The 254,670-nt window shown below is 40.5% G+C and overlaps 1 protein-coding gene across 11 annotated transcripts; it reads right to left on the reverse strand.

Moving 5' to 3' along the window:
- Positions 1-34,816: 34,816 nt before the first annotated feature.
- Positions 34,817-191,204, reverse strand: THRB (thyroid hormone receptor beta). Of its 11 annotated transcripts, none has more exons than XM_063154551.1 (10): positions 162,025-162,183; positions 160,909-160,938; positions 103,961-104,042; positions 84,285-84,349; positions 54,449-54,549; positions 50,488-50,635; positions 48,885-49,090; positions 45,988-46,134; positions 41,691-41,949; positions 34,817-40,248 (listed from the first exon to the last, which is right to left on the reverse strand). In XM_063154551.1, the coding sequence occupies exons 4-10, from the start codon at positions 84,289-84,291 to the stop codon at positions 40,007-40,009; spliced, it is 1,110 nt and encodes a 369-aa protein (XP_063010621.1). In that variant the 5' UTR covers positions 84,292-84,349; positions 103,961-104,042; positions 160,909-160,938; positions 162,025-162,183; the 3' UTR covers positions 34,817-40,006. The 11 variants fall into 11 exon arrangements, with proteins under 11 accessions (XP_063010621.1, XP_063010595.1, XP_063010604.1 ...); XM_063154525.1 differs by lacking the exon at positions 103,961-104,042 and adding an exon at positions 119,299-119,369; XM_063154534.1 differs by lacking the exons at positions 103,961-104,042; positions 162,025-162,183 and adding an exon at positions 191,188-191,204.
- Between the last annotated feature and the right edge of the window lie 63,466 nt (positions 191,205-254,670).

Genomic DNA, 254,670 nt, shown 5'->3' on the forward strand with positions numbered 1-254,670 from the left:
GTTGTGTTTTGTTTTAATTTTTTTTCTTCTTAAAACTGTATTATTAAGCCTTTAGGAATGTATAACCAGGACTGAGTAATTACTGCTTATTAAATTTTTTTAGTTAGATTGACCATGTATGCCTATAGATAGATATTCTAACTTGTGCAATTTCATTTGAAATAATCTTCCTGTACATAATGGAAAAACTCACATAACAGAAAAAAAAAAAGCCCCAAACAGATTGACTGAACAAAAAGCTGATTAAAGTATGGTTCAAAAATGACCCATGTATTACAAACCCTAGCTGGACTCTTAGAAGAAAATCTAAACTCATTGTGTTAGCTGTGTATTGTGAGCTCTTCTTTTACTGTGTCACTGGTTATACACTTGTTAAATGCTGAGATAATAGACTTCATGCCAGGCATTTGAGTACTGTAGATTGGGTCATTGCTGAAAGATTAATGTACTGTATGACTTAAATGAAATTTTTATTCTTGATTTTATTCTTGTTTTAAAAGATTAAATATGGGCATTATGTCAGCAAGCTAAACTTGTGTGTCTGTGTTCTTTGTATTCCTCTGTATGAAATCTGGGGGGGAGGAGAGCACGCTGGGATGAACAAAGCAGAAGAGATTCTCTTCTGGATGAGAACATCAGCTGCTGTAAGGTCACGGGGCTGTGCTGGGGCACAGCAGCAGGGAGAGAGAGCCAGCACCTCCCTCTGTGCTACTGCTCTGCCTTCCCAGGTGTTTGGATGGGGTTTCCTGGTGCACTCCACTTGCTACAGTTACAGAGATTTTTGGGGTGCATCATTAAAATTGTTGTTTTAAACACTTCATTAATTGGAGAATATAACGTTGTAACTGAGGAAAGGATAAGACAGCTAAAGAATAAAGCTGAAAAAAATACTATTTGGTTAAGACAAGTCTTGGGTTTATAAAGTGTACAAAAAAATAAGAATAGGAGGGGCAAAGATCTGTTATTGTTCCAGCTTCATTTCCTACTTTAGAGTGTGTGCTCTTCTAGGAGATAAGAGAAGCTTCTCTAGAAAATATTGTATCTACTGTTTTTTTTTTTTTTTAAAGGTCCACACAAAAAAATGTTCAACAAAATTATTACTGCCAGCATTGGGAAAAAAATAACAGCACAAAAAAGACTTTTTTTTTTTTTTTTGGTGATATGTTTTCTCTGGTGCCATGTTTGCACACGGTTTTTCTTGTTGCCACGAAGTCTGAGCCCCTGTGAATAGCGTTACAAGGCACAGAGGTTCCAGAGCCTGGGAGGCCCTTGGGAAGAGCTCTTCTCAACTCTTCCTGAATGTCTATGCATGGGCCCCAAGTAATGCTTCCCTGTCTGGCTGCAAGCGCCTTTCCACAGCAGATGGTGGGGGCAGGAAGGACATTTCCCAGCAAAAACGTGATCCAGTTCCCCTCGCTCTCCCAACCTCCCAGTGTGGCAGGATGCTCTGGGCTGGGAGCAGGAAGCGCCTGTGCTTGTTGCTGGGGAGTTCGCTGGGCTCTGAGTGTGACACTGTGCCCGCAGCAGCAGCCTGGCCTGCCCTCACTCACCAGGAAATCCTGAGTGTCCCAAGGAAAACAGAGGAGTGAGTGTCTTGTGTGAAAGTGTGCAGGGATGAGGGCGTGGGCAGCCGGCTGCCTCCTGTTGTGGCTCATGAGCCAGGGGCTGTGCCGGGCGGGAATCGGCGTTGGCAGCTCCGCCGCAGAGCGCTTTGATTACAGAAACAGTTCCTGCAAGGAAGTAATTGCCACTTCCTCCCCTTTGATGAGTGCAGCCAGCAGCTGCAAGAGCCTTCATCAGCGAATGCCGCCTTTCCCCCCCTTTTAATTTACTTTTTTCATTTAAAGTTGAAGTTTGGAGTGGGGAGGGAGGAACGTCCAGGTATGAGCAGAGCCTGGAGGCAGCCGCCCCTGGCTGAGCTGCAGTGGGCAGCTTGTTGAAAGCACTGCAGAGGCTGTGCTTGCTGGGCAGGAAAGTTGGTCAAGGACACAGACGCATCACCAGCAAGAGAGGAGCTGAGCAGGTGTGTGTGGAAGCTGGCAGGCTGCACACTCTTGGTTATTGGGGAAAAAAATGCCCATTCACAATAAAAAAATCTTCCTCTGTGCAGACACTGTTCTGCCACACCAGGTTCCTTCACAGAGCAGTTCATACCTGCTGTAAATGCACACCTGAATTGTTGGTGAATGCACAGCTTGCACTGATACAGGGCTGAGCTGTTCTGTCTCCTGCCTGGCCTGAATTCCCACAGCAGGGTTTGCTCCCCTGCATTGTGCCCCATGACTGCCTTTGCCTCTGGCTGGAGAGAGGGGATTACTTGTAAAATTACTTGCTTAAAACTTGATGGGGGAGATATCTTCCCAAAGGGCCCTTCTATCTGCCCCCCCACCCACTCAGCTTAAGACTGTAACTCAAATTATTCCATGCAGCAGCATCGAGCACTGCTTGTGAGATGGTACAAGGCAGAGGAAAGCAGCCAAAAGCCCATCTGGGTCAGAAACTGCAGCTCAAGATGAAGCACGGCTAGAGAGGCCTGCTGCTGGATTGCTGCTGTACAACAGCTCTTCTCCATCGTGGGTGATGCTCCATGGGCCTCATGCAGGCAGCCCTGGATTAGCTGCAGTGGTAATGCTGTATAAAATCAGGCTGACACCAATGCCCTCCTGGATTGCCACCTTGGCAGGTTCAGTTGCCAGCACACAGCTGAAGACTCTCTGACCTAGGCTGACTGGTTCTTGCACAGTTCCAGAATATGGGAGGTTCTCAAGGAGAAGAGATTGACTGATTTGGTTCTTGCACAGTTCCAGAATATGGGAGGATCTCAGGGAGAACCTCAAGTATCCTTTGGTCCCCTTCCCTCTGCTCATGCAGAAGCCCAAGGAAGCAATCCAGACCTGTGCACATCCTGATAGCTGACTTCTCTTCTGCACAGCACTTTGGGGTAGAGAAAACACATGGGTAAATGGTCAGCCTGACATGCACCTGGCTTCCCAGAGGCAGATGGCAAAAATTATTTGCCAATTTAACATTGTTGCATTTCCAGTGTCTAAACTAGCACCCCGCAGGCTGGCTTGTGGTGCAGAGCTGCATGAAGGATTTTTCTTTTCACCTTCTTATCCTTGCCCACTAGGAGCCTCTGCTTAGCATGTGTGTGGCTTGGCAGCCTGCTTGCCACTGTGCAGTGTGCCTTTGCCCTGTGTGTGCCCATGCACAGGCTCCCCCTTGTTGGGAGTCGGACACGGGGCCAGACTGACCCCCTGCACACACACCTGCAGGAGCACATCTGTCCTGTGAGTGCCTTTATGAGAGCATGAGCAAAACTGCCAGGTTAATGCATCAATGAATGCTGGTTCTTACACTTCACAAAGAGAATTCAGTCATGTTTTCCATAATTTGTGGAATTCATGGAAAGCTGCCAGGTGGAAAATGTTCTGGGAGGGGGACAGGGGGTGGTTGACAGCCATCTGAACATGAGCCAGCGTGTGCCCAGGTGGCCAACAACACCAGTGGCATCTTGGCCTGTAAAAGAAATAGTGCGGCCAGCAGGACCAGGGAGTGATTGTTCCCCTGTGCTCAGCATTGGTGAGAGCTCACCTCAAATCCTGAGCTCACTTTTGGGGCCCTCACTGCAAAAAAAGACACTGAGGGGCTGGAGTGGGTCCAGAGAAGGGCAATGAGCTGGTGAAGGATCTGGAGCACAAATCTGATGAGGAGCAGCTGAGGGAGCTGGGAGTGTTCAGCCCAGAGAAAAGGAGGCTCCAAAGGGGGGACCTTTTGCTCCCTGTAGCTGCTGGGCAGGAGGGTGTAGCCAGATGGGGGTTGGTCTCTTCTCCCAAGCAGCAAACAGGAAACGAGGAAATGTTGTGCCTCAAAATATGCCAGGGCAGGTTTAGATTGGATATCAGGAAAAATGTCTTCACTGAATGGGTGTTCAGGCTGCTCAGGGAAGTGGTGGAATCACCATTCCTGGAAGTGTTCAAAAACCACATAGATGTGGCACCCGGGGACATGGTTTAGTGGTGGGCTTGGCAGTGTTGGACTTGGTGATCTTAGAAATCTTTTCCAACACAAATGATTCTTTGATTCTATGAGTCTATCATTATTTACAGTCATCTGCCCTGTGCCTCACAGGAGCTCAGTGCTGCAATACCAATGTATCAGGAAGCCCAGTGCTATCACTCAATGGCTGCTTGCTTTTAATACATCTGCACACAGCAAATGCTGTGATAATCATGGGCACAAAAGCACCATTTTTCATATAGGTGCTTCACCAATGGAGAGGTCTTTCCCTTGTTTCATGGGACAAGGTGGGATGTCAACTTCACACATCACTTTTTAACTTCACCATAAAAACCTTTCTTGGTATCTAAACTCATGTAAGCTCTGGACAGGGTTGTTCTTGCACAGGATCCTCTCTTGAGCATAGGTGGGCTGAATTAAAGCACTACTGTGAATAGCTAGGGGGATCTCCTGCCAGCAATACCAGGAATTAACTTACACCTGCAGCCAAAATTCCTTGGCATGAACGAGCAGGCTGTGGGCTCAGCCTTTGCTGCTTTGTGGGTGTCAGCCTCCCCTGGCTGCCCCAGGCTCCACAGCTTCTGATCCACGCTCAGACTGAAAATGGGGCTCTGAAAAACCTCCTAATGCACTGCTGCCAAGACAAGAGTGTGTCACATCTGGGGGGTTGGAGGAGATGAAGAGATGACAAACATGGGATGGGCCAGGATAATAGGTCTTGGTGACTACATTCACAGCTAATAATTATTTTCAGATCATGGAGAAGGTCCCTGTGTTTGCTCCTTCCCACCCGCCTGGTGTCTGCAGGTCTGTAACCAGGTCAGGATCTTTAAAAACAGTTCTGGGCCTGAAGGGTGAAGTGCTTGCAGGCTCTGATGTCCACACTGTGCTTGTCTGTGGTGAGGATTTCGAGTTGTGGCTTGGCCTGCAAACACACTCAGCACAAACCCTGGATGGCTGCTTCGCCTCTTCACCCATCTGAGCCCCTAAAATGGCCAGAAACAGACAGAGCTAAGTTTGACTTAGTGATACAAGTTTCCTTGTTTAGCCCTATCATTTCATTAGAACTAAGAGAAATAAAACTGTAAGGCCCTCAAAACCAGGGCACAGCTTTGTGTGCCTATTCACAAATGTCTGCAGATGTGTACCCTCGCTGTTGCACAGTTACTGATCACAGAACCATGGAATGGTTTGGGCTGGAAGGCACCCTAAAGGTCAGCTCAATGCATGGGCAGAGACACCTTCCATTAGAACAGGCTGCTCAAAGCCCCATCCAACCTGCCCTTGAACACTTCTAGAGATGGAGCATTCACCACTTCCAGGGCTGGAGCATCCTGTTCCAGTGCCTCACCACCCTCACACTAAGAGGGTGGTGAGGCACTGGAACAGGATGCTGCATTCCTAACATCCAATCCAAACCAGCCTTCTTTCAGTTCAAAGCCATTAACCCTTGTCCTATCACAACATACCCTTGTGAAAAATCCCTCTCCAGCTCTCTTGCAGGCCCCCTCCAGGCAGTGGAAGGCTGCTATAAAGTCTCCCCAGTCTTCTCTTCCCATCCCCAACCATCTCAGCCTGTATTTATAGGAGAGGTGCTCCAGCTGCTGTAGCATATTTATGGCCTTCCCTTGGACTCACTTCAAGAGGCCCCTGTTGTTCTGATGTTGGAGCACCCAAACCTGGATGCAGTGCTCCAGATGGGGTCTCGGGAGTGCAGAGTAGAGGGAGAGAACCTCCCCTTGAGCTGTTGGCCATGCTGATTTCAATGCAGCCCTGAAGCAGTGGCTGCCTCTTGGCTTGCAACTGGCCCAGTTTAGGCTCAGTGCCTGGTTCAGCCCAGTGACCCAGCCACAGCACTTTGCTCTGTACAAATCCCCTGATGTCCAGCAGCTGCTGAGGTTTCCACAGAGGAGAGATCAGCTTCAGCCTCATCCTGCTGGGCTGCAGCCACATTTCTGGGTTGCTGCTCTCCCAGCACAGCACCTGGGCATTCCTGTGTGCTCAGCTGGGCACTCCTGAGGCTGGATCAGGGTGGGAAGGGGCCCTCAGCCAGGAGTGTGCATCCCCCAGCCAGCAGTGTGCATCTCTCAGCAGTGTGCATCCCTCACAGTGTGCATCCCTCACAGTGTGCATCCCTCAGCCAGCAGTGTGCATCCCCAGCAGTGTGCATCCCTCAGGAATGTGCATCCCTCAGCAGTGTGCATCCCCAGCAGTGTGCATCCCCAGCAGTGTGCATCCCTCAGCAGTGTGCATCCCTTAGGAATGTGCACCCCTCAGGAGTGTGCACCCCTCAGCAGTGTGCATCCCCAGCAGTGTGCATCCCCAGCAGTGTGCATCCCTCAGGAGTGTGCATCCCCCAGCAGTGTGCATCCCCAGCAGTATGCATCCCTTAGGAATGTGCACCCCTCAGGAGTGTGCACCCCTCAGCAGTGTGCATCCCCAGCAGTGTGCATCCCCAGCAGTGTGCATCCCTCAGGAGTGTGCATCCCCCAGCAGTGTGCATCCCCAGCAGTATGCATCCCTTAGGAATGTGCACCCCTCAGGAGTGTGCATCCCTCAGCAGTGTGCATCCCCAGCAGTGTGCATCCCTTAGGAATGTGCATCCCCCAGCAGTGTGCATCTCTCAGCCAGCAGTGTGCATCCCCAGCAGTGTGCATCCCCCAGGAGTGTGCATCCCTCACAGTGTGCATCCCCCAGGAGTGTGCATCCCTCACAGTGTGCATCCCTCACAGTGTGCATCCCCCAGGAGTGTGCATCCCTCACAGTGTGCATCCCTCAGGAATGTGCATCCCTCACAGTGTGCATCCCTCAGGAATGTGCATCCCTCACAGTGTGCATCCCTCAGCCAGCAGTGTGCATCCCCCAGCAGTGTGCATCCCTTAGGAATGTGCATCCCCCAGCAGTGTGCATCCCTCAGCAGTGTGCATCCCTTAGGAATGTGCATCCCTCAGCAGTGTGCATCCCTCAGCAGTGTGCATCCCTTAGGAATGTGCATCCCTCAGCAGTGTGCATCCCTCAGCAGTGTGCATCCCTTAGGAATGTGCATCCCCCAGCAGGGTGCATCCCTAGCAGTGTGCATCCCCAGCAGTGTGCATCCCTCACAGTGTGCATGCCTTAGGAATGTGCATCCCCCAGCAGTGTGCATCCCCAGCAGTGTGCATCCCCTAGGAGTGTGCATCCCCAGCAGTGTGCATCCCCAGCAGTGTGCATCCCCAGCAGTGTGCATCCCCTAGGAGTGTGCATCCCCAGCAGTGTGCATCCCCAGCAGTGTGCATCCCTCAGCAGTGTGCATCCCCAGCTGGGAGAGCAGTGTCAGAGCGTCAGAGCCTGAGGTGCTGCTCTGTCTGTCCAGCCTGGCAGTGGGAGAACCTGAACGAGTGTGAGTGCATGGCTGTGGGTCACATTCCTGCTGCTGCAGTCATGGCTTGGAAGGATAAATGGTGTAGTGAACGCAAGGCCTAGAGAGGACCAGCTGGGCTCAGTCCCTGCTCTGTCCTTACTCACTCTGTGCTCTCAGACACGTCGTGTTCCCTCGCTCTGCCCAAACTTCCCTGACTGCACAGCACAGATCTCACCATGTGCACAGCCTTCCCTTCCATGATTGATGTTAGCTGGCTGCTGGGACAGCCCTGACAGGAGCCTGTGTCTCCCAAAGTGCTGAGGAGCTGCCATGTAGGGACCTTCCTGCCCTGGAATGCAAACACACTGCTGCCAGGGTAGGTTTTGCCTTTGGAGTGTCTTACAAGAAAGAGCAAGACTCCAGGGGCTTGTTAATACAAGAGGACCTTATTGAAGTCTAAAAGGAGTGCCTTGAAGCACTTATATTCTTACATTAATAAAGTTTATTAGCAATAAGAAGAGTATTTGAAGGAGATTGCATAATGTCGTTACAGTTACCTTAAACCTGGTGTTAGAGTTTCAAACAAACCATATATGTTCATACCTCCCTGGAAAGAGGTGTGGACACTGTTTCCTTCACATTTCCTCTTGATGCAGGTCTGACTGCAGCCTCCTCTGTGCTGAGAATAGTTTTTACATGAAGGTCTGTCTCAGTCTCTGTGTTCTCGCTTCAAGTGGACAAATGTTTTCAACACAAGCACTTCAGAGAGCCCTGTACACACAGAGCTGCTGGGCTGAACTCACAGTTCAAACACAGCTCAAGGTCTTGGTCATCTTGTTGCTACAGAAAACAAACCATTTGGGAGGCCCTCTCTTTAGAGAGTGGTGACAAGGTAAGCACTATTCAGCCCCAAAAAGGCAGGTTAATGCAGTATCATATTCCTCTGTTCCCCTCACCTCTCCACCTGCAGTATCCACCCCAGCTGTATTCTGTGTTCTCCCACAGAAACACCGGGATGCAGCAACAGGGTGTGCCACCCCACAGAGGCCAACAGCTCCCTCAAAACCCATCTTCATCAGTCTCTTCAAACTGAGCTGCCAGATTTTGCTCCATGGCAGCCAAAGACCAGAGACAAGGCTCCTGAACCCTTCCATTCCTGCCACCCTGCTGAGCAAAAAATGTAAGAATCACAGAATCACAGAGGCATCAAAAGGTTATCAGGTTCAACCACTGACCTAACTCTGCCAGGTGCACCATCAAACCATGTCCCCACGTGCCATATCTACACTTTTGTGAACACACGTGGGATGCTGATTCCACCACTTCCCTGGGCTTCCTGTTCCAATGCCAGATCACACTTTCAGTAAAGGAACTTTTCCTAATATCCAATCTAAACCTCCTCTGGTGCAACTTGAGGCTACCCCCTCTTGTTCCTGGGAGAAAAGACCAATTCCCACCTGTCTACAACTTCCTTTCAGGTAATAAGGTCTCCCCTGAGCCATTTTTTCTCCAGCGATGCTGCAAGAGGAGTTTTTCCCTCCCTAAGTGACTGGACTGGCCAGCTGAGAGCAGTCTTTAACCACAGAGTGAAATTTGTCAGAGTCTGCCAAAGCTCAAAGCCTTGGCCAAACAGAAGCTTGGGCTGGATCAGCTGCTGCAAAGGGAAGAGGTGCTGTCCTGCAGGAGGGCCACCACCGTTGTACACCCTTCCTCTGAGCTCTTAGCTGGAAGGATCAAAATGCAGGTTTGAAAGCGACAAAAGAAGCACCTGAAGGAGAGAGGGAAGTGAGAAATGCAGTAGACAAAGGCCATTCCCTCAGTCTAGGAATGTACTCAAAAAAACTTCACTTCCTTACACATCATTTGCAGCATCATCCTTTTAGTTAGTCTCATCTAATATCTCACCTGGATATTAACCTGTGGCTAGACCCTGAGCTGCAGGGTCCTGCCTGGCTGCGCTTCCTGCCCTGAAGGGAACTGTGTTATTCCTTAGAATTTCTGGAAGGGGGCACTCTGGCTCCAGGATTGCAGCCCAGCACCCTGCTCTCTGCTGCTGGCTGCTGCTCAGCCCAAAAGGGGGACTCGGGAAAAAATAAAGAGTTCATATCCAGCTTTGAGACAGAGACATTAGAAAGAGAGGGATAAACTGCTGCTCTAGGGACAAAGATAATGTAGAAGTAAATTTATTGAAATGTCAGGGCAAATGGGAATGACATAACCAAATAATCAAAAGGGAGAAAGAAAAGAAAGTATCTGAGATGATAAAAAATTAAAATGGCAAACACAGCACGACAAGGAGCAATTACCCTGGGCTGGAAGCAAAGAAAATGCACAGCACAGAGCTGTGCAGAGAGCGGTGGTGGAGCACAGCGCGAAATGAAAACAATAAAGCAAAAATATAATTAAGGACAATTCAAGCCACCCAGATGCATTTGTAGTTCAGCTTGGATGCCAAATTCAGTTAATAACTGCTTCCAGCTGCTCAGCAATGCACAGCCATTCCTCACTGCAGCCCCTGCACCGGGGCTGGGCAGAGCATCAGCCCACAAACAGGCACAGGCCCTGGAACACAGCAAGGCAGCAGGAGGGAATTGGGATCAGGGCAGGGGAAGAACCCCAAAACAATGCTGAGCATAACTGGGATGCAACGTGGTCTGCTGAGCTTCTCAGTGGGCACTGGGTGAGGGAAGGGGGAAGGTGTTGCAGCATTAGAGCTGGAGCATCAAAGGGATGTCTCTGTGGGGTCTCTGCCTCAGCCCATGGCTCCTGCCACTCCTCTCCCCTCTCAGCTGCTGTTTCTGCTGCTGGTGAAGGAAAGATGAGGGAATGAGCCTTGAGAGCAAGCAGCTCTTTACAGAATAGGGCTCAACACCAGCCTCTGTGCTTCCTCTGGGGGCTGGAAATAATAATACCAGATACCTTTAACTTTCCTCCTTTTTACTTATTGCTTGTTTGGGTTTTTTTGTTGGTGTTTTTTGCTTGTTTGTTTTGTTGTTTGTTTGTTGTTGTTTTTGTTTTGTATCTGTGTATTAGGATTCACCTTTTCTTGATTTTTTTTTTCCTTCCCAAAGCCAGGAGGGCTCACAAGTTAACTTTCTCCTGTTTAAACACAGAGATTCCACCTGGCCAGACAATGAGTGCTCATGCCCACACACACACAGACACACAGACACAGAAATACAAACACCCATGAGTGCACATGCACACGCAAACACGGCTCCAGCACCTGGGGCTTGATGGGGACCATCAGCTGCAGCCAAGGACCTGCAGCAGAAGCATCTCCCAAGTTTCCCAGGGGATGATGTTCTGTCCTGTAAGACAAAACAGTCCTCATATAATCAAATATCCTTTGAATCACTTCTGGGAGGCAGGACATGGAGACTGCCAGCAAAACTGAGAACAAAACAAAGACAGAGAAGAGGCACAAGGGGGAGCTGGAAAACATTTTCTTCCCCTCTCCATCCCCTTTTTAAATTACCATCAAGCCTAGTCTGTGATGCTTGAAATGGCCTGTGTTTGTTAATCACAGCTCATTTGGTTGTGTAGGAAGGTATAAATAGGGTTTCATGTGTGACTGATGGGAGCTGTGAGCCAGCCCCCTGGGTTGTTTGCGCTGCTCCTATGAATAGCAGTGCAATTAATGTGTTTCTATGCTAGGTCCCAACTCCAGAGGATCCTGCTGGAGTCTGCTGTGGCTGCACTTCACTTGAGAGGAAGGAATCCAGCTCTGCTGTGCCTCTCCTCAAGCCCCATCTCCAGCAGTACCTCCTGTGCTTGCCAGACGAGGTAACATCCAGGTTTACATCTTGTCTTGCACAGCTCCCTTTGCTCCCGCTCTGCCCACTTGCTGGTCAAAGAGCAGAGAGCCCTGCTCTGACCCTCTGGCACCTCCAGCCATGCAGATCCTCTCCTTTCCTGGGACCCCTCCTCACCCCTGGCACTGTGCAGCCAGCCTCAGACACTCTCCCACATCCTGCTGTGTCCTGCCTGCTTTTTCTGGCTGCCTTCATCAGCTCAGGTTGCCTGACTCAGGGCTGTTGGATCTTCCTTGCTCCCACTGAAATCCCCTGCTTGTGGTTGATCCTCTCCCCCTTCCCTGCCTTGATGAAAGTGTTCCCTTGCAGCCTCTCCCATCCCGCAACCCCACAACGCGGTCAAGAATTGGCCACAAAGACAACTTGAATTTTCCCTGAGAGCCTGATCCATGCCTGGCAAACCCAGTAGCAATCAATAGCATTCTATTAGAGACAGAGTGACCTAGGGTGGGTTAAGAACCAAGGGGTGATCTGCCATAAGAGCAGAAGAATGGCTCCCAAGCACAGAGCAGCACACAACTGGCACCTCAGTAATGCCACAGATGCAGCTGTGTCAGCCACAGCTTTCAAGCTCTTTAGGCTGTCAACAATTTGAGGTATTTTGGTTGAGCCTATTGACTCAACACCAGGCTACTGTACCAGAGATCTCAGAGATTATCTGTTCAGGTGGGAGGGCAGGAACCCAGCTCTGCTCCACTTAACTCCTGCCGAGGCAGCAGCTCTGAACGATGGCAGGCTCTTAGAGAAAGGTTGTAAGCGCATTTTCAGGACCAGTCTTGCACTTAAAATCTTCAGACTACATTGATCTTTAGCTGTGGGGAACCCCAGCTCATTTTCTTTCTTGTTTACATATAACCCTGATTCAGCTTTGAGATCAGCAGTAAGTGCAGGGAAAGTCTGTCCTTCAGACACTCTGTGTGTCCCTCCTAAGCCACTTGCATCACTTTGATGCTGGTGGTGAGTGAGCCATGATGAGCCATTTTCATCATCTCTTATCCAAAGATGGGGAAGGAAGTGAATAAACTCTGTTTGTAAATTTCTATTTCTCTTTCACTGTCTTATCTGAGCCCACAGGAAAAACATTTGGCTGCTGTGGGAGAGCTGGGGAGCAGCCACTGAATGATGGATAGGTTGTGAATTTAATGGCACACAAGGCAGCCTTTGCTGAGCACTTTACTAGCTGCACCCTTCCCTTCTGGCATGGGATCTATAGGCTGCACTGCTGTGTCTGGTGACTGAAGAAGCCTTTGTGGTCTCTTGGAACATTTCTGCTGCTGTGTGGCCTGGGGACAGCATCCCACAGTGAGCAGTGAGAGCTGCTACCCAAGGTAAAAATGGGGGTTACTAAATTCAGCCTCAGTGAATGACTGTGGATGAGTACAACAAAGCTCCCAAGGGTTTGGAGCTTGCAGGTTCACTGTGCTGATTCACAACATCCTACCCCAGCCCTGTGCCTGACAGAGATCTTACATCAACAGGAAGGATTTTTCCTCCATCATGCCAAAACTATTGTGGGCTACCTCAGACATTTAAACGCCCTCAGTGATGAATGTCCAAGTCAAGGAGATGCTCAGATATTTAGCAATATGTGCATGTGGCAATAAAGTTGTACAAGGCAAAGAATTCCTGCCATGTGCTTTTCATCAGTGTAATAGAAAGAATTATGTACTCAATCAAGCCTAATAGTGATTATGCATCTAATTTTTGTTCAGCCAAAACAACATCAAGGACAAGTTTTTCAAGAGCTCTTGACTATGGCAAAGAAGTGCTAGCTTTTTTTTTTTTTGGCTGCTACTCTCATTAATTAACATGATTTGTTCTTCCATTGTGATGAGAAGCACTTCAGAAAGATGCCAAATATAAATATAAAAATTAACAGCAAAGTGATATCAAACTAGAAGACATAGCTAAGTTTTCCCACACCATCACTTTCTTGTATTTTTTATTTAGTTGCCCCTTCTCTAAGAAATCATAAATCCCTCAGAGAAGACTAAGCCTTGCTGCTGAGGCTGCTATTGTGCATGAAGATTGCTGAATTATCCCTCAGCCTCCTTCCTTATCTGCAGAATATGTGGAACAATTTGAGGGCTGGGGTAAATTATGGAAAAAATAGAATACACCTGACAGTTTGGTTTTAAGCCTCTTCAAAGTTAATCTGTTTCTCTGAACTTTCTGAAACAACAAAATTGTGCAGGAATAATATTAAGACATGGTTCAAAAGCATCCAAATCCCTCTTCAGACTCCAAAGGGCTCTTCGGACTGCCTCTTGCATGCCACAATCCCTGCAAACCACTACATAGCTGCACAGGATCACGTGCCCTTGGCACACCCTGCAGCTCAGAGTTTGAACCTTTGGAGCTGTAGTTCATCCACAAAGCCTTTTTTTTTCCTAAGCCTTCCTGGCAGCCCTTCTGTGTGGCACCCCTGAGTAATGTAAACAACCCTCATTATCCTTACCAAGAAAGAACAAATATAAAAACATTTAATATGTGGCATAAAGTATTTAAATAGCTTGTTAATCTCCCTCTCCTATTCTCATTCTCTTCCCCCTCAGAAGCTCATATCTTCATCTTTTCAGTCCAGGAGCCTTAGAATAGGCGTGCACATTTTTTCAGACTTGATTCATTGCTGCTGAAGAGCAGATGTCATGTTTGATAATAAGAATATAACGCGGGGTGCAAAAAGTGTTGAGCACGTTGATAATAATCAGCTGTGACTCTGCATAATCTTGAAATTATGCACTTCACAACGTGGGCCTCATCCATTTTTCCCCTTTTTTCTCTCTGTCCCACATGGAACCCTTTCTGTTGAATAAGCACTGAGCTTGTCTTTTGCCATAGGAAGGGGAACAGAGCCTCCCCTTTAACCTGAGGAATCTTAGCCAGCACTCCTGAGGTTTTGGTTCCTCCAGAAAACACCAGGAGTCAAAACTTACTGATGAGAGGGAAGGGTAAAATCAATGGGGGCACATAAAATCAGAGAGAGAGAATGAAAGCATAATTACAGGGATCTTAAGAAACTGACATCTAAAAAAATAGTTCCTATGTGTTTCCTTGTTCTTCATTTGTTCATGATGCCTCCTTCATATTCCTGGTGTTTTCAGAGAATTAATTTTGCTGTCCTTTTCTGGACACTTAGTAGAAATCAAAGAGTGGCTCTGGGCTGACACACACTCAGTTTCCATCAACACTCAACCTGTCATATTTTTGCCTTCCCCCAGCTCCATGTGTCATGTCTCACATCAGGCATGAACATGCCAGTCTCTTAAGGAGGCTAATCCTTTCCTGAGGTAAAACCTGTGGCCACAATTTATCCAAGCTCCTGAATGGTTGAATAATAAACTCATTCTTGGACTGAACTGTGGAGTTTAGCCAGCCAGCACTCTCAGACATCGATTACTGCAATGAGAAGTACATCCTGAACCTACAGCTCATAAGCATTTCTTCCTCAGTGTTAATTCATATCCATTAATGCAACAGCCAAAGAAATCACAGAGAAAATACCAGTGCAATTTATGTTACTTGACCTGTGGAAGAAAACACCAAGTGTAGCAGAGCAGCAGCAAGCTTTCTGTTCCACATGGCTCAGTTCCATGTCCTACATGCCAGGAGGATACTGAGAAGGCAGAATTGGAGGGGTTCAAGACACTTCTGTCGGCTGCAGACATAGAGAAATGAATGGAGAATGAGGATTGGGCTGTTCTTTGTGTGGAAACCAGCAGGTTTTTTACTCCATTGTTTCTGTTCCTCTGTCAGAGCAGCACACCCACTTGCAAAATACCTGCGCTTGCCAGAAGGAAAGGTCTTGCCCTCCCTGGGATTCTTTTCACTCTGTTCAATTAATTTTATTAACACCCTGTGGACTCAGTCCTCAAGACTCCAGGTGAAAATGTTTCATCATTACAAGTGTTTCACAATAAGAGCCACACAAAACCTACCAATGCTGTGTCTGTGTTATTATTAATTACCCTGTCAGAAAGCCTAGGAAGGCTTGATAAAATAAACTGCATTAAATCCACCATCCAGAGGAATTCATTCAAACAAGCAAAGCTGACTCAGGCAATTGCCAACAGTGTTGTATACAAAGGGTGGCACTCCATGTGACACATATGGAAGAGATCAGGCTGTCCTACACTGCTCTAAAAGGTGCAAGTATGCCCCTTATTATTGTGCTATTTCTATATCATCAGTGCTCTGGGAAGGCAGAGTTATGTTATTTCCTTTTTGTGGACAGTTCAGCTTAAGACCCATGCCTGAGATCACACAGAGGATCTGGGGCTAAGGTGGGAATGTGCTTTGGACCTCCTGGGTTTCAGTTCCATCTTCATCAACCCCTTTCTTGTCTCATTCTCAATGAGATCACACAGAGGATCTGGGGCTAAGGTGGGAATGTGCTTTGGACCTCCTGGGTTTCAGTTCCATCTTCATCAACCCCTTTCTTGTCTCATTCTCAATGGTCTACAGGTTCTGTACCCAAATGGCAGCCACAGTGCACTGCATAACCCAAGCCAGAAGTCAAAGCCAGAAGAGGGACAATGGGTAAGAGGTGACGCAGCCTTTAGCCTTGAGTGTGCCTCCAGAACTGCAGGCGGAGAAGCTGGAGCTCTGGGAACAGAATTCACTTGGGATCTTGAGTCCTGGGAACTGAATGAGAAGCACATGAAGAAACCCCTATCCCAGGAACCTCCCACTGAACTACACTCCTGGATTCCCATTTACAAACCATATCTCTGAGACAGACCCAATATCCCCATCCTCCCCCTTCAGTGCTCATTCTGTGATGAGCAGGTAAGCAGGGCAATGGTCAAGATCAGCTCTGGAAATGCAGTGCTGTGAGGAGAATACCTGGTACAGGATGCAGGAATGAACATGCACCAAGCACACAATGTGTTGTAAGACCCAAGTGCTCACCTGGTGTTCAAAATCTTTGTGGTGTAGGACTCTGAATTTTCATAACTCTCTACTACTAAAAAGTACTAGAGAGACACAAAAAATGGCATGGGAAAAAATTTCTCTACTTAATGAAGCAAATCTTGTGAAATCAGAGGCATAAATATGAAGAAGTAATTTCTGAAACCTGTTCACCATATAGTCTGGCAAGCTCCTTAGCCTGAGTTTTGGAGTAATTCAGATTAGCTTGAGCCCTGAAGATCCAAAGAAAACAACATAAGAACTGTGTGAGCTTCTCAGAGCATTTCTGGAGTCCCCAAAGGGACAACTGCAGGTTTCATCCTACAGCCCCTGCCTGGAGACTGTAACTTTTCTCCCTATTACATCTTGGCTGAGGAACAAGAAATTTTCCAAGATGAGTCATTAAAATACACAGAGCATTTTGAAGCAGGGCAATCAATCTGTTAAGAAGAACATAACCAACATTTGTGTCACAAATGCTGATGTTAGGCTGACGGGGAGATGCTGATAGCATCAGTCTTGGAACAGATACCAACATGGTGATGATGGGATGCTCAGTTTGTCCATCCTGGGTGTTCTCCTGCTGGCAACTGAATGCACACTGGGCCCCTGGTTCTGGGAACAAGTTAGACATGCATGGTGTGATCCCAACAACAGGCTGGGCTAATTGTCCTGCTTCAGGCTGTAGGGATAGAGGGCAGGAACCCACGGACAGCTGTGCTTACGTCATTGTCATCCATTAGGCCTTTTCCCATGTTTCAACCCTCCTTTCTCCACCCTAGTCTCCTCCCAAATAAACAAGAAAATCCTAATTAGTTTTTTCCTTTTCATTCATAATCTGGCTGGATCCATATAAAAATTAGGTACTTCTGATAATGGTATGTTAACCTTGCATGTCTCACCTTGAGTTGTGTGTGCAGTTTTGGACACTACGATATAAAAAGGATATTAAGCTTTTAGAGAACGTACCAAGTAGGGACACAAATGTGGTGAAGGGCCTGGGGAAGAGGTCTTAGGAGTGGCTGAGCCACTTGGTTTGTTCAGTCTGGAGAAGAGGAGTCTGAGGGGAGACCTCTTTGTGGTTTTCAGCATCCTCATGAGGGGAAGTGGAGGGGCAGGTACAGATCCCTTCACTCCCTGGTAGCCTGTCATGTCTGGCCATTGCTCATGACATGCCCAGTGGTTTCTGATGACCTGCTCAGTCCTTCAAAGGCAGGTAAGGGCACTGTCATCTGTTTGCAGATTTAAAAAATACTACATGGTTTTCAGTCAGGCCATGATGTCCACACCAGCTGTGCACTGCAAGAAACATAGACCAGAGTATGAAAAAATCTGGACAGAATTGGACTGATATCAGCCTGGACCTACAGAATTTCTGTCAGGAGACCAGATGTGTTAGGGCTCGTAGCCAGGCTGTATTTCAAAGCAGGGAGACTTTGGCTGATAAATGGTTCCCTGCATCAAAGTATTGATATGTCTGTCACAACCTGATTGTTTGTGCTGCATAGGTGCACAACAACACTCACAGCACAAAGAACTGACCATTTCATGGAGAAGAACATTCTGAATGATGGAGGTGCAAACATTCAGCTGCCATGCTCTGATCAAGCACCCAGCCTTCCAGTCACAAATCACAGCTTTGTGTCAAGGGCAAAGCCAGGCTTCCCGAACATCCACACTCCCACTTCCTTTGCCTTCTTTGTAAAAGCAACAGACAAACTTTACTTGGAAAAGAACACATTTTTGCAAGTGCAGTGCTTTTGTAGTGAGGATGGATCCAGGAAAGTCATAAACCTGTTGGAGCAAGTCCAGAGGAGAGCCACCAAGATGATTGTGGGGGTGTAGCTCCTCTGCTGTGAGCATCATTCTCTTTTGAAGCTCACAAAAAGAAAACAATAAGTATTTTTTACTTTATCAGTAAAATCAGGGGAATTGCAGAACTAGCCCTGTAATAGCCCTTTAGAAGTGCAGCACTGCAGTTGCTGGCTCATGAAACCTTTCTGAAACCTGTATTATTAGTCCAGCCTCTACTCTACACATACCTTGTCTTGACATTTCCTGTTTAAAGCCCTTATTACTGAAAGTCCTAAAGTCCTTACTCTTTCCCACAACAAAGAAAACATGGGGAATATTGTTGGTATGTTCTAAAGCTGAAAACACTGTCATCATGACCAGTTCAAGAAGAGGCACACTCATGGGAGTAATGGAGTGTAGGTGCGTGCAACTGTCTGAAGCCAAGGCTAGAGGCAAATCTGATCAGATCAGATCTAGATTTCACAGTTAGAAATGTGACAAGCTATCATTAATATTAGCTGATTGCCCAGTTTCACCACTGATTTCTTTAACAGAACTTGAAATAAAAATGAAATTAAGAAGAATCCCACACCTCACAGCCCAGGTGAGCTCTATGTGTCCTTTCTGGCCTGGGTTCAGACCAGCAGCCAAGCCCAGGTGCCAGAGCTGGAGTGCAGCTCCAGCAGCTCCAGGCTCCCAGGGCAGTGTGCCTGTCAGCTGCCGCAGGCACGTGGTGATTGCTCCATGGATACTCCCAGCCCAGAGTGTTCCCTTGCTTTCAGCACAGGGCAGCCTGGGACTTGAAACCATCCCTGGCTCCCAAAATGATCTGCCCCAGAGGATCTTTGATTTAAAGAGCAACGAGGGAAGCCTGGGGGATGCTAACTATTGCTGGTCAAACCACCAGTGGGTCATTAGCTGCCCACTGTGTCCCTCTTCTCTCTGCCCTTCAAAATGTCCCAAGCCTCACAACACTTGCTGATGTCCCAGCTTGCCCTCAAGGTCGGCAGAGTAAAGTCTGGGATGGGACTAATTCTGCAGTAAAACCTGACATACACAACCCAAGTGCAGCCTGTGGTTGTTTCCCCACACCGTTGCCATCCCTTTCGAGTGCCTTTTTGCTGCACATTGGCCTGGCAGACTTGCTCTGACACATTCTGGAAGCCCCTGCAGACATCTTATGCTATTTTTTAAAAAACACAGACTTCACTCCTACAAATAAAGGAGGTGAAAATGTCCCCGCAGAGCTCTGGCATTTGTGGGAGCAGAACTATTTCTTCACATCAAGTAAACAAGTTTTTACACACCAGATTAATTCCTCACTCCAGAGCTGGTCCTGGGGGGCCAAGGCAACACACGTTGCCGCTCGCTGGGTGCAAACCCAGCAGAGGCTTTGGCAAGGCTTCCCCATGTGGTGCCTGAACTCCAGTGCTTGGAGGGATCCATTGAAGGCACAGCAGGGATTTCATGCTTGCCCTCTGGCTCCTCACACACAGCTCCTGCCTTTGAAGGCAGCCCCTCTTCCCACAGGCCACAACGGGAACAAACCCTCCAGCTGCTGGCACAGCACTGCCCAGGGACAGCAGCCAGGTGTCAGGAACGGGCTCCCAGGGGAGCTCAGGGAGCTCAGCATCCCTTGGAAGGCTCCTGGCACCTCCTGTGGAAGGGGACCAGGAGCAGGAGCTGGCAGGCAGCCAGGGAATGCCTGTGGAAATCACCATGAAACAAGAGCCCAGAACAGGTTTGCCATCTGGGACAGGCCAAGGCATTGCTCTGGATCCAGGCAATAGGCCTGGCTTCTTCCTGATGGGCATGAAAGGACTGGAGAATAATTCAAAATTGCAAAGGAGTATGGGAACAGAGATAACATCTGAATGAGGAAACCTTTTCCAATAGGTAGTATACCATGAAACGCATTTGGCAGTGCAGGAAGTCTTTTTCTACTTGAACTCTTTTGTATTGCCCTTACCCAATCCTTCTGTAAAGGTTCTAATTAAGAATATATTTTTCATATATAAATACCTCCTCTTCCAAGACTGCATTTAAAGATCGCCTGATGCACCTAATTTTCAGCTTAATTTCACTAAGTATCTTTCCCTCAATACTTGCCTCTTGAGAGATGGCAATGCACAATTCACATGCCTTTTGGAGCTGCTGGGACAATTTCTGGGGCAATTATGTGCATTCACCGTGCTGCAATGATGAAGTACTTTTGATAGCACCAGAAAGTGGCTCAGAAGTTTCTGCTTTTTAAAAATGTAAGGTATGGATCATTATGCACTTAGGATGATTCAGGCCAACAAGGATGTTAAAAGACTACATTTGTGAAGGTGCCAGACAGGAACTCCCAGCTGCATGTCACAGAGGCAACTTTCAATTAAGATTAAATCAACATTTACACTGACACTCTTGAAATCAATCAATCTGTCCTTCCAGTTGCTTCATCCTAGATATATCTTGGGAAAATACTGGAATTATATTTCCTGCAGTGCACTCCTCTAGCCTTTCAAGTCCAATTGCCCCCCATTTACACAACTCTCCCATTGAATCTGGTGTCTCTTAAAGGTCCAAGCCACACACACCAAGTGCATCCTGAGTTCAGTGATCCTTTGAGCAGTGATGCCCAGTGGACATGGTTTTTGGTAATATACTGAAAAATAGCCTCTCTTCACTAAAAAAAAAAAAATCTCCCAGCTCTGACACTATTCTGCCCAGACAAGAACTGGCTGCACACCTTTATAAATGAAAACAAGCCAGAAAAAAAAAGGAGTTGTGATCATATTTGGAACCTGTAAACAACTAGAGTGTTAGGAGCTTTCTAGAAAGACTTGCATGACCCAGCATATAGTTACCAATTAATCTCTGTTCAAGCCATCCTCCAGAAAGGAACTCATAAATGTATTACTGATTGAGAATTCCTCTAAACTACGGCAGTTTGGGAATTTTAGCTGCAGGCCACATCTGTTTTTCTAAATAGGTTTTCTAAATCTTTTACTTTGTAACAGCTGTTGATTACATAAATACTAATTGCACCACTGAACAATAGTTGTCTCTATTGAACTGCTCAGCAGATAATGAAAATAGACTGCAGACATAAGAAAGCCCATCTTCAAATTCTTCTGTTCTGCTAGGCATCTCCATCCAAAAGGTCTATCCTTTACTGACATTAATGTACCCTTTTTATGATAATAAGTTAAAATTGCTTCACAATTACTTCAAAAGCAGTAATTATGTTGTAGAAACAATGCCTAATTTCTACTTAGATTTGTTTACTTCTGTCTGGAGCCATTTTTGTTATGGAAACAGCGTTGTCAGACTGCTGGCAGTCTGAAACAAGATGAGAAGGCTCATTTCTGTAACTATCAACCTTGGATTTCACATCCAAGTGTTTCACCATCTTCAGCAGCACACTGTGGAAATTCTCCAAGGAAAAAAAGGTAGAATTTAATGAAAAACAACATTTTTAGGGCAGCAAACAAGTTCTATTGTGATCAGAAGGATAAGTATATTGTGTAGAATTTTCAAATATAAATACAGGTTAATGAAAGGTATTTACACAGAACATAGGAACAAAGAATTATAGAATGGTTTGGGTTTCAAGGGACCTTTAAAGATCACATAGTCCCAGTCTATGCCATGAGCAGGGACATATTTCAAACTAGAGAAACCTCTTATGCATTGAGAATGGAAACAGAAATCATTTTTATGTACCCAGTCCTTGGAAGGTTCTCTATTTTTTTTTTCTTCAGCCCAAAATCACTGGCTTTGTCTGCATAGCTTTTACAATGATTTAAAGTAATTTATTTTGTTTAACTCATTCTTAATTTACACCAAAAGTTGGAATTCACTTTCCTTCTGTCAAGTAAGTTTCTGTGGGAACACATTTCATTAATCCAGAGTAAAGATCCCGCTTTGAAATACATGATGGTACCACAAAGAGTGACAATCTCTTAGTCTTCAATATGAAAAATGATGAGCAAATTAGTTAATTAAAGCCTCCACTTTAGCTCCTAATGTCACAGAAAGCCAAATCAGCATTTCAGTTCCTCTTCTTCTTTCCCTCACTCTCCTTTCTGTCCCACTGTTCATTCTTCCTAACTCTGCCAAACATCCACCAGCCTCCTCCTAAACACAGAAAGCCCCCCAAGCTGGGGGAAAAGAGAGATTACACTGGATGGTATGGAACAAGTGCCCAACACAGCAATGGTTGTATGATACTGTACATTACCTTCATCCCAACAGTTCATCCCAAACCCTCCACTGTTTTTTACCCCAGGATTTGGGAATATCCTCCCAAACACACAATACTTCTAGCTCAAGCGACTCTCTACTGTAAGCTGATGTTTTTCTCTATGAAGACCATGCTATACTGTATCTATCAATAATATTAGTTTAACATTGCAGGTAAGCTGATGTTTTTCTCTATGAAGACCATACTGTATCGCATCTATCAATAATATTACTTTAATATAGCAGGTAAGTGTATTCATATGGCAAAACAGTTGTTACAGTGTGTGGAGGATTCAAAGAGAAAACCTCAAGTCAGGTTTGATCTCACTCCACTAAGTCATGTGGATAGAGCTACACCATACAGTTACATTGAACCAAAGGAATCAGAGCTGTGCTTCTGGCAGCATTCCAGACACTTCTCACTGGAGTTTGGAACTCGAGCTACACGCTGTTGTGTGACACGTGGTGTAGAGGCCAACACAGAGCACCTCTGTGACTGTATGTGGTGCTTTTAAGTCAGAAATCTTCTTTTCCCAGCTGAGCAACAGGCTGGATCTGAACTGTCCTGTCCAATGAAAATTAGTTGGTTTTGTTGATCCCATGATCAAATTCTTCAGATTATAACTGGAATTATAACATTTCTGTTGGGTCTCTGTAACAGAAATTGGTAGTAGAGTCCTTTGTAGAAAAAGACTTTTACTACTTTCAGTCACTCACCAGTTCACCAGTGTAAATAGGTAAGTAAAAGAAGAATAAACCTTCTCATCTATTTATGGAGGAAAATCAAAATTAGAAGAAATATGCAGGGGTTATTACATAGATCAAAAACTGTTGTTTTTTCTACTACAGGCAAAATTTATTATTAATACTTTAGCAGACACTGGTGTAAGTTCAGAAAAAAGCTAGAATGCCACAAATATATCCTCATCACATGGGACTGTTAATATATAATATATAATATATAATATATAATATATAATATATAATATATAATATATAATATATAATATATAATATATAATATATAATATATAATATATAATATATAATATATAATATATAATATATAACAATGTATAATATATAATATATCATATATATAATCATATATTATATATTATATTTTATATTTTATATATTATATTTTATATATTATATACACAAACACCAAATAACAACATTGATACAATTAGTAATACAGTAGTAACATGCATAATGTTATTATATATATATATATATATATATATATATATATATATATATATATTTATTTATTTATTTATTTATTTATTTATTTATTTATTTATATGTGTGTGTGTGTGTGCGCGTGTGTGTGTGTGTGTAGGGAAGAGACAAACACAGACAATGAAATGTATATTTACACTTCACATTTTCTGAACTCCTCCATGGAATGCATATCTTTAAATTATACATTATGGATGCACACAGAAACCTGGGTGCTGATGGCACAGTGCAGTGCAACAAGGCCCAAAAATATCAGTGACAATGCTCTGCGGTCCACATTGGAATCATATGAGTTAAAGGAAACCCTACAGTCCAAAACTGCTGGAGTTGAAAGCTCTCCAATGGCAATCTGAGGCACGGGCGGGTTGGGACCTAGTGGCAGATTTGTGTTATTTTAGCTGCAGGTGCAGAGCGGCAATCACAGCAATTGTCACTTGGTGGAGCCAGATTCCTCTGCAAACGGAAAACGCCTTACGAGTGGAAAAGCTCTCCAAGTCACGAGTTTTAAACAACGGATTGGAGAAGGAAAGATGGGAAGCAGAGGACTTAAATGCTTTGAGAAATCAAAATTGTTACAATTTTGCTCTTAGTTACTCTGTCATAGCCTTGCCAGCCAAGGAAACAGTTACTACCATGCATTGAAATAGGACAGAAATGAAGCTGAGATACATTTGTGAATTTATCTGCAAACATGTAAGATGCAACCCAAAGCTGCCACTTCTTGGTTTTGCACAGTTCAAACAAGTTCAGAATGTTGATGATAAACTGTTGCTAAACTGATGAGATCCTGCTACTGATGATAGATTATTAAAATATATCTGCCATTTTTCCCATTTCTCTCTTAATTTCTCTTAATACAAGTATGAAATGACAGAAGGTATTTATAGTATAACAGAACATCCCCAGAGGAAAAATGAGAGGATGCTAAACAATAAACACCTTCTCTACACTGCGCTCACACTAGCATGCTTCTTTTCCTGACCACGTACATGGGATATTTTAATTAAAGAAGGGTGATGAAGTAAAAGCTTCTCTGGCTTCTGCTTTTGTGTCGCATTTATTATAATTTCTGTAACAGCTCAGGGAACTTGCATTACTCTCTGCCATCTTGCTTTTCAATGATCAGGAGTTATTGCCAAGATCACAAAATCACAGAATGGCCTGGGTTGAATTGGTCCTCAAAATCCAACCCCCTTGCTGCAGGCAGGGACACATTTCACCAGACCAGGTTGCTCAGAGCCCCCTCCAACCTGGCCTTGGACACTTCCAAGGGTGGGGCAGCCACAATTTCTTTGGGCAAACTGTTCCAGAGTATAGGTCCTCTCTAGCATGTTCTTATCTTCTCGTTACATAATTTTTCTCTGCACTGAATTGCTCTGAACCAGTGAGATAAGGATAGATGACAGGTCTACTTTTGTGGACTTGTCCCGACTAGCATATAAACAGTCTTACCTGTTTTTCCATGCCTTTTTCAGACCTGTCAGATCCCACACATTGGGAGACTATCAGCTGGCTCCAGCTTGCTGTTTTTCTTCAGTATACATGGAAAGAATAAGAGAGCTCTTGGTAAGGCAGAAAAAGCAGGTAAGGCTCAGTCTGCTCCCTGCCCGTGGGTGCATCCCACAAGCAGCACAGAGGAGAGAAATGGGAGCTCCCCATCAGAGCACTGGGCACTGAGGTTCAGTGCTGGCTTGGAAGGCCATCTGCTTCCACGACACACCGGAGAAGATGATGGCCATGATTTTCAGATTCTTGGTACGTTGGCAAGCCTGGCACATGGTCTGGTTGTCACAGGTGCTATTCTATCCTACAAAAAGGTGAGAAAGAGCAAGAACTGTTTGTGTTACACATTATAGGGTTCAAGTGCACATTGGAGCGTATTGGACATTATTAAGTCCTACCTTTGCTTTCCTAAGTAGTTAATTTACTCATTTATTTCTGCATAAGTTTCACTCTTTCAAGGTGAACGAGCACATGATCATAAAAGTGAATTATATGCTATGAACAATTTAATTTATTATTATGTGCAGCAACAAGAATTTTGTGAAGAATTAAAAATTACTGTGTTATCTCTGTCCAGGAAAGCAAATAGAACAAGTCAAAGTTAAACAATGACATTTTTTAGAAAAGCAGAATTAATTAAGAGGTGAAAACCAGCAAAAATCAAACAGAAAAAATGGGATTTTGTGAAATAAAGGAGAGACTTTTCCAGGTACAGAAGGACAGCATTGTCTCTCTTAATGCTGGAAGTTGGAGTAGAGGGAAGATGAAAATGGATCATTGGTTCTGCATACCTGGAATGGCTGGAAAGGTGCCTGTGATGGCACAAGCTAGGAAGGAATTAGTATTTTCAGCCAACAAGGTGATGGTTTTACTCTCCCATCATGTGTGCCTGGAGCTGACAACAGGGTTGGGATCTGTGCCTGGATAGGAGGAACAGCCCCACAGGGAGTCCCCAGCGAGGCTCACAGAGCTGCTGTCCAGGCTGGTGAGGTCCCCTATTTGTGCTAGGCCTCTTTGGACTCCCCCACAATTTGGGGAATGCATTTGTGCCTTGGTGGCAGTTTCAGAATTAAGTTTGTTGAAGGGGGAATCGATGGGCAATATTCCTGTGCGGTCCCATGGAGCTGAAGACAGCAGGATCTGGTGCAGGAACTCCAGACTGTGTCTCTTAGGTGCAGGGATGGTCAGGGCATGCAGCATATTGAGTTTGGGCTTCAGGTGGGTTCATCTGTTGGGCTTGGAAGCCTTTTCCAACCTCAGGATTGTGTGATTCTATGTCACTCTCTTCTCCCAGCTAACAAGCAACAGGAAAACAGGAGATGGCTTTGAGCTGCACCAGGGAAGGTTTGGATAGGACATTAGGTAAAATTTCCTCACTGAAGGGGTGGTCAAGCACTGGGACAAGCTGCCCAAGAAAGCAGTAGAATCCTTATTCTTGTGACCAAAAGACACATAGAAATGGCATTTTGGGATGTGGTTTAGTGGTGGTCCTGGCGATGCAGGGTTAACATCTGGACTTGATGGTCTCAGAGGTCTTTTGCAGCCTTAATGATTCTAAGATCAAAGAGCTGAAGACCTAGAAAGGGTTGTGTGTCTTCAGCCTGACTTTGGAAGGTTTTTAAAACCCAGGAAATAATGAAGTGTGGCATTTGCCCCTTTCCCACATCTCCTGCTGCTCCTGCTGCTCCTGCCCATTTGGGTTGTCTTGGCCAAGCTGGCCAAGTGCCAATGCTCCTGGCCACAGGAAGAGGATGAAGGTGTTGCTCCTATTCAGAGCAATGCCAGATCCCTGCCTCCAGGCTGTGAAAGAACTTGGTAGGAGCCTTTGTTCCTGGAAACAGAGCCCAATCCAGAGCCCACATCCAGAGCCCACATCCAGCCTCCTGCTGGGCCGCCAGCTGGGCACTGCATGGGGCTGAGGGAAGAGCCGAGGGCTGCCCAGCACAAACTCCAGCCCTCAGCTTGGCCTGGGGGCTGACCAGGGAGGAGGAACCACAGACAGAGGCTGTGACAGGTACCTGAGGTCTGCTCCCATGTCTGGAAGGTCTGTTTAATATTCCGAAGAAAGTAAATGGACATTTTCTGGCCTTTTGGGAACTAGTTTAGCGTTCCTTTTCAAGCTTTAGAGGCCATATTAAACTCAGTATTCAGTGGAGATCCTTAGCTTGTGAAGGCTCAAACACTTTTCCCAGGGTTTTTGCACAGTTATGTAATTCTAGATTTCCCCTCCCAAAGGGCAAAATAAGAATTTTAGCTGGACTACTTCCCCTATTTTTCTTTCTTTCTTTAAGTGGATTTCACATCCTCCTTTCTGAACATTCATCATTCTTATTGCCCTCAAGTCAATATTTAGCATTTTCCAATCAGCGACTCCTCTTTAAACCGAACATTCAGGATTCCTGTGGTGTAGAAGCTTCCTGTTTTTCACTTCAGGCTCTCCGGTACTTTTTACTACTGGTTTGGGCAAAGCTCATCTATTTAATCTACAATCTCCCTAGGAAACTTGTGAAATCAAATGACTGAGGGGAGGAGGCAGAAGGGTAAATGTAAGTCAGAAATTTCTGTAACCTGTTCATCAGCCTGGCAAGCTCCTTGACCAGAGGTTTACTGCAGTTTAGATTAGCTGGATTTTTCTTCTTTCTCTGACTTTTGCAGTTTTGGCAAAGTACTTTGGGAAAGAAAATAGTTGAAAGAAATGCTTTTATTTGCTCTCCTGAAGTTAATCAGGGATGGCAGAGAGGCTTTCTAACAGCACATGGTGGGGCTTCTATGTGTCCCCATTCTGCTGCAGGGAAGGGGTATTGAGAGTTTGGAGCTCATTACACAGTTTCTGGCACTGTGCACAGGGGCCAGGTGATAAGGAATGAGAGAGGCAGCCTGGCTAGGGAGATAAGCTTCAGAAGATCCTGTGGTTTTATTTCCAACACCAGTTTCACTTTGTTCCAGCTGAAGGTGTAAGTTTTTGGGCATTCATGCCCATGCTGCAGACCCAGGATAAACTGCAGTGCTATATCTGAAAAAGAATATCTGAACTGTGGAATCAAGGAAGTTGATGGAAAGAAGAATACTTTTACCAAACATCTAATTCATTTGGAAAACCATCTTTCTCTCTAAACCAGTTTCAAATGCAGTCTTCCAAACAGCCCAGTGTGCATTCCCTAGTGATGATCCAAAGGAAACAACTACCTGTGCTTTCAATGCACTTCTGTGCCCAGACTGCTCAAAGGGACAAGCTCAGCCTGTCTGCATGGCCCAGCTACAGAGAGTGTAACTGATGCTTGTGCTGTGAACAGGGCGTGATTTGCAGGCAGCAAAAATTCCTCTCTCCCTGTGGCATGTCCTCACCAGCTGTGTGCTGTAAGAACCACGGAGCACTTCAAAGAAGCCTGTACAGAATCAGACCAAAACCATCCTGGTGCTTACAAAGGCTCTGACAGCAACCCTGGTCACTCCAGACTGACAGCCAGGGGATATTTCTCAGCACAGACATTTTAGGTGATAAACAGTTCCCTAAATCTATTCATCAGTGTGTCTGTCACACAAGCTACCACTTATTGTCTAGCTGCAAAATCAACACTGACAGCACAATGCACCACCTTTCCATGTGGGAAGAGTCCTGACATTTTAAACAACAGAGGAGCCAACACTCTGCCCTGCTTTACAGCTGACCAGGCACTCAGTGTGCTAGGCTGCTGTCACAAAGTCAGGGCTCAGTAAAAACCACTTTATTTTGTAGCTTCATTTGTGTATGTGCATTGAACCTACGGCTGGAACACAGTGTTTCCAGATGGGCTAGCTAGAAAGCTGGCTCCCTAACCAAATGAGATGTTTTGCAAAGCCCAGCTCCTCTGGGGCTTTTCCCCCTTACACAGGCTCTGTGCAGAGTAAAACTGGTGAAAAAGGCCAAAGTTCTCTCACTTTTTGTTAGACAAGTGTACCACTTCTCTATGCTGTTATTCCCACTTTAGGAAAAAAAAAAGTTTTATTCAGAAAGATTCCTACTAAAATACATTTTGGGGATCACTGACTTACATGCAAGTAGGATTTTTTTTCTAAATCCGCTTGATTTCTGAACATCTTTAACAGCTTTTAGGCTTGAACACAAACATATCATCATCAGTTAAATCAGCTCTTAATATAAAACAAGCATTAAGCTATCCCTTCTCTCTGCTTACTTGTTGTAGATTATAGCTGTCGTCTGTTTTTTACCCCATTTGCACTTAAAAATCATTAAAATACTGATGTTCCAATGCAGAAGAAGTAGGAAATATTTCTGTATTAGATAAGGCATTTTACACTGAGATTTGTACAGCAAAGAGAAATGGAGAGTTTTTTCAATGTCTGTTTTAAAGAAGTGGAATTTCAAAAGCAGCTTCAAGTCTTGGGTCCTATTCTTAGTCATCAGTTAGTTTGCACTGTGCAAAAATTATTCCATCCTGTGGGCCTGAAATGACACAGTTAAAAAATAAAGGGAAAATTCAGTACAGACTAATCAGCACCTGTTTCAGCAGCATGATGGATGCTTAGAGGCAAGGCAGCAGATTTCCTAATACAATGATATTAGGTCAACTTCTAAAATAAGCGCCAAGTGAATTACAGCTCAGATTATGCTCTTATTCTCAGTGCTAGACCACTCCAAATCTGGTCCAAGAATAATGCAGCCCTGAGCTATCTCACAACTTTGCAGAAGGAAAGAACAGCAAGGTCTTCATAACTGATCCTTAACTCATGCAACAGGAAAAGCCTGCACCCTCTCACAAAAAATATAAGCTTTTGCTTATATCTTCTTTTAGAGTGATGCTGTTTCCAGTTTGTGGAAGCACTGGCAAGCACCCAGAACAATTCTCCCTCTTACAAGCCCTTGGCACCTGACCTCTGATCCAGGGGCAGCAGCTACTTGGGCATGCTGGAAAGGAAATTGCCCAGGATCAGCATGTGCATATGGGTGACATGTAGGAACAAAGGTCAAATGGCCAGGGCTACACCTATTCCCTCTTCCTGATCAACCTCTCTGCTTAAAACGCACCTTGAATAGGAAGAGAACTTCATCTGCAGCAGAGACAAATGTCAACAGCTGAGAGGGGCTCACTTGGATTTGAAGAAGTCAAACATCTTTGCTCTGAGAAAGGCAAACATCTCCTGAGTTTCTTATGAAGCACAGAAGGGAAAATGTTTTACTTCCCTGATGAAAATAAAAATATGACTGGGGTCAATCTTCTGGAGCTGTGGATGGACAAAAGTGGAGCACTACAATTTATAAAAATGATTTTGAAAGCTGGCTTATTAGCTGAGTCTCTTCTCTTGACCTAGACACCAATCTTGTCTCGACATCTCCTGGTTAAAGTACCTATAAGTACCTTTTTTTCCACCATAAAAAAGGAATGGATATTGAGAGGTTTATTTTGAAATTGAAATACTGTCATCATGCCCAGTTCAGGAAAAAACATGTGTGGTAATAATGGAGTGTAGGTGCATGCAACTGTCTGAAGCCAAGGCTAGAGGCAAATCTGATCAGATCAGCACAGCTAGAAATGTGACAAGCTGTCATTAATATTAGCTGATTGCCCAGTTTCACCACTGATTTCTTTAACAGAACTTGAAATAAAAATGAAATTAAGAAGAATCCCACACCTCACAGCCCAGGGGGACTCTATGTGTCCTTTCTGGCCTGGGTTCAGACCAGCAGCCAAGCCCAGGTGCCAGAGCTGGAGTGCAGCTCCAGCAGCTCCAGGCTCCCAGGGCTGTGTGCCTGTCAGCTGCCCCAGGCACGTGGTGATTGCTCCATGGATATTCCCAGCCCAGAGTGTTCCCTTGCTTTCAGCACAGGGCAGCCTGGGACTTGAAGCCATCCCTGGCTCCCAAAATGATCTGCCCCAGAGGATCTTTAATTTAAAGGGCAATCAGCACCTCCTTTTCAACACAGGGCTTTAGTGATATAGCCTGGAAATGGCTTGGCCCAGTTTGGTTTTTAGCCCTGTGCTGAGTGCAAAGCCCTCATATGCACAGTCTGCAGGGAGCTCAATTCCCTCTCTTTCTGGATGGAGCAGCTTCCTTCCCCCTTAATCTCTCAGTTCTCCCTTGGGCCTTGGCAGCAATACCAACTTACAAACTCCAGTGACAGGATACTTCTGAGGAGAACAAACAAGTGAATGTTGGGATTTTAGAACCAAAGATGCCCATTTTATCACTACAGAGTTCTGACAAAGAATACTCTGCCCTCAAGCTTTGCAACAGGCTTTGGAGGCCACAAACCTGTCCCTGTTGTCACCACCCATTTCCTCCAGGCAGACCTTTGTGACCATCACTCCATCTCTGTAATTCCTGACCTGGTGAGAAATTTGTTCTGGTGTCTTTTATCCCATCTCTGGTGCCAGCAGGACTTCCAGGGAGGTTCATGCCTCTGGGGTACATTCCTTCTCCACACGAGCTGCTCTGGAATGCTAGATGGATGTCAGGACCTGCCTTCACAGGCCATTAGTGGGAGGTCTGGAAGAGCTCTCTGTTCTCCCTGGAACAGTGTCTAGGACTGAGGTGACCAACACATGATAGACAAAGCAGGCTCTGACTGAATGGAGAAGTGCCTTGTTCACTGCCCAGACAGTCACACAGATGGGCTTCACCTCCAAGGGACCCAGCTGAGCCAGCACAGAGCATGCTCAGCTGCTCCTTTCCAGGGCTGGAGCCAGGACTGTGGGCACAGAGAGCAAGGAGCTCAATTTGGAAGGAGGGAGAGGTCAGCAGCTTTGGTGTGTGCTCTGGCATTCAGGAGAAAAACCTACCCTGCTTGCCCCTCCATTTTTTTGGAAGTCTCTGAAAAATTTCCCACCATAGTCGCAGAGCAGCCAGACAAAGCCACCACACTTGTATCCTAGGTGGGGGGAGCATAGCAGTGGGAGGGCAAGAGGACATCCAGGTTGTCCTACCTGGCCTTGGAGGCTTAAAGGCACTGGCAGTTAATGTCTGTCAGATCTCTCTGAGTCTTTGAAGAGCCCTTCTTATGGATTTCCTGCCCAGAAGTAAAGGAACTGCTGGCAACACAATCACATTGAGTTAGATGTTTCCCACCCTCCCTGGCTCAGTCCTCTGGGATGCTCCTGGTTTTGGATCTTGCAGGCTCTCTGCTCCTCACTGTCATGGATTCTGACCCACTGCACCAAGATGTGCTGGCTTTAAAATGTGGTTTACATTTCTGTGTCTCATTTGCCAAATACTTTCTTGTGCCTTTTGTGAAAGCAACTGACAATACCTGTGATCTCTCCTACACTTCATTGAAGCAAAGAACATCACCAATCCACATCCTGGATCTCGCCTTTTGTCATTATCTACAGCTCCAGCTTCAGGGGGCACAGTCCTTCCTTCCTTCCTTCCTTCCTTCCTTCCTTCCTTCCTTCCTTCCTTCCTTCCTTCCTTCCTTCCTTCCTTCCTTCCTTCCTTCCTTCCTTCCTTCCTTCCTTCCTTCCTTCCTTCCTTCCTTCCTTCCTTCCTTCCTTCCTTCCTTCCTTCCTTCCTTCCTTCCTTCCTTCCTTCCTTCCTTCCTTCCTTCCTTCCTTCCTTCCTTCCTTCCTTCCGAGAACATGCCTTTGAGATTGCACTTGGGATGTGTTTTCAGCCCTAGCCAACTCCTCCTCCAACTTTATATAAGCACAAAGACATGCCCCACCTTTCATTTCCATTTTAAACATTACAAGGGGCAGTGAAACTTTCTGCTTCTATGGTTAGCCCAGAAAGGACAACTTGTTCTCCTTTTTGTTCCTATCTCTGAGCAAGGAGATACCAAAGACCTTGCAGCCACATATAACACTGTTTCTCCTCTTTAAACAGAGCTTTTCTTGAATTTTGAAAAACTCCTTTTTATTTCTTGCAACTAGAACATTTCTGTTCAGAGAAACACTGCTTGAAACTATCCCCGTACCCACTCAGACAGTCTCCAGCAAATTCAGATTCCAATGAAATTCAGAAAATGACTCATTCTGGGTTATGCTTTTGATTTGCTCATGTCCTTCTCTACTTTTTTACACTGTGTTTTCCAAATACAATCCACTAAGGATTGTCTTGTCTTCCCTGCAGGTTCCACTCCAGTTCTGCACAGCAAGGTACAGAGTATGAAGCACTTTTCCAAGTTTGTAATTTTTCACGCCACCACAAGGTCAGGATGACCTGTGAGACATTTTATTTCTCCCTTTGGGGCCTCTGACTTAAAGATCCCACAGGCCTTTCAATATTCCTTGACCTTAGAAGCCTCAAAGCTCTCCCAAATGATACAAAGGAGATTCCTCAGGTTTCTTTTCTAATTTTTCATTGTGTGTACAAAGGCAACTTGTGGCAGTACCTGCAGGTCAATGCTTCCAGCAGGCATAGGCACGAGAGGAGAACGAGATGCTCTGTGATTCAGTCTGGAAAGGAGGGTTGCAATATGATAAACAGAGCTAAGGGACTTTTGTACACACCCTTTACTTATTTCAAAGGTGATGTGCCTGCAGTCACTTTTCATATGCAGGTTTTCATTTTGGAACTACTGCTGCTATGGGGAATACCACATAGAACACATGGCCATGTGTGTGACACATGTTTGTTGTTAGACTTCCAAGTTCACAGAGAAAGTCCTTCAGATGTGGCTGAGGTTTCAAGGACAGAAAACCCTCACTCACCTCACCAAGTGGGCAAACAAACAGCACCTGTGTTCATCAACAGGCTCAAGGTGCAAGAAGCAGCCCACAGCAGGTCAAGAACACACTCCTGCTTTAGTGCCAGAGCTCCAGAGGAAAAGCTACCATTTCTAATGTCCTTCTCTGTAGTGATAAATAGACACTGAAGCAAATTCGTGTGACTCAGAATCCACAGATACCACACCACTTTTTGAAAAACAGATTTCACCACTACAAATGAAAACATTGTACCCAGATCACTGGCATCTGTGGAAGCAGAACTATTTCTTCACATCAAGTAAACAAGTTTTTACACACCAGATTAATTCCTCACTCCAGAGCTGGTCCTGGGGGGCCAAAGCAACCCACGTTGCCGCTCGCTGGGTGCAAACCCAGCAGAGGCTTTGGCAAGGCTTCCCCATGTGGTGCCTGAACGCCAGTGCTTGGAGGGATCCATTGAAGGCACAGCAGGGATTTCATGCTTGCCCTCTGGCTCCTCACACACAGCTCCTGCCTTTGAAGGCAGCCCCTCTTCCCACAGGCCACAACGGGAACAAACCCTCCGGCTGCTGGCACAGCACTGCCCAGGGACAGCAGCCAGGTGTCAGGAACGGGCTCCCAGGGGAGCTCAGGGAGCTCAGCATCCCTTGGAAGGCTCCTGGCACCTCCTGTGGAAGGGGACCAGGAGCAGGAGCTGGCAGGCAGCCAGGGAATGCCTGTGGAAATCACCATGAAACAAGAGCCCAGAACAGGTTTGCCATCTGGGACAGGCCAAGGCATTGCTCTGGATCCAGGCAATAGGCCTGGCTTCTTCCTGATGGGCATGAAAGGACTGGAGGAGAAATAAGAACTGCAAAGGAAAATAAGGCTAGAGAAAATATCTGAATGAGAAGATCTTGTCCAATAGGTGGGGGACCAAGGTATGGAAAGCATGAAAGGATGGGAAGCTTATTGCTCTTGTCACACCATCCCTGCTTAGACTGGGAGTGGAGAAGGAAAGAAAGGGTGTTCCCTTAAAAAATGTAATCAAGTGAGACATAAATCAAGAGTCAGTTCACTGGAGTAAATTAAGGTTGGCTGCTGTGAAGAGTGAGGAAGTGAAAACCTTTGGTTGGCTGCCCAAGGGAAGGGAGGAGAGGAGATAAGATATGAGGTAGGTGATGAAAGGGATGCAGAAGCACAGAAATGTGAACAGGTTATAGCTGATAAAACATTGTGCTCTAGGTTCTACTTTTCCCATTCCAGTGGTTTGGAAGCGTGAGACAGAGCTGACAAAAGAGCCTGCAACAAAGAGACAGAGACACCAGGACCACTTTTCAGTTATAAGCTTTTTCTTTTTTAGAATTCAAGCTTACACAGTTATCTATGCCCACTATATTCATAATTACATTTTAATATCTGCATACAAAAGCTATGTAAAAATTATTTTCTTCCCCAAATATACAAATTTTCTCTTTAGATAGTTTAAAACATTTGTGATCACAGATTTTTTTTAATATATTTTAGGCTGAAAAAATATTACCAATCTAGCATAACTCTTAACACTGTTTGCAAAAAAATACATCATCCAAGGTACTTTGTTTTTTACTGTATGGTGTAATGTTTGCCTTACCCTCAGGGCATGAAACTGATATAAAAAAATAAACCAAATAAGTAAAACCCACAAACCTCATAGACAAAGTAGTAAGTCCTCCCAACTGACTTCATCAAAACAAATAAACAACCCAAACCACCCTCCTCTTCAAAAAAAATAATGAATGACTAATTTGATGTATTTATGAGCAAACTGAAACTGTAGAGAGCTAAGGAAGTAGGAAAAGAGAAAAAGAAATTACAGTATGTCAGCTAGTTCATGCCCTGATACTATCTTTACCAACATTAAATGTGTAATTAAATAAAGTGTCTTTTAATGTTTTACATTGTGCTCAGTAATTTACATAAATTTAATCCACACCTGGGTGCTGATGTAGATTTACATTTGATTGTCTTGTGCATAAACAAGGTTAGCTTTTAAAGAAGGTAAACTGTGCAATGGACAGTCACAAACAACTTATTACCTGCACAATATTGCTTTTTGAAGGCGACATCAGTCAATGTGGATACACACAAATAATGCATACTCTTTGCGTTTGCTAACATCTATACTAAAACTTTGTGATAAGGCCAAACCTTTTTTTTTATTTTGTTTTTAATTTTAAAGCAAAAATATACCATAGTAAAAAAAAAAAAAATAAAACAAACCAAAAACGTGCTCACACCGTTTTGAGTCTTTAAGTGGAAAATAAATCTCTATCACACTAGAATAAAATTCTCTCTATAAAATTTAAATACAGATCACTTCATTACTATATCAAAAGGAAATGTCTGGCAATCATTTCCAGATGATCACAATAACAAGACACATTAAGAGGTTCTGTTGCCTCTTCCTTTGTGAAAAGATAAATGTTGAACACTTTCAATTGCTCTCACAGTGAGAGGAAAACGTTCCTTGGTTGTGGATTTTGATTCTGTCAATGAAAAAGGTTTAGCCTTAGGAATGCTGGCTACATCTCAAAACTGTAAGACTGATTTTTAAAATTTATGATTCATGCAGCAAGAAGTCAATATGACACATACAGATTAGAGTTCCATAGCATAAAAATACATCACTAGCAATGACATGCTCTGCTTGTGATTAACAGCCCTCTCTTGGCAGATTTCTGATATAAATGGTCTTTCTGGACAGTTTTTTCCTCTTTCTCATACCTGCCTCTGAAGAAGCAAGCAGTCTGCTTAAAGATGATTTTGGACCTGGGAGGTCTAACTCTAAGGTCTATATTTTGGCAGAATGTAAACAAAAATCATTAGCACACACTATATATGTTACAATAAATATCACGACTTAACTGAGATTACACATGAAATGAGTATCTAAATGCACATGTCACTCAGGGCAATACCAGGAATGGTGACAATCAGGTTTGAGAGGAAAAACCTTCTGTGTGAGACCCACATGTAGACCACAAAGCAAACACGAGAGCCATGTGGCACCAGCAGAAACAAGACTCTGGACTGCGCTGGAACGCACAAGTTTGTTATTTCACTCAGAAGGCCAGGTACTGCAAAGGGGGCTAACGGTGGCATTGGTGTCTGCCACTGAGGTGGCCAGTCCAGGGCTCAATCCCACAATGGCTTGAGATCACTGATATTTAGAAGTATGTCTTTGCAGAGCTAAGGTCAGTTAGTTTTGCTCTCATGATCACATAAATCAGAAGTCATACTGAGGAAAGGAAAGGAAATGAGACAAAGTAAGACTGGTAGGAGATCAGAGGCCATTAAATGTCAGTTCATCAAATCTGTCCAACTATGAGCTTGGCCTTAGTTTTCAGTTAGGGAATACTACTAACTCAGTCTCTTAATTAGTGCCAGACTCCAACTTAACCTGAAAAGCTAGAAAAACATATTGATGTATGTCCTTTCTGTTTAGAGCACTGCCAGAACTGTCTAAGTTGGTTGCCTGATTTTAGGCACTTCAGTCCATCTTCAATCACCTAAGGAAGGAGGCCTGATTTTCTGAACCCTGACTAAGCACAGCTCCAAACTGCGTTGGTATTTAGGAAGAAGAAGAGGTGTGATGCTTCCTCTCCTGGGTCTCACCTGCAGCACAGTCAAAAGCTTGAATGCCTACTCAAGCTCACATTAAGTAAACAGGTGAAGTACTTGCACTGGCTTCAGGAGGAATTCCATGCTCAGATCCATGGCAGAACAGGGCTTCAAAAGACATGCACATTTCTCTTTCCTCTGCAAGCCACTGCGGGCATAGGCACAGACGCCTAAGCTTTTCATGTATTTGTCATATATTTGTAACTCTGTAGATTTCTGATACATGGCTGTAGCTCCAAGTAAAGTACTTTTCCTACCCCTTTTCCCCTACGTTTTAGATCAATAAAATAACCTCTAAGACATATTATGCTACATTCCTGAAATGTTATTTAGTGTTGCCTCTTTAGCCAAAGATGTGTTATTTCCTTTTACCATGTATCCTAGTCATAATAAATATGGGACTAGAAACTCAGGAGGGACTCCAAATGGGCAGAACCGAAACAGGGGATTACTTAACTAAATGCTCTTCTAACTGGACACTATTGTTTAATATGCTTATTTATTAAACTCATAAAATTGCAGAAGTCCTGTATCACATGTGCATTTTGCCATCTTTGCACCTGGAGGCCTCCAATTCTGCTTTTATATTCCTTGCTATATTAATATTTTCTCGAAAGTGTGTTGTTTTGTTTCTAGATTGTGAAGGCATCAGTGCAAGTAAGGGATTGGCTGCTTTTCTGAGTTCCCTACTACATGCTCTAAGTCCTCCATCAAGTCACTCCAAATCACCTATCCAAAAAGGCAGTTTCTGACTCTTTGCCCCCAAGACAGTGCTCTACAAGGAATTTGGATAGAGATGTTTAGAAACACGCTTTAAGATGGAGCCAACACAGCCAACAAAAGAGGTTTTACACCAAATATTTAAGAATTAATCTCCAGTGGTGTGTCTTCACTGCTACCTGCAGAAAAACTCCTACACAACCCAATGTGTTTCATGTTCTGACAGAAAAAACCCCTAAGTGATAACATTAGTGCTCACAGCTCATCACAAGTGCATATGGTATCAAACAACAGAGAGAACAAGATTCCACATCCCTAAAAATGTGCCCAATTGCACTCCAAATGCTTTATCAATGATGTAGGGAAAGAAGGGTAGAAAAAGTTTAACTCCTGACACACGTATATCGTGTTCCATCTATTAGTTTTCCTGAGTATCCTGTTTTTATGAGGGGATAAGTACATAACCTATGGGTTCAGATATGGGCCATGAGCTTTGAAAGTCAACACATCCACTCTAACAATGCCCACAACTTGCTGGGCAAATGGGACAATAAATAGCAGAGAAAGAAACCGGTACAAATCAATGCACAGCATGAAAGAATGTAGGGTATGAGGCAGTGCAAAAAACATGAACTAAGTCTCTAGTTCCCAGGAAGAAGAGAAAGATGTTTTAGAAGTGTCATACAAATTCAGAGGATGATTTAATATCAAGTTTATAAAACCCAGGGACAACATCCCTGAATGGAGATGGTGACAGAGAGGAACCTCTACCTACAATGTCCTCATCACTGGCCTCCAAACATTCCAGGACTGTGTGTACTGGCTTGCAGACTTCGGCAGCAGGACATTTTGTCATTGCTCAGTTTGGTTCCTGCTAGTGCAGTTAGTGGAAATAAATTAGAAGAATCAAGAGAGCATCTAGCCTAATGAAACACATACAGACATACCTGTAGGGAGGGAGAACTCAGCTGATCCACATGCACACACACAAAGGGCAGAGTCAGAGAGAGAGAGAAGATAAAAATATGGAAATATGTTTAAGACATCTGCTGAAGATTTGTAATTATATATATATAAAATTATATATATAGGTGCATATAAACTTTATATATATATATAAAACAGAGGATTACTGCTGAGCAACACTATTTGTATTCCTGGGATAAAGCTCTACAGTCTTGAGTGTTGTTAATAACACAGTTGGTTTCTGTCCTATCTGAAGGTCACCTCATATGTTCCATTCTCCTTGTCGTCATTCCGTGAGCTCTCATTTCCTGAATTAACTCTGAGACACTGCCTGCTATCCTGACAGAGAGCCTTCTCCCTCAGAGTGGTAGATATTCCACACACCTCAGAAAAAGCAGACCCTTCCACTATCAGGAGCACCTCAGAGAATCAAATTTCTGTCCTCGCTCCAACAAACCTTCCAGTGAAGTTACCTGGAGTCCAAATTTAGAAACTGAAGATCTTAATATCTTATACACATGGAAAAAAAAAAAAACAACAAGACTCAGTCCCTTCTAACACTGCATTATCTTAAGTACTTGATTTATGGGGCCCAGTTAAACTGCATCTGCAGGAAAAAACCTCAGAGAATGATGGGACTATAATGATGATGAAGATTCTAGATCATAGTGGTCATTGTTACAATAGAAACCATGACAAAGACCAGAAATTTCATACTATGAATTGTACCCTGCAAAAGGAGTAATACAAGACAGAATTGTCAGGGTCAAATTAACAAAAGCTGTTTCAACTTGAAGGCAAATTTATTTTTCTGCCACTTCAGTCTCTCTCCCCTATTTTCCAGGCAATGATGGGTGTGAGCTGGTGACCACGCAAATGCTGGTGAATGAGATTGGTCTGTTCGTATTTTCACTGTTAAGCTGTCAAAGCACTCACATCAAAGGACTGAAGAACAAATTGCAATAGTCACAAGTACCCGCATTAAAGGGATGTTTTCATCCATGTGTATACAACTGCCCCCAGCAACCCCAAAAGAAAACTCAAACAAAACCCCAGCCCCATCTCAAGAAACAGAAGACCACGAAAGAAGAAGAACAAACAGGTGAGAAGAGCTGGGCAACGGGATGAAATGACAGCCAGTAGTGCGACCGGGGTGTGGAGAACCACTTCAGTCTCTAATCCTCAAACACTTCCAGGAACAACGGAGGGAACAGTTCTGTGGGGCACTCCACCTTCATGTGCAGGAAGCGGCTGGCATGGCAGGCTCCGATCATTCGCAGGTCTGTCACTTTCATCAGCAGTTTTGGCCAAAAGTGTGCAACATGGTGTTTTCTGTAGTTAATGTAGTGTTCGAATGCCAGGAGGAAACCCTCTTGACACTTTTCTATTCTCTCAACACAAACAAGGCCTGGGCGATCTGCAGATACAAAGCAGCAGAATTATCATTCTTACATATTTGCTTTAACAAATGCCTGATCATGAATCAGGAAAAACAGGATGATTCTGATGCTAGGAAAGAAAGGAGAGAGACCAGGGACTTTCACTCCTTTCACTCCAGCCAACTCACTTGCTAGTACTATGCCTGTTAAAAGAAGAAGATAATCCTTCCTTTCTTCATCTAATGCCTGCTTTGCTCACTTACACACACTTACACAGAGTGTAGCCATTTGGGAAGTGTTTCCTTACAGTGACTAGAACATCAGATCCCTGATTGCAGCTAAGGATTCTATCTACATTTTTCTATAAAACAACTAATAAAGAAACAAAAAAAATCCTTGTCAGGTATCTAAATTACAGTTCCTTTCTATCTGGTTTTCTACAATCTGACTAATGGTTTGATCATGCTTTGATCCCAGGTGGGCTGTTATGGAGCATCAAGGAACAACAAAGGCTGAAATTCTGGCTGTCTCAACTTGCACCCAGATGGGGACTGGGAAAGCCCCTTTCACATCACTTCTCAGGAGACACCTCTGGGAAAGCAGGTAATTTTTGAATTAGCTTTTGAAAACCCTGCTCCCATATCATTGTGTAGGGACCTAAAAAAGAAATCAAAATGTTTTGATCGGAAGAATGAAGTGCTGTGTTGTGATTAATGTGGAAATCTTTTTATCTCAGATGCAGTTAATGCTTGTAAATCACTGATTGTGTATTGTTATCCAGTGCCCAATCTTCAAAGCATCTTAAAATAAAATCTTGCCAGATCTACCACTGCCCAAGAATGGAATTTCCTCTTTGGGCTGGCACAATCACTGGAAGCAGATATGAAAACATACTCCAATTGAGAAGGTTAGAAACTCTTTGGAAATCATAGGAAATTGTCTGTGCTGCTTTTGTATCATGACCAGTTGCAAATGGTCCCAGTGTAAGGAAGCAGCACAGCTTGTAAATGCCCATTAGGAAGCACTGGTGCTGTTAATTAGGAAAACAGGAGGGCAAGTCAAACTGAACATATAAGACTGGTGGAATGTGTATGAATGGCCAGTGCACGACATTGCTTGGGGGAAGAGGGAACTTATCATAAGGACCAGTGTTGCTAAATTATCCATTTTTCATTTAAGGCAAACTGGCTCAGAATCAGAACTGATTTCTTCTTGATGATCACCCCTGGCTCATTCCCAAGCACCAAAATGAGTAAGGTGTGTTACCAAAACCAGTTTTATGTGCACCTCTCTGAACACCCTGAATTTTTTTTATGATGCTTACCAAAATAAGTCACTGGGGTTTTGAGAGAAAATTTCTCTCACATTACTCTAGTCAGCACTACAAGATCTAACCTATCTTGTTTCTTTATAAAGAGGCTTGTGACAAAGACCAAAGAGTTTCAAAATTGTTTGGATCCCAATATATTTCTGTTCTCACCTGATGACATGAGCAGAACAGCCTGAAGAAGGGCAACCTCGGTGTCATCCAGGTTAAATGAAGAAAGAGACATGCCCAGGTCAAAAATGGCATCAGACACTACGCCAAGACCCCCATTTTTCAGCTGGCCCCTTGTCACTGCCATCTCCCCATTCAGTGTTAAAGTCTCACTCTCGGGGTCATAGCGAACTGCTGCTCGGAGGGACATGATCTCCATACAGCACCCTTTCAGAAGGATGATCTGGTCTTCACATGGCAGCTGCAGAAATTATAAATGGCAAAGAAAAAATACATGTTTGTCAGACTGAGTGGCTTTTACAGCTACAGTAGATCCATGAGCCCAAAGTTGCAGTTCACAGCCCAGGACGCTGCCCTGCATAGTGCAGCTCCCCTCCAAACATGCTGCTCTGCACAAACCCCCAGGACCTGCATTCCTGCTTTCAGGAACTGCCAGCAGGTTAACATTCCCTGGTTAGCATCTCCACACACCCTTGGGAAATCTAGCAATAACACAGCTGTTGGCTCCTTCAGCTTACAACTTATCATAGGAGAATAAACCATAAGTGGGGCTGGTGCAAACCTCAGCCATCCCAGTTAAATTCACTATCAGCCATACTTATTTCTTACCTGACCAGAGGAAAGGAAAGACATTTGGGAGGGTCTGTAAGAGTGGACTGTGTTTTAAACAAATATTTATATCTACAGGATATACCTCAATCAGTGGAGCAGAAATTCTCACTGCCCATTTTAACAACAGAGAATTTATTAATCTAGACTTAATCTAGTAAGGCTGTTCTCCCTGCACTATTGCTGGACAGACAGAAAATCTATGGTATAGCTACAGCTTTTATGCTGGAGCATAAACTGTGATCTTCAGGGCATGTGACTTTTCCATGCCATTAACAAAGGCAAGCTGCCCAAAGGTTCTGTATTTACAGACTATAATCAGGATGCTGACACGTGAGCAGAACATGTTCTATAAAGAATGTCCTTATGTTTTCATAGGTTATTTAACAATAACAAAACCCCACCAAGACTGTTTTGAGACTGTAAGCGAACAGCAATGGTCCCACATATGAAAGAGCAACACACTTCTGCTTGGCTTGAAAGGAGGCAAAAAGCCATTTATTTTTGATTTTTATAAAATTATTATATTTACCTGTTTTGCAATTCAAAAATGAACCCCCCCTGAACAATAGGTTTACATGGCAACGGTGTACTTGCAAAGCAAGTGCACTGATTTGGTGGGAAATGATGCAGAGCTACCTAATGCAAGTGGAAAGCAGTTCCCTGTTGGAGCAGAGTTTTAAGCACAGAGCTAGTCATGGTCAGGAAATGAGTTGAGTCATGCAGCTACTTTTCCAGCAATGCCAGCTCCAGGTGTGAAGTGTTTAATACACAAGAAAATTGACTCATCCTGTTCAGAGCAAATCAGTTTCCCTACAGATGACCCTCAGCTCAGCAGCAGTGTGAGGAAGACTGCACAGGCACAGCAGAAGTCTTGCTACCCAATGACAATTCCACTGTTTGGCAGCAGAGACTGAAGAAGGGAAAGAAATAAAGTTTTAAAAAAAATAAAATGAGAATAGATTTGTGAGAGGAACCATGAAGAGATACTGGAAAAAGCAATGGAAGCGAAAAAAAGAACATGAAAGAAAGGCAGAGAGAAGGGACAAGAAAAGAGAATTGAAAAAAAACCACCAAGCTTCTAAACAGTAGGAAGAATAGTAGAAAAGAAATAGGTAACAGTAGAGAAGATATTTTGTGATGCTTCAGCTGTTTAATTAGTGAGCCATGAAATGAATTCAATTCTTTCTACTTGATCCTTCTTAAAACTTCTTTATGGTAGAGGCAGTCTGACCACACCTGTCTTTCACCTGCTTTTCTAATTCTGAAGGATACATGGGACACCTGTTTCACAGACGCCAAGCCTCAGGTCTTATCTGCCAGTAGCAGGAGTTACTAGAGACAGGAGGCTTGAACATCAGTTCTACTCCCAGCTGTGCTGATTTTAATGCTACCTACATTCATCACTTGAGTGTTGCCACCAGAGCATCTTCCAGTAGCAGGATCAATAAATGTGACTGAAACTCTGCCATGTGTTGTCCTTTCCTCTCTCTCTGGAGGGAGAAAAGGCACAAGGCAGGAACCTGAAGGGCTCACCTCTGCAGGACATGTGCAATGCAGCACTGTGGAATTGAGCTGAGCTGAGTGACCTCAAAGAGTATTCATACAGCTTCACCCACTGTAGAACCACTGATGCCTTGACATTTAAAACCCACTTTAAATTTATTACATTCTCCTCAATCTTCATCTTCTAAGCAGAAAGAAAAGCAGGAAAGAAACAACAGGAGAAATGCTGAGAAGCAAATCAAGTTTTCCTTATACTTTGATTAGTCTGAGATTGGACACTTGGTTTGAGGCAGGGGACAATGGGTGCACACAAGCTAAGCTGGGCACTCAGTGCTTTGCTGGCTTCTACATGTGTCCAAAGATGTGAAAAAGAAGGAAAAGTAGCCTTATGAAAATATAAGTGGCCATGGTTGTTCCCTGTCATGTCCTACTTTCATAGAGATTTACTGCATTCTCAGCTTCTGGAATTATGCACTGAGTTAATGTTTAAATGCTCTGCAGATCCTATGGAAGAAAGAAGTGTTTTTTCCTGTAAAAAATCTACAGCCCACACAGTGTTGCTTCTAAGAAAAAGGTATGGATTAAAAATCATAATGGAAACAAAGTTAACAGGAGGGTGCCCCTTCAAAAAGAAGCAAACATTTGTCATTTTCTTCATGCCACAGGAAGTGCTATATGACAACTCGGAGGACAGCTGTCCTACTCCTTTGTGTTCATGAGGAGTTGTCCCTCACCCAGCCATCAGATCTTGCTGTGTCTGGGCAGGTGTCAGGGTTACACAGTGCTCAGCTGCAAACAAAGCCTGTCCAGCTGAGCCACATAAAAAGAGATGTCATGCTCAACAATGCCTTGACTTCTTCATCCATGCTTCCTGCCTAGCTCTGACACAAGGGGGTCCATGGTAGCCAGGAGGGGTAGGAGATGTCAGATGGGCACTGAGGTCTGTGTGTGACTGGCAGAGCTTTCTAAATTAAAAAGACTACCTTGGTATGTCACTGCAACTTCCCACCAACAAATGCCACATCAGAGGAGACTGATTCCCTCAGACACTAAATGCTCATGAGCTACGGACATATTCCTTGTATTTTAAAATCTTCATGCTTGGCTACATTTCATGCTTCCTTGACTGATGGCTGATAACCAATGCAGAGGCTGGCCAGGGTGAGATATTTACACTGAGACTACTATTGATATTTACCTCTTCTTGTTCTGTACTTGCCAGAGAACATATATAGCACTCCCTGAATGACTTTAAAAAAAAGATGCCAGCCACAGTAAAATTTGATGGCTGCATTACCCTTCCTTTCTGGTAGGGTGTTGACCTCAAAGGATGAAATGGAAGGTGTTCCTGCTGATGGCAGGGGGTTGGAACTGGATGATTTCTAAGGTCCCTTCCAGCACAAACCTTTCTATGATTCTTTGAAAATTATTTAGATTATTAAGACTGAAATATTATTTCAGGCTGCAGTTCTGATACCATTTATTAAATTGGAGGAAAAAAAATATAATCAGCCATTGCATCTGGTCCTTCAATAAAAATGATACCTTGGTACAAATGAGATCAGATTAAGGCCTCTGTATTCCTTATGTGCAACCAAGCCTTTGAGTCTATTTACTGTATATTTACCTATGAGTATCTACTTGGAATGACAATCCATTGCTTTCACAGACACTTTTATGCACAACCTCCCCATTTAGGAAAACCAAGCCTAGGAAACCCAACGAGGCAAGTGCCACTCCTGGACAGGGGTGCTTTACTGAATTTCATGAATTTTTTACTGTCTAGACCTAACTCCACAATACTGTACCTGCCAAGGAACCAGAAGATACATAGGGGACCATGTGCTGGAAGATTTTATTAAACATATCAGCAATGCTTCTAGACAGTATCTTTTTGTTAATTTGCTTTGTTCAAGGCCACCTCTAAAGACATATCGGAATCCCTAATGAACCACAATGACTTCTAGATTAACAAACTCAGGATTTAAGCAATCACAGGAAAAAGAAAATTAATGAAAATACAGATTATTCTAGTCCCATTAATTTTGAGTGTCTTTAATTTTTTAATTTTAGGCAAACTGAATTTTTAAGTTCCATGCCAGAGTATTTTGAGTAGTTTTTAACAACAGGCATATAAATGAGGAGTGCAAGAAAGTCTTCTTACCTCACAAAACATAGGCAACTTTTTGGCAAAATCCACCACTCTTGTAATCGCTGGTGTGATAATTTTTGTAAACTGGCTGAAGGCTTCTAAATCCACTTTCCCACCTTCTGGGGCATTAACTATTGGTGCCTGCCCAATATCTTCTGGCTAAGGATATAAACAAAGACATTTAAAGGAGCAGTCTGTCTTAGAGCAACTATTTTATACTCCAAAAAGTCCTGCTTGGTATGGCAGAGGCGCTAAAATAAAAAGCAACGCTATTTGCTTTATAAGTGAAGTCCGCTTACGTCACAAAATGTGAATTCATTTCTAAGGTATACAAATGTGTGAATTCATTTTCATTGTGAAAGAGGTGACTGCACAGAGAAATGGGTGACTGGTATGCTTCTACCCATTCTTTGTGGACAGCTGGCTGTTGTGCACACAGTTTCTTCCTTGTGTCTGTATCTATGTATTTTATGGGTGCAGCACATACATCTTTTGCTTAAAAACATAGGCACGCTTTTCCTTACAGGAAAACTCTCAGCTGAAAGCTCTCAAGTTTCCCTAAAAGCAAAGAGAGTTGAGGAGACATGTTACCCCTGAGAAGATGCTGCATGCTTCGCAGAATTAAGCTCTTTCACCCACTCAAAGCTCAGAAAGCCTCCCCAGAACAGATTGCCAGGTATCACACAGCATCCCCCAGGCAATTGCCAAGGCCAGTTTCCAAAAGGCTAAAACGACTTATGTGCAAAGCTAAAACAACTTAAGAGCAAGAAAGAACAGGCTAACCTAAAGGTACCCTGGATAATGTAAATGGAATTTGAACTTATCTGTGTAAAATTTTGTTTGAAAATTTCAATAGGGATGTACAATGAAATAGTTTCAAGCAGAATCTGTAATGAATGGTTTTTATTCCAACTGCACTTGAACTTGTTCACTTGTTTTTTGTGCAGCTGGTCAATGTTACCATGTCTTTTAAAAACAGGCATATCAAAGCTGGTTTTTTTTTTGAAGTGCGGCTTTGCAATTACAAACACCTACCAAACACCATGAAGAAATTTCATTCTGTTCACATTAAGGTCAAAAACTAGATAAAATCCAGAGACACAGACCTTTAAGACTGATGGGCCCCATGACATTTATATAAGACACTTAAACACTGGAGGTGCTGAAAGTGCTGTCTGTAATAAAAACTTGTGTTCAACGACTTTTTAAAAGAAACACATCATAAAAGATCCTTCTGTAACTAATCTAAATCCAAATCTAACTTCTTATAAGAAAAAAACTCAGCAATGTGTTAATAAAGCAAGCACCAATTGTAAAGGAACAATGAAGAAGACTGGGCTCAATTATCTGATGGTTCCTACTAAAAAACTCAAATAAACTCATTTCTAGGCTCTCTCCCTCCCTGAATCTTGGGTAACTAAACCACATTGTCTGTGTGCTCATGATAAACAAACTTCATCCCTTCCAAGCAAAAAAGACCAAATGCTTAAACTCACGCAAACCATTGTTATGGAGAAAAAGGAAGAGCACAGCATTTTGTTGGGAAAGGCAAAGGAAGTCAGGAGAGCCAGCTAAAGCTAACACGCTGGAGGGGAGCCCCTTCCACCTAACTCAACAGGAGAAGAGGTAAGGTGGACCCCAATGAAGTCCCTGTTGTCAAAGAACCAGCCTCAGCCACATAAGGACAGATCCATAACTCCTGGGGCAGACTGTCAGCTTCTCCTGCTCTTCAACAGCTCATTCCCAGCCCCAACCTCCAGCTCCCTAGGTTTTATCCCAAACTAGCTGATACCTGAAGAACAGCACTCCTGTCTAATCAACCAAAAGTACGACTGCACGTGCTTCTTGGTCTGCTCACACCTTGCTCTGCAACACCCCTGGAAAGTGCTCTCTTGGTTCTTGCCAGTGATGACTGGCTGTGGTTTCCTGACTGTGGAGCCTATGAACACAAGCCTTTCATATAGAAATATAGATGGTGTCACTGGCATTAAAAAAACCCCAACATTATGAAAGAGATCAGCTGTCCTGAATACGTAATTTCTCTGAGCAATTCAACAGTGAGTTGAAATTCCCATGGTGAATTACGCAGTAGGAACCTGGGCTTGCAAAAAGATGAGTGTGCTCTATCTGATTTAGTATACCCTGACTGTTAAAGACTCCTGTGTATTTCTGAAATGCAGTCTCTAATCCCTCTTTTGTGTGGTAGAAGCATTTTGCATTCTGCACTTATTTCTGTTAAAAATCGATTTAGAAAAATCAAATAAATCCTTTTTTAAGCTCGAGCATCATAAATCAACATTTATTTTCTGACCCTTAGTAATAGGATGAAAATCCAAGTTATTTTGTAGGCTGCAACCCCAATGGTATAGTGTATGTATCATCCTGTTCTCACTGAAATTAATTTTCCTTGCCTAATTTATTTTCAGTACTGTATTCACCATTAACCAAAAGAGGCAAAACCCCTGAGTTATTAACCAAAAGTATCAGCTTTCATCTAGAACTTTATATTGTTTTAACACTTTCAATATGTTTTATGATAGTCCCTAATAAAGACAACTATCTCTAGATAGAATATATTAAAAAATACAGTATGTATTATAGACTGCTTCTGCTCTCAGTAAGGAGAGAAACAATTTTTCTACTTTTCCTTATCACAGCACAATAAAAGTATCAAGCTGAGTAAGCCTTAACATAGCAACACACTGTTTATCTTTTGAAATACATGGTCTGATCAAACACTGAGGTTCAGGCACGAAAAATGAAGTAATAACTACGCAAAATCACCCTTTTTTCACAAGCATCAGTACACTGGCAATAAAATCTCTTTGGGGTTGCAATGCTGGGAAGGCACCACAGAAGAAATAACAGAACCTGGCTCTAAGAGCAGTGTATAAGGCTACAGCCCTTACCAGAAATTTCCTTTTCTGCTTCCAGTGGCTTCCTTGTGCATTGGTAGCCACATGTGCTTCAGTAACAATTTTGATGAGCTCCCATTCCTCATCTGTTGGCTCTGGTTTGTGCCCAATGGTTTTCTGCAGCTCTTCCCGACGTCTCTTCTCTCGATTTTCTTCTATCAGCTTCCTCTTTGCCAACCTCTTGCTGTCATCCAACACCACTAGCAGGGGAAAAAGCATACAAAAATGGCAGGAAGTTCATAAGACTGTCAGAACTTTGGTCTTTTGCATGCTTGAGGTACCAGTTGCTTACAAACACCTTAACTAATCAGTAAGGAAGTGCCTTGGCAAGACCCACAGTTGAGACTGTTCTCTTACTTCGCCCTTCAAACTTCATTTTCTCAGAAGCCTGGGTAGCAAAGAGTGACTTACCATACTGGTAATGCTTTGTATACTGCCATTGCCCTCAAGGGGTTGTTCCACCAATAAAAGTAATATGCAAAAGCTTTGTGAGGTATCCAAGTGCTCCTATAATGGACTTGGAGTAATCCATACTGGGAAAGATGCACTTCTGTTTTCTTTGTCCCTATCAGCATGCTCTCACACTCACTGCTCTGAAGTGCAGAAAATGTACTTGGATGCCAGCAGAAGGTAACATGGATCAAAGAAAGTGGGAGCACTTATTCACAGAAGGCTCATCTGCCTGAAGCATGACACAAACATGCCAACATGCCTTTGGCTCTTTCCCTGATCCCCACAAGTGGTGTTCCTGTAGAGCCCCATTACTTCCAGTGACTCCAGATACACAGGTCCCAGGGCTCTCTGCTCATCACTTCACTGGTATCCAGCCCCTTCCCCGAAGGTCCTACCTGGCCACAATGAAAACGTCCCCTTTATTCTATTTCCCTCTAGACAGAGGGAACAGTTATACATTACATTAACAATGAAAATACTAAGTTAGACTATTCTTCTGTTGTTTACTGGGCCTGTTTTCCTGTCAGTTCTTCTGCAAAGGATTGCACTGGCAACAACCATGAAGGCACAAGGGGATTTATATGAATTCTGGGGGGCTTTACATGATTTCTTCCCATTTGCAGTAATTGAAGTTATTGGTGTAAATCCCTGTGCAATGGCAGGAAAAGAAGACCCCTAAGGATTAATCTTACAGCCATATTTTCTAGTTCTTTAGAAAAGACTCAAAATCTTTGCAGCAGATAACTTCTTCAGGGCTAAAAATAAAACAAACAACTGCAGGATGACTCATACAATGACATTCAATTTCACATCCTCCAGAATTTTCTAAACAAGATGTTTTTATCTCAAGAGAAGTGTCCATCCAGATGCATTTCTCCCTCCTCTCCTCCAAATAGTGAGCATTCCTATTGTTACTCAGCTTGGTAAGGCCGGGAGAAGGTGCACCCTGATGAAGGATAAACAAAAAATTACAACCCTGTGAAAGTGGCTTAATGCAACGAGTGCGATTCCCTGGTATTATTAAATCCAGAAAAGGGCTGGCAGTTCTACTTTACTTTAACAAGCTTCATCAATCAACATACTTTAGGCAAACAGAGACACTGAAAAAAAATAAAATAAAGAAAATCCAGTAAAATATACTTACAATCTGTTGCCATGCCAACAAAGATACATTTTTTGAAGCGACATTCCTGGCACTGATTTCTTGTTACTTTGTCTATCACACATTTTCCTTCATATTTACAGGAATAGGTTGGATGGAGGTTCTTCTGAATGGTTCTTCTAAAAAAACCCTAGGTGCAAGAAATAAGTACATTGGAAAGCATTAGCACTGAGTAATTTTTAAAAATTGGGAACTGCTTGATTTGTTAGGCATGTACCTAACTATGCAAGATAACAAACTTCATTCCCAAAAATTCTCAAAGCTCTCAAACCAGTTTTATAGTGTATGGCATTTCTCTTGATTTTCCTTAACAATTAAAAACATAGAGATCTTAGATAAGTAAAAGTGCAAGTAGTGCTGTCTTGAGACACAAATACTATGTACATGTCTTCTTGTAGTCATATTTTTTTAACTGTTATTTTTTTTGCATATTAAGTATTTTTTGAGCCCCTTTTCAAATTCTGTAATCATTTTGAAGGATATTGAAAGGCATACACATAGTCTTAATTAAAAAGCAGCTTCTGCAAATAGTAAGAATGGTGGTGTGTTTGTGCTATTAAAGGATTGAGGACAAACAGTTCCACTTCTTTATTTCCAGAAAAGCCAAATAACCAACAAAATCTGGGCAAGAAAAAGATTTTTCAAATACAGTCTACACAATCTTTGAGTTTGGTTCTAAACTCAAAGGATCCCTAATTTATAAATTATTTGTATTTCTGAAAAGCAGATTTAATTTGTATTTACCACAGAATTTCAAAAGCCCCAAAAGCCCCATGATGACCAAAGATTCATGATGGTGGTCTATCTATCTATCTAGTCATAATACAGATATATCTTGCAAATTTAAACAGATCCTAAGACCATATGAACTGATGCAATCCCACTGAATTCACTCATTCAAACGCCCCATAAAACATTGCTGTAAGTAATGAAATCAGACAAAAGTTATCTCTAAACATTATGGACAAAATCCTGGTTTTAATTCCAAAATGACTTTTCTCACTGACTTTTGCAAGGGGCTGGATAAACTCCCCAAGACTGAAAGATATGAACAAGATAGGCTGTAAAGCAGAAAATTTAGACTTCAATTTCAAGTTTCATCATTATTTGAGACTGTCTAGATTCAGCAATGCAGCTCAGGATTACCTTGACACAGACAACACACTGACACTCAGGTCCTGTTCGACTGAGGCTGTTCAGAATGGCTTTGGTTTTAGTCAAAACAATGGCAAAATTCAAGTGAGATTTTACCTTGTGAATAGTCTCTTCAGCTGGGATTTTGTCTAATGAATAGTCTCTTCACTTCAGTAGGCGAAAGGTCTGTTTTTAAATCATGTTAAATAATACCCAGTAAAATCTTACAGCAGTGCGCAATTTCTTTTAACACAAAGTGTTGAATTAACATGTACAGATAAGGCTGCATTTCAGCTTGTACTCCTAACTCCTGTGAAAACAATGAAGAGCCTTGTCCTCATTAGAGTTTTATCTTACGAGGTTCAGCTTGAGCTAAGAGTACAACTCTTTCTTCCTTAATTATGGTAAGACCTGAAATGTTAATTAAACTGAGTGGCATAAAGCTTGTGTGGGAGCCTTTGCAAGACTGGGACCAGTTGTGTTAAGATAAAATCTGGGAAATCACAGGCAAGATATCCTTATGTGGGGGTTGGAATAAGTCTCAAACTCTCATCTACTGAACACCCAGTTTAGGTTCTGTTCTCAACCCTGTGATGAATTCCTAGAGACAGGATCTGCTCCACCCCTTCCTGAAGACCTAAGATGGCTCTGGACAACCAGGGTCACAGGGTTATCAATAGTTATGAAACAAGAGATAGAAAAATCTCTAATGAATCTCAGCAAGTGAACTTCTGCTTTCTGAACCTTGCACAGGACTTAATGCAGCTGTAGCTTTATGTTGGCAAGGGTCTCAATCACCTCTGCTGAGACAGCCCATTTCACCTTCTCATTTCTTTGCATTTTTCAGAAAAAAATTGCAAAAATCCTTCTTTGTTCATCTCCAGCTAGATGTTAAGGAAGCTGCTCTCTATATCTGTCCAAACACTTCACCACAGAAGCGTTATTCTCATCAATAAAAGAAAGCACATTGTATAGTAGGGAGCAACTCCTTCTAAACTCCTTTGCTACACACCTATATAGCAGTAGATGCAATGGGTAAAGTCAGGAAAAGCATTTCAGTGATGTCAGACCTCACAGCTCATTTATTTGTGTTTAAATTCCTCACAATTTACTCTTCAGAAATCATGTGTGAGAATGAAGTTCATGAAAGCACTTGCCAAAGCAAATCTTTGGTTGTCAGCCTTGATTATGCTTGTTACAAAACTAAAGCGACATTGAGTGGAAGCAACTAGTAAACATCAAATTAATTGAAAATTTATTATATATATTGTGTATTGATAAAACATATAACTTTGTTGATATATCATACAGCTTGAAACGTGTATGCAGCTCCTTCAAGAAAATAATTACTTTTTGCAAATTGTTATCTCAGGTCCTTGTGCGCATAAACATTGTTTTAAATTGTACATCAGACAGAAGAACTGTATGTGAAGATAAAAGCAAATTTGTATGATATGTCTCTAAAATAGCTGGCAGGCATAAAAAGAACTACTTGACTTGAAGTAATGAAAATCTTAGCAGGAAAACTCGCAACAGATACAGCTGTTCAGCTGGGAGCTAAGTCTACTTCATAATGCCCCAGCGCTCTTTGCTTCCCATTATATCTGAATTAGGTTGCATCCATACATGTTATGTATTGTTATCTGGTATTCAGGATGCAAATGTGTAAGAACCACTTGTGCAGCTCCATAGTTCTTTTTAAAGATATATATATATAAAGATATAAAGATATATATACATTATACATTACATTATACATATATACATTATACATTGTATGTAAGTATATGTATAAAGCCATTATGAGTATTACCATGAATCTGCTATACATAGGATATTTAGGTCTCTGTTCATTTCATAAATGTAACTTAGGGAAATGATGTACAACCAAAAGAACTACTTCAACACAAGAGTTACTGCAATGAGGAGCTCTAAAGCCAATCCAAACCCAAAATATCATATCCAAATGTTCCAGACTTTGTGGGTGAATAAAATGAGACTTTCATGGCTTAGTCTCATGACACCAGCCCAAGACATGTGTGGTCCCATTTGTTTAGAAAAACAATTTTTTTTTTTACTTTCTGCAGGAAAGAATAGCTTTCTTACAGAATCTCAAGCTATTCAGGCAAATTCATGGCAGTGAAATCATGTAAGATGTGTCTGATTGTGTTACTCCATTTTTTTATTTACTTGCCCAAAGCAATCTCTTTTTAAATTTAATTTTGCATGTAGTCTTGGAGATGCATTTTAGGGCTGCAAGCACATTTCAATGTGCTTAAGTTAAAGAAGTCAAAATCTTTTTGAAACTATTTTAATTGGGTGTCAATGCTTCCCAAATTGATGGATGTTACTGTAATATGAGCATGTGGAAAGGATTTTGATTTTTGCTTCTTCACAGGGATGGTGAGAGGCACTGGAACACTGTTAATCTCATGGCCATAAGCAGAACCTTAGCTATTGCATAAACAGCTTCAGTGGAGTAGCTGGGAACATGCTGCTGTACCCTGGCTGAGAACATGGCTAAAGAAACATTAAAAAATGCAAATTCAAAAGCTAACTGTTAAACAGCAGCAACACCAGTCTAAATTTCTTGTTTTCTTTTCAAAAGCAAACACGGCAAAAACCAACTATATTCCTTATGCATATGAAGAGCAGCAGCATGGTCAGATGCGGCTTATCATCAGTACTGGATGTTCTTATTAGCTTCTAATCTGTCTTTATTTGCTTTGACAGCACAGTTCAGGAAGTCTGTATAATGGAGGAGCTGGAGAGCTATTTCTGATTCCCACTTTCCCACCATGCCATTTACCTTGCAACCTTCGCAAGTGATGCAGCGATAATGGTATCCGGTGGCTTTGTCCCCGCATACTACACATAGCTCATCCTTGTCTAAGTAACTGGGTATGTACCCTGCAAAGAAAAAGAGGATGTGGCGTGTAAACTCCATACAAATTTATATAATACATGTGATATAAAAAGATTGCATTAAAATCCACCACAGATCTTGTCTGCCAGTGACATACTTCTGAACTCACCGAATTTCCTGAATAAAAGTTTGTACTGTTACAGACTTAAACACAGCCTACAAGATTTTCTATTCTTCAGACTGATTCAGTGTCTACTGGTCAAGAGGGAAAAGCTGGAACATGATTTCTCTCTCCTGAGTGAAATCCTACATCAGAAAATATTCATTACTTCAAAAGATTTGATGTGAAACAATAAAATGGCAGTGAATGCATACAGTATGTTTCTGTTCTATATATCAGAAAAAAACCTCAATATACTTGTATACTGTAGATGAGACCCCAGGTTTCAGTGTGACTGGGGGGCTTGGTAGTAAGAAATATTTACTGACAGATGGTTTATTTCAAAGCAGAAAGGTACAAGTGACATATAGACCAAGTTTTATTGATCATGCCTGACCTGGATGTGTTCCACAGGAACATTTAATGTAGCCTGAATTTAAAGCAAAATATGTGGACAGTCAAATATGTGTGTATGTGTGAGTGTGTACACGTATGTGTTAGAATGACATTTTCTCTTCAGAAGTGGTTTACCAGATCCAGCCAGTGAAAATATTCCTGCTGTGAAAAAAATTGGCAATGCTTGGTTCTTTTCCCACAATGACATTTGTTTTGAAAACACAAACATATTTTCAATTTGAGCAAAAAACCAAAACAATACTGATGGCAAGCAAAAAGTAATTGTAACCAGAGACAACTTTTTAACAGGGTAAAATACAAAGCTTTCAAAATCAATGTTTCCATGACTCATAACTAATGGAGTTATAGTTTGTAACTTTACCTTCTGAAAAATCTCACTGTGAAGACGTAACATAGACATCTCAGACTCCCTTTGAGGGGAGAGAGGAAAGTGGACCTATATGTATAACTATGTAAGATTAGTGGAGTAATAAATATTACTCCAAAAATATTGGAGTAATAAACATAAACAGGGTCCCACAATGGCTGAAGTTGGAAGCCACTTCTGGAGGTCAACTACTCCAACACCCCTGCTCAACACAGGGCCAGCTGTCCAGGCCCATGCCCAGACAGCTTTTGAGTATCTCCAGGGATGGAGACTCCACAACCTTTCTGGGCAATCTGTGCAAGTGTTCTGCTCTGTCACCTTCAGAGTGAAAAGAAAATATTGTTTTATTACTCTCAGAAGGAATTTCCTGTACTTCTATTTGAGCTCATTGTCTCTAGTTCTGTCACTGGGGACTGAGAGGAGTCTGGCCCTGTCTTCTACAGTGTGGGGGATCAGATATTCACACACACTGATATGCCCCTTTGAGCCTTCTCTGCTCCAAGCTGAAGAGTCCCAGTTTTCTCAGTCACTCCTCATAGAAGAGATGCTCCAGTTCATCATCTCTGCGGCCCTTTGCCAGGCTTATTCCAGGATGTCTGTGTCTTTCTTCTATTGGGGAGCCCAGAACTGGACCAAACACTGCAGATGTGTTTCACTAGAGCTCAACAGAAGGGAAGGATCACATCCCTCAAGCTGCTGGTGATGATTTTCCAAAAGCAGATGAGATGCCATTTACCTCCCTTGCTTCAAGAACACACTGCTGGCCCATATGCAACTTGCTGCCCACCAGGAACTCCCAAGCACTCCAGTGCAGAGCGGTTTCCTGCCAGTTGGGCCTGCACTGCTCTGTTTATTACTCCTCCCCTCATGCAGAATTTGGCCTTTGCCTTTGATGAACTTCAAGAGATTCCTCTCACCCCATTTTTCTAGCCTGCCTAGGTTGCTCTGAATGGGTAGCACATCCATCTGGTGTTCCAGCCAGTCCTCCCAGTTTGGCATCAACTGCCAGCTGTCTGAGTGGAATTTTTGAGTGCAATGAAGAAGAGCCCTTTGGATGCAGCTGCCTGTAACACGATCCCTTACCACTAGCTTGCTGAGTCCATCTGTAGCACCACACATAAGGCTAGACATGAAGGTTAATGTCTTTGTGCAGCCCTCACAGCAGTATGGGCTGGTACAGCGGGGGGACTTGGGACACCAGTCACTTGGAGGGCAACCAGCAAGACACAGGGCAGCAGAAGGCTGTTAGGGGATGCTGCAAGAGGGGTGGCCATCATCTTCCTGCAACTAACATGCCAGAGGGTCAGCTCAGTAGCACTTTAAATTCAAATGCCTTCCTAAGGCTATGCTTCCAGAGGGTCTCTAGAAAGGAAAGTCCAAATTAGACAAAACACTTTAAAGTTAACTGAGCTTAAAATGCTTAAACTTTATGGAGTCTGGTGAGTAAATCAGAAGAAAGTAAAGAAGGCAAAAAGTATTTGTATGGCCTAATTTGAGTATAATTAAGAGAACCTCAAATTATAGAGAAGTACGTATCCTCTTCTCTAAAACAAGGAAGCAGTAGTACTTGGAAGCCATTCCTGGATACAGGCATCTCAGGTCTGCCAATATTCTGAAAGGGGAGTGGGGGAATGAGCTAAGATGTCAATGTTGTACCAAACCAGTCTACAAGACAGCAAAAGAGCAGATTTATATTCAGGCTATATTTCTCCATGATGAACAAGTTATGCTTGGATAGACTGGTGGCCATGTGACATTGAGAGATGAGAGACAGCAGGGTTTCAACTCTAATTACATCACTGACTCCTAACAGACACTATGCCGGGGGGGATTAGCAGAGGCTATTATCTCCATCCTGCCCCCACTCTGCTCACACCTGCCTCTGCACATGCAACACATACACAACACAGAGCTGACAGAGTGGGCAGAAGATGCAGCAAAGGGATGCAGAATTTCCCCCTAAATGTATCATGAAGATCAATGGCTTCTGTTATTGCTGGTTACTGCTATTCACAAAACACAGTCTTTGCATAGCATCTACATCCTCAAAAATTCAGTATCCTTGGTTAGCTTCCTCAAGAATTGTTTTTGAATTAAATGAAATGGTATTTCAATAATTATAAAAGCTGGTTAGTGCTGCTTATGCAATGGCAACTTGTTCTACTGGAGGAGCAAGAGATCACTTGTCTAAACTGTTTCCTTAAATATATACACTAGGTCATGCATGTGATCACTGCTGTCCATCTTCTTCCTGGGGTTTCATGACTTTATCCAATATAAAGTTTCCAACCTGGCAGAAATCTCCTAGGGGCACTCCTAGTCAGAAATTAAAAATGGCATCCTTACATGCAACCACATTGCAAATTTCTTGCATCAGAAGCATTAAGTGCCACCTACTTAAAGCTACCTAAATATTATGTTCAGTACTGCCACAGACTGACTCCATGTCACAAGGGAAGTACACAACTGGAACTCTTCTAGTAATTGAACAGGAAACATGAGTAGAAAATTCTTATTCCAAGAAATTACTGGCAACAAAAGTGTGCAATACATATATCTTGTCTTTCTATTACAGTTTTCTGTATTTTTAACACTTCTTCTAACAGCTAATAGGGTTAGAAACAGTTAGACTGGGAAGATTGGACCTTCAGCAGTATTTTTAAAAGACACAATTCAGACAGACATCACTGCAAAACGAGTAAATGGATTTGCATTCAGTTCTTACAAACACTAATGTAAATTCTAAGTAATTTCTAGTAGTGGCAAATATCCTGTATGACCTCTGTATAAATTCAATACAATTTCATTTGAAAGACACGTAGATAAACAGACAGTACATTTTTTTCTGCTTCTCAGAGTTAGAGACAGCATTAGCAGGAAGAAATTCAACATTGTCTTTCTAAACATGGTACCAGCATGGAATAAATGAATAGTGCAGTGGAGATTCCTGAGGAAGTCATGGATGGCAGCAGAGTTGTCTGTTAGGTGTTCTGAGGAAGGAAAAGAGCAACAGAACTTGTCTCACTCTTTGCACCACTATTAGTAACTTGTCTCTCATATCAACAAGTACATTTGCTTCATGTCTGTGTAATAACACTGAAGCAAAAATAAAAATGCCCATGTGGAAAAGCAGATGCTGTCTGGACAGAGTAACCCTGTTGCTCTTACTAATACATTTCTTACTGATAAATTTCTTACTAATAAATTAACTTACTGATAAATTTCATGGAAACATCAGGTTTGTTCCTATTTCAGGTGGTCAGAATTTATTTTTTATTTCTTGGTCAAAACCTTTTACGTAAATATCTAAGAGGAACTGTTCAAGAGCAACACCAGCCTCACTGAATTGCACAAAAACAGCCTTGTTGTTTCAAGTCTGTTTGCTGCATTCAGCATCCTCATGGACTGTCACTTGTTGCATCCCATACGATCTTCCAAGTTAATTATCTGTCAAGTATGACCTGACATTGTTTATCCCAATGCCCACCTTGGATCTTTGAGTGAAGAATAACAGTGAATCACCTTGATCTGCCTTGTCTGGTGTTTCCCCTGTAGCCTAAAGTAACACCTTTGGTTCCCAGACTCCCACCTGCCAGTCTGCCTAATCTTACTGTCTTGGCAAGGCTAAGCACACAGCAGGACCACTTGCCCCTCTCTAGAAGAATATGTCATATAATCCATTATAGCCAATCTTGAGAGCCATCTAAATAACAACTGTAGCTTTGTAGAGGCATGGCAGGAAACAATTCCCTTCAACAGGAAAATGCACAATGAGTCTGCCCCAAGCAGTTGTAAGAACAGAAGGAGATCTGCTACCCCATGCAGTCATCTGAGGTACTCCTCCATTAATTACCATTTGCAGGAATGATGCCTTACAGCACCATATATGACCCTACACAGTGTAATGGGCTGGAGAGGCACAAGCGAGACACTCAGTGCCTATTCCTCCATCCAACAAAGCAAAGAAAAACTATTTCAATTATAAAAAAACTCTGAAAAATTATAGTGTTTCTTCTCCCTCTGTACCTGGTACACATTAATAACATCAACAATAAAAAGCATTTCTAAGAAAAGTAAAAAAAAAACCTTCAGTTTTGTTAAAATATCACTGCATATACTTTTTATCTCTAGATCTGTAAAAATAATGTGATATTCACCTAGGGAATTAATCCCCACCTTAAAAAAATTGTAGAACCAAATGGTATTTGACTACCAAACAAGAATATGAGTAACACTGATGCAAACAAATTATGCCTGTCTGCCAGATGTTCATTATTAGCTTGTTCCTAATCCACCATAGATTTATAGCTTGAAGGCAGAAAATGCCATTTTTTGCTATTGCAGAAGGACAGTTACACTTCAAGACCATTATTCAGTACTTTAATTTTCAGTGTACACTGGCAGAGTCATGTATTAAATATATTCCCTAAAATCTTTCTTTCTCCCATCTGGTATGGTTTGCATGACCAGAGATCACTCACTAAAATGAGGAGTTAGGACTTACCAGTAAGCTGATATTCACTTACTAGACACTACAGTATGAAAATGAAAAAGATGAAATTATTACTACCTTGAGAATCCTCAACTGTATTGAAACTGAAATGTAAATTTGTACTGCTGTTCTACTGCTTTCATAGTCACCTTGAACTCTTTACAAATTATAAAAAATTACAAGGAACAGCCATGCATCATCCTGGACATACTTGTGCAGAAAAAGCTTAAATGGAGTGTTGTTGAAAGCATAGAACCAACAGAGAAAAAGCATACTCCATTCTTATGTGTGCTACTATCAACATTGATCTGAAATGCTGGGCAGATCCTTGTTTCCCACTTTCTTTAAATTGCTCCCACTGAGAAAAATGGCTTATTTCTCCTTTGAGCTTGGAAGCACCGAGAATGTTGCTGAGCAGATTGACACTTTTCTTGTTAGCTAACTGGCCTGCATGTCCTCAATTTTGATCTTTGTTGACATTTCTTGATTTATGAAATTACTAAAATTTGACAAAAGATTCTGCAATGATTTAATCTGAAACATTTTATAGTCCTTTTTCTCTCTATGACTTTTCAGTGCATTAGCCCTGCTCCTTAGGCTGAGTCAGAAACCTTATCAACAGCAGTGCTTTTGCAGAGAATGTGCTGAAAACATTTTAGCCCAAACTGTGTTGTCACTTAAACTTCTGCAATCAGTACTGTACCTGCAGCCATTACCAGCCACAGGTACAAAATACATCACTTTAAGGGGTCATATCATGCAGTTTCCCCACCCTTCAAATAATTTAAATGTTTTTAGAGACAGTATCTTAGTACTGCAAGAAAGTTATTTGTTTGGAAATCTAAGCCTCACTGAACAAAGCAAAGCATAACTTACTTCACTTTTTCATCTTTCATTTGGTTGTGGAAAGGTTACAGTAAAGGAGATGAAAACACATTATTTCCACTGACTTGTTATGAAAGAAACATAACTCCAAATGCATAATGATTTATGCAATGGATTATGCAATTTTTCTCAGTGCTATTTCCTTAGATGGGTGGTCAAGAGCAAAATTAATATTTTTAAGCTTGAATAATCATTAACATACTGGGAACTGCTCTGCTGCAGAGGCCAGGATGACAAATTCTCAGTGTTTCTGTAAATTGATTATATCCACACACACTCCCCGCATTGATAAGATGACATTTTGGCATAAGCTTCATGTTACTTTTTCTTAGCTATTTAGAAAGTACCTTAATGTTCTCACACTGCTGAGAACTCAGTTTGGGCCAATTCTGTTGCATACTCTAGCATTCACACACTACATATTCTCAGCTGCACCTTAATTGCCTGAGAAAAAATATAGAGAAATAATTATGGCAAATACAATTATAAAATAACAACAATAACAACAGCTTTCAAAGCCCTGTTCTCCCACCATACCATGAGTCCTTCCAAACATGGCATTAGCCTCACCAGTATCTCACTGGTATCTGGGAAGCAAGGTGAGCTGCAAGGATGAGAAGCTGGCTCTGCTACAGCCTAATCTCAAGAATTCCCCCTAGCCTAATCTCAAGAATTCCCCCCAAAACCCTTGGTTTGGGGGGGCACCCCCTGCTTACTGCTCTCTGCCCCACAGAATGTGAAGTTAAAGCCTAACCTCACAGACACCTGTGGACATCTTTCGTTAACACTGTACGAGAAATCACCGTGCAAAGAAAGCGAAAAGCCAACTCTTATCCCAGTTTTAACTTTGCAGACACTTCTCCCATGTTGTCCAAATGTCCAAAACACTGTGCAGACGCCTAGTGTGGGGAGACTGATGTTTCTGGATTCCTGTACATATTTCTTTTGTACCTTCCTAACTGCATTATCTCCTCCTGTCACTGGGTACTCCTCCTCACAGCATAGGTGGTGTGAGGAGATCCAGGGACATTTTTGTCTGTCTGCACAGCCTCTGCACAGGGGCAGGGGGGCACAGGCTCCCCCTGAGCATCACCCATCCAGCAGGCAATGCTGCAAGCTCACCACGGCTGGCAACACTGTGTGAGGGGAAGAATATTCCAGTTTAAGCTCTCTGGGACAAAACTGAGAATAGCACCTTGTTCTCACAACGATGAGCCCTGTTCTGCTTATCAGATTTCAGTGTTACACAGAAAACAGAGTGTATGTGGCTGTCTGTTTCCTAGGGCAGGATCAGGTCCGAAAGGGCTTCCTTAATAAAACAGTAAGCTCTTGCACAAATGTTGTGCTGTCACCTTTTAACAGTGTACACCAGAGCACAAAAGGTAATGGAGCAACAAGTAGATGCAAAGCTGAACACACATCTCCAACTCCTGATTTTCTGGACTACAATTCTTTTCTTTAAAGGTTAATTCTTTCATCAGAATTTCTGACAGATAGCCAGGAAATAATAGTTTTTAATGTACTGTAATAACTGAAGAAGCTTTCTGATATTTAGAACGACTGGCTATGTTTTATAAATGTTCCCCCCCCCCCCCCCCCCCCCCCCCCCGCCCCCAGTGACACATTGCTGGGGTCTTTGGTTGTTGTTTTTCAAGTTATTTTCTGAATTCGTTCAAAGTGACATAAAAATAGAGAAGTAATTAAATACCCTTTCACAAATTACAAGCTTTTCGACATATACAATGTTGATTTTGTTTCTTCCCAGACGGAAAACAAGATTTTAACCATTTAGTAACTAGTAAAAGCTCTGATATGAAACAAGTAACAAGTCCATGTGCTACTGTAAAGTACAATCTGATTTGAACAGCATATTATTGAGATTATAACAAATTTCAGGGGACTAACAAAAATACCAACTGCAGCAATCAAAACTCTTCATGAACACCTGTTTAGGGAATTAATTTTGCTTTAATGGGCTATTACCATGGCTTCTCTAACAAACTCACTCGCTCCCCCAATCAATTCTGGATCAATACAGACACACATGCCCTGTGAAAAGCCTTCTGTTCTTAGGACAGGATTAAAAGATTTGTTAGTTTTACGATAGCTTGCTTAAAAGATGGAAATTAAAAAAAAAAAAAAAGAAGAAAATAGAAGATGCACATGTTCCACGCAGTTTAGATCTCTTCTGCTTAACAACCTCAACATTTGCAAAGGTTTGACAGAAGGGAGGCCACTTTTTATTGATTATCACAGTAATAAGGCTCTAAAGAATCCCAAAACACGTTGCTCAGTCTCTGTGAATGATCAATTAAAAGCCTGCTAGAGAGGCTTCCTCGGAAATTCTTAGTGAAACTGAGGTGGTAGAAAATGAAGGCATACAAGCCGTTTCTAAAAACAACTCTGTATTCTTTCAAACCAACAAGTTCAAAAACTTTACACAGGGCAGATGTTGGGTGCCTGAGCACTGAAATAACTTAAAGCTTTGATCTAGGTGTACTAAGTATTATTTATAACCTTTAACATTATGAAAAATGTATTCCTTCAGTGACTTTGCAACAGCAAGTCTTTATTTTTTCTAAATTAATCCTGAGATAAGCTTTTCCCTTAACCCAAAACAAGAAATAGAAGAATTCTACAAAGGATATGAAGTCATTAATTAAAACCCAACAACAGATGAAAAAGCCTTAAAAAGCATTTAAAATGTTGCACAACACAAAAACATATATTATCCACAACTACATTTAGCCTACAATTTGATCATGTTGTCACAGCTTCCAAGAAGGATTTAAAAAATAATTTTATTTATTATTAAATATGATGCTGTTCAATGTATTAAATTAAGACATCTTTCTATCAATCACAGAGATTTATTGCATCAAGGGTTAATGAGTATTTTCTGTCCAGAGGAAAATACTTCAGTTTTCCATGTAGTTAATAAAAATAAACAGTCTGCTCTTCATTACAAAGATACTTCAAAAGTAGTAAATGGTATTTTCTTTATCTCTCTAGTTACATCCGATTCATCTGGAATTTGGAAAACTGCATACAGAAAATCTCGTCTGATCAGAAAAGGATATTATTTTGGTATAACATACAAGTTTTTTTCCTTCTTTAATAATGTGATTTGAAAGAAACACAGAGAAGGTATACTTCAATGCGTAAGTTGGGTTACCGAGTTCAAAACAAACAGCACTGAAAACATTTCCAAGTATTTGTTAGTATTTTGGGCTCCTTTTAAATCTCACTTGCTTACTTGAAATCAAAAGAATAAATTCTAAAAACTGGCGATGATTTAACCCCTAGGGAGCAGACACTGCACTTGTCTCACAAATGTATTGATTAGATCAGCCTTTTGGATGCAAAGTCATCTTTCTTGCATAGATATATTCTTGAATTTTCAGTCTTTTTTGCTCTGCATAATCAGAAACTCGTGGTTTTCACTTAGAAAACAGTAATTCAAACACATTTTCCCATACATATTTACAGTCCTATTTTCAAAATCTTTTTCCTGAGTTGCTGAGCAAACAGAGTTCACATTTACTGAAAACACGGACTTATACAGTTTGTATGTAAACAGAAACACAGCTTTAAGATGCAGCATATATAATGATGACATTTCAGGAGAGAAACTTTCTTATCAAGCTCACTGGTGAATAGCAAAGGAACTTAATAGCCCAGGAAAGCAGAAAAAAGAAGCAATATACTTGCAAATGTCTCTTATATATTAAGAAAAAGTGCTTGGAAATCCTCATCGCTCTCCGAAAACCTTACAATCACCTAGCAACCTATGTTACTGCTGCTTTCAATTTTGAACAGGCAGCCTTCACATTCAAAGATGCATCTGAGCCAACTGATGCAAATGTAAGTTTAAAGCAAAACAAAAACAAAAACAGAGATTATTTTTTTTTTTTTGTTATTTAAATAAAATGCCCCTACCTTTCTTCTGAGAGTACGATGGCGACTGCACTTGAGAAAAAGTAGGTTTTTCTTCTGTGAAAAATTCAGGTTGGTTGTACTGATTCAGGGCCATGTCCATGTCAGAGTACTCGCTTTTAAAAACGTTTCCAGGGTAACTACAGGTATAAGGCTGATTCACCGCCCAGGCCTGTTCCATATATATGTTGTTACTGTGCAGGACCTGAGCATCACAACTGCTGTAACCCTGATTATCTTCGATATATGTGCAATAATCAGTGGACTGCATGTAGCAATTGCTACCAGCAGCTGGGTGCACTTCATATATTTCTTGCATACAGTAGTTCATTTTGTTAGCCTATCTCAGCTTCTACTTTACGTACACACACACATGCATACACACGCAGGCATGCATACACATGGGTCGGGGAAGGAGCAATGAATATACACCAACAAAGTCGACTGCAAAACAGCCCGTTTTACTTCGGAGCAGCACCTGATGTGCTAAAATCCTATTTATATTGGGACGGCTTGTGAACTCCCCTGCCAGTCAAACATATTGGGAAGCAGATTTATGACAGTCAAAGGTCTTAATCTGTGACTGTAAGTTAATTCCAAGGGAAGATGGCAGTCAGGTAGCAATGACCACCAGACAAAGAAGTGACATCCTGACAACCCTTCTGTTCCCCCATTTGTCTGGAATAATCATTTTATAAACCATTTCCAGCCTTTTCCAATATGATTATAAAACGATTACTAAGGCAAGGACACAGTTATGTCACTGTAGTTGTCAACTTAAGTGTGAAGAATTATAAAGACTGCTTAAGAACTCCCAGAGGGGATACGCTGAAAATCCTAAAATCAATAATCCTGTTTTTCAGCATTAAACCATAGAAAATCCAATAGTGCTGTGCTGATGACCCAAACAGTAGTCTAGTGTTACAAAATTTAGCAACTTAATCTGTCATCAGCTTTATTGATTTTGTTTTACAGAATTACATGCATGAATCTCCCCAGCCTTCCACACATACACAATCCTCCCCACTGCCTTATAATGAATTTACAGGAAAGCCGCTTTTCTAAACTTCAGTGATTTCAAGAAGCAATTTCTATTGAGTTCAACAGGTGGGAAACTTCAAAATAATATAATAATCAAAAAGAACTCTGCTTAAATATTATCAATAGGCTAATTGCTTTGCTATTCTGCTCTGTTATCTTTTTTGTTTCAGTAATGAAGTACTTTTATAAGAGCCTTTTTTCTGATAACAGAGCAAGGAAAGGAAGGAACGTATTTTGGCTCACCTATGAACTATGAACATGACAACGCCACTACAACATAAACTGTAGGATATTTTAATTGCCTAATGTACCTCAAGCTTCAGCATGGTTATTATACCTCCTTTAATCAGCCATTTTTTTAAATCTAAAAAAATTATTTTATTTTTAACTTACATTAACTGCTATTTTGTTTTTTATGAGGAAAAATGTGGTTTTTTCTTTACAGCACAGTTAAGATACAGTAAAACTTGTGAAGTCAGTAATAAACCGGTATACCTTTCTAGTATCGGTTCTTCTTATTAGGAAGTTTAGTTATTAGTGATTTGATAATGAGAGCTTTCGTATTTAATTAATTTTAAACTACAGGATTGCTAAAATTACTGTGTAACTTGGCCCTTTTCTTCTAGGATCTTAAGCATACATCTAACAATCTTGATGAACATACTCTTAAATAGTCCTTACAATTTCAATGCAATAGGTAAGAACTGGGCATGATATATCAAAATTTTCCCTATCCGATATTGCTAAATATTTCAGACTAATAAAAACAGCCAACAGAGAGACATTTTCCTTCCAACACACAACTGTAACTAACTTTTCTAAATAAGTAGCATTCTCAGTTAATGTCTAATTAACTACCAAATCCAGGACAAGTCCTTCCAATGATCAGAGAAGTTAAAATTCATACTTGGAGTTCTTCTTCCCTCTCTAACTATAAAAAAAGCATCTTTAACATGCCTTTCTTATTAACTTGCTTACAACATAATAATACATTTGGTAAGTCAAACTGAACTCTATTGGGATCAGTGCTACTGAAGTCAACAAAGTTGCCTCTAAAATGAACTTGTTCTCCTAAAATCTAATAATTGAAACATTTCATTTCATGAAGACCGCAAACAGTTACTGAAATACAACAAGCAAAACCCTCATGAACCCGCATTCATTTACCATTGTCTAACTCAACAAATAATACTGTAAAATACAGTGTGAAAAGCACACAATAAAAGTTAATTTTCACTTCAGTTCAGGCCCATCATCTAGATTTTAAAAACAGTGAGTTTGTCTGTGATAAAAAGCATGTCTCATACAAGATCTGATTTTTCAATAATGGATGTTCAGCACTTCATAAAAATGCCTGTTTCATTCAAGAAATTCTGTAGTTGTTTATACCAAAACCCCCAAACCATTCCACTGAGGGGATGGGTTGGTAATGCTGTAGTGTATGTAACATATACAGCTTGCCGAATTTACTTCTCCATGCCCTCAATAAAACATTCCCAAGTACTGTACTTAGGTTGTTAATTTACCACAAAAAGATCCCCTGTACCACCAACAGGAACTTATGTAGAGCTCCCACAGACATGAGGCTGTGTTTTACAGGTTAGCAAAACACAATACCTGGATACTTTTACACCACCCAGAGAACCTGGGCTTTAAATTCTTAGTGAGAATTTTTCCCATGTGGATTTGCTTTGCCAGCAAAGTCAAAATTCCCACGAATCTTTCATTTTCTTGTTTTTTCCCCCTCTGACTGGATTTAGGTTTGTTACTGAAAAACTTAACAGAATTGAAGCCTTCCGTAGACAGAGCTGTTTCAGCCAGGACGGCACCTGAGGAAATGGTACTTCAACATGGCACAACCTGTGACTTACTTTCTGTTTCAAAATAAATCCCTTAAATATTTCTTATACTCTAAGCTACATCAATAATGCTCAGAAATGTGTCACGTGTACTATTTTTGTCAAGTGTTCCTTTAATACCATAAGGAAATTAAATGACATTAAACTGTGAAGGATAAGGAAAAAATGAAAAATTACTTTTCCAACAAACAAAAAAAAATTATGAACACTACCAGGGAATATGGGTTTCTTACCTGTGATATGTTACTATTAAAGAGATTTATAGCTCTGCAGATTGTTGTTCCCTTGGAAACAAATCACTTTAAAGAACACTGCAAAGATTTTAAAAACTGAAATATTCCTAAAATATTTTCATTTAATCTTTTAGGGTCCAATCCTGTAGGTTCATTTCATGCACGCCTTTGAATTAAATTCTCTGATACAAGACAGTCAGACAGTGTCTTCTTTATCAAAAGTCTGAAAGTGGAGTAGAATAGTATTTTTTTCTTTGTTTTGTATTCCTATTTGAATATATATATCTTTACATCATGTCGTGTTGAGCTTTTGTTGCCTCCAGCAATGTAATATCACACTAGGAGTTTTATGAGTTCACATATGTCTGATTATGTGAACACATGGAAGTTAATCACCATCAGAATAAACCCTTCAATTCAAGCAAACAGGCCAGGAATAAAACAGAAATTTTGACACTGTAACGGCAGAGGATCCAAAGCTCAAACCTCTCACAGTCTAAGGTGCTAGTCCATTGTTCTAAAAAAGACAGGAATTATTTGAACTTTGGAATGCCCCAAAGGTTTTTACATACTCACCCTGGTGTAAATCAGAAGTAAGTCTAACGCAGTCAGTGATATTAACTGGGTGGGCAAAAATAAGGCTGTGAATGCCTGAAAGGGGGAATCTGCAGAAGAGATCACCTTACACTACACTATTCACCTCTTCATTAACTCCTGTTTTACAAATTATGACTAAGATTTTTAATTACAAACAATGAAATACTCCCATTAAGATGCACTTCTCTTGTGACTTAGCTTGGTTAGAAAACCCAGCAAAATGAACTCACAGAAATGTTAAGGAAAGACAAAAATCCTGTCATGTCCCTCTGAACACTACAGCCCAACCAACAGAGGTCCCTGACACAGAAAAAAGAAGTATCACGCGGTGCGATTTAATCTGCTGTGGAATATTACCTGCAAGAGTCCTATTCTCCTGACTTTTTCCAAACTGTGCACCCTTGGTCTAGAGTCCTGGGTATCGTAATGCTGCAGATAGGGCCCCTGCACGCCACCCTAAAAGATTCAGCAGTGTCAGTATGTGGGAGGTATTGCAGAGCATTCAAATCATAAATCAGTCAGGGCAGAGTGCCACTTCTGAAGGACCAAATGCAAGGATCTTATCTTGGTTGCTGTTCAGACTTCATGCATAAAGATGAATAAAAATCCAGGATTTACTAAAAAATTTTACACATTTAAACACCTAGTTGCAAAGATTAAACATACCGTTCTGAACTCTTCACAGTTTTGTATGCCTGTATTATCAGTTCCTAGTTTTGTAAAATAAATTTTTACCCATTACAAAATAACTGTTATATTTCCTATTTATGGATTTTATTGTTGCCTGAATTGTCTCAGCCACCTCTGATGGTTTTGGGGAAAAAAAATAAAATAGATCATGGCTTTTCTGAGCAAACACAAATCAGCACTTTCATAACATGGGCTACATTCCAGACAGATCTTCTCACATCATAAGGTACATATACTGAAAACTGCAATAGCTTTTGAGCAAAACTACTAATGTCATTTTTGCAACTCCCTTAAGTTATCAAATACAACTCTCTCTGGGCCCTCACAATGAGTTACCATCTCTCTTTAATATATGGATTTGCACCACCTTATTCATTCACTTTATGCATTGTTATCAAAGACTCAAAATGGTCCCTCAGAAGTATGACTACGCAAACTTAGAGATTAATTAAGAAAACCTCAAACATCAGAATCCAAAATAACAACAAGCATTTACAAGAACAGAAAATTAATTTTTCATGGTTTTTACTTTATTTTGAAAACTCTACTTGTGACTAAATCATAAGGTAGGTAGGATTATGGAATTCTGGTGCTGAAAAGTCACAACAGCATTTGACAGTTCCTGGAGTATGTCTCAGTGGAAGATAAGACATTAAAAAAAAAATCTTTTTGTCTATGACACATTTATAACAGTTGAAGGAGAAAAAGCTAAATCTTTCTGACATAAAATGATTTCCTTTGGTTTGCAACAGATGCAGGAAGATTCAAACTAGCTGCCCTGTGGTACAAACTAGATGAAAATCTTACTTAGACAACAGCACACCTCTTTTCTCCACATGTACCAACTTAGTTATTTCTCTAAAACTGCTCCTCTCACAAAACCCACTGTACCTTGGTTATGACATGACACTAAATTTGTCTGTGACTCATAAAATGCCAGTGTGATGTGCCTTTTATTGAAATACTTCAGACTCATTAGTCTGCTTGAATAACAAAGAATGTCATCGTTTATATTTAAACGTTCAGATACACTACAATTCCAGTTATCCCTCAAAATATTTTTGACACCTTGAATAAATTTGGTAAAAAGAGAATGGAGCTTGCTCTTTTCTGATGAGGACTCCTCCAGGGTTTGTGCTTGCTTTTTCTTGCACAATTCATGACATGGATAGGTAGCACACGGTCTTGCCAGAAAGCATTTACTCCTTGAGATGTCAGCCAACAAATGAGCAAACAAAATTTTTGAATAGTTGGGAAGACTTTAAGATGGTCCCAGAACAAATATTACTAAGAGTAATTATAGACCTGTGAGCCAGACAAGCCACTTTGTTAAGCCTCCCCATATATCATAATTGGAAGACCCTGTTAGCAGACATCAGTTAATTACAGAGCTTATCTCTTGAGAAAGTAATGGCCAACACTTAAAACATGTACCTTTTTTGAGTCATTCCCTGCCTCAACTTCACATGAAAACATCAAGGTAAGAAGTTTCATTTGTTCAAAAAAAAAAAAAAAAAAGCAGAAAACAGGCTAATTTAGCTTGACATAACATAATTAACAGGCTCCTGGATGGGACTGTCTGGGTTTGGTAGCCTCCTGACAGCCCTTAGTAAGACGTTAAAGCGATCAACACCTGACATCTGTTAGCAAAGAGGCATTCTGAGGTAAAGTACAACTAAATCTAAAGAAATCAGGTACTTAGACCAGTTTAACTTTTTCATGAGGTGATATCCTGCCTGACACTGTAATCTTTCTTCCTGGAGTGACGCAAGACTTAAGTAAAAGAAAACAACTTGTAATCCCCCCTCAAAATATACAGTAATTATTTTTTAGGCAAAGAGCAATGAAGAACTATTTAGCCAAGTTTAAAGAGGAATAAGAATAACTTAAGCACTACATTTGTGCTAATACCCTAGCAACTGTGATTCTTAAAGGGAGTTCCTTCAATGCTGTGCTGATGTGAAAACAACCTACCTCAGAGAAAATGGTTTATTCTCCTGACTAGTGAGGCAGAGAATATTCCTAACAAGAAGTCCCACTTGAGCTCTGTACATGTACCCACTGAGGCTTTGGGTATGGTTAATATTAAGAAAGAAGGCAAACAACACAGTCACTGCTGAGAGCTGAGCACCCTGAAAGCAGAAAAGAAGGCTTTCTTTTGTCTTTGCATTTTTAATGTATCAAAGATATGCTTTAAAAAAAAGGCCAAGTTCAGGAAAAGATTTTTGATCAGCTTATAAAGATTATAAGCAGAGAGACAAATACTTTTAAAAAGCTCTAAAAGAAGAGATATTATTCTGTATTAGGTATCACACAGAAAACCCCAGTAAGTACTAACCACATTGTCATAAGGGCTCTTCACAAAGCTATTAAATTAAATAGAAGAGAAAACTAAAAACCACAATTACCACTGATAAAAAACAAATAAATTTAAAAAAGGTTGGTAGCTAGAAAACATCCCCACATAATAATGCTTTTACCAATGGCCAAACCCCTGACAGTAAACAAAGACATAAGCTGATTTTGCTTTTTGTTTTTTCTAAATACAGCATTTGCTGTGCTCTGAATGATAATGTCAGTTACCTTTACACTTTTTTTCTTCTTTTTTGTATTCCTGGGCACTTGACATGATTTGAAAGTTTGCTTTTGTATAGCCTGGCTGTAAAATTGTACTAGTCCAAGTTGAAGCATGTCGGCATTGCGAAAGCTGCTGTCCATTCCTCTGGATATCATAATTTTTGAAGTGTCTTTTCCTACAGAAATGATTTTCTGTTATGCCCATTACATTCCATTTCTGATTTCTGTCAGGAAGGTGAATCAGTCTGTCCCACAATGGGAGGCCACGTCCTGGATGTTTGGCAAATACTGCAGGGCTACAAACCGTTGGCTTTGCCAAAATCTTGCTCAGGTGTGGAGTTTTGGAAAGCAAGTGGTTCCCCAGCTCTCCTGATGCTGTGGTATTCCCGTGCATCTCCACTGGACTGCACTGATACGATGCAGAGCCCTTCAGCCATGCCCATTCAGCCACCATAGTTCCCCTTCAGTAAAAGTGAATATAAAATTTTCCTGTCTGAGAATCCTGAAAAAGCAGGCAGATCTATGTGGACAGGCTAACACTAGATGCAACTTTCACAACATCACAACTACAACATGGGCCCCAGGGCAAGTTAACACCGATTTATTGCCTTGCTCATATGATCATTTGAGGTCTTGTAGGTCGAGGCTGGTCGTGAACAATTTTCAGATACTTAAAACACAAAACATCAAGGATTCAGCCTTGTTTGACTTTGCTCTTATCGTAGGCTGACCTGAGGGACACTCAGTTACCTAAGTGTGACATTCTTATGTGGGCATGCTTAGCAGTTCCGCTTTTGCTACCTACTGCCTTTCTCCGCCTGTGGTCACAGTGGAGTATCAGAGGTGCTAATTTTATCTCAGGAGCAAGGACATTTGGCTGCAGTGTGGATAATGAACAATACCAAAGCTGCATGATTTTATCTAACTGGTCATAGCTTATTCTTTGGTATAGAAGAAACTGAGATACCACTAGCTGAAAATTTTGTAAAACTAAATGTAGTCCAATTTCTATTTCTAGAGAGCAAAACTAAAATCAGTAGAAATGACCCAACAAAGATCATAATCAGTATTTAAGAAATGGTTTTATTTTATATTATATGTAACAAAATTCAAATACAAAAAAAACTGTTTAACTTGCATAAAGAAAATAGCAAATTCCAGACATCTGATGACTGATACCCACAGTGGTTTTAATCAAAGTAAGATTCTGCTGTTCTAATCAACCTAAGAGTCAATTTTACATGCATTTCACTCAGTAAAGCAACATATTAGTAAGGGAATGCCAAATCATTAATTTCCAGAAAAAAATGATTCAAAGTAAATTGGGATTTCCGTTACCAGTTCTATCATAATATTGCTGCTTCTGAATCCTTTGTCTTAGGACTTCTCTTAAGCGGAATATTGTTATTACAGGACAAATTCAGAAAACTTAATCATGGTTAGTTTTAAATACTGTTATCCTACTTTAATTCCTGTATGTACATACACCTTTCCTGAGTATGTTATTTAATTTTAGATGTAAACACCTTTTTGCTGCTAAGAATACAAGCTCACCTGACATTTGCAGCTACAAGTCTGTTTCTTCTACTGACTGTATCTCAGCTGGACATCAGTAATGTACCAGGCATCATGGACTTCAATGCAAAGGGCAGGTAAGTTACCTACATAATTTGCTCTTACCTACTTACTTCCAGCTTTATAGATCTGCTCTTAGTTCAGACTTCATTTTGTAAGTAAAATTAAAAACTAATTCTAAATGCAGGTAATATGGCAAGAGAATATCACTTGTAGGAGGATAATCAGTTTAAAATAGAATAGTGAAAGTAACCCAGAAATACTAGGCAATTTAAAAAATATAAAAAGAATAGAATATAAAACTTTTTTTCATAATTTGAACACTTTTATATTCTCTTGAATTCATAAGTTTAAGTACAGAGAAAGAGATAGGGTTTCTCTGATAAGTTCCTCTGGGAACTGAGAACTTCCCTCTAAGATCTGAACTTACACACTTCATTTTCTGTGGCACAAAGAGGAACTGTGCACTACAAGCCACCCTTCCTCTAGACTTTGCATAACCTCAAACAGTGTACTTGGTTCAGCAGAAGGCTGCTCTCCCTTAAGTTCCTTCACACCCTAACTATCTCCCTATGTGGATGACATTGCATCTTCTCAAATGTGAGAGTCAGGCATGTGCAATATACATATTAAAAATACTGGCATTTCTATAATGCACTCATAAATAGATCCATGTTTTGTCAGCTCCTTGAGCAGGCCAGTGATGCAACACAATTCTTGACCTTGTTTAGACAAGTCAGTTGTATCCTCAGGTACTCAGGTCTTGCTATTAGTCTTCAAGATCAGTGATTCATAATCCAGGCTGTTCAATCTAATTAGGCAAAAATTTCTATATATTTTCCTCAAATTTATCTTTGATATTAAAGGGCATCTTTGCTGTCTTTTAGCCTGTGAGGATTTGTGTTACTTTTGATTTTAACCAAAACCCATATATTCATGACTATGGTAAAAATTCTGTTCCTCAAGGATTCAGAGAAGGTGTCACACGAGGCTTATAGATTTTTACCTTTAACAAGGAACTCCAAAAGCCTTCATAACTTAAAAAATAAAATCAAAACAAATCTACAAATCTTCCAATTTCTTTGTTAGTAAAGCATCCATGGGACTTTGAAATATGATTATAGACACATTTAAACTATGAGGAGAAATTGATTCTATTACAGTTTCCATCATTTGCAATTTACCCAGGCACAGTTTACCAAAGCTAGCCAAACATCAAGAAGCTATATGCTCTCTTTTCCTTTTAGTTCCCTCTGAAATTTGTCTCACTATTTTGCCTGCCATGTTAGTTACAGTTCATTTAATTTTACAAGTTTCCACTTTATTTCACAAATTCTCCTCAGTCACCAGGGACATTACACATTCAAGTTTTGCTAGTCAAAGATTAAGTTGCAAGGAACTACCACTGAAGGCTCTTATATTTTGTCTTCTCTTCTGGTACTTCCTATACTGAGGTACAGTGGATGTTTATGTCTTAAATTACTATTCTTCTTATTATAACGTTAAATTATTTTCATGAGAAGACTACATTATTTATTCTACTCCATTAGCTCTAACATATACTGCCTGAATTTCTCAAAACCTTTTTTTTTTCCTTTTTAGCAAAAACAAACAAACAAACAAACAAACAAAACCACTTGAAATCTCCTGCATCTGCTCTTGGCCTTGTCAACCCAAGATCTTTGATAAAGGATGATAATGTAATTTTGTCTCCACTTCTTACCTGGAAGAGAAGCATCTCTCTCTCCCTCTAGCTACTGTTAAAACAGGTATAATCAAGGCAGGAAGCAGTACAGCCTTCTGGGATGAACCATGACTAAAAACCACAGGACCCATTTCTGAGTTAAGAGGAACTAACAAGCAGGGCCAGAGCTCTTCTCATCAAGGTATCACCAAACAATTTCAAAATGCACACTGTAGCAATAACTGGCATCTCAGCAGTCAACAGGTCAAAAGACTTCCTCAAATTCCCATCAGAAGGTTTTTTTAAAGGCAAGTTTGTTTTTACAGAAGAAGAAAACTTTTAGCAGATGAACTGCCCGTTAAGCTTACCTAAAAGAATAGGCAAGGGGAATCCCTAAGAATTCTTTTATTACAAGCCAAAGCAAATACTCCTTAATGGTAATTGTAAAGGTTGGCCTATTCTCAGGCATGCAGTGTTATCTGAATGTCAATATATAAAGGACTACAGAAAAAATATGGAACAATTTATTTGTTTTCATCTCAGTTATGTGGTCTTTTTTCCCAATTTTCTACCAGTATCTGCCAACAGAAGCAATATACAAAAAGCTCTACCATTTTTAATATAACCCAAGCGAAGAGAGACATTAAGTAGTATCTCCAGAAAGATGGAAGGTGGTAGCCAGCCAGCCAGCCAGCCAGGAAGACAGTGTTTCCTGCTGGAATGAGCTGGATACCAACCTGAACTTTAATCCTGACAAAAACTCAGAGTGCACAAAATAAGACCAAAAACCACACTGAAAGAGTGCCTGTTCCCCATGCTCACAACAACCCCAGAGGCACTGCATGAAATTCCCCCTGCTGTGCCCTGAGAGCTACACTAATTTTCCTTGCTTGGGATCTGCCCTGTTGCAATCAAGGCTGGATTTGCATTACCATTATTTCTGTTATTGCTTTATACCACAGTAGTTCCAGTAAACAGCTAGATCCACTGGTGACGAAAGCTGCTATGACCACAGAGGCAATCAGTGCCTGCTCCTCAGAGACTGACTACATTGCTCACACTTTTTGGGGGAGTGCAAACATTTATTTTTCACCCTCAGCAACAGGCTATCACTTAGACAAAAGGTAAATTAACAGTTCTGGAAAGTCAGAGGATTGCTGTTTTCCCAGTTACAAAGACACTTCCTCTAACAACAAAAAATTATTTTACGTTCCAAAACTGCTCACAGCAGAATTTCCACAGAAAATTCTCTCTATACAGTATTTCAATTTGCAGCTGACCAAAACAGGGGCAATTAGCAAACCAGCTTGGAGATCTCTGAATTGCCATTAACTTACTTGATTGCAAACGTACATAATAAAGTTTTGCCTTTTTGGATATTTGAGGTTTACTGAAAAAAGAGCAGCAAAGACAAAAACACTTTACAGGTTTTTTTGTTTTTTGTTTGTTTTTTTTTGTTTGCCTTTTTTTGGGGTTTTTTTTGTTTTTTGTTTTTTTTTTTTTGTTTTTGTGTTTTGCCCTTGAAGTGCAAGCATATAAGGACACTGAAGTAGGTTGGCTTCAGAGAGATCAACTAAGGCAAATGTAATCAGGATTAGGACTGAGGGGTGCACAGTAGGTTGATGAAGCAGCCTAGCTTTGTATGGACCCAGACCAATAAAACTAGAGGATTTTTACTTGATGACTTGAGAGAAAAAAAGAAAAAAGCAACCAAGCTACAATTAAAGGACATGTCCCCAGTAAAGTTAACACCTGATTCATACCTTGTTCCATCATTTTAAACCCCACAAACTATAAGTAAAAGCATGTAAAGTTTTCATGTGTGTTTGTGCTGGGAAAGACAAAATCATCTGTGTCAGCCAAGGCTAAGGTTCCATTTCTTCTCATTAATCTTGCTGTCAGTTCACAGGATTTTCTCTCATTTATTTTTCTTCTTCTCTCATCTTCCTCGTTTATCTCCTATCCTTCCATTTTCTCCCAAGAAAAGAGCAGAGCACTTTGTCCTTATGCTTCCTTATAAAACAGGGAAACACTTCAGAATTGAGTTTCACAACTTTTAAACTAGGCTCATATGATCACTGAATAAGCAGAAGGATGGAGCTCAGCTCACAAAGACAAGCCAGACTCTTCTTAAATATGCAAATTTTGCCTCTGCAAATGTGCTAAATAAAACCTTTGAGAACATGTGATTTCTTTCCTGAATTTTTAAAATATAAAAATTACAATGCCTATAAAAAAATTGTAGAGTAAAAGGAACTGTAGCAGGTAGAATGAACAATGTCCATTAGATGATTTTCAATATTTCAGAAACATGTGCATATGTGTATGCTTGTAGAAGTAAACAGCCAGGGTTATTTAATCCAGGCTCGTTGTCCTGCTACTTGCTTTAGCTGTGGCAATATTATAAAATATTTAAATATTACATTTTAGAATATGGATTTAAAGATTAAATTTCAGTATTTCCAATCTTTTGGACAAGTATTAAATCACTAGGAAAGAAGAGTGCACAGATAATTACAATAAACTTTGTAAACAGTTTCTAATGTGTAAGAAAGGCAATATTAGGAAACTTGTAATAAGGAGTGTAATAGCTTTATCCTTGTTCTTGATACATCTTAATGAGCTCCTCTGTGAATCAGTGCAATCACTTTTTAAAAACATGCTAAATTTCCATTAACTTTTAAAGCAATATTACACATACACTTATCTCATCAAGAGCTGGGGTTAACATTACGCTCAAATTTCAAAACATGAGAAAAAATTAATCAGAGAAAAAGAATATCCAAAAGAACCTGGCAGTTCATCTGTAAGTTAACCAGAGGCAGGTTCTGAGCACAGAGAAGCAAATTGTTCAGGGTTTTTGGTATGTAAAGAGCTCTCTGAAAACCTGTCCTTTGAGAAATGAACAGGAATTGTATGGACCAAAACAGAATCTTGTAGCAGCTCCAGATAAAACAAACTTACCAAAAGAAATGAATGACAAAAGCTATATGGGAAAAAGCAGTAAAATACCAGGACATACCCTGGAACTAGAATGGTGGTGCTAACCAATACAGCCACATCGATGCTATAAATTGCATTCTTTCCTCTCACAGTTCTGTCCAGCACATGGGAGGGAGTTTTTCTGAGAAGAAGCTATAGCTGAACCACAGGGCTCACCTGGCTGCTGCTCTCCAACAGGAGTCATACATGGATACCCAGGGAAGAGTAAGAACAAAGCCTGCACATATGAGAGCTCCCACCAAGAGCCTCTCAATCCCCAGCTATTCCTCAGCCCGAGGGACTGACTGAGCCCTTGTGGCCTTTCTAAAATGCAGCAATACCCACTGGATCTCTCTTTGAACTACACCCCAGTCTACTCTTGAGTACATTTTTTGTATTCACAGCCCCCTCTAGCAAGGAATCCCAGTGTCTGTCTTCATGTGAAGAACCACCTCCCTGTTTTAAAACAGCATTGATTTAGTCCCCCACAGACAGCAATCCACCTCTCCAGGGCTCATTTTACAGACTACTCTTTGTGTGAATATGGGAATGTTAATGGATGTTTACTCTCTTCATGTTGTGTTAGATAATATTTGTAATGCCTGGGAACCTACTAAAATAAAAGTGAGAAGACAAAACACCATTTTCAGAATATGGCTCAAAATACATAAAACACATCTTTAAAAACAAGGAAGTTACAGTGAAACCATTTAGTAAATCATTCAAATCACTTCTACAAATCACTTTAGATCACTGCCACATTTTTCTGAAATCCTGATTCTGAATATTACTTTCCTCATGAGCTTTCAAATTAATGCACATGGTCTTCCCCTAATCTCTCATTAGACCTTCCATTTCCTCCCACTGGGGAGTGTACATTTGGCTGCTGCTTGCTAACAAAATCCTGGGGACACAAGCACATAATTGAAGCTTTTTCTTTTTTCAAGGGGGTGAAACAGTTCAAGTTATTTTCGTTCTAAAACTGCTTAAAGAGATATCTTGAAATAACACCTCCCATTGAAGGACTGAGGTTTGAGTAATGGCCAGGTAAAACAAAAAAAGGTACTAAAACTAGCAGTCTTGACAAATATGCAATTTGTTATAGACAAAAAAGGTAAATAAACAAATGAGGTTTGCCCAAACAATGCAGCCAAAGCTTCTTCAGTAAGAAAGACAAACTTGGATGTGAGGAGAGAATTCTTTTAACTTCAAATAAACTCAAGCTTGGTACAGATCTAAACCATTTTCAGAAACACAATAAAGCAATAGTGAAAGGCCTTTGTGTATGACAACACTTACAAATTTCCTTAAACATTTGTCTTTTTTTAAGATAGCACTGCAGCAAATCTGATGCTTTTAAAGAACTTAATGAGAAGTGCATTTAGTGAATGTAGAAGGTATTTTCATATGGAAATAACCGGAAAATGCCCGAGTGGGGTAAATTGTGATCCCACAATTTACCAACAGCTTTACAATTGGCACAAAAAAAAATTAAAGTCCTCTCTATGTATAGGGATCAATACCAAGTACAAATGTTATAAGTTGATTGGTCTGACATACAGTTATCAGGAGAATTAACAGCAGCTGTGGTCGGGCTTTTCAAGATCATAGAATGGCAGGCTGTAACTCCTGTGGCAAGCACAGCAAACTGCTTTATTTTATAGGCTATTGGAGAAGACTTAGAAAAAAACAGAAGGACATTTTACTCCTTTTAAATGACTATTCTAAAAGCTTCTTGCCTGCAAAGTGAACAAGTACATTTTATACTGACAGCACTTTGCAGCTCTCCTTTACCTGATGTCAGTAGTGAAAGACAACTACACAGTCTAAGAATTACACTCAAAATTTAAAACACAACAGTCTGCTCCCAACAGAAATGAATTTCAGAAAAATGAGTTTTTAAAAGAAACAGCTCTGGCTTAAAAAAAACTACTATAGAAAGGGACTAAATATACTGATAGATCATTAAAAAGAAAACAGAACAAACATATCAGCATTAACATAATGAAATATACCTAAAATGACTAGCAAATGCTACAAAACTAAAAAAAATACTGCTACTACAAAAAAAGTTTGTTCTCTCTGTTCTTTGTGAAATCTAATCAGATCCCCCTCCCCTCTTTTTTTTTTTTGAAAATGTGTGATCTTTTGAGGAAAAAAGCAGCAGGTATTCGTAAGTTGGAAAGAAAATATAACATATGAAAGAATTGCATAAAATTTGAAACATTAAAAAATGTTTCCCAGACTACTCGGCTTTTGTATTTATACAGCACTTTTACAAAGCACTTTTAAAAATATTAAATTTTTGAACCAAAAAAATAACCCAGAGTGTCTGTAACCTAGAACTTAGCAAGTGTGATATTTTTAAACTGCATATTCAGAAATGCGCTTCTAAGTAATAAGAGCCATCATGGAGTGATTCATAGCTTCATGCAAAAACATCCCACAATATAAATCTTGTTAACCTTTTGAAAATCCCCAAAAGCTCATTACAAAGCTGCTGAATCCTGGCATAACAAAACCTTATATTAAAGTATTTACCATCCTCCTAAAAGTCCATTACTTAAAAGAAATAATACACTTGAGTTAGTCGGATTTTATCATGGTCTGGCAGGCAAAGAAGTGTCAGACAGTGATGTATGTCAAATTAAATTATCCTAGGAAAATCATTATAGAAATTTGGGAGAAATAATTTCTCAGCTGATGTTAAACAATAAACTGCTCTCTGCCTGAATTAATGCCAAGTTTACAGGGCATTACAGTGAAAAGACTCATGAAGAAAATGTGGTACCTTTCCTATTCTATTACTTTTCCCAGTTCTTGGAAACTATGTGCAACACCCTTTGAGACACTGGTTTTCAAATGGATTTGTTGCATGAAAGCTGATTAATTTCTTCTCCAAATGAGGGACCTGTTTCAAGAAACGTTGCATATTAAATTCTACTTTCTGAAAATATGCATTTATGACATTTAAATTATATTCCCCAATGTAAGCACTTAATTTTATTATAATTCCTATCTTGATCTAACTTTACAGTCATTACCAAATAGAACAGTGTGGATATATGAGTAGAAGACAATGACTGGGTTGATTTTGAAGATCCCAAGTAAAAGCAGAGTAAAACCCCAGCCTTACTGAAATCAGTGGAAGAACTGCTGCAGGTTTTACTGGAACCACTATTACACTCTTTACATTCTCTATTCATTTGCCATGAAAGTAAACATTATGAGATTTACTACATTCTACAAATACTATTTTCTAGGTTTTAGAACCCTTTCTTGAATTTCTTCTTCAGTTTGCACTGTAGTAAATAAAGTAAGATGAAAATATGTCTCAAGATTTGTCCTGCATTTTGGGAGAAAATGTACAGAAGGGAGCCTTCAGTGACAGTTATGGCCAGTGAATAGTGATGCTAAACCAGAAGCTTCATAACAATGCTAAAATAGAAAGAACTTTAAAAATTATTTTACATACTTGTTTATTTATTTTATTTTCTCAATGAGAAAATAATACTTTCCAACTTCTTTACTATTCAATCGTGCAAATGTATGCACATGAAAGAACCTGCTCTTATTGCTAAGATAGTACTAATTTTATTATGCTGATAATTTTTTTTTTCTCAGACATTACTCTGTGGGCAGTAACTGTTGATGTCAACTGTAAAACTGCTGATGAACACTGTTGTTGCAGCCCAGAAAACCAATCACACCATGGGCTACATCCAAAGCAGTGTGGCCACCAGAGCAAGGAAGGAGATTCTGCCCCTCTATTCCTCTCTCATGAGACCCCACCTGGAACACTGCATCCAGCTCTGGGTTCCTCAGAACGGGAAGGACATAGACTTGTGAGTCCAGAAGAGGGCCACCAAGATGATCACAAGAATCAAAACCTCTCCTATAATGAAAGCTTGAAAAAGTTGAAACTGTTTAGCCTTGAAGAGGGAAAGCTCTGGGAGACTTTACTGTGGCTTTTTAGTACCTGAAGGGGCTGTAAGAAAGATGAGGACAAATTTTTTATCTTGCAAATGCACTAAAGACTGGTTTTACTGTCAGTCAAATTCTACAAACTCCTGCCAGAAAAACTTCTCTAGATTGCACTAGAACCTGAAGGCTTTCAGGCAGTGCCTACAAGTGGAAAATACATACTGCAGTAGAAACATAACATATGGGGAGGAAAAATTATCTATCAAAACCACAGAATAATACAGCCTGTTATTTTAGCCAGCTGGTTTGGTTTCGTATTAGATTCTGCTCCCATATTCCAGTGACTCAGTAACAGAATCTAAACTTCCATTATCATTCATTAGAAAAGGACTCTTGTCTGGCTCTGGATCATGGTATTTATGAAGTTTTTATACAGTTTGAAAGTCTTTCATTTCATCCATATTTCTCTTCACATTTACACTCATGTAGAGAATGTCATTCCTATAATCAGAAACAGAAAATACGAACTGCTCATAATGAAAAGTGATGGACATCTACAGCTGTACAAACAGTCATCTCCATCTCAACATTTATTTTTTTGCTTGATGATAATGTTCTTTGCACATATTTGCTCTGCTGACTTCTGTCAAAAGAAATGCAGAAAATATAGGTCCTTCCAATCAGGCTTTGTGTTTCTCTCAGCTTAGCAGAGCTGCCCTGCCAGGGGCAAGTCCAGGGAGACAGGACTGATTAGAATGCTAGTGGAAAATCTCCACAAACCCACCCTCCACAGGAAGCCACAGATCCAGCAGAGAAGGTGAGGATAAAGTGGGTACACTGTGTTTCCTTCCTCATCTCTTGCCATCACTCAGCAGAAGCTATTAACTGCTCCCTCCAAAACCACAGCAACGTCAAGCCCTGTAGTAAAATGCCATAAAACACAGTTTAGCGTGACACAGGGGAGAGCACAACAGAGAGTTGAAAGAGACCAAGTTACATGCCAGTGCTTCAAATTCTTCCAAAACAGGTATTTGCCAAATGAAATCACCATGCCCAGAATGCCTGCAGGACAATGCAAAACCACTCTAGCAGGGCCTGCCAATGCAGCCTAAGGACACAAACTCATTCCCAATCCTCATGTGGCAGTGATGCCAAGTCAGAGCCTGACACACCGGCCACGGGTCAATATTCCACTTCATTCCACAAAATGCCTCATTGCTCTCTGCTTCCTTCTTATATTTGTCTCTGCTTCAATGGGCAGCAAAGTAACCACAAAAAGACACGCCTTTTCATACTATCAAATAATAGGGTTTACTATGAAAGCTTGTATTTACATAATACTCTGTTTCTTTCCCCCTCCACCTCATATCTAGAAACCTAAAATCAGAAGACCATCTTTGTTGGTGAATGCAGCTGTTACCCCTTGCTGGCCGATACAAATGGATGGGAGCCTTCTAGGCAAAAGGAAAAGAAAGTTGATCTGCATAGTCAAGTAAAAATAAACTCTCCTTTGAGCAGAACACTGGGAATACAGTCTTGTTAGTGATGACTTTTCCTATGTAGCACATGCTGTATTTTGCAGCTTTTTAAAAGGTCCCATTTATGCATTTGGCTCTCGAAATTCACATTGACAAACACTATCAGTAGAACATTTTCTTGGGGAAATTGATGAATACTAAAGCAAATTCTGGAAGTCTGAAATTCTCTGGCCTTCTATACAATCTCCACATAATAAGCATGTCTTTCTAGACACTGTTCAGGGATTAGATACATGGGGGTTCTGACACAGCTAATTTATGTGTAACCTTCAGATGCTCTGCAACTGGCAGGGATAAGATGGTTAAGCAGGCTTAAAATGGTTACTGGCCATGTCAACTCTGGATCTTCAGCCCACCTGCAAACCTAGTCAATAATTCTCAGAAGTGTACTTTGCAACAAATGTAAAATAAATTTGACTGTCTCAGGTTGAAGCTCAGGGGATATGTCCATGTTATGAAATAACTTAGGCCAGGATACTCAGCAGAAACTGTTCCTATGCAGGCAGCTTCTGCAGGATAGCTGAAGTTGTTCTGAATGTGCATTCAGAACAAAACCCAACTGGGTTCCAGAAGGCAAACCAAGGACAATGAAAGTTTCAAAACTATTGGGGAAGATTACTCTGTGTCCCACATCTCTGTGCTCTGGATGGAGGAAAGAGTTCAATTCCCAGCACTTATGGTGAATGAATGCAGAATTTCAACAAATTTCAATTTCAGTGAATTCAGAAATTGTTAAAGAAGCATTTTTCAATAAATATTTAGCAATAATCACTCCAGAAAGGCAAGAAACATTGCCCAGATATTCTTATTAAATATGATTACCTGACATACTGCTGGGAGTTATGGATATGTAATCATTCTTGTCCTTCTTCTGTCACCAATATCACCTGCCAAAAAAAAGGAAAAAATCCATGTAATATATTCATAAATGCTCATCTGCAGAATACCATTAACATTTAACCAAGGTGGAACCTTCTGGATCTTGAATAGCATGGCCAATGTCTGATGGCTTAACACTTTGAATTCAAAGCACTTTGCTTAGCTGCATGAGGCAACAAATGTAAATCAAGTCCAAAACATGGAGGAGCAGTGGTTAACAGGGATTTGGAAACAATGTCCAAAAGTCTATGCCTATTGATGCTAAAAAAAGTAAATAATGCTTTTGTGCATTTCATGGAATACTTTCCATTATTTTTTCTGCAGAAGTTCCTCTAAGTCTCATATGTGACCTCAGGAGCTAATTGGCTTCTACTTTACAGTTTCTAATGATATGCATATACCATTACTCTCAGGTTCAGTAAAACCAAGAGGATTCAAAGGGATTAGAAATTATCTGTCACGGTTACACCAATTCTTACTCAGTCATTTGAAACCCAAAAGTCTGCTGACTTTTACAAAGTTCTGAGATGTAAATTATAATTTTGTTCATATGGTAGAAAACTAATTTACATGTACTTAACACTTTTGAACAATGGCATCCTCTATTTTATTAACAAGACATCTGCATCTGTGAAGAACTGAATCTGGCATTTTAAAGTCTTGTTTTTGATATTTAGATTGTGTCACCCTTTCATACGTCTATACACATGCACACACACACACACTAACTATACTCTTTTTCTGCTTGGTAGCAAAGATCAAAGCCCTGCAAGTTAATTTAGTGCCAGGAGAGAAAGTCATGGATACCAGTTATGAGGACATCCTTTGGCTGTGTTGGTATTTATACTAGCCCTCACATTTTTCTCATGGAGGCATCACAGGCAGCATGCCCTTGTTCAGCCATCCCTGCCCAAAACACAGTGCCCAGCTAGATGATCCCAGCTCACTCCCTAGTCTAAGCTCCAACAGTCCAACCCAAGCAGAGACAATCCTAAAGGCATTACTCCAGAATAGAGACAAGATCTCATTAGAATTTTTAAATAAGAAATCCCAGGCCTACAAGTGACCCCAATACTGCTTGCAGAAAACTAGCCTGAGAATAGAGTTGCTCTCTGGAACACCCCCCTTATTCAGCAGCACTGGTGAGGCCACACCTCAAATACTGTGTTCAGGTTTGGGTGAGTTTTGCTTCACTTTAAATAGATCATTGAAGTGCTGCAGCATGTCCAGAGAAGGGCAACAAGGCTCACGAAGAAAACATGTCCTATGGGGAAGGGCAACAAGGCTTGTGAAGAAAACATGTTCTGTGGGGAAGAGCTGAGGGAGCTGGGGTTGTTTAGCCTGGAGGAGGTTCAGGGGGAACCTCATCCCTCTCTACAACTACCCAAAAGGAGAATGTAGGGAGGTGTGACTGCACTGAGAGGATCAGAGAGAAAGGCCTTCAGCTGAGACAGGGGAGACTCAGATGAGATATTACATAAAGTTTTTCACCTATTGGAAATATGTACACCTATTGGAATAGGTTGTCTACAGAGGTTGTGGAGTCACCATCCCCAGAGGTGTTTAAGAGGCATCTGGGTCTGGTGCTGGATGATGTGGCTTAGTGATTTAGTGGTTACAGTGGTAGTTCTGGGTTGATGTTTGGACTGGATAATCTAAAAGGCTTCTTCCAACCTTGCTGATTCTGTGATTCTCTGAACAGAAAGCACCTCTCTTTTAACATTAGTGTGGAAGTGACATTTTAGAGGAAGTAGAACCTCTCTTAAATTGTCCTGATCACCATTTCATGGTAAGAAACTGGTTTTTATTAACAAACCTATGGATTTTATTTTTCTCCATCCATTCAGTGCCACAGCTCCCTGTTTCCTCACACAGGGAGCCTTTCCATTGGAATAAATATCCTCCCCTAGCAGCGGCCTGAACATCGGGCACATCTGCTGTGTTAGGCAGGGGTCAGAACGAGAGAGCAGGTGAGCGGGGTGAATTAATGCAGCCGGGACGCGGCCACGCCGCTCCACCTCAGCCCCTCAGCGGCCTGCGGGCCGCTCCCACGCCCGGGGCTCCGCTCAGCTACACGCGGGGCGGCCGGGACGCCCCGAGCCCGGGCGCCGCTTCGCGCGCCGCTATCGAGATGGGCTGTGAGGCAGGGCCGTGCCCCGCGCCCACCGAGGGCCGGGAGGCACAGGGCAAGCAGCGCGGCAGGGAAAGGGCACCGGGAAGCGCGGCAAGGCAGGGAAGGGGCTCCGGTCAGAGCCGCGGCCTCCCCGCCCTCCCTCAGGCAGAGCGCGCCCGAGGCGCGGCGCGGCAGCGGCCCCTGGCGGCTGTACGGGAGCGGCCCGCGGCGCGGCCCGGAGCGCCATTCCCGGGCTTCTCCATCACCCCCCCTCCTCCTTGACTAAACCGGGCACGTCGGCGTATAGCTTTAAATTAAATTAGTTGCTACTCCAAACGTCGGAATTGTTCATGATTTAAAAAAAAACGAAAACACAAGCAAACAAAACCGAACAATAAAGAACCAAGAAAAACCCAGCAAACAACAACACACAAAATACCCCCACAAGATACAAACACACGTACACACCCTCTCCCTAATAAAAAAGTAGGAAAAAACCCAAACATAGAATATCCAGAGCTGGAAGGGATCCACAAGAATCGTCGAATTCCAGCTCCTGGCCCTGCCCCGGACTACTCCAGGAATGTGATCCTGATGGGTTCCTTCCAATTCAGCAGATTCTGTGATTCTGAGGATGGCTCCACGTGCCTGACAGCATTGCCTCGGGCTCTAGGAGCTCTGACAGGCTTGGAACCGTGACCACTTCCCAATTTATTTTGTCCTTTCTAATTTCCTAGTAATCTGAAATAATTTCTCCCTGTAATATATTATATTGAATGGAAATTACTGATTTCAGGATATAATGTTCATTCTCTTTGCAAAGCAAACACAATGCAAAACCTACTAAAGTTTTACAGAAGAAACTTCTTTACATGAGGGATGCAGAGCACTGGAACATGCTACCCTGGGAAGCCATGGAGTCTCCCTCTCCGGAGACATTTAAAACACACCTGGACACGTTCCTGTGTCACCTGTAACCTGCTCTAGATGACCCTACCTTGGCTGAGGGGTTGGACTGGATGATCTCCAGAAGTCCCTTCCAACCCTAACAAGTCTTGTGAACTGGTAAAATATCCTCCAGTATACGTGTAACAATGGGCTTTTACCTCATCTTTTCTCCCAAGCAAGCCACCCAAGACTTCATCTGGGCTTCTAGACAAGATGGAATCTCTTTAATCTTATAAGGGAAGAGCAAATACTCTGTTTGATATTTCCGTGTACAAACCACACAACCAGAGGTCATTCTTTTTGCTGCTGACATCTTGTGGAACTTCAAAATCCTTCAGAGTTTTTCAATCCAAATTTGAGAGGATATAAATTTAGATCAGGCCTCCAATTAAAATCAGACTCTGACCCTTCCCACCACGTCATGGGATGTTGTGAACCTCAACAATAAGCCATTTCCCAGAATTTAATTGTGGTTTAGTGACTCATTGACACACAAGCATATTTGAAGCAAACAATTGAGTGTTTTAAACAAAAATTCTGCTCCTTCTGTAAATAATTACTTACTAAACCTAAAATTATTGGTTTTGCACCAATCTATTAAAAAAGACGGTAAAAAAAGAATAAATACAATGTTCTTCAATGAATTCTGTACAAAGAGAAAAATTCTAGTTATCCTGGGAGTTTTGCCATTTTCCCTGATGAGACTAGGACTTGGCATAAAAGCAGCTGTCACTTGTGTAAAAAAACTAATTACAAAATAACTGTAAGAAAAGCTGGTCTTTTGTTTTGAAGCATTACACTAACATATCTGGCTTTGGCAGTCTTTTAGAGTGCCGTGGTTTAAAATGGAGAGTGTGCATCCTCTTTTTCTCCTCACACCTGCCTAGAGACAAAGTTTCTTGGAGCAGGTCTTGATGTTGCTGTAGATGTACAGCATCTCACCCATCTGACATCTCCACTAGGTCAATTTAGCAACCACCAAAAGATACACAGTAACTGAGCCCATTTGTAATACCTGCTTTGTGATGATGATTTTAATCATCATTATGATTATTTAAACCATTAATTTAAACCATAATAAATAATAATTAAAATCATAGTGATAATTAAAATCTTTTATGATTTTAATAATCTTCCCAAATGTCTTGGGATCTTTGCTAAAGGATGCTTTTACACTACATTTTATATGCCAGAAGCAATTTCCTACTTTCTTTCCAAGGAATGTGGCCCATAGATGGAAACATTGTGGATATACAGAATTATTTATCCATTCTGGCACATTCATAGCACAGCCTTTTGAAGGCACAACACAACTTCTACTTCACACGAGCAAGAGTATTAAGTGATGCCTACATTAATTGTAGCCAGTTCCTCTTGAAGGCATAGTTGTTTAAGATGTTTTTAAGAGTCTACAGCTAATAAGTATGTGAGCACGCACGAAGGGAAGGATGAGGATGAGTCACAGACGAGTCTCCACTACATCAGGCCAGGAATGTCTGGGGGTCTTTACGGACACTGCCGAGTAAGCCCCTTTCTTGCCAGAAGTGACACAATTTTTATGGCTAAGCTTTGCTAACGTCACAGGGAGCAGGGAGCAGGCTTTGTTAGATTATCTTTTGTGTGTTGAGCACTTATTTGCCCACAAAAGAGCTACCCAAGGTCTCATGGCTCTGAGTCACAGTCCCTGAGTGCTGCAGCATCAATTCAGAGGCTGCTATCTCACATCCCGCATGACCTCCCTGCTAGAGAGTCTCAGCAGCAGACTGAGCACTGTGCTCCTTCTCCATCACTGGCATTATACCCTGCTTTTTCTTCTTTTTTTTTTTTTTTTTTTTTTTTTTTTAAACAAGATAGTCCTCATGATTGCATTGGCTACCTCAAATGAAAGCAGCAAAATGCATACTGCATCTTGATATCGAGTATTATTTCAGATCTACAGCCTTGCTCCAGGAAAATAATATTCTTATACTGGTCCTAAATAAATTTTTAAAAAGAGACATCTTTGGAATCTTGAGATTCTCCGGTCTGAATAGGTGATATTTCAAATTAATTCTCAGGCTCTGCTCTCCAAAACAGAAGCACTGTCTAGCCATATTGCCAGTTACTGCACATCCTTATTTTTTCCATAATGAAAGGCAATTAATCAATTAGCATTAATCAGTGTAGTTGTGTGTTTTCCCACTTTCACCAAGTGCCTCCTCCTTCACAGGAATGCATCAGATTAACCAATGACTATCTAACAGGAGTGTGCTGCCCAGGGGATTGAGGGTGTTTTTGACCGTATTCTGATGCTTCAGCTTTAAATGGTGGCTGCCTCTAAGCCAGGGCCAGGGTAATTTTGTGGTTTGAATCCTGGTTCCTGTCCATACCATGAACCACACACCTTCTGGAAGGCCTCAGGCTTCCCTTCCTACTCATCAAGAAACTAAGAAGCTGCACGGGGTGGACAGGCACTGCTGCCTCCTGTCTCTTCTCAAGGCAGGAACAGGTGGGAAAGGGATTTTGCACCTTTCAGAAGCAGCGACAAGCTGCCCAGCTCCTTGCTGGACTGCTCTTTGACATCTCCTTCTAAAAGCCAGAGGAAGGACCATGGGGCAACCTGGCTCATTGGCACAAGTGCCTCCTGTAACCCTACCTGCAGCTCCCGATGGCTCTGCCTTATCCCAGCACTCTTACACAACGCTCTTACACAACCCTTGCCAGGCACTGGGCTGCCTCCAGGGAGGCTGAGGAGAGGGGCAGGCTGCTGGCAGACCTGGAACAGGGTAGGGGAAGCCTGCCCAGGTCCTGGGAGCAGATGAGGGCACTGAGGGGATAGCAGAACATGTAGGTTTTGGAACCAGGCACAGGGGGGAAGCTCCATCACAGCCAGAGCGAGAGCCACAGCCCCAACACCACACCAGCCCCTCTTGCCCTGCCATTCCACAAGTTATGTCACTTCCTTTATTTCCTTGGGCGTATCTTGGCTTGGGGGTGATGAATTATGGGATGTATCATCTGAATATTTTCTTCTGTAAACTCCCTCTGTGAAAGTTCCTCTCATTTTAAGTTTGTCTTTAGTGAAAAATCCAGAGTAGCAATTCTGCATCAGGAAAAATTACAGGGTAGCCCATAGGTTGCATTGATGCCTAACTGAATTTTGAAATTAGTTTCAATATTTAATATTGCAATATTTAACAACAAAGTAAATTAGTATTTTGGAGCAAGTTGTACAGAGGATTTTGCAAGCTCTACATACTCAGTATAAAATGTACTAGACCATGGCTTATGGTACATGATACATTTATCATGAGGCAGCAGTATTTCCTCCCTTGCAAAACATAATGAACAACTGTGAATTGCATGAGAAATAAAAATCTATCTAGTTTTCCAAATATGTTTAATGAAAAGCACCCATAAGAACTAGCTTGTAGGCACAAGCTCAGAAGAAGGCTTTGACTCATGCTTTTTATTGCTAGTATAGCTCAGCTCATGAGGACACAAAAACTTGCAATAAAGCATAAAATCAAAACCACAGTGCACTATCTGTATAAACATTTGCAGTCTATCCCAAAACATAAGAACAAAAAAGCAAAGAGCAACTGAGCTTTTTAATAGGAATGTCCAGTAATTCTGTGTAATGTCCCCTTCACACAGACTCAACTCGTGCTCAGCTCTGTGCAGGCATCAGCAGATTTTTTTATAGCACAAAAGCCAGAAAATTATTACATGCAGACAATAAGTCTCAAAAAAGATAAGGGTAAATTCACTGTTCAGCAGGTTTTTGAAAGCTCTTGTGTTTCAATAAGCAGATCTGCAGGACAAACACTACTGAATTAGACAGAAAAAATAATTCTTCCTATAGTCTCATTGTAGTAAGGCTTTGAATCTGGCATATGGTTTGCAGGACAGCCTGAATCATAAAGCTGTTGATTTGAATATAGCTACAAAGAAAAAAAAAAAAAAAAGAGAGACCCAGCACCACAAAAAAAAGTAATGCAAGACAGAAGCAAGATAAAAGTTGTTTTTATGATTTCATCAAAACTTAATGGCTTACTGCACTGGAGTAAATAGATCTTTTTATAAGTGGAAAATATAATAATGAATTATTATGCATGAAAAATATAATAATGCATTTCTTCTCAAGCAAAAAGAAACAGAATTTTAGCGTGTCTGTTGGTCTCCCAGCAGCCTGAACAGATTAGAAAGGCAGTTTCATAAGTATCATTGAAAAAACACAGATGGAGACTGTAATATTACCTTTAAACCACCTGGGCATCAAGCAGAAAATTCTCCTCTTGCCCTGTACTTACAGAAATGAGTAATGTTATCTCATTTCCAGAGTATCTCAAATCCCTTATTATTATGATCTGAAGCTGCTGACTGCCCCTAAGATGTAAAGGCTCTAAGAAATCTACTTACATTCAGCTTAACACTAGGTTAGCATAATGGGCTGCAGCCTTCTCTTCACTTTACTTCATCCCCGAGCAGAAATGTCAGCTCTCCAGCACTTTGCTTTGACCTACTACATGTGTACACAGGAGGGCATGAGAGGAGCACAGAACTGCCGACAGCCCTGTTCAGCCACTGCTCTGATAACCAGGCTTTTATTGCCCTGAGTGATTTTCTTACCTGGAAGTGTTTCTGTGTGAGCTAGCCAGCTTTGCCAAAGAGTTGCTGATCTGCAACTGTGAATTAAGGGATGTTTCTATCATTAAAGATTTAAGCCTTAATTCACAAAGACCTCTACCAACTGGAATAAATATCAAGTTGAGCAAGGATCCTGGAGGGCCAAGAATGATAGAAAAGCAAAGGGGGAGAGGGAGGAGGGTTTATAAAAAAGATCTCTAATTTGAGTGATAATTTTGTGGTTTTTTGAGATACTTCATGGCTTTTGTGTTCTTTCTGCAGCACACGGGTGTTCCATTCAGACAACAGCTTTGACATAAAACTTGCCTTGTTTGTCTGTTTTGTTCTGTTGACTCAGGAAACATTAGCTCTCCCTGAAATATCAACAGGGGACAGTTTATCTTCGAAGCTAATTTCTCTTATTACTCATTTAGAAGTGTATATTAGATGAAGGCTGTCTTGAATTACCTACCTACTCTGCAACTGACTGATGTCAGTTAATCCCAAGGAAAATAAAATTCAAAGACTTCCCTTGAAACTGGCGAATTTCCCCCCTTACAGTGGAATGGATAAAGAAAAAGAATATTTTCTAAATGTCAAGAGGGGAGGTACCTGGACGAATCTTGTTAACACGAATGCATTTTGTCAATGCATCTTATATATGATGTGCCTAAAAAATCAGTGAAGCAGAAATGAGTATGTTCTAATCTACAAATGTCACTCTGAATAGGGATAAGTATTACCCTAAAGATTGGTACTGGCATTTGTTTGAGCTATTTTCAGGGATTCAGATATGAACAGCAGAATTAATTCAGCTTTAGGCTTTCTGCTTTTCTTAACCAGAGCTTCAAAAAATCACCACTTAGTTGAAAAAAATAAATTCTAAAATGAAAAGAAAAATCTAAATGAAAAATTGTTATCTGTATTGCAGGCTTTGTATTACAGTGTGCAAATATACAGAAGTTTGAAGAAAACCTTGGAAAACAAAATGAGAGATGCTTTTACAGCTATGGATTTAGTGTCATGGGTTTTGTCTATTGTGTAACTTGATGAGTTTCCAAATTTGATTCTATTTTTCCTACAAACTGATATCTGAATTGCCAAACCACCGAATTCTGAAATGTTTGACACAGATTCCAGACATGAAATACATGGCTTAAACTCAATTATAATTGGGAAAGAATTTTGAAGGAGTTGATTTTCAACAAAATCAAAGTAACAGACCAGAACCAGAAGTTACTTGTTTTCTAAAATCTGTATCCCTAGCCAGCGAGAACCATGGTGGGTGAATAAAGTCTAGTTAGAATCTGTGCAAGATCCTTTCCACAAGTCAAACTGGCAGACCTGGAGCCTTTGCCTGCCACTCCAGAAGTGGCTCAAGGGAAAAGGGCACCAGAGGGTTGATGACAGTGTGACACACACCAAAAGAGGACAAGGCATCTCTGGGTGTGTAGGTTCAGGCTTTATATCAAGCAGTAAAGCAGAAAACATCCCTGAAGGCACACCAGAGACACAAAAAAGTATGACTAATAGAAAGGGAGGGAAAAACATGTAAAGTTAAATGATTATGAGGATGGAGTGACAGATATCTGTTGAGAGTTAACTATGGCTTGGTGACGTGACGAGGCAGTGAACACAGGGATAGCCACATTCAAAAGAGAGCAAGGAACGATGGAAGAATGTGACTGCTATGTGAAATTTGGTCAAATTATGCTAATGGTTACTGGTGGACATATAATTAGGTTAGCAGGCAGCTATATTTAAAAAGAAAAAATCATGCCTGGTTTTAATTGATATTTTGAAATGGAAAACTTTATATTGCTATTTCTGAGGTTCACCCAAAAGCTTATTTTTCAAAAGAAAAAATTCAATGACTTCAGTAAAAATTAGAATCACACTGGAGAAGGCTTTCTGCAAACATTCTCCCTGAAATTTCAAAATACAAACCACATGTTTCATAGATACATCAATACATTTATAATTATTATAAATAAATAAAAAGTTTCAAGTTACCTGGCAATAAGCTAGTGGTCATAAAATATGACTGTATTAAAACTATCTAAATGCCCATTTGCTTCTGGTTTTGGGCAGACAGAAGTCATGGAGAGAAGGAATAATACTTGTGAAAATGAAGTAGAAGCTCTTATTTAGCTTTTTTCTTTAAACAGAAAATTGCTTGTACCCTCTGTAATAGCTTTGTCTGTATAATCAGCACTGCATGTAGTTAACTGGATTTCAGCTGAGGATTTCCACAGCTCAGAAGTTACTGTATTCAAAGTCTATTCCTTTTTATTTTTTTTTTTTTTTTGAGAGCAAACACATTACAGCTCATTCCCAACTAAGTAATTCACTGATTTAATCTTTAAGGCAGGCAGAGTTTCCTAAGAAGTGTGTTCTAATCTCTATCACATCTTATACCCTTTTTCATGACCTCACTGGGGGCCCAGTGCAGAGAGGAGAGGACAAGTACTTCTTCTCAGAAGATTTAAATGTACTGATATTAAGTACAAACATCATAGATGTGTGCCTGCTTTTCTCTGCAGACTGGAAATAAATCACACAGCCTAAGTGTTAACAATGGCCTTTCAGTATGTCTGATAAAACAGTGATTTCTTCTTAGTTTTTTAGCCCTCTCTTCTTGTTTGCTGCCTCATTTACAGCTAACAATAATAGAATTAAGCCCAGAAATTAAAAGAAAAAGTTTAATCGCTGATGATTTCGCTATCTCTCCAAAGCAAACAACAAAAGTCCACAACCTTTTAACCTTTTCCATCCTATTTGCTAATTACTTATTTTCTAATTAACCCATTATGCATCTGTCAGTGTGTTTTAAATTAAATCACTTTAATTGCTAGTAAGTAGGGTTTATTTAGTTCCTGGTATGGCTGTACGGGGTCATGAGTGGGGAGCTGTTGAACCACTCTGAGCTACAGGTGGCTCTGCAAAACTGCTGAAGTTGCTGAAGATAAAGAGGAGTTAAGCTGCTTTCCTTAGGTGATTTGATTTTAATGTCTAGTGGCATATTTCTAATGGATAAAAGTTAACTGCAAATACAGGAGGGCATTTTTTATTCCTAGTATGTAGATAATGTGGGGCATTAATTTGTTGCTTGAAATAATTTTTAGTAAAGGAATAATTATGCTAATGGTTCTAGAAAATGCCAATACCGCAATGCTTACTTTGCTGTATAGCACAACTCTTTGAAATGTAACACAACTATATATTAACAGCCAAATTTCAAAATAAGGAGAATAAAAAAGGCCTAATACATGGGACATAGAGAGTTTTAAGTATGAGGCTAACAGTCAACCCATTAACAATCTTCATGCAAAACACTATAAAAACTGGTGATAGCTTTAAGGATAGGCATAATATTTAATGAGGACAGACATAAAAGATTTTGTTCTCTGTAGCACAGCCCCCTTCTACGCTTTGCATGACCTGACTCGCTTCACTGACTCTGCAGAAAATACCCACTTTTTGCTGGGTAAGTTTTGTGCTGGGTTGGTGAGCTGAATTATCCCTGTGAAGTGGCTGGTGACCACCACAGCTGGCCAGGAGACCACAGCTGCTCGAAGGCAAGGGGAGGGAGATGAGGTTCACCCTGTCTCACAAAACAGCACACCAGAGGAACGCAGGATGGGTTGATGTCTTTTGTAATATAATAGGGCATTTATGACTCTGTGCATTGAAATTACTTTTTAATTGCTAATTATTTCTGAAGCTTTCTGAAACACCTTTGAAGATTGTAAGTCTTCCACTGTGAAAAAAAAAAAAAACAATCCTAAAGACAATGTAATTCATTATAACTCTTTTTGTGTTTAGATCCTTATACACTGAAGAAAGGCAGTAAAAAGTGCTAGTTGTATGTTCTGGAGAATGACAGTATGAATTGGTAAAGTCAGTCTTCCCTTTAGCACTAAGTAAAGCCATGAATCTAGTACTGATGAGAATACATTTCCAGCAAGAACCCAAGTCCACATCATTGCTAAGTTACCTAAACTTAACAGTGGGCCAAATTAATAATAAAGACCATACCCAGGAAAGACTTAGCAGACAAAGTTAGTTAGCTGAACTTGTCACAAAAACTTTGTTCTGAAAATTTGTTAACAACACTAAAATTCAAGACCAGCCTAGATGTTATATATTTTCTTCCCTGTTTCTATCAGAAAAAAGCAAGTGTATGAAATGAGGAGTAAAATGAATAAAAGAACAGAATAAATAAAGTAGCTTATGAAACACACCTGAATAAGACCTACAGTAACCCATCCAAAGGACAATCTTTCTGAGCAGTGAGGAAGCTGCAATTGACCTCTTCAGCTTGCTATGTCATCCATGTATTTTATTCTCACTTGCAGGCTACCAGGACATGGCTGGAAGATTCTGGTGCTGCATTTTGAATACTACTGCTTTCACCTTGACACCCTCCTTGCTGATCTCATTTGCTCCACACCTCCACAGGCAGCATGCCTGGGAAGCTCATCTCGCCACCCTCCAGTCTTTGTGTCACTCCTGGGCAGAACACCCCATCCCTGCATTTGCTGTGATGGCACTTCCACTGTGAGACAGCTCACAGGTACAGAGGAGAAACATGAGGGGCTGCAGAATGATGTAAACGAGAACAGGAGACCTAATTTTTTAAAAAGGAGCTTTTGGATGGCCTTCAGGGACAGCAAAGCCTGTCAGAGAGAAGCCACGAAAAGCTCCACAAATAGATGTACCCTCTGTACAGAGAGTGAGAATACATTCAGAAAGCTTGCATTTGCTTATCAAAGGTAAAGAATCAAAGATGCAGCAACAGAAGTGCAGTAAGACTCAGAAAGGTATCTCTAACAGCTGATTCTGAACATGCTTTAGTATGACCCGTCATAAATAGATCCATATTGATCTGTCCTGAGATGATGAGGTTTGGACACGTGTTCTAGAAGCTTAGAATGATAGGGAAAGCCAAACCACTGAAAGAAATGATAGCTTTAAGGGTGGTCTGCTTGTAGGTGCACAGAGGCATAGGTCCGTGCTGGAGACAACACAGAAGGAATCCAAGCCTCTGGAAGGAAAGAATGGAAAAATCGAGCAGGAGAAATTCAATTGTAAGGCCTGTTCAGCAGCACCTGCTTCCCCTGAGTTGTGAGTTGCACATCTGAAGCTGTTTTGCTTTCCCTGGTTTGTCAGTAGTTGGCTCAAATCTTAACAGTCACTATTGCCTGCTTTCTACCCCTATGTACGACTTAGGGCATGTATTTATCAAAGCAGTGAAATTAAGGGTCTTGAAAGGGCAGAGGGAGGTCAGTATGGAAGCAGCATCCTCCCAGGGTCTGAAGCAAAACCCTCATAGGAGCAGATACACTTTGCCCAGAAAGTACACCAAAAATCACATGCCGGAATCTTATCCACCCATTTTACTAAGTTCATTAAAATCTCATTACTACAGTGTTTCATGATGGCTATGTGACTGAGGTAAGACCAAAGTATCAATCTGAGTTTCTTTGCTCTCCTGAGTCAGTGGGATGAGCCAGGATTTTCTTTAATACATAATTCTCTCCTGTCTTCTCCTTTCCAATTTTCCAATTAATCTCTCCTTCTGTTCTAATTTCCCATCTTCTTTGTGTAGCTGTGCAACAGGAAAACTGGATGTTGCATTTCATTCCTGAGAGGCTCCACTACCAAATGCCAAAGCCATGGCCCTGATGATTCCATCTCCGTGTGCTGCTCCTGTGCATCTGCTGCCTGACAAACAAACAGATCCTTGAAGAACATAGCTGCAAGCAGGGGCAATCATCATTCAAGGAAAACTTTGTCTTAAGACACTCAGCAGAGATGACTTCAAAGGTTAGCAGGAAGATGCTGAATCCCACCTGGTATGGAGTGCCCGGGGCAAGACAATGATAAAGCAGGGAGTGCTCCCAGAGGTGCCGCAACAGAACAGTTCCAAGGAACTGAAGAGTTTCCTGGTTAAAGCTCCACATAAACACACTGCAGTGGTAAGGGATGGAAGATACAAATTTGGGGATTACCCAAGTGAAATTACCAGATGAATTTTTGCTGCTTATCTCAGGAAAGATTGCTCTGAAAATAAAGACAACAAAGAAGCCAAAGAGAGTCGAGGGAGAAGCCACAAGCAAAATGAGTCCCAAACACAAGACAAGATGGAAATCACTACTTTTTCAGTAGATATCAGTCCTTCATTGAGCACCATTTCTATTTAACTAATATGCAGTTTGATTTTAGCCAGACACTCAGAGACAGTTTTTATGCCCTCAATCAATGAGGAGAAACAGAATGGGAAATCATCCTTGTATTGCTGATACTGAGGCTTCCCATGATTTATCTGAGAAGCATCACATGGATATTAAAAAGGACAGTGGAAATACATGATCTTAGAAATTATATTCCACATACTTCCCATCAGGCTTATCTGGAATCATGCTAAAATAAGCACCAGAGACATTCTTTTCCTGTTGCTTTTCATAGTGTCTCAAGCAGAAAAATATTAAGTGTGAAAAGCAACGCCAGTGTAAATTAAGGATGTGGGCATTTTCCCATCCAGTGATGGGAAGGAGCTAATCTATCACAGCAATTTTAGAATTAATAAGTTTCGTAAGTATTTATAGATGGATCTAATCTACATTCAGTGTTATCCAAATTACCTTGTGCTGAAAGAACAAGTTCTGTATAATGAAGAGAAACAATTGAAGCTCACAGAAAAATAATTAAAGTTAGGGAGTTGCAACGGGAATTGGAATCAGCACTGCCTCATGTTCTGTGTTGAAAATTTATTCTTACGGTTACTCAGCTTCCTCATCCATAAGGTGGAGATGATAATACTCACTTCAGTTCCAACAGGATGCCAGTAAGATCTACAGATAAGCCATCAGAACTGCTATTATTAATATCATATATGCTTGGCATGCATTTTTTACTTCAAAACAGTTTTACAGAATCCAATTCTAGTCTACTCTCAGTGTTTACTATTTTACACTTCAGGAAAGTTATTCTCAATTTATTAACAACACTTGGGCATATTCTTTGCCTTTGACTTTAATTCTGTTTTGCAGCTTATTAGTTTTATGGGATTTTGTTCTCTGTACGATGTGAGAACACAGGAGCAGAATGATTCAACATCAGTTGTACCAACCAGCCAGATTTAACAGGCTATTTCTTGTTGTATCCTATAAACACAGTGAGCAGCCAATCTGATAGTTAATGATGCAAACCAGAAGCAGAGGTAGTGTTTTGTGCCAAGATACAATATGTGGAGATTGCAATAGCTCATGGTGAAATTTCTGTGGAAAAAAAAAATACAGCATGGAGGATTCTGTTATTTTGTGCAATTCAAAATGGAATATCTCTACTATGAAAAACATACAGATTAATTCGAAAAACCCAAAAAAATATTGACAGAATGAGAGAACACCTCATATTGTTTGTGGAAGGTATCTGCAACCAGCTGCAGGAAAATTTTATCAGAACAGGATCCCCAGATTTATTTCAGGATCCTCAGATTTATTTTCATGGTCTGCCATCCACTAAGATACTTGGGTCTAAATGACAAAGCAGTTTGCTTATATGGGAAGCACAAAATGTACTAGCTCCTAGAAAGGGCTTATTTTTTAGTATCTGTGAAGTTGTTGGAGAATCTTACATAAGAAGTTATTTATAATGACTTAAAAATAGAATTTTCTTTGAGGTATCCTATCCAAATTATAGAAAAAGAAGACTTAAGAAACAGGATGAGATGTGTTTTTAAACCAGGCTTTTTTTTTAAAAAACCTTCTTTGTAGGTCTCTCAAAAAGGAGACTGGTATACTATCAGCATTTTCTGAAGTGGCACAAAAGCTACAGGGGACAGTGGACTATAAATGCTGTCCTTGACTACATACAGACAATAAAATGGAAAAAAAGTCTTAAGAATCCAGCATGAAATAGCAGAGTTGGCAGTAATGGCCTGATTCACAGTTCCTGAGTACTGGAATTTGACAGTACTGGATCATTAGAAATGCCTTAATAACACAGACATCTCTCCTGAACAAACTGACATCAATTTGCTGGAATTTCATAACCCCACTAGGCTTTATTTCTCAGATATTGTGGTCAACAGCAATAGCCAAAATATGTGTATCTCTTCCAGTTATCTTTTTTTCAATGATATGTCCTTTTGCTAAGTTTTACAAGCACTTCTTAATTTTGATTTTATTCATCCTTGCACTTTTTTGTAGAATAACGGGCTATAATTAATGAAAAACTGCTCAGCTGTAGAAATAAGTATTCTGTTCAATCCTTTATGACAGATTTAAGATGTCATTGTCAGCTTTAGGATATCTGTCTGTACTAGTCATCCTGCCAGCATTAAGATAGTAAGAGAGAAAAGATAAGGTTCTGCAGAAGGCCTATGAAGCCAAGGGAGTCTTTCTACTGACATCAGCTATTTTGTACCATGTTCCTCTAGCAAGGGATTAGGACACAAAGAAGAGCTTCTCATGCCAAATTCTGTACTTCTTCATTTGCACTCATTTCCATTGAGCTGGCTCTATAAAGTCTACTGGGACTGTCACTCCTGCACTCTTTATGCAGGTTTCAATGATTTCACTGATGGGAGCTTGGCAAGAGATGGCTGAGTGCCACCTGCAGGGAAGGGGGAGGGCAGAGGACATGCTGAGGTGTACAGCCACTCAGGGCATCTGGGGCCAGGTTTACAAGGGTGAGATGGGTATGGAAAAATGGGATCAAGATGGGAAAAAAGCAATTAAGCGTGGGTTGTTTATTGGGGAGGAGACTGGAGTGGAGAAAAGAGGTACAAGGGCAGCAAAAAGGAGGATCCAGAAATGGCAGAAGTAGTAACAGCAGACACAGATGAGGTTAACCAGGGCCATTTGGGGGTAACGACAAGGTGGGGGTGCACTTGAGTACTGCAGCTGTTGTCCCAGATTGGAACAGCCAATCAAGCCTGTTGTTCTGAGCACATCGTGTGCGCTGACCTGCTGGCGCACTCACAGGACTGAGTGGGATGGGCTCAGCGGAACATCCAAGGCGGACGGATCGAGCATTCTGTGTTGTCATGGTGGTGCATGTACCAAGCCTGACAGCATCAGCCTCTTCCTGACCTTCTCCTCACATGCACACCAGCAGAAGGAAACCCTCTCCCACCAACACTGCGTCATCTCCCCGAAATGGCATCAGCTAAATTGATAAAGGCGGCAGCACTTTTCCATTGGCATAGCTTCGTATGTATTAGGGGCTTTGCCAGGATAATTTCACCAGCTAGGAGGGGATGATTATTTTTAGATGTCTCTACACAACATATGCATGCTGGAAAAAATCATCTGAAGTCATTTCACTGCTTGCCTAGTCCCAAAGAAGGAGTTAATGTCTTCAAATTCAGTAAGTGGAAGAGCAGGTAATGAAACTGAATTGCCCATTTCTTTGCTAAAATGCTACATGAAATTATTGCATCTAACATTGAAAGAATTATTTTGGGGACAATAGGGGCTTAGCTAGAAAACTAGGCAAAATATCTTCCTTCCAAATTGTTTTTTTCCCAGCTGCTTTTCTAAAATGACCCTTAGATCTCTTTTCAGTTTATTTCATACAGACAAAATTTTCTTATAAGTATTAGTGCCTTTAGGTACTGCACAAATTATCCTTAAAAGGAGTATATAGTGTATTATCCTCCCAGATATAAAATCCAAGTACCCTCACTAAGAATGTAAACTACTGATGTAGAAATAACTAAGGCTTAGTTTTCCAGCAGAGAGATGTTATGTCTTTTGGGTGCTAGCTGTGCTTCTGAAGTTTAGTTCAAATTCTGAAGTGAGATGCCACAGAACAAAAAGAAATTGTATATGAGAGTCATTATCCTCAAAAACAAAAGGGAATTCTACAACACTCAAAGAGAGCTAGAAAAGAAAGAACAAGAGAAAAAACAAGAAAAAAAAGAGGCTTGTTCATTAAGGAGAAGACTTAATAAAATCCAGAGACCAGCCTGCAGAAAGAAATCTGATTGCTTCCACACCAAGACACCTACAGTAGATATAAATCCAGAAACATCACTAAAGATATTAACTCTTATTAATTACAATTTTTTTTAATGAAACCTGTTCAATTTTTCTGACACAGTGTCTGAATGTCTCTGAATAACCACTGAAAAATGTCCACTTGCATTCACAGCACATTTACAACTGAGCAAAAGCACTATTCAATCCCACAAAATGCAAACAATTGCACAAAAAGCGGCATAATACCAGAGAATCCAGGCACTCCTGGGAAGAATCTGAGATTTGGCATGTTAGTCATTGCCAGCATATTTCTTGCTTGGTTTAGCTACTAGAATATTTAACAGTACCATACGTTCTTTATTAATGCTCTCTATGGAAGACCAGTATTTTATACAGTGTGTTTGTTAATAGGAAGAAGATTTTAAGCTGCTAAACAAAAAGTTCTGTTTGTTAGGATTTGTTCAGCACTGAAATAGCCAATAGTCTGGAAGTAGATCAACCTACCTGCAGTGCCAAAAATCACATTTACAAGGTAAGTAACAAAATAACCTGTATGCCTTTTTTGTTGTTATTGCTCAGTGGGGAAAACTTCTGACATGCAAGTAAAACTATTTTTTCTTAATTAGAAGCTATTGAAATTCCCATCAAATTTTAAAATAATTAAATCAGATGGAAAGAACTTGCACTAATTTTATTTTTAAAAAATCATGATGAATATATATGGGCGAATGACTTTCCTAATTCTTAGGCAGTGGTAATCACAGTTCTCCTGGTCTTTGATATAACACTCAGATTTTTTTTGAGGCCCACATATAACATTTGTCAACTGTACACAAGAATGATCTCAAGTGAAACCCTTTTTACAATGATCGTCAGTTCCCTGTTTCAGATGGTAGAATAAAGATGACATTCACCTGAAATACTTTGACTTTGCAAAACCAAAAAAAACCCAACAAGCAGTCTGATCCTGATCCTGTTCCCATTTCACTTGAGAGAATTTTTCTCTACCCACTGCTTATATTCTTTCATGGAAAAGCAGAGTTAGCTCAAGGCAGCAGGCAAGGTAGGCAGCAGCCTGGAGCAGAAAGCTGCCTACACCACCCAGGAGAAGAGAAGCGCGGTGCTCATTTGCAATTCCACAGCCCTCACTGGTGCACTGTCTCACAACTCAGATGCACTGCCTGAGATCAAGGTTTTCAAATGAAATTTCAGCAGTGTTTATAACCCATTGTTTGTAAGTATGAGCTTCCCTGGAGCTGGACAGCTGATTTCTGAAATATTCTTCTGTCTTACAAAATTAGTACTACCATGTAAATCATCAGAAGAAATCTATGTTTTTACAGACTCACGAAATGAACCCTCACTTGACGCTGGGCAATGCTTGCTTTTCTCAGTACTTTTTCACAGCTGGTGGATATTTTGTTCTGTCTTGTTTTGTTTTCTAGAACCATGTAAAACAACTTCAGACTGATTTCAGTTCCATGCTGCACAGATTTCTCCCAGAAAAGACTGATTTTTTTTTCTGTGTTTTCAGGGAATATTTAAATATTTATGTAAAAAGAGAAACAGCTTCATCAGGACTGCGAGGAGACCCACAGTGGCTAATTCTACCTACCTACCAAGGAGAATCACAGTCAGAGATCAAATCAAACAAGATGAGAGGCAGAAATAGGAAAGCCTCAGTGCTGCCAACCTGCTCGGTTGTGTATCAGGCATTTCCTCCAGGTTTTGGGAGACATGGAGGGATACAACTTGCCTGGCTCCAGAACTGAGCACTGTCAGCCCCAACTCAGCAGCTCAGGGGTAAGACTGATTCCATTCCTCTGCAAGGCATCTCTCATTATGGGCAGCTGGAAGGGGTTCATGTGTAAAGGCAATAAAGAACACCAAGAATTGGGCCTGAAATAACCTTCCGACTGAGAAATAGGGGTCACAAAGCAATCCTTTCATGTATTTACCTACACAGGAGTCCTGTACAGCATTCAGTTTTTTGATCTCAAGTGAAGTCTCGGGTCTCTCCAGTGTGCAGGTGCTCTTCTCCTTGAAGGAAGGTAAGGTAAAGCACATACTCAGTTTGTTAGGCTTCTTTCATCCCACTTCATACGGCCTCCTAACATTTCATCTTTCTGGTCTTCCTTCAGAGTCAGGAAATATAAGAAATCAGTGGGTGTTTTTAAGCGCTTTAGATGCCAAGTTATAAGTTGAATGGTTATAATATGTGATTCAATTGAAGTGTCTCTGTGTCCTCACAATCTCAAGATTACCCAAAAGATTACACTTCCTTAGAACTGTCTGTATCACAAAATCAGAACCTTCAGATGAAAATCAGATAGTTGCAAAGTCTTAATCAGAAAGCATTGCAAGTGTCATTAGCTTTCCAAACTAAGGCATTTAAAAAACTGTTTCTGTACAGAGGAAATTTTCAGTACAGAGGAAAACTTAGCAGGAATCTATTGATTAGAAAACATCAGAATTAGTATTATTTAATTCAGGGGGCTTATGTGATAATGCTTTGTTGTTAAAATGAAGCACGTTGTTAAAGATGTCAGAAAATTACTGACAGGGACTTCAACAAAGAAAAAACACCTTTTCATGCTGCCAAGAGAACTGGGAACAGTTTTGGAGGGGAGTGTATTCTGATCTGTTTTCCTGTATGGGAATATTTTCCCAAAACAAGGTCAATGGCAGATTCCCAATTTAGGGCTTCAGTCTGATAACAATCATCAGTCCCCAACCATTTGCACAAATCCTGATTTGCAAATAGAAACCTGAAGATTTGTTCACATCTATTCCTGCGGCTGGTTGCACAGGATTTTCCCATCAGTGCAAAGATACATTGCAGACCATGTGTTAATGCTCTCTGTCTCCTTCTCTGTGCTGCTGTGACAAGGCAGTGTGCTGGTCAGGAAATCTGGGCTCGTTAATCCTGCCAATGCTCTGCACCGTGTCATGCGCTGCTCATTAGGAGCTACGGGCACCCAGACTGTCTCAGCCCAGCAGTTACAGAAGTTACAGGAGCCTTTCCCATCTTGCTGGTAATAAAGACATGAAGTCTGCCACTATCACAATTGTCTTCAGAAGAAGAAAAGCAGCGAGTGCTAATTAAAGGAGGTGCCACAGCAGGCTGTACATTAAACATCATTCAGAATGAACACTGGAGTATGAAGGATGGAAAGTTTGCTTCCTTTTTTCAAGACACATAGCTGAAAGTTAAACACTGAATGACCTCTCTGAAACAGTACAATCTGCATGTATTTTCCCAATTTCTGTGTAGTAATGAAACATCCTTAAGCCATGCATTAAGAAATTAACTGCAAAGTTCAACAGGCTTTTAGTATTTCAACAAGTTAGTTTGTTCTTTCAATGCAGCATCAGCTCCAGTCCAGCAGTGGATTTACTCCTTCTATCCATACAGACTCGCTGCTGTAATTTGTGAGCAGGATTTGTGTAAGTGCAGGGTGAAATAGTGAAGGACAGCAATGATCAAAAGGAGTTTCATCTTCTAGAGGTTTATATAAATTCTGGTATACTAGAGGCTACCTATTAGGACTGCTATAGCATGTCTCGCCCAAGCCAAAGTGAGAACCTCACCAGTTGTGACAAAGAGAGATCTGTCAGTTGGTGCATCTCTCCTGCACACCCAGTCCCACTTATGCCAGCTTCAAACACCACACCTACCCTAGGCAACATTTGTATTGCTCATCTCTTCCTTTATTTCAAGTGTTTTTCCCAGCCCGGGGTTCTCTTACTGTAGACACAAGTGTCAGTGTCTGGCTAGATCCACAACCAATGCTGGCTCTTCTTCACAGCTAACTTTCCATTTGGAAATGGAAATATCCATTTCATGAGAACTGTTATCATGGTCTTCCCAATCACATTTTCACAAAACTAAGCAGCTGTGCTTTGCTAAAACCTTACTTAGAACTCAAGCTTCCCATGCCTTTGGTATTTCTTGATACTCCTGTCTAGACAGTCTCCTGTTGCTCACTTTCTCTCTGACAGTACTAAACTGGAGCAGGTGCTGCACCTGGGACCTCAGCAGGTCAAAGTAATTATGCACCTATTTTGCAGTCATTACTTAGGGCAATCTACACATTAACTACTCCAGATTATTCTCCCTGAAGTAAGTCTGCTTTCAGTTTATATTAAATTGTGCAGTGATCACACTGTAAGAGAAATAAAAGGATCCATTTACGTAGCTCACCTGGAGCAGCTGCTCTGTCTAAAGTTTTGAGGTGATATTTTTCCAAACTATTATCATCAGCATATGCACACATGCAAATGTACACATTTCCCCATTTCAGACCTGATGTCTACATCCATCCTGCATAAGACTGTTAAACTTTCAACAGTTATCCACTTTACTGAGAGCTACCAATGACAGAAAATGTCAGTGAGCATTTCCGAAAATAATGCTTAGCTTTGTAAGATCATCTTTTTCAGCTATCTGGAAGCAATCTAGATTTATTTTATTATTGTAATGGACATTTTTGTTATAGTAATAGAGTAGATGTCATTATTGTTCACCAAACAATATATTTAAATGAAATCTTAAACGTTATTTTACAGGACTAATCAACACATCATAGCATCAATTTTCATTCACAGTGCAGAAAAGGTCAGTATGCAAATTGCAATATGCTAAAAATGGATCTGCTCTGAGTAATGCCCAATCAAGTTAGTGAAAGTACATCCTGAAGACAAAGTTTGGCTTTTTGTTTTACCTCTGATATTTTGAATCTGTTCTACAGACTAATGCAGGATTCAAAATGTCAGGGAGAAATATGAGAAATTAGGCAATGTAGAAGTAACATTTTCTGTCATTATGCAGAGTCTATTTATATAGTAGAAATCTTTGCATTACTTTTTCTGTGAAGAAACAAATTTGATTATCCATCGGGTTTTCTGCTTTTAATTTTAATCTTTTTCTATTTAAACTTGTGTAAACTGTAAAATTACTTATTACTTCTATGGACATATTAGATGAACCTTAGAACAACATTAGCATAATTTTTTCTTCCTTTTTTTTATTTAATCAGGGAAGCAATGATAATAATCTTTTAAGCTGTTTGAATACACCTATATAATTCTGAAGAGCAGTCTGGTCAGTGTAATCTCAAGCCTTTTGCAGGTGAAAAAGAATTTTGTAAATTTTTTTTTGTCAGAAATTCTAAAATTTTAACATCTTATAAAACCATAAGTAAAATGATTGAAAGACCAATGACTTTTATGAATGCATGATTAGAATATTTTTCTTCTCTTTAAAATCTGAGATCTTCAGATGGATAGGGAGGGAAAAGTAGAAATCATTACGTGCAGTATGCATCCCATAGTTCATGTGCAAGTTTGTAACCAAGAGAACAATTGAAATATATACAAAATACGTAGCAGTTATTTTACCTGGAAAGTACCTGGCAAAGTGGTTAATTTTGCACATTTATGGCCACAATACTGGTGCTTAGTACCTAACAGGCATAAGTTTTGCTGGGTAAAATTGCTCTGGAATAAATACAGGATTTGATGGGTACAGCAGTTATATGTACATACATCTGAAATCACACAATCAAAAAGTCCTTTGGGACTAACCCATTCCAGAATAAAACATTATGGAAGACAGGCTTGTTACAGCAAAGTCCCCAGATGAACTATCTTTATTTATTAAGGAGGGCATAAAGCTGTTCACATTTGTAGTTTTTCCCAGCTTAAAATTTCATACAGCCTTCACTCCTTTTACTTTTCAGATATGCTCTCAGTGTTTTCCTTTCTTAATTACTAGTAAGAAACTGCTAGATGCTTCTATCAAAGTGCTACAACATTGGTAAGCATTAGTCTATCTTCACTTGTTCTTCATATTATAGGGTTTTTAGATCATGTCAGAAAACGATGCATCTGAGAATGGAAAAGTCTGTGCTGTTATACATGTTTTAACACTACAGACATGAAAATCTAACAGGTCAGAACAAAGACCACATTACTTGGATGCAGTCCTATGTAGAGTGAAACATGGAGAATAAAACATTTTTCTCTTTCCCCTTCCTAAAAATTAGCAATGTTTGCTTTTGACTTATGATGCACATTTAGCTGTTACCTTTATAAAAAGTCTATTGGACACCAGCACCTTTTCCTTACATGGTCATAAGTCCATTGTGATTGCAATTCTTCTCCTTCTAAAAATATTAACATTTATTGTGACTGAATTCCCTCTGCCATCAGAGGGAGTTCAGTCGCACCCAATACTGTCAAATCCTTGTACAATTCTTCCCAGCTGACTAAAGCACCACCATCAGGCTTTATTACTTCAATATTAATCCATTTTTCCTTATATTGGATTGATGCCTAACAGGATTCCCCCACTGTAAAACTTGATGATTTACTCCCCATTGCTTCCTAACTTTTAACCTGCTACTAATTCACTACAAGAGTTTCCCTTTCAGTGCACGGGAGCTTTAATTCCTTATAAGCCTTCAGGAAAGAACCCTATTAATAACTTCTGGAAATTCAAGTAGATTATAACTGGATCATAATTTTTGTCCAAATCATTGCCTCCCCTGAAGAATTGGGTAGACCTGTGAATTTTGACCTCCTCCTGTTAAGCCAGGCTGTTTAGCCTGCATGATGAACAACACAATCCTAAATTACAATTGACTCCCTGTTCCCACTCATTCCATGCTGAAGCACTGAACTGTAGCTGTGGTTTGAGAGCACTTATCCTGATCAGCTCCCTACACACATGTCACAGTCTGGCTGTCAGAAAATTAAAAGTTCTGAATTATGGAAATGGTTTTTACAAGACTGTTATCAGCCATATCCAACTTTTATTTTCTTCTATTTCTCCAATGCAACAAAAATTGCTGGAGTTGTGGGAGAGAGGAGGAAGCTCTTGAAGAGGAGAATGTAGCTTTCCTACAGTTCATTGCTAAGGAAACCAACAAGCCTAATACCAATGGAGTAGCCCAAATTGGGGGCTTCCTTGCTCAGAAGAGACCTTCAAGTTTCAGGGCACAGAGGAGAAATACATCTCCAATGGAAGTCCCTAAGGAAACAGGTGATTTTACTCAGTGCTCCAGCATAATAATAAAGTAATATTGTCACAGTGTACCTGACACTGGAGCAGTAGATATGGGCTGATGATTTAATATTGAGATTTTACTGCCATGTCTAAAGAATTCTGGCTGTCTGGTAAAGTGGGTAGCAGACACAGGCCAAAGTACAGTTTTTCACACCCAGTTTTATGGTTTGTTTTCTCTCATGTTATGACACGAGACAGAAAATCACAGCGCAAAGGTTTCTGTCTGCTTGAACTGACAAATTCCTAACATAGAAAAAAAACCTATGGTGATATTACCATAAGTATTACCATGCATATCTTTTGATATAACTATTCAAATATATTTATAGATATAGGTGTATGTACACACAGAAAATAAAACAGAAAAAGATTATGGGTCACTCTAGATAACAATTACAACAAAGTGATAATGGTTCACTTGCAACATCCTCTATGAAACTATGATATCCTTTTAACTGGTTACTTTGTTACAGATTCATTTTCATACAAATGAATTATAAACAAAATATGCTAGTGCTGCTAGGGGGGGTATTTTTTTTTCTGGTTTTGTAACTATCATTTTACAATATAATTCTTATGGCTCAGTTTTGGTAAAAACACTTGAAGGCAGGCATATAAAAGCCACTGCCACCTTTCCTAAAGATGTTTTCCAAGCAAAATCCAGGTTCCTGTTCCCTGGATTTTAATGTTGGCAGGCAGTTACTTTTCCTGTAACAGGCTGAGCAAGATCCTAAATCCGAAAAAATAACAAGCTCTAAGAATATTAAGGTCTAGAAATGCATGTTCCACGAGAACTTCGAACTAACCTTCAATTGTACATACATTTTTAAAGAAAGTAGAAGCAAGGTTTACACAAATCAAGTACAAAGTTGGAAGCAGAGGGGGAAGGGAAAAGCTTCCACAAATTAAACAGCTATGCACTTACAGAATTTTGCACAGAGGTTGCAAATAGGTAGGTAAGAAAACAAAAGAACGTGAAAGAGTTGAAAAGTGAAACAATACAGGTTTAAAGAGCCAAGATTATTCATGTCTCCTTTCTTTGAAAAAGAGCATTCCAAAAAGACAAGGAATCACCAAAATGCAAGAAGATGCCACAATAAAAAGAATTATTATGTAGCAACAAATACTTAGTGTTTGAAGAGACATCACAAGAAATGCATCACAGCCTTGAAATAGATATTTAATTCCACAGACAATCTTTAGTTTAAATGGATACAAAGAAAAGTGGTTTAGATGTCATTTTCTCTGTTTAACTCACAAAAATAGGCATTTGCTTTACGTTTCTTTTTCTGTGGTGACAAAACCAAAAGAAATAGGGTTATGCTTCTTTTATACATCAATGCATACCTTTGTTACATTAACCTGAAATAATTTTTTATCCTAGATCTTTGAGCTGCATACACAAATATCAGAGAGGCAAATATCATAGATAAAAATGAACCTGGTTTAGAAACAGAATTTCTGCCATGACGTACCACAAGGAGAGTTAACTTTTTACTTTCCAAATAAAAAAAATTAAATTCTGAAACATTCTTTGAAATGTTAATATTTAATTCTTTAATAGCATCCTCAGAGACTTTCCAACTCTCACCTAATTTGAGGGTAATAGGTTACAGCAATTTTTATTGCTGCACTGGACACAATTCTTTTTTTGCGTGCTTTTATGTTATGCCAAAATTGCCTGAGTGCATGTGAGTAAGTTTAGGTAGAAGGAGAGGGGTGGTTCATTGGTTTGGTATTTTTTTTAAGAACGCATACACATTTGATGGAATGCTTTTGCTTTCTGCTTTGGTTTTTAACAAACAACTTTTCTGACCGTGCACCATCTCACTATTGTTTCTCTCTGTACCCGCTGCATCTGCTGAGCAGAACATACTGATTTTATTTCTTTTCCTGTAAATCACATCGTATTTTGTATGCAAACCTTACACAGAGCTAAAAAGAATTTAATGAAATGTCCTCCGCAGCCCATCACAGAGCTCAGATCTGCATGTGAGAAGGCAGCAGGGATCTGACCCTGGCTGGGCTCTGCGTTTGCCTCTCCCTGCCCCGTTCTGGCAGAGCAGAGTCCAGCAGAAAACTGCTGGCTTCTTTCAAAAACCTTGCTAAGTGCCACATCTTGAAAAGCATAAAAAGGAGACTTATGCGTTTAGAAACCCATTTACCAGCTGTAGCAGAGCCTGAAAAGCAGCAACAGAGAAAAAGCAAAGGGAGGACTCACCAAGATACATCCTGATGTGGGGGGAAGAGTTTTGGTAGCAACCGTCAATAGATTCTGCTTCTCTCCTCTTTTCCTTTCTCAGTCCCCCCACTCTTAATTTCCCCATTTAAGGGAGAAAATAACAAGGCAGAAGAAGCCAAGAGACTTTCATGACATAAACAATAAGGCCTTCCTGTGCCAATATTTCCTTTAAAAACACTTGCCAATAAAGCTCCTGGAGGCCAGCAAGAGAAAGAAACGCCGAAACAGCCATGACATGAACTTGGCATATTTTCTGACTCACTCACTTCCCTTGAGACAATTCCTCCAAGAGAATGTTGAAGGATAATGGGAAAAGAAAATTTCTTCCAGCGAAAAGGACTTCAGCTGCCCGTGCATACAAGAAAAGTGCCAATTAACTTTATTTCTGTTTACCTACAGCCTTGCTCACACAGCCACCTCCACTGACATGATTCCTGACTCACACACTCATGTTTGTACATTCATCTTGTAAGCCTGGTGTCTGAGACAGACAGTGAGATTTAAAAAAAAATTAAATCTGAGAGTCCTTGACTCCAAATAATTTCTGAACAGCAGAGAGAATGATCAATAAATGATAAAGGGTAGCCAAACAGTGCGCTGCTTCATATATTAAATCCATATTTCCCTTTTCTTTATCCCTGCTATTTGTATTTCTTTTATAATTTCTCAGAGCCAGACACACTAGTCTATAAAACATTAAGAAAGCTCATATTCCTTCAGATATCTTTAATGAAAGATTGTCAAGATTATTGTGGCTCATCAACCTATCTCATTTTGAGTAATACCGTGTTTTCAAAAATAAATGGCATGTTAAGAACCAGAAATTAAAATCTCCTTGGAAATCAGCATCTTACACGCACACACATGCATTCACCCCCTCACTCACTCATTCCTGGGGTGCAGCTGGCCCCCACCTGTGTCTCATTGGCAGGCACGCAGGGCTTTGGCTGGCTCCTCTCACTCACACCTTCTATCTTCACCTCCAGCGCAGGGGACCCTTCCCAGGAGGCTGGAGCTGAGTGGAAGCACAGGCAGGAGACCAGCACTGGACTGATGGCAGGGGCAATGGGGATTCTACTCCACCATGGGGTCAGAGTGACTCCCAGTCTTCCAAGGGCAGGGGCAGGCTGGCAAAACATGTGTCTGGCCAGACTCTGTTTCAGGGCTGCCACTCTACTGCACTCCCCTCTAATGCCAGACCAGGCAGAAAACCCCCATCCAAGCCAGATCCAGCAGAAATTGTTGTTGCTTTGGGGGCTGTTTGATTACCAGTCCCAGTATTGTAGTGTGGGGACCCCACCTCTTCCTTCCACATGTACCTGAGTCAGGGCACCAAGCAGGGACCCACTGCCCACACCTCTCCAGGGACCTTGCACCCTGTCACTGCGTGAGCTCGTGCTCACTCTCTGTTTCTAGGAAGGCAGAGGAACTGCCAAGAGCTCCTTGCTCAGCTAAGGGCTCTCATTGTTGCTGGGGCTTCTTTGGTTTCGCATTCAACTCCTTAGATTAGCATCAGAGTATCACATATCAAAATAACCACTAGTGAGGATTTGCTGGCCTGCTCAGAAGAGGGTTCACCATACCTGCAGCTGCATAATTTTACTGCAATGTAGTCTGATATCATACACCCCTGGTTTCTACTCTACTAACCTGCTTGCTGCTTTAGCACTTGGGCTTATGCCACACTTGCCAAGTCCCCAGACTCTCCTCCAAGACCCCTCCTAACCCTGAAGATGCTCAGCAATCACACTGCTGCCAGTGCCACCATAATGGTCATATTTGGGTTTTTTTCTAATTTTAGTAAATTTTGGGGCATTCCTAGCTAGTATGGCTCTGTTGGTAAAATATATAAGTGGTACAGGATGCTATAGTGGGTATAATCTACATTAGGAATTACCTACTAGCTCACCTTTACTCCACCATGACTGCTGGGCACCCTATCAAGTCCCACACACACACTCCATTTGATTCTTTTTTCTTAAGCATCTTTTTCTGCCCCCTTCCAAAGCTAACACTGGTTTGTTTTTAGGTTTGTTTTCAGCAAAACCAGAGAACGTATATATTTTTTTGTAACACCACTGGGGCAAGCCATCTGTGGTTGGCTGGCAAACTCCAAAATTCAGGGCTGGGGCAGAAATATTTAGGAGTCAAAAAAAGCTGACTTGCTCAAGAAATTAAAGCCCTTCTGACAATCTTCCAGAGAGCCCCTGAGGAAAAGGGAGGGAACCAGAGAGAGACTCAAGGAAAATGGATGGGAGCCCAGCGTTGAGATTCATGCCAGAATGGTTCCTGGCCAAGAAGGAAGGCTGGCAAGTAGACAAAAACAGGCTTTCATAGGCAGCATTGTAAACAAGACATTAAAAATATTAATCCATTTAGATTTCAAGCACTGAGATGAGATTTACTAAAGAAGCAGAATTATGCTGGTAATGGCTCCTCAAACATTTCAGCTGAATGTCAAAATTTTTGCTCAACTGTATCAAGTGAAAATACAAGGAGCTGTTGACACTACAATATTCAAACATTCAATCGTATGGCCAGGCTGGAAAAACACAGAGAAAAGCAAAGGAATGCAGAAACTCAAGCCCTCTCAAGGAAATTGCATTCACAAATTATTTTTACCTTCATTTCGACACCAAAATAATAAATTGAAAGGGTGAAATCATTTTCTAAAACCAAACTTCTTTTCAGAAATCTTTTCAAATCAAACATAAACTAATACTTTCTTTCCAGATAGACACAGTCATATAGAGCAGAATGCCTTTTGTGTGAAAGAAAGTTTAAGTAAACTTTGAGCACCTAGACTTTAAAAAAGTTTCTTCTCTCCTGAAGGAATCAGCATGTCTCCCCTTTTCCCTTTAGGAAGCATACACTTACTCTAAATAATTGACTACTTTAATTTTCTTTTTAAATGTACTGGATAAGTAATTTCTCACCAAAGCAAACAGGTGCTCAGGAAAGCTGAAGTACAGAAATACACGTGCTTTTTTGGTGCACGTGGGAAGTGTCATGTCACCTTAAGCCTGTCAGCACCAGGAGATTCACAAATCTTCTTCTACAGACTGGTGAGCAGGGCCAAGCATGTCAGGGGAGGCCCACAGGGAAGATCAAGTGCCTTAAACAATGAGAAAAATATAAGCTGCAATTATGGGATCCAGTAACCCAGTCAGGAATCAGAAGATTCCCTTATTGGGTTAAAGAAAAGACAGATATTTGTTGAATTAATGAGGTTGATCCTGCACACAAGTCCATGTGCTCAGTTTGCTCAAGAGAATTCTTTTTCCCCCCTCTCAGTAGGACCAACAATCATTGTAAAATGCGAGGCATGGAGGAACTGAGGTATCTCCATTCAAAGCACTAAGAGCATTCCAAGGAAGAGGTTCATATTCTCCTTTACCTTTGGTCACTTAAAAAAACACCCACATTAACTTAGTGGAAAGGATAGGACAGAAAGCATTCCATCTCTTGCAACCTAGGATACCATACATTTATCAGAATTATATTTCTTATAAGAGTCTTTAAAAAAAGAAAAAAAAAAGGTTAAAAATAACAACAACAAACCAAACCAAACCAAACCAAACAAAAAAAGCAAAAAAAAACAAACAAAAAACCAAAACCAAAACAAAACAAAGCAAAACAAAAAAAAAACACCAACAAAAAAATCCCCCACTAAACTCTTTCTTGCTTATATGTGTAGCCACTCATAAAATTATCTTAAGATCTCCACTGTATCTGAAATGGAAGATCAGAGCAAAGGAAAACCTCAAAACAGAGTTAAACAAGGGACAACTTCATTCTGCTTAGGAGTGAAAAAAATAGATTAAAGTTTAACGAATCTTCAATTTTATAACAGTTTAAACATTTAAATGCAAATTAAAGTAGCAACACATGAATTATAGAAATTCTGTAGCACTCCTATATTATGAATCATACTATGAAATTTGCTTTCTGCACTCTCAGTGGAAACAGAATGAAATACTGGCATCTCAGGGATTTTGAAATTATATACAAGCAGCACATTTAATAGCCTCAATTTTAATAAGTTAGCGTTCTATCTGAGATGCATATTCTAAAATGTTCTAGCTGAAGGTATTCTTATGCAAGCTATTTGCCTATTACATACCACAACTGGTGTAACTTCACCGTCCAGGGAGGCATTTCCATCCCTTGGAAGGAGAAACCATTAGGGAAACGCTGCTTGGCAAACAGTGGCTTGCACACTGGAGCTGCAACATTATCCCGACTTTCCTACATATTAGGCACAGGACTATGTTCAAAGTAAACATGCGGTCATAATTAAATAATAATTATGACTAACATTTGTGTAACACCATTCATCCAAATAGTTCAAAGCACTAGGTAAATCTGTAAACAAAAGGTGTAATCCTGCACCCTTTACTCACATAATGCCGTGCATCAAACGGGCTGTGTAGATCTTGTCTATGCACAGACCTAATTGCTCTCAATTAACTCCATGTGTCAACACTTATTCCAGTGCGTCGTGTTCCTGTTTAGCTTAATTCTCTCACTGCTTACTGCAGGTGAATGTACTGTTTCTACACTCTCACTTACTTAATACCACTTCTACAGACACTTTCTTACACGGATCCCACAAGGCTTTTAAAATATTAATGCAGCCTCACTTCTCCTACACACTTCTAACAGGACAAATATTCTTTTATTAGATGAAGAAGTTCACTTTTTGCTACTACACTTTGGGGACTGACCGTCACATCTGACTTGCAACTGCAAATCCAAGACCTACAGTTGCTATTCTCATACCTTAATCACACAAATAGCCTTCTTCATCCATCATGCTCCAGAGTAAAACCACAGGAAATGGTAAGAACAGGGGAAAATTCTGCAGTTTCTAAAAATAAAATATATCCACAAGCAGACATGTTCAAACCACTTTCAAGCATCCGCAGTACAAACATTGTCTGTTGCAGAGAACCAATGTTTCTAATGGCTAAAAAAAAAACCAGGAACAACCTGCTGACAATTTTGTGTCAGTCTGCCTTCACAGTCAAGAAACTGGAGAACAGGGAGAGAGATCAGGAATACCTGAGCCAGATTTCATTTTGACTCTGCTATGGACAGTTACTTGAGTTCCTTGCTTCGGCAGCAGTATCTGCAAGTCAAGCCAAATAATCTCTTTCACTTATGGATCTTTTGAAATTCATGAAAATCCCTATGGCTCTTTGAAGACAAATACTGTTTACCAGCACCAGCTGTTACTTAGCTTTTAGCATTTTTCATCTTTTATCTTAAATTTTGCATAGAAGAAAGTCACTGTCATAACCCACTCACACCACAATTTAGTGTATTTTCCTTCCAATTTTAATTCTCCTTTGTAAGACATATACTCAATTTTAGATCTTATATCTATTCCATGTAACTTAGGCATAAAACAGAAATTTTTTTTTAGCACCAAACAAAAGCACTGTAAAACATCATCACTGCTGAACTGTCAGTAAATCTTGCACTAGCATGGCAGTAAAATAGGGTGCATTTTTCCTCTTCTAATTTTCAGATGAGTTTAGGCATTTCTCTGATGTGTTAATTTTAAAAAAATCCAACAACACAATTCATTGTCTCATCTAAGGACAATGTCATTGAACCTGAAAATAATCTAGTGTCACAACAGCAATCCCTACTAGAAAAAACAATCCTGATTTATAGAAAGATTTCTCATTAATTCAGAAAATGCTGCACAGCAGTTAGTTGGTAAAGACAGTTCTCCTACAGCTATGCATTCTTAATTCCATATACAGATAGCGTTTGTGGATCCCATAGGAGTGAAAATGTGAATATTAATGGTTTAATCCACAAAATGTTAACATACAGCTCTGTTTTAATAAGCAGTGAAAAGGACACGATTATATTAAACTGCATTGTCTTCATGTGCCAGGCTGGGGATGGCAAGGCTGGCTTCCCCCACCAGTTGTACAAGCAGCATCTGTCAGCAGCCCAGACGAGCAGCAGGCTGGTGAATTCTCTCAACCCGTCCAGCCAAGGTAGCTGTAAAGGCGCTGCCAGGACACCCAGAGCAGTGTCTCTGCTCAACAGCACTTCCTCATGTATTTCTGCAGTGCCTAGGACAGGACTGCAGCAGTGTGAGCCAAGCAGTCTCTCTCCCTTCCCGTGGATCAGATCTTGACAGCTGTGCAGGGACCACGGCTAAACATTGAGCCAAGGCAGAGAAACCAAGAGCAACTCCATTCAAAACTGGGCTGTAGCCTCCTCTATTCCTTATCTGTTGCCCTTCTGCTGGGGTCAAGCCAAAATGAGCCCATAGCCCTGCTGGCAAGAGCACCTCTGGCACTGCTCCACATCCTCACTTCCAACAGGGCGGACAGCACAGAGTCCAGACAGGGAAAGGATCCTGAGGGAAAATGAGTGTCATGCTGCTGGGCACCACAGGGCTGCCTATAAATACAGTTTCCCAACACTTCCACTTAGCAAATCCTGGAGAATTTGGTCACAGCTGAAAATCATGCCACACAGGATACAATTCACTGATGCACCACTAAGCACAGCACTGGAACAATTTGAGCAAGGCTTTCACAGGGGCTTCGTGTGGCACTGAATTTTGGCCAGGAGGGCTAAGAAACTATCTGAAGTGAAAATGAGTAGTACATGAAAGGAAAGCACACAGGACAAACAGGCTTGGTAGTTTGGATTTCCAGAGCTGCTTATGTGTGAAAACCAATTATCAGATTTGACACAATGGCAGGCTAGCCCATGCTTTTAATTCCCTTGCAATGATGACTGCCATTTGCTTGGAAAGCTCTTATGTTTAATGCTAGAAATGCAAAATCAACTCTGCTTGAGATACAAGGTATGATAGTCAAAACAGACAGAAAAAGGTAGCATTATGGTAGGTTATAAACTGCAGTATCTCAGACTGTTCCTGTTAGGAAAAGCAGCAGCTCCAGAGGATAATAACCATCTCAGGCATCTTAGCTGAATGCCCATGAGTCACTATTGCCTATAAGCGCATCTAGAGAAGATAAAAAAGTTCAGGGGCAAAAAGCAAGTAAAAACCTTTTCTGAATCTAATTAGGACAAATAAAAGTACAAACTTTTATTCCTTCTTAGTTTTTAAAACAGTCACTTCTTGTTGCTGTAACTGACTCTCACTATCACTTCCATCATTTATTTATCACATGACTCACAAACACACACTGGTACTATCCAGGTTTATCATACCACTGATTTTAAAATTTCATGTACTGCTATTTTAGGGCTCCTGCATCCCAGAAGATGTAATACTCCAAATCTCTGCAAGCAAACCATGAACGTCTCCATGGTAGATCTTTCTGAGATGGAAGTAAATACAACACACAGTAAATATGCAACTAACACCAAAACAGTTCTTCAGATCTGACCAAAGCACTGCTTGCATTCAACATCAAACAGGTAGAAGCCATTCTTTTATGAGAGGTGACATTTCTGGGTGTAAAACACAGAACAACTACCGTGGAGATCCTTTTGTTGTCTAATTTCACCAGCTCTGATAGATTCTCTCTGGGGTGAATGGAAAATGATTACAGCAACTTCTTCAGGTCTTACATCTGAGCATAGCATGTTCTATACTCTTCTTAAATTAAATTTGGAAGAAGAATTTTATTCTGGGGTGCAGCAAGAAATCGAGAAAAAAAGAAATCCACCAGCATCCTCAGGAAATTCCTACATCATTAGGGTGCAGCAGAGGCCATTGTCCATAAGGGAGTAGCAATTCTTGGCTATTTGTCTTTGAAATGCTGCATACCATGACACCTCAAACCCCCACACTGAAAACTTTCAAGAAGAACAATCTGATCAGCATTTTTCACTGGATGAGCATACTTCAATTTGAAGCTAATAAAAAAGCTTACCTTCCCTTGAAATATCCCTTTCTTTACAAAAATGTATGTAATCTAAAAAGGAAGCCTGAAAATTAGCCCAAATCATAAAATAAAACATAAAATGTTATTTCCTACCTTATACCTTCATCACCTTCTAATAAATGCCATGCAGCTGTGGGAGGGCATTTTCAGAAGGGAGGAAAGTCCTAGGAAACAAAATGCTTTTAGTAGAATTCTGAATGGTTTCATTGAGTATTTTTAGCCTGGCCTCTTCAGAAGCTCTGCAAACATTTGCAAAACTCTAAAACAGTGCCAGGGTTATGTCACTATCTTTGGTACAAATAATTTGTTAGGAACTACTTTGTTCTGGCACAAGGATATATCAAGAGAGGATGCGTGAACTGGCTTGTTTTCCTTTGGATTAATGTTGTTTGTCAACTGAAGGCTGTCTTTATGTGGAAAGAGCAAGGTGCCAAGAAGCACATTTCACCATGCCAAAATTAAAGGGAGGAGCTCAGAAACAGTCTTTTATTACCTAATTAGTTTTATCAAATGACACAGATCAACTGACAGGAGATAACTAATAGGAAAAAGGGGTCTAATGAGAAAGTAAGTTATCAGCTGGATGCTCTCCAGAAAACAATTATCTCCCTAGGTAAACAAGAACTACTGTTGGGAGGTCAGGCACAAAACGCAAGGAGTGGAGGTCTCCTCAGGATACCAGCCCTTGGTGGAGTTGAAATGGGTGAAAAAGTAGTGGGATAAACTACTCTGAGAAAAAGGGATGACTTGTTATTAAAGAAGTGAGTATCTCCAGATAAAATTATTCCTATCTGGCCTACACATATCCCACCAGTTGTTTTTTTGTGAGAAACAAATCAAGTACAGCCTGCTAGATTAATATCCTTATTCAAAATTAAAATTGGGAATACAATAGGAACAGCCATGTTCACCTACTCATGAACAAATTACCAGAATAAGTTTTTAATAGCTTACGGGGAAAATGGCAGTTCACAGACCTTATTTTATCTTGATTGCCCCCTAAGACTAGAAAGAAATTATTATTTCTTATTATTATTACAAATAGAAATACACAAAAATAAATACAAAATTTTAGATTATATTCTGCTTTATCCATTTATACATTGGTATCCAAATGTACCAGACATACTTACATTTCTTTCCATTATTTTCCCAATTGCACGAACTAAACTGGCTATTCAAACTCATGTGGCTCCCATTCAGATTACATCAACTTTTAATTCTTAATGTAAACCATACTTTCATGTTTCCCATTATTATTTGCTTATCTAGTATATACCTAAAATATGCAAAACCTATCCAATATTCTAGCTAGAAAAGTAACACCAGACACACATAATAGCACAAAGACATTTAAGAAGCCTTGCTAAAAAAAAAAATTCTAAAAATGAGAATTTAATTGATTAAAGACTTGTGGCCCCCAGCAGCTTGAAGAGAAGCAACATTGATTTTTATGAACATTCCTTGAGAATTTTAAGTGATGCAATGGGGGAGTTTTATTATGCTATTCTTTCTCTTCCTCTTCCCCCTCATCCATCACCAGTTAATTTGAAAACAGACAGGGCAAAGAATTTATGGGAAAATGCTCTGTCTCTTGGGATCACCAGTTCTACCTTTACTGCAGAGCTGTGGAGACCACAGGAGAGTCTCTTGTATACTTATTGTATGCTTCAGCAAGGACTGCTAGATGCAGAACTATGAAAAATCAGTCCCTCTAAATGGAAATACCAACCACTGCCATCCCAGAGCTACGTCAAGAGTCAAGAGTGGGAAAAAGGTGTTAATGAGGACTTGGCATGTTCTGGACAGAGCTGAGCAGCACTGCTGGGAAAGAGCAGTCCGGTTCTCATGCCTTGCCCTGCCTGGAAATGCTGAGTTACAGGACAAGTCCCAGCTCACACAGCTTGGTGACCCTGCATGCAACTGAGAGCACCTGCAGGGACAGAGGCTTCAGCCCAGACTTGTAGCACTGATCCAGACTGTCATGACCCTTTCCAAGGTCATTCCCATCATTCCTGCACATGGAATGGGTACCACCATTCCTCTGTGTCTCAGTGGATTTAGTAGGGTTTTGGATTTGTGGACTCTACAGTAAGATAGCCCCCAAAAAAATAAAAGAAAAGAGAAAGAGCACATCACAGGAATGCAAATCAGTGAGCTCATGCAGGTACAAATAGAACGCAGATTTAGTTGAGGAATAAAATAACCAGCAAATGAACTTATTTCATCTGCCATGCACCTTTAAAGCCCCGAAAGAAAAGTCTCTAAGATTCATAGCCTTCACAAGATTCCAAGTGAGTCCGCAAAGAGTGGGGATTCTCTGCCAAAACCAGCCAGAGTCAGTTCACTTTCCTCCAGAGTCAGTCCTTGGCTGGCAAACCCCAACCACTGTGATATCCAGGCCTGCATATGGATGAGGTCACTGACCATGATCAGCACATGAGCATGTGTGAGGCAGATCTCCACACACATGAGAGCCAGCTTTTCCCCTAACGTGTGATCCTTCATTCCCACAGAACAGAGCAGTACCACTGTGCTCTCTTTTTTTCTCTCCCTGCCCCACTGCTGCCACCTTCTTATTACTTTTTCCATTATTTCCATTTACTCTGGAACTGACTGCAAGGCATGGTGCCATTTTAAAATCCTCCTTGGCTCTGCTCACCTTGAAAAGACTGACAGAGGAGGTAAAACTGGCCAAGCCATGACAGTGAGCATGATGCCTTAGGTTTTAGCTTTTATATTTTTCAGATTCTGTACTGCTTTAGTGTGTCGTTCTGAGTTTCATATTAAGGGATGGTAAGCTCCCTTCACCGAGCAGCAAGACAAAACAATTCCTTTTCTAGCTTGGGACCAAGGACAACTGATCCAAATTTCAGGACCAGGAGTATAAACAATCTGGGCTGAAGAGAGAAAAACAAGAAGGATGAGACTTCATAACCTAAAGCTACAGGTTGACAATTAACTCCCATATGCTGATGGACCAGAACTTATAAAAGTGAGAGATCTCATGACTGGTCATTCATTTTGTGACCATTTTGTGTTTATCTTGGGTGTAGCCCTGGCTGGGCTCTTGTGCTGCACAATGTGCATCCATTGACACCTTTTAATAAATCCCTACTTTATTCTTTAACTCCATCTAGCCTGTGTTCTAGGTCAGCCTTCACAAGGCATCAGTTCTGGCAGAACCAGAAAAGTAACCACTGCCACTCTCACCATTAGCACCTGGAGAGTCAGTCAGCCACCTTCTTCCAGAAGAACTTGCCTGAGCAACAAATTACTATTTTAACTGCACATTCTCTCTCTCACACAAAAGGCTTCTAGCAGACTTTGATCATATGTCCTGTGTAAAGATACTGGATTTCCAAAATCTTTGCTTACTTTTTTTCTTCTAACCCTTTCCCTCCTGTGTACCTTAAGCAACAAGTATCTATCTACCAGAGAACCAAGTAGCAGAGATTCCTGGACTCAAATTCCTAACTCCAACTTTTCAATGCTGGGCAATGATTTTCTGGGTTCAGTTAGGCCACTTAAATTTATACAGTTCTACCTACAAGGTAGAGATTGTGAGAAGACTCCTCCCACCAATGGGTGTAAATCCCAGGATACAGCTCAGTGCTCCCTGAGATCTTCATTCCTCCACGCCTACAGCATTCCCTGCAGACAGCTTCTCTGAAAATTATAAGCTTTAAGGCAATGTTCTCTGCACACCACCTTCCTTCTCCATGTCTACCTGGTAAGTTTCAGCCTTCCTGCCCCAGCATCCCTTACATCAGACTTGTTCTGGTGGCACAGCATGAGCCCATCAAAACAAACAAGCTGAAGGAAAGGTGTTCATGCTTGCTGCTGATTTTCCACAGCACACTGGCAGTTTCCATCTGGTCCTAGGAGTACTCAGCCTAGATGCACTGCATTGCCAGCCTGCAGTCACAGTAAACAGTGAGACTTCTCCACACATGCAGAGTTGGTTTGGGAAGCATACTTGAGTATAGGGGGAAAAAAAATTATTATAAGGAATGTGGGCAGGACAGGCCATCCAAATAAAAAAGCCTCACTTGACCAGATCACTGACCTTGCCCAGGAATGCAGGAAGGCACACAGGAAGAAAGTTTTCTGTGCTACTCGAGCTGCAGTTAACACCCAGATTTGTAAGCTGTTTTCCACAAGGAGAAGCTGTGTGTAAGGCCAGAAGGCAATAAATCATGCTGCATTATGGATCAGCTTGTTGTTTAGGACACACACATGCAGAAATATCAAAGGCTTTTTGAAATTAACAGTGAGTAATTATGTGAGGCAAATGTAATGAAAACACAACAGAGTCTCTTAGCTAGGGGTAGAGAATATTCAGCCAAAGGCTTCCTCTGACTCCCACTGCGAACAACACTATGAAATATGTATGGAAATAAACAAAATGATGTATTAGGAGAATGAAGACTCAAGGCTTTGCACTAACTTATTGTTTTCCTGAACCATTAATTGCTAGACAGCTTTCTGTGTCACAATAGCATTTCAATTACTGAGCTTTTATATTATAAATTTACTGTATGTTTTTGAGGATGGACAAAAATTTTATAATTATTTAAAGATGTCTAACAGTAACAATTATAAAGGACAACTGAGCATTTGGTTCTCCATTTGCTGTTATAAAACACAATCTATGCAAACAGATGATAAGCAATTAACCCGTTTAACAACACATGCCATTAGCTACAGTCATATTTAGAGAGATTCTTATGCACGTTAAGTGGATTATTTATTTGAGAGATATGCATTTCAGCAGAATACACTGCATGAGACTGTGTGCAAGTTGCATACATGTTGACAAGAAAGTGGTCTTGTGAATTCAATACACACAGGTGGGAGCTGTGACACAGACCATTACTGAGGATTATCCAATGCTTCCTATAAATCTGATTTTCACTTGCTTGATTAATTGTTTGGGCTGAAACTTTCCACATTGGATGCATGGTTCAGACTATTTTTTTCTTACATTAACCAAAATGGTTCGATTATTTACAAGATAGAAGCCAGGAAAAAAAAATACCCTGTTTTGCCATAAGAAAACACTATATTCAAGAATTCAGATATTCATTTTGTTTTAAATAGTAGAGGATTCATTTTAGTTAGGGAAGTGGCTCTTGCCAGGCCAGTAAAAATCAGTTCAAATGTGATGACACTCCAAACGTCTGCAAACTTGTGAGAGGTGCTGGACACCGGGTTTAATGCTGGGTTCCCCTGAGGAGCATTATCCTCATGCAAAGAGAGGAAGCCTTTGCTGCCACTGCTGCTCCTGTGCCACAGCCCAGGAGGGAGGTCAGGCAGCACAGAGAGTGGGACCAGGCTGACCCACACTCCAGCAGGGAAAAACTGATGGAAAGAGGAGGAGAACTAAGGTATATCTGGCCCATACAGACCAGTTATGCAGAAGAGAGTGGGATCCCCCGAAGTGATTAAAAAGAAGAGGATTTAGCTGACTGATAATGAGTTTGTGATGAAAAGAAACAGAGAGGGTCATGGGTGGGGAATAGCACTTGACTTTGCAAACTGCTTGTTGTGTCTGTGCACTTTATTCACTTAAGCAAGAATAAAATGAATAATAACTTTTTGAGTTGGAAATGTACACTTCAAAGCTAATGTTCTCAGATACTGACTAAAACATGCAGCTCCTAAATATTTAGGCCACTCCACACAGGTCTCCTGTTACTGAGATTCAAAACATCCCCAAAACTGAAGTCAGAAATAAACCTCTGTTAAAAAGAGGGAAAATATTCCTCTTTTTAAAATGCATTTAAAAGTACACCCCTTGTTTCCATGATGAGAAATGTACATATCAAAATGAGAAACATGGTCTGAGGTACCTCTTACAGCAATCAGGTAGATAATTTTACAGAGTTTTTTAAGGAAAGATGCCTTTGAAAATCTTCCCTTACAAATCCAGCTATGTACAACCCTGGAGAGTTTGTTCCACCGCAGCTGCACCGTGCCAGCACGCCCAGGGTCAGAAGGCAGGGCAAGGACAGGGCAGCCCTGAACTGCTGTCCTCTGTGGGCAAAGAGTGGGATGGGTGATCTGCCTCAGCACGGGAGAATTTGTGATGGTTTTCTCTGATTTCTGCTGTGATTTTTGATCAGTAGCCAAGTGTTGGTTAATTATTGGCCTTTATGGCGCTGATTGCTCAACGGAGAGAGGGCATTGCATGCGCAACTACACCACAGTCCAGAGCTGAAATGGAACAAAGTAAGGCAGAAAACTTCCTGTGACTGGGGGTTCAAGGTTGTATCCAGTGATTAATCTTTGAAAGATACAAAGATTTTTTTTTTCTTTCAATTTTCAGCTCACTTTTTATCTCATTGACATGTTCTCCTTTCAACAGTGAATTCCACTTCACCCAACTAGCTGGTTATGTGATGAATTAGTCCTAAAGGCATAAGATGGAGAGGAACACTGGCTGTGCAGTTGCACCCTGCTTTTCTTCCTACCCCCTACAGTATTATTTATTCCCACAGATAGAAACTTCAATATCCATTTTTATGGCAACACTTTTTTCATGGATCATGTGCTTATCAATGCCAACTTTCCTTCAGCAAGGAAAATCACCTTCTTCCCAGGAGAGACTCTCTGCAATTTCATACCAAGTGTGGCAAGAACTACTCTTAAGTAGTTCTAATTTTAACAGGAGAAAGTACATCTTGTTTTACAAGGACGATGGAACCATTACACAGTACACCACTACAACCTTTTCAGAATGCAAGCATTTCCTTAGAAGAAAAACAGATCTCATTCTCTGTGAATTATTATTTTCTTATTATTTAAGGACCGAGACCTGTTGGGACTTGGCACACCATGCATTTCAGAAGAGAAATTCATAAAAGCAAAAGATTCTGAAAACTTAGAACCTTTAATTACTTCCTTCCATCATTTAAATATAAACTATTAGATAACATTTGAAGAATTTTAATGGTAAAAAGGAGCACAATTGAAAATTCACAAGAGAGGTATTTGTCAAAAACAGATCATCTACTCTCCAGTCCTGTTTCTCCATTGCATAAGACTATTTCCTTTAGTGCTGGCTGATGTGGCATGTACTCCCAATAACACAGCAGAAAAATGGCCTTGATGGACACATAGCTTCTCCTCCCCTCCAGTTCTGGATGTGTTCAGTCTTAATACTTGTCTCTGTAATTATTCCTTCCCTACAAAATTAACTCTAGACGTGGTAGAGGAATTACAGAATATAACTTATACAGCAACTTCTTAGTTTATATTTGATCTAATTGCTAAACAGCCTACTAGAGACTTGCTAGATCTGGTCCCAAAATTACAATCAACAAACTATGACAAAATGTGTGTTGGTGCACATAAAGAGAAAAGAATTGCCTCAGAAAAGCAACACAAAGCACCAAGTGAATTGGAAAGAGTCTGTGAAAGGCAGAGGGCATGCACTGTAGCTCTTTCATGCTCTGGTTGGCTTTTGTGAGCTTGATTTATGTATAATTAACCATTTTTTCCCCTGCAAACAATTTCATTCGAAACTGTGCTATCATTTTTACCCCCCATTCTCCTGCCACAGCCACATAAAACAGTCCAGTTTAACATGATGACAACTGAAACACGCTGCCACAGCAAGAGCCCAAACTTCTATGTTTGCATAAAACCCCACTCTCGTCTCCCTCCTGCTCATCCTATCATCACAAGAATGAAAGAAATTCATAAACTGTAGCTCTCATCTCTAATAGAGCCTTGGCCAAAATTCAAGCCTGATAATTAATTACATTCTGTCTCTCCAAATTCCCACACTAGGCTGACTAAGAGAAATAACTCTTCTCTTCCCCGCCTAGACAACAATGTTTTATATGGCTAATGGACAGAGCATTTCACCTCTGACAGAGCTGGGAAATTACCTGGAGAAAAACAAGGGATACCTAACACTTGGATAAGACAACAGCAGCAGATGAAAGCATACTGTAATAAGTTTTTAGTGTATGTCAAGCAAAAAGCTAAATCATTGTTCTCTAATTACACTTTCTGTCAGAGTATAAAAGCACAGATGATCATAACAGGACAGGAAGCTGTCTGAGTGACTACAGCACAAGCTGAATGATTTGGAATAGGAGGATATTTGAGACAATTCAGATATGGTTATGAAAAGCTGATAAATCAGTAAGGTAGAATACATTTACGCATAGCACTAGACCTCAATAAAATAGAGAAAGCATCCAAACCATTTCAGTGTGAAGAATATGAAGCATTAATACTATACCATGATCTTAGACAGCCATAAAAAAAATCACTACCTCATGCCACTATTCAATAAATTACCAATATATCAAGAGAAGAAAATAATTATGGCACCTGCACTGCACACATAACATAAACCACTCATTGCATGGGGATTGTAATTGGACTTTTCTTCTGAGCTTGACATATGAACACTATAACCTTAAGTAGCACTCTTAAAAGATTTTATTCATTGCATATTTCACATGTGTCTGGAAAGGGCTTAATGAACTTCTTTCCCTGCAGACTTCTTTCTGTTCTGGTACAACAGGGTATGCATCATGAGTGAAAAAAATCACGAGGCAAGGCTGGCATGAACGGTCTTGCTAGTATTGCATGTACTTCACCCTGACAAAAAACCAGTGCAATTCTGGAGGTATCATCAATAAAACCTGCATTGTCCTTCCTTAGTCTGGTCTGTCTCATATTTCCTGTCCATCTCCATTCACTGTTTTAAAGTTAATACACAACTTTGAGGCTGTATCCATGCAAGAACGAGACACTAATATATGGTATAAACTACTTTTGCATTGATCATATTACTATGGAGAAGGTATGCAGTGGCTGAGGCGAAAGCACGGGACTGTTCTCCATTTACCAGATGATAAAGCAAGTCCCCATTTCTGTTTAGCTGAGGTTTCTAAAAACTTTTCTAGTTCTAAACCAGAAGCAGAATAATCTCAATCCAGTTACACTCGAAAGCTGGTGTTGGAATCCCATCCAATTCTTCATTCATTCCACTAATATTCAATCTGTAGGGCACAAATCCTCCAATATTCTAATACAGATAAGGTCCAAGACAATACAAGCATAACACCCATAACATACACTCATGTTCTGATGCACCCTGTGCATGCCCCTGAGATGAAGAGGCCCCTGAAGGGAAGAGGAGGGGCAGGCACTGATCTCTTCTCTCTGGTGACCACTGACAGGACCCAAAGGAATGGCCTGAAGCTGTGTCAGGGGAGGTTTAGGTGGGATAGTAGGAAAAGGCTCCTCACCCAGAGGGTGGTTGGGCACTGGAACCACCCCAGGGAAGTGGTGACAGCACCAAACCTGGCAGAGTCCAAGAAGCATTTGGACAATGCTCTCTGGCCTTGTATGATTCTTGGGTTGGACCTTCCAAGAGTTGGACCTTGTGGGCTTGTGGATCTCTCCCAACTCAGCATATTCTGTGATTTTGTGAGATTTTCTGCAAGCAGTTCAGGCACTTAAGCCTTGGAATCCTACTCCCACATCATCACCAATGTACTGGGCAGAGACATAAGAAAACAGCTCAGAATAATTAGTATCATCAATTTTGCGCAACAAAACAATCTTGTTCAGCAGCAGAAATTCTGGGTCCTTACATATTGGCTGAGAGATGCAATAAAAACTCAAATCTCTCTGAGCACAGAAATGGTAAGCAGAATGTTTGTGTGAGTGTTTCATTTATTTTTATGTGTTGACTTGGCAGCAAGTACAGAGTTTAACATTAACTCTTAAAAAAAAATTCAATAGTTTTATATCCTGGAACTTTGGATTTCAAACCCACACCCACACTCACCCCCAAAAAACCAAAATAAACCAACCAACCAAAAAACCCCAAAGAAACAAAACCAAAAAAACCCCAACAAATCAACAAAACCCAAATCAGGAACATATACACAAACTTGTACATCACTATTTGATTTAGAATGGATTATCACATAACACTCTTACAAGCATGGTGGTCAATATTATGGTTTTCTTGCTCTCTCCATATTACTTTCATCTAGGGGAGACTTGCAGCACAGAATACAAGAGCTCCAAAACTGCTTTTGTGTCAAAACTAATGGAAAGCTTCACAAATCTCAACACTGTAAATCACCCCTCTTCCTCTTGGTCACAAAACATAATTACAGCTGAATCTGAGGACAACACACAAATTGTTCTCACTGTGTTTTGCATGGACGTCAAGCCTTTCATCTACAGATCCTAACTCTCCTTAGATATTTGAATTTAGGTCTGAAGACACCTCACAATACTCAGCTAAGAGAACTAGATTAACTGACTATCATTGCATCAAGGGACATAAAAGAAGTTCTTTACTTGAAGTTATATTCCCAGTTTGAAGAGGATTTATATGCCTGCTTTTTCAGACAATGTACTGAACAGCTCCTTCACTCATACCTGGCAGTGCAGAGAGATCCTAAAGGGAATTTGTGCTCCTAAACTCATGATGATGAAAATACCCTCAAAATAAAGTGCAAAAGCTGTTAATTCACCAGGCTGCCCTTAGCTCTAGCTGGATATCCTGAGCAGGAGGAAGGGAGGCAACAGGGGCAATATATGCACTTCCCTGAACAAAAGCACTTAGGATCAGTCTCCTCAGGATCAGACCTATTCTCGGAGCTTGTGCAAAGAAAAAAACACCCTAAAGAGGAGAAAAGAATCTGTAACAATCCCATTTGTCAGCTCTCATCCAGGTGGCCTCTTAAGAATCGTGGACTTTTACAGAGTATTTAAAGGAATAAGGGATTGGACTATCATTTGATGAGTTATGGAGGCCACATCAACTCACAGATCCTGAATGTACAGATACAATATAGATATACTTTATGGGTACAGTCAGAGTACATAGATACTGTTCTACTGGTCCTGACTGACTGATCCTCAGCTTCAGCACACGCCCCAAATCACCACAGAATCCAGGACTTCCTTTAGCAGTTCTCCCTGCATCTCTGAAATCTTTGCTCACAGGTCCTAGCTCTTCCCAGAGCTGCAGGCAACCCTTGAAATCTGTTACACACTTGAGGAACAATGACCAAAGACATCCTTTGGGTCTTAGAAGACCTTTTGCTAACCAGTGAGTGCAATAAAACTGTCTCCTTGCAATGCTTCCTATGCTTAATTCAGTAGCAGTAATCATGGAGGTTATCACATTTGAGCTTAATTTTTTTTCAGCTGTTAATGATCTTTACAAAACATTGAACATCCTCTACCTTTCTCTGAAGGTCATGGGACTCCACGTGAATATGGTGATAATAAGGTCAAGGCATTAATCTGAAATAAGGACTGAGACTTCAAAACTTTGGAAAGAAATGTATAAAAAGAGCCCAAAACATCACAATGCTACAGATGAAATTCATTACAGTAAAATGGCCAGTCTGCTTTTCTAAGATTTCCAGGCCATCTGAGATATTATATGCTGAATCTTAGCAACTTAACTAGCAACAATCTAATGTAAGTGATATGAGCAGGATTAAAAAGCATTTTGGTTTCAAAGAATAGACTGGAACATCACCTGGAAAAGTGACTCTTGGTAATACAAGCCTACTGATGATTTTCATTTACTACATATATTTTTAATGTGTATGATTCAGTTCTTCACTTCCTCATTAATTTTATATCCTTTGTCATGGACTGATTGGTACCACTGTAAAGCAAGAAGAGAATCAGTTTTGCAGATTTTAACGGAAAGGCAACTAGTAATAAAATAAAATATATGAACATCTGGATCAAGAACATCTTGAACAGGAATTTAAAAATGGCTCACACAATAGAGCCATTAAATTACAGAATTACTGAACATTACACACATTACAGAAATGTTGCTTATATTTTGCTTTACTGACATGGTAAATTACCAGCTTTGTTCACTGTAAAACACACTTTTCAATTATCTGTTCAGATTTATCAGCATAACTGGATTTATTACACACATGTAGACACATGTTTTATAAAACCAACCAACTGTGCCAAAATGACCATGCTGGAATCCTCTGGATCTCATCCAAGAGGAAACGCTGTGAAAGCGTCACTGAACTGCCCTAAGAACCCTTCAGTTTTATAATGAGGATATGAGCAGCCAAAGAAGAAAATAATTTATGAATTGCTAATCTCTGCATCAAAAAGACTAAAGAAAAAATGCTATGTTTTTATCATTTGGCCATTATTACACATCATGAAGACCAAGACTAACAATTCTTTCCTTGTGACAAGTGGCTGGTATCTTTGCTGGCAATCTAGTACTCTTCTACAGCAACATTTAAGTTTTATTTATAACGGAGGAAGAAGTGAAAGGCAAAATGATGAAAATGGAAAACACCCCAAATTCTCATACGAATTTAAAAAAACACAAGGCTCTCCTGACAGAATGGCTTTTTTCAACTGCCTATTTCCAAGTACCACCCCAACATTACGGGGCATCTCTCACAGAGACACCCTTCCTTCTAGAGCCACTGCTGGAGGCCAAGGGGGACACCCTCTGTGACATCTCAAGTATCACTGTGCATCAGCGTGTTGGCCGCTGAACCCAGGCATTAATTACACTCCCAAACAAGAGGCTGCAATCAATCAAAGGCACGCTTCATGATTCACGTTTGGTGTTGAAAAACCTTCTCTGTCAGGAGTCTCATGGGAGTAGTTAATGACAGTAACCCCTGGGGGATTCCACACATGCCACACCACCAGATTAAAGGATGCTTCCAAAAGGTTTCTGGGACTCTGCCTACTAAGACATTTGTCTTGATCACTGCCCACTTTGGTGCTGTTGTAAATGGGCTGGCCAGGATCCTTCCAAGTGCAGCAATCCAATAAAATTAATCAAAGTTCAAAAACTGCATTCGGTTTGCTTTTATTTGTTCTGAAACCCATCTGACAGGTAAAGTTTTGATCTAGGTCATCTCTGAGCAGATGGGAACTGCAGATGACAATCCACCAGATAAATTTCAGGTCTTCTCCAGCTCTGAAGTTCAGTTACTCTACAGCCAAGCTCTCACACTAACCCAGAAATTCCTTAAGAAGTTTTCAGCAATTAAGAAGGGTGTGTACATGCAGACGAGTTAATAGTGTTGTCTCCTGGACAAACTAGTTAAAATAGCTCCTCTTCACATCTGTGACTTTAAATATTTCACTCATATGGTAACATCACCTGTTCCAAGTCAGAACTGGTGAGACAGAGGAAAACAGAGAAATACAGCCTTATGGTGGTGTGGTGCATTGGCCTTTGCCACATATTCCAAATTCATCCGGTAATGTCAAAAAAGGATGCTAAGCATGCAGAAATTGTGTCAAGAGTGTTGTTACACTGAAGACAGCAAATGGATTTCTCTGTAGAAGTTCATGAGCATGGAAATACATTTCCATTCCTAATCATATGAAGATTCTTTGTTTACTTAGTGCTGAGCTGAACAATGGACCAATTCAGTCTCAGGGAAAGACTGATTTCCAGAGGTCTTGAGAAAAAACACTTCCATGGACAAGTATTTTGAGGTCTCTGTGTATGGGTGGAATAACCCCAAGCCCAGGAGAAGTTTGGAAGGAAGTGAAGACCCCCTTGGGTTATAGTTATTGCAGACTGAGAAAAAAAGAGAGAAGCGGAAAAGATGTTTTTGGGTAAAGTATTGTTGAAAGCATGTGTAAAAAATCTCCTCTAAATAGTCCTAAAATAGGTTTAGTGGTAGTGCTTTTTTTTTTAATCCCAGCACATTAAGAAAATAAATCTCTCCTCCCACTCTTTCCTCAACATTTGTGAAGATCTTAAAGAGCAAAATTTGATACAAATAAACTGACCACTATAAAGAATGATTGTTACATATTAACCACTGAATAACCCACAGACAGTGGTGACATGTATCTAATAATGATGTGCTTCAACCTTAGGCAAATAATTCCAGATTTCCTTTTTTATTTTTTTTTTGGCAGTGCCCACAGAGGAAATCATTACTGATCAAGATAAATATTTCAAAGTTCAGTTAAGTTAAGAGCTTTACTTCGATTTTAGACTTCAATTTGCTTTTAGGCCAATTTATCTTATTTCCCTCCATTCTCTTCCCTAGCAAGGCTGTATATTAAAATTTCGTACAACATGAAATTTTGTACAATAATTTTGTACAATAATTAATTAAAAAATGGAAAAGAAGAAAAAGAAGAGGAAGAAAAAGAAGAAGAAAAAGAAGAAGAAAAAGAAGAAAAAGAAAAAGAAAAAGAAAAAGAAAAAGAAAAAGAAAAAGAAAAAGAAAAAGAAAAAGAAAAAGAAAAAGAAAAAGAAAAAGAAAAAGAAAAAGAAAAAGAAAAAAAAGAAGAAGAAAAAGAAAAAAAAAGAAAAAGAAAAAGAAAAAGAAAAAGAAAAAGAAAAAGAAAAAGAAAAAGAAAAAGAAAAAAAAAAAAAAAAAGAAAAATAAAAAAAGAAGAGAAAAGGAGAAAAAGAAAAAAGGAAACTGCTATGGTGGTAAAAGAAAAAATATGAGCAGGCTGCCTTTCACTATGGAGATTGCTTTGGAAAGCAATTGTACAAGAGTGAAAGAGTACCATTATTAATAAATTTAGCAGTGAATAATCACAGGTCTAAGATTATCATTATCTGGTTGTGCTTGAGCTAACAAGTAGGAGTACAAAACATCTCATTTTTGAACAGCACTGTCAAACAATTTAAAGAAAATATTTTCACATGACTTTTCCTTTTAAAAGTTTTGAGGAAACTGGAAATGGGAGGATTCTCTTGTCAAGATTTTTCCTCTGTTGTGTAGACGCAGTAACTACACTTCAGTAATTCTGCTGAAGAGTTTCAAACCTGGTATTTGCTATAAAATTTCAACTGCAAATCTGTGAACTTCTCAAAACATAAAAAGAAATAAGAAAACTGAAATCAGTTTTTGCAACTCCAAGGAGACCTTTACCTATCCCAACAACTGCTCTTTACATGTCATCCTAGTCACAATATAATTACTGCTCATTTTGCACTTTTACACATGGGGAACTATGTCAGAAGCCAATATCCCTCACTCCCAACCTGTTTTCTGACATTCATAATCCTTATAACCAATATAAGATCTAGGGCTTCCTCAAGCATGGCACAGCAAAAATTACATTAATACCTATTAAACTAGGTAACTAAGTTCTGATCATAACAAAGGTTTTATTCAATTTCATAGCAATTTATATATTTTCATAGAAAAAAAATTTTTTAATAAAACTGTCAAAAGTTCAGTGACAACAGATTTCTACAGTTTATTTTTTTCCTTTCATTGAGAGAAATAAGCTTTTGCAGTAAATAACAAGTTAACACTGTATTAATCTGCATTACTCAGTTAATTTACTAAGGGCTATTCAGCTATTTGTTGTGAGATCAATCTGTATCCTCATGGCTATCCAAAAGTCATGCCCAGTCTTGACACCTAGGAATGGTGAATCCACTCTCCAAGAAACTGGAAAAAGCAGCAAGATGTGCCACATTTCCAACACCATCAGGGAAAGTTAATGTAATCACAGCCAGGTCAAATACTCTCATGGTTCAAGCCAAAATCAAACCTGCAATTTAAACAGCCCTGATCTAGATGTGTGAAAAAGGTAATAAATAAACACTGTTCCCTTTGACTGCTTAGGGCAAAAAGCATTATTGCATTCCCATTTAATCTCATTTGTAAATAAATCAAGTGTCAAAAAAATTATCTCTGTTTCAGCAAACTCAAATTGATTATCTTCCCAATAATAGTGAGAGTGTTTTTGTCAGCTGCAACTGAAATGGCTAAAATCCAAATACTAAAAGCTTCATTTAAAAATTCAGGTTTTAAATTCAATTACCTGGCAAGTATCTCAAGAGGAATAGTATTCTATTTCTTGCTATAGGATGCAGAAAATGTTGATCTACATAACACTATACAAAATCATATGTGTATAATTATTACTCTATCTCAAAGTGCCTTTCAGAACACTGTAAATTTTTAATGAAGTAATGAAACTGCTTGTAGAAGTACCAACAGATGATATAATGCAATATTACCTTACTGATGCATAATTTGAATGCTGTGCAACCAAAAGAAGTCTGTCATAACTACCCCACACAATACAGAATTCTCAAATGCTTTATTATTCCTGTCAAACAACTAACTCCTTCTTTTTTATTTCTGAATGTGAGCACTTAAATATTATGTGAACTTGCAACAAAATGCCCTGGAATTCAAATTTAAACGGGAGTACAAAATTAATCGCTAACATCCATAACAATGCAAACAATCTTCTGCTGTAGACTATAATAATTAATTGGGGGAAAAAATTAAAAATCACATGCTCAAATAGAGGACAGAGTCTCTGTAATACTTGCATTGGATTTATTTTAGTCTTGTTTGCCTTGCATGAAACAGCAGAGTTTCAAAAGAAAACACCAGGAAACCTCTGAGCTTCAAGGACAGAAGCTGGAACCAAAAGTAAAAACAAAAGCAGTATTTCAGTTTCAGATGTGCTTTTCAAGAACCGAGTTTGCTCTGTTTCCCTTACAAGTTGCTGACCATGGGAAACACAGTTATTTTCAACTCTACTACTGCAGCAAACAGCTCTGAGGTGCTGCTCCCACACGGGGATGGTCTCTCTGCTTTCCCAAAAGTCATCCCCGGCTCACCATCATCATCTTCCCAGTGGTGGCCGAGGTTGCCTCCTCTCAGCACAGCTCACACCAGAGCTGCCTGCGAGCTCCGTGGGACTCCTCAAGACGGAAGAGCAGGAGGATTCCAGAACCTCCTGCTCCCAGCCTGCCTCGCCAGGGATGGACTTCCCAGCTGCTCTGTGCACCAGGCACAGGAAGATCACACGAGGATGCTCCACTTGGGATAAAATCTGGAGCACAACGTGCCTTGGTTTCAGTCTGACCACCTGGGTACAGGAGACAAATCCAAGCCATATTATAGCACCTAAAACACCCTGGTCATGGTTCCACCACAAAGTGTAATCACCTCCTAACACAGGGACCTCATGAAAGTTATATAATGGAGACAATAATAATTTAATAAAAAATTAGGAGTATGGGTGAGCTAAAAATTAACTTCACTCTGAACATGAAAGAAATGCTGTGGTTTTGTTCTTGCTGTCCTTAAACAAAATGGCTGTGTACATAAAGGACCGTCACTATCAAGACAAAACACCTCTTACATGATCATGAGCAACAAAACTCTCTTGGCAGTATTTAACCAGTTCTAATCAGAAGACAGAATTTTAAAAAAACCCACAAAACCAAGAGACAACTCACTAAAAATCAAATAAGAACTTACCTCGGGACCAACAGGAAGGAGTATCATCCCACTGAAGTTCATGGTTACAGCTTTTAACTCAACTATGAACTTTCCCAATTATTTCCAGCACCGAGCAACATCCTGAACTTAGCAGCACTGATCTTCGCTTCTGGTTCCCTGCTGCAACGCTGTTTTCTAGCAGAGAAGGAATCTTCAAATCGGAAGTATAGCACATACACAATGCAGACTTCAAACAAAGGACCATTGTCACAGTGAGGAGGCTGCCATGAATAATCTCGTTATTGCAGTCATGAATGATCTGACTCATGAAGCGTCTGCAGCGATGTTTCAGGCTACAATCACTTGCTTTTACACAAAGCACACCTGGCTATTTCACACTCCTCCAGCAAACAGATGCTATTTGGTTTTATAAAAAGCCTTGAGACAGTACAGGCAGAGAGTTAAGAGGAAATTATTTCTTCTATCATTATGTGTTTCTCTTCCCCTTCTTTGGGAAGGGGGGAGACATACCTGCTCCTCCCTCGCATATTTTGCTTTACACATTAGGATAAACACTTCAAATACTTCAGGATACAGGCAGTGCAAGCTCACGCAGCCCTGAGTGCCCGACACTCAGCTCCCCCTGAGGAAGGCAGGCTGGGTGGGCAGCACACCCAGGTCAGCTCCAGCACCCTGGCAGCACCTGCCATCGCCATCCCTGTGACAGCACAGGCGCCGAAACTCCCGCCTGTCCCAGCAGGGCACTGGGACACAGCCACCCACACACGGGAGGCTGCACCACGCCAAGGATCCCACAGGCCCTTGATGGATCAATCCTGCTCAAAAAAAATGCTGATGACACAGAGCTGCACAGGTACAAAGCTGGATGAACCCTGCTGGGGTAACATCAGTTTTCAGGGTTCCACCAGCTTTAGAGGGACAGCCATCATTCTCAAGCCACTAAGGATTAATACCAGAAAATAAACATCCAGTTACATAAATAGTCACAGAAGGCGAGAAAAAAAGAAAAAGGTGCAAGGAAGACAAGCTACATCCTTTATAAACAAGAAACCAACTCAATTTAACTGCAGAACTCAACTTACCAAACCTTTGCCAGCCCCAGGCAGCCTGGGCAGGCAGCAGTCCAAAATGTGATAAAATTATTATTTAAAAAAAAAAAATTTAAACTTATAAGGATACACAAGTGTTTCTTAATAAGGCAAATTAAGTTTCTTTATGAGGATATTCCCAAGCTGAACACACATTTTAAGCTGAAATAGAGGGAATGCTTTGTTAAAGCATTATGTAGATGCGAAGCTGCTTTTATGTAACTCAATTTATCAGAGAAACATGTTGTATCATGTTGTTAAAATATTATAGAGATAAAAGGATAATAATTGAAATATTTGCATACGATGTAGTACAAAGAAATAATGTATGTGAACAGACTATTTGTTGTCTCATTAGCCTCAAGCAAACAAGGAAATAAGGGGTGATTTATTACTGTGTGTCTGGGGCTGTAGGATGGTAAAATTTTACTTACTGTAGTTTAAATAAAGGTCTAGAAAAGTAATGGAAAAAATGCTATCAATAATTCAGGACAAATTAATGGTACAACATAAGGTCTTTAAGTTTATTGAAATAATTAATGAATTTACCTTGTTTATTCATAGTAGTTAAAGGACTGACTTCTAACTGGAATTTCTCACATCTGCACTTTAAAGAACTGTTGCCACGTTGAGGGTTGCATACCGTACCCTTCATAAATAACAATCCAATTGAATCTGTTGCTCTGCAGAACTTGGCAGCACCCCTGCCTCAGCAGCCTGGGCACCCAGCCTGGGTCCTGCTGCTGCACCCAGCCACATCTCCTGGTGCTTTCCAGCCTGACTTTTGATCCCACTGCTATCACTGTGACCCTTTCCAGAATCTGACAGCTCTAATCGTTACCTCCCAACCTCCACACTTCAGGGAACTGAAGACGAGTTTGTGGAGTCTCCCATTGCAATGCTGGCCTTCGTCAGCTAAAACAATTTTCTACCCAGTCTTGTGCCTCGCTGCAGCAGGCAAGGTGAGCAAAGAGGAGAGGAGGGGAAAGGGGAAAATAAACCTCATCATGCACATAGACACACATATGTGTTTACACACACATGCACGCTTGGGTATATAAGCACATACGTAAGTATATTCAGTAAACCTAAAATAAGGTTTACAAATATGGGATGCATATATAACTAGAAAATAAAGGTAGAGCCCTGAATCCACAATCTCATCACTGCTTTGGCTAATGACCCCAAGTTTTGCTCTCATTTTATTGAAGCTCAGTGGTAAATCAAATCCAACAGCAGTGCTTTGATTCGGGAGGTTGGTGGCACCCAAAAGAAAGTCTTGTGACAATTCTCTCTGTAAGACCCGAATGCCACCAAGGGCAGCAAGGGCTGTGCCCACACCACTGCTGGGATCAGTGCCAGGCAGCAAATGAAACACCACAGAAAAAATCATCATATACCCTTAGGCATATTCATAGTAGGATCACATTTGAGAGCACTTAAGAGATTTAAGAAATCACTTTTTAAATAGTTTCGGCTTTTTTTTTTTTTTTTTTCAGAGATGGCAAGTAGATTAAAAGAGTGTTTGTTTCCAGTGGTATAGCTAAGGCTCAACAATTCCATGTATAGATATCCCCTAGGAAAAGAATTCCCTTCTGTAGTTGAAACCAATCCACTGTAAATAGATCAGATTAAACCAAAATGACACATTCTCAATGCAGTATTAGACTGTCAGCATATTCCTTCATAATTCCACAGGTATTTTGGAATGGTACACACCAGCCACAGATAAATAAAAGAAAAAGCAATTCTCAACTATGCATTTGTTAACTATTTTCTCATTCCCTCCAATAATAAAGTAATCTTCCATAAATGCAATGGAATTACAGCACTTTAGACTTCTTAAAAATAACAGGGATGTTTCTGGGAAATAATAATACTGGTGGAAGTATTAGCAGACTGTGGCTCCCTTCATGTTTAACTTGAAAATGAAAAATTTCAAATTTTGAAACTTGTAAAATTTTGGTATAAAGTTTCTTAACATCATGCTACCAAGACAAAACCTGTACCCCCAAATAAAATTGCCAACATAGTCTTAAATCCCAAAAAGCAGTAAAAAATCCTGAACCTTAGTTAAATAGTAAACTTCCTAAAAATAAAATTATATTTCCTAACCTATTATTTGTGCTAAATTTTGCAGTGTATTCTGGCTATTAAGAAGAAAATTTTATTTGAGTGTAAAAGTTTGGGACTTTCCTCATATGACCTTCCTGGCATGCTGCCAAGGCTCAGCTCTTGATGACATTTAATCTGAACATAATCCCTGAAATCTCTGCGCCATTACTGGGTTGCATGGGAATGATTCCCTGACAACATACATGGAATTGTGCTGTAAATTTTATTTTCAGCTCATGACTGCTCCCCTTCCTTACCAGCTGTTGCAAATTATTTGCTTGAATAAAACTAAATAATCTATACCTTTTATTTGCTATAGAACCACATAATACCTAAAATAGAAAAGAAGTCCAACACTTCTTGTTTCAGTTGGTTTTCTACTGATGGCTACCATATTTTTAAGGGAGTAAACTCCAGAAAACAAATCAAGTTCAGCAGCTGATGAAAAGCCTGGGTAATGAGCTGCAGTGGTACAAACAACCCCATTGACTCTAAACAGGAGCAAGACCACACTGCACAGAGGATTCTAGCTAAGGGTACTCACACTTGACTGTGGGCTGCATGAGCAACTGCCTTTACAAAGGAAGAACACACTTAAAAGAGCTTTTTTCATATTCAAAGACGCCTCTGATCTCTGAAGCCAACTGTCTTTCTGTCATGAATGCTGTGAAAAATCACAGTGCCCAAGATTTCCACATCTGTGATTTTTGGCACTTGTGCAAGGGTAGGAACTGAGTAACTGATGTCTGAACACCACCAAAGAAAATGAGGCAACACAGCAATTTGTCCCACAGGAAAGTGCAGAAAAGCCTCAAAAATCAGTGCAACAAGGTAAGTGTGGATCTCTCTTTCTTTTCTGTGTGCTCAGGATTTCACAAGTATTTTCCCCCTGCATTCCCTGCAGGAAGGAGCTAGGTAGGCAAAGCAGCACTGACTTTAATCTTACTAATGCCGGTCCTAAAAGCAGTGAATCATACAGCAGTAAGAGCTCCAGTATGGGATACAGAGACCTACCCACTGACCTGCATACTTAGTTCAGCAACAATCTAAGTGTCATTACAGTTCATGGGAGCTAACACCAGCCTGCCTACATTTGCTGTGGTCCAATTGCTGCCTGAAGCAAACATTGGCTCTTATTGAGACTTCTTGTTTACTGAGTGATCCCAACAGTTTCCCATTCCTATGAAAAGTAAGTAAATAAGATGAACAAGAAAGATTAATTATTCCCTAAAAAAATAGCAAGAAATTGTAACTGATAAAGCAGTGTTGTGGTTTTTTTTAAACTCTTCATTTTCAGCAGAGAGCTTGCTTTGTTCAGTGGGCTTTTGTCCCTGTACATTAATCCCTTCCCAGAAAGACTTTTTATACACAGAGTTGACCAAGTTACCAGGGACCATAATTCTGTGGGAAAAGAGAAAGTCCTCTAAAGTATGCATAAAGTAACTTCTAAGTTACTTCTAATGCTAATCTGTTTATACATGTAAACAAATATCCTATTTCAAAGGTATTCCTTCAGGTTGGGGTGCAGAAGACCTCTCAGTTCTCCTCTTTAAGAAAGCCAAACTCCAAGGAAAAACAGGAATACTCCTCCAGTCCTTTGTTTCCTACACCAGAGCAGCCTTGATCCAATCAAGAGCCACTTTAATCAATGGGGAGCTGTTAATGTTTGGTTTAGGCCATGTAAGAGTGAGAAACTGAGAAACATGTTTTCACCTGGCCTTCAGCCAGGCACAATGCCACCACTAATGAATGGCTGCTATAATGAGACCTTTTGAAAGGGTCATATGTGAGATGAATTAATGAACACAATGCAAATCTCACATCCATCTCAAAGAGGGGCAAAAAAAATCACTGCAGTTTATCATAAATATGTTTAGGTGTTCTGATGCCAGCCTACTGCCAAAGGAATCCACCGACAGGGAAGGGCAAGGCCTGTTTGCAATGCAGTCCTCCCCAGGGAGATGCATTTCGGGCTTCCAGCCAAAGCCTCCAAAACACCTCCAGGGCAGCAGTTGGGCTGGAGCTGCCCCATCACGCCCTCCGCTGCAGCCGGATTTGCCTATTTCTGCAGCTGGCACCACCAAAGGCTACAGAAACTTGTAGTCAGCAAATCTCTTCCAGACTGACTTTTCAGTCTGTTCAGCTGATGAATACTGAGAGGAGTGCATAGACTGGCACAAACTGTAAAACAGAGTTTACACAGGAGACCCTGTACCCCTCACAGCCTTTCTTTTTCCTAACAATTTCTGTGTGACTGTTACCATCATGGCTCTCATGGCTCTCACTAGCCTCAAACCTGCCCACCGCACCAGTTTGTAAAAGCACCCTTTCATCTAGCACTAACACAACAAAATCCCTTTTGCTCAGTGTTCCTAATCCCCTTGATAACAGCGCTGTACACAGATTGTCACGATGAAGAAACCTACACTGGTTAGTCCAATGACTCAGCAGTGGTTTCTTCCTTTGCTGCTCCAGTGGCACCAAGAACAGGCTCAAGAGCTTAAATCTTCATGATAGATACAGGCTCACTGTGCAGCTAATCCTATCACTTTCACGACAAAAACCCAAGTCTGTGCAAACTGCAGCTACTGTTGATGTACATCCTACATGTACTACATAAACAAAAAATATTTGCAACAGTGAGTGAGGAAGACTATGGTTTTAATAATATTTCCATTTGCAACTAAAAACTCAGACACTAAAAAATTAAGTCAGAAAGAGAGCAATCAAGGTTTATAAAGAATATTTCACATAGAGAATATTTCACCTTATACAAACAATTTTTGGAAAAACACATTCAGCCAAAGCATCAGCAATGCTCTGAAATTCAGTGGTCCCTTACACAGCAGAGAACTGCAGAGGGCTTCACAAACTAGAAATCCCACAGGGAAAAGTAAACATTCCTTATTTTCACGAAAAGGGTCACAAACAAAGCCTGAAGAGTGAATTATAGGTGTGAAATTCAAAAAAACCCATGTGAGTAAGCAAATGAACAATCTGTATGTGCAATCATCATGACCCTGTGTGACAAGCAAATACATACATACCAGAACGGCAATTACTTATCTAACTTGCTGTTGTGGGCCTGTGACAACACTGGCTTCATGAGCCACTGCTGTACCTCTGGGTGCAGATATGCTGCATGGTGGAAGACCACTTTCTGGAAAGCTCACTCTGTTGCAGAGGGATTGGTTTTGTCGTGAACTAGCTTGACATAAAACTTGAGTTGTGCCCCTAACCTGACTCTTACTCAAAGATAAAATCTTATCACTATGGAAGTGTTGCTGTAAGCCTGAGCAGATGGCCCACAGGGAGAAGGAGGAGGTGGCTGGATGTTTTTGTGGATAACAGCACCTAGTGATGCAATGAGGAAGCAAAAGTTTGTGTTTCAGTATCTTTCACAAATGCTAAGATTGGAGAGACTGGTCTTAGTGAATAAAGTACATCAGACTCCAGAGGCTTGGGGAGAAAGGCAAAGCCAGTTCCAATCCACATCTTTACACTGTTTTCCCCTGCAAAACATGGTTACCTCTTCAATAATGCCTGCTGAGAACAGTGTCTCTCCCACGCCATCCTGCCACAGCTGTCATCTGGGAGTGTGCTAGTTGGCACGGACCAAAATCATGTCATGGAATGTGCTAGAAATTAAACAATATGGACAATCATAAGATACAAGTCCTGGCCCTGCTGAATGTACCCATGCAGACAAAGCAGCAGTGAAGCAAAGTGGAAGTGGAGTATTTTAAGCCCATTAGCCATTGCTGCAGTTGAAATACAAACATCAGAAACAGGGTGGCACAGCAGGACCAAAGATTAAGGCTCCAAAGTTTAGCCCCGTAGCCACAACATGATCCTGTTAGTGTCATAAGAAAGTGGGAAGCACAAATAACTTCTAAACACAAAGTCAAACTTTTCTCTGAAAATAAAGAAGCCAGAAGATGAGTGCTACAATAGATATCAGGGTGCTGGCAAAGGCAAAGTGTGAAATGGATCCTTTCCAGTATTCAGCTTAGGAAGACAAACATTGTTTCACAAATTCACTGTAGCCCTGCTTATTTTCCAAGCTCCTTAACTCATGCCAAAGGGCCTGGACTTTCTGAACATCCTGTTCTGTTTCCTCCACTCCTAGTCTTAGTCCTCAATAATAAATGTCTTTATTTCAGACCCTCCTTTTATATAATTTTATTCCAAACTCCTCCCTCTGTAGCTTTTGTATTTTACCTCTGGGTAAGAGTAAAGACAAGCAGATTAATGAGAAGTCTGAACAGCTCATTAAGTTACACCTATTTTAAGAGCCCTTCTCAGTAGGCATCCCAAGATGCCGCATAAAAATAAAACTACATCAATCACATTTAAAACTAAGAAGCTTGCAGATGCTGGCATGCCTCAAAGCATGAAGATTGATGGATAAACAAGTCCATGGTTCCTCAGAGTCTCAGAGCCCCATGAACAGAGACCATTTCATCTGTCGTTGGCTGGGTGCAACAGCAATCTGCTTGGATGTGCAGTTTAGGAATCTTCATTATGGCCTACTGGCAGGAGAAAAATTCCTGCCTGATAAGGAGAGGAAAACAGTTTTAGTCCATGACCCTACTAGTAGTAGCTGGGAACTTCCTATCTGACAAGGAGCAATGCCTCCTCCACCTCTCAAAGATGACAGGACACTTTTTTACTCCTCTCTTCAGTCCTTCAAATCTGCAAGAAGTCCAAGGTATAAGTAGTCTCATGGCAATGACTACAGCAGTACAGGCTTGGGCAGAGACAGCAACATCACTTCTCACTCTATCTCATCACATCAGCTCCCAGATATGCTGCTCTTGAACACCACAATAAATGGTGCCAAGCACCTTGACATGTCTGAGGCGCACCCTGGGCCCAGCTCATCTGCCCATACAGACACAGCTCCTGCAAAGTGACACAGGAAAAGGCATTTCTATTGGTGCAAGAGGGAACCACTGCTGCCTCAGAAGTGCCAGGAAATCTTTCGGTGCTGGTGGTGTGGGCACAAAACTTGTCCACTTGTCCTACTTGTTTCCTACTTCTTTGCTATACAATCTCCTATCTTGCTTCCTTCCTCTCCCTTCCCACAGCAGTGTTTCAGGCTGAGACCAAAGCATGTAGAGTCAGAGTTACAAGGAACCAACTGTGATCTTATTTGCCTTAAATAACTGAATTTCTACACTTTGCCTGCCATTTTGAGCAGTGTACAAATAATCAGCCAGCCCTTACAGACACTCACTTCCCTCTTTTGAGACAGTTCAGGAGAAAAGAACCATGTGGTGCCCTTGCAGCCTCTTCAAACACATAGTGTTGGAAGGCAACTCTGGTCTGTAAACCCTAACAAACAGTAATGTGGCTTACACTACATTCAACCCTACTTTAAATTATGTATCTGTGAACACAGACACAAAGGGGGAAAGGGATGTAATAGTGCACAGGAAGCTGCAGTTTCAACAGTGAAGTCAAAGCTAAGGCCTGAGGGCCGTCAAAACTTAAAGCTACTCCTATTACTTTGTGTGCAGCTGAAGTGACCACCAACACATCAATATTGTAAAACTAATTAAATTAGAATTTTAAAAATTGTTATGACTGCCAACATAGTGACTTTTCTGAAGAGTATGGACTTTAGTAATTTAGCAAAACCAGAGCTACCATCTTATGAGGGGGACATAGAATAACATCAATGGAAGAAGAATAGGAGGTCCTGAACAATGCTGGAATCACATTTTGAAACCAGCTGAGGAATATGTATGTGAAATTAACTGAACAGACAAAGCTGATGCCATCAGTGAACAAGGTCTGAACAGACAAGACTTCAGGCTCGCACTGCTCAAATAAGGAACACTTTCCCTACCATCTGGCTTAGAAATCACTTGGATTCCACAGTGGCCATATAATGGCCAACAGGGAAGCAGGGAAACTATTTTAAGTAAGCATCACTAAAAATAAAATGGGTGATGCAATGAAAGGGGGGGAAAGTGGTTAAAAGTGATAAATATAGTAAAAATATTTTCTATTTATAGTTTTAAAGCTATTTATATTTGGAAGTTTCATTTAGAGACATGGAGGGCTTCCACATTCATCAGTCTGGTACTCATTCAACTACACAGTATTTATAGAATTATGCACATGCCAACAAAAATAATAAGAAAGACATTAAAATCATCTTCTCTCACAATTTGGGGTTACCAATTTACATTCACATTCAGTCACATATAAACAAAACATTTCCCAAATTACACTGACATGCATTTTGAATGCTCTCCATGAAATCCTGCCTCAGCAATAGGGCAAACTGAGAAAAACAATAGTGCAACAGTTTGACACAGTCTGACACAACACTCCCTGGAGACAAGCTCCTTCAGGTGAACTTGTTGTGTGGGCTTGGTTTCCCATATAGCTCATCCAGGAAAGCAGCACAGCACCTGTGATGGCAGGACCACAGAGAACATACAACATCGACTCTCAGCTGAGAAAATCTAAAGGGCAGAACAAAAGAAGGCTCTGGGAACACCTTAGAGCACCTTCCAGCACTTAGAGGGGGCCTATGAGAGATCTGGAGAGGGACTTTTTACAATGACATGCAGTGTAAGGACAAGTGATGGCTTTAAACTGAAAGAAGGTAGGTTTAGATTAGGAGGAAATTCTTTCCTGTGAGGGTGCTGAGACACTGGAACAGGTTGCCCAGAGAAGCTATGGATGCCCCATCCCTGGAACTGTTCAAGGACAGGTTGGATGAGGTTTTGAGCAACCCGGTCAAAGACTCAACCCAAACCATCCTATGATTCTATAATTCTGTAAATGAAGAGGAAAGGATCCATGAGTGTAGGATGACTGCTGAAAGACTGATGATATGCTGGAGGAGAACTGCCAAATACCCTGCACAGTCCTTTCCAAAAATGTTGCATTTGGCTTCTCAGCCTAAGGCATTTGAAAGGAAAGTGCAAATCCTCCTGCTCATCTCTGAAGCTCCTCACAAAACCAACATTGTTCCTGGTTAAGAACAGGTCACACTCATGAACCCATTTAGCAAATGCGAGCTGAGGTGCATGCTGCTTCTAGTAACATGGATGACCTAACTTCAGTTTCAGAGTTAACTAACTGCTTTCTGCTAAAATTGGCATCTGCTATTAACTTTGTTCACGTGTCAACACTGTTTAGCTTTGTTAACTAGCTTTCCTCAGCCCCTTCCTTGTTGTATTTATCAAGGAACTTATCATGCTCTAGGTTTCACTTTGCTAGCCTGTTCTGCTAAGATAAAGGCTCTCAGTGACACTTTTCTTGCTGTTTCTGTTTTAGTTTGAATCATTCCTGAATTCAAAATCCAGAACAACACATGAAATTTTGTTTTACACATTTTTCTACACTGAGTGCAAAGCTTCCATGCTTCCATCACCTTCCCATTACACCTATTCCATTCTAGATCGATATTTATCTTATCTGCTTAGGTCTAGAGATTTGCCTTGTTTTTACAGAAGTTTCAGGAACTTTTAAAAATGTTTTCTCTACTTTTAAATGTTTGGGCTTTTTAGTCCAGCCAACTTAATTACCTACCAACCTCATGACCTTGTTTCTTTAATTTCACAGCCCGTCCTTCTGTGAGATGGAGTGATACTTATGACCTATGTTTGCTTATACTTGTCTAAAATTTAAATGGTAATAAGTAAATGTATGCTTCATACAAACTTACTTTGTATAACCAACTCTTCTACAACATCCCTGTGCTCCATGAAAACAAAATCTGAGAGCACATCGACATCAGTTCAGCAACATTTTAAAGAAGAAATCATATTCACTACCTGTCAGAGCTTGCATCAAAGACTGTGATGTCCTAAGTTTCTAGGGGATTGCATCTACTGAGCCATTTGCAGCCCTATTTCTACAAGCAAAATAAACATATCCAAGAATGTTGAGGCCAACTGGCACAGAAAGGTGCCATGCTAATAAAGTCTAGCACCCTCCAGAACAGGGAGGTTGCTTTTAACTGCTTACTGGGAAGAATCCCAAGATAACTTTCAAACCTTACCTGGGAATATTTCAGGTGAGTTCCCGTAAGTGTACACCAAAACTAGGCCAGGGACAGTCAACAGTAGATGCATTTAATTTCCAGGGCCAGGGACTGCTTCTAGACTCCATTTAATTTACTAGTACAGACATGCCCATTGCATGAAGACCTTTTCATGCCTGCATGACCCTGAGATCTTCATGCCTCTTGGTACATCTTCATTAGCTTGTCATTCACCCACCTTCCTTCCCAGAGACCAAGGTAATTCTACTAAAACCACACCAGCCACAGATTTTAGGAGACTTTTCTCTGTCTAGATATACTAATCTTTGTTTTGTTCCAAAAGGGATTCTGACATCTTTGTCTCAAGTTTCTACTCCAGGACTGTTTTTTAGTTTTATTTTCCCATAGTGTTTGTTTACTCTTGGAAAACAAGCCACTGCTCTTTCCCCAGATAAACTCTGCTGACAGATGTGCCTTTCCACCTAAAGAAAATGTCTTCAGACTTGTACACTTGTGTCTTTCTCATGTCACAAGGAAACCCAGATTTTCATGGGGTTTGGGTTTTTTTTTTCCTTTTTTTCCCTGATGTTGCCCAACTATTTGCTGTCCTCATTTCTCTAATTACATCCTTCTTCCTTCTCAGCCTCAAATCTCTACTTATTTCCATCTTATCCTCCTTTTCTCCTGGTGCCGCTTCTTCTTCCAGTCATCTGTTTCTCACTTTTTCTCCTGAGTTCCCCATCATAACACATCAGTGTTTCACTTGATTTCTCCACAACCAATGAGTGCCAGCTTCTATCCTGTGATTATAGCCACATGCAGTCCGTGGTCAGCTCCCTCAAAGACCTCTTCCTTCCAACTACTATTTTTATGTACAGCTGTGCATTCAGATCACCTCAACTGCCTCTTCTATTCCCTCGTGGCTTTAGCTCCCTGCCTCTAGCTGCATCTAAACTACTTGGATATTCTCTCTCCTGACTTCTGTCAGGTGACATTTCTACATAAAAATAGATTCTATAAGGTAACACTGAAGAAAGTAAATCTCCTTCTGTTCCTGCATCAAGTCTTGGTGTCTCCTCTGCTATCCTTCATTCAGTGCTGCATCACTGCACATCCTTCCTCATCTCTGCCTTCAAGGAAAAATAAATAGCCCAGATGAAATGCATCCAGACTCTAAATTTTCATTAAATGCTGGCTTCCTCTGGCCACTGACTGAAAGGCAGTTATCTGCCTGAACAAATCTCTCTTGGGTGGAAAGTTCTAGTTGTGATCAAAGGCAGAAGAACTCCCCCATCTTCTTCAGCTACAAGTTTAATCCACTGAAAACTACATATTGGTCTTGTAAACACCAGGGAAATAACAAGAAAAAAAAAGAGAAAGAGTAGTCACATGTAGGGCAGGGATTCTTGGATTCTTGTACATGATGTTCTTCTAAAACTTTAAGAAAAACGGATGCCTCCCGAGGTGGAAGAAAATGAAAGAAGTAGTGGGAAGAATTTCGTGTCATAGATCACAAATGCAGATTGAGTAATCTTAATTTTCTGAGACAAGGCTAGGTACTAACAAATGATTCCTCATGCTTGGGAAATAGGAAAAATAAGTTTATGTGAACCTCATACAGAACACAGTATTTTGAACATAATATTCTGCAAACTGGAAATGATTGCAGAAACACGTGGCTAAAAAGAAAATACAGTTCAAGGATTTAACAAGGATATCTTTCTGCTAATCACAGTACAGACTCCAACCCTTGATTATTCTCATCAAAGTTTGAAATAACATTAAGGGATCACACATTCTAAAATGCACTTTATTGTTTTTGCCCCTTTAAACAGCAAAGATTTTATAGGACAAATATTGAGGACAGAGTTCAAAGAACACGTGAATGTGTAGGAACAGAGTACCAAGCAAAGTGTTGTCTCAAGTCTTTTACTATATAATAAAAATAGCACTTTGTTTTGAGAATTGGAAGCTTATCAATCTCACTGTCAGTGCAAGTCTTTCCTTTAGGCATGCAAGAAAGGACAAGCAAGGAACAGCAGGTAAGCCTTGTGCCCTTAATGCTTTGGTTTATCTCCAGAACTTAAAATCCAACAATGCTACTAAATAAATAAGGCACACTGAGACACAGACAGAAAGAGTATGCCAATTGCTTTCATGTACACAAGTAACAAGGCATCAAATTTAATTGTCAATAAGTGGGAGGATTTTCAAAGACACAAATGGACAGTAAATGCAGAGTTCAAAAGGTATTCAGGGTTGGCCTAAATGATCTAATTGCTACTGTAAATCTACAGTTCCTGGAAACTATGAAGTCTCCTGCAGTGTTGTTGAAGATTTTGGAACATGTATCCACTATAAACACTATACTAATTACAATTAATTACGTTAATTTTCACCCATAATTTACACAGAGATTCTTCTAAAATGAAGCAGGCCAAGAACACATCCAAAGAGGTATTTCCTCTGCTAGGGCACAAAAGCATGCTGTGGTACCTGGCCTCCTGATCCTGGATCTTGCATAAAACCTATTAAAACCTTTCTGGTAGATCAGTTATCTGTGGTCTCTGTTACAAAGTACAATGGAGAGTCTGATCACTAGACCCAGGGAAAATAGAAAACAAACAAACAAAAAACCACCTCAAACAAAATACACAAACAAACAAACAAACCACCACCCCTGAAATATTTTAGCTGGCTTTAAATTAGGGTAATTTTTACATTAATGAGGCAGGCAAAGGAGCAGACTCTGACCAGTGTTGCCGTAAATATTTGTCAGAAATACATATTAGAGTAAAACAAACAAGATGTATCAGAGTAAAAGTCTACAACATTAATTCCATACTTGACATAAAATGTATGGAGCTAAAACAAAGCACAAGCCTTTCACAGTTCTTTCTAAAACTTCAGGAATCTTCCTCCAAATTCCCAGTGTTACTTTGACTTGCTTTGAAGACTAATTCTTTGCCAGAGGTGCTATATAATTGTTTATGTCTCATCTAACCTGAAGTGGAAGCTGAAATTCAACAAATAAATATGCAAACATCTCCTAGTGATTTGTACTTGCTAAATAAAATCCAAATGTTTATTGAGATCCTATTTAACAATTTCCCAATGGATGCATTTCTTGCAACAGCTTAAATGACAATAGGATCAGAAAGCAAACCATACAGGGCTAGGAAACAAAGATAAGTAAATTTGTTATGAAAAATATTGGAAATAGGACGTTTAGCAGGGAAATGTGACTGACTGGCTCAGCAATCAACTATTTGCCACACATTTACATCAAGGAAAAGCATTTTTCCCACCAGTGGAAGAATTTAATTACATGGAGTACAGGGAAAAGAAAAGAAAGTCCTCTTTCACTGCTTTAGTCAAAGTGGTTATCTTAGAATATGTCAGCTGGACAAACCAAAAATACAAAAATAAGATTAAAGGTAGTGTATCTTCACCTAGCAATCGGTAACTATGTGTTCCAGCCAGAGAAAACACTGGGAAAGCTACTGGAGGAGTTTTCCTTTGGCTCAGGGAACAGATGAGCAAGAGTTCTCCTAAGGCATTCCTTACCAAGCCAAAAGCTGTTAAATTCAGCGGCGGCTAAAGCAAGTTACAACACAGTCTGCTCCAGACTGTCTGGACAGAGCCAAGCTGCAGTATAATAAGATTTAGGGGAAAAAGGGAGCAAGCAGAGAAAACATACCTTATGGTTTTATCCCAAGCCTGAATCAGATTCATGGAGCTCTCTCAAGCAAGTCAGAATGTGGATGTAGAAAAGGTTTCTGCTTCAAGAGTGCTCACCTACAGAAGCACAGGTTTTACACTGGTATTTCCTAGTCTTTATTCAAACAATTTTTCAGTTCCCAAATAAGACTGACACTTTCTTTGGGAGACGATGCCACTTGCTGTTGTTGAGGAAGAGTTTTTCAGTCCAATAAATCACATCTTTCCGGTCATGCATTCTTTCTCAATTAATAAAACTTTTTCTCTATGTCACTTTACCATCCCAAACATTTTGATCAAACCATTCTTACAGAACTGCTTTCTCTACGCCCCATTCCTGTGTGAAATATCTCACTTCATCTGTCCTTCCACATTTCTCCATGCCCATGGTTAATTTTCCTTTATTTTCTCAGAATTTCAGTTAAACCACATAAAATGGTGCATAAAGACTAGAGGGAACTTTACAAAGCCACTGAAGTGAAAAACAGGCTGGAATTCTGAATTAAGGACTGTTTTTTGGTCAGCTGTGCAATTCTAGCTCATTACATAAGAATGAGTGTAAAATCATTCTGCAGCTTCAAATAACTCCTATTTGTGTAATTTCCACTCCATTTAAGAATTAGTTGGAGCAACTGTACTGGCAATTTAAGGAAGGTTTTAAGGAAGGCAATTTAAAACGTTCTGAAACAAGGCCTGCAACATTATCAGAACTAGGATTGAGGAACCTGGTTAGGATCCTTTTCTGTGAGGGTGATGGGGCACTGGAAGAGGTTGCCCAGAGAAGCTGTGGGTGTCCAAACCCTGGAAGTGTTCAGGGCCAGCTTGGATGGGGCTTTGAGCCACCCAGTCCGGTGGAAGGTGTCCTTATCTTAGGCAGAGGAGTTATCTAGAAAAACTAGATAACGTCTAAGGTCCCTTCCAACCCAAGCCATTCTAGGATTTTATGATCCTATAAGAACAAGAAATGACTTTTTTCTCTTCTGTTATTATTTCATGTTCCTTTAATTATTTTATTTCACAGAAGCAAGGAATAATAAAATGTTAACATAATTATGAATGCTAGTACATTTTTACAGCAGTCTCGTGTTTAACCTCTGCCTCTTTCCATATGTGAAAGCTGCAACTATAACCAAGTTTTGGAAACAAAATACATCAAATCCTCCCACACAGAGCTGGAACACACCAGGGTCAGCCTGCCATTTTCCTACTGCAGACAGAACTTGCAGAAAGAAGTGAGCCCTCCCTGTCATTTTCACTTAGCTTTTGCTGCCAGCAAAGCAGGAGCTCCTCCTATAAATCTAAGTATTTTCCAGTCAATTTGTTCTCAGAAACGGAATTTCAGGCCAGAAAAAGCACAACATCCTGTACCTCAAGAAAATCAGAGCTGGTGAACACCTGCACTGTGGCTACTTACCTGGAAATCTTGATGCGTTAGTACTGTCACTGTATTTTAATGCAGCTCTACACTGAAAATTTTACTATCCTGTATGTCTTACCATTTTACAAACCCACTCTGTATCTGAAAACTTAAGGCTGTCTGAATCAGCCCCAGTCAGGGGGTGAGATTAATAGTGTCTATGGTTAGCATCTTAATATAAAGGAAATCAGAAATGTCAAAACTTGTCATAACTGCTCAATAGTATTCTCTCTCTGTATTATATATCTACTACAGCTAAAGGACTGTGACAATTTTAACCTGACATCCTCAGAGTCAGCAAAAATTCAGTACTACTTTTCCTTGGTGACAGTCAGACATGGCAGGGAATGCTTTCCCTAATTTCTGGATGAACATTAGAGAAACTTGATGCCTTTCTCTGAGGTGCACATGCATTAAAGTTTCAGTTCAGAACACACAATTTCCCACCTGAAATTGTATAATTTTACCTTTACTTCTGTTTGTTCTTTTTGGTGATTATTAAATCAAAGAAGGGATGATTGGTTTTTAAATTAATTTGTGAAAGGACAATGAAAGATGCTGATGGCTAGAAGGATGGGAATGAGTTTTAACAGATCAAAAGATAGAGAGCACTAATGAGTAGATGCGTCCTGAAAGATTTTCTTAAATGCAAGCATGATGACAGTCTCAAGACTGATCCATTACAAACAGAGATCTGCCCATCATGGTACCAGGGAAGAGCTCTTACTGACTCTTGAGCAGAAAGGGAGAACAGCAGAAGGAGCCTCACTCAGTGGCTGACATTTGAAGAAAAAATGAAGTGGGCTCCATTTAGTCCACATGAGGAGCACAAAATCCAAGTGCTTGTCTCCCATCCTCCTGTCTGATGACGATCATGGGAGCTAGAGCTTTCTCAGGAGCCCACAGAGGGCTCATGGCATCCAAGGGCCAAACTCTGCTACTGCGCTTGACAGAGCAGCTGTCAAGGTAAGAAATATCCACTGCACACACATTCTGCATATTCTACAAATATTCTTATGTACTACAAAGTGAAGCTCCTGAATAAAGAGCCCAGTAGATGACATAAGATTGAGGAATTAGAAACTAAGCAGTAAGAGCAATTCTACAGAGTCACTGGACTGAGTGACTCAGCCATGCCAGCCCAGCTCTGAGTGACTCTTAAGTCACAGAGTTGGGCTGGCATGGCTGAGGCAGCTTTGTGACTGTAAACAAAACATTTCAGGCTGCCTTTCTTATTTTTTTTTCTTTTTTCAGTGTAATTGTAACTGATCTAGTTCACCACACAATTCAAACCAATCAAACACAGATTCTCCTTGGGCTCTTTTCCACTTTTGGGGATAGGGGCTCTTTAACTTTGAGATAAAATATTTTCTGTCAGGAACAAAATCAGCCATCAATCCTGGCAGGCTGGACCTAAAATCCATTAAAAAAATCTCTAGGATATGCATGCATTTTACTTTGAACTTCCTGCTAGATTCCATTTGCACTTACTTGAGTAAAAAGTTAGAACTTCCCTGCCTGCCTGAGGGAACCAAAAATATTAGTGCCGATTAAATATTTATTTTGTAGCAACATGAAATCTATCATGCTATAAAAAATTGTTTTGAATGATGCCTCTTGAGCAAGACTGTGACTTACAGCTTTCCTTTTTACTAAGCTAAACATTCCAAAAAAAAAAATAAAAATACAGCTGGTCCAAGAAAACTCTGTTTTGCTTTGGCAAAGCATCAGACAGCACCTTCTGGTTTGCCAACACAGGCAGAATCTTATCTAACTGTGGGATGTGCTTGGATTTACTACCTATTAGCAAAACTCTTAAGAAGCACTGAAAGGTTCCAGCCCCTTTTACGTATTCTCAGTCAAATCTCATTAACTTCATGCTCTCAGTTTGCACACAAAATGATGGCAGTCTTTTCCCACCTCTTAGGGAAAAATTAATAGGAGAGTGTTAAATCTCATGTTACAAGGACTTCATTACTTTTACAAGCCATGCTAAATAATTAAATGCACTTGTCAAATAACAGATTAGAGAAGATTTTGTGCCTTAGTGCATGTTGTTACTATCTTTTTACCTCAGTTGACGAAATAGAATCATTCACAGGGTCTCCTGCACAGCAACTGAAACCTTAAACTTGGAGAAGAGAAGAGCTGCAGGACAATTTAACATAGGATGTGATTAAAGAAAGAGAACTGGACTAAAGCCACAGATGGGGAAACTGAAACAATAGAACCAAAGCTTGCTCTGAGGATGGTGCTGAATGAGAATGACCTAGAAGCAAATCTAGCTAACACCATCTAGATCTCTAGCACCTTCTAGACAGGCTTTTGACCCTAAAGTGAGCAAAAAGGCAGAGAATACATATTGCTTATAGAGATTAGGACTAATATTATTCAGCCAACACCGACTTTTCCAATCTTTTACTCTTATCCATGTTTTCACAGTAATATATTGGGGCAGGGGGGAGGCTTTGACTAGTGCTATCAGCAGGGTGCAGCCATCTGAAATATTCTGTAGTTAACCCATCTGTTCTGTAGATGTAGTGTTCCTCAGGTCTGAAATAGAGGGGCTATGGGCAAATGGGCAAAGGTCAAACAACTAGATAAGCCACCTACCCCTCCAACACATCCATAAGGCAAGGCCATTTCTGTAATGTCAAAGATGAAGAGAATTTCTGACACAGTGCACGTTGTCCTACCTGCTTCTCTTCTCCACAGGCAGGTCTCTGGAGCCCATTCCATCCAGTAAGACGATCCACACAGTCAAATGAAGCAGATGTAGTCAAATGAACAGCTGTCTCTCCTGCTGATGGGAATCAATCTGTTTGGCCACCCTGGCAATTTTTCAGATGCACTTTTCGAAAGGTTACTCAAACCCAAAAATTGTACAGCTGCAAATCCCTCTGGTAGCAGCCAGACATATGCTGTACCAGCCTGCTGCTACCAGAGCCTCATCCAGTCTCCCAGGGCTGCAGCACACAGCAGGATCTGCTGCCCTGAACATCCCTGTGATGTTCCAGTTGGACTCTGTCAACGAGCACATACACGCTATCTGCTATTTTTTAAATGCACTGGTCACTAAAAGCCACATTTCCATTAAGTGGGAGAGAACATTCCTGATGCTCCCGTTCTCTCACGGCAGCAGAATTTCCCTGAATCTACACTTTTGGAGAGTTCTGTAACAGTGAGCACAGCACGCTTAACTCTCATCTGAGCAGACATTGCGAGCACAGGGTACTTCTTTACACTCACTTGTGCTCCAAGCTAGCATGTGGATTTAAAAAATTTAAAAACCAGTATATTTCTCTCTTGGAAGAGAGCAGCAAGTTACCCAGGCAAAATTGTGGATTCTCTATAGGGTTTATTAAGTAAACAAAGTGCAGGAAACAAGACTGAATAGCTTTCAAATGCAGTAAAACTGAGCTTTTAAAGCAAGTGCGGTTCTTAGATACAAACAATGAATTTGGGACTAGCAGCGCACTGGAGATGTGCCAAAGGAACTCCCCAGACCTCAACACAACTGCTCTTTTCTGTCATCTGGAATGCTTTTACAGCATTAATTGCCTGGACAGAAAGAAACGCCAAGGAAACCCTCGGTGATAACCAAAGTCAATTTTGCAGGCCTGTGCGCTGCTGTCCAGTAGAGGCACTTCTTCTGTGGTAGAAAAGACTGTTTTCCTTTACATTAAATGACTAAGCTATGAGTTTTCACATGGAAGGAAACAGCAGCAATATGATGTCTCAAATACCTTACTAATGGAGAGGGCAATTTTCTTCCATGGCACTGCCTTCTCCATTCCTTTTCAGAACTGAAGTATCCATTAAGAGTGACTCACTGGTTGAAAAAATATGTGAAAAAGCGACATCCTAAAGTTTGTTTTTAAATACTCTCCACAGTCAGTATTACGGCTATCAGGAATTTGTAAAAACCATAGGCATGTAATATACTTTCAAGAGACGTAGTACAGAAGAAACCCTCATGCTAAAAAATCACAACTATTATTGCATGGCAACCAAGCAAACGTTTGATTCCTGACTAACCAAAGTCTTCTCTCCTTTCACCACAGCCATGAATCCCTAACCTAATAGCAAGGGTAAATAACCTTTTCTTATCTTTTTCCAGCATATTGTCCTCTTTCCCTGATGTCCAGGAAAGCAGGTGTTGCCTCCACATGGAGGGACACAAACTTATTTACCTCAATCGCCTTACTTTGGTTTATCAAACACAATGGTATCTCTCTTCTCTACTTTAGTTTTTCTATTGTTTAGTCCAGTATTTTTTCCAATTCAGGTCTAGGCTGCCATGTGTAAACCATAAGCACAGAGTCCAGGGAGAGAGAGCAGTAGGGAGGTCAGGTACCAAGTGCAAACTACGTGCTGTCAGGTTGGGTATCAGGTATTCTGGGAAAAAATCTTCTAATATTCCTGGGCTCACTCTTGAATTTACCCTGGATAATTTTACAGAAAAGATTTTTCATAGATCTTTCTACAGAGCCAGAATTACATGAAAACTTTCCTGAATAAGTTTTTATCCCCACATACAGCCAGGACAACTCTTAGCTGTTCTTCCTGTCATGCTGCTGTGGAATTACACTAGACATTCCTCTAACAAAAGCTATGCAACCTAGGGCGACATAATTCTGAGCTCAAGTTGATGGATTTTTCCATTTGCAAGACTTTGCACAGTAATTCCTGATTAATTCTGCATGTTGAAATTAATGAGCTTATCAAAGTAAGCTATTCTTGTAAGGGCTATTCTTGTTCACCATTGTGTTTTGTATTTCTTCTGGTATAAAATTACTTTTTGATATATTTTAATCTCTTTTCTATTAAAAGGATCTACTACCTCTTACCCAGTAAGACAAGAATACACTTCCCTGTAGCTGAAGAGAATTAAAAGATGAGTGTCCTCCACTCTCACTATTCCATGCACATCCCGGAGCAAACATACAAGTTACTACTTTTTCAGTTTTGGGGAAAGCAGATTCTTTTATCCTAGGAATTCTACATAATCTGCCAATAATGTTCCCTGCCCTTTCTACTCAGAGGGATATTAAGAGTGGTTATAGAAGATCCTGTGTTAAAGACAATGGCATTATGCTCACTGAGCAACAGAAGAAAATACTGAACTCCTTCAGGACTTTACTTGTATCACAGAAGGGATTCAATAAGCTTTATAGAATAATTATTAATTTTCACTGAACACAATAAAAAATGCAAACCACTAAATAAATCAGGCATAATATCAGAAGATTGGGCAGAAGGATGCATTTATGGGCTGATCAGACAGAGCAGGAGGTGGCTCAGTGTTGGTGCCCAGGGCTGAAGCACACAATGCACAAGCTCAGCAGCGCTGAGTACCCACCACAGCATCTCTGCTCTTAGCAAGGATGTGCTCAAAGACTTTTCAACCTCTCACCACTGAAACAAGAGTGACCTGCTCCACCTCAGATTTTGGAAATTCTGTGGCAGGCTGTACCACATAAGAGCCTTTGTTGGTGGAGATGTGGATTTAAAAGGCCTGGAGGAACTCTTATGGTAATCTGGTCTGACTTCCTGCCTGGCACAGCCTGTAATACCTCATGCAGCAATTTCTTTACAAAGCACAAGAACTTGTAACTCTACTAGAAGATATTTCAGAACCAGATCTAATCTTGATTTAATTACTCCAAGTGATCTACCACATTCCTTTCTAAGCGTTTCCAGTGGTTAATTACACCCACGGTATCGTAATTCCAACGTGAACTCCTCTTCCTTATCTTGCCATGTTTTTGTCTGTTGGAGCCCTATCCCATCTCCCTATACTGATATTTTTAGATACTAACCACATCACACCTCAAACTTCTCTTACCTGAGATAAATAGTATGCCTGCTTGGCAAACCTAAACAGGGATTCCTGAGTCAATTGTGCAGCATCTGTGGTGGTGTATTAGAGATAGCTTTTGACTAAAGACTCTAAAAGCGAAAAGTCAATTCAAATGCAAGGGGAAGGCACCAAACATCTTTAACAAGCTTTTCCAGCTTCTGCAGCACCCATTTGTATGACCTGGAAATTTGGGATGAACAGCACTGTGACCTGCATAGCTTCATTTTCAGCCTAACTGAAAATTTCTAGCTCAAACTGGATCAGTAGTTACTAAACACTACTGTTAACTTAGATATAAAAAGATGGCTGATGGCAGGTGGCAGTTTTCTATTGCCCATATGTCAAATCACATAAAAATGACCTGGTACTTCTGCAGGCACTGCCAAGGCAGAAATCCAGGAGTGAGCAATGTATACCTTAAAATACTTCCAGCTGTGACTTGGGTAAACAAAATAAGTAAATTTCCACTACTGCTGTCATGCTATATTACTTAGGCATATTACTTAGGGATTTGTGTTACTGTGGCCTTCAGAGGCTCCACATAAGGCTCCCTTGTGTTAGCTGATCACCTACAGACACAGTGAGTTTAATTCGTTTCTGCAACGTTTGCCCAGTGCTTGTATGGCTGAATCCTGGTAAAGAGACAGAAGGAGGACTTGTGTTCTTCCTGGATCATGGATGCTGATGAGATCAGTGTACAAAGACTGCTCAGAACTAGAATTTCTTCTGGCATTTACTAAATCCCTGCACTACCCATGTGGTTCTCAACACATTATAAAGTTCCTTAGCTTCATTAGCCCTGTTACAGAAGGGTGTTCAGTCCTTCTCCTTCTTTTTCCCCCTGATTGGGGGAAAAACAGCAGCATCTTGCTGTCTCAGAGATGTATTACATAAGCACACACCTTTGTAGCTGCAAATAGATGCACATACTCTCCATGTACCAATACAAAGTAAGAATTGCAAAGATAGCCTGCTATTAACACCACCATTTGTTATGACACCTCATTACTTTTTCACAACACTACTGTTTTTTTCATTAATACTTCACATTTCTACTCACTTGCGGTTTCTAGCAGTTTATATTTTCGCATAGCTTAAATGCCTTTTTTTTTTGAGCCTCCCTCTTCCCTATTCCAAGAATGCCCCTCTGCAAACCAGGAACACAGTTTATGCAGACATATCAACTTTTATTGATGTTAACAGCTTTTAAAAAAATTTCTTATGAACACACTTCCATTTGGAAGTCATTTGACTTGAAATAGGTGTATGAAATCCAGCTAACAACTCTGCAAAATTTTACTTTAACCACTGATGCGAAAAACCAAACCAGGCAAATACAGGAGGAAAAAAACCCAATAGCCAACAATACTTCCCTTCCTTGGAATCCTGAGAATGACTATTATAATTGAAATATTAATTGTGACAGAAAAGTAATTATGTATTTTTGTAATGCTCTGAACAGGTTCATACTTCAGCTGCCTGTCAGAACAACTTGCTATTGTACACCTGGTTTTGTTATTCGACAGCGATGCTTCATTTTCTAGGTGACACACCACATGAATGTCAGCATCCTCACTAGCAATGGAAGAAATGGAAAGATAAAATCACTTTTTTAACATCCATTACAGTTCATTAGTATATGGAAAGACATTCTTCTGCCTTTTGCTCATCTAGCAGATGACTGAGAGTCCATTTACAGAATGCAGCTGAACTATGTTATATATAAGAGGAAATATTCACTCCTAGAAGAGTTCACCCCTCCTTTATTTATTGAACTACATAATTCATAAACTCCCACCACCACACCTCAAAAACCAAAAATCTGTGACCAAGCTACTTATTTTATCAGCACATTCTCTAATGTTTCATTTTCAAACTGGAAGAAAACAAAGATTTTCATTGACTGGGTAGTGAAAACTATATCATCTGCTGAAAAATAATTACCCGTAAATTCCTCACACACAAAAAGAAGTTTCCAAATCTATGAAGGCATCTTATTTTGATTAAAGACCAAATAGTGCTTCAATAACAACAACCACAAAAAAGTTAAATATTGTTAGACTCATTCTCTTCCTTTTTTGTGCTTCGACACACTGACACAAACTGGGATCTACTAGTGAAATGTGAAACCTACTGGTCCAGGATCTAGCCTAAAATGCTGAGTATATTTGTTAAAATTATCTCAAATTAACTTGAATATCTTACTAAAGTGGAATAAAAAAAATTCTTACCTTGTTAGAGCTTCATTTTCTGTTCTTTCACTGAAAAGAGTAAAGAAATCTGTATTAAAGATCCATTTGGTTAAAAGAACCTTCTGAAGTAACTATTTCAGTTTCGCTTCAATTAACACCAAAACTAAAAGGTTCTTTTTACATAACTGCAGTAAGTCTCTGTTATTTTGCAGGGTTAATCATTCTCAACACTCTGGAGTGGATGCCTTTGTTTATTTGCCATCTTAATTAGCTGTTCTGAACAAACATTTCAAATGCTTTGGAAATATCAATACAAACAACTGGTCTCATCAATTCACCACCTAACTTACAGGCTGATTAGACACATTCAGTAGGTTTATTTTCACTTCAAGCTCTATCTCATGAACAGTATTTGTGTTTGTGTTGCCAATATTTTTATTGGACATTTGGTATTTTCTAGTATAGGATGGGTTTCATTGCAGTATGCCCACTTAAAGAGTTCCTCAGCCTGGAAGGTTTTTTTAAAAGTAGCTATTTTCTGCTCAAACCCCAAACAGGTAGGGTCAGTGGCAGTTTAGAAGAATGAAAGCATCAAGCAATTTCAATAAACACCCACTTCAACTCAGCTGCTCTGAATGACACATTTGTCAACAATCTACCAACACACATCACAAAATCAAAAACTAAAAAATCTTTAAGAGTATTCTGGGAAAGTTCAGGCATAACTCAGAACAATCAATGAATGGTGAGGCATGCAAAAATATTCATTAACCTTTTATTTCTTCATTAGTTTTTTTCAGTCCTTTACAACCAGGGAGAACTATCTGCAAGCATCTATCTGCATTATAGCTGAGGACTGGATTCTGGTAACTCTGTAGTAAATGGGGTTTTTTTTGTCACCAATGCATGCAAGAATAAAATAACACTTTTTCTTATTTCATTTTCTAAATTAGCATAATATATAGCATGAAATAGAAAACAAAAAAGCCAAGTCTAATAAAATCTGACAATTATTAGCAGTATTTGTTGAAAAGCAGAGAAAATAATGCTGAGTCACAGGCAAAGCATCTCAACCTCTAGCACTTTCTGTACACTTCATTAGCCATCAGTCAGTATGGTTAGAGATTTACAGATGAAGAGAAAACAAGGAGAGACCTCGTTCATCTTTGCCAAAGACAAATTCGAAGCTTGTCCTCAAAACATGCAATCAATGCAATGGTTGAAGAGATGGATTCTCTTCACTGCTCTGCAGTGAAAATACTGTGATTTGGGGGACAGCAGGGTTCAAACAGAGTCTTCTAGGAATGAATCTGTCAATCTGAGGGAAACAAAGCCAAAGAGATTAGTAGAAGTGCGTCTTCCCTTCATTTATGGTATGGTCACCTGATATTTTTGAGAGACCTATAAAATGAGACTGCTTCACACATGGAACAGGTAAACTTACAGAGAGACATTTCTGGAGTGCAGTAAAACACTGGATTAACCACCTGTTTGAGAAAAGCCATGAGATCCCATTTTTATGAGTCAGCTCATGAGAGCTGACATTTACAAAGTCTGATTTCCCACAACAGAGTACCTGCACATGTTACCTTTAAGGGAAGAAAAATAACTATAAGGTCACTTAATTATTTAGTCAAACATAAAATCCTCATAGGTTTAATTTTTCTACAGCTCCCACAATAATCAGCTATTGAAAAAATACATCAGTACCAGATTAGTTCACATTTACCTGTCTGGCTACAGGTGTGGGTCACCCACAAAAGGTAATTTAAGAAAGATTTTGCACGCAGAAATCAAGGGACAGAACCAGTAAGCATTTTATCACTGGATGCTATGCAGGGTTTCAATAGGATTGAGTGGGATTTATTACAGCACGAGCCAAATCCTTCTTAGTTTTCTCATGCAAAACACCCATTGAAGCTAGCCAGAGTGCAACTGAGGACATATTGCATCCCTGATTCTCTATTACTCACCTGTCACAATACTACTGCGCTCCACAGCACCAAGTTTCTGGGAACAGAATGTTTCTTTCTGGGAAGGGATAGGAGTACCTTACAGGCTAACCTGTTTTAAATATAAAGCAGGTACAGAAGCAAGTCTGAAGAAGACTAAAAGTCATCTTGGACTTGTGACAAGATCCACAGTTTCAAAGAAAAGTATTTCTATGCTAGAAACACTCACAGTGCAAGCTGCTTTGAAGCATATTTAACGCATCCTACATACTTTTAAAAGAAGAATGAAAGCTTACTTTGGCAGGGTTTATGACTCCCAGAAAAAAAAAATCAAAAAACCAAAAAAACCACCCTAGCATGCTTAAAAAAACCAATTTGCATAAGTTTTCCTTATCTGATCTAGCTGTTGATAACAGGACAAGCTTTAATGAGGGCCATGAGCACCTCCTATCACAAGTTCTTATGGGCTCTGCTGCCTGTCTCAGCAGACATTTGTTCAGAGGACCAATTACTATCTCCATCAGGTAGCAAGAAGCTTCTAGCCTGAGAAAATCTGGCTTTTATCCAAGTGGAGATAACCTCCCCTCCAGTGTGCCCAAAACAACACTGGATAAGTGAGGTGCAAGCATTCAGTGGTCCCTGCAGAAGACTTACTGGGTTTCCTGCTTTATCTGCCTCGGACACCTTGGCAAAGAATTTAAAATTAAAATATATCTCCTGTTAACTGCCTTCAAGCTTAAAGCCTACTGCTTAGATGGAGGGGGAGAGCGCTACAGGGAAAAAAAAAAGTAAAAAAGTGAGGACATTTACATTGCAATATTCAGATGTGTCATCTTGCTAAGCATATGCCTCTTTACAGTAAAAACCATACTTGTTGCCAGTCACCAAATGTGTTAACTTTGGACAGACTCTAGGAGGATTCTACCAGACTGCCTCAAAGGCACATCAGTACCATTACGTTAAACTAAGTAGACAACTGTCCACACTCAGTGACAAGAGGTCCTGTAAATTCATCAGGGTATTTACAATTATCCTTTCAATCCCAGTACCAAAAAAAAAAAAAAAAAAAAGAGAGAGAAAAGAATTGTAAATATTTTTTCAAGTTCCATCTTTTTCAGAACAACTTATGAACCTTCTCAGTTTTATAAATACTATCATTAACACTAAAAAAAATACTGATAGAGATTGTTAAAATAATGTACTTTGCTACTGAAGCTGTTCATGATTTTTCTTAAGGAAGATTCACCACTGACTTGCTGAACCACAGGAAACCAATACTGCTAAAATGATCAGGCAGCAGAATAGACGTAGATGAAAATTTCCTACTTTAACATACAGAAAATTCCTGACTGCATGAAGTTGTCCAAGTAAAAATGTTCCTTTTTCATTTCAGTCATTATTTCACCTTTTTTTGTTGTATGCTGTTTAGCAGAAACTGAAAAACTGAAGATAACTTGTCATTAACTAAAGTATGGGTTTGATCCCAAAAAGGAATACACACAATTAGCTAAAACAACTTATTTTCATATGATCCAACACTTATCCAGTACACAGTAGGAGAAAAGACATCCAAGGGCTCTTCAGAAAATTTAGATATCAAGTGTGTATTCTGCCTGAGTCTTTGAACAGCTATCAGATTAGGGATGAGAGCAGTACTTTTCTTCTTATACTTTTCTTCTTATCCATCAAATCCTATTCATCCTATTAAAACTTACTTTCAAGCTCCTCACACCCATCACAGACATCTTCATTTGGAAAAAAACCTGAAGTTACCAAAAGATAGCATCTATTCAGTCCTCCAGACAGAATCACCCCAGAATTTATTTCACTTTACTTTTTTAGTCCCTGCAGGATGCTCTGGTGTTCAGAAGTCCACAAAGAGACTGATTGAACAAACTCACTACAATTTCCTTTTTCACAAAAGATCCCAGAAAGCCACCCAGGCCTGGAAAAGCCAGAGAGTTCTCATTCCGTCAGAGCCAAGGAAGGAGAAAGAGAGGAGTGGGGGATGAGCACTCCCGACCAGGAGATAAATTCGTTCTTAAAGCTGCTCCAGTAAGTTTGGCTTTCAGTTCTTCTGTTTAGCAGCTCCCAGTCAGAATTAAAAGCATGACAGTGGAGGTGGAATAAAAAAGAACAAAAACGTAGGGGAAAGAAAAGGACAGCAGGGAAAAATCTCGCTGACCTCCCTCAGTAAAGCTCTTCCTCAAGATGCAAGAAACTCTGCTGGCACAGAAAGTTAATTTAATTCTTCCTGCCCCACCAGTCTTGACTCAAGGCCATTTGATTTCACAGTTCCAGTATCTGCAGTAGTTAACAAGCCATGCCATGCACTCTGCAGAGTGAAAAGCCATGACTGCAGCATGCCAAAGTCTAATCTGTGACAGGCATTCCCAGTCCTGGAACTCCACACAGCGCGCCTTGGACTGCTCGGCGCTGCGAGGCACCCAGGGTGCTCAGCCTGAGCCCTGGGACCCCGGGATGCATCCTGAGAATGCATCCTGAGAATGTTCACCACCAGTGCAATGCTAATCACCATCAGCATGCAGGTATAGGCTCTCTGCAGGATAAAAGCGCAGAAGAAAGCCTGTGTTTAGGTTGGACAGCAAGAACAAGACCATAGCTGGGAGGCACAAAACCCATAAAATCGCTCCACTTAAAACATACATAAAGATTAAGAATTAACCACTGCTGCCAAAAAACTGCACGTAGCCCCACCCACAGCTATACCTGCCTTTGAAGGGACTGCCAGATGTAAGTGGAATATGTGCTCTGCTGCCCCACCAGCATGACCAGCCAAGAGCCACCATCTCACATCTGTCCTACTCCCCAAAAAAGTGCCCAAGAAAGAGTCACCATTTATTATTGCTCTTGATGACTGGCTGTCATAGCAATCAAGGGCATCAGTGATTTTTTTGGAAGCTAGTCATCCTCCTCGGTATAAGAAGTCTTGGCATCAGCCAGGTAGCCTGACCCAACTGTTGAGAGATGGAATAATGTGGAAACACAAATAACCATTGCTACTGCTGTATGTTTGTTCAGACCATACTAAAGAGCTCAAAGCTGCTTTACAGAAAATGCAACTGATGAGTCCACAGACAGTAATGTCTGCAGTCCTGTTTTGTCAACATTTCCATTACAATTCTCTGCTTTAATGAAGAAGTAACAAGATTAAATACTCTTTGGCTAGCAGACCTTCAAGTTTTCTTACAGTACATTGTATTTACATTAGAATGTTAATGTCGCAATTCTTCTTGACTTTGAAAAGTGCAATGATAAATTAATTTACCTTTAAAATAAAAACTGTACCAAAAATAATTGTTTAAAATCTTCAAACTTATTCTACTGCTCTTTATAGAAAAAGTACATTGCTTATGCCATTAAAAAGAAAAGCTATTGCATTTTTGTAAGGTAAGAATTAATTGAATTTAAGAGAACTAAGCAGATCCCAGAAAAGGGCAGCTATTTTCTCTGTACATAATATAATCATATGCTCTAAATTCAGTTATTTTCTTCCTCTGAAAGGTATTTAGGGATGTCATCTCCATAGGGCCGGGCCCAGTGCCACAGAAAGCAAACACACTGTAGCTGATTAGAAGCCCTGCATTCCACTTAGGCCTGAAAACCTTGTGTAGGACCAAAGACTCAAGTTTGAAAAGCATCAGGATATTGAAACCAAGCCTTCACACATATTTTTAAATTATTACATTAAAAAACTTAACCAACCAACTAATAGTCAAATCCAAGGGAAACCTTCAAGCACTATATGCAATGTATGATGATAGTGATATGGGAAGTTTTGGGAACTCAGGGGTATTCATCCCATGTGTGTTTAACCATATACTGCAACTATTGGTGGAGGCCACCACCAATTCTTCTGAGACTGATGGTGCAAACAGCACCCTGGAATCTTCTCCTCTCCTCTGCCAACTTAGTGAAGCGGAACCCAGGGAACAGATAAGCTGAGACAGCCAAAACAAGGTTTCTTCAGCCTTTCAATCATCCTCAGACTCAGACTGCTTTACACCAGGTGCCTGATTTTAATAATTGCCCATATGTCTGCGTAAGCTTAAAGAATCCACTGCAGAGACAAGACTTGGACCTTCATGCTTTTTCTCAGAAAGCCTATACTTTTCTGCTTGTAATCACCCCACTGACAAGTGAATGATTATGATTTTTCTTAATTGTCCCAGGTTTATCTTCTGTGAGAAGGCCAAATTAAATAAGCTAGTATCTTGAAGGACAAACGTACAGTAAGTACGGCTGCATAATATCCCCAGCCAGTAAAGTTCATTATTGAGTCCTAGAATAAAATCTGACAGACTTTGTTATGTTATCTTTCCCAAGGTGCCACTACCAACCCAACACATCTTAGAACTTAATAAAGCCTGGCAGCCTCCAACTCATCCAGAACATGTAAATTTTTTTTTTTCCTGCACTGCTTTTTCTAATAACTGGTGCTGTTCTGCTCTTCTTGGGATGGTGGATGACAACCATCACACCTGCACACTGGAATGCAGCTGTCAGGGTAATTCCATCCAAAATTAAGGCAGTTCCATGAAAGCAAATGTTTAATACACACAGAAAAATATGGTGAACTGGTCTGTAGCACACTAACTGCTTTGAGTTTAGGGTCTTTTTTTTTGTTACATTTCTTTCTTCTGCTTTTTCCTACCTGTATGGCACGAGCCCTGTATAGCATGTATCCCAGTAAATTGTCCCAATGCAGTTCAGAACTGTGGCACAGACTGTATGATTTGAGCAAGAAATGGCCTTAAACTCTGCATACTGCATATTGAGAGCTATGAATAGTATCCAAAGAATAAATAACATGGAAACCTGACATTTGAAAGTCAGTGAAAGCAAGCTTAAAGAGAAGAGTTATTTCTTCTTATTTATGGGACTCCATAGAGGTTTGAAGGTGTATTGTACAACAACACTGTATAATGATCAGGCCCACAATTCTGCTGGGAAGTGTTTTTCAAATGGCAGTTTTGGTTGCCAATATAAGAAATATGCAATGAAACAGAAACAGGTATTTCTAAAAAAGGGCTTTGGAAAATGTCTCCCTGTGCCCAGTATACAAAGCAAAGATAGATCTTCACTTAAACTGAGTTATATTTCATTAGTGTCTGCAGCTGCCTAACTTCTCTTCATCTTCTGTGGAGAGGCAGTGGACACCATTGTTAGTGACAATGACATCATTTGCCAGTGATATCCAACTATGAATAAATTCAAAACCTTGTTGAATCAAGGTTTTCTGGCTAAGCTAACAGGATAAAAGCCTTAAGAGACTATATTTGCTTTATTTTCTGGAGCTAAGGTCAAGTATGCTGAAGCTTCAGGAGTTTTTTTTGAAAGGTGAAATTGGACTAAACTCCAATTAAGAGACAAATTGACAGAGTCAAATATTTGTTTAGGAGCTATGTAGTAATGTACCAAACCAAATCCACTGGAACTGCCTTTTGTGTTTATTTCTACCAAAGAAAAACAGAACCAAAAAAAAGAACTATCAAAGTATTCAAATTCAAAATTGGATTCATGCACACTGAAAACTTCTGAATGCACAACTAACAACTAGCAGGCAAGGGGAAAGTGGTATTTCCCTCACTTTGGATGCTCGGTAAAAAAGGCTTCATTTACACTTCTGTATTTTCAGAAAGATGGTGGTATTTGCTTGCTTCTTCCAGTATATCACAAGATAATACTCAGCTGCTGGGTTTATGAGGTAATTGCAATTGTAACTTAACAGACAAATCCTTTGTTATAAAGAGAGAACAAATAATGGGGATTTACAAAGCTGTAATTATACCGAGAGGGTTTATGCACAAGGATGTATTAAAAGAAATACCATACACAAAATAACTTTTTTAAAAGAAATCCTCTGAGCATTATCACTGCTTATAATAAGACCTCTTTTACCATAAAAGAGATGCCATGCTAAAGGATGCCCGCAGACTCTGCCAAGCTCCCCTAGGCAGGCTGAAGTTGGTAGCATATACCTGTTTAATGGTTAGCTAATGGTGATGAACAAGCAGAGCAGACCCCGAGCCCGAAACAAACCCCACTGCAGGCAGATGAAGCACGCCAGCAGGCAGCCCCAGCACGTCACTGCTGCAAGCCTTGGCAGGGAGCGGGAGCAGAGCCCAAGGGGAGCGCGCCGTGCCCAGCAGCCGCGCCAGCAGAGCCATGGATCCAGGAGCCCAGCCCGGCTGCAGACCAGGCTCCTGCAGGGACACCAGCACGAGGGACAACACACACACTGAGTAACACACCACCAAGGACAAAAACCATATTCGTGCCTTTGCACTGGTCCACCTGGTCATGAAAGGCGCCTGGACACACGGGAGCAGGATGCTCTGAACCATGGGGGACGCAGCCAGTATTCTGATTCTCCTGTTTCACCAGCAGCTTCTCGAGGACAGGTGATCCCAGTGCACCCAACACCTGTGGCTGGTTGCACAGCATTCCCCAGGGGACACACTCCAGCTACAGCTGTGCCCTGAGGATGCTTTGAAGCTGGCTGCCAGCCAGCTTGTCCCAACAGTAAGAAAACACAAAAGCAAAGATGACTTCAAGCATCCCACTGTCTGAATTAAGGATGATGTAAGGTTGCACTTCAATATATTCCATGAGCAGAATGTAGCTGAGAAGTTATTTTACTATATGATGCACATTTTTTTATTTAGTAATGTTTACCACAGTTCCTACTCTTGTTAAGTCACAATGATTTCTACATCTCCTCACATGGAGCTGGGAATCACAAAGTCAAAATATTTTGTATAAATTTATTCTGAAATCATTTTGACCTTACTAGCTTATTGGTAAACTAAAATGGGAGAATCTCATAGTTAATCAAGAAAATACAGTAAATAAAATTGTAATTACTTTCCCAAACCTCTTGTCTAAGATCAGTGATTCATCTTCCTAGTTCAGATTTTTTAAATAACTGATTATTGGTATCAGTAACATGCAATTCCGTTTTTTTAAGGTTACACCTGAACACATTGGAACAATTGCTAGCACAATGTATGATCAAAAAAAAAAAAAAACATCCACTACTTTATTATTAATTGCTTTTCTGGAGACAGGCATTAATTAGATGGCCAAGGGAATTCCAGATCCATGAAAAAGATGCCAGTTGCACTAGTAATATGTTTCTCAACTATAACCTTTTTTTTAATATACTAGTTACAATGTTTTGACTTCTGGCATGGATCCCTGAACCACTCAGGGCTGCAGGAAGGCAGTGGGACAGAAATGCACAGGGAGAAATACAGTGGTAGGAGGCACTTGGAGCAAACCCAAGGCACAAGGGGGCTGAGTGGTCCCAGTTTGACTGGAGGGAGGAACAGGCAGCATCACCTCTACTGTCCTTCCAAAGCAGCATAAACTGGTGGTGACAGGAGGATCACCTGCTGCAGAGGAGAGGGACAGGAAAACAGGGGACAGAGGCAGAGGTTCATGGTCTTCCAGCCTGATCCCACTGATGCATGATTCCATGTCCACAGGAAATAGTAAGAAACTAAACATTCTACTTTCTCTCTTTTCCATTTCACTCAGACAATGTTTTTATAATTGTTTACTTTCTTGTTTAAAAGGAAGGAGTTCAAGAAGTGTTTGAACAATGCTTTCAGGCACATGGTGTGATTCCTGGAGCTGTCCTGTACAGGGCAAGGAGTTGGACTCCATGGTCCTTGTCCAACTCCATGGTCCCTTCCAGTCAGGATACTCTGTGATTCTATGACAAAGCAAGTAAATTTAAGTAAAATTTAAGTAAAATGTAAGCTAAGCTACAATGGATTAGAAAGCCACATTTTCAATTTTACAAACCATAAGAGCTTTTGCTACATATATTTCATCTTTGGTGTTTGACCCTGAAATTTAAACAAAAAACAATCTGCGATTTTTGTATTTGGGATCAGTCATATGGACTACGCAATGGAAAAGCTCCATAATTTATCTGAATCATTATTTTATTTTGTTCTCTCATGGTTGCAATTGTTCATTGTTAATTAGATCCAGCCACAACAACTCATTGTGCAAAAGGCATACGCCGTTTTAATCAAAATCTTGGACGGCATTTTGGATGGCATCTTTAAAAACTTGGACAGAACACTCAGTGGTTTCCTCACCGATAAAGAATCAAAATTATTAACTATGAACACATCTTCCACTGGATGCTGACACTTACAATCAGATTATTTGATAAGCAGCTTCTTGTTTCATGGAACTATTTTAGATTTCCTTCTGTTTTGTATCTGCTTTCTTCATTCAGAACAGTAACGAACTGAAAACCTGACCCATAGGACACATCCACGGTGAACTCTAAGGTTTTTAATTTCCAATTTTTGCTGTGATGAAAATGATGCTGTAAACACAAAATCTGACTGTAACAGTCTCATCTATCTGAAATCAGATCTTTTTATCTATAATGTTCAAATTATTTTCCCAACTGTTTTAGCAATTAAGAGAATTGACCAGTGTTTGGGAATGAAACACAACAACAAGCTCATGCTTATGGACTGTCTTCACAGGTGTATTTTGAAGACAATATACTGGTTCAGATTATCCTCCCAGGTAGTTACTGGTGACAAAAACCTGAACAATGTTTCCTTGGCAGAAATAAACACAGCACACCACTTTTATCAATAAATGTATACGTTGTCATTCAATGGAATTTTTGATTTTGATGCTGCTGCTTTAAGAACCTCTGCTAGGTCTTACATTTTGCTCTGTAGGATTTAGTTTTTTCTTTTATGTCAGGCTGCTTAGCAGCTTCCTGTTAGAGTGAGTCCAGAGGAGGCCATGGAGATGATAAGAGGGCTGGAAAACCTCTCTGATGAAGAGAGGCTGAGGGAGTTGAGGTTGTTCAGGCTGAAGAAGAGAAGGCTCTGGAGTCACCTTGGAGCACCTTCCAGCACCCAAAGGGAGCCTATGAGAGAGCTGGAGAGGGACTTTTTACAGGGACAGGATAAGGCAGAATGGCTTTAAACTGAAATAGAGTAGGCTTAGATAAGATATTAGGAGGAAATTTTTTACTGTGAGGAGGCACTGGAACAGGTTTTCCAGAGAAGCTCTGGATACCCTAACCCTGGACATATTCAATGCAAGGCTTTGAGCAACCTGATCAAGTGGAAGGCATCTCTGCCCATGGCAGGCCCCTGCCAACCCAAACCATTCTACAATTCTGTGATTCCATGAAATAGCCACAAAATCAGCATTGTAAGTGCTGTAAACTGAAAATTACAGGGGATTCTATGTTGCAGTATAAAAAACAGTGGAACCTAACACACTGTCTAGCCCATCAGTTATGCCTGCTTTCCGTCTCCTTGCATTAATACACGCAATAATAGCACAATCTTTTTATAATAAATGACATTATATCATAAATTATATTATTATCACACTGTATTATGTAATTACAGATAGATGTAAAAATCTGATTGATTTTAATCTTCTAACTTTCTTAAACTATTTAAAGCTCTCAAATCTAATTTCTTATTAAATCTAATAAGCTCAGTTTGAACATACAAGTGGTGATTTTGGATGCCTGGGCACTTCTCTGACCAACTGAAATGTCTTTAATGGAATCTTGTTTCCAGTAAGAACTGAATACCATCTTTCACATGTTTTAGGTTAAGCACTCTAAAATGGCCTTATTCCAAATCATGAGTCACTTTTGAAAATTTAAGATCCTGTGTCTAATCCAGTAAAAAATAAATTCCTTAACTATTATCAGAGTAGCACCATAATTTGGAGAAAATGAAAGATCACTTTGGCTAGTTTCTTTCCTAAAGCAAAACAAAACACAACAATCAAGGTTTTAAACCGGCCAGTTAAAAACAAACAAATAAACACAAAAATAAGCCTCTTTCTTAAATGAAGAAAAAAATATTTTAGATTGCTCCCAAATTGAACAGCTTCTGCCTGTGTTTCAGAAGAAAAATCAAAATAGCAATAACAAAAGTTTGTCTCCTTTTTTGACATGGCATGTAATGCTACATCAGCCCATTTCGAGTACTGTCCCTTTGAAAGTTTAAACTAAACATTTCATATTTTTATGACTGAATGTAAATGCTAAGGATCAAAATTCCTCAAAATTTACCTAGTAAAATTAGCATAAGTAGCAGTTTGAAGAATTGACATTCCAAAACTCTTAAAACTCTGCTTTGCCCAGAGAAAAGACACTGAAAAGGAGAGACTGATGAAACAGCAGCCTGCTTCCTTGTCACACAAACTTTTATATCTGTAATTCCAAGCAAGTTCTGCAAAGTGACTGACAGACATAGTGTTTCAGGGAAAAAAAAATCAACATAGATGAAATTGTGTTGGTTGAATGCTACTGCACAGCAGCTCTATATGCCAGCACAGCAGGAAAAAAACTCAATTGCTTTTAATAGACAGGCATTTAGTGCAACTAGTATAATCTGGAGTGACATTTTCCCCTGTCTATTATGTAAGCTGAAAGCCAAACTCATGCTTTTATATAGTGTATTGCCTATCTTCAACACACTGCCTTATCAGCTTTCTCTCAATTTTTAAGGTATTTTAGTAGCAAGGAAGGGGGGTCTTATCACATCTTTGAGACTCCTCTTAATATCCTATTTTCTTCCATTCTGTGCTCATGTTGCCACACAGACAGGCTTCAATAGGAACTGTTCTTTGTTCAGTTAGCACAGTTCATATTCTATGTCTAGAAACCTCTCTGACAATTTTAACTCTCCACAGAAAATAATCTAAAAGGCAAAGAAAAATCCAGAAAACTCAAAGAAAAGAAGAAATCAAAAGACAAAACAAAGAAAAGATGGAATTGAAAAACTGAAAGGCAGTCAATCCATTTTAACAGCATCATTCTCTAACACCTCTTTTTTGAAATTTCAGGAAAAGAGGAGAAAAAGCAAGGAAATGGGTAGTTAGAGACATCACCATTTTTATATCCCAGGCATCTTCCAGAATGTGTGAACGTCTACGTTCGCAACAGCAATTATCCCTGACAAGATTTTCAAAATGGCACTCAGCCTTAGGGAGACCAGAGCTTCCTGCACAAAGAGCAAAACAGATAATGACAGACTTGCTCTGCTAAAACAGGAGTTTATGACTCCAAGATAGTTAAATTAATAATTCTTTTCCAATCTTTCTGCCCATCTATCTACTGTTACTCACCTCTGTGCTGCCCCTGGAAAAAGCTGATAACTTAACCAGTAACCCTTTCAAGATAACCAGGTCTGATAGACTGACTTGCCTTTAATATATTTTGATAGACAAATAAAGCTGTCTAAGTGCCAAGGAGTCTGCATATTTAAGATTCAGTTCTCAAAGAAGCAAGTGATTAAAATCTAGTGATTTTGCAAGACAAGTTCATAAGGGCTATAAATACAACATATAGCATCAAAAGGCCTCGCCAGCCAGCCAGCCGAATACCAGAAGGAGACACAAGGCATAAAAGAAATCAAACCTTCAAAAACAGCGTACCAAATTGATTAGGCAACACTGGAAGAATGAGTCTTACAGGAGACACTTTATTGTGTGTATGTGCCAAACATGTTTATGATTTCCCTTAAAAGACCTATCTTGCATTATATCCCGGTAGTACTTCAGGAGTTTGTGTCCCACCTGTGTATCGCACAATAAACAACACTGCCTCCATTAGAAGAGTGTCCCTCCCAGGTACAAATCACCTCCTGAAAAGGCACTAAAAATGTCCTACCCCGATGCTTCCAGAGCTGCACCATGAGCAGGAATCTCTGACTTTCCCAACCTGAAGCAGGAGCATTCAGCCTGTATGCACAGACAGCACTGCAGAGCTTGTTGGACTGCCTATGGGTGCAAGGGAGGTGCTGGCCACTCACCCAGCTCTACAGCACATGATGCAGTCTGTAGATCTCCTCCTCTCACTCAGAACTGCAGTTCTGCTGAGCCATGCCATTGCTGCTGCCCCATGCATTGGACAGAAAGCCCCCTCCATTGAAGCCCTCTGCCAGGAGCACCAAGGGGATGTAAGGCAGCAGCAGCACAGCACTAGCTCAAGGCATGGTGCCATGCCCAGGAGGTACCAATGCACAGCTCTCCCCTGACACAAAACCCTCCCATAAACAGAGCAGAGCCCAGGAGCGCCCCGGAGAGCCATCCTGACACAGGATCAGGAAAAAAGTTTGAAAAAGCCTTACAAGAGGACAGAAATCTATGAAACTGCTAACAGATTCACTCAGAAACCTCAAGTCAGAAACCTCCACTGTTCATGCAGGGAGCAGTGGCTGGAATTTCAAATATGAAATACACCATCTACCCTATACCAGACAATGCTCTTCGTTTTGTACTGAAATTTAGTATGGGGCCTGAGACTTCCTATGCCCACTAGCTGGAGAGAGCTGTGAAACCAGCCCATGCTCTGCCCATGCTCTGCCCTTTTTCATAAAATAGATGCTGAATAAGACAATGGGAAAAAACAACCTTAAGCTCAGCACAAAGGGATTTTTTTTTCATTACAGCACAGAAACCACATGGCATAGGCATTTTTTCATTTAGCTTTCTTTGTGTTGGTTCTTCTTTTATATCAGGTGTCGAGCTGGTGAGGCTGACAGTCACCCTCATTTACCTGGCAGACCCCAGCTGCAGGTAAGGTCTTTACATCACAACAGTGCTGCTAACATTTTCCCTCTAATTATTTTTGCTCAGTATTCCATTTCCAGGTCCAAAAGTAAGGAAGAGCTTCAAACACTTGGAAGAGGTGCCTCATCCTAAAGAGAATTATCCAGAAAAACTGCAATTCAGAATTAATAAAGCCTCATGTCTTTTCTACAGAGGTTTTTTGAGTCTTATATGCAAAGGAGAGTTTTTCATTTATCAGGCAGCAGAAAGGGAAGGGCTTTCTACCAGGTGATTTTGAAATTCTTGGTCAAAGGTTAACTTGGTTTTTAACTTCAAAGTACAGAAAAACAGAGAGGTTGAAAGAATACAGTAAAACTTCAGAGGGATCTTTCCAACCTGAAACCAGGCTATGAAGGCAAGTAAAGCTGCCTTCTGTACTACACCTTTCCTTGCTGTTGGTTTCACAGGCAGCTCCTAAGAAGGGAAAAGGCAAAGTCCGTTTGGGAAAGTTTAAAATATAATCAGATTTTTCTGGCTCAGAGCACCAAAGGTGGAAAGGCAGTTTCACTAATTAAGATCTGAACTCCTGCTTCGACTTCAGTTTTTCATAATGCTACTAGATATTTTAAAATATGGTACTCATTCATTGCAGGGTGCAGCACCCGCAGGGCAGTGAGTAATGGTTTTACCCTTGCTTCAGTACTGGCAGCAGCATGTTGGACTGGAAAATGAACCTCTATTTCCTATCTATTTTTATAATCAGTTTATCTGCCATCTCCTTAATTCTTACCCGCACATGCACACGAGAAGCAAAACATTTGAATCTCAGTTCTAGGCTGAAACGCGCTCGCAGCGCTGCCATCGACAGCTCACCGGCGACACTGACTTGGGGCTGAGGACAGCACTTGGCCCCAACCAGTCCGTCTGTGGTCTCCATGAAAAATTCATGAGCTAAATCTTTTCACTTCTTCTCTAAACAGGAGACAAAACGAGCGAGTCATCACTTAGTCAGCCAGGGAATGATTCAAAATCTAAACCTAGGATATCATGTTAAGGAAAGTAACTGGTAATAGATACAAAGTATATTTTCTTCCCACGGCAGGAAAAAAGGACAAGATTGTTATTCCATTTTTTGCCTTTTTTTTTTTTTTTATTATTGCTTCCATTAATTGAAAATGTATACAATACTCACTAAACATAGCAAAAAGATACCAGACACAAAATAGAAATCTGGAGTATTACATGCCCCGATATATTTTGCTGCAGCCTTGAAGTCATAGATGTTACTGAGTTCTGGTTTATTTGCAAGCTTTCCTGTTTCCTGAAACACAAACATCACTTCTGTATTTTGTGACTAGCTCTGTATTATGAGGTGATATTAGCCGAGGAGGTGGCAGCTGGCAGGAACTTTTGATTCGAAGGGTCCTTTCTAACTGATACACACAGAGCTCTGTATTAGCTCTCACAAGATGCACTGTTTACTAAAGATGATTACCCACGAGTAAATAATGAGTCATGATATCCTCAAAAAGGCAAACACACAGAGTTAAAGAATAATTTTTAACATGGGTAACCAGACAGCACTGAAAATTGAATCACTTAGGTGTATTTGTCCTAATTAAGTGCTAAAAACCAGAAAGGCTATAGAAAATAGACATAATTACATAGAAATATGTTGGAAGATCTTGAAAAGACTGTATCTCTTTTCATATGACTGTAAAGCACCATTTACAAATGGGTAACATAGAAATAGGTACATTTAGTCTTAAATATATGCAGGTACAAACAGAAAAGAGATTTTTATTTGGACAACACAACACAAACAGACCATGGTAATTTTGTCATTCTTCATGGATTACTACTCTATCCTTACAAACAATGCAGACCAAACATATTGGAATTCAAGCAAGAAAGCAGCACAAATTTAACACCATAATTATAATAGAGATGCAACTGCTCATTTTTATTATATGTTATCAGATGACCTCCTAGCACTTTGGGAATTGAACGTCAGGAAATTCACCTCCAGACAATCACCAACAGTGGTGAAATAGTCTCTCCTTCATTATTGCTACTCCCATATGCATCTTATTTCTATTGCTACCTCACACACTTCTAAAACCACCACCAGGCTCCAGAAGTTCCTCAGGGGAGTATGATGACAGAATGAAGATTATGAAAAACAAGCTTACATCCACTATTCACCTGTAAGGATTTTGCCTGAAACAGTTTGCTCCCAGACATTCTGCAGAGCCACCCAGACACCTGTGAAGCTCATCAGCAGTTTTAGAAGACAAATTAAATTGTATCTAGTGATCCTTTGTGACTTTGCAGCAGCTGAGAGTGGTAGGTCCGGAGACCATAAACATACTCTACAAAAACTGCAACTTTCCAAACATCTGAAATGTTTCCTTGTAAGGACTATAGTAGAACAAACTGGATTCTAAAAAAAAAAAAAAAATTAAAAATTAAGAACAACAAGGAATTACGTGAATATAGGAAACACCAAGCACCTAACTTGCTTTCTTTGTGAACACTGCTGTGTTGGAAAAAGATCCACTTGAAATGGGTGTTGTCCAAATGTTAGGACTAATGCTCTTCATTTGATGTCCTACGTTCTGAAATTAAGGATGTCAGGATATATTTGAAAAATTCACGAGGATGAAGGAGTCCCTTTGGATTTCTTTGCACTGAAAAGCACTGAAATTCTACGATGACACTTCTGCTCAAACCCAGGTATGACCACCCCATTTTGGGGAGGGCTACCCAGCTGGAATACCAAGCAATAGAGGGGGAAAAAGCTGGTAATTCTGACATGGAGACAGGGTAGCTTTTCCCCCCTTTCTTCCCTGTCTACTTCTCCTAGCATTAGTCTTGAAATGTAATCTCTCATGCTTTGACCAACCTACAGTCTTCATATAGTTTCATATAGTTAGTCACAGCTCTGAGTTTTTGATTTAAATTAAATTAAACTTGTGTTAAATTAAATGTAACTTGTGATTTTAAATCACAAGTTTCGCGAAAGCTGTCGTAACATTTTGAACAGTGTTTCTTTTGAGAAGAACCAAACAGCCAGTGAGATGGCCAACCACAGCATGCATCCCACAACCTGCCCTGCAACTTTTCTAAATTACAGACACACTTCTGAATTAGGGTCGCAGATAACCTGCAACTCCGCAAGGTCCTCCTCCTTTTCTGGCTGAGTGGTGATTGTTAAGATCACTGAAGAGGCACGGAGTAGCTTTAGCTGCCAATGTTCCTAATAAGATAGATGGCACTTCCTCCCTGACAAGCCACAAACCTTAAAATACTACCAAAAAGAGAAGGAAAAGGAAGAAAAGATCAGCGCAATCAGAGCACTTCAGCCAGAATAAAGACTCCTTTAGGGCACTTTAATTTCCAGTCTGAAGCTTAAAGGGAAAATTAAATAAAATCTAAAATGTCACACAGTGCTTATAAGATTGCATATGCTTACTTTAGGCAAATACCACTGAATCCTATTTTTTGCTGTATCTTGCTTTACATTATTGCATATGTTTAACTGAGGAAAAATATTACACTTAAGTAAGGAAATACTTCAATGTATTTTCCTTCCTCCTTTCCATGATGGAAATGCCTCATATTTCCAATGCTGTTACACTAGAGTTAAATTAGGTCAAAGGCATTTAGTGTTCAAAACCAGGACATATCACTAATGCCAAAAATGATCATGGAAGAGGGGACTTCAGTAGGTGCCTACCCCTCATTCTACCAAAGTTTTATCGTTCTATAATTCACAGCTGCTGGTGCTTTACACAGCTTAATTCCTATTGACCACTCCCAGGGTGGTAATACCATCACACATGGACCAAAGTCTAGGAAGTAAATCGCCTTGTTAAAATTTTTAAACCCCTCATTTTTTGCAGTAACCTTTCACTAATTCTTTCAGTAAATACAAGGTCACTAATGGATGTATACAGACAGGGTGTGTATATGTATGTGTGTGTATCTATCTATCTATCTATATATATATATATATATACACATATTTGCAGTCTTTTCTAGTTTAATTCTTGTTTCACACTCTATTATTTTTCAAAATCTTGCCTGAATTCTTTGCTGCTTAATCTCTTCTGGTTAGGAGAAAAAGACTAAATAAGGAGCAGTACACAAAAGGGAATGCAGTGTTCTATGACTGGGCTTGTGTGAGCTACAGGAAAATGGTACAAAACTGAGAAGAGCTGGGATAGCTGTAGCATGACATCATGACCTCTGTTTACAGCCACAAATTACATCAGCAAAGTGACAGTGTTCTGAGTGACCCTGCATTGCTTGATTTTCATTACTGTGCCTGTCTTCACTTTACTGATTCTAGTAATTTCCTCCAATTTGATAACAGTCTAACAAACACATACTTCTACATGTCCAAGCAGAAGACCCAATTTTACTGTCAACACAGCCAGATCAAAGCAGCTAACCCGTTGTGGAAACAGCATGGCCAACACCCTAATAATGCCCCAATTTCTTCTGTTAACCAAAGATATAAAATTATTCTTAATTAACAATGTGTAATTCAGCAGAAACATAACTTGAACATAAGTGCTGAAAGAAAGTGAAATTCATTAACTCAAAAATACAATGTGTTTGCTCCCAGAAATTCAGCTGCTGATCTACAAAATGTTCAGAAGATACAAAAATACGTGCTATGCTGCACATCCAGAGATAATAGGACAGAACAGTATCTTAATTCAGTAGGTTTTGCTCTATTTGTTGAATTACATAATGTTGATTAGAGGACATTAGCTTGGATTACAAAGAGAAGAGCATTAATTGCATTCAGTATCAATACCACTGGCTAACTGACATATAGGAGTACAAGGAGCCTTGAGTTTTCACAAACTTTCACCAAGTTTTTCATAAAGATATCAGTAAATATTAAATGCAACAATATTCAACAATGAGATTCCACATTATAACAGAAAAAGAAAAAATAGAACAAAACCAAAGCCTAAGGTAAGGGTCAGAAAAAAAAATACATAAGAGCATGGTATAAATTTAATCCCCAAATCAAGATATTAGACTTGCCATATACACAGATGCAGATGGCTGGGTATACTGATTCCAAATTTAGCACTGTAGATAAAATTACTTCCATCTTAAAACCACCCTTTAAGCAGATAATTTTGCTCAGAAAACTGTTGAGCTTTGGAAAACAGCAAGCTTGTATCACCTACCTTTATTTTTGCCTTTCTCAATTCTCCAGCCATAATAGCCACTGAAGACAATCTCATTAAGTTTCATTTTGGAGTGCTGACCCCGATTTCAGACATTGCAGGAAGACATGCATCTATTTAACACATGTAATGCTGACCCAATTTAAAAAATCATTGCTGGGATCATTGCTTTTTCTTTCTGACCTTTCACTCCTGGGCACTACTTAAAGCCATAATCTGCCTGTAATATTCACTGAGACTTTTCACGTTGAAGTGAGGCAGTAATTCCACCCCTTTGATATTATTATAAAGGTAGCTTGTTCACCACTGGGAACATCACTGCAGAAAACACAATTCCAAGTAAACTGACAGTATAGTACCATAAAGGCTGCTGGCATCTGCAGGCTATAACTTAGTAGCTCAGATTTGCTATGCTGAGACAGAATATAAAAGGTGTGACACCGGACATCATTTTTTCTGACTCAAAATGTATCCACCAAAAAAAATGCAGAAAGCATGGAGCAAACACGAATCCCTGAAGATTATCCTCAATACAGATAACCTCAACAAAAGTTAAGCGATTAAACTCTAACTTCTGATCTGTCCATCTGCTTTCCCCACTTTGTCCTGCTCTCCACATGGGAAAACAGGTGAGGTCTTGAATTACTCATATGTAGCTCTGTAGTTTTGCCCACACCCTTCTTCCTCTTACACCATCACCCAAGTGTTGTGAAATCTGGAGCTCCTAACAGAGATTGCAGATTTTAACTTCACACAGCAATAGGTAAAAGCTCAGTCCTATTCTATCACATGCCTTGTAACATCTGCCAGGTTGAATCTGTCAAATTCTTCCTGCCTAATGCTCTTTCTGAGTTTAAATATTTCTTCTCTTAAAGAAGAGAAAACCCAACACTGAGGTTTCCATAGTCCTAATTTGCAAACTGTTTCAAGCTCTTTTAGATTAGATTACTCTCCAAAGCAAACAGAGTAATGCCATACTACTCTCATGTCCCAAACACAGACCATCCTAAGACTGTGCAGGGCTCACAATGCCTTTGCTTCTTTCAGCTGCTCATCCTCACACAAACAGCTTTCAAGCTATTAAAAGGAGCAAGACCTAAAGAAATATTGACAAGATTAGGCATGATGTATAAGGAAGCACTTAGCAAAAAAACATTAGAAAAGAAAATCAGTCTGTAGATTTGATCTTGTAGATCTGGGCTTCAGGGGCAAAAGTCTCCCTTTACATATCTTTCGTGCACCATCAAATAATTAATTCAGCTGCAGAGACCTGTGATCATCAAAACCGACTACAGCTATATTTATACAGACACGTTTTGAAGAGGCTGAGGTCAAGTTAATTTGGCTTGGAGTTGAACTTCACAAAGAGGAGTCCAAGCTTTTTGTCTTATTGCACACTATGTTTGCACAGCCAGCAAGCAATACCCTGTCAGCAATCCAAGTCCCCTTTTCTTTCTATCTCCACCACAAATTGATGATCAACCTTCCTGCTAGTTCTAAGCTGAGGGAATAAACTGATAAAAATATTGAGAAATTATTTTTTTCAGGAAAAAGGCAGCCTGCACTCTTATAGTAAAACACAGGTCAAACTAACGTGAACTTCTATTATTGGCATGAGTTTCTAGCTGCCATTTGTGGATGAGCTCTATCTATGAGCAAAGGTAAAGAGATGTCTGGTACATGCCTGGCTGCCAGCCAGTGTCCACACTGGTCCCCACAGGGCTGCCTCGTGAGCAGGAGTAGCAGTAATGGCACAGGGAAGATTGCTTGAGCTCAGGTTTTGTGGCTGCAATTCCAACACTTTCTTGCTTTCAGAACTTGGGTTTCTTGCTAGAGAGACAAGTAACCCTAGAAAGAGATTTCTGAAAATGCACTGGGAGGCAAACTGGACAGCAAAATTTGAGGGAGAGGGGAGGGCAAAGGTTCACAGAGTAGTCTGCTTATGTAAATTTAGCTCTTTACATTTACATTCGTATGAGCAAAGTATAATCAGAAAATTACTACTAAACAGCAGGCAAGTTCTGGCTCCTTTTTAATCCTATGACTCTTTCTATGGGATCAAAGGCAATGATCCTGAGAATTGGCCTCTTATGTGAAAGGTGAGAGCATGAATTCTCTTTCTAAGTTTTAAGTAAGCTCATAACTCTGATCTGTGCATGGAAAATATATTTAGAGCACCTTTAAAAGTTACAGAGGAGCTTCAGTAGTTTGTGTAGACAGAAGCAATATTATTTGCTCTGTTAATTTGGTATAAATTCATAATTTTTTTTTTACTCTCTTTAATTTATTATGGGGAAGCCTGGCATACCAGCTTAATTTGAAAGTGTGCTTTACACTTTCCATTGAATTAATCTACCTTAAATTATTCTGTATTTCACTCAGCTCTATCAAAGAGAACTGTGATTCTCTTTCAAAACGTTTTCAGAAAGTTTCAGTCAAGGAATGCCTGAGGCTGCAGACTGTCCATTTCACCACCTGCTCAATCAAGCAGGGCCACCTGCAGCAGGTTGCCCTGGACCATGTCCACCTGTTTTTTAGTATCCCCAAGGATGGAGATGTCACAATGCCCTCTGGGCAACCTGTACAAAGAGTCATACTATTTCTGCAGAAGTAGCAAAGGAAATGTTTAGAGTTGGGCTTTTTTCTATATGCCAAATTTTAATTTTTTTTTCTTTCAACTACTTAAATTCTATTCATTGGAAGAGAACCAGTTACTTGGAAAGGAAGGACTTTATGACAAGGATGAATCCTGCTGTCCCAGTGAAAATAATAGTCTAGTCAAAAAGGAAAAGTGGCTTGCCTAAGTTTATGTGTGCTTCACAAACATTTCTTGTAGTATGCGGGAAAAAAACCCCATGTTTCATCCAGATTCTGGAATTTATAAGCTAGCATGTATTTTAGAAGATATTAACACATTTGAAAACAGAAGGGAGCGCTCTCCATATATGTATGGTTTTCCATGTACATGGTTCCATGCAAGGAAAGTGGCACTGAAGAGAAGCCACTGCAGAGCCAAAGCAAGGAGACTGACCCATGTCACTGCAAGTAGGATGGAGAGATGAGGATGGCTAGCCCAGGGAACTGCTCTATAGAGACAGTTCGACCAGAGCCCTTCCTCCCTTGGGAATTACAGAATCCAGCACTTTCCTTTCCCCAGGTCATGCTATTCCCATTCATGCCTAACCTCCAAGCACAGAAAGCACTTCCCAAATCTAAGACAGTGCTTTGATATGAGGTCTGTAGAAGAGATAACAGCAGAAGATCCTTCTGCCTTGCAAAACACACTCCCACCATCCACCCACTGGAAAGTCATGGCCCGAATGGCTGCGAGCGCATTCCCCGCATCCTACCGTGAGAGTGGCAGCAGCTGAGATTCATCTTCCCCGGGCAGAGGATGAAAGCACACAGGCTTCCAGGGAGGCCTGACTATCAGAGCAGTCTCTGGGTTCTCCCAGAGTTCAATGCAAATTAAGACAGCTGCCATCAAGATGGTATCTTGTGCAACAACCTACTCGGCAAGAAAGAAGGTTTCGTGCATTTTTGGAGGCTACGGAGGCTATCACCATTTATGTCCAAGTCTCACAGCACGGGGCAGTGCTCACATACACAGCCAGCAGAACTGCCAGGTAGGGCTGCCAGGCAGGGAGATGCCAAATGGCAGTGGGACTGAAGACAAAAAAACCCTCAAATAACTCAATACTCAGTAATGCAGAAAGTCAAGAAGGCAAAAGCACAGGTTCTGGTCAACAAAACAGCAAGTGGGACTCCTGTCATTGGCTTATCCCTTCTGGTGGCAAGAAGACCCTGTAAGAAAGAACCAGGTGCATGGCAGCTGCCCTCAACATCGGCTAGATTCAGAACTGGAGCAAGTGACAGGATGTTCTAAGGGGAAAGAAGGTCAAGGATGCTATCTCCATGCATAAGACTCTTCAAAAAAATGAAATGTCTCTAGCATCCCTCTCCCATTTCTGGCAAAGGAGAAAAGTGTGAAGTGTCTGAGGCATGGGACTAGGGGCAGGGGAAACAGTAGAAGCAAGAGAAATAAAGAGAGCTAAACAGTTTGCAACAATTAAATAAAAAGTTGGGTAGTCAGGTTAGATACCTTCATGGTGCAGAGGTGATTTTCAACTAAAATTTACAACCTGTGAAAAATTACTGTCACACATGTGTAATGCACAGGCAAGGACCACACGCCCACAATATTCTACATAACCAACTGCATTCCCTGTGATCTGATCCCAAGTTTCCTGATTTTAAAATAAATTTAAGAGGAGGTTTCAAGGATGGCAATTATTACATAGGGCTAAACACCCTGAAAAGAGAAGTAATACCATCCATGGACTCTAAAGCTTAGTTTACCTGCATGTATTCAAAGAGGCCTGAATTAAAGCTGCATATCAAACCCTAATTATGGTATTTCTTCTCCTTTCTTTAACCTTAATAATCAGCAACTTCTACAGTTAAATAGTTGATCCAAGTCCTCTAGCCCAAGCTGTTTTATTCTGGTCACATAGAAAATTTCAATAAAATAAATCACTTCAGTAAGTCACATCAGTGAATTGGGCACAACACAAAATACATGCAGTTCAGCACTGCACAGGAAGCACTCTCTGTTCCAGACACAATTTTCTCTGTATTTTTAGAAATAAAATTATACTTTAATATTTAACGAAGTAATTATTTTGTTTTAATAATTAAATTTGTCACAAATACTCTGCAGGGGAATATTCTTTCAGTGCATATGTGCGTGCTCATGTATATTCTGGAATTACATGGATACAACCCTCTACAGACTCTTTCCCTGTTTATCTAACTGGATAATGCATTTCACCTTATCTTCTTTTAATGAGAAAAAATGCAGTATAGAAAGCAAGACACCTAACTTATAAAATAAGGCTCAAGATAAACCCTTCAATTTCCTGAAGGGAGAACACAGTTATTTTAAGAATTATACATAAATGTTACAACTCATAATTATACTTTGAAGCACCTTGCACACAAACAAGACACATCTTTTTTAAGATGTATGAAATATTAAAAATAAAACAGAGCCAGGGACAAGTTAATAAATCATGGGAATAAAACTATTTTAATGTAAAGCTAGAAAACAGAACAAAGTAATATGAAGGCAATCCCACCTGTCAAAAGTTGCAAGAAGGTAGGCAAATGAACCAGGAATGATTTTGTGCTAAAGGTCAGAGGAAAAAAGCAATGCTAAAGAAGAAATAGCTTAAATTTATTAGTGGTCATTCTTTCCACTGGTAGGAAACCAAGCAGCAGCAGCAGCACTCCACACCTGCCAAAGTGGAGCTGGGCTGGAGCACATGGCAAGGAGCTGGCACAGTGGAATCAAGAGAAACAATGCAAAGTCAAGAGCGGGAGGTGTGGAGATAACAGGATACTAAAGGGGGCCAAGGTGCAAAACCAAGTCAGGGGAAGAAAGATGTGAAGGTCTGCAAATGAAAATGTAAGAAAGGAAAAGGACCGCAGTTCAAGAACCTTGTACAGATGTAGATAATCACAGCAAACATGACACACAACTCAAGGAAGCCAACTTACAATGGTGATGAAAAAAGCTCTTCTTACCCACAGAAGTATATTTTTTCTTGTGAATGTTTTGAAAATGGTTCATCCATATGCATGTCACTAAGATATCAGTTAGTGAGCAATTGTTCAAGGATCCAACTACTTACGTAGTTGACAGATACTTCTAATTTTCTTCAAAGAGCTCCTTTATTTTCCTACACCACAGCTGTTGCAAAGCACATCTTACTGTCAAGCAACATTGGTGCTGTACCTGTGGCATGCAGTTCATGCCAACCAACTCTTGTGAGGTATCCAAGACAGTTAAACATCAAAAATGAAAAAAAAAAATAGCAGGTGAGCAGAATGAACTTCTGCCCGAGAAAAAACAGTAATCATTGTGTATGCAAACATACAAGTGATTTGGTTCTACATGTACCAACTTCACCCAGAAGAAGAAAGACTTAACACTTGGTTTGACTCTAAATACACTTGATGAGACATTGATCTTCTTGCTCTGTTTTTTACCTTACTGTTAGGCAGCTTGATAATCAGTCCTTTCATTTCTTCCAATGGAAAAACAGAACCCTAACTTATTGGGTTAGGTTCACCAGAGGACACAGAACAGTCTAGAATGATCACACCGCTCTCATGCCTATAATCTAATTATAACATAAGAGTATTTTAGTGCATCAGTAAAAATTATTACAGCTTCTCTATATTTAAGACACGTGAGGATACGAAGTATTTTTTAAACTGTGGTTTAATCCTTTGTTCTTTCATTAGTTCACTAGTTTCACAGGATATTTAATTTCTAATAAGCCAAAATGGGTTAGAGTAAAATGAGAATTTTTAGAACCAAAGGCATTCAAAATTGAATACTCAGGTTAACTTTGGTATGTCAAAAAAAAAACATTTTATTTGCTTTCAATTTACTCCTCTCTAGTTGCAGGCTTACATGCACTTTGGCAGTGTGACCATACACTGAAAAGGTTAACAACAGACACAACTTTTCCAACCAGTCTTTTTACTTGCATTGTCCCCCTACCATGACCATATTTAAATTAAGTAGTTGTGATGAATAGTGGAAACAATCTCATTCACGTGTTGTGAATTAAATGAGAGAAACAACTTATGCAAGACTCAATTACTTTATTCAAAATGTCCTCTTGGACCACATACAACTGATGGAATAACACAGAATTAAAGGAATACAATTGTTTAATCTTTACACAGAAATTTATCGTCTGCCCTTGACTTTAATGACGAAGGTTCTCATAACACATGCAAACATTGTTTGTTTAGTTATCCCTGTACAACACATAAAATCCTAGCTCATCCCTAAGAAGGGAGATTATTTCTCCACTGCACCATTAATGACAAGTTTAAAAAACGCCAGCAGCAGTACTGCCACACTAGTGGCCACGTGAATTATTCTGCTAACTCTTTTGATGGGATAAATTAAGCCAAGGAGTTCCCTGGACTAAGACTTCCTCACCCACCCAGAGGCATTCCTTCAGTTAAGCAGATAGAAGGAAAGGACCTTGGTGACTTGGGCAGAATTTTGCTGTCATACACCTGAAGAGTTACCAAACAGCTTTTATTTATTTACTTAAATGGGGCCATGGAGGAGAGAATCTAGTATTACACACATAGCCATTTCTGATATTTGGAAAGAAGGGAACGAAGATGAACTGTGGAACTATTAGGAAAATCCTTCCTGATTGATCCTCCGACCATTTCTGACAGTGAACTCACACATTTAGATCCTGGCCATAATCTCTGCAAACCCAAGGCATGGATGTGCTGCCTCAGTCCCTGCAGGTAGGTGAAGAATGCCCCAGCACTAACTCCACCTTTCCTCCAGAGGCCAGATTCTCATGGGTTTTGGAAATCCCACAGGAAAAAGGACAAGATGGAGAAAAGATGCAGCTCTGCACTGCTACCCTGTACCTTGCAGTACAGCTCTGCTTTCTGCCACAACAGCCATCTCTCATTTAAGAGCAAATTAGTTTGGCTGGGAAGATTAGCACTTTCCAAGTCCTAGGAGGAAATCCAAGGCATGAGGGCTCACAGTAATTGTGTTTCACCTGCCTTCCCTCATCTCAGCCTATTTACCTGAGCTTCTTTCACATGCATGTCTCTTTTGCCTTCTTCTACTCTAAGTAACAAGCAAACCCCAAATCAGTGAACCAGAATATGATGGTGGAGAGATAATGAGTTCCAGAATTTCCTTTTCCAAGGAGCCAAAATTCCTGGTCTCGCCCTTCCGGTGGCAAATAAGATTCTTGCTGGAGGACGTCCTGCCTCAAATCAGGTGGGTTTTTTTGAGGTTTCATCCCTTGACTCCCTTCCAAATGGAATCAAATTTCAAGACAGGCTACACTAGACAACAAACTCTGACAAACTTCCATAATTTAAGTTTAGCAGTCCTTCTCCTCCCTACTTTCTCTTGGCTGGGGTTTTACATATAGCCAAGAGGAAAAATCCTGCTCATCATCAACAACAGGGAAGCCAGGAGAGAATATATGCCTACCACAGGTATGTGTTATTCTGCAAGCTTCTTCACAGAACACCAGTATCTGTTATCACTAACAACTTTCCCCTCTTCACATTTGTAAGGAAAAAACCCCAAAACACAACAGACAGCAAACAACCATATATACTGGACAAGGGAAGTACAACATGGACATCAGAGAAAGCATGTCTTATGACATAAGATGTCCAGCTCCTGCAAGGTCTTGGAAAAGTACCTGTAGAAACCTGTCTTCAGTGTAAGTAGCCTTCAGAAAAAGCACTTTCAATTTTTCCAAAATTGCCCACGTCATACTCACATGAGTATAGGAAATAGGAAATGATCAGATAATAAAATTAATGCTGCAGCATGTAAGAGAGCAGATAAAAACACCACCACTTTCTACTAAGCAAAAGAACATTCTCACAAAGAAAGAGACAGCACAAAAAAAATTGACTTTACATAATGACTTGGATATGCATTTCAAAAGGACTGGACAGTTTGGAGTAGCCATGATTTGCTAAACACCAGCTCATACAAGATTCTATCCAAAATCAGTAAAAATCAATGGCAGATTTTCCATCAACTCTAACAAACTTTGGTTTGAGAGCTTTCAGTTCTGGAAATCAGAGTCCACAGAGTTAAAAGCAGATGAAAACCACAGCTAAATCCTGCCTTTTCCACCATGGAGCCATAAGACATTTGAATTTCCATCCAGCAGCAGCGCCCCCGGTTTCACAACTGGTACGTCAGGACTAGATTATTCCATCATTAGCAAGTAACAATGGAACACACCAGCTCATCCAAAGGTCACCAATTCAAATAAACTGGAAGAAGGCTGAGACTAATTTAAGGGTCCTGGGACTAATATGAAGGGTGATTTCATGCCAGTTGGCAGAAAAGAAAAAAAGCCTTGTCAGGAAGGAAGTAGGCAAACACAGTTTCACAAAACTTTTGTTGTTATTGCATCTTAAACAGCTGTTCTATGAGAAAGTGAAGGGCTAAACTTTCCAGTGATTTCCTCCAGGTTCTTCACTTTAAAATGGCCATACATTCAGATAGCTGTGATATTTAGAGTTCAAATAAGGGACAGAACTCAAGCCTCTCTGTGAGGCAACGCAACTAACCAATGCAACTGCATTGATAATGGTAAATTCTGCTGAAAATTACCTATTACAGAAATTTCTTGTAAAAGAGCAAACCCTTTGCTCTGTTGCTTTGGTTTTTCTTCTCAAATGTTTATTCAGAAGGGAAAACAGGAACCAAAAAATCTAGAAAATTGTCTCAACACACAAGTAGTGCTGAACTATAAAAGGAAAACAAACCATTTTTTATAAAAATATCCAGTCTATCAATTATGCAAGCATACATTTACGACAGACTAAGTTTTGTAAATAAACGCTAAATATGTTACTATAACTAGCAGATGGCTCAGTTCGAATGCACGAATTTTGTGTTAAAATACTAAAGGGAACACGGCTTATACTGTAGAAAAAAATGTCCCGTTTGCCTTCCTGGTCAGACCCGGTATTTTTACAGCATTTTTAACCTGTGTTTCGCCTTCCTCCATCCGCATCACAGGAGGGTAAACAAGGTTTCGGGGGACCACGGGGCAATGGGGCTCCTACCACTCACCAGAACAGGTGCGATCCCTCCTTCCTACCGGCACCTCGCCGACAATTTTGCCTTTTCCTTTTTACTCGTACGCTGCCTGATCAGTCCACCCACTACAAGCCTTCCTCGTCTATATCCAGTTAACAATTAACACATTTGGCTTTTTAACTTCGCGGATTTCTGTCGTTGTCGTCGCCGCCGCTTTAGAAAGTCAAACAGAAAACTTCAATGGATAAACTCTTAACGGGGAAATACCACCTATGCTGCAAACATAAATAAATCAGGAAGCGCCGGCAGCCGCTCCCCCCGCGGTGATGAATACCGGCGGTGCCGCGGCTCCGTCCCTCGCTGCCTGCCTGCCCTCCCGGCCGGGCCAAGCCGCCGCTCGCCCCCCGCCACCCCCGGATGCTGCTGCTGCTGCTGCGGGCGGGCGGCGCCCCGACGGCCCGGCGGAGCTCCGTCCCCGGCAGCGTTTGCGCGCCGCTGCCGCCGCTCTCCCCGCCGGTGACGGCTAAATATAGTGAGCGGCCGGGAGCGCGGCTCGGCTCCCCCGCGCTCGCCCCGCAGCTCCCCGGGGGCGCTCCGGGACGCCAACCTGCGGAGCCGGCAGCCCCCGCTCGCCCACGCCCGCGGTCGGGCGCGCTGCCCGCCGAGCGCAGCCCGCGGACTGACCCGCGGCACTTACCGGGGAGCGCTGCCCCGCGCCGCTCGCCGCCCGCCCTCCCGGGCGCGGTGCGGTGCGGTGCCTCTCGCCGCGTCCCTCCCGCCAGCCGCCGTCTGGCTGCGGACGTGACCTGGATTCCCCCCGCCTGCGCCGCCGCCTCCCGCGGGGCCGCGCACACGCCGCGCCGCGCTGCGCCCCCCCGGCCCGGCCCGGCCCGGCCCCGCCCGCCCCGCCGCCAGCGCTCACCTCCGGCCGCGGCCGCCCGACCCGACCCGCCTCGCCGCGCCTCCCGCCGCCCCGAGCGACGCGCGGCGGAGCGGAGCCCAGCGCTGGTTACGCAACGCGCCCCGCGGCCCCTCCGCGCCGCGGAGAGGGTCGCCGGTAGGCGGGCGCGGGGCGGAGGGAAACCGCGGCGGAGCCGGAGCCGAAACCGCCCCCGGCGGCCACTTGTAGCGCCGCTGGAGCCGGGATCCCCCCGCGGGCGGTGCCCGGCAGGGCGGGCCCCGGGGCGCCGCCGGTGACCGCTTCGCCCCGGGGGCTCGGGCGGAGAGGTGCGGGCGGCGAGCGGCTGCGGGCCCCGGGGAGCCGCTGCGCGGGCACCGCGACGCTTCTCTGCTTCGAGTTTTAAAATCCCGTGACCGCGGGTCGTCCTGTCAGAGTGACACGGGCACGGGAAAGGAGGAGGATTCCCCGCGCTCTGAGGCCGAAGGCAGCGGCCCCCGCTAACAACTGTGCCGCGCCTCAGCCTCCGGAGCGGGCAGCCGGGGCAGTCGCGGCGCTGCGCAAACACGAAGTTAAAGGGCTTGTTGATGGCACGTCCCGCATCCGGCTGGGTTGTCCCGCTGTTGACTCGCGTGCTTTTCCCATGGGCTTTGGCCAGGCACACCCTGCTGCGAGGCTGTATCCCAAGGGTGCGGGCAGCCTCGGTGGCTGCCGGCGGCTGGCTGTCCCCTCTCTGCACGGATGCCCAGTGAGGGCTCTCCCCTTGCCCCCACATCTCTGAGCTGGGGGAGCCAAGGGTCAGGGTGTGAGGGCAGCTGACAGCTGGTCCACGCAGGAGTCAGGAGTGGCTGTAACCAGCACACCGGCTCTGACAGGAAAATGAAGACTGATTGGCCTCTGGGCTACAAAACCGGGGTAAATTTGGTCTCAGAAACATGATCACCCCACCTCAGGCCAGCACAAATGCTGCTCCTTGCTCTTAGCAAGGCAAGCAGGTCTGGGAGGCTGTAGGTTTCCTGGCCTTCAGAGACGCTCAGAAGAACGTTCTCAGAAAAAGATGACAGTACATCCCAACCACCCATCTCTAATTCATGAGGCAGGGAAAGCAAGGAAGAAGTACCCAGAGTCTCATTAGCAGCTATCAGCTGGAGCGAGTAAAATGGCGTCTGAAGTAACAGGCGTGAAAGCAATAGCTACTTGAAAGAATAAGATCAGTTTGTTTTTCCTTAAGGAATTACAGGAATATTAAAGCCTTCTTGCAGTTATAAATCATTTAATGCAAATCATTTAATCCAAACAGAATTTTTACAGGCTCATGAGGCTCACTCATTTTGCCAAGAGTGAGTCATGTACAAATAAAATGAAACCAACAAAGAAAAGAGCTCTCATACCATGTGTATGTGGGTGATCCTTTGAAAAACTTGTAATTATTTTTTAACTCTACCACAGCCAGGAAGACAGGTTTGTAAAGCAAGAGCAAACCTTGATAGCTGTAGCCCATCCACATGTACTTCTTCCTTCACCCAGAAAGTAACACAACAGGTCCCTTGTCAGGCTAACAACAGCAGTGTATCAGCAGTCCCCCAAATGCTGTGATTTCAAACCCAGTTGTGTGTTGACATACTGAGGCAGCAAAAGACTTTTCAAAAAAATGAAAATAATGTTAAGTGATTAATACTTAGTAAAAGATTGCAGTAGGCAGTTAATCCCCTCCCTAACTTACGGGTTAGTTAAGGACTTGAGTTAGACTTCATTCTTCACTCCCCATGTCATAAATATGTGCTGCTAAACACAGAGCGCAGCATGAGCCAGCGGGGTGGTGATGCACTGCTCTGAAATGACTAAAATGCAGGGACACAAAACCATGTGACGGTGAGAATGGGAGCCTTAAATTGTGTCATCATCCCCATCGAATGCAACTGAGACAGAACGCCATTCACTGATGGCAGGAGCAAATATTTGTGCATACTGTAGAGGTACGGCTTCCTCCTGTATTCTGATTCCAATTCCCTGCATCTTTTGGAAAAGATATGTCAAAGTATTTTGAAATGTTCCTCTACTGTGCATGAGGACAGATGACCACATGACCACAGTTTCTCTTCTATCTGCTTAGGCAGAAGATGATACTTGCATATGAACTGTAAGTCTCCAGATTTGGGAAATCCAGGACCCTAAGCCCTCAGCAACTTTCACTATCAATGCTCCCCCAAGCGCCTGAAACACCACTCCTGTCTGGCAGAAGGAAAGGTCCTGTTGTTCTCTTTGAGTTTCAGGGACGTCCTGGACTACCATGCATTCACATAAATGCTTTTCTTATGCCTGGCATAAGGGTTCAGTACAAGTGCAGGACATGTCAAAGAGCCTCTGAAACCCTGCAGTGTCTGTGCTGCCTGACCTGGAGCGGGCACTAAAGAGGGAGGGAGGAGCAGAGGGAGGCAGGGCATAGTTTGTACCAGTACAGCAATGGCAGCGTTTCCCTCCTCTCCGGGAAGCAAAGCTCAGGTCATGTACAGGCACAATTTCCCACTGCACCAGTTATGCACAGTCCATGGCTGTGTGCACAAATGCAGGAGCCAGAAACTTCCCCTCAATCAAAAAGTGACCTAACATTGACCTCATCAAATGCCTGATAGCTGGTCCAGGCATGCCTAGGATGTGTCCAGCTCTGAGGTGAGCTGGAAGGGAATCGGTACACCTTCAGGGCACAAGGCTCTTGTCAATGAAACCGTATTCTTTCTCTTGCATTTTAACACAACAACTTAGTTTGGTACCTTGGTGGATTTCAGCTTTTTATCCTTTATTGCTCTCAATTTACTTTTCTCCCTAAGTAATTTTTGTCTGGCTTTCACACCTTAGGGCTGGACAGAGGGGAGAGCTTCAGTTTCTTTGGGCTTTCTAAGGGTAATGGACATTGTGCATCTGACATGAGCCACCAGATTTCCTTGTTACTGGTTGGTTTGTTTTGCTTTACTGATCTTTGATTTTAGAGTGGTTATTTGGCTCATCAGTTCTGATGCAAATGACTTTGTGTTTTTCTCAGAAGTAGTACACACCTCACCTGTTCCATTTTTAATTTGTTTGTACACAAGCAGGCAGAGAGCATGGGCAGTGAAACATGAGCTAAGCTGAATCACTTGACCACCTAGCACACATTATCTGGTGGGCAGGGGACCCTCTAATGAAGGAAGGTCTTACAAGCCATACAGGTTTTATTTGCAATTTCCCAGGCCTCTTGCTTCCTGAGTGCTACAGTGCATGAGGAGACACGGTGATTAAAAATGAAAACAATCACAGTAAAGCATTTCCAAAATTACTCCAGTCTGCTGATTAAATGAAAACTTCACCTTTTGGCAGACAAAGAGAATCCAAAACATTTTGTTTTAAAAGTGTTAAAAGGAATGTGAAAATCAGGAAGCATACATGCCCCTTTTCATTTTTAGACTACCAGGAGTGAGTCAGCACAGCAGGAAAGCATCCTGTGTGAGCCCCTCTCTAAATGATGGATAAGCAGTGCTTAAACACACAACAAAACTGATGGGCAGTACGTGACTGCAATGACTTTAGATTAATTTCATTTATTATTTATGCTAACTGAGGCCAATCTTCTCTAAATTCACTACAAAACATTTTGGTGTTAACTGAAGGTATTTGGCCAACATCCTTTAGTCTTTGTCTGGGGCAAATATCCATTTCCTGGAAAAAAAATAGAAAATAAACCAGTAGTACTATATACTCTTTCTTTTCCTCTTTATTTTCCATTTTCCAATGGAGTGTGATATATGTCTGTTTCAAGATTTCTGGGGAATATAAAAATAACCTAATGTAATAATACTTTGTTTTTGTACATAGATCCAATTCCATCCTACCACCAGAACTCAAGGGGAACCAGAGCGGATGTGTGAGAACAGAAGAGAAATGAATGAAAATTGAGACAAATAGGAAAGAAAAATAAATAACAAGAAGGAAAGCAAAAGGGAGAGAAACAAATCTGGAGGCACACTCTAACCTCCAATGCACAGTTCATATCCATTTTTGATCTGTCATGAAAAAACACAGCAGGGAATTTTTTTCAAGTTATGCAGGGTTGCACATGACACAGGAAATTAGTGCTCAGTCCAGAAAACCGAATGAACACAGACAAAAAAATTTGAACTGAAAGAAAACAGTAAGATTAAATTATTTGCAATAAATTATTTTTAAGATCTATGTTTCTAAATTGCAGCAAGAAAGTATTGGGAAAAATAGGTCTCAGCTCTCCTAGACAGAAGCCAGCTTCCAGACTAAACAGGAATTTATGTATGTTCTCCTTTTTATTGCAAAAGCTATTTTACTAAAAAAGGCTATTTGGACTGTTATCAAAGGATGATGTGGAGGTTCAAGAAAGTTCAAAACGGATCAGACAATTTATGGTTGACAAGTCCATCAATGGCCAATAAACATGATGATGCAATCCAGTGAAATTTCTGGTTTAGGAAATTCCCATATCCTCTGACTGCCAGAAGTTAGGAAATCCTACACTTTTTCTATTTCTTCCAGTCTTTTTGCAAGCATCCTCTACTCATCAGCCAAGGGCAACTGGGCTAGATGAGATACTGGAGTAAATAAAACCAGTAGTTCATTCTTATTCTCTAAAAAATAATCAAGACCATTCTTGTCCTAGTGCCATCTGTGATGATTTTTTTAATGAGTCATGGCTCCAAATTTCATGATAGTGGACCTAGTTTGGATTTTCCAAAAATACATATCAGAAGCAACTTCACATTAATAAATTAATATTAATGCAAAAACTAGATGACAAAGGACAGGTTTCAGTAGCTCAGATCTGTAGCTTTTCCATCATGCCAAATGGGATGGTCAAGGAGCACACTAGTAAGGACAGCCCACCAGGCAAGAAGAAATAGCATTTAACTGGCCTGCAGAAAAGCCTGTGGTTTGAAGTGGTTGTGGCAGCACCAAAGGCTTTCCACACAGTTCCCTTTCAGCAGTGGACAAGGGACATCTCTTTTGAGAAGAATCAAATGAAGAGTGAACACAGCTGGGAGAGAAGGTGGAGTGGGAAGATGTGTGGAGGTCCCATTGAAACCAGATCCCTCGTCCCAAACCACAGCGGTTTCAGTTAAAAGATTAGGGCTTGGAAGGGCTCCTTCAGTTGGAATAATTATAACTGGGTTACTCTGAGGCAAAGCTAAAACACACTGAGGAGAGTCTTGATTTTGGAGGCCTGACAGAAGCAAGAGCTTTGCAAGTTCTCTCATTCCTAATCCAAGACCATATGGAGCTCAACTACCAGGTGGGTGGGTGCATTAATTGAGGGATCGTGCAGCTCGTCCTATTCTAAACCAACTTGTTCTTCATAAGCAATCATTACTATGGAAAAGAGAGCAAGAAACACAGACATGCCGGGAAACAACCTCCACCTCAGAGTAAAAATAACAAAATCTAGGAATTGAGATTCAACCTTTCTACTAAGTTCAGAACAGAGAGCAGAAGCCTGCTGTCTCTACTCTGGGGAAGATTAGGTCATCTACTCATTTCAGTAAGTAAAAACATGTATAATAATGCTCTATAATCTTCCCATTCATCCTCCATCCTTGCTGCAGCAGTATTTCGATAAGCTTTATTTTAGCAGGCCCAACACATGAAACAAATGGGATCACTTTACCATCTTCATCCTGAATCCATTCATAGTTGAATTTCTGGAAGATTTTGGAAATATGCACAGTGTTTTCATGGAAGTATTTTGGTTCCTAAATTCTCTTGAGAGAACTGGGACAGAAATGTTACCCTGGTACTAGCAGAAATGCTATAATGGATAGTGCTATAATTCTATTAGTTTAGAATGGGTTGCCATTTTTTTGCCCCAAGTGTAGCACAGAGTGTAGTATATGTACCTGCTCAGTGTACTATGCAGTGCTGGTAGATTTTCAACAGTCATATTTCAGTAAATGCCAAATTAAACTCAATTTGCCTGACATACAAGAAGAAAGAGTCCTCTGAGTGCGATTATGGGCTTCATGTTGTGATATTTATGCTAAGAGTGTCTGCAGAAGAAGCAGTTCCTTCCCCTAAAAATCCCAATCTGTCAGGAATCCCAGAAGGTACTTTGGAGGCCAGCTTGAAAAATATCTCTTTAGGAAGGAAGAAGGAAGGAAGAGTCCCACTTTAGTCAAAACTCTGGCTTCTCAAGTGACCTTCAAGCACTGCAGCAGAATGGCAGTGTTACCTGGTGTGCATAAAGCTTTGCAGAGGGAAGTGCCTCAGTAAAACCTCTTGCTTGACTTCTAAAGAGTAAATATAGCAACTCATGGCATAGCTATGCATAGCATAGCATAGCATAGCAGTGCTACACTTTTATTTAGATACCCAGTCAGCTGAAACCCAATAACATGAAGATTAAAACCTTACTTATGACCCAAATACAATAAGAAGGAGTATGGAAACACCTACACACCTACAGGTCCTTCCTGATGTGCTCAGACCCACGGCTATGAACTCCTGGAACAAATTAGAAACTGGCACTACTGTAATAGCTGGGTATCTCATTTCTTTAGGATACATCTGAATGAGCAAAACATGAACAAACAAGCAATGGATGAGACAGATAAATTGTTAATTCCAACATGCAGGAACCTCCTGCTTGTTAACTTATCCACCCTAGTCAGTCTTCTGACTGTAGAAAAAACAATCCACCAAATCTATGCTTGTGTACCAGGGAAACAAACAAATTAGAAATGCACAGAGACAGGCTGAACCACTTGCATGTTGCTTTTAAATTATCTTTATGAAAACGAGAACTTGGGGAGGAGCTGGGATGATTAGAAACTGATGATGGCGTACACTACCAGCTTTTCCTTCCTGCAAACATATCACTTCATGTCTTTAAATTCACTAGGTCTTCAGACACACCAAGGGCAGTTACTTATTCTTTCTAAAAACTTTTAGAAATCTGCTACTTAAACTTCAAGCACTGTGAAAAGGAAATAAAAATTTCAGGAAATCTTACCTCTTTAAACCACTCTTTAATAGTCTAATGATTTTTTAAAAACAACAATTTGAATTTTGCCAAAAGTATCACTACAAACCAGAATTAAAGTGCTTCCCCACCCTGATTATAGAATTACTGAAATAACATAGTAATAACCTGAAGGGAGGAAATTATCTCTAAAACAAAGTGCATTTACTGTTCACTGTAGCAGCATTTTTCATCATTCAACATTGAAAATGTTCACTAATAAAACAGAATTCATTGGTTTTATAACAATCCTGGTGCAAAATCTTCTTTTTGAACCTCTAATTGATCCTCCAAATGAGCTTTATTAATCATTGATAGAAAACTGGCAAAATCCTACCCTGTACTTTGGCAACCTTTCAAAATGTCCAATTAGGTCAAATCAAGAAAGTCCCAGAAACCAATTACAGCAGCACTTCTAAGCCAAAAAAATCTCATTGTACTCTGAAACAACTGCAACATTATAGAAAAACATAAACCAAAACAAAATCCAAAACCCCTCAGCGTCGCTCTGGTTATGCACCTGAATTACCACCTCCATAGAAATGGGCCAAACAGGCACTCCTTGAACTACATCAATTAATGATATTTGCTCACAAATCTTATTTATCAGCGCCATAAATGTCACCAAGCAGCTCACCACAAGGAACAGTGCCAGCCAGCTCCTTAATCTGTCAAGCGAGCACTTGCTCCCCCTGAGCATTTTTATGTGCATCTCATCCCCAGTGCTCTGATTGCACGTGCGTACATCGTCTCCGCCCTTTTTATGAGTTTCGTGTGTTCTGTATCTCACCTGCATGTTTGCACATTAACATCTATGTTGACAGTGTGATAAAAATAATCTTGGCGGCAAGAACAATAGGGACTTTTATCTAACTTCTCAAGAATGTGATCTTTGCTTCGGCAGAGCTTCTGCACGTACAGCCCTGTGGTGCTGGTGGGCTGTTTGAGGTGTGTTTTGCTGCCAATCCTAATCCCACCACCCACAGTTAAGAATTAATTAGGACTTGAAGATGCCAGAGGGAGGCAAAACAAACAAAAATAGCATTTTAATTAACTGCAAACAATAATTAAGATTTTGCATTATGTTTAGCATCTGTATATTTCTGGACTTACTGCATGACTCTGAACCTAATGAGATCATCCATCTAAATCCCAGAGGACTGGACAGATCTCAGATCCTAAGAACATCCATAATATCTCAAAACACTAAATAACTCATTCATCCTTACTGTGAAGACCATTAATTAAAATTTAAAAAAAAAATCATTATAAACTAACTTAAATCCATATAACCTGGCCAGAGTAAAGGACAACAAAATGTGCACACATATAGTAAATAGAGTCTGAGTTTCCAGTTCCAGATATATACCTGTTCTGCCATTTCATAACACTTTACCACACTTAGTTATTTAGTTGGTTATTTATTTATTTATTTATTTACTTACTTATTTACAGTCCCCTTCTACTTTTTTATTAACCTCTCATTATTCCAACAAAATTAGGAAGGTGGTGCTATATGACATGTTTTTGCCAAAGTCATAGAAGTTATTGACAACATTTTCCACTCCAATGCTCTTTAATTGCAATGTTAAGACTCAGAACCCTCTAAAAGTCCTCCTATGTATTTTAGCTACTCAGTTTTCTGTCATTCAATCTTCCACTGGCTAGTTTACAAACAGGATCTCTGCAGTTTATCTCAACACCAAGTATTACATTCCCTCCGCTCATGCCTGATGCAGTTACCTGTTATTCAGAAATCAAACCTCTTAACAAAAATCTCATTACCTTCACCAGGAGGACAGGTAAAGTTCATGCAGTTTTACTTTACCATGTTTTTGATCAAGATTAACTACCAGGACCAAGTCATACAGAAGAGAGTCAAGGGCTTCTCTTGGACACGTCTCCAGAAACCTAAAGGAAAACACTTCTCTGAAATAACCATGTGGCTTTTGTGTTCTGTTGTTTTCCAAAAACAGCTAGATCAAACCTCCTAACATGTATTAACTATGGCTAAAATCTTAATTCACCAAGGAAGAGGGCAGAACTCATCGTAGCATTTATATAATGAGCCCCAATAGCTCATTTGAATTATAGCCGCTATATGTCAGACAAGTGCAACATTTTAGCTAATATGTTGAAAGCTTTGTGCTGATCCTTTTCTTCCTGCCATTATTGGTTTATTAATCCATTAATATAAAAAAAAATGTTTGGAAGATCCTTCATATCTCTATCTGCCTTTCAGCCTAAGTTCCATGGGTTCCTTGGGTTTCATAGGTTCCATGTGTTCTCCCTTTCATTTTGCTAAACTTGTAGGGACCAAACTGATTGGGAATGATATTATTGTTTTCCCCTCCATAGAACATGTTCTGAAATGCAAATGGAATAATTGTAATGGAAATGTTCAGAATGTCATAAAACCAGTAAAAACAAACTGGTCCATATTCAGAAAGCCAAGGTCAGACCAAAGTGTAAAGTTTGTGTGAAAATGTATCCTAATGTAAGATACCTTTTGCTAGCATGACTGCCATAATTTATGTCTGATTGCAAATGGGGCTGAATTGCTTTGTTGACCTGGAAAAGTTAGGAATTTTACTCTGTTTTTTCTCTAATTTTGTTCATGTAATGCCTTCTCTTTAGCTGTCTATATTCTCATAACTGCACCACATTGTTACATTTGTCCTTCTACAAAAGCTTTCCTTCCTTTTTATTCATGGTTTGCTTTGTTTTTTCTTCCGTTACAGTGTCAAACACTCCATTAAAAATGCCACATTTCCTTTGGGTAGATGAAGAAATTAGTTGCCTCCTTTTTTTCCATGAAATGCTGGTCTGTCATGGCCTAGAAAGCCCAGCTTGGTACAGGATAGCTATCAGGCTGTTCCTGGTCTGCAGGACATCCTGTAACACAACATACCTCATAGCTGTGTACGTGCTGCTGTACAAGAGTGGCTGAACGTCAGCCTTTATCACAGTTGCCCCTTCTAGATGGTAATACTTTCCAGGAAATCACCTCACAATCTTTTGTCTTTTTTCAGGTGTATATAAAATCTGTATTTTCTGTAAGTCCCTTTGGTTTTCAATGCCCCATAAGGGACTTTTGGGTCTCCCTCCTTAATTTTCTTGGCATTGCTTCTGATATCCCCTGCCATGGCAGATACATCATCCTATATCAGCTGTTTTCCTGCTTAGTCCTTCTTCTGGAAGTGCAGCCCATAGTACATTTAAGAATGTCTCAGGTTTCTCTGAAGTATCTTCACGTGCCAATAAGATAAAATGGTAAAGTCTCAGGATCTGGGGTTCTAGCCTTATCTGCCATCCACATAGCAAAAGGAGCTCACAATTCCCTAGGACAGCAGTGTGGCATCCTTCCCTCCTATATAAAAGTCTCCAGAAACACCTGTAGCATTTCAGCTATCTACCTATGCTCTGGTTCCCACTCTCTGTTCCTAATCCTGTTCCACAATTTTTCTGCAAGCTACCTCTCTTTTTGTGTCTTACTTGAGCTGATCTCCAGATTGTGACAATTTGTGTGATGAAAATTAATGCAATTTATCTCCTGCATTTCTGCTTCCTTATGAGTAATACTACCCCCATGTCCTTTTTGTTTGTTTCTCTTAAGCTAGTCAACTTACTCCAATATTACTTTTTAAAATGTTTATGTTACCTGGAGAACTTCAATTTCTTTTAATAGGATGTTTCCATCATTATCAAAGACATTTTTTCCTGGCCCTTTTTTTCTCAAAACATTTTCCCTGCTGCTTTTACCATGAAAACAAAGTATTTTTGCATTAGCAGGTTCCCTTTCTTTCTTTCTGCTAGGCCTCATTTTTAAAGAGATTTCCTTTTTAAATCTGAGACAATATGTCTTTCTTCATTTCCCTAATAAATCCTGATACCATTTCCCAAGCTTTTTTTCCTAACAATGCCTTCTCATTTATTCTGTTCAAGTTTTATCTCAACTGCTCAGTATAAATTTATATTAAATCTATCTATTTTCAGTTTATGTTTATTGATTCAATGAGAAAGGCCAAGACCTTAAGCTTTTGTAGCCAAGCATGCTGTTGTGCTTTAAATTCTCAAGCAAGTCTTACTTTAAAGTCTCAAGCAAGCATTTTGGCAACTTTGCCTGCATGGATTGACTCTGTGAACTTTTTTTAACGATACACAGTATCTCTCTGTTTTCCTTTGCCACTGGTTTAGTGCCTCAGCATCCTGAAGTATTTTGTTTCAGGTATGCTTTCTGGGGGAAAAGAAAAATCTTTGACGTGGGAAGGAACTGTGATTTGATTATCGGATATGTGCTGCAAGTGCTTGCTTTTTGTTGAGGCTCCTTCCGCTTTCCACCGCCTCCCGAGTGCCCCAGGGCACAAGTGCTCCCTGCTGCGGGACCCAGCAGAGCCAGCTCCTCGGCTGCGGCGCTCACCTCGCCCCGTGTTTGCCGCTGTTTTGGTGACACAAAGCCCTGCCCCTAATGGACGGAGATTGTGCTATGACAGACATGCAAGACAGACAGCCAGGACATGCACTCTGTTCTTCTCCTCAGCTCTGCCACCTGTTGCTGCAGGGCTTACTCCATATTCCTTTTTCCACATAATATTCTGTGTTAGTTTGTTTACATCACTCCCGCAGAAGCATCATACAGAGAACCCTATGCAACTCTGTTTTTTTGCATGAGGGACATTGACTTCACTCGAGTAGGAGGCCGGTAGCACTCATTAAAAAAGTGATCCTTTGCAGTCACAAGTACGATTAGCAAACAGCCTTACTACATTCGCAGAGAGGTTCTTACAGCTTGTTTCAATTTGTCAGCTGGTCACAGAGTGCAGTCTGGAATGATAACACACGGCCGCTGCCATCTGTGACCCGAGCTCCCCAGGGTTTCCCAGCCATCTCCCATGCTGCCATCCCAGCTGAGCTCAGCGCTCCCACACGCGCCGCGCCGGGAAAGCGCCCGAATTCCCTACGGAGCAGTTCCCAGGGGTGGAATGAACTCTGCAGAAGCAGCAAACACGACGTAGCCCTTCCTGGAGCCTATTTTCTTCCCGTGTAGCCAGTAAATAGGTCTGACAAAACGCGGGGCCGGGGGACACTCAGCCGCTGAGTGAAGCTCTAGCCCGATCCCCTCCGGCGCGGGGAGCCCGGGGCCGGCAGGGGAGCCCCGGCAGGTCTGGGAAGGGAGGGAGCGGCGTTCCCCGGGCGGCGGCACACCGGGGCCTCCCCGCCGGGGCGGCAGGCCGGGCCGGGCTGCGGGGGCGGCCGGCGGCGCGGCTCCATCTCCGCTCCATCCCCGCCGTGCGCGGCCGCCCCGGCCCAGCGCCGGCAGCGGAGCGGGCCCGGACCCCCGCCCGGCCCGGCCCGGCCCGGCCCGCGGAACCCCGCTCGGGCTTCCCGCCCCACACGCCGGCCCGGGGTAGTTCCCCGGCCCCGTCCCCTGGGCCGGCGGGGAGAGCGTGCGGGGCGGCCCCGGGGAGCGGGGAGGGACGCGGCGAGTCTCACCTGCCACAGGCGAGCGCCGAGCGGGAGGCGCCGGGGCGGCTGCGGCGCTTCCTGCGGCGGGAGGCGGGCGCTGTCCCCGGGTGACCCCGCGGGGGGGGGCTGCGGGACGCGGGGCCGGGGGGGCCGGGCGGGCGGGCGGACGGGCAGGCGGGCGGCTCTCCCTGCGGAGGGAGGCGGCCGGCAGAGGAGCGGAGCGGAGCGGAGCGGGGCGGGCAGCGCCGGGGCCGAGCGGCGCGGCGGGCGGGGAGCGCTGCGGGGCTGCGCGCCGGGATGGCGCGGGGCGCCGGGCACAGCGCAGGGTCCCCGAGCTCCTCACGCCTCTCCTGAGCGCTTCTGCCGGCTCGGCCGGGGACGGGACTGCAGTGTCCCTGTGGCTCGGCGGAGGGAGGCCCCAGCGCCCCTTGCCGCGGCAGCTTTCCGCTGGAATGCGCCTTTTCTGCACGGCCAGAACTGCCGGCGAACGAACTGAGTTAATTCCGGCGGGCTGGAGCGGTGCGGGCGCTGCCCTGGTTAGCAGCGGAGCGCCGCGGCAGCGCTCGGGGCTGTCCCCGCTCGGCGCCGGGCCGCGCTCCGCAGAGCCGCCCAGCAGGGCAGCAGCGGGTTGCGTAAGAGCGGCCCCTGCGCCCGGGCCCCTTGGAGGTGGTTTTGCAAACGCGCCGTGGACTTCTTTACAGATTGCAAAGAAGTTTATTTGTTGTGGTATTTTATTTTATTTTATTTTATTTTATTTTATTTTATTTTATTTTATTTTATTTTATTTTATTTTATTTTATTTTATTTTATTTTATTTTATTTTATTTTATTGTTTTTTTTTCCTTCCCACCACTGTTCACCAGTGGCCAGGTGCGGAGGCTGACCTACGGAGCCGCTAAAATAGACTTCTGTTTCGCTGACACGTTTTCAATGTCTTGCTTCTTTCTGCTTTTCACGTCTCTACGGACAATTTTTACATGTGATAAAGTACAAAAGGAAATAAAAAGACACAAGGACGTAGTTTAGGCATCATGGTGCTGCCTGCATTATAAATGTAGAAATAAGAAGCACCTAAATGACTCCTACTAGGGGATACAATAATTTGACTAGACAGCCTCATAATATCACAGCTGAGACGGGAGAGTGGTTCAAAGGCAGTAAAAGGATTAAAGCTCCATCCCAGTTAGTGTTTAAGCTTCTAGAACACAGTTACTCTATAATGTGATTCTGCTCTGAAAATGGGATAGCACGTGCTGATTGTGTATCAGTGCTTTCTGCATCATGTTTCTGCTCAGCTTATATGTAGAAGATGTAGCCAGTGAATTACAATCCTACAAAGCCAGTTGGGATTTTCTTTTCAAGTAATAAAATAACTGTTTAAGTTCGGCTTATTGAAATACATTAAAATATAACTTGTATACACAGTTCAGTATTTTCAAGTCTTCAGTAAAGGAGAAGTGTACTTTTTACTAAAAAAAAAAAGCATAAGTCCTCATAATCCAGGTGAAATGTGCTATGTATTTAAACAAACATGAATTTGGTCCTGAGTCTTGGTCCACTGCTACAGGGTCTGCCCTTATCATGTTTGTGGATCTATCAAATTCAGGACCCACTGTAATGATTAGATGTCTAGAAGAGTTTCAATGTATTCTAGAGACCTGAAGAAGGGCCAATCTTACTCTAGAGAGAAAAAAACAATGTACTTTAAAATATCTAGGGCTGATGAACTGAATTATCTTTATTCATTTTTATACAAATATAGAGATTTTCAGCTAGCAAGGATACGTAAGGCGTCCTGTAAGTCCAGTTGCTCTGTATAGAAGGGTGTCTGTAGTCTAGGATTGTAGTAAGCCAACAGAAGATGCTGTTCCATGCTTTGTTAGTGAGAGAAGGTGAGGGGAGTGATGACAATAAAGTCAAAAAATCAATGGCAAAGGAGCAAGGTGAAGTGAAGTAAGGACAAATTTCACCTTAACATAGCAGGTCAAGGGAAGCAAGCTGGATGTTTAAAAGGGGTGCTGTAGACAGGAGCACAGGGAGGGACAGTGACCATCAGGAAAGAAGAATGTCTTCAAGACCTTTCCTGAGGTACATTTTAAGTTCCTGGGTTTTTATGGAGTGTCTATAGTTCCTTCCAACAGCAAAAGAATGGATCTGAACTATACACGATTTTACTATTGATGAGGTTTTATATTGCTCTTTGCTGAAGGACCAGATAGGAACACACAACTGAGTGGAGCTGGGAAGAACTGGGAAGCATGTTAGAGCAGGCAAGGCCCAGTGTAATGAAAAATTGTGTCTGGAGAAGGTCTACAATTTTGCTATTCATGCTTCCTACTAGACTGTCACACTATTTTCCATAATGATGATTTTTTAAATTTAAAGTACACAAATAAAAATTACTAGAATTATCTTTCTGTACTTGCCTACAAAAAAGGGATATCTTCTCCTGCAGATTTTGCCTTTAAAATTTAGAGTAGGGCGAATCTACTGGAAAAACCCCCGAGCAGAGAGTGCAACCAGATGAAGCAGCTGCTTGATGCATGGAGGCATTGTTTATTTGAGCCATTGCAGTGCTTTCACCCTTCCATCCTGCACACAGGAGCACCTGCTTTGCTGCGTCGTACAAACTCAAAGGAGCTCACAAACACCCTCAGCTTTCATGACTTGAATTTTGTAGAAGCCCATGTGAAAGGCAGATACTCACTGTCTGACATGGTGGTTGTTGCTCAGTTTGGAAGCAGCCACCCAGGGCTTCCTGCTGCTCTGGGAGCCCTTGCTGTGGGAGGGGGGCAAGGGGAGGTTGGCCAGAGCAGCAGCCAGGTGGGCTCCATGCACAGCACCTTTTATGACCTTCATGAAGGGGAGTCCTTCAGAGTGTTCAGCAGGGGGGTCCCTTTAGCTCTCTATTTTGCTTACACTTCTCTATGTGCTTTTACCCTGTGCATTCTTCATGTTTATTACCAACATGTATCACAGATACAGCTATCTTGTTGTTGTTGTTGTTAATATCTGATAACGCATACTGTTATATTTTGGAAAATTTATTAGAAAGCCACCTATTTAAAAAATTAATATTTTTCTAAGTTTATGTTCTCTGAGTGTTTTATCAGACTTCTTAGATGACTGCCTATACTTCTGGTAGATTTCCAGCTTTCCCATCCATCTGTTCAGTTGAAAATAACATGAATTGAATATTCAGCTTGTTCTTTAAGTTGTAGATTTTCAAGGACTGAATCTTCTTTAAGCAGATAAATGCAGCTGCTGCCTTGCCAATTTGTGACATGATTTCATTCTGGATATCCCCGCTGGCTTGCATATTATTGCCAAGGTATTGAGACTGACTCATCTCTTGCACTCTTTTGAATTCTGAAGCAATGCTTGAATTTTAGGTTTCTTGTTGGAATTATATTTTGCATATTATTTCTGTTAACCCTGTGTTTACTGTCATGCCCAGTATTTTTTAAGCTCACCTTTCCAGATGGTTTTACATGTCTGAGTGGATACTGAAGATCCAAGTCTCTAGTTGAACAGAATTTCAGCATATTGCTCTTGAGCCATTTAATGTCTAGTAGTCTGTCTGCCTAAACCTTTTTGGTAGTGAATCAGTAGCAACCCCAGAACACTTAATACTTTGCACTGTCATTTTTTGTTGATGTGCATTCATATAAAAAACCTCTGCCATCTCTTTGTTCAATACAACCTTGTCCAATGTTAATCATCAAGCAGAATATTTTATCTCATTTCATTTATTCTTTATCTGTGCATGCTGCACCTGGATATAAATCTGTGTTGATATTAATTTCTTTCCTTGATATAAAACATTTCATCAAGATGCAACAAAATATATCAGAACAGAGAATATCAAATGCTTCTGTGAAATGTGCATGGTTTATATCAGTATTTTTTTGCTATTTAGTTTTCCTCTGATGATTGTTTTTAGAATATGTTGATACACACTCTGAAAAGTTAAAGTAACAAAAAATAATAGAAAAATTATGCATGACAGAAAAAATTATGCATCAACAAGGCCAAGTGCCCTTTTCTACACTGGCAGAAAAATTAAATCAGTGTTTATATGGAAAAAGATGCACTCGAGCCTGCTAAGGTCATGTGCTGACCAGTCCCAGGTGAGATCACCACACAGTGTATGCTGGAGCTAGGACTAATAACTAGTTATCCCTAAGCCATCAGTGGTCCCGTGAGGGAAATATCTAATAAAGTTCACCTGGACCAAAGTTTCTGCCATGAGCTTTGTCTCAGCCAATTCATTATATGAAAAGGTTTATCCACAAACAAGAAATAAAGGAGCAGACAAATTTCACGCGGGTCACTTAATGGACTTTTCTGGTACTGTTACTGAAAGAACATAGGCTTAAGAGTCGGAAAAAATTTGGAAAGGGAAAAGCCCTCAGCTGTGCAGTGGCTCTCATCCAGTAAACATGGGCTGCCTGGACAGCTCCTGTCCTCACACAGCTCTGCCTTGGCCATTGCTTCTGTCTTCAGCCTACAAGCCTCCCTCTCACCCTTCCAGTTACCTCTCTCTCTTCATGGGATCCCCAGTGAAATCTGCAATAGGCAATATTAAGAGACTCACTAAACCCCTAAGTGATCTGGTTTTTTGCACCTGCAGTAAAGCATGGCTGTTCATGTGTCAAAATACGGACTTCAGATAGTAAAGAAACGTGGCTTTGTGATGTTTCCAGTAGGAACATATAAAGCAACTTCTTTCTGGTCCAAAGCACACTGAAAATTTCCATTGCTATCGTTCTGTTAGGGGGCCTCATTGTTTTAAAATCAATATTAGTCATGTGGTGGTTGAAATGGCAATTTTATTTAAGAATTCTTCTGTAGTAATATGCTGTCATACATGTTCTGAGTGGCCACATGGCAGAAGTCCATATGGCATCCCCTTTTAAGCAAATTATATATAGGTATACTTCTTCTTATAAAACCCTGTAGGAACAGTAAGGAGGAAAGCCTTTCAGCAGAAACTAATTCTAAGCTCCACTGTTTTCCTGGTGGGTAAGGAATCTGTTCCCCTTAAGAGAAGACATTGTTTGTTCATTCACACTGGGACCCAGTAGGGAACAGAGTCCTCTGCAATGGGAATACAGAGGCAAAGCACAGCCCCTCCTTGTGTTAGATTCTATTTTCTGCCCATGTTAAATGACCCATGTAATGAGTAAAGAATTGTTTAAATCTAGTAGTACACAGCAGGTTAGGTTAATAACAACTGATAGCTGGCAGTCTGAATTGGTGATGAACAAAATTGGTGCTGCCATTCATAACTTTTTCAAGACCATTGCAGCCACAAAAATACTTCCTAGCACAGATAATTCCTTTGCTACCTGATTAACACTTTAAAGATACAGAGAGCCTTAGCGTGTTTTGTTAAGAGCCCAGATGCCTCTTGGGTTGGCCAATGGAGAACTGACAGCAAATAATAGATTTTAGCAGTAGCACTTCAAGATTATTTAAAAAAAACCCCAAAACCAAAAGTCAACTACCAACTATTGAGGCTTCTTGAGATGTACTTTTGACCAACCTAGTTATACATGAGTGTATTCTTTTGTCCTGCCTCTCCTCCTTGGAGAGCACTGATATCCTCCTGCACTGATATGCTGTGAGATTTTAAATTACCTTGCAAATTCCACAGGGTGAGAGCTATGACTGGGTTTGCATCACACCTCGCCCAGAAGCATACACTTAGACCTGGAAAATGGCATTTTTACAGAGTGGAAGAGAATTACGTTAAAAAAAAGTGAGAAATGTGACCTATCAAATCTTTCAAACTATGATTCAGAGTGGATGGCTGTCCTGCCTTCTGACTGCAGTCACAGTCCAGCAGTCCCTGTATTTTGAAAGATGTAAACAGACATCAAGGGACTTGGTGACACTACTCCCATTCAATGGGAATGTGGTCTCTTTAGGTAGGACACCAAGGTGGTCTGTGTGCAAGAGAGGATTAAAAGAAGAAAAGGCCTTGCCGTACCACACCATGCCTTTGTGGCTTTTCAGAATTTTCTGGTTCAGGTCACATCTCACAAAGTGTTATTTCTTGACAAATCTTACCTTTTTTGTTACTATTTTACAGGCTCCATGGACAATTAGTAAATGTTTCCATGGCAATCATCGACAGCTTCTCATGGATGAAGATAGATTTTAGCATTCATAGACAAAGACTCCATTCTTCCTTTCTGGTTTTAAAGTATTTTTAAGGCTAACCAAAGAGGATCATGTAGGAGTGTGCTCTGTTACAGTAACAATACCACTGTGAGGATATTTAGGGAGGTCCAAGTTAAAAGTAGTCTATTAATATCTTAAGCAGCCATGCTAAAACCACATTCAGATGAGATCAGAGTCTATGCAAATCACTGGGTTTTCTGCTGTAGAGAGGGAAATGCCTTATGTTCTTCTTTCCTCAACTGAAGCTGCAACCAGAATAAAGTCAAGGCTCCCCTGCCTTTGCAGAACAGCCATTTATCACTGGCCCCTGATGTCTCCTGGAACCAAATAAAATCTATGACAAAGTAACCTAATAAGGGGGCAAAAGGGCACAAGCAAATTATCTTAGGGTCAGAGACACTGTGAAACTATAAATTTAATTAGCTCAGTTGTCCCAGAAAAAAATTCTTGAACTGTTTATATTCTAGGATAGGAAGGCTGACATTGGTCCAGCAAGAAAAATTAACACTTCACAGGTAGAACTTTTTGTCTGTGCCAAAACCAGTGCTCTACTAGGATAGACATCGGGAATGTGGCAAAAACTCCACCTTTTCCCTCCAAAATTGGTTAAAGTTTTGGAGCTTTTAAGAGGGATAATGTGAACCCTGGTACAATGTGAACCCTGGTACAGTCGTGGATGGACTCAATTAGTATAAGAGTCAGTAATTTCATTTAATCATTTCATTTCAGGCAGACAGCATGCAGTGAGACACTGTGCAGATATACTTAGTTCTCACTTTTGAATTGCACTTGAACAATCCACAGGATATGTCTTGGAAATGAGAGCCACAGAAGCAAACAAACAAAGGAAAAACATGTCAGGTTACTTAACAAGTGTTAAAAACTAAAAGCCTGGTCATCCCTCTTCCACAGGAAAGTCACTCGATAAGAGCATCCCTTTGCGAGCAGGAGAAAAGAACAAATTGGTGACGCTGCACAGTGAAATTCTGACTGCCTAACCATAATAAACCATCCCAAACTCAGAATTTTGACTGAAATGTCAATCATATGCATAAATTATTTGACTATTTATGTCTAGAAGTATAAGGTTTCTTTACCATCTTACCTTTCTAACCATCTTATTAACTTCGCTTTTTTTCATTTCCTGTAAATAAGAAATAGCTTTTTGCAACTACTGTATATTATAAACAGTCCTCCTTGACTGGCCTGCCAATATTCAGCATATAATCAGAAGGGAAATATAAATTATTTCTGAACTCGTGTTATGGCGTGTTTTCCAGACTGCCTGCATTTTTTATGATTCAGCAGGCTCTGCAAACATGCAGGAGAGTTATTTTGTCTCCCATGTCATGGGTGAGTTAAACCTTTATGTAAAATCAGTTCATACTGGTTCCACGGGCCCCAGTGTTTGCTGTTCAGGGAAGGTGAAGCACAGCAGTTTGCTATATATTTCCAGCAGTGGAGTGGCAGAGACTGGTGCTCTAAAAGCACAAATTTTGTTTATTCTTAAAAGTGACTTAAACACAGATGAATCATGCCACGCTTTTTTTAAATAGCAATTTTTTTCTCTGTGATAGAATGACTTTTTTATTAAGGTTGCAAAACTGGTGAAACCACTTCTTCTTATAGGAACTGCTACAGTGCACTGACTGCTGTGTAATCGCAAGCACCCACCTGAAGCTTTCCAATAAAAAAAACTGAAGAGTCTTAAACTCGGTTGCAGAGGCTGTTTGGCTTCTTAGACCAGTTTGTTTCCTTACTCAGAGCTGAGTATTAGAACTAAGTCTTTATATACATGTATATATATTTATACTACTTTGAAAAAGCAGGTGAAACTCTCTAAAATATTCTAAATATATACCTGTACACATCTATAAATATTTGTGTTTTTCATGAAAAGTGAATGTGTTCCATCTTCTTCCCAGAGCAGTTTACATAGTTTACAGGTGGAGCTCTGTATTGAGAGGGACTTAATGTTCAAGAAATAGAAATTAATGTATGCTGTAGGAAATTTACTGTGGAGCAGAATATTAGTCCTCTTCCAGCAGGTCAAAGCAAAGCTGTGTATCTACTGTTCAGCATCCTCCCATGTGTGTGCTGGAAAACTTTCCTTGAAAGAAAAGTCTTCAAACCTGCATCACTCCCTGCCCAGTTTACAGTAGGAGGTACCTGTAGTTCTCTTGAGTTCCCAAATGGCACCACAGGGAAGGGCAGTGTCACAAGACTCAGCACCAAGGGACTGCAATGACATTACTAGGACTGCCTGTGTCCATCCACAGGCTTTTCATTCACTCTGTTTGTTGTTTTCCCTGAGAAAGAAAGGGAAACCATGTAAAAACAACTTAGAAAACCCAATAAATACCGCCAATTTAATAAATTTGGGTGCATTTTCAGTTTGGTGCTAGAATCTAATATGCAGATAAATAAGTGAATTAAAAGAGCAACCAAATGCACCACATTATTTGCACAGCAAAGGCAGTTGAAAAAATTTGAATTTTTGGAAGTTAATCCTACTTATAAATACTACATAATGGTGAGGAACCAAGGTAAAGTCAGATCTGGCACCTATTACCTTACTAGACAATAAACAAACAAAGCCTTGTAAACAATCTTATAAACACTTTAAAACAAAATACGCAGAAACAGTTCTAGAACATCTAAACAGGGTGGAAACAAAAGAATTATGTAATAATTTCAACACATAATTCTCAAATTAGATCTGCATGACATGCTACTGTGGCTTTTTCACAGTAATAAACAAAGGTTAATACTGACAACAAATACTTTTCCTCCATACTCAAATTAGTACTACAATATACTGTTGCTGCATTTCCAAGTCATTATTACTGAGAAGATAGCTACAGAAAAAGAGAAAAAGACCAAAGGAATAGTATTATCTCTATGCTATGCCTTTTTGCAGGCAGCTTTTATAATTGTGACTAAGGATATGAACAATTTACATTCAATTGCCTCAACTGATGTTTATTCTAAATAAATAATTCTTTGGTGTCTGTGTGTGTTTTCTTCTCAAGCGTGGGCTAAACAGAGGCGTAGTGAAAAAAATAGCTCCCACATTGACTGCAACAGGCTTGAATTTCACCCGAGTGATCTTAACCCAAGCGTGCATCTCTCTGTCTGTAAAAGTGCTGCTGAAATTCCAGTTCCTTCATTTAATATTACAAGCAGAAATGTAGATAGGGGGTTAAATTCCAACCCCACTGAAGTTAGCAGCAAGCCTCCTGCTAGCTTCACTTACATGTACAAAACACAAACATATGGCTGAATTAGGAACAGAGGAAAATAGGGAGGAACAGAGGAAATGCTGTCAGTGACTGAAAGCAGAGTGGGTGGGCAGCGCCCAACCTTGTCCACACAGGTTTCCATTGTAATTTTCTGATGGACTGGAAGAGCTATTCCTTCTTCCACCAAAAGCAATGGTTTGTGTCTAACAGAGCTAGCAATCGCCAGCTGCCAACAGGCCAAGAGAATAAGGACTTGGAACAGCTGAAGGATGCTCTGGCATGCACTGAAGGCTGTGAGAGACCATAAGAAGGTGAGGTGGAGAAAACCAGTGAGGTTCCTGCCTGGAATGAGACAAACTCAGAATGACAAAGCTCAGCTGATTTCCATGTTGCCATATCCGCCCACTGCAGCAATGGCATTATCCCTAAACCTGCCCACAGCTTTGACAGTTATGAGAGGAGCAGCCTCTTCTTCTTCTGCAGGCTTGTAAGACACACAAATATGCTGTAAGAAGTCCACTTAGAGAAATGGGTAGATAGATTTTTAATATTGCTGGTTTTAGATTATATAAGAGCGAGGGTTTCTTGGGACTCTGCTATTTTAAACGAATGGTAGATTGCTTCTTTCTCTTGCATGCATAAGGCTGTGTCATGACGGGAAAATAAACACACGGTTGAGAGATTTCTTGAACTCCTGTATGGTGGTTAATTTTTCAACAGTTCTTTTAATGGCTTTGAGAGCATAATACAGCAGAATCCACGAAGATTCAACTCTCACTGTCAGTTCTTCATCACACTGTTGAAGAAAATCCCATCTATCTTCCAATGTTTTGGTTTTTAACTATGTTATTTCTCCATCTCTCTCTGGCCAGCTTTTGATGAACTGCAAATTCTGAATCTGTTTTTTGAAACCATCTACAAAAGCATGGCTTTTTAAACCATGTTTGCATAACTCTCCATCTGACTAACCTGCTAAACTCCTTGTCCCAAAAGACGTACAGAAATGACCCATTTTCAGTGGTGTGCCAGCTGTATACTTAAGGACTGCATAAATTTGCCTGACAAACCACAAACAATCCCTGAACTGCCTCTTGATAACCTCTGGATATTTTTACTGTGTTGAAGTGAAGTTTTTTTCCCCTTTTTCTCCCAGAGCAATGGAAAGGAAAAAAAAAAAAAAAAGTAACTGAAGTAGATTGGAAGGCTTGAAGTCTTAGGATTTAAAATCCAAAACCAGCTCAGTTACATGTGGCAAATCATTTTTGGTTTATGATGGGCTATGGATAACAATAAAGTTTTCATACTGTTCCCAGTGGCCAAGTATTCATATCCCAGACCCAACTGTGTATCTGAATTACTAGCATGCTTTTTGGCAAACAGGGAAGAAAGACTGCAGGCTGAATGGGTGCCAGGATGGATGTATAATTTGGGCCAGTTCTCCAGGAAAAGTCTGCTCCAACCTTGCTGAGTGGACCAGACATTGAGCAGTGCAATTTGAGGAGCTGCAAGGGGGTGAGAGGGAGACTGCCTGTGCCTCAGGCAGAGCTCCCCATTGCTTTCAAAGGCAGGGCAGCTTCCTATAGGATCCTGCAAAATTTGGCCATTGTTGCTGCAGCCTCCATGTGTGTTCGTGTTATTTGTTTGCCTGGAGGCTTGGCAGTTTGTTTTGACTCCTGCTAGCTCTGCACAGACCAGAGGAAGTGAAATGGTTTCTGTTATTTGTCTTGTACATTGTCAGAATCCATTGTATGTGCGCAAAGCTACTGAAGACAATCTGATTGCCAAGTGTTTCTGGTGGTGGAACTGGCCTGCTCGTTGCAACACACTGGAAAAACAAGAGAAAGAATCCAAAATGACATTCAGCTTCTTAGCATGTTGATAGAGCCAAGTATTGGCAAGTTAATGCATTAGGACTGAAAAGGGAGATAGCTTTCCTTTCCACTTGTAAATTTGATATGTTTTGTCTGGAACAAATTAGAACAATATAAAAATATAACTTGGTTGTGTCATTTTTCTAGCATCACTTTTTGGAAAATAGATTTGTAATTTAAGGTGCTTTGTAGTGTCTGGGAGCACCAGGAGCTTGCAGTTCACCATAGTTCACCATCGGGTTGCTTCACCACAACCAAAAGCTGAGGAATACAAAGTCTTGTTGATCGGGTTACCTTTTGAAGCTTTAGTTATTAATCTCATTATGCAGACTTGTGAGAACATGGTGGGAGAAGATTTAGATAGGGAGGAAGCTTTTATCTGTGTAGTAAATACAAATAAGAAGATAACATTAAGCCTCTCAATGGGTCCTGCTGGATGCTGCACCACCCCTCAATAACAGCGCAGGCTGTGGTTGTTCTTGTGAATAGAAACTTTGTGTTCAAAGAAAAACTGTATTTAAAACCAACTAGTCAGACCCAAACAAATTATTTTACTAAACAGAGTTGTTTTGTCCTTTGTGTTCTGAGGCAAATGTGATCCACAGTGACTGGTTTTCATAAAACTGTTTCTCAATGAAAATAAAAAGTGTAATTCCAAAAATGTTATGATTTCATCATCTTCCCTGCTAGAGTGCTCTTCCTGACACTGGTTACTTCAGTCTGCCAGCAGATCAGTGAGCTGGACAAACTACTGGACAATGACTCAAAGGAGAAATTTAACTGAGTTAATAAAGACAGTGACTGAGAAGTTCTGGCAATAATTTATCTGGCAAGAATAAATTAATGGAAATAAAAACTACATCATCAAGGTCTCCTGACATTAGTTTTCCAATGAGAAGATATCAGAATGATATCAGAGAGAAGACAAACAAAAAGTAAATTAAAATTTCAAAACTTTAAATTTCTTTGAAACCAGTATTTCCTACAGAGATTAAGTCCCTCGGGTTTAATGAATTTAGCAGTGGAGAAAGAGGGTCATTCTTTTTAATGAATTTTAAAACATAGCAGACTCAAGAACAGACCATGTAAGGCTACTTATGACAATAGGAAACATCAGAGGACATTTTGTAGCAGAAAGAAATTTACTGGTCAGAGTCAAGCTTGAAAAAACCCCCATACAAAATCCAAATCAGTTTCTGTTCCATAATGGGAATACGAGTAAGAAATTAAATCCTACAATTTATTGCATGTCCCCCTTCAAAGCCGTTGCACATCCAGTACTTGGAAAAAATACTTCAGTTGCCTGTTAAATGTCTTAGGAGGGTTTTTTATTGTTTTACTTCTTCATTTGTAGGGGGTTTTGAGGTTTCTTTCTTTTGCTTTAAAAGCTTTGAAAATTTTGGGGCTTGACTGGAACTTTCCCTACTGGAGCAAACTGATGCTGCTCACAATGGCCGTAACCTGTACTGATTTCAGCCGGCTGATAGCCAGGACGACCACTAAATTCTGTTCCTGTGTGTATCAGGCAGCACGGGGAAGGGAGGCATGAAAGATTCCCTGGTAGCTTGATGTCATCTCCTTAGCAGATTAACTGGCGTGGTGCCATTGCATCAGGAGCGTGGGCAGCTCCGTGCTTATCCCTGGAACACAGACCTGTCTGGTCTGCACAGAGACAGCGCAGGGCACACAGCCTCCAGCAGGGATGTGCATAGGAGTGTTGGCTCCAGAGAGATGGCTCTGAAATAAGGTACCACTTAAACTCTGCAAAAGTAGCAGATGATGGACTTCTGTCCCTTGCCTGAATAATTTAGGGCAGGTTTGGCAAGCATATTCTGTCTGGCATGTACTGTAAGAAATGAGAGCTGTCACAGGCTTGAATTGCAGTGTGGCTGTAGAATTAGACACTAGGTCCCACCAGAGGGCTGAACACTTTCAGAACTCCCCAATTATTTGCTGGAGAAGGGATCAAAATTGGGTTAGAGTCGGGCTGTGCCCCTCACTTCCATCTGAGGCTATGCTGTACAAGGGATCCTTGCAATGGGCTTTCTCTCCTAAAAAGCAGTACAAATAGGATTTGCCTCTGTCTTTTTCAGAGCAAGTACTAAATTTGCAAATTAAGATAAATACAATGGTAATTGCTGACAATTTTTTAAATTTGATTACACTGTTTACATTTGTTCAGTCGTATATTTATTTATGTTTTACACATCAGAGCAGATGAAAAGAAAACCCATGAATAAACCAACAATTAAAAGAACTGCAAGAAAATATTTCAATACGTACTTTTTCTCCTTTGTGAATTTTACAAAATGGATCTGTCCAAAGCTTAGGCATCTCAAGTGCTTTAAAATTGTTTTTTACATTATTTTGTCCTTCCTGCTTCTGAAGCAAGAAATTTTTGTGACACTCTGCAGTCAGTCTATGCCTAGGGACACAGCAGATGACTTGGAAACTATCCAAAACAGGACCTCGTTCCACAAGAGACTGGTCACTATTAATTATAAATTTCATTTCTCATACAATGACTTGGCAAGGGCTATGATAGCTATTATCTGTGTCATGCTACATTTGTGTTATTCCTACATTTTGTAACAGGACAGGTTGCAGAAATCATGTGCTGAAATTCATTAAACAGCAAACTTTTATTCTGATATTTTTCTGCATTTACAGCTATGAGTGCTTAAATTCTACGAACATTTGATTCCCCAGAAGCATGATTCATTTGACAGGGCTAATAACCAAAAAGTGTACAATTTCACCAGACCTTATAATTTTGTTTGTGGGACTTGGCAGGAAAACTTCATGCACTGAATTTGGAGTGTATTGGTTATTCCTCTTTAAATCCTAATATGACAGAGGAGAAATAAAAAAGTTTTAAGGAAAAAGCACAAGTCGAGGCATTAACTAAGGAAGATTATGGCAGATTTTTCAGGGGGTTAATAACCTTTGTACTGCCCCACACAAAAATCCGTCTTGGGTTGTTCACAGAGGGACCAGCCTCCACAGCTTCCCCATGCTGTGGATTTCAGCCAGCCTTAACCAAAATCTCAGAGGCAGCAGCTTGGGCCTCTCCACACCCATCCTACTGCCCTGAGGGATAACCCCAGGACACTGAGGTATGAGGAGCTGAGGAAAAATGCTTACAGCTTTTCTCTAATAAAAAAAAAAGTCAGGGCTCTGTTTGATTGTGGATTTTCCCCCTCCTTTATTAAAAGAGCCAGTAGGTCTTATCTTGACACCCATATTCATGGGAGCTTTGCCTAAATAAAGTTTAAATATTGGCAAGTACTTCAGTCTTACAGAAGGATAGGAAAACATACTTTGCTGGGGAAAAAAAGTAAAACAAACTTTCCTCAGTATCATCATGAGCTCATCTCTGTCCGAGGGGAATTAGAAGTTATTCTGTTGATTTAAACAGAAGCAGGGTCAGGTCCTTTTTATCAGAGAGTGATTCACAGCCTAGGGAAAAAAACAACTAGAGAAGCTTATGAATATTTTAAGATTCCTGCTGAAATGTGTACCTATGAGTAAAATGAGCTGTTTCAGTGTAGAAGGAACTCATTACCTAAATTAAAAATAGATGGATCATTTATAAATGCAGAAGTAAATATAAGGCAATCAAATTATTACATAAGAAAATCCTGCAAGGAATACTTGAGCACCAAAGAACATATTTCATACAACGTGACTTGGCAGCAGCATGAGAATTTAAAGAAGCTGGGGAAATGAGAGAGATGCATTTCTCACACAACACTGTGCCTGAAACCCAGAGTTCAGGTTCTCCAGTCACCCAAGTCAGAGGTGGGACTCAGGAGCACAGTAGCACTTTTCCATTTGGTGAACCTCCATTCTTTTTCCACAGAAACCTGGGCTCTGAGGCCAGGAGCCATGTGGCTGCACAATGACAGCTTTTCTGAAAACTGGTCATGGGTGTATCCGCCTGACTCCAGGAGACTGAAAACTTCCAACCAGTACATAGCTGAAGTGGAGAGGGTCCTAAAATTCTTTTTTTATTCACTGACTACTGTGAATCATCCTCCACGGATGCCTGATTAATCTCTTCTCATAACGGAAAAAGTAAAATGATACTCCAGAAAAACAGACAAATTCAGACTTGATTTCCACTTTTGAACTCATATGGACTTGATCTTAAGGGTCCTCTTTAACTTAAGTGATTCTATAATTCTATGATTCTGTGCTAAGGGATTTCCCCAATAACAGAGTCTTAGACTGCTTTCTAAAAACTAGCATCAAACCACCATCAGCATGAAATTTGTGAGATTTTCTATTCAGATGTTCCTATGGAGGCAAGTGCAAGGTTTCTTACTTGTGAGAAAGTACAAGTTTGGTTCAGGGATTTTAAATGCACAGACACATGGGTTAGTAGATGGTTCAATCACACAGACAGCAACCTATCACTTCAGTATTTACAAACTCTTCTTGCAAAGCTGAAAAAGATCAGTATTTAAAATACTTCCTACATAAATAGACAAGGGGGTTATTATTTCTATTTGATTCTGGGTAATATCTAGTCCCCATAGGAATTGGTGGAAATTAGTCCCCGGAGCTGCACTTGCAGGTACATGTTTAAAGGTGAGGATGAACATTAACTGCCAAGAAATTCTGAGAGCTGGCAGTGATTCAGTGCTCCACAAAGTCTGGCCTTGTGCTCAGCAAAGGGAATTCTCTCTGCATTACTTCTTCACATGTGATGTGGTGGAAGGAACTGCAATTTCTGAGTCTGCTTCAAACTCCTTCCAGCACAACTCTTTCAAACATATGAAACTACCTAAATGATTTTATGAAACAAAGCCTCTTTTATTCCAGCTGTCCAAAGCATTTACTACAACCAAATGAAATGATTAAATGCTAAATTATAATGAGAAACCCTGAGAAAAGACTAAGCTAGGTGTAATGGTTTTAGAAAGATCTTCTCAGGAAATGGCACAAAGTGTATAAATTTGACAGTCTGGAATGGGAACTGTTAGAATCCAGTAAGCTTAGGGTAGGACAGTGTCATTGCGGATTTTTTAATTCAACTTCAAAAGCAGTTAAAGCCTTAATGATTCTGAAAATGACATTTATTTTTTGGTCCTGAAGGTTTAATCCTATTACATGCCACATAATGAACCCATAGATATTGTTTCTGGCTTCCACCTTCATAAGTTTTAATTTAAAAAAGGGAAATAGCCATAAATGAGCTTGAAATTATACACTGTTCAAACACATGAAATTTCACTAGAAAAGTGGTAAAGAGAGTAATCTTTCTACATCCCTTCCCAATCCTTCAGAAATACCGTGCACTTATTCAATCATGGGCTATCATATAACAGAGTCTGGAACTGTAACCAGTGGGTAGCAAATCTTACTACAACTTCCCTGGGCCACATTTGCAAATGATAAATTAAAGACTGAATTCAGAAAATCTTACTGATGCAAGTAATTCTTATTTTTGCATGCCTTCTCACTAATTTCAAACCCTTATTTATAGAAATTTTTCAATTGCCCCCAGTAGTATTAACTGGAAGAGTAAGAGTTTCCAGTACCAATTTTAAAATTATCTGGGGTGATTTTCCATGAACAGATGTCATAAATTCTACTGACTAAATTAGCAGTAATAGATATTTTAAAGGGTATGTGTAAAATAATTTTTTGTTGGCACCAGAATTATTTTTTATTGTTCTTTTGAGGGGGGGAGGGGGAAAGGAGGGAGAAACTGGGAAAAGAGGGACTTCTCCATGTTCCTTCTCTAAAGAGCTTGAAATTTATGTGTAGGAGGAAAAACAACTGGACCCAGAACGTATGTCTACAATAAATAGGATTATGTATAGTTACCACAGACAAGATAGACAACGAAACAATGGGACTGTTACAGTCAAGACAGGAAATCCAATGTGGATGCCAGAAGTGGGATTTAGCTCACCTACCTTCAGCTGTATAAAAGTAAGGCATTTGGTCTTAGACACCTGGGCTGTTGCCATAGTCCATGGAAAGTGACAGATCCATGAAATGGGCCTTTATTCCAACATATTTTAGGATGTGATGAATCACTTTCTGCATGTGGTTGTGTCCATTGACTGCAGAAGGCACCTAGGTAACTGGTCTATATTTAGTGCTTAAATGCCTTTTAGATGACTAAATTAGGTAAGAGAACCCAGCCCAGCTGCCTTGCAAAGGTCAGGGTATACATCAGGGCGGGGGTGAGTTTTAAGGAAGGATTTACAGACAATAAATTCTCTTAGATCATCAGCACAAGAAACAAGTCATGAAATGGGCAAGCTCTGTCTTGGGTCAATAGATCAGAAATTAAATATATCAAGTATGTATTCCCACACTCCCTGCTTTCCCTTCCATTCCTGCCATTTCAAACATATATTTAGGTTTTTTAAAGTATTTTGCTTCGCCTTGCTGCTGTGTACAAGGGAACAGAAACTGGGCTTTATACAGAGACAGTGAAACCAGCGAGAGGGTGCTGCCAAATTATCAGAGCAGAGAGCTGCAGAATGTTTATTTTCTCTTTAGACACAGTTTTATTGAAGACAATGCACAACAGCAGTAGGAAGATAGTGTTCAAAAATATTTCAAGTGGAAGTGAAAATCAGATAGTGGGAAAACAGTAAAAAACAGAAAATACCAGAAATGTGCTAGATAAACATTATCTCTGACAGGCAACAATTTTCTGAAATGGCTATTGATTTCACGGTCTCCACACAGCTAACAAAATAATCACTGGATGTTTGTGAAATTTTTGATCAAAAATAATTCTTGTCTGAGGTCTGCAAGCCCTTGCAGTCAAAAGTTTTATGAAGAAAAGTCTAGATAAACACAGGAAAGGTATGTTTAATCTGTTTTATATTTGCAGGAAAAGAAAATAATACTGTACCTTATATGTTGTTTTGTCAGCTGACATCTCTTTGTATTTTCATTATTTTGTTTTGTTTTTCTGTTGCCTATGCAGTTAAGAGATCTCTAGAAAAGGTAATCTAAAAAAAAGTAGCTAAAAGGAAATAATTATTAATAACTACTGCTATAATTTTATTATATAAAATACATTTTGATAATAAAATAATATTTTGTGAAAATGTTATGTTATGAAAACAGTTCTCCCATAGTTCTCCCTCTAGTTTACAGCAAATGAAATCCATAATGCTATAATAATAAGCAAGGAGCCAGTCTTAGAGACTGTGGACTCAGCAAGAGAGCAGATAAATCAAAGCAAAGAGGACTGCCAAACTTGTACATGACATTGAAATGAGCCTGGATACCCTTTGGGTCTTAAATCTATTATTGTGTTTGCAGAAGCATCTTAATATTAGAACAGTTCCAATAAATCTCTCTTTCTACGTCAGCCCATTAATATTGCTAAACAATAATAAACCTTATGTCAATCCATAAAATGTGACAGACACAAGCCTCATCATTTTTTCCACTTTGGCTTTTCCCCTAGTGCTAATAAAAACAGCTATCACCCAAGCACTACAGCCCTGATCTCCAGTAACAAACTATTAGGCAAAAGTGGATGAGGAAAAAGCTTTGGTAGTCTGTACTTTCTTGATCTTGTGTCACATTCAATTCAGTTTCTAGATATGGTTTCAAATTAGGCATAACAACTGAATATAATCTTCATAGCATTTATTTAGTCTCTGAAATTGTATGGACTAGTATTACAGTTAAATTTGCCTAAGTACTTTATCATGAAGTCCTCTGGTAGTTTCAGAACAGTGCTGGCACAGCTTAGAAAAAATTACTATAATGACCTTTGAAAACCAGCCCACTTTCTTGAAGTTTCATTCCAGACCATGTGCTTGTGGCATGAATGGGGAATCTGAACTCCTTCTCCATACCGGCAGTGTTGCAAAATTAAAGAAGAGCTCAAACTTTAGAGAAAGGATGCCTTGATCTGTTAGGTATGCTGTCACCCATGAAAAAAATGGGAACGAGACAAAATCTACCCTTTATACCCACAAATTCATCAGTCCAGGGAAAAATAATCTTTGTTGCTGTTCTTGTTCAGATTAAAAATTCTTGGAAAGAACAACTTTTATGAGCAGCACTTTGATTTTGACTCACCCCGTAGTAGCCATGGACACAGCTATGTCTGCTCCAAGCCCATATCTGCTGAATGCTGTGATTTGTAATGATCTGTCCTGCAGATTGGAGAGTTCAGTTGAGATACTCACAGTACCTTTAGACAAAATAGACCAGCTATCAGATATAGTCTGATATATATGTTTAAGGCAGAGGCTGATTTCATGCAGCATCAGCAGCCTTCTCCATGCCTTGATTTGCTCTTCAGCTGGCAGATAAAGTCTGCAATGGCTTTAAAAAGTGCTCATTTTAGACTCATATTTGATAGTACTTGGTTTTGACTGTGCTGTGTATTGCTATGTAAATACATGAGAAAAAGTGAAGAGTAATAAAACTGCATGCAAAGATTTTAGCATTATCAAAATCTTGTAAGTACATAAAAGCAACAGGAAATAAAGTGATATAGGTGCATTATAATTTCTTTCCCCTAATGGTGACAGCACATTTCCTCCATATCTTGTTTCTGCATGATGCAGGGATGTGAGTATGGAAGCCATGCCGCATTTCCTTTTCCTTACCTGAGTTCATCTCCAGAGCTGAGCAATATAATTCCTAGGTGCTACCCAGAAGTATGTCCACTGAGGCAGCAATTCTCATCCATGTCCCAGATCTCTCAGTTCCAGTTAGCATTTCCTTGCTCACCTCCTCTTTCATCCCTTTCCTTTCATCCCAGACCTTTGGTATAAAGTCTCTACAGATGTCTGCTACCAAAGCACAGGCAGCTGATGGATCAATGCCACATGGGCTAGCCATAATCTTCCTGGCTGGAACAAAAGCTGCTCTTTTTTGGGTTTCACTCAGTTTTAGGTTCCTTGGTAACCCTGAAGAAAGGGGCTGAAACTCAGCAGGGCTTCACAAACTCCTCCTGTGTTACAAGGAAGAGTAGAGTCAGTCAAACCTGGGATTGGGACCCCAAGTTCAGGTAAGCCCAGGGAGATTTTCTTCATGCCTACCCAGCCTCACCAGGAGGTGGGCTCTGTACCACAGAGATGATCTCCAAAGCAGACCTTGGTACCCAGAGTGCTGGTGGCATCACCAAGTGTCAAAGAAATTTCACAACCACGGCAGCAGTCAAAGCAGTAGTGCCAAAACCAGGGTTCCGTTCACACCGTACAGTTTGCATTAGGATCAAAAAAAAAATCAAAACAAAAAACCAACCTTCCTCTTTAGGAGGTTCAGCACTTGCTAACTCATGTATAAGTAATTACAAAGCCATACTTTATTGAGATCCGTGAGAAGAAATGAAATACAAGTCGTAACATATGCCAGACATACTAGTTTCTGCCTACATATAGATAATGAATAAAGGATAGTTACCTTTATTCAATTCCTTTTTAGCTGCCTCTTAGAGATTTCCTACAATATTTTCTATACACCAAATCAGATTTGTCATAAACAGGAATATGGGACTGAGTCATCTAGTCCAGCTCTGTGTTATCACAGGCAACTACACTTGGCAGGGCCAGTCAGTCTTCATTGTTCAATATGGTTTGAAGTTTTTGCCTCTTTTCCTCCTAGGAAAAACACCCTTCATAGATATATATACATATGATAGCAAAGTTTTGATTTCCCTGCATAAGCAAAGTTCTATTTTTTGTGTGTGGGCTTGTTGCCACAATATCTGATTGCTCTGGAATACTGTGGGTTAGGTACAAGTGTTCAGAGGAAACATGAGGAAAAACCATATGTACTCATTAGTGAAAAAGATCATACTGACAGATTGCTCTCCATATGTGGAACTTCTGTATTGTAACCTTGCTATTTACATGACACATGAAAAATGTGTCACTTTCTAATGAAAATTTCACTTTATGTAATATCTCACTAGTCATAAGACATGAAGAAGTTTATTTCATTCATATCTATTTCATAGGAAGGGACCTGCTATAAATTTAATGCTTTAGCTTTAGTGTATTTATTGATATAATTGCAAAACATGGGTATTGCAATACTGGGGGAACAAACAGAAATTAAATAGGTGAGAATAATTAGCCTGTAATTGATGTCATGAAGCTCAGACAATTCTCCATACTTCAAAAGTTTACCTCCAGCAGTTTTCTAATCTACTGTATGTGAGAAAAGGAAAGTATTTATTAGTCAAAGAAGCCAATTAAATCTTGCAATGCAAATGCCAGAATTTACTTATACTTAATTAAACTTTCCTGAGTATTAAATTAATAATTTGCAAAATATCAGCAATATTGAAATATTAGTCAAATAATTCCATCCATTTTCTTCCTTGAAATTTGAATTTTTTAGATGCTAAATATTTATGAAGAAAAGTGTCATTTAGAATAAAATAAGAAGATAGAGAAGGAGAGATTGCCATCCAGTAAGCAGATTACTCTTCCTTTAGCTCCATTTTTTCAGTTTCATTTAAGTACTCAGTTGTCCAGCAAAAAAAAAAAAAAAAAAAACCAAAAGAAACCAAAAAAAAAAAAAAGTTAAATGGAAATCTCTTAAAATAAGCATTTTCTTAAATTCTCAGAATAGAATCATATTCCTGTAATCTTTCCTTAGGCAGAACCTTAACCAGCACGAACACAATCTGTTCCAAAACTCATGTAATCAGTGGAAACATTTCCACTTACTTCAGTGAATTTTGGAAAAGGGAATATCACAAAAAGTAGTAGGCTGCTGTTTCATGTTTTCAGACAGTAAGTACATGACATTTTGTAACTATGTCTGAACTATTTTAAACTCCAGCAGAGACTAATGCACATGATATTCAGAGAGACTTAAACTTTCTTTTTGAGTAGAAACTGAGACAGACTTAAAAATCAAGATTTTTCTTTTTCATTTACTTTTTTATGAGAAAAGGCAAAGTGAAGTTTCATTGCTTTGCAGAACTGCCATGTAGAACTGCTTATCTTCTGGTAGTGATTTTCCTTCATGGGGAACTCAAATATACCATAGGGACATAGAGAAATACATCTGTTTTCACACTGAAACTATTGGCAATGATAAATTATTAAGTATTTTTTGGGAAAAGCACAGAATATAATGGACATATTACAGTATTTTTCCACAGTGACAAAATCAGAAATGTAACTGGCCTATATATTTGATTATCAGTTCAAGTCTTTTGAAGTCTAGACCTAGCTTTCTTTAAATGGACAGCAATTTTGCAAAGTTTGTGCATTTTTAGTTTTCTTTTCTTTGCATTTAATGTCCTCAGATAATAAAAATTATATTAAAAACTACTACACTGAAAGGTGATTTCATGTAACTTTCATTAGGGATCTCAGATAAACATCTAGAGAGTATTAAGGATAATTTTGCCACATTACTTTGTCCAACACAGTGTGCATCCAATGCAAGATTTTTTTTCTGAATGAATGCATATATCTGTGGTAATAAATCATTTTCTGATATTAATGAATAAGATTTTATGGTACCATTAATTATATAGTTCAGCTGGAGGCACTTTTGCATGCATTCTAGAGAGACCTGTGGCAACAGTGAGTAACCCTATTAATCATATGCAGATATTATTTGTAAGGAGCATGCTAGCAGTTCCGAATTCTATATGTAACACTCTGAAAGAACCTGACTTGTACTTTTACTTGCAGCCTCTTCCATTTTAAAAAATTAATATTCCCTGAAAATACCAAGAGTTCACTGCATGAAACAAAGCCAAAGGAACTCTGTTTGGGCACTACTGCATCCCATTTGTCATGTCTGTCAATGTACCTTAACTGGTATTTACTGATTTAGAAATAAGGTGGGTTCCTAGTAAAAAATTTTCATTGAGTGCAGTGATGGCAACTACAGCAGCAGAAAGCAGAAGTGATATCATACTTCACTTGCAGAAGTCACAAAACACTTCATCAAATTGGAAGACTCAGGCATTGGTTTTTTGTCTGTTTATAAATTTTACTTCTGGGCTGTTAATACTTAAAGACCACGAAGACCCCCTCTCTTAGTGGATGCCATTGACATCTTATCATTTGCTAACAACAAATTCCCAACTAAACATATTCAAAAGGCTTTTTGATCTTATTAGTTATGAAATAACATTTAAGTGCTTTATGCAGCATCATGACAATTTATTGGGGTTTTATTTGAATATGGATATTGATTTCTCTGATCGAGAAAAAAATAGGTTGGGGTGTCACATGGAATTTTGTCTGTTTTGGCCAAAGAATTGCACTTATTTTAAGAGAACAGCACTGAAACCACACCCAGGCTTTTGGCACAGAAATCAGAAGAAAAAAAAAACCAAAACAAAAAACCTCCCAGAAATAAAATAATTCTTGTAGATTAATTCTTTTCTATGCACATCAAAGAAAGGCAAAGAATTAAGTGTGAGAGAGTCCAGTCAGAGTTTCTACTCCAGCTGCTGTTTGAAGGAGGAAATGGACACTTGGCTGAGAGGTGACCAAAGGAGTGGTTCTGCCCAGAGGGGTCACCATTGCTCATCACTGCCACTCATGTTGCTCCATAACACGGGTAGCCTGGGCGATAACACCCTGGGAAAGCAGGCAGGCAGGGAGGGTAAGAGTATTTCACACAAGCTGGCTGCTTTTGCATGTCTTTTATCTTGCCCATGATCAGCTCTCAAGTGTCTGATATGTATGTGTGGTTTTTTTAACACCCTCTTTTGTAGCTAGTACTAATTCTGTCTTAGTAATGTTTTGTTTGGCTGTAATTCTCTTTGAACAAAGACTTTCAGGAAACCCCTCCAAACAGCTGCTATGCTCTAAGACTGTCTGCTAGCAGACTCAAAATCCCAGACAAAGTCCATTTATTTAATTATTTTACAATAATTATGAAAACCTGGTATCTGACAAAGTTGTATATATTGTGGGCTTGAGATAAGAACATGACTCAATGTGTCTGATGACATTCCACCATTAAATTTTTACTGCAAAGTTCATTTCTTGGGTAATTCCAAGGCCATAAAAGGCAAGGATTCTGTCTGTCATCTCTTTTACTTGGTACCACTGAAATTGAGAGAAAAAGATTGTGACCTTACTTGGCTCTACACATTGCAATGAAGATTCATGAGATGCTTGGTTTCTCACCCATTTCTGTGCTTTTGGATGATCCAGGGCTCATAGTTTCTATTCTGACTCTGAGTTATTGGGTCTTACTTATCCAGTTCAGATCCCTAAGAGTACTCAGGCTTTCTGAAGGAACCCATTATTTTAAAGAATTTTATCCACTTATATTAATCTAAACAAATGTAAATACTGGTGAGTATGTGTTAGCACATAACACAGGAAGTATAGGGGTGTCTCTTAGTGATAAAATTCAATATAGACAATATTTCTCATACAGACACCCAGACAAAGGAAAGAGTCTGTGTAACAGTGTCAAGCTTATATGAACCAGAGGAAATACACGGGTTTAGATCTGCACTAAGAACAATCACAAAAGATCCATTTTAAGAGCCACAAAGTATACATTACAAAAAGCAAGATGTTGGCATATAGACATTGGAAATGTCCAAGAATGTAATTTTCTGGAGAATGGTGTCTTGCAGCTTGTACAGTTACCACAGTAACATTTTAGCTTTGCTCAGAAAGTCTTGGCATAGTAAAAAAAGGGCAAAAAAAAAAGATTTTTGCCTATGCTGAATTTTTTTTCATGAAAAAGAGACCTTTCAGACCCTAATTATATTTCTCAGAATTCAGTTGAATTATTTTTGGAAAACCAGCAGGATTTTTTGATTGCTTTCAGAGAAAGGGCAAACAAGAAATTGTATTTTCTTATTATTACTATCTATTTGATCTATCTGTAAGGAAGACTTTATATTCTTTTTGAAAACATGAGACATTGAACAAAACCTATATATTGCCAGCAGTCAATCATATAGATTGCTACCAATTACACTTACAACTGAATTAATTTACCATCTCAATGTGACCATTATGGAGAAGCACTTATGGAGTATGTTATTACTCCAGACTAGATTGAAGAAACTTATCGTTATTGGCTTGAATTTGAAATTCCCCCTATATCCCTCCCCCTAATTTTTGAATTTTTGGCTGCTTAGTTTTATTGAAGGAATAGGGCTAGTATTTGAGGGCAAAAGTAATAGATGTCTGGCTGGAAAAATTCAGACAAGGACCAGATCTTCATCTGGTGTTAATGAATCTAGAGGTTTAAGTTTCATAGGGAAAAAAAGTTATATTAACCAGATGAGGATTTGGCTCATGGAGTTTTGTACATTACTTGTCATCCATTTTCTAAAACTTCCCCAAATGTTTCTGTCAATCCATGAGACCTCCACAATTGGCTTCTTCTAGCCTATTTAATTTTGCTTGCTCCTTGGGCTTTACTTGAGAGAAGGATCTGTAATAATCCAGGGACATTACTCCTAGATCTAATAGATTAATGAACTTAGGGATCATGCAAAGCATCAACAGACAACTTTGTGGAAGAGTACCCTCCACTCTTGCCAACCCACACTTAAGGCTTATGCAGAAGGGAAGGGAGAAAATAGATGTGCAGCAACTTTGTTCCTTTTCTTTTTCCTCTAACCCTGTTGAAGGCTCTCTCCCCAAAGCCAGAACTGTTACAGACTTCCAACGTGTTTTGACTGCAGCAATTCCCAGCAGCTCTCTCATGCAGCCAAGGCATATCTAGAGCCCAGTAATGCTCCAACCTGATCTGCTTGCCCAATGTTCCAAAGCAAGGAGGTAGAAGAGATGCCACAAACCCATTAAACTGCTCTCTTCATCTATGGATCTCTCTGAAAACCAGTGAAATCCCCACTACCATTGTGTCCTAAGCTCTGAAGCAATGTAACTTATAATTCTGAAGTAATGTAACTTCTGGACCACAGAAGATCCAGCTCACAAAAGTGGTGACAAATGGTAAATGTCAGCAAAGAATCATGACCCCAACCATCAATTCACAAGTTACAAAGAAACTTCTTCTTAGTGGCTTTATCGCTGACTTACAAGCTCAACATCAAAGTTTTCAAGGTAACAACACAGGACTGGATGACAATGATGAATTCAAGAAATTTATAATGGTGAGATTATGTGTAGTTTAGCACAACACTTATTCAGATAATTTTAAAAATAGATGGAACCTTAAAGTAATTGTGGAAATCAAAACCAGGAAGTGTATCATTTTAGATCCAAAAATGAAGATTAGTCAGAATTTACAAGGTACTTATTGATTTTCTGTATTATGTATTTTTAATCTTTATTAAATATCTTCAGAACCATATGTTTCTGGAGGAATATGCTGTGTCTGCACAGTTTCTCTGCAAAGCATATCATTAGGTAAACTTTTTAAGTACTGACATTAATAATGCTATAAACAATTTCCAACTCATGCCAAAACATAACATCACTTAAAGAAAGGTGCAGAATAGTCTAGATTTCTTCTTTCCAAGATACTGATAATAATTTTTAATCTCCCACAAGGAGAGTTTACAGAAAAATATCACACCAGCAGTTACTTTTTGGCAGGAAAAAGGAAAAGTACTGAAGAATTAGGGGAGAGAAAGAAAAATGAAAATGTCTGGAAAAAAGGGGAGGAAAAAGCCTTCCATCTTTCTCCTGAAAAATGGAATAGCCGCAGACAAGAGGCGTCTGAGAGGAAGGAGGCATTTTCCTTTAAATGGCAAATCATCTTGTTGAATAAAACAAACTGGCAAGATGTTGTGTTCATTCCTTCTACTGGAGTCCCTTTTCCAGGGACCATTTGTGTGAGTACAAACAGATTCCCACAGCACACACTGAAAAATCTGGTGATCTACTGCTTCGTTAGGTCAGCTACAGCAGGGGACAGCAGCTTCTACGTGAGGGTGGTGATCTGGACCACAGCCAGCTCCTGTGAGGTTCCTCTGCCATCTGCCACGCAGGACTCTGTGCTCCTTCCATCAGCAGTGGGCACTGCAGCCCCACAGGCATCACTGCCCAGCCTGCAGGGCTGCCAAGCAGACACCTCAGACACTGTGTGGCTGTCCACGTACCTACCCATAGCCCGAGTGGCTTAACAAAACAAACAGCTGGGGTAACAAAGAGGTGGCAAGCAAAACAAACACAAATGCCTTTCTGTTATACCCAACAGCATTATTTTAACCATGGGGGCTTTTGGTGTCTCCCACCTACAGTTCTTTTAAGTGTCCTGCATATATATAAGTAGAGCCCCAGATCCCACAGCAAAATCAAATGCTCTCCACCCCTCCTGTGCTTTGGGTTACTTCCATTTATATTCCCTTGGGCAGTCTTTGAGACACCAATGTAGATTGTTCTCTCTGGACAGCATCTTGAGTGCATTAGTGTTCTTCCTCTTCTCTGCACCCAAACCACCAGTGGCTGTGTGAACCATCCATGTGGGGATCTAATTGCCATTGCCTGCTTGTGCTGGGGCTACGTCCTTGCATTGTGTGAGAGCAGCTCCCTCTCTTCCTCTCAGACCAGCTGACTGCTGGGTGGCTCCCCCCTCATTTTTTACCACTGAGAATCAGTCAGGGCTGCTGGAACATTGAGAAGATTGCATAAAGCAACTGTTATGAAACATATTTTCATTGGAATGCTTTCTGGTGTCTCTTTCAGCAGAAAACGTGGCACTAAGGCAAATGACAGACTTGGGCAGAAGGGCCAGTTCAAGCCCAAAAACTCCAGTATCTCTCCAGTCACTGCTTATGTGGGGACCAAAGGCAGCTCCAGCCCCAACACACCCATGGGGGCTGAGCACCTGCAGCTAGGCTGGATGACTTCAGGCCTTGTTGCTCAGCCTACACATGTCCACAACAGCAACTTCTTCATCTCCAGCTTTTACCAGCGCTTCTGTTGGACCACAGAGATCTCAAAACACATTACAGAAGTTTTTATAGTTTCTATATAATATGATTTCAGAGCAAAAACTGGAGCAAAGCGTGGACTATTATAGCATGTGAAGTGTCTCTCTTCCAGTCCTATGTCTTACACCAGTGTCCTGGCCTCCTTGCTTCACTCAAGAAGCACATGAAGCCCCAAAGGAGGTGGCCCTCCCTCTCCCACGGGGTTATCCCAAGTGGAGAACACATGCATTAGAGTCTGGGGGGGGCTTTCATCCTCCCTTGGGGAAAACACACCTTCTCTTTGAACTTTACTGTGCCTTGTGCACAGATGTCACAAAAACGGCATCCCAACCTATCTGCCAGAAAATGCTTCATCATCCAGAAGGACACTTGTGCAGAGGGATAGAGGAGGGGAAAGGCACTTTTGGTCTGTTAGGTGACGTGTTGGTTTAGCTCTGGCAACAGCAGATATTACAGCCTGTGCTTTATTCTGACCACTAAACATCATTGCTTTTGGCCAAGTGCTTAAAGCAGCCAGAATCCTTAACCAAATCTCCTATTTCTTCCCAAAGTTTCCATGAAAGGGGTTTACACGTCCTTTGCTCCTTTCAGAGCAGGGTGGAGTAAATTCCTCACTGCAGTCAGCACAGATAGATGCTGCTAGCACAGACTGGTGCCATTTGTACACTCTATTGCCAACAGCAAGCCCTGAGAGTGATGAATAAGAGCCCAAACATCACAAGACTGCCTAAACATTTTTAAAATAGCAATAAAATTTAAAATAACATTTTAAAATAACAAAAGGAAGCTCTTTTCATTGCAGTTCAGATGATGTAAATTTAGATTCATTTCTTTTCCACTCCTTTTCCACTGTCTTACAGCCTGGAAATATTTTGTAGACATGCAAGCTGAGATTTACACACTCCTTAGTGCCAGTACATTGCAGTTTCTACCAAATTTCATTATAAGACCCTGGGAGCCGGTAACATCGTGCAAATTTCACTCAAAAATTACTCAGAGTTGGCAAATAAAGCTAAGGTAATTAACTCAGCAGAGCACTTCTTACTATTTTTAAATAATTTAAGTATTGGACATACATAATAGACCATGTTTTAAGTGATGCAAGGCTTAACATGATTGCTACAGTGTCTGAAAGTGAAAACATGGTTGATTTGATCCTGAATCTCTTGCTCTGTGTGTGTTATCAAGTGGCAAATACATATCCAAATCCTGTTTTCATGTGAAATATAAACTGTATGCGCATAAAAATGTAGTAGCAAATAATGAGAATGTTTCAAAAAATGAGGTTGGTTTCCTCAGTGTTGTAAAACAACTGCGCCTTTTTCACTTCTTAGCCAATATATTCACATTTGTAAACAGCATTACATACAGAAAAATATTCTTTTTCTGTATAACTCTACATCTGAAAACTACTCTTCCTATTAGCAGCAGTACTTTTTTGTGCCTACATTTGATTATGTGGTTTTTGTCTTGTCCTTGTTCACATTTTCCACAAACACAGATTTCCCATCACTAATTCAAATTTGCTTTATTTTGCACCATGTAAAAAAACTCAACAAAATGCTCATTTTTTTCAACTTTGTTCTGGAAAAGTCCCAGAAAACAATCTTGTTATCACCCTCTTAATTTTAAACGATCTGTTTCAGGGTTGATCCAAACCAAACAAGCTTCCACTAAGTGGCACCAGCTTCTATTAAAATACCATTAGCATCACTGAATCTTCATGCCAGTTCCACCGGACGACTCGCCAGTTTTAAAAAAATCCATCTGAATTTCAAGTTTCCAGTTTTCATGGTTTCATTGTGGCTCTCGTTTGAATCTTTGTCACCCTCTAGTGTCATGACAATGGAAGCCAGAAGCGCAAAAAGGCGAGTTACAGCGCACAGAGCCCCAAGAGCGAGGGCTGCGCAAACAGCCTGGCGCACACAATGGGAGCAGCGAGCGCAGTCATGCGATGGCACGGTGCTCAGCACAGAGCCCAGGACCAGCTGTGGGTGCGGATTAGCGGGTGACAATCCTCTGTGCCCAGCGGGGCCGGGGGACGTGGCCGGGAGCTTTGGTGCAGCCGTGTCACAGCGCAGGATCGGGACACTGCGCAAGGTGCCTGCCACAGCTGCACGCCCGGGCTCCTCAGTGACAGTTCTGAAAAGCAAATGGTGTTTTATTTGAAAGGCAGTGGCATCACATCCACATCCTGAGGTGGTATCCAGCACAAGATCTGCAACTTTAGTCCACACTGAACATTCCCCTCCCAGCACAGGATAATGCTGCTTAGTTTATTTTTGGTGAAAGCGAATAAAAAATTACTCCTACAGCCCTTTCCTCGCGGTTTTCTACAGTTACAAGAATGAAACAACCTTCCTGATGTGCATCAGCACATTTGTTTCCTTCCCTCCATTCCCTCCATTCATGCTTTGAACCCTGCCCTCGTCAAAGTCACCTGAACTCTCGGTCCTCGATACCACCACAATCTTCTCTCAGGTCCTGAAGCTCCATCTCTCCCCTTCCCAGGCTGACTAGACCCATGTTCTCTGTTTGTTTAGGTTTGAGTGGGGGCTTATTCTGTTCTTTTTCACAGTTCCTCCTGCCTTCTTTAGCGTTGCAGTGGGATTACTCCTATGCCCTTTTTGTGTCCAGAACACATTTTCTGATACTACTCTCAGACAGGACTCCCAGGAAGCACATCTGGAACCCGTTCTTTTGAAATGCTATCAGAAGAAGGGCTAAGTGGTGGGCAGGAAGGAGGGAATAGGTGGGCATGGCACAGACAGGCCACCATCCTGAAGTGGCCATGGCAGTGAAGAAGAGGGTAAGGAAGTGTATAAGGTGGGGGACTAGCAGCAGCTGGATGAACAGACATGGGCAGGAGAGCTAGACAGGAACAGACCAAAGGCTAAACAGAGCAGGGTGCTCCTCACTGGGGGCCCTGTGGTTGTTGCAGGGCTGCAGGGTGAGTGTTGGGAAGCAAGAAGGAATGGGAGGCTTTCCAGTGGAAAATAGAGTTGGGTGTCAAAACATCAGGACAAAAGGAGCAGAGAGTTTTGTTTTATTTGCAGGCTTTGGCAGTGGGATCCAGAAGGAATAGGAAGCTCAAGAGTCTTGGTCAGGAATCAAAGAGATTGGCACCAGCACTGTCTCCTGGGAGCTCACCTACACAGGCTCTCAGTTCAGGAGCAGAGATATGCACATGCAGCAAAACTGCCTGGTGCCACCAGAAATGTGATAACACTGCTGTGGTAGGAGCCATTCCAGTGGCTTGTCCACAGCACACTCTTTGCTCCCTGAAAACCTTTCTCAGAGTGGATGACAGCCCCAGATGAGTGAGAGCCCCATAAAGGGACAGACACTGTCTTCATCTCAGTGAGATCCATTTGACTTTGAGAGCCTGCATGGAAATGAATATATTTCATTTTGTATTTCGTAAAGCTCCATTCAACCAAGAATAATTATTAAACAGAGGGAATAATAATTCTGTTTTCTTCAGGGTGATTATGCACATTGCAAAACTACCCAGAACTGAGCTCACCTAGCAGCCTCTGCCATAAATAAAGTCAGGACAAGGGGCAAAAGCAGAGCTTGTAGGGAACCTGGACTCCCCAGTGCAAGCCTGTCCTTTTTGTAATAAAACTTAATTCTTCAGTTAAAATATTAGAATGGTATGAGGTGAGTCAAAGATTCACATCCAGGGAGATAACCATCCCAATAGTTTCAATCTGATCCTGGGCTGGAGTGTGGGGGATTTTTGTTCTTTTTCATATCTCTCTTTAAATGGCACACAGATTTCCTGTTTGTCACTATTTGCCATGTTTCCTCACAGAAATGTTCTACTGCTTAATGCTGTCTAGCACTTTGTGATACTGCAGATGAAAGAAAAAAAAAAAAAAAGAAAAACCTTATGCCATTTAAAATAAGCACCTTGGGAAATCTGAAAAATACGGATTATCTCACACAGCCTGATTTACCATATAAAAACCATGTTTCTCTGATCTGGAAAATGGTTGATTAAGTATATCCCATAGTTAAATCATTTAATGGTTGATTAAATAGATATTTAAGGAATAAGCACAAGTACATTTTTGGATTTTGATTTCTAGGAACACAAGCACCATTTAGTTAATCCACACCTGGTATGCTGCATGTTTTATTCAGTCATGCCAAAATTTTAAGTTTCAACAGAAACGGTGTCTGCAAGCTGACTATGAGAGAGTGTAAATTAAAATGGCAGAAGACAGGAGTTTTAAAGAGACCAAAGACAGCATCCACATGAAATTGGTATATTGAAGTTTAGTGTTCTAGGAGCTGAGTATCTGATCCAGAATGTTTTGACAGATTTTGGGGCATCATATAAGGCAATTGATATTTTGCAGACTCAGGGCTACAGAGAAAGAAGTGCCAATTATTTTAAAGATGTAGCTGAAGCTCCTGCCTTTAAAAGTCTGATGAAATCTTGGCATGTGAATGGGTTAGAATTTCCCACAGCATTATATTAATCTCTCTGTTGTTTACACAGCACTTATTTTAAAATGGAAAACTGATACGTAAATCACAAGAATCAACAGCAGGATTTTTTTGGCCATAAGCATGCAAGAAAAATATCACCCTCTGATGTGTTTCAGAAACATAAAATCTAACTATGACAGAAGAAGCATGAGTTTACTATGTGTGAATTGCAGCAAGAGGTGGTGCTGATAGCATCAGCTATGAGAAAGTTTGTCTGGCACTTTCTGGGAGAATACCCTGTATTGTCTTGCTATAACTTCACAGTGCTTTAACAGTTTGCTCTTTTACCATTACGGCGGGTTTGTGTCTGATCACAACCTTTTCTCTGAACAGCTGCAGCACTTCACATCTTGGAAAATGTGTAATTTGTAAGGGGACAATTTCTGTGCAATGAATGTCCATTCCTTCGTTCAGTGAAAAGCACACCAAGGTTGACCAGGGTCCAGGTCTTTGGAAAAATCTCTTCATCAGTGCTCAGAAGGGACTCACTTTTCACCTGAAAATCCAAAGGGTGCAACAATAGTCTCAGCTTTTCCTAACTACAGCTGATGCTTTGGGATTTTACCTATCAGGACCAAGAAATTGTTTTTCCTGGGGTTTTATCTTCTTCTTTTTTTTTTTTTTTTTTCCTTTTTGTTACAGATAGAGGACAAAGCTGCCTGACAGAAGTGCAAGGTACAAATGGGTGTGAAGCTAGAGCATAAGGTAACTGATGAGAAAATCTGGAAGGACAAGAAACTACAAGCTTGTGGAAAAAGAGAAAAATTGGGTCAATAATTTATAATGGGCAGACAGTAGGATTTCGAGATCAGGGAGAAGAGAGGGAAGATAGAATGACTAGACAAGGAACTTAGTGGGGATATCAGGACTGGAGCCAGGAATTGTGATGTGATATGCCATGGAAATCACTGAACAAATTATAAATATCTGAAAAGCAATTATTTGTAAGTGCATTGCAGTATTTGTTAGCCACTTCCTAATTTTTCAGAATGTATCAGTACTCATCACATTCTCCCACATTCCTGTGCATCTCTGAAGTCATGTATTCAACTCTGAAATTCAAGTAACCATGGACACATTTAAACTTTTTATGTCTGTTTGACACTCAAATTTACCCTTTGGCCAAAGGAAAAGTACACTGGGTCAGGGTCCAGGAGCTGTTAGTTCTAGCTTTGTATGTGACTAATGCATGACTTTTTACACTTCACTGTCTTTGTTACTGTGTCTTTGCATCAGCAACTCAGCCATGGTAGAGCTAACATTGTTTTGTATATTTATCATGTGCAAATACACCCTGCAGAGATGTGTCACAGGATTTGTGTTACTGCAGCATATATTACTACTCAAAAAAGGCAATATCAAAAAAGACAATGCATCTTACTGGAACCATATTCTCAAATAACTACTTTTAAAAATGTTTGTCTGCATACATAATGATTGTATCCTAGAAAAAAATGACACCACAAAGTGTCTGCCTCTAGCTTACAAGAGAGGAGCATTTTGAATGGTGTTTGTAGTCCAAAGTTTTGGCTAAAGCAGGTGAATATGGAAAGGCTATACGACAATATCCTGAATAGACAAGAGCCTGAGTGAGAAGACATTTAGTACCTGGCATGACTGTGCTCTCAGTGTGTAACTTGGACAACACTAGAAATCAAGGCATTCGGGTTCCCATGCCTCTGCTGTAATAACTAATTACATCACATTGCCCTCTCTATATTTTTTACGATGCATCCCCTCAAGAGTTTTGGCTATTTTCTGGTTTATGTTAGCAGAGTTGCCAGCCTCACTTGGCTTTCTACCACCTCTGCACCACAGCCAAGTATTTCCCCCCATCACCAAGCATCACAGGACTGCATGAGGCAGACATGGTGAGTCTGTGCTGCTTGGTCTTCCAGCTTTCTCCCCTCCAGTCAGGAAATTACTCTGTTTAATTACCCTAGCATTGTCTGAATACATTTTTTTTTTTTTTTTGGTAGCGGACTAAGTATAGAATAAGACAAGTAAATTAATTTTTACTAGTTAAATTAAAAATAGTGGCTCTGCTGTGACAACAGCAGCAGGGGAAATCCCAGTTGGTCCTCTGGAACGTTTCAGGCTTCCTGCTTCACTGTCTCTGCTGCAGTATCCCCCCTTACATAACCCAGCAGGCAGCACTAACACACTCATCTAAGCAGGCACATTGCCAGAAATATTTGGTCTATTGAACACTCGTGGTACACAGACTGAAGACTTTTGTGACTCTCCTCCACATGAACTTCAGCTTTAAATGGCAAAGGAGTGTCTGCACTCTTCTCCCTTGAGAAACCCAAATTTACTTTTATGAGGTCATCAATATTAATGTTCATGCAGCATTCCAAAAAGCTATTTTCCCCTTCCCCTCCCACTGCCAAACATGAACAATGGAGCAACTTTGTAATCAATGTCATATTTAAACTATTTATTGTTTCTTTCTCCTCCTTGCCCCTTCTCTTTTCCTATGTTTTTGAGGGGTGTACTTTTTCCTTTTTTCTGGCTGCTGAACCCTATCTTTACTTTTCTTTCTAATATTTCCCTTGTTTATGTAGCCTTCCCTGCTTTGGGCCTTCAACAAGTTCCTCTGTGGCTGCAATCACACAGTTATACAATGTTCCCACAATGCTGAAATTGTTACATACACGTCAGATAAATAAAACGCGATGGGTTTTGAGAAGAGAGACTGGGGAGGAGCTGAGCAGACTGAAGCGCATGCACTCAAGAACTTGTGGGGATTTGGGAAGATGCACATTCCCTGCAATGCCAAACACACAACACTTACTGAGTGTGTCACAGCCACTCACCAGAGCAGAGCTCCTGCTGGATGGTCCTTCTCCTCTGAACTATAGGTGCCCCACAGACAAAGATGTGTTTTTCTGGGAAGACTTCCTAATTTTGTTTAAGCACGATTTATGTTTTACTGGAGGTTGACTGATCTGTAAGGCTAATGACAGAAACTTCTACCCCTTTTGTGTCTTCAGTTTTAACTGCAATTTTTTTCCAGACAATTCTTATTTTAAGGCAGTAAGCAAGCAGAGAGAGCTGTTTGCTTTCACACAGCACTTTTTAAGGAGCCTAAAAAATTCAGAAACTAAGCTATGTGTTCTTGAGTGCTCATTTAATGCCCATCTAATGGCTTTCCTTTTAATATAGGTATTGAACTCATCGTGCTGCCACTGACTCACATCAGCTGGGAAGTAAGAGCAGTCGACATCCAGCTTGTGTCAGCAAGCTGGGGAAGGGCCTTGGTCCAAGCTGTATTATGAAGGCATGTCTCTGTAGTCAGGTGGAGACAGTTGTGGAATAGCTTAGCTCATTTTCTAAGGTGCAAAATGGAAGATACATTCAGCCCAAAAGCTGTTTGGACACGCTGTTGTGGAACTGTGCCCAAGCTAATAAGTTCTGCTCAGAGGCAGGTTATTCTTTTACATAAGTTGGCTGGTCCCTTATTTGGTGAGGTATATATGCTAAAGCTTGAAATAACACAGTTCAGCCTTTAATATAAATGTTGGTTTCTAGACAAAGGCTGCTTAGAAAGACAGCCTTTCTTTTCCTTTTTCATGTTCATCCTTCTGAAGTTCCCAGGAAACTAGTACAGAATATATTAAGCTTGCATGACAGAAGTAAAGGAGAAGTTGAGAAGCTAAATCTCTTACTGGTTTGTTTCTCTTTTATATTCATAACATCTTTCACTCTGCAGGAACAAGTGAAAAGAGACTGAACTATTACCATTCCATTAATCAAAAAATGCCCCTTTTTCTCTTGTAACTATGTAATGTATACATTAATTTTAATTTATAGTGGTATTATCTGCCACAATACATTTGGGGCACATAATTTTTAAAGTTAAATATAACAGTTAAATAATTTTTCCATTGAAAGTCTCATTATAGCTATCAAATGTATTATTAGAAGATGTTAACCTTAAATTAAAATCCTTGGTGTCAGCATATCATGACCTTATAAAAGTCTTTTCAGAGATTTTGATGATATTGCACTTCTATTTCCCATTCCACACACACTGGAGTTTAACAGGTTCATATGTAATAAAGTTTATGGCCTTACTGTGTCATTAACAAAACCAGGTGACCTCTCTGTGTCAGAGGTAAGCCATTTCAAATACCATCCTACTCTTACTCTGCTATATAACTAAGTACTTAATTAGCTAGAAGTCTCAGCAATAACTTACAAATCCTTACAAATTGCTGAAAATCTGTAAAAATGTAAGTAACCCCCAGGACTTGGCTTGGACATAATACTGAACTACTGTATCTAAAATGATTTCTGGATTGCCTGGAACTTCACAGTCACCTGCACTGATTGTGCACACATTTATCTTAATTTCATTTAGTCATTGCGACCTGTGCCTCACAGTGCCTAGCATTTCCTTTGTCCACAGTAGAGGTTTGCTCTGCAGAAGAGGAAATGCTATGCAGAAATACACATTGGGAGAACACTGATACTTAGGTTGTAGGAGCTGTTTTCCCTGAAGAGTTAAACTGTAATCTACATTAACTCTTTTCATGCTGTCTTGAACAAAAGCCCCTGCACAAAAACTGCACAGAGCATCCCTGTAACTCGAGTTAGCTCTCTAGCAAAGGCAACAGGATTACAGTGCTGATAAGGCCTGAATGCTCCCTGTCTCTCGTGAGACTCCCACTGGAAGTTGATAAGTCACACATCTGGCTTGTAGTTTAGGATAGGAGAAATCCCATGGCAGGGCCTATTTGTGCCCCTTGCATGTGGAAGGCATGCTGTTCTGTCTGTTGGGTGTTGAAGCTACCTCAGGACACATCCACTGACTTACAAATCACAAAACAAACTGACTTACAAATCACAAACCTGGAACGTACCGCACTCAGAAGTAACAGTCAGGATTTTAGTGAAAACATTCTCCAGGCTTTCTTAGGATAATCGTAACTTTTGGCTGAGATTGGACTACTGTAAATGGGAGGGGTACAACTGAACAGGACAAGCAATAGACTCCTTTCTTAGATGAATCCAACACACCGTTTCCTCAAGCCTACAGATTTCAGTCTCCTCTCAGAGCAGAGCTCCCGAAGCTAGTGTCTGCCTCTCGTAAACAATTGACAACTACATTTGTTTATACTTGACTGAGGTACAGTTTAGAGCTTTATCTAATGTTCTTTTGTCTCTGTGGGCCTTTTCAAATCTCTGTAGAGCAGGAGTTGCTGCTGAGACAGTCGCTACTGTTCCATGGCAACTAAAAACAAAAAACTACTCCCTTCTTTTGATTTCAAACTTACTATCTGCAGAGGCACTCCAGGGAGTCCAGTTCTTACACTGCGACAGAAAGAGGAGATTTTCCTATTCTCCCTATTCATGTTTCCCATGCCACTAATGATTTCATAACCTCTGTTATTTCATATGCCAAGTAGATATTTCTCATCCAAGTTAAAGTATGCCCTCTCTATTAAGTTCCATCTTTTGTGGTAGCCATACCTTATCTTTGACCACACTTATTGCCATCATTACTATATATTTCAGTTCCACAATATTTTTTAAATAAGTCCAACTAGAATAATGTATGGTCTTCAAAATATGGGTCAGATTTATAACTCTGCATCTGCAAATTGTATCATGTTTATAATTGCAACCTGATTTCTATTTTATTCATAATTTCCTTCTGCTAATACTTTGGAGTTTTGTTTGTTTGCTATTGCTGAACATTAATCTGACATTTGCATACAGTATCTCCTGAAGAACTCAGACTCCTCCTTCTGTAGTTGATATTACCTATTGAAAGCTGCACTTGCATAAGCATAAGAAGGCTTTTCTTCTCCCCATGGGTATTTTCCAGTATTTAACATTGATTTTCTCCCACCATTTATAGCCAAATTGCTCTGTCTTGAGAAAACATCCTGCGTCCCATCACAAGTGGCTCTTGGTTTGCATCATCTGCTGATCTTATGACCTCTCTATTTACTTCTTTTCTAAAACATTCAAAATATAAAGTATCCCAGGTGTGAGCATCAAATCTTGGAGAAAATCCATGAGTAAACCCCTGCATTGTGAAAATGGAAAGCTACTCATTCATTCCCTATCCTGATTTCTGAAGATTTTGTTTCAATTGTGTACGGACACCCGAGAAACCCTACTTTATCTCATGCTTGCTTTCTTCAGCATGCTTTAATGAAGGATCTTTGCTTAAAGATTTAGGAAATCCATCTATGATGTATCATTCATAATGTACCATCCAAATAATTCTCATCCTCTTGCATGCTGAATTTTTCAATAAACTCCAGTCATTTGTGCCTTGCACCCTTCTTTTGAAAAAGCTTTATCAACTTGCTGCAGGAGGTCAGGCTCATTGGGCTGTAATTCCTGAGGTCCCACTGAATTTAAGAACAAAATGAACATCACATTTACCACATTCCATTCCTTTGGAAAAGAGGCCAATCTACATGTCAAGTTACATTGCATTAATAATTTGTCACATATATCAGACTTCTTTAGAAATGTTTTGAAAACCTGATATAATCTACTTGATTTGTTACCATTTGGTTCTGTCTACTCTAAAATTTCTTCTCTGACACTTTAAATTGAGATAATTTCTTTGACTTGGACCCAAAAAATGTTCTGCTATTGAAACCTGCCTAAGCTTGTCCATGGAGAACATTATTGTGAAAAATTCATTTAGCATTTCAGCTCTGGGCTTATCTCTTTAAATACTTCTTTTATAGCCCAAACATTATAGAACGCCTATAAACTGTCTGGCACAATTCATGCTTCTGATGTGTTTAGAGCAAGTTTTATTATTCACTCTTATGCTTATCACAAGTTACTCCTCAAAATAATTTTGGCCCACTTTATAAAGGCTTTATATTAAACGTATAAGAGTTTATGTTCTTTTCTGTTTTCCTCATTTCAACACAATTTCCACTTTTTGAAGACTGACTGTTACTTCTAACAACTACTTTCACATTTCTGTTTTGTCATGCCAGCTTTCTGTGTGCGTGTGGTCCTTTTAAAGTCTTTTTTTGATAAGCAGTAAATGTTTGCTGTTAGTCTCTGGTAGAGCATCTTGAAACAATCGGCATGCCACCTGCAAACTTTCTACTCCTTTGGCTGCTTCTTTGAAATTCTCCTTAATAGCCATGATTTGCATATTTCAATAATACAAAATAGTCTAATAATATACAGCAGAGACATATGCTTTGATACTGCCTTTTGGTTCCTAGGCAAATCCTCATAACACAGGAATTTCTTTTTAATTACAATTCCTAATAACATCTGCACATTGTTAGTTTCTGCCAGAATCCTGTTAGGTTTCTGGGGGAATTTAACCAACTTGTCAATGAAATGAGGATCAATCAGGCCTCAGGTAAGACAGCGCAGAGTGAGTGAATCCCTGTCCAGCAGGGCTGAATGGGTCAGCAGGGCTAGGACTGATGGGCTCCCCTCCTGGATTTTAGCTGCAAACCATTTGCTGAATATGTGCAAAAATTTTAGGAGAAACAGCAGCGCTGACAGCTGCGTTTTAGAGAGGTTTCTTTTGAAAACAAACAAATTAAAAGAATGTGAAATCAGAACTGACCACAGAGGTTTAACTGCAACAGAATTACATAGTGAAGTCTTGAGGGTTTTCTAAGCAAAATGAAATCATTTCAGTCCATCAATTCTTGCATTGCCCTTCATGTGAGGCACACACAGATTGTACGACATTATTTTCTCTCCTCAATAACTTTCCAGAGCAGTAAAATGAATAACTCACGATACAGAAATTTAATACAAGAAGGCTGCGCGTGGAAGAAGGAGGGGAAGCGCTATTTCAGCTGGGCGCGAGTGCGGAACGGCGAGGATCGGCGCTCCCCGTCCTTGGCCGAGGCCGGGACCACATTTCATTTCCTTTCTCTCTCCTGCAGCGCCACCCGGTGGCGCCATTTGGGAAGAGCCGGGGCCGGCCCTGGCGCTGGGAGCCGCCCGCACCTCGGGGAGGATTCCAGCTCTGTGTGCCCCTCACAAGCTCACCGCGGTTCCTGAGCCGTGTGGTTGCTGCTGCTATAGACATAGACTTTTTTCATTTTAGTGCACACTAGGTCTTCCTTATGTTCATTTTTCCCGTGGCTTACTCTTTTTCATATGTGCAATTACAACATTAAATTATTATAGAAGAGCATGTGAAACCATTTTTTCTCATGGCAGTAACTAATTTTTTTTTTTTTTTTTAATTTCTTCAAAAGGAAGCTGCATATTTTGCTTTATAGGAGGAAATCCCAGTCGTGCTGGAACTTCTGGAAAAAATAATTTGGTTTTTGGGGGCAAGAGCACGGCCCAAAGATTTTTTTTATCCTTCTGGTGGAAACAGGAAAAGAAGTGTTTGTCTTGCATGCCGTGGAGGAAAATGTTTTACATCTCCAAGAGTAACTTACACCTGCCATCTTGTCTCTGCATGACTCTCACTCCAGATGTACAGCAGCAAACAAGAAGAGAGCCTGAAGAAGTCTCAAGAGACCTATAAAGTCAGCAAAATGGCTTATGACCTCTTTTTTGTTCAATATTTCATGAAGTATAAAAAAACCCAAAGCGCTGAGGTTTTCCATTTGATTTTTCATTTAAAAGACAGATCTTTTAAGAGTGTAAGGTTTATCACATCAGGGAAATGGGAAAAATGTAATTCAGTTGAGATGTTTTTTCAGCTCAGGCTGTTTTCAGCTGTTTGGTTTGTTACTTTTATTTTTGAAACTCTAATTCCCATACCTGGAAAGGAAAGCTTGATATCTCTATCTCTCTCAAACACAAGAATAGTGAATACTCTCACCTCAGATTTCTGAGTAATCCTGATGTGAAAATAAAGCAAAGCAAGCCTTGAAAATTTCTGGTATTCAATGTAAATAATTAGATAGGTGAGAGCATACAAATACAATGATACCACTTCAATCAAAGCTTTTGTTGTTCTGGTAAAAATCTGAGTGATCAGACTAATCACATTATCTCCAAGCATTCTCACATTTACAGTCCCTGTTTTATTATCAGTCAAAATGCTCCAGGGAAGTAAGGGGTTTGTATAGCTTCATCCTAAATCAACTTCTCTTTCAGATTAAGATTTACCCAAGAGGTGAGCTGCTTCATTCTTTTTTTAGTTTAATTCCACTCATTTCCATTCCGTTCAACATATATTTCGAACAGGATGTTCTGCTTTTGCCACTTGTATTTGTAATGCTTTTGTACTCCTAATCCTTTTGTGGGCACTGCTCTGTGTGTTCTCTTCAGCCTAATTTAACCATAGTTTATATGGCTATAAGATAAAGATATTTTATACCTCACTAGTCAAGTGTAAACTATTACAGTAAATCGTGTTATTTTCACAAGTTTGGGAACAAGTGCTAGCTGGCATTATAAGTGTGGAAGTAACACTTTTATTTCCACATTCCTGCTTTCATCATTCACATTTATTTCTTCAGGGGAAGAAAGATACTTGATGTCACATTGAGGAGTGTCTCTCTGCACTATATTTAATTCCTGGGCTGGGAAAAGATATTGCCTAAATACAAAAGGTCACAATTAAACTCTGGGGTATAAAAGTACCACTCTCGATTTCTGTTTCCTTAAACCTTAACAGCATCTGACCATAACAGAACGGTGTCCTGAGGCCACAGGGAACATTTTCTCAAGTGCTGTTTAAGTCTGTTTTTCTTTGTTTATCCTCAGTTCATTTCTGAGCTGCTACAGCAACCAGGAGAGGAGCTGTTGTGCCTGTACTTAGCTCTCGCTTGCATTGAGGCAATGTTCTAGTTCCTCGCTGATTTAGGTGGAAGCTGAGCAATTTCTACCCACATTTAGACCTAGCTGTGTTTTCAGGCCAGAGAGGCATTCTTCAAGCATGCAAAATTCAGACTGCAGATTTTAATTAGGAAAAGAAACAGAAGAGACTCTGTGCAAGGAAAAGGAAACCTTTTCAATCAGTTTTCTTCCTCATTCACGATATAATCTCTGCAGCAAAAATCGGTAACACAAAAGGGACAAATGATATTTGTTGTCAAAAATGTGCTTCCCCAAACACCAATGAGTTTTTCCTCTCTGTTTGCTAGGTTCCTTTTCTTTTCCTACCAGAAAACAAGAGCTGACCACTCTTCAAGTGGAATATTCGTTCACTTTTGGGATGTTCCAGTATTGCTCATCACAAAACTTATGCATATCTTATTGGGAATATCTGAAAATTAAAAACAGCGCCAATGAGATTTGCTTCAGTGGAATATGGAGTATACAGGCTGTAGTCAGAGCGGAGGATAAATAGGATACAGACTGTTATGTCACAACATTGTTTTTGTTCTTAAAACACTCTTTTAAGAATCAGACATTGCTGTATAAATATCGCTCAGAAAAGTATATTCTTAAGTACATTTTGGGAAAACCACTCATTAGATTAATATCCCTCTATTACTAAATTTCAAACAGCATGCTCCATCTTTTCAAAGGCTCTACAGCTCTGTTGTTCTCCAAACACAAAGAGAATGCAGTGACTAAAAAGCTATCAGACCGAAGCACAGACAGTGAATGCAGCATATTTGTAGAGCGCTTGGAGACAAATGAGATTTTGGCGTAGTGGTGACTCATTTAATTGCACAGCTATCACAAGATAATGTGATAGTATTAACATAAGTAACTATGTGCTGCAATTATTCCTCTCAGAGTGTTATATGCTAGCATTTATAACAGTGCTCACTGCTTCTAGCTCATAAAAAAAAAATCCTGAAAGTATTCTCATTGAGATTACTGTGCAAGCCTTCTGAATAAGGTATTAGGTTATGTGTGCCTGTGGCACTGTTAGCGCCTCTGCCCAGCGCTGTCTGTGGCACTGGGTGGCACAGTTACTCTCAAAGGCCGGAGTGGCAGCTCAGGGCTTGGAGCTGCAGGGCTGTCACTGAGGGCAGTGCCAGTCCAGCGAGGGGGAAGCCTTTAACCAGGCGTTCCCCAACTGGGGCACACCCCACTAGTGCTGCACAAACGCGGCCCGAAGGGCAAAATGTCTCCCTCTACACACACAGCCCCGAAAAGCCAGGAGAGACCACTGAAAAATAAATAAAGGATCACTCTTCATAGACCCATTAACTGAAGATGAGTGGCCAAACTGAACTGAGCAGAACTGTTTGATTCTGGAAATAACATGGGTATGAGAAATGCATGCCTATAGTGACGTTTGTTAAATTCGCATTTTCTGCTGATGTGTGTTATTTCTGACCCCAAAATTGCCTGTGGTCCATAAAAACAGGCACAGTAAAGAAAACCCAGGCAAGTAATTTCTAAGCCCATGTGGTAGGAAAAGGACCCTGGAAACTAATTTATTTTAAAAGTAATTGTGGTGGGAGTCAGCCTTATTTTGACAATGTATACATTCAAATAATGTTTATTAAACTATGTTCATTTACTCCTTGAATTATGGTTGCCCTAAATGAGGTCTTCACCTTTCCAAAATGCCATCTGAATGGTGATATTACAAATTTAAACAATCAGTCATATGTAAATCAGAGTTAATAGAGCATCCCCTTTGGTAGTTGGACATGCATTATTCAGCTCCGGGTATCTTCTTTTTTCCCCACAGGCTGAAGCCATGATTAAAATGTTACTTTAAAATAAATGTCTCCACAGAGACAAAGACAGATTTAAAACATAATGGATTCTCTCTCACCATGCTATTAAGGAAGAAAGTTACCTCAGCATAAAGATTTCATTACACCTCACCAAAGACTTCAGATACTCCACTGCAATCCTAAAGATTTCACAAAGCTAAGATAGGTTAAAGCCCAGACATCTTTAAAGAATATTGTCGTTCTTGCTTTTTTTTTTTTTTTAATACAGGGATGTAATATTTCCTGTGAAGATGACTGTCAATGTACATGCACGCCAATGCTTTTTTTAAAACCACAGTCTATTATTTTTATAAAAGTGGCCTGGCACAGTGTAAAGCCTTCAAGGCCAGTACGCACAGTACAGTTCAACAACGAGTTTTCTACTGTATCATTTATTTAGGAGGTCACTGTGGTTCACAGAACCAGTTTCCCTTTAGGAGAACCAGATGATTCAGAGCTCTGTGGTCACCACCACACAGTAGGCAGAGTTGGAAGAGGTAGGATTTGGACCAGATCTCTTTGGATCAAGACTTGTATTTCACTCGTTCTTCAATACTTCTGCACAAATAATAATGTATGTTCCAGCAGTGCTCCCCATGGACACTGCCTAGAGAGATGATCCAAACAGACCATGATACAATTAACTAAGATCCAAGCAGTGGGAGTCTGAGGTTAAGCAGAAATGGCATCTCCATATGAACAGAGCCTGTCAGGTTTATGCACAGCTATTTTCCTAATTTAACCAAAGGAAAAGTAAGTCCGTGGCCATATTCCTTCCTTCTTTCACAGAGCTTAGCTGCTCTTATATGCTACTAGACAGCCACAAATAGATCGGCCTGCCAGCCTTAGGAACTGTCTGTCCCAAATGGCAGACACTCCTTGGCTCTTTCCTCTCTGAAGAAGCTCATCCCTGCCCTATCACTTGAGTCTGCACTTCACTGACGCCGATTTTTCTTCAGTATCAGAAGTCGAGGCCTTTCCCTACAGATATCATCACTTCAAACAAGCCTAGATTAGAGCAAGAAAATGTGAGTGTGACACTCTGCTGAAATTTAATTCCTTGAAATCCAGGCTGCTGCCTGACTCTTCTGGTAGTTCTTGTTGCAGTGCAATCATAGCAAATTCACCATGTCTGCAGTTTTGACATGAAATTATAACATAGCTGATTATTTAAGAATACTTTTTTTTTTGTGCAATGGTCACACAGAAATTCTCTAGGACTGATCTTTAAAAACTCTAGTCTGTGACAGGATTGCTGGAGTCTGTAGAGCTCATATGTAACTTACCAAAATTACACAAAACCAAAGCAGTGTTAAAATAACTCACTTACATTTGTCTTCACATCTCGTCACCTGAAAACTCTGAAGAACAATCTTGAATTATTATTGGAGAAGTCCTTGTTTTGTCCTGAGAGCATATGGGATCAAATTATTCTATTGTGGTTCTTTTGAGCAGAAAGCTATGTAAAGAAAATTATCAGCCTCCAAAACAGAAAAGTTTAATAATAAAAGGCAACTGTAAATAATTTGGTCAAATAAAGACCATGGAATACCGCTGTGTTTATTTTTGTTTTTCATTCTTTATTAAACATGAGACTTTTCCATCTTATATTTGAAGTTAAAAGGTTGTGAATGGAGACAAGCTAATACCTGTGATGATTTTCTAACTACTAAATATGCTTTTATCTGGGTTTGCTTTCTACTGGTTTCTGCCAGTGCCCTGATGAACAAAGGTACTGGCAAATCATGGAGCATTCTTACCTCAGAATGTAGAATTTGCACTTAGGTCTCACTTCCACTTAGAAGAGACAATACAAAACCACATGAATGATGCAGCCAGTCAAAATAAGCAAAACTCACTTCAAATATGTAAAACTTGCAGTGATCTGCAGATGAGGAGGCAATGAGAGCACCAGTGCATGGTTTTGCTCTACAACCATTTATTTATATGCAGCAAATATGTATAGGTATGAAGACAAGAGCAATGTTCAGCATTGTACAATTGCAGAAATAGATCTGCAAAGAAATGTATTAACCAAAAAAGTTAAGCTTCTGATGAAACACAGCTCAGTCCTCTACCCACAGCTACGCTGCCAGGGATGCTGCAGAGGCCTGTGAGCAGGGCAGAAGTGCCCCCCCACCACCCCAAATGAGTGAGAGACCCAGATTAGTTAGCCACGATGCAATTAGCAAACAGCATGCATGACATGACTGAAAGATGAGCAACGCGTGAGAGCAGAACAAATGGCCTGTGGGACAATATGGGGCAGCTGGGGAAGCAAGCCAGGACTTGGGGGCTGAGGCAGGTTGTGGCATCCCTCCTTCTGGGAGGGAAAAATGGATGGGACATAAAGGAAAGAGTGATCTATAGGGGAGCTGCGGTGAATGCACATAGATATCTGAAAGTGAATACATTCTTTATTCATTTTGGTTGGCTGTAAAAGAAGAGTATGTCTAAAGATAAGTGAGTATTGTTGTTATAAATTTTTTCTGACACACATTCTCTACCATGGCCAGAGAGAAAATGGATCAATAACCGTAAGCCCTAATTTCCGGAGCTCCAACAAGACAGTCCTTTCAGGGCAGTAAAAACTGCAACCAAGATTCTTGAACATTATCTAGAAATGATTTGGACTAATCTGATGCCTCCTAAAAATGACTAAGTTCTGTTTCCACTTAAAAGATGGGAATTCTGCATGTTCGAGGTAATGTGATTGACCAGCAACTCCCTAATTCTCATCACATTTTGTTTTGCTGTGAATGTTGCTAAAAAAAGTCATGCAGTCTTTATCTGAAATTACATTAAAATCAAAATCTTCCATGTGTCAAAATTACTGACAGCACCAGCAGCCCAGCTGGATTCCTTCTGCTCCCAGAGGAAGATCAGAATTAGGATGAATTAGATCCCTTCCATACCATTATACCACTTTGCTTGTCTCAAAATGTGGGAGGAAAACTGTTAACGCTGAGGCCAATTTGTTGTTTATGTCATCTATTTGCATACTTAATTAATGTAAATTACCAGCCGCTACAGAAGTTTCAGACAATGACAACAGTTACGCTCCAGTTTTTCAAGTTAAAACCTCCAGGAGGAAAACATGGCTGGTTTATATTCTCCCTACATCAATGACAGCAATTTCCAGGTTTTATTATTTGATTCTACTTTTGGAATTAAGAGCCAGGGAATAATTACTTAAGCAGGGAAAAAGAGATTATAATGAGGCTCAGGACTGGGCAGATGAGAATTACCAAAGAGAAACAGTTTTTTTTTCCCATAGAGCAAAATAAGTAGTAGTAGTTCTGGCCAGGACTTGGAAAACAGTACTGTACTGTGCTGTGCAAGGAAGCTGTTTCTGTGGTGTCGGCTTTTTCTGATGTTTTTTCCCCCCACTCCTTTTCTGAAAACAGTATGATGTGAAAGAATTTCATAGTACTAAAACGATAATGGAAGTAGTGAGAGGGCTTTGCAAAACAAGCTCAGTGTGAGTGCTGCTAGAATGAAGCCTACAATGATTAGACTTCTGAATAATCAGGCAAACAGCCCATATTGTAACAAGCACTGTTTATGGGGCTGAAGCAAACACAGACAAGTTTGATTCACATGCCTCAGTGAGCGCAAAAACACTTGTAACAAGGAGCCTTGCAAAGCCAGCAATTAGGGCTATGGAAACAGTCTCTGCCCTACCAAGATCACAGGCTCAGTGAGAGGTGGGAAGCGCTCAGCTCAGCTGGGATGCTCCAGAGAGACGGGCTCTCAGCTCCCACATAGGCAACAATGGCAAAACCAGCCCCTGACTGGGACTCTGTTCCCCATACAGCTGCATCAGCAAAACATTGCCAAAAAATGTCTGAGCAGAATGATAGAAAAATAAAGTAAAATAAAGCCCTACAAAAAAAAGCACTATAATTTTTTGAGAATTTCTGAAACCACTGCAAAAGATATGATTTTGGTAAGCAGCTCTTTGTTGGCTTTATTACTAAAATGTAGTATAAGCAATTCCAGCTGCAGCAGCTGAGACACAGTTTTTTACTTGTCATATACACGAATGCACAGGATTGCCTGGGTCTGAAAGTACCTCACAGATATATTTACTCTCCATGAATATGATATTCCAAATGGATGGGTCTGCTCCAAAGACCCCAAGCCTTTTCATGCCATTATTTGGGCCAGTTGTGATTGTTACTATGATTCTCCAATGGAGAAAATCACCCTGCTTCAAGTATGGATCATCAGGGTTTTGTGCTGCCCTGTAAGAAACTCATCTAGGGGTAGAAGTCAGAGTATTTTTCATTTTCCCATCAGTTTTCCTATCCAGAAAGACACCAAACTCCTGGATTCAATTAAAGGAGGTAGCCCTTTAACCACTATTGCTTCAGTGTTTGACTGCAACTTCCACGTCTGACAAAATGAGCAAAGTGCTCATTTTCTCAGCCATGGAACTCATTGGCTGCAAATTATGTAGCATACTCTTTGAGAATCAGCATCTTTTAATCACCTACTTTCTTATTCTTTAACAGAAGAAGCAATGGCAATGTGTTGCATTAAATACACTGGAGAAGAAGCTTCAGCAAGTTTAAACTCACCATCCGAAAATGTGTCTAGCTTTTAGTTTTCTCCTTGTCTAAACTGTAGTAATGTTGATCTGGTGCTCAATGTCAGCTTTTTTCTACCAATTCCTTTTTTCCCTGAAGCCCCAGTGGCCCCAACATCCTAAGACCGCTTTGCAGCCTATTTCTGAGCTCCTTACTTTTGCCAGTTTGGTGTCTTGTGTGAACCTGTCTGTATCAGAAATCACAAAGCACAGGACGGTGCAAACAGAGGTGGAGCAAAGAGACACCTACTCCAAGTTCCTTACTTTAACATCACTAAGTCCAAAAGGACTCGGAAATACAAAATGAACACAGATTACAGTTAGCTGGAAGATTCACCACTATTGTTTTTGCTTCAGCTTTGTCAAAGCAGCAGGGCCACAGACCCCATGGAGATGCTCTGCTGAGTGCCAGGCAATCTGTTGGTGTAATAAAGCGGATCACTGCATGTCAGAACCTCATTTCCATGAGCTTGTTGTGTGGCCTTATCATACTTGTTTGCCACTTAGAGATGCTTCCGAAATTCAATAATTATTCATGAAATGCAATAAAATATTCTAAATACGTACAAGTCAAATCAGACTGGTTTGCATTTTACCCCCTTGAACTCTGGGGTTTTTTTTCCATGTTACTGTACTAGATTTCTCTGCTAGTCAAGACATGTGTCTCTTTAAAATCATTACACTTTGATTCCTATTCCTTCTGTATATAATTAGACAAGAATTTGAAGATAAGCTTACAAATCCCCTCTTGAATCCTAAAGCTTGTTCTCTTTCCAACTGTATCAGGTAGTTAAAGAAAAAAATAAGCCCTACCTAACTTGGTCAGATTTTTAAGAATTCCAAAATTTTAAAATATGTATTTAAATGTATGTGTTTAAACTTTTATAGAGTTCTTTGCTACAAGACCATTAGGAACTGTCAAGTGAAAATCAGAGCATTTAACTAATGTCCCTGAACTGTTTCTGCTTTCTATGAAACTCCAAGGACATAACAGTTTGCTTTCACATTAAGCATATTTCAAAAATAGTTAAAAATCGGTTCCTGCATGTAAGCTGTGTAAGATTAGGACTACTTTCCGAAAGCGATCTTGCCAGGAGATGGCATCTGCTATACATATTTGCTGCTGCCAAAACAACAAAAATGTACAGGCTGCTGCAGAAGTAAGCAGATGCATAATTGATTTCACCCACTCTCTGTTCCAGGGTCTAGAGATTGGGGATAGATCTGTTATATAATGACACTCAGTTACTCCAATGAAAGCAGAATGTAGCCTCAATCTTAAATACAATCACATGGAAAAAACCACTTTTTGTCGCACAGTAAGTGTGTATTACAGAACTATCATTTCCTCTTACCCATGATTATTCACAATTGACACAGTTCCACTTAGAATTTTATGTTTGCGTCCTCTTTCCCACAAATTGAAATTATGTGTTTGCTCTCAACACCAAAAACTTCAACAGGAATATTTTGCCTTCTTCGGTAAAGCAGGTGGTTTTCTTAAAACTGTAACTTTGAATTCTTAAATATTAGGATTTTGCTTTTTCCTCTTTTGTTCCCTTTCTGCCCATTCTCTAGGTCAGAAAATCTTTAGTTTTCCCTTTCTCTGTAGCATTTTGAAACATTTATTGCTTCACAGCAATCATAGTGACAAAAAGGAGATGGAAATTATAAAAAGTGTCAGAAACCTGGGCACTATTTGTTTTATCTCTTAGTCACACAAAAGAAGTGGGGCATTCTCTAGAATGGATCTTTCTATGTCCATAGACTCAATTATCCCCACAGGCTGGTGGTGATTGTGGATCTTCATAAAAACATTCCCACCTTAGCACTCATTTTTTACAAATGTTCAGGATGTCCTTAAATTTTGTGACAGAAGTTTTTATTGTAAAGTAGGACAAATTTCCTGTGTCTGGAGAAGTCTGAGTCAGCAGGGGGGTAGAAGTTCCAGGACATTAGCATCTGTGAAACCTGAAGTGAAGCTACAGTAATTAATGATGTCCCTGTTCACTTGCATATGTCCTGTGTACTGGCAAGAGTTTTCAGTAAAACAGAGGGCCATGGGCAGGTCAGAAGGCCTTGGAAAATATGATTTGTGCTAAATGCTATCAGGAGAAGAGGAACCATAAGTCCTTTGGGAATACCTTAAGACCTGTGAGGCTTTTCTTGCAG

This window comes from Melospiza melodia, chromosome 1 (genome assembly GCF_035770615.1).
Source record: "Melospiza melodia melodia isolate bMelMel2 chromosome 1, bMelMel2.pri, whole genome shotgun sequence".
NCBI classification, from domain to species: Eukaryota; Metazoa; Chordata; class Aves; order Passeriformes; family Passerellidae; genus Melospiza; species Melospiza melodia.

Coding starts and splice junctions, on each gene's coding strand:
- THRB (XM_063154490.1), bottom strand. CDS start 72,213: ATGGTGGCTGAATGGGCATGGCTGAAGGGCTCTGCATCGTATCAGTGC. Junction 54,550..71,765: donor AGAAGAAAAAAAGTGTAAAG/GTAACTGACATT, acceptor TTTTCTTTGCAG/GGTACATACCCAGTTACTTA. Junction 40,249..41,690: donor TGTTCTGCTCATGTCATCAG/GTGAGAACAGAA, acceptor TTGTATCTGCAG/ATCGCCCAGGCCTTGTTTGT.